At 39.5% G+C, this 288,358-nt stretch overlaps 1 protein-coding gene across 1 annotated transcript; it reads right to left on the reverse strand.

The window, feature by feature from the left end:
* Window positions 1–89,611: 89,611 nt before the first annotated feature.
* On the reverse strand, window positions 89,612–204,344 carry SYNM (synemin). The gene is made up of 4 exons (XM_053717615.1): window positions 203,379–204,344; window positions 162,872–162,996; window positions 150,364–150,437; window positions 89,612–93,639 (listed from the first exon to the last, which is right to left on the reverse strand). The coding sequence occupies exons 1-4, from the start codon at window positions 204,168–204,170 to the stop codon at window positions 89,636–89,638; spliced, it is 4,995 nt and encodes a 1,664-aa protein (XP_053573590.1). The 5' UTR covers window positions 204,171–204,344; the 3' UTR covers window positions 89,612–89,635.
* Window positions 204,345–288,358: the final 84,014 nt, after the last annotated feature.

Here is a 288,358-nt window from a genome sequence, read left to right on the forward strand (position 1 = left end):
AACTACATTCATTAACCCCTAATCTGCCATCCCCAATGTCGCCGCCACTATAATAAAGTTATTAACCCCTAAACCTAAGTCTAACCCTAACCCCCCTAACTTAAATATAATTTAAATAAATCTAAATAAAATTACTACAATTAACTAAATAATTCCTATTTAAAACTAAATACTTAACTATAAAATAAACCCTAAGCTAGCTACTATATAACTAATAGTTACATTGTAGCTAGTTTAGAGTTTATTTTTATTTTACAGGCAACTTTGTATTTATTTTAACTAGGTACAATAGTTATTAAATAGTTATTAACTATTTAATAACTACCTAGTTAAAATAAAGACAAATTTACCTGTAAAATAAAACCTAACCTAAGTTACAATTACAGCTAACACTACACTACAATTAAATTAATTACCTAAATTAAATACAATTTATTACAATTAAATAAAATTATCTAAAGTACAAAAAACAAACAAACACTAAATTACAGAAAATAATAAAGAAATTGCAAGATTTTTAAACTAATTACACATAATCTAATCCCCCTAACAACATAAAAAATCACCCCCAAAATAAAAAAAGCCCTACCCTACACTAAATTACAAATAGCCCTTAAAAGGGCCTTTTGCGGGGCAGTGCCCCAAAGTAATCAGCTCTTTTACCTGAAAAAAAAATTACAATTCCGCCCAACATTAAAACTCACCACCCACACAACCAACCCTACTCTAAAACCCACCCAATCCCCCCTTAAAAAATCCTAACACTAACCCCCTGAAGATCACCTTACCGGGAGACGTCTTCACCCAACCGGGCCAAAGTCCTCAACGAAACCGGGAGAAGTCTTCATCCAAGCCAGGCGAAGTGGTCCTCCAGACGGGCAGAAGTCTTCATCCAGACGGCATCTTCTATCTTCATCCATCCGGCGCGGAGCGAGTCCATCTTCAAGACATCTGACGCGGAGCATCCTCTTCTTCCGACGGCTAAACACAGAATGAAGGTTCATTTATATGACATCATCCAAGATGGCGTCCCTTCCATTCTGATTGGCTAATAGAATTCTATCAGCCAATCGGAATTAAGGTAGAAAAAATCCTATTGGCTGATGCAATCAGCCAATAGGATTGAACTTGCATTCTATTGGCTGATTGGAACAGCCAATAGAATACCAGCTCAATCCTATTGGCTGATTGGATCAGCCAATAGGATTGAACTTCAATCCTATTGGCTAATTGCAGCAGCCAATAGGATTTTTTCTACCTTAATAGAATTCTATCAGCCAATCGGAATTGAAGGGACGCCATCTTGGATGACGTCATTTAAGGAACCTTCATTCTGTGTTTAGCCGTCGGAAGAAGAGGATGCTCCGCGTCGGATGTCTTGAAGATGGACCCGCTCCGCGCCGGATGGATGAAGATAGTAGATGCCGTCTGGATGAAGACTTCTGCCCATCTGGAGGACCACTTCGCCCGGCTTGGATGAAGACTTCTCCCGGCTTCGTTGAGGACTTCGGCCCGGTTGGGTGAAGATGTCTCCCGGTAAGGTGATCTTCAGGGGGTTAGTGTTAGGTTTTTTTAAGGGGGGATTGGGTGGGTTTTATAGTAGGGTTGGTTGTGTGGGTGGTGGGTTTTAATGTTGGGGAGGGAATTGTAAAATTTTTTTACAGGTAAAAGAGCTGATTACTTTGGGGCAATGCCCCGCAAAAGGCCCTTTTAAGGGCTATTTGTAATTTAGTGTAGGGTAGGGCTTTTTTATTTTGGGGGTGCTTTTTTATTTGTTAGGGGGATTAGATTAGGTGTAATTAGTTTAAAAATCGTGTAATTTCTTTATTATTTTCTGTAATTTAGTGTTTGTTTTTTGTACTTTAGATAATTTTATTTTAATGTAATTAATTGTATTTAATGTAGGTAATTAATTTAATTGTAGTGTAGTGTTAGGTGTAATTGTAACTTAGGTTAGCTTTTATTTTACAGGTAAATTTGTCTTTATTTTAACTAGGTAGTTATTAAACAGTTAGCTATTTAATAACTATTGTACCTAGTTAAAATAAATACAAAGTTGCCTGTAAAATAAAAATAAACCCTTATATTGTAGCTAGCTTAGGGTTTATTTTATAGGTAAGTACAGGTGGCCCTCATTTTACAATGGTTCAATTTACACCGTTTCAGAATAACAACCTTTTTTCCAGTCATGTGAAAAGCATTGAGAAGCAGTGCATCTATTAAAATAGCCAGTAGGTGGAGCTGTCCGCTTGTGTTGCAGCAAAGCCAAGCAAGCTAAAATTAATCAGTTTAACCAGAGCTGAGCTATCGAGCAGATTTCAAAGGAACAAGATCTTCCTGTCTATAAATCAGTCCAGATTGGAATGCATAGAAAAAACTGTTTGCAGAAAAATGCAAGTGAAGTCTGTGTTGTGTGATTATTTTATTAGGTTTATAATGCTGTTTAGCAAATATTTTTGTTCATTTAACTTAGTTTAATTATTTATATGCTGTTTAGCATTTAAAGTCTTAATTTCAAAGCTTTAAAAATAATGTATTAGGTGTTACTTATGACAATTTTGAGAGGGGCCTGGAACCTATCTCCCTCACTTCCCATTGACTTACATTATAAACTGGGTTTCAATTTGCAACGGTTTCGATTTACAACCATTCCTTCTGGAACCTAACCCCGATGTAAACTGAGGGCTACCTGTATTTAGTTTTAATAGGAATTATTAATTTTATTTAGATTTATTTAAATTATATTTAAATTAGGTGGGGTTAGGGTTAGACTTAGGTTTAGGGGTTAATAACTTTATTATAGTGGCGGCGACGTTGGGGCGGCAGATTAGGGGTTAATAAATGTAGGTAGGTGGCGGCGATGTTAGGGCCGGCAGATTAGGGGTTAATAATATTTAAATAGTGTTTGCGATGCGGGAGTGCGGCGGTTTAGGAGTTAATATATTTATTATAGTGGCGGCGATGTCCGGTTCAGCAGATTAGGGGTTAAAAAATCTATTTTAGTGTTTGTGATGTGGGAGTGCCTCGGTTTAGGGGTTAATAGGTAGTTTATGGGTGTTAGTGTACTTTTTAGCACTTTAGTTAAGAGTTTTATGCTACGGCGTTGTAGTGTAAAACTCTTATCTACTGACTTTTAAATGCGGTACCAGTCTTGACAGGAGAGGGTGTACCGCTCACTTTTGGTCAGACTCATAATACCGGCGCTATGCAAATCCCATTGAAAATATAGGATACGCAATTGACGTAAGTGTATTTGTGGTATTTCCGAGTCTGGCCAAAAAAGTGAGCGGTACACCTGTACCTTCAAGACTTGTAATACCAGTGGGCATTAAAAAGTAGCGTTGGGACCAGCCAACGCTGCTTTTTAAGCCTAACGCAAGACTCGTAAAGTATGCCAAATTTAACTTAAACAGGAAGCTAGCTATATAAGCAAAGGCTTATTGTCGCAGATAGCTGAACCTAAGATTATTAAATATCTTTCTCCCCAAGATCTTTGGGTCTATGACTTGGACGACAAATCTGAAAGCTATAATATCACAGCTAAATGTTTATTATCTATCTCCATAGATAATAAATCAGTGAAGCACCTGTGTTTAGTTTTAAATAATCCCCATAATCATATATACAATGGCAATGATCTCTTACATAAATATACAAATAGATTTGATTAACTTTTGCCTCTGGAGCAGGTTAAAGGACCTTTAAGTATTTCAGGATGAAAATGCAGCCCTGAAATAAAACCATCAAATGCCATATGCTGTGAATATGCAGGTGTCTAACGATGTTGTAATCCCTGCTGGGGCTGATAAATTCCTCTTATCCTTAGAGGTAAAAAGAGGTCAGAGATTAAAAACTTCTAAAACACTAATATGCATCTCCCATAGAATGAAAAATTTGGGTATAACAATGACCCATACTCCTATGGTAAATATTGGAACTATTCCAATACATGTTATTGTGTATAACATGACCCCACAGGATATTACCTTATCCAAGGGAACTACCATAGGATATGCTCTAGAATCCAGTTACTACACTTTTGGATTCCATAATAATATAATTGGGCTAATACCTGAAGGATACTTAACTGAAGAACAGTTAATAGAACAATCCTTTGCATCTATGCCAGAGGGATTGTTTACAATTCTGTCTATTTATCCCTTCAGCTCAGAGGAAGGCATCTGTAAAATTAAAGAAGCCTCCCTAGTATTTGATCAGCCGATCAAAGAGCAAGAATACCCCAAAACCCAGAATCATGGGGGCAACGTAAATTATAATCAATGGGATCTCACCTCTAGGTTGGAAGAAGCCTATGAGATAGGACAGCCTGAAATCTTTCCAGGATTTCAGCAATTAGTCGAAGAGCAAATTTCCTTAGCTAATGGCTGTTCCAGTGATGATGAATGCCAACAGCTATGAGAACTCCTGATGGAGTACAAGGATATTTTTGCTAGGGATTCTTATGACTGTGGGACTACAGACCTGCACATTGCAAGAATCCAAACAGATCCCAATGCACCTCCTGTCTTTGTTGAACAATACAGACTTCCTTTAGCCTCATATGATTCTCTTGCAGAAAACATAAGGAACCTGGAAGAAAGGGGTATCATCAGACAGATGCACAGCTCTTATAGCAATCCTATTCTAGGTGTTCTTTAGCCCAATGGACAATGGAGTTTGTGTGCTGACTTAAGACAGCTAAACAAACGAGTGTACATGTTTGGCTGGCCTGTGCCATATATTGAACAGTGCCTAGCACAGATGCAGGGATCCAAAATATTCACTGCCATTGATTGTGCACAGGGATATTGGACAATAAAGGTACACGAGGAGGACCAATATAAGATAGCATTGTCCTTCCAAAAGGTCCCGTATGCATTCCAAAGGCTCCCGTTTGGATACATAAATTCAGGACATGAATTTGCTGTATTCATGCATAAGGCTATGCCTGATGCACTGGTAAGGGGGACGTTATCCTATGTTGATGATGTTTTGATCAAAAGCACAGACTTTGAAAAACACATCACAGAACTTAAACACGTCCTCAGCCAACTTAAAAGGACAGGTGTCAAATTATCCCTACAAAAAGCTCAATGGTGCCGCACTCGTGTAAACTTCTTAGGACATGAAGTTACTTCTGAAGGGTTAAATCCTCAGAAGAAAAAGGTGGAAGCTATAATAAAGTCTAAAAACCCAACTAACTTAAAGGAATTAAGATCAATCCTGGGTATAACAAATTATTCTCGCAAATTTATTGATAATTATGCAGAATTAGTTAAACCACTGCCACTTCTTCTAAAGAAGGATGTGAAATGGCCCTTTAGTGATGTTTTAAGAAACAACCATCAGAGAGCTGAAGAGAAAACTCACTCAAGCACCTTGCTTAGCATTCCCTGAAAGGGGTTAACTTTTCTACTTAGAGACAGGTTACATAGATATAAGCATGGGTGCTGTTTTATACCAAAAGCATGATAATTTAAGCAAAGTCATTGCTTATGCACAATAAACTTTATCCCCAGTAGAAATAAAATGTAGTGAATGTGAAAAAGTCCTCTTATCTATTGTATGGACTCTACAAAATTTCCGCAGCTACATACAGGGCGAGAAAATTATTGTAGAAACGGCCCACCAGCCTTTGCTATATCTGCAAAGTGAGAAAATAAGAGATGGGAACCTGTCTAATAGCCGCATAACAGGTTGGACTTTTTCCTTACTAGGCTGGCCTTTAGAAATTTGCTACAAGCAGATTAAAAGAATCCAGTTGCACAGAGGCTTGCCAAGCTCCATGACTGTACTGCTAAGGATCATGGGGAAGAGTTATTAGAAGATGATTTCCTGGAGGAACAATTGCTTTCCCCATATAAAATATATAATGAGGACCAGTGTCAAACATTACCTTGGGTATATGTTGATGGTTGTTCTTACCATGCCACTATTGATAATGAGCACAGATTAGTTGCCGGCATTGGTATAGCTTGGGCAAATGGATTCCCAAATATTTCTGTAGGTTTCAACATAGGACCAAGATCCATTCAAGTTGCAGAATGCACTGCTGCTCTAAAAAACATTGAGATGGCTATTGAACAAGGTGTTCATGAATTTGTGATCATTACTGACTCAAATTATGTGCGTAACAGTTTTGTTGAATAGTATACCTGCCAACTTGGAAAAGAAATGACATGCAGAAAACTAACAACAAACCAGTCAAACATGGCAAGTTGTTCTGTGAGATTGATAATTTAGTGCCTTCCAATGGTTTCACCATACACTGGAAAAAGACCAAGGGTCATTCCAGGGTTCTAGGTCTTGATTGGGAAGGCAATGATCTTGCAGATTCATTAGCCAAACAAGGAGCCATAACTGAAGAACTCCTTAATATTGACCACTTAATGGGTGCAATTCAGGTAGAAACCATTACCAGAAACCAGGCTAAACAACAAAATGAGCCTAACCTGGTACAATGTAGTCAGGATTCTCCTAGTGAGGACCTGATCACTAGTCAAAAAGAAGACCCCATTATAGGTATCTTCTATAAACACATAGAAGATCCTGAAAGCAACCCCATCTCAAAAGAGGACAGTATTGGTAAAGAAGATCTTAGAATCTTAATGAAGTCCAGATCCCAATTCAAGTTACAGGATGGTTTGTTAATTAGAACCTCCAAAACTGGCATCCAGCAATGGGTGGTACCTACCAAGTTCAGAGTTCTCATGCTTCAACATGCCCATGATGCTCCCACATCTGGCCATCATAGTGCCAAATTAACATATGACATATTGCGTGACTACGCCCTTTGGCCGCATATGTTGAAGGATGTTCAAACCTACTGTCAAGGTTGTTTAATCTGTCCACAGTTCCAACCCACTGTGCCAACGCATAGAGCACCATTGCTGGAAAGGGGGATGGTAATGCAGAAAAGGGGGATTGGTCCAGTAACTAGGTCATCAAGAGGTAACAAATACATGTTAACAGTGACATGCCTATTCACCAAATGGGTAGAGTACATCAGTGCTCCTAATAATAGTGCTGAAACATACGCAACATTGCTCATCAACCACGTGTTTTTTCAGATTTGATTTACCCCAGTGAATTAAATCCGATCAGGGGACGCACTTCACTAGTGAAGTGATGACCAAGATGTGGAAAATACTAGGGCTCAAAAGAAAGCTCCATATTGCATATAGAGCTGCCTCTAGTGGTGGTGTAGAGCATTACAACCAGTCCATTGTGAAAATCCTCAAAAAGTTTGTGAGTGAAACAGGTAAAGACTGGGATGTAAAATTACCTCTAATCCTAATGGCATTAAGAGCAACTCCAAGTAGTGCTACTAAGATGTCACCTTTTGAATTGATGACTAGTAGAAGAATGGTTTTTACCTCAACATCTATTGTAACGTACATCAGAACAGAACTTTATAAATGCAGCCAATACACATCAATATGTGGAGAACCTAAGGAAGCATCTGCAATATGCCTTTGCATTTGCTCAAAGGAACATAGAGAAGTCTGCAACTGCCGTTAAAACCTATTATGATCTTAGAACTTTCAAAAAGTAATATGACATTAATGATAATGTTTATCTTTATAACTTTGGAAGAGATAAGGTTAAAGAGAAGAAATTTCTTCCGTAATGAAGGGTCCTTTTGTCATTACTGGCAAAATATCCCCAGTTGCCTATAAAATTAAGATACCTAAAAATGATACCTTTATGGATAAATGGGTCCATATTAACCAGTTGCGAGCATGCCATCCTAGGTCCCAACTACAAGTCATAGAGGTAAAAAATGTGTCATATCCCCAAATGCCCTAAAGAAATATTGTAGTTTAAAGATGCCTAGCTAGCGAGCAGGAGGACTCAAAAATAACAGACTCTTCATAATAAAAAACTGTCTATGACACATACTGTCAGTACACTCACCAAGTACCACTGACTTTAAGCCAATTCAAATACATGTGTCCTACATGTATTTAAAATTGGAAGGGGGATTTATGTCAGGATATCTGTGAGTGTTTTATATATATATATATATATATATATATATATTATTTAATATGATAAGATCAAATAATACATTTATATATAAAGCTGTTTGCATCAGCTTGATTACTGTAAGTCATAGTTCTTTGTCAGATGGTCTGGGCTGGGTAACACAAACCACCCTGCTGTGTCTAGATACACATTACAGGCCAGGATTTCACTTTACAGATGATCTTTCTTCTAGGTAATAAAATTACCAGGTAATGAGCCCCTAGGGGGAAGGAGCCCAAAAGTCTAAAAACTGGCCTTTGAAGCTCAGGAAATATAGTAATTAGCAAATGTATGATATACAGATAAATATCCATTGCTAGACTACAATAAAAATAGGCGTCTGGACTCATGTTACAGCTAACATATGGGAAGTTTACGTAAATAGGGAAAAAAGTAATTTGAAATGAATAGTTATAACTTTCAAATCTATTCCAAATGCTCAAATATATATAATGAAACACCAAAAATGAAAAACCAAAAATGAAATGTATCTCAGATATACGAAACAAATAAACAATTGTAATAATCCCATTTAAAATATATAACATATTTTTTTTTCCTATCTTCCTGACATCTGAGGTACAGATTGAGCTCCAGATGGGGCTAAGAGATACTAATAGATGAATGCCTATATAATGTGTGCACTGAATATTGAAAGAGATATACAGAAATGCAATATATATATATATCAGTATATTGAATGAACTGATATATTAATTATCATACTGAAAGTATTAAATTATTAAAAATCCTTTTAAATACCCTAATATTTAAATGCATAGGAATTACTCTGTAATATGGTATAAGTAGTATATCATGTTTAGTAGGAAAATACTCAGACTAAATGGTATTAAATGGGCCATGTATGGAACATATATACCTAGATTACGAGTTTTGCGTTAGAGGCTGTGCGGTGCTAACGAGCAGTTTATGCTCACCGCTCACTTACAGACAGCACTGGTATTATGGGTTTTTACAAACCCAGCGTTAACCGCAAAAAAGTGAGCGTAGAGCAAAATTTTGCTCCACATCTCACCTCAATACCAGCGCTGCTTATGTTAGCGGTGAGCTGGTAAAACGTGCTCGTGCACAATTTTCCCATAGGAATCAATGGGGGAGAGCCGGCTTAAAAAAACCCAAACACCTGCAAAAAAGCAGCGTTTAGCTCCTAACGCAGCCCCATTGATTTCTATGGGGAAATAAAAGTTATTTCTACACCTAACACCCTAACATGAACCCCAAGTCTAAACACCCCTAATATTACACTTATTAACCCCTAATCTGCCGCCCCTGACATCGCCGACACCTACATTATATTATTAACCCCTAATCTGCTGCTTTGGACACCGCCGCCACCTACATTATACTTATGAACCCCTAATCTGCTGCCCCCAACATCGCCGACACCTGCATTATATTTATTAACCCCTAATCTGCCACCCCCAATGTCGCCGCAACCTAACTACATTTATTAACCCCAATCTGCGGCCCCCAATGTTGCCACCACTATAATAAAGTTATTAACCCCTAAACCTAAGTCTAACCCTAACCCTAACCCCCCCTAACTTAAATATAATTTAAATAAATCTAAATAAAATTACTATCATTAACTACATTATTCCTATTTAAAACTAAATACTTACCTGTAAAATAAACCCTAAGCTAGCTACAATATAACTACTAGTTACATTGTAGCTAGCTTAGGGTTTATTTTTATTTTACAGGCAACTTTGTATTTATTTTAACTAGGTAGAATAATTATTAAATAGTTATTAACTATTTAATAACTACCTAGCTAAAATAAATACAAATTTACCTGTAAAATAAAACCTAAGTTACAATTACACCTAACACTACACTACAATTAAATTAATTACCTACATTAAATACAATTAATTACATTAAAATAAAATTATCTAAAGTACAAAAAAACAAACACTAAATTACAGAAAATAATAAACAAATTACAAGATTTTTAAACTAATTACACCTAATCTAATCCCCCTAACAAAATAAAAAGCCCCCCCAAAATAAAAAAAAAAAGCCCTACCCTACACTAAATTACAAATAGCCCTTAAAAGGGCCTTTTGCGGCGCATTGCCCCAAAGTAATCAGCTCTTTTACCTTAAAAAATAATTACAATTCCCCCCAACATTAAAACCCACCACCCACACAACCAACTCTACTCTAAAACCCACCAAATCCCCCCTTAAAAAATCCTAACACTAACCCCCTGAAGATCACCTTACCGATAGCGGGCCGAAGTCCTCAACGAAGCCGGGAGAAGTCTTCATCCAAGCCAGGCGAAGTGGTCCTCCAGACGGGCAGAAGTCTTCATCCAGACGGCATCTTCTATCTTCATCCATCCAGCACGGAGCGGGTCCATCTTCAAGACATCCGACGCGGAGCATCCTCTTCTTCCGACGGCTAAACACAGAATGAAGGTTCCTTTAAATGACGTCATCCAAGATGGCGTCCCTTCAATTCCAATTGGCTGATAGAATTCTATCAGCCAATCGGAATTAAGGTAGAAAAAATCCTATTGGCTGATGCAATTATCCAATAGGATTGAACTGGCATTCTATTGGCTGGTTGGAACAGCCAATAGAATGCCAGCTCAATCCTATTGGCTGATTGGATCAGCCAATAGGATTGAACTTCAACTAGTTATATGTCTGGTTCGGCAGATTAGGGGTTAAACAATCTATTTTAGTGTTTGCGATGTGGGAGGGCCTCGGTTTAGGGGTTAATAGGTAGTTTATGGGTGTTAGTGTACTTTTTAGCACTTTAGTTAAGAGTTTTATGCTACGGCGTTGTAGTGTAAAACTCTTAACTACTGACTTTTAAATGCAGTACCAGTCTTGACAGGAGAGGGTGTACCGCTCACTTTTGGTCAGACTCGTAATACCGGCGCTATGCAAGTCCCATTGAAAATATAGGATACGCAATTGACGTAAGTGTATTTGCGGTATTTCCGAGTCTGGCCAAAAAAGTGAGCGGTACACCTGTACCTTCAAGACTCATAATACCAGCGGGCATTAAAAAGCAGCTTTGGGACCGGCCAACGCTGCTTTTTAAGCCTAACGCAAGACTCGTAATCTAGCCGAGAGTTATTAAAACTAGGAGATTAAAAGTGTATAAAATAGGCATTTAATAAAAATATATATAGGAATCTGTATTTACTGTTAGCAGTATTGATGGTGAGACTGCATTTCTGGTTGTCTGCTGCCACCAATAGTTCAGAAATGGTATTGCAGCCAAAAGGGGTTGGCTGTTATTAAAATACATGCATTTCCAAGAGCCAATGAAGGGACAAGCATCTGTTTGGAGCGTATCCAAAAGGCTCACCAATGATTACAAAATAGTGGCGGGCTTATCACTTGTTAAAAGCTCATGCATAGGAGAAAAGGGGGTCTTTTGCTGGAATTTGAACTGACTCACAACTGCTGCCTTTGGAACACAGTCTCTACAGAAAGCAACATTGGGCCTAAACCTTTTATTCTCTGAATTGCATATAACTCTTATTGATGATGGTGAACTGGATTAATCTGAAAAAGCTGAAACTTGCAAATTGGTTTATTTGATGATGTATACGGTTGTTCTATATCTTTAATATTTAAATAAAGGTATTCTAAAGATATAGTTTAATTGAAGCTGGTAATTTAAAGAGCATATTTGGTATTTTAAATTTATATTCATAGTCCTGCAAAATTTAGAACAGGTCATATTGATGCTAAATAATTTTAGTTGCTAGAAAAGAGTTTGCACTCCAGATTTATAAGTCAGTTTTATTATTGTGAACTATCTTAGAACTGTACATAAATTGGTTATTGTGGTTAAATCTCATTGTTAAGCTAATAGTCCATATTCTGATATTGGAGTGAACTAAGATGGATAATTATAGACTGTTCTGGTATCCTCATTTGGGGTATTTTAATGCGATTCATTGTGATTAAGATTAATTTTGGAGCTATATATTTTTATGATCTGTTGTATAGAATATTGTAATGAAATAAGCGTGCGTTAATTGATTCATAATCTAAATTCTACATAAATATAATTCAAGGTGTCTATAGAGGTAACTAATCAAGAACTAAGGAATAAATATTAATTTTTAATTTTTACGTATTTACATTTCATTGGTTGGCAACTGCTAAGATAATAATAAATAATAATTTTGTAACCTGGTATATACCAACAAACTTTACACTTATTTTGTCAGTATTTAAACAGCTATTTAAACTTTAAAAAATACATCTACATGTTATTCTTAGACATCTTTTATTTGAATGCATCATTCTGTCTAGCATTTATTTAGTGTTTAATGTCTTTTACTGTCCCTTTAAGAGCACAATCTCAATAAACCATATCTTGATATTGCAGTCATGATTCCAATTTTCATATGTTTCCTGCAGACTAAATAGTTAAGTGAATCTAGTCCACTAACTTTCAAACCTGTCCTCAAGCCTCCCTAACAGGCCAGATTTTCAGGATCACCTTGGATGAGAGCAGGTAAAATAACCATGTTTACTTATCAGCTGATTATTTCACCTGTGCTCTAGTGCAGATATCCACAAAATCTGGCCTGAGGACAGGTTTGAAAACCAGTGCTCTAGACCAGGGTTCTTCCAACTTTTCCCCCCAAGACCCATTGCCATGATACCACATACCTTTGGGACCCAATTTTTATACTTGGTCTGAAAACTTCTTAACAAATAAACAACATGACAGCTGCAATTTTTGGCAAAGAGACTAAAATATATGCATGCTTTATTCCTGATTATAGTCAAATTTGAAAGCGTTGTAAAACGTAATAACACACTCTCATACAACACACACACACCACACACTCATACAACACATACACAATCATACAACACACATAAAAACACTCATACAACATACATTTTCATGTAACACACATACCACACACACTCTCATACAACACACACACTTTCATATAACACACACTCACCCCATACACTCTCTTACAACACACACTTTCATATAACACACACTCTCATACAACACACACATAAACTTTCATATTACACGCATACCACACACACACACACTCTCATACAACACACGCACAGCACACACACAATCTCATACAATACACCACACACACTCCTACAACACACACAAAAGTCGTGACCCAGTACACATGGTGTTGTGACTCAGTAATGGGTCCCGACCCGTGGTTTGAAGAACCCTGCTCTAGACCATATATTGATATATACAACTAAAATGCCATTTGTGACCAGTATACTGCACATGTGCAACATAATAGAATTATTCCAAATCATCTTGGAATACTATCAAACATATAGAAAAGTCTAGTTCTGCACTTTATCAACACCCTTTGTGTGCTGTATTCAATTTGTACATTGCCAAAATATAGTAGAACGCCTTTGGTTGGGAGGATTGTGAAGCCATTGCTGAGCAAGCATCCTATGGTGATTTTCCTGTTATCTGCTCAGATCCAATCTGAACTTTTCCTAATATGGAAATACCAGAGAAGATAGAAGCAGCTACACTACTGAAACAATTAGTCCAACAAGCTCCCTTCCTCATAGAAGGCAGGTATTCTTCTGATTGGCTGGTACACATTTATTTGACTGGCTCTGGTTTAGATATTCAGAAGTTGAGTTATTGATCAATCAATAACTGTTGCATTGGGCTTTCTACTTTTGGTTAGTTTACCATCAAGCTATTCATCGTTCACAATTCCTTAAAGGGACAGTAGAGTCAAAATTAAACTGTCATGATTCAGATAGAGCATGTAATTTTAAACAACTTTCCAATTTACTTCTGTTATCAAATTTGCTTTGTTCTATTGGTATATTTTATTAAAGAGTAAAACTAGGTAGACTCATAAGAGACCAGGAGTGTGCGCGTGTCTTAAGTACTCTATGGCAGCAGTGTTTTGCAACGTGCACACTCCTGAGCTCCTATAAGCCTATCTAGTTTTACTCTTCAATAAAAGGTACAGAGAACAAAGCAAATTTGATAACAGAAGTAAATTGGAAAGTTTTTTTAAAATTACATGCTCTATCTGAATCATGAAAGTTTAATTTTGACTTTACTGTCCCTTTAATGCTAGGTTTCCTGGCTTCTTACTGATCCATGTCATACGGCTAGATTTAGAGTTTTGTCGGTAACGCTGGCTTTTTTCTAGCCGCACCTTTTAAATAACTCTGGTATTGAGAGTTCACAAAATGGCTGCGTTAGGCTCCAAAAAAGGAGCGTAGAGCATATTTAACGCCACTGCAACTCTCGATACCAGAGTTGCTTACAGAAGCGGCCAGCTTCAAAAACGTGCTCGTGCACGATTCCCCCATAGAAAACAATGGGGCTGTTTGAGCTGAAAAAAAACCTAACACCTGCAAAAAAGCCGCGTTCAGCTCCTAACGCAGCCCCATTGTTTGCTATGGGGAAACACTTCCTACGTCTGCACCTAACACTCTAACATGTACCCCGAGTCTAAACACCCCTAACCTTACACTTATTAACCCCTATTCTGCTGCCCTCGCTATCGCTGACCCCTGCATATTATTTTTAACCCCTAATCTGCCGCTCCGTAAACCGCCGCTACTTACATTATCCCTATGTACCCCTAATCTGCTGCCCCTAACACCGCCGACCCCTATATTATATTTATTAACCCCTAATCTGCCCCCCACAACGTTGCCTACACTTATTAACCCCTAATCTGCCGAGCGGACCGCACCGCTATTATAATAAAGTTATTAACCCCTAATCCGCCTCACTAACCCTATAATAAATAGTATTAACCCCTAATCTGCCCTCCCTAACATCGCCAACACCTAACTTAAAATATTAACCCCTAATCTGCCGACTGGAGCTCACCGCTATTCTAATAAATGTATTAACTCCTAAAGCTAAGTCTAACCTTAACACTAACACCCCCCTAAGTTAAATATAATTTAAATCTAACGAAATTAATTAACTCTTATTAAATAAATTATTCCTATTTAAAGCTAAATACTTACCTGTAAAATAAATCCTAATATAGCTACAATATAAATTATATTTATATTATAGCTATTTTAGGATTTATATTTATTTTACAGGTAACTTTGTATTTATTTTAACCAGGTACAATAGCTATTAAATAGTTAAGAACTATTTAATAGCTACCTAGTTAAAATAATTACAAAATTACCTGTAAAATAAATCCTAACCTAAGTTACAATTAAACCTAACACTACACTATCAATAAATAAATTAAATTAAATACCTACAATTACCTACAATTAAACCTAACAGTACACTATCAATAAATTAATTAAATACAATATCTACAAATAAATACAATTAAATAAACTAACTAAAGTACAAAAAATAAAAAAGAACTAAGTTACAAAAAAATAAAAAAATATTTACAAACATCAGAAAAATATTACAACAATTTTAAACTAATTACACCTACTCTAAGCCCCCTAATAAAATAACAAAGACCCCCAAAATAAAAAAATGCCCTACCCTATTCTAAATTACTAAAGTTCAAAGCTCTTTTACCTTACCAGCCCTGAACAGGGCCCTTTGCAGGGCATGCCCCAAAGAATTCAGCTCTTTTTCCTGTAAAAAAAACACATGCAATACCCCCCCCAACATTACAACCCACATACCCCTAATCTAACCCAAACCCCCTTAAATAAACCTTACACTAAGCCCCTGAAGATCTTCCTACCTTATCTTCACCATACCAGGTTCACCGATCGATCCAGAAGAGCTCCTCCGATGTCTTGATCCAAGCCCAAGCGGGGGGCTGAAGATGTCCATGATTCGGCTGAAGTCTTCATCCAAGCGGGAGCTGAAGAGGTCCATGATCCGGCTGAAGTCTTCTATCAAGCCGCATCTTCAATCTTCTTTCTTCTGGAGCGGAGCGGAACCATCTTCTTCCAAGCCGACGCGGAACATCCTCTTCAACCGACGACTAGACGACGAATGACGGTTCCTTTAAATGACGTCATCCAAGATGGCGTCCCTCGAATTCCGATGGGCTGATAGGATTCTATCAGCCAATCGGAATTAAGGTAGGAATATTCTGATTGGCTGATGGAATCAGCCAATCAGAATCAAGTTCAATCCGATTGGCTGATCCAATCAGCCAATCAGATTGAGCTCTCATTCTATTGGCTGTTCCGATCAGCCAATGGAATGCGAGCTCAATCTGATTGGCTGATTTGTTATTTTATTAGGGTGCTTAGAGTAGGTGTAATTAGTTTAAAATTGTTGTAATATTTTTCTGATGTTTGTAAATATTTTTTTATTTTTTTTAACTTAGTTCTTTTTTATTTTTTGTACTTTAGTTAGTTTATTTCATTGTATTTATTTGTAGATATTGTATTTAATTAATTTATTGATAGTGTAGTGTTAGGTTTAATTGTAGATAATTGTAGGTATTTTAATTTAATTAATTTATTGATAGTGTAGTGTTAGGTTTAATTGTAACTTAGGTTAGGATTTATTTTACAGGTAATTTTGTAATTATTTTAACTATTTTAGCTATTAAATAGTTCTTAACTATTTAATAGCTATTGCACCTGGTTAAAATAAATACAAAGTTACCTGTAAAATAAATATTAATCCTAAAATAGCTATAATATAATTATAATTTATATTGTAGCTATATTAGGATTTATTTTACAGGTAAGTATTTAGCTTTAAATAGGAATAATTTATTTAATAAGAGTTAATTTATTTTGTTAGAATAAAATTATATTTAACTTAGGGGGGTGTTAGGGTTAGGTTTAAAATTAGCTTTAGGGGTTAAAAAATGTATTAGAGTAGCGGTGAGCTCCGATCGGCAGATTAGGGGTTAATACTTGAAGTTAGGTGTCGGCGATGTTAGGGAGGGCAGATTACGGGTTAAAACTATTTATTATAGGGTTATTGATGCGGGAGTGAGGCGGATTAGGGGTTAATAACTTTATTATAATAGCGGTGCGGTCCGCTCGGCAGATTAGGGGTTAATAAGTGTAGGCAGGTGGAGGCGACGTTGTGGGGGGCAGATTAGGGGTTAATAAATATAATATAGGGGTCGGCGGTGTTAGGGGCAGCAGATTAGGGGTTAATAAGTGTAGGTAGCTGGCGGCGACGTTGTGGGGGGCAGATTAGGGGTTAATAAATATAATATAGGGGTCGGCGGTGTTAGGGGCAGCAGATTAGGGGTACATAGCTATAATGTAGCTGGCGGTCGGCAGATTAGGGGTTAAAAAAATTTAATAGAGTGGCGGCGATGTGGGGGGACCTCGGTTTAGGGGTACATAGGTAGTTTATGGGTGTTAGTGTACTTTAGAGCACAGTAGTTAAGAGCTTTATAAACCGGCGTTAGCCCAGAAAGCTCTTAACTACTGAATTTTTTCTGCGGCTGGAGTTTTGTCGTTAGATTTCTAACGCTCACTTCAGCCACGACCGGAGTTAGAAAGATCCCATTGAAAAGATAGGATACGCAATTGACGTAAGGGGATCTGCGGTATGGAAAAGTCGCGGCTGAAAAGTGAGTGTTAGACCCTTTAATGACTGACTCCAAATACCGGCGGTAGCCTAAAACCAGCGTTAGGAGCCTCTAACGCTGGTTTTCACGGCTAACGCCAAACTCTAAATCTAGGCCATTGAAAGGTATTTATTGTTTTTTTTTTCACTTGATTGAGTGTTATTTATAGCCCTGCAGTTCTCTTAATAAACAGACTTCCCAGTATACAGGTTTCTGCTATGCACCTTTTTGAATGGGCTGATATCACTTTGCCTTGCATCACTATGGGTGAAATGCGTGTCAGGCTTTTGTATTGTGTCCCCCAGGGGCTGACAAATAATTGACGTTTTAAGCACCAGTCTGTGGCCACTCCTATATTGAATTCACTTGCTGTAAATACTTAAAGGGGTCGTGTACTGTTAAATTGGTTTCTTCTTTATTAGTTTCCAATTACTTGCTCTACCTGCTGCAGAGTTTAAAATCTATAAGGAGTTGTTTCTTTAGGTATTTTTTTGTAAATAAAATAGCAGTTTCTGTTAACTAAATCCACAGACCAATACAGGGCTAGATTACGAGTGGAGCGCTAAATGCTGCTTATGAGTGATAGGGGGTATATCACGGCTCTTTACGTGCATCTGAAGTAGCGCATGTATAACGAGTTGAAATTAAATGCGTTTGCTTGAGTGCATTTGAATTTAAAGTGTTTTTGGTTAACACAACTTCAGAGCTCTGGTTAACTGTTACATGAGACTGAAAAGTCGCACAAAAAACATAAAAAAAAACAACTAACAGTACAGTTACACCCATAATAATGCTGTTTAATAAAAATTATAAAGTTATAAGGGCTCAAAGATATGAGGTCTCAAGTGTTAAAAAAAAAAAAGGTCTGCCAAGGGCTTTAACATAGAGATACATACATATACATGTCTAAATATTTGTGTGTGTATATATTTTATATTTGTATATTTCACATTACAATATTCTTCACTTACAGAATTATGTAATTTTTATTCTTTAATATATATATATATATATATATATATATATATATATATATATATACCTATACCTCTATATCTATTCCTATAGATATATAGGTATAGATATGCATTTTACATGAACAGTATTGGATATTTTTTTTATATCTGAAGAACATAGGAATGTAAAAACATGCATTTTGCGCATCAGGTTTCGCGATTTAACATGGTCAAGTTAGCACACATGAGAATTTAGTAAAAATTAGTAAAAATTATTAAACATATTTTAAAATATATAGATATATTCTATGGATTATTTAGAATATTTTACAGTATGCTTAATAATTTTTAATAATTTTTAAAAATATGTTATATGTAATATTTCAATAACGCGCCTTAAGATTACTATGTTTTATGTGTGCTAACCCGACCACGGTCAAATCTTAATCATGAAACACAATGTGCAAAACACATATTTTACATTACTATGTTATTAACATACATCTAGATCACGAGTTTTGTGTTCGTGTTTTAATGCTGAAAAAATAATTACATAAATTAACTACAATTAAATAAAACTAATTACAATTAAATAAAATTAACTAAAGTAAAAAACAAACAAACACTAAATTACAGAAAATTACACCTAATCTAAGACCCCTAATAAAATAAAAAAGCACCCCAAAATAATAAAATTCCCTACCCTATACTAAATTACAAATAGCCCTTAAAATGGCCTTTTGCGGGGCATTGCCCCAAAGTAATCAGCTCTTTTACCTGTAAAAAAAGAAATACAACCCCCCCAACATTAAAACCCACCACCCACACCCAACCCTACTCTAAAACCCCCCCAAACCCGCCTTAAAAAAACCTAACATTAACGCCCTGAAGATCACCCTACCTTGAGCCGTCTTCACCCAGCCGGGCACAAGTGGACCTCCTGACCGGCAGAAGTCTTCATCCGATCTGGGCAGAAGAGGACATCCAGACCGGCAGAAGTCTTCATCCAGGCGGCATCTTCTATCTTCTTCCATCCGGAGCGGAGCGGGTCCATCTTCAATCCATCCGACGCGGAGCATCCTCTTCCATCAACGTCCTAACACTGAATGAATGTTCCTTTAAATGACGTCATCCAAGATGGCGTCCCTTAAATTCCAATTGGCTGATAGGATTCTATCAGCCAATCGGAATTAAGGTAGGAAAATCCTATTGGCTGATGCAATCAGTCAATAGGATTGAGCTCGCATTCTATTGGCTGATTGGAACAGCCAATAGAATGCAAGCTCAATCCTATTGACTGATTGCATCAGCCAATAGGATTGAACTTCAATCCTATTGGCTGATTGCATCAGCCAATAGGATTTTTCCTACCTTAATTGTGTGGGTGTGTGGGTGGTGGGTTTTAATGTTGGGGGGGTTGTATTTCTTTTTTTACAGGTAAAAGAGCTGATTACTTTGGGGCAATGCCCCGCAAAATGCCCTTTTAAGGGCTATTTGTAATTTAGTATAGGGTAGGGAATTTTATTATTTTGGGGGGCTTTTTTATTTTATTAGGGGGCTTAGATTAGGTGTAATTAGTTTAAAATTCTTGTAATTCTTTTTTATTTTCTGTAATTTAGTGGGGGGTTTGTACTTTAGTTAATTTTATTTAATTGTAATTAGTTTTATTTAATTGTAGTTAATTTATGTAATGCGGTGTAGGGGGGGCAGGGTAGGGGTTAATATGTATAATGTAGGTGGTGGTGGGCTCCAGGAGCGGCGGTTTAGGGGTTAAACAATTTATTTTGTTGCAGCGGGGTCCGGGAGCGGTGGTTTAGGGGTTAATATATTTATTATAGTTACTGCGGGTTCCGGGAAAGGCGGTTTAGGGGTTAATACATTTATTATAGTTGCGGCGGGGTTCTGGGAGTGCCGGTTTAGGGGTTAATATATTTATTAAAGTTGCGGCGGGGTCCGGGAGCGGCGGTATAGGGGGTAAAACAGTATAGTATAGTGTGGGTGCTTAGTGACAGTATAGCAAGAAAGCTGCGAATAAGCCAAAGAGCAGCGAGATCGATGACTGTTAGTTAACAACAGTCCGCTGCTCATTGCACTGTACTTGGTGCGCGGCTTTTTGACAGCTTTCTTGATAAATTTGCCGAACGTATTCAGGTCCGCGGCGGCGATGTTCGGTGAGCTTAGGCTAGCGTATTGGTGCCGGCGAATGCAAGTAAGTAGACAGCTTGATAAATAGAGGCCTAAGGCTTATTTAAAAAAGACAACAATAGCACTGATCTGTGAGTGAACACTGCTTCTGTCACAGGGCTTGAGAAATCTCCAAGATGGCGATGCCCAGTGTAAAGATGCTGAAATTCACTAAACAGCACTTGTAAAGGGTTAAAATAAGAGAGCTGCAGACACAAGAGTAAAAACAATAACATGGTGAATAGTAACCAACCATGCACTGTAGTACCCAGCGGTTTAATATCCCTTTAAGGCCAAGGAAATTGTTATCTCTACCAGCTGCAAAGTTTACAACTGGAACCACAGGCTCGCCACAATACGCTGCAGAACCCTCTGATTTATTGGCAAAACATAGACACTCAGCCATGTTTTGTTTTTAGCAGACTGATGTTTCATTGCTTGCTCATAATCAAATGCTACCATCTTTAAATGTAGGTATAGTTACCATAATTACAGATAATAACAGAGTAATTCTCATAATGAACCAGTATATTTTGCTCTGTGTTCATGACTTTATAAATATCTAATATCATGCCTGCTGGGCTTGCAGCATTTCACATTGTTTCATCTTAGACTCAAAACAAGGCAGAGGACACCCATCCTTCCACCAGAACCATGTTTGGAAATGATTTCTTTCTCTTTAGAGCAGATCTTGGTATTCTTCCAGCAGTCATCAAGCTCCCCCTCCCTACAGACTCTCACTTCTGTCTGCACATCACAGTTGGTGAATATTTCTTTGCTTATTTATTAAAAAAAAAAATCCAGGGTTAAAAAACCAGCAATAATTGCAAGAAATATATAATCTGTTTATAGATTAAACCTACATGATCACACAATCTTTATAATATTTTCCTACACAGATATAAACCTTGTGTCTGATGTTTATATTGCAGATAAATGTATTTTAATTCAAAGCACCAATGCAGCCTACACTTCTGCATTTACTTTTACTTGTGATTCCATTATTGCACAAATATCAGTGCATTGTAAGTAACACAGATCTCAAGTCTCCTGAGGATATGTAACTTAACTATTAGTACTTATTGTATCTATCTAACATGACAGAATAGCAATCTACATGTTGCACACCTCAAAATAGATACCTAGGTACGTGTCTGGAGTATTGCATGACAGGAAATAGTACTGCAATCTAGTGTTCTTGCAAATGAGCTGCTATATAGTGCTCCAAATATGGACAGGATCCTGAGCTTACGTCCAGAGGTCGTCCAGAAGTCCTACAAAAAAAAAGTGTGGGAACTCACCAAGACTTCCACCCCCTCACAATTAATATGGTTTTATATATACACTTACATACACACACACACACACTGCATTTGTATGTATATAATCTATACACTCTGGTTAATTAAAGTAAATTAAAACAAATGAAGGGCTGAATGGTTGCCTTTGGGCCTGAGGATGGACACCCATGGTTACATTTTTACATGGCAGGGGTGACATTTTAATTTGTAATTTAGGATTCAACTGATACTGAATACTGAGAAGCCAGGCACACACTTTTTAGTACACATGAAGGGGCATTTGTATATAGTTGTTGATGATGAATAATCCAAAAAGCTAAGAGCCTTAGTAAAAAAACAAAAATGTTTTTAAGAGATGTTACTTCCCAGCTCTCAGAATGTGTAAGGCTCTGTAATGTAAACATCTGATATCATGATATTGATAAGATTTGTGTGTGCACACCACTCACTCTGCTGTAAGAAACAATGATTATGGTCACTATGCGTCTGAATGCCATTTTCTATTATTATTAGGATGTATATAAAGGAAATGTGAAGCAAGTAACACTGGTAGAGGAAGAAGGAGGCATGAGGACACAGTAACATTGGAAGCAAAACAGTTCACCTTGCCTTTTCGGATGAAACTGATAAGGTTGAATCTGCAGCAAATACATTATCATACACTGGTCAGCATTCTGCTAAGAACCTGGCCTGCTGACCATACATTAAAGGGACATAAAACAAGTTGGGATAGAGACAAAATATAATAATATGTACATTAATTACTTTACCTGCAAATGCATACAGCAGTACCTCGCCATTAACCCTTTCTTTTTAGTTTCTGAATTGTAAAGCTCTAACTCCCCCACAAATATCCTTCAATGGCTGTTTCTATATCTATTGTTGTTTTGGTAGAATACAAAAGTGCATAGGGACTATCTGCTTGAGCATGCCTAGAAGCTGTGAACTCAATTGAAATACAATGCCTGTTTCTAAACACTGATAAGGGGGGTGGAGTTGGCTGCTCCAGGCAGCTTAACTATGCAATTCATTTAATATAATCAGATAATATAATCCCACAGCAACAGGAAAACAGAATTTATGTTTACCTGATAAATTACTTTCTCCAACGGTGTGTCCGGTCCACGGCGTCATCCTTACTTGTGGGATATTCTCTTCCCCAACAGGAAATGGCAAAGAGCCCAGCAAAGCTGGTCACATGATCCCTCCTAGGCTCCGCCTACCCCAGTCATTCGACCGACGTTAAGGAGGAATATTTGCATAGGAGAAACCATATGTTACCGTGGTGACTGTAGTTAAAGAAAATAAATTATCAGACCTGATTAAAAAAAAACCAGGGCGGGCCGTGGACCGGACACACCGTTGGAGAAAGTAATTTATCAGGTAAACATAAATTCTGTTTTCTCCAACATAGGTGTGTCCGGTCCACGGCGTCATCCTTACTTGTGGGAACCAATACCAAAGCTTTAGGACACGGATGAAGGGAGGGAGCAAATCAGGTCACCTAAATGGAAGGCACCACGGCTTGCAAAACCTTTCTCCCAAAAATAGCCTCAGAAGAAGCAAAAGTATCAAATTTGTAAAATTTAGAAAAAGTGTGCAGTGAAGACCAAGTCGCTGCCTTACATATCTGATCAACAGAAGCCTCGTTCTTGAAGGCCCATGTGGAAGCCACAGCCCTAGTGGAGTGAGCTGTGATTCTTTCAGGAGGCTGCCGTCCGGCAGTCTCATAAGCCAATCGGATAATGCTTTTAATCCAGAAGGAGAGAGAGGTAGAAGTTGCTTTTTGACCTCTCCGTTTACCAGAATAAACAACAAACAAAGACAAAGTTTGTCTGAAATCCTTAGTAGCTGCTAAGTAAAATTTGAGAGCACGAACTACATCCAAGTTGTGCAACAAACGTTCCTTCTTTGAAACTGGATTAGGACACAAAGAAGGCACAACTATCTCCTGGTTAATGTTTTTGTTAGAAACAACTTTTGGAAGAAAACCAGGTTTAGTACGCAAAACCACCTTATCTGCATGGAACACCAGATAAGGAGAAGAACACTGCAGAGCAGATAATTCTGAAACTCTTCTAGCAGAAGAAATTGCAACCAAAAACAAAACTTTCCAAGATAATAACTTAATATCAACGGAATGTAAGGGTTCAAACGGAACCCCCTGAAGAACTGAAAGAACTAGGTTGAGACTCCAAGGAGGAGTCAAAATTTTGTAAACAGGCTTGATTCTAACCAGAGCCTGAACAAAGGCTAGAACATCTGGCACAGCTGCCAGCTTTTTGTGAAGTAACACAGACAAGGCAGAAATCTGTCCCATCAAGGAACTTGCAGATAATCCTTTTTCCAATCCTTCTCGAAGGAAGGATAGACTCTTAGGAATCTTAACCTTGTCCCAAGGGAATCCTGCAGATTCACACCAACAGATATACCAAATTATGTGGTAATTTTTCTGGTTACAGGCTTTCAGGCCTGAACAAGAGTATTAATAACAGAATCTGAGAACCCTCGCTTTGATAAGATCAAGCGTTCAATCTCCAAGCAGTCAGCTGGAGTGGGTCGAACGGACCTAGAACAAGAAGGTCTCTCAAAGGTAGCTTCCATGGTGGAGCCGATGACATATTCACCAGATCTGCATACCAAGTCCTGCGTGGCCACGCAGGAGCTATCAAAATCACCGACGCCCTCTCCTGATTGATCCTGGCTACCAGCCTGGGGATGAGAGGAAACGGCGGGAACACATAAGCTAGTTTGAAGGTCCAAGGTGCTACTAGTGCATCCACTAGAGCCGCCTTGGGATCCCTGGATCTGTACCCGTAGTAAGGAACTCTGAAGTTCTGACGAGAGGCCATCAGATCCATGTCTGGAATGCCCCACGGTTGAGTGACTTGAGCAAAGATTTCCGGATGGAGTTCCCACTCCCCCGGATGCAATGTCTGACGACTCAGAAAATCCGCTTCCCAATTTTCCACTCCTGGGATGTGGATAGCAGACAGGTGGCAGGAGTGAGACTCCGCCCATAGAATGATTTTGGTCACTTCTTCCATCGCTAGGGAACTCCTTGTTTCCCCCTGATGGTTGATGTATGAACTTGGCCCTCGCTAGCTGAGGCCAAGCTTTGAGAGCATTGAATATCGCTCTCAGTTCCAGAATATTTATCGGTAGAAGAGATTCTACCCGAGACCAAAGACCCTGAGCTTTCAGGGATCCCCAGACCGCGCCCCAGCCCATCAGACTGGCGTCGGTCGTGACAATGACCCACTCTGGTCTGCGGAAGGTCATCCCTTGTGACAGGTTGTCCAGGGACAGCCACCAACGGAATGAGTCTCTGGTCCTCTGATTTACTTGTATCTTCGGAGACAAGTCTGAATAGTCCCCATTCCACTGACTGAGCATGAACAGTTGTAATGGTCTTAGATGAATGCGCACAAAAGGAACTATGTCCATTGCCGCTACCATCAAACCTATCACTTCCATGCACTGCGCTATGGAAGGAAGAGGAACGGAATGAAGTATCCGACAAGAGTCTAGAAGTTTTGTTTTTCTGGCTTCTGTCAGAAAAATCCTCATTTCTAAGGAGTCTATTATAGTTCCCAAGAAGGGAACCCTCGTTGACGGAGATAGAGAACTCTTTTCCACGTTCACTTTCCATCCGTGAGATCTGAGAAAGGCCAGGACAATGTCCGTGTGAGCCTTTACTTGAGGAAGGGACGACGCTCGAATCAGAATGTCGTCCAAGTAAGGTACTACAGCAATGCCCCTTGGTCTTAGCACCGCCAGAAGGGACCCTAGTACCTATGAGAAAATCCTAGGAGCAGTGGCTAATCCGAAAGAAAATGCCACGAACTGGAAATGCTTGTCCAGGAATGCAAACCTTAGGAACCGATGATGTTCCTTGTGGATAGGAATATGTAGATACGCATCCTTGAAATCCACCTTGGTCATGAATTGACCTTCCTGGATGGAAGGAAGAAGTGTTCGAATGGTTTCCATCTTGAACGATGGAACCTTGAGAAACTTGTTCAAGATCTTGAGATCTAAGATTGGTCTGAACGTTCCCTCTTTTTTGGGAACTATGAACAGATTGGAGTAGAACCCCATCCCTTGTTCTCCTAATGGAACAGGATGAATCACTCCCATTTTTAGCAGGTCTTCTACCCAATGTAAGAATGCCTGTCTTCTTATGTGGTCTGAAGACAACTGAGACCTGTGGAACCTCCCCCTTGGAGGAAGCCCCTTGAACTCCAGAGAATAACCTTGGGAGACTATTTCTAGCGCCCAAGGATCCAGAACATCTCTTTCCCAAGCCTGAGCGAAGAGAGAGAGTCTGCCCCCCACCAGATCCGGTCCCGGATCGGGGGCCCGCATTTCATGCTGTCTTGGTAGCAGTGGCAGGTTTCCTGGCCTGCTTACCTTTGCTCCAGCCTCGCATAGGTCTCCAGGCTGGATTGGCTTGAGAAGTATTACCTTCCTGCTTAGAGGACGTAGCCCTTGGGGCTGATCCGTTTCTGCGAAAGGGACGAAACTTAGGTTTATTTTTGGTCTTGAAAAGACCTATCCTGAGGAAGGGCGTGGCCCTTGCCCCCAGTGATATCAGAGATAATCTCTTTCAAGTCAGGGCCAAAGAGTGTTTTCCCCTTGAAAGGAATGTCAAGCAACTTGTTCTTGGAAGACGCATCCGCTGCCCAAGATTTTAACCAAAGCGCTCTGCGCCACAATAGCAAACCCAGAATTTTTTCGCCGCTAACCTAGCCAATTGCAAGGTGGCGTCTAGGGTGAAAGAATTAGCCAATTTAAGAGCACGAATTCTGTCCATAATCTCCTCATAAGAAGAAGAATTACTAATAATCGCCTTTCCTAGCTCATCAAACTAGAAACACGCGGCTGCAGTGACAGGGACAATGCATGCAATTGGTTGTAGAAGGGAACCTTGCTGAACAAACATCTTTAGCAGACCTTCTAATTTTTTATCCATAGGATCTTGGAAAGCACAACTATCTTCTATGGGTATAGTGGCGCGCTTGTGTAGAGTAGAAACCGCCCCCTCGACCTTGGGGACTGTCTGCCATCAGTCCTTTCTGGGGTCGACTATAGGAAAACAATTTTATAAATATGGGGGGAGGTACTAAAGGTATACCGGGCCTGTCCCATTCTTTACTAACAATGTACGCCACCCGCTTGGATATAGGAAAAGCTTCGGGGGGCCCCGGGGCCTCAAGAACTTTTCCATTTTACATAGTGGTTCTGGAATGACCAGATAATCACAATCATCCAAATTGGATAACACCTCCTTAAGCAGAGCGCGGAGATGTTCCAACTTAAATTTAAAAGTAATCACATCAGGTTCAGCTTGTTGAGAAATGTTTCCTGAATCTGAAATTTCTCCCTCAGACAAAACCTCCCTGGCCCCCTCAGACTGGTGTAGGGGCCCTTCAGAAACCATATCATCAGCGTTCTCATGCTCTACAGAATTTTCTAAAACAGAGCAGTCGCGCTTTCGCTGATAAGTGGGCATATTGGCTAAAATGTTTTTGATAGAATTATCCATTACAGCCGTTAAATGTTGCATAGTAAGGAGTATTGGCGCACTAGATGTACTAGGGGCCTCCTGTATGGGCAAGACTGGTGTAGACGAAGGAGGGGATGATGCAGTACCATGCTTACTCCCCTCACTTGAGGAATCATCTTGGGCATCATTTTTACTAAATTTTTTTATGACATAAAATACATATAGTTAAATGAGAAGGAACCTTGGTTTCCCCACAGTCAGAACACAATCTATCTGGTAGTTCAGACATGTTAAACAGGCATAAACTTGATAACAAAGCACAAAAAACGTTTTAAAATAAAACCGTTACTGTCACTTTAAATTTTAAACTAAACACACTTTATTATTGCAATTGCGAAAAAGTATGAAGGAATTGTTCAAAATTCACCAAAATTTCACCACAGTGTCTTAAAGCCTTAAAAGTATTGCACACCAAATTTGGAAGCTTTAACCCTTAAAATAACGGAACCGGAGCCGTTTTTATATTTAACCCCTTTACAGTCCCTGGAATCTGCTTTGCTGAGACCCAACCAAGCCCAAAGGGGAATACGATACCAAATGATGCCTTCAGAAAGACTTTTCTATGTATCAGAGCTCCACACACATGCAGCTGCATGCCATGCTGTCCTCAAAAACAAGTGCGCCATACCGGCGCGAAAATGAGGCTCTGACTATGATTAGGGAAAGCCCCTAAAGAATAAGGTGTCTAAAACAGTGCCTGCCGATATAATCATATCAAAATACCCAGAATAAATGATTCCTCAAGGCTAAATATGTGTTAATAATGAATCGATTTAGCCCAGAAAAAGTCTACAGTCTTAATAAGCCCTTGTGAAGCCCTTATTTACTATCTTAATAAACATGGCTTACCGGATCCCATAGGGAAAATGACAGCTTCCAGCATTACATCGTCTTGTTAGAATGTGTCATACCTCAAGCAGTAAGAGACTGCACACTGTTCCCCCAACTGAAGTTAATTGCTCTCAACAGTCCTGTGTGGAACAGCCATGGATTTTAGTTACGGTGCTAAAATCATTTTCCTCATACAAACAGAAATCTTCATCTCTTTTCTGTTTCTGAGTAAATAGTACATACCAGCACTATTTTAAAATAACAAACTCTTGATTGAATAATAAAAACTACAGTTAAACACTAAAAAACTCTAAGCCATCTCCGTGGAGATGTTGCCTGTACAACGGCAAAGAGAATGACTGGGGTAGGCGGAGCCTAGGAGGGATCATGTGACCAGCTTTGCTGGGCTCTTTGCCATTTCCTGTTGGGGAAGAGAATATCCCACAAGTAAGGATGACGCCGTGGACCGGACACACCTATGTTGGAGAAATAGCTTCCTCTTTTCGCTGCCGAACAGAAGTTCTCAACATTTATCAAGAAACGGACACCAAGTATCCATCGCAGATCTGTCTGATGTCTGTGACAATGTGGAAGGTAGAAGGTAGAGAGCTGTAACACTGCTACCAAGAAGAAACAACCTGAAGAAAAATAAAGGTTAACAAAATCAAATAGAATTCACAAGACTTTTTTTGGGGGGTGGGGGGGTGGGAAGAAGAAAGAATATATTCGCCTCCTGTCTTTCATAAAATCTAGATTATTTAGTCACCAAGGCTATAATAATCCGAATTTAATGGCAAGATAGGAGACTTCATATTTTATGAATTTTTAACGCCCAGAAAGGACAGCCTGGAATGCTGGAGAAACTGGTTTGAAATAGAACTGAGAAAAGGTGGAGGCAGAAGACCAATCTGCCGACGACAATAAGTCCTGAAGATTGCAACCGGACAGAAAGGCTCTGGAAGCCGCTGCCCCTCTGACAGAGTGGGCCCCAAATGAGGAGGAGACTCCTGCTTCTGACATGAGCCATCAAACCCATCTCGCCAAGGTAGGGGAAGAGACAGGACGATGAGGAGGAAGAAAAGAAATCAGGAGGGGCCCCGACATAGATCCACGAAGGCCTTCAGTCCTGGACAAGTTGGCTTTAAGGCAAAGAGCCACACAAATTTGGGGATCCGTCAGAAAATAAGGATAAAACAAAGATTTTGAGGATGACTTAGTCCTGCGGGAAATGGAAAAGGAAATTACCTCAGGGGAAAAAGAAATAGAATGAACATCCAGGTCCCTGATGACAGAGACCCGACGAAAATAAATCAAGCAAAGCAACATGGTCAATTTAGCGGATAACTGCTTAAAGGGACACTGAACCCAAATTTTTCTTTTGTGATTCAGATAGAGCATGCAATTTTAAGCAACTTTCTAATTTACTCCTATTATCAAATTTTCTTCATTCTCTTGGTATGTTTATTTGAAAAGCAAGAATGTAAGTTTAGATGCCGGCTCATTTTTGGTGAACATACTGGGTTGTCCTTGCTGATTGGACAGCACCAATAAACAAATGCTGTCCATGGTTCTGAACCAAACATTTGCTGGCTCCTTAGCTTAGATGCCTTCTTTGTCAAATAAAGATAGCAAGAGAACGAAGAAAAATTTATAATAGAAGTTAATTAGAAAGTTGCTTAAAATGGTATGTTCTATCTGAATCATGAAAGAAAAAATTTGGGTTCAGTGTCCCTTTAAGGGAAAGAGACGAGTTATCGGGCTAATCTCTAAGAAAAGAGACAACCAAATTTACGTCCCAAAGGCTCGAATAACGAGATTGAGGAGGATTCTTAAGACGAATGGCCTTAAGAAGACAGCAGACTAAAGGATGCCTTCCCGCAAGAACACTCTCAAAGGGAAGATGTCCAGCCAAAATGGCCAAATGAAACAGATTGATCAGGCGGTAAGCCTTTCCTTGCGAAAAAAGTTCTCTAAGAAAGTTTACGATCATGGGAGGAGAGGAAGAAAAGGGATCAACATCCCGTCCCATGCACCAACGAACCCAGACTGCCCAGGCTGAAGCATAAGATTTTCTAGTACCTGGGGCCCAGGATTTGCCTAAGAGGAGGAAAGCCTCTCGAGAAAGGACCAGGATCCCCAGAAATCTGCCAAGCCAGAATGTTCAGGTGACCCTGGATCAAGAGAGGATGTAGGCGATCCTGGGCGTCCACAAGGAGATTGGGAAGGCTGGGAAATAGGCAAGGAGTTCCAAACAATACTGATAGAAATGGGACGTTAGATCTGACAAAGCTTTTGAGCGAGTCCCTCCCAACCGATTGATATAATGGACGGTCGAAAAATTGTCCATTCGTAATAGAATGCAGCAATCAGTAATATTTTTTTGAAAAATGGCAAATGAGGCGGGTCAATAATTCCAAGCAATTTATGTGAAGCTTGGATTCCTTCATTGTCCAGGGGTCGCCGGTAGAGGATGTCCCACAAGAGGCATCCCAGCCTAAAAAGCTTGCATCGGAAGAAAGAACGAAATCTGGGGAAGATCCAAAAATCTCTCTGCCATTCCATGTGTTGCAGCCACCAAGACATCTACGATCGAACTTTGTTCGTCAGAAATATCTGTTGTTGGTAGGAACGGAACTCCCAAAAACATTGGATCTTTAGCCGTTGCATGGTGCGGTAGTGGAGGGGAGCTGGAAAAATGGATCGAAGAGGATAGGAGTATAATAATCCTTGCCAATTGGCGGATGGAGATGGAGACGGCCCTTAGAGCTGATTGAATCTCTGCTTTGATACAATCTATCTTCTCTTGAGGGAGGAGATGTCCGAGGGTAGCATCTATGGAGAATCCCAGAAACTCCACAAGCTGATGAGGGGAAAGGCACAACTTCTCTTCATTGATCACAAAACCCAGCGAGGAGAGGGGGAAGGACATGTCTCGAAGTTGTTAGAGCAACAGGTCCTTGTCTTGTGCCATCAGAAGGATATCTTACAGGTATACCAGTAGACAGAATCCACAAGCCCGGAGGCAAGCCAACACTGGTTTGAGAAGCTTCGTAAAGCACCAGGGGGCAGAGCTAAGTCCGAAAGGGAGACAGGTGAACTGCGAAAGTTGATCTGCCCATCTTAACTGAAGATACTTTCGACAGAGAGGGGACTCCGGAACAATTAAATAAGCGTCCTTCAGGTCCAAACTAACCATCCATCGTTTAGACGGAGGAGGTCTCTCTACATATGGATGCCCTCCATTTTGAAGTAGCGGTATACTACAAAACAAAAAACTATATATATACAAAATATATATACATATTAATGTTCAAACACAATAAGGGAAATTTACATCACCTGCTGACTGGAAGAAAGCAAAGAAAAGAGGAAGCTATTTCCTGTTGCTGTGTGATTATATTATCTGCTTGTTGCTGATTGGTTGTTTTTGTTTCTATGTTATTGGTTCTTTGCTGCATAAAATATAAAGCCTCCTGTCTTGCCATAAAATCTATTAATCATACATAAAGGGGGTTACATCTAACTCTGAGTTTAGCCCCAAGGGATGTAGGGTCTTCATTCTATAAATTAGTTCAGCTTCTATTTTTAGCAGTTTTGTTTCATAATTGCACCCCCTCCAATCTTGCTTTACCTTAAATATTCCCAAGAACATTAAATCTTTGAGTCTATTATTATCTATTTCACTAAAATGTTTGTACAAGTGTGTGTCTTTATTTCCCTTTTCTATAATATAGAGGTGCTCTCTAATTCTCTCTCCTAATGTTCTTGAGGTCTCTTCTAAATATTGTTCCCTAACCTTTTTATATGTAACCTTTTTATTGTACGTGTCGACACTTCATATGTTGTATGTCAATATTTTTTTTTTTTTTTTTTTAATTGAGGTTTTATGAAATGACATACAAACAAGGTATACAGAAATAAATTCAAGTACATAATACATAAAGAAATGCCAAAAGAGTTATGGACCTTCTCCTCCACTCCAGAGGCCACTTTTGGACCCCACAACATGCAAAATAAAACAGTGGAAGGTACAATGAAACTAATGAGACCACTTATGGGTCTCAACTGAACCTCATGGTTTTAATCTGTTATTGACACAACTATGGATAATGTTAAAAAGATAAGGTGAGTTTAGAATAGTTGATGCCAACTTGGTGAAATAATACTAGCGCACACTATTGTATATGATAAATTTTCTGTGCTGACCTACTAAGAAAAAAGGACAGTCTTAGAACTTGTCATATAGTGATCAGGCAGGGGTAAAGCGAGTAGAGAACTTGTATGAGAAACCTCAATTCAGAACTAGATTTATTTCCTATGCGCTACTAACTGTAAATGCGAGTTGTATAAATATGTGCATGGTGCATCACCCCGGCCGCAGGCAATGCAGCGCCATGCAATGAGTTTACAGTAACAATAAAATAGACGTTTAGCAAACTGCCATTAGTTAGCTGCTAGGGGAGAAGAAAAAGAGAGAAAAAAAAGAAAAAAAAAAGAAAAGAGGAATACAACCTGTGGGATAATAATAAGAGGCATCCTTAACCTGCCCTGTCTGGGTGAAGCTGTGCAGGGCAAGTGCATTTGTGGGTTAATATAAAGGCAAGCAGCTAAATTGAATTTAGTGAGGAGGGCTCAATATCGATAAAATTAGATTATGTAGAGTAATATGCCCCTGTATACTAAATTGCAGTTATGTGAAGAGACTACAGCATACATGCAATCAAAAGTGAAATAGCGCAAATATAGTAATTCGCTAAAACAAGCAAGCCCTACTACACAGTTTAAACTCTGAGAATAACAACTGAAAAGCTTACAAACGTAACTGGATGGGTATAGATATAGTGCTGAGCATAGTTCTAGCTAAACCCACCTGCCTAACCTATTCCAATGCGAGTCCTTTTGCCAAAGTCATTTTTTCTACATTTAGAGACAAACAATATAGGAATATTTACTGCATCACATTTTGTTAGCATAAAGGGTTGTAGCAGAGAAGTTCTCAAACAGGGCTGTAAATAAACATAAAGTAGTTATCGTAGATCTGTTCACTCATGTCCAGGTCTAAGTTTAACCAATTCCGGTGCGGGTCCCCCTGCAAGAGTCAATTTTACCCGACATTTGCAGCGCCAGGGGTCTGAGCCGCAAGCATGTAGTGCCCGGAGGGCAGCATCTCTGCCTCCGGATGGTGTCCCAGTTGAGTAGCAGCGTAAAGTAGTGTCTCTATATCTGAGTATTGTTCCAGTTTAACAGCCACACGGCAGTGCAACCAGGGGTTTTCCAAATTTGTAAAGTCACTGTGGGTCCCCCAGATTGTATATATGTACCTCCACAATCTCGTTCTGCAGGGGCTCTCTTACTCACTGAGGTGTACTGCGATCCTGGAAACGAACGCTCAGCAAGGGCTCTCTCCGCAGTAGGTAGGAAAATTGGCAGGACTGCTGCAGTGTCGGTTTTGCTAATCCCTGCGCAAGTTATGTCTCTGATGGTAGTTCAGCCAGTTTTCACTTCTGCTATCGCCTCAGCACCTGATACTGGTTCCGTAGTAGCGAATGCCTTGTCCTCTTCAACTAGGATAGGTACGCAGCACCGGGGCCCCAAAGCGCTACGACCTAACTGTACTGCCCAAACAGGCACTGATGGTTCAGGTTGTTGGGGTACATTGGGCACTTCAGGCTTAAATGCTGCAGTTAGCGTTTCTTCTAGGGCAGCATGGTGATCTGTTATAAGGTTGCTTAGCGCTTCAAAGAAGGTAGTGACACCCCTCATATCCATGATGGTATTTTATATAAATCTGTAAGTCAGCACAATGAATAGGAAGATGTAGATGTACTCTCACTTGTGCGTTATAGTATTGCAGTGACTGGTGAGGTAGCACTGCTTCTTAACGACAGGCCCACAGAGGGCACCCGCCGGGGGTCTAAGAGATGGTAACAGTCCTCAGCATAAATTGGAAGCCTGGATGTATGTGGAAAATCTTGCAGCCACGAGGTTGCTAAAATGGCCACCGCTTATGTAGGTCCAAACTAGAGCTCCGGTCCTGAGTCAAAGAAGCGGCTCCCTGTGTTAAATTCGGCTTCACCAGCAGTTAGACCAAAGTCCAGGATATACTTGAGTAGCTTTTTAGGGTTTAACTCAATGATAGGAAGTAAATAAAAACATTTATAGCGCAGCCAGGACCAGAGCAGAAAAATATGCGGCCATTCTCAGGCTCTCCAGGCTCCGCCCCCCCGTATGTCAATATATTTTAAACCCATATAAAGCATATTCTGATTATCATTCAAAAACAGTAAGCTATACATTTATTTTATTATTATTATATAAGGGTCTACTCATGCAATACAATAATTTTTAATCATCTATTTTTAATCATTTATCCATGTTGTAGGGTATTTACTTAACAATTAACTCTTATTTGCAAAGTATTTATTTAACCTCAGCTAGACTTCCCCTGCATTTTAAGCGCCAGTACATCCTTTGCCATTTTTGTTATACCCATCTCAGGAATCTTTGAAGAGGGGGTCTCCTTGTACATTCTCTTTCTTACAGCTGCACCTCTAACTACACAACTTTCCCTGCTCTGCAAATCATTTGAAAAGCTGCACCTCTAACTACACAACTTACCCTGCTCTGCAAATCATTTGAAAAGCTGCACCTCTAACTACACAACTTACCCTGCTCTACAAACCATTTGAAAAGGTAATTCATCTGAAACTCTTGTCTCCCCTATTCCCTGTCTCAAACTACACCTCCCCCCTTACTTTATAACCAAAATTTTTCACCTTACCATTCTCTTTCTTACAGCTTCACCTCTAACTACACAACTTACCATGCTCTGCAAGCACTAGCCCTCCAATCCTCCCTCCACCACCCTCCCTTGTGTTAACCTTAATATATACACACACACCTCATAACAGCAATTAGGTGCAGCTGTCACTAAAAATCCAGGATAGAAACACTACTTCATTCTTACAGCCTCTGTACTGACACTTAACCACATTCTGTTACTCTTTTCCAATCCTCATTTGCCCACTCACCACACACTCGGCTAGATTATGAGTTTTTTGTTAGAGGCTATGCGGTGCTAACGAGCAGTTTTCCCTCACCGCTCACTTACCTGCAGCTCTGGTATTACGAGTTTTCAGAAACCCGTCATTAAAAGGCAAGAAGTGAGCGTTGAGCAAAATTTTGCTCATTACCGCACTCCAATACCAGCGCTGCTTAAAGGGACAGTCTACACCAGAATTTTTATTGTTTTAAAAGATAGATAATCCCTTTATTACCCATTCCCCAGTTTTGCATAACCAACACAGTTATATTAATATACTTTTAACTTCTGTGATTATCTTGTATCTAAGCCTCTGCAAACTGCACCTTTATTTCAGTTATTTTGACAGACTTGCAGTTTAGCCAATCAGTGCCTGCTCCCAGATAACTTCACGTGCACGAGCACAGTGTTATCTATATGAAATACGTGAACTAACACCCTCTAGTGGTGAAAAACTGTTAAAATGCATTCTGAAAAGAGGTGGCCTTCAAGGTCTAAGAAATTAGCATATGAACCTCCTAGGTTAAGCTTTCAACTAAGAATACCAAGAGAACAAAGCAAAATTGGTGATAAAAGTAAATTGGAAAATTGTTTAAAATTACATGCTCTATCTGAATCATGAAAGTTTATTTTGGCCTAGACTGTCCCTTTAAGTCAGCGGTGAGCTGGTCGTAAGTGCTTGTGCACGATTTCCCCATAGGAATAAACGGGGAGAGCCGGCTGAGAAAAAGTCACCTGCAAAGTCACCTGCAAAAAAGCAGCGTAAAACTCAGTAACGCAGCCCTATTGATTCATATGGGGAAATATTATTATTATTATTATAAGGTCTTTGTAGAGCGCCAACAGATTCCGCAGCGCTGTAAACATAGTCGGTGTACAGGATAGCTTTTGTAGGGGTCGAGTGGGTAGAGGGCCCTGCCGAGAGTTTCACTGTTGTAGTCAGCTCTTATGAAGCAATCTGTAAACAGCTGGGCCCATAGGCTTACAATCTAAGGGGTTCAAGGGGAAAGCAATGGCGTTAGGAAAGGTTAGTGTTGGTTATATGCATCCCTGAATAGTAGAGTTTTTAGGGAGTGCTTGAAGCTGTTAAAACTAGGGGAGAGTCTTATGGAGCGAGGCAGGGAATTCCACAAGATGGGGGCCAGTCTGGAGAAGTCCTGTAAACGTGAATGTGAGGAAGTAACAAGAGAGGTGGAGAGGAGGAGATCCTGAGCTGATTGAAGGGATGGGAGGGAGAGTATCTAGAGACAAGTTCTGAGATGTAGTGGGGAGCAGTGCAGTTCAGAGCTTTATATGTCAGGGTGAGGATTTTATGTTTAATCCTAGAGGCAAGAGGAAGCCAGTGAAGGGATTGGCAGAGAGGTGCAGCAGATGAAGAGTGACGAGTAAGGAAGATGAGCCTGGCAGAGGCATTCATAATGGATTGTAAAGGAGCTATGCGGCAGCTAGGTAGACCAGAGAGGACAGAATTGCAGTAGTCGAGGCGGGAAAGGATGAGAGAGTGGATTAAAATCTTGGTTGTATCTTGTGTAAGGAAATGTCTTACTTTAGCAATGTTTTTAAGGTGGAAGCGGCAGGCTTTAGCCAAGGACTGAATGTGAGGAGTAAAGGAAAGATCTGAGTCAAGTGTGACCCCAAGACATCGGGCGTGCGGGGTAGGGGTAATGATGGAATTATCAACAGTTATAGAAATTTTGGGGGTGGAGACATTGGAAGAAGGGGGAAAAATAAGGAGTTCAGTTTTGGAGAGATTTAGCTTAAGGTAGTGAGAGGACATCCAAGATGAGATGTGAGAAAGACAGTTAGTGACACAGGTTAGTAAGGAAGGAGGTAGGTCTTGTGCAGAGAGGTAGATATGGGTGTCATTGGCATACAAATGGTATTGAAACCCAAGGGACTTTATTAAGGAACCTAGTGACGACGTGTAGATTGAAAAGAGAAGGGGACCAAGGACAGAGCCTTGAGGTACCCCAACAGAAAGTGGTAACGGGGCAGAGGATGCTCCGGAGAAGGCTACACTAAATGTAAGGTTAGTCAGATCGGAAGAGAACCACGAGAGAGCTGTGTCACAGATGCCGAAGGATTGGAGGGTTTGGAGCAGAAGAGGGTGGTCAACAGTGTCAAAGGCTGCAGACAGGTCAAGGAGGATAAGCAGAGAGAAGTGGCCTTTGGATTTTGCTGTAAGTAGGTCATTGGTAACCTTGACAATTGCTGTCTCTGTAGAGTGATGGGAACGAAATCCAGATTGCAGTGGGTAAAGTAGAGAGTTTAGTGTAAGGAAATGGGATAGACTAGCTTTTCGAGGAGCTTTGAGGCAAGAGGAAATAGGGCGGTAATTGGAAGGGGAGGTTGGATCAAGGGAAGGTTTTTTGAGGATAGGTGTGACCAGTGCATGTTTTAGAGATGAGGGAAATATACCAGTGCTGAGGGAGAGGTTGAAAATGTGTGTGAGTATGGGGGTGAGGGTAGAAGAGAGGGAGGGGAGTAGCTGTGAGGGGATGGGGTCGAGGGGACAGGTAGTGAGGACAGTATAAGGGCAGAAACTTCATCCTCATTAACAGGGGCAAAAGAGCTGCATTTTTGGATATTTGGGTTTTGGGTGATCATGAGCTTTTGAGGGGGTGGGAGATTGGAAGTATGTTGAGAGCTGATTTCACTTCTGATAGAGTCAATTTTGTTTTTGAAGTGGCTTGCAAAATCTTGAGCTGAGACAGAGGTTGTGTTAGGAGGTGGGGGTGGGCGGAGAAGAGTGTTGAACGTGGAGAACAGACGTTTAGGGTTAGAGGAAAGAGTAGAGATGAGATTAGAAAAATATTGTTGCTTATAAAGATTAAGGGCAGAATAGTAGGAGTTCAGCATGAACATGTAGTGAAGAAAGTCAGCTGAAGTCCGAGATATCCTCCAATGTCGCTCAGCAGTACGGGAGCATCTGCGTAGGTATCGTGTCAGAGGAGTATGCCAGGGCTGAGGATGAGATTGTGGTTTCTGAGCTAAGGTTGGAGGGGCCAGAGTGTCAATGACCGATGTAAGGGTGGAATTATACTGGCAGATAGATTGGTCAGGGCAGGAAAAGGAGGTGATGGATGAGAGGAGAGGTTTGAGAGAGCTAGTGAGCTGATGCAGATCTAGGGACTTAGTGCTTCTGTGAAGTTTGGTGTGAGGGGTAGAGGGAGGGGGAGTTGTAGGTAGGGAAGTGATGTTGCAAGTTAGGAGATGATGGTCAGAGAGAGGAAAAGGGGAGTTTGTTACATTTTAAAGAGTGCATCGATAGGTGAAAATCAGATCAAGGGAATGACCATCTTTGTGAGTGGGAGAGTCAGTCCATTGTGACAGGCCGAAAGAGGAAGTCAGTTGAAGAAGTTGTATTGCAGAGGAGGCATTGGGATTGTCAAGAGGGATGTTAAAGTCGCCAAGACTGAGGGCAGGGGTGTCTGAGTAAAGGAAATAGGGAAGCCAGGCAGCAAAGTGATCTAAAAATTGAGTTGGGGAGCCAGGGGGGCAGTATATGACTGCAACACGTATAGAGAGGGGAGAGAATAACCGAATCATGTGTGCTTCAAATGAAGAAAATGTGAGTGAAGAGAAGGGCTGTATTTGTTGGAAGGTGCAACGAGAGGAAAGTAAAATACCGACACCACCTCCTTGTCTATTGCCAGACCTAGGAGTGTGGCTGAAATGGAGACCCCCATGTAACAGTGCAGCAGTGGATGCTGTGTCTGAAGCAGAGAGCCAGGTTTCTGTAAGAGCCAGAAGGTTAAGAGAGTGGGAGATAAAGAGATCATGGATAGAAGTGAGCTTGTTGCAAACAGAGCGAGAGTTCCAGAGTGCACAAATGAAGGGGGAGGGGTTTTTAGATGTAAGAGGAATGCGATTAAGGTTACCAGAGTTTAGTTTATGAAGTCTATTGAAAGGCACACAAGGATGTGAAAGGCTAGGAGGTTGTGAGGGACCAGGATTAGGGGAGATGTCGCCAGCAGCTAGTATGAGCAGGAGGGAGAGTGACATGAGATGAGAAGCAGATTTGCAGTAATGAGACTGTTGTTTGGCTGAAGTGCAGGGGGGAGAGAGAGTGTTTAGGAATAGGTAAAGTTCATGAGTACAAAAGTAAGGTGAGTATAAGAGAGATGGGCTAATGAACAGTGCAGGTGGAGAGGGAGAAGGAGTAAGTGAGTAATGTAGTTTGTTATAGAGACAAGAGGTAGCAAAAAGGAATATGAAGATATTGAGCATTATTATGAAAGTAGGAACCAAGTAAACATATAAGACACAGTGTTACAGCAGCACTTGCAAAAGGATACAATGAGATACATAAAACATAGTATTACAAGAGTACTTGCCTTGTGCCTTGCCCCTTGCCCAATCCTTGTGTAATTCTTGTATAATTATTAAAAAATAGTGCCTCACTTATAAAATGTTCACTTAATTCTTGTATAATTCTTAAAAATTAGTGCCTCACTTATAAAATGTTCACTTTGAAAATGTGAACATATAAAATTTATGTTTACACCTAACACCCTAACATGAACCCAGAGTCTAAACACCCCTAATCTTACATTTATTAACCCTAATCTGCCGTCCCCGACATTGCCAACACCTGCATTATATTTATTAACACCTAATCTGCTGCCCCCAACATCGCCAACACCTACATTATATTTATTAAGCCCTGAACTGCCGCCCCCAATGTCACCGCCACCTACCTACACTTATTAACCCTTAATCTGCCGCCCCTAACTTCGCCGCCACTATAATAAACATATTAACCCCTAAACCGCCACACTCCCGCCTTGCAAACATTAGTTAAATATTATTAACCCCTAATCTGCCGTCCCTAACATCAACGCCACCTAACTACATTTATTAACCCCTAATCTGCCACCCCCAACGTCGCCACCACTATATTAAAGTTATTAACCCCTAAATCTAAGTCTAACCCTAACCCTAACACCCCCTAACTTAAATATAATTACAATAAATCTAAATAAAATTCATTAACTAAATTATTCCTATTTAAAACAAAATACTTACCTATAAAATAAACCCTAAGATAGCTACAATATAACTAATAGTTACATTGTAGCTATCTCAGGGCTTACTTTTATTTTACAGGCAAGTTTGTATTTATTTTAACTAGGTAGAATAGTTATTAACTAGGTAGAATAGTTATTAAATAGTTATTAACTATTTAATAACTACCTAGCTAAAATAAATACAAAAGTACCTGTAAAATAAAACCTAACCTAAGTTACACTAACACCTAACACTATACTATAATTAAATACATTAACTAAATTAACAACAATTAAATCAATTAAATTAAATTAGCTTAAGTACAAAAACAAACACTAAATTACAGAAAATAATAAACAAATTACAAGATATTTTAACTAATTACACCTAATCTAATAGCCCTATCAAAATAAAAAAAGCCCCCCAAAATAAAAAAAAAACCTAGCCTAAACTAAACTACCAATAGCCCTTAAAAGGGCCTTTTGCGGGGCATTGCCCCAAAGTAATTAGCTCTTTTACCTGAAAAAAAAATACAAACAACCCCCCCAACAGTAAAACCCACCACCCACACAACCAACCCCCCAAATAAAATACTAACTAAAAAAACCTAAGCTCCCCATTGCCCTGAAAAGGGCATTTGGATGGGCATTGCCCTTAAAAGGGCAGTTAGCTCTTTTGCAAGCCCAAAGTCCCTAACCTAAAAATAAAACCCACCCAATACACCCTTAAAAAAACCTAACACTAACCCCCTGAAGATCAACTTACCAGGAGAAGTCTTCATCCAAGCTGGGCCGAAGTCCTCAACGAAGCCGGGAGAAGTCTTCATCCAAGCCGGGCGAAGTGGTCCTCCAGACGGGCAGAAGTCTTCATCCAGACGGCATCTTCCATCTTCATCCATCTGGCGCGGAGCGGGTCCATCTTAAAGACATCCGGCGCGGAGCATCCTCTTCCAACAAAGTCTTCTTACTAAATGACGGTTCCTTTAAGTGGCGTCCCTTAGATTCTGATTGGCTGATAGAATTCTATCAGCCAATCGGAATTAAGGTAGAAAAAATCCTGTTGGCTGATGCAATCAGCCAATAGGATTGAAGTTCAATCCTATTGGCTTATACAATCAGCCAATAGGATTGAGCTTGCATTCTATTGGCTGATTGGATGACTACATCACTAGTCACTCTCAGTTTACCCTGCCTTATATCAGACATATTTCCCTTCTCCTTTCCTTCTGTGTCCATTCCCTCTCCTTTAGATTGTAAGCTTGAGAGCCTCTCTACCTGTAGGCCACTTTGTATTTAAAGTGAACTACTACTGATTGTGCTAAAGGGCAGGGCATTCCTCTCCTTTTGTATAACTTAATTATTGCACCTACAACTGTAATGTACCCCAATACTGTATTTGTTTGTGTATGTAATGCATCCTTGTATGTTTTATTATTACTTTATAGCGCTGCGTAATCTGCTGGCGCTTTATAAATACCTGATAATAATAAATAATACTAGGCAGAAGGGTATAGGGTTTAAGCGCCCCCTGCACATTTGTGGCCAATCAGCCGCTAGCAGGGACTGTCAATCATCCTGATTGGATCGGATTTGGATGATTGCAGTCCACCACCTTAAAGGTGGTGGACAAGTTAAGGAGCAGCGTCTTATGACCACTGCTTCTTAGCTTAAGTTTCCGGCTCGCTGGGTGGACACAGCAGCTTCCGCAGCTTGTTAAATCTGGCCCATAATGTAAAGTGTAAGGAGTAAAAGAAAGTGGCACCAAGCACAACATAAGTATATTAAAACAAAGTGCTACACTCTACATATTTACACTATCTGAAAAATAATATTCATATAAATATTAAAAACTATTTATAGGGGTTAAAAGGTTTATTGTATATATCCCACCTCCTGTTTCTCACCCTCCTACCCATTTAGATTGTAAGTTCCCACGGGAACAGGGCTCCCAATTCCTCCTGTATTTGTTTGTTAAATTTTGTCTGGTGTCTCATATTGTACTGTCCTTTATATCTTTGTTACCTATGAACAGCGCTGCGGAATCTGTTGGCGCTTTATAAATAAAGAATAATAATAATAATAATAATAATAACAAGGTATTTGACTGGAAAGGGCTATAATATGTGTGTGTGTGTGATTATATATATATATATATATATATATATATATATATATATATAGTATTGTACAGAAGATCAGCACTCACCAACTCTCACAACCACTCTGTGCACGGCCAAATGAAATCCAAAATAGTATAAACTGAAGTAGGACAGGACCCGGTGTTGATCCGTGATATCCCACACCAATAACAGCCAGCACCAGAGATATAATGAATCACCAATTTAATGCAAAATAAGCATAACGTTTCAGCCCCCACAGGAGCCTTGATCACATGCAGCAAGTTAAGTCAAAGACAGGCATAAAATATAAAACCAATGCAGAACCTTAAGTACCCCCAACCACCAATCAGATGTGTTTGGACTCTCATGAGTTGGAGGTTCCGTGTAACTTATCTGATGCCTGTCTTTGACTTGATTTGCTGCATGTGATCAAGGCTCCTGTGGGGGCTGAAACGTTATGATTATTTTGCATTAAATTGGTGATTCATTATATCTCTGTTGCTGGCTGTTATTGGTGTGGGACATCACGGATCAACACCGGGTCCTGTCCTACTTCAGTTTATACTATCTATCAATATATATATATATAAATATATTTATACATATATGTGCGGTGGGTGTATATACGTATATGTGTATATATGTATTTTATATATGTATATACATACATATATAAACATGTATATAAATATATACACTTAGATATACACTTTGGAGTCCTTTACAGTCAAATACCTTAAAAGTTTAATACATTTTAATATTGAATTATGTGTTTTAATATGTTTTACTATAATTATTTATAGAAATATATATTTAAAAATAAATCCATAGAACAAATGCAATGCTATCCTAATCCAAAAGAAATCAGGTAATCAAATGGCTTCTGTGTAGCCTAATACTGCGTAAACGCTACCTATATTTTGTGTTGAGTGAACTTGACATTATTACTGAAATCCATTAGAAAACAGTTTTGAAACAGTCAGCCAGATTACGAGTTTTGCTTTATGGCTGGCTCGCTAATAACTTGCAAGTTATTTCCACCGCTCATCTTTAATAGCGCTGCTATTACAGGTTTGCAAAAACCCGGCGTTTGCGGGCGATATGGCTGCGTTGAGCTCCATACCACACACAAATGCTGCTTTGACGTGCTCATGCACGATTTCCCCATAGACATCAATGGGGAGAGCTGGCTAAAAAAAAGCCTAACACCTGCAATCGCGGAGCGTAAAGCTTCATAACGCAGCACCATTGATGTCTATGGGGAAAGGAAATGTATGTTTTAACTTAACACCCTAACATAAACCCTGAGTCTAAACACCCCTAATCTGCCGCCCCGTCATAGCCGACACCTACATTACACTTATTAACCCCTAATTTTCCATCCCCAACATTGCCGCCACCTACATAGATTTATCAAACCCTAATCTGCCGCCCCCAACGTTGCTGCCGCCGCCACTATACTAAAGTTATTAACCCCTAAACCTCTGGCCTCCCACATCACTAACACTAAATAAATATATTAACCCCTAAACCTAACCCAAACCCTAAGTCTAACCCTAACGTAACACTAACGCTAATACCCCTAACTTTAACATAATTAAAATAATTCTAAATAATAACTAAATAATTCCTATTTAAAACTAAATACTTACCTGTAAAATAAACCCTAAGCTAGCTACAATATAACTAATAGTTACATTGTAGCTATCTTAGGTTTTATTTTTATTTCACAGCTAAGTTTGTATTTATTTTAACTAGGTAGACTAGTTAGTAAATAGTTATTAACTATTTACTAGCTACCTAGTTAAAAATAAAACCCACCCAATAAATCCTTAAAAAACACTAACCCCCGAAGATCCACTTACAGTTTTTGAAGACCGGACATCCAACCTCATCCAGCCGGCGAAGTCTTCATCCAAGCGGCAAAAAGTCCTCAACAAAGCCGGGAGAAGTCTTCATCCAAATGCCCTTTTCAGGGCAATGGGGAGCTTAGGTTTATTTAGATAGGATTTTATTTGGGGGTTGGTTGTGTGGGTGGTGGGTTTTACTGTTGGGGGGTTGTTTGTATTTTTTTTTACAGGTATAAGAGCTGATTTCTTTGTGGCTATTGGTAGTTTAGTGTAGGCTAGGGTTTTTTTATTTTGGGGGGGGGCTTTTTTATTTTGATAGGGCTATTAGATTAGGAGTAATTCATTTTTATTTCTCTTGTAAGGTGTATCCAGTCCACGGATCATCCATTACTTGTGGGATATTCTCATTCCCAACAGGAAGTTGCAAGAGGACAGCCACAGCAGAGCTGTAATATAGCTCCTCCCCTAACTGTCATAGCCAGTCATTCTCTTGCAACTCTCAACAAGCAAGGACGTTGTAGGAGAGAGTGGTTAAATATAGCTAGTTTATTTTCTTCAATCAAAAGTTTGTTATTTTTAAATAGTACCGGAGTTGTGCTATTTTATCTCAGGCAGTAAATAGAAGAAGAATCTGCCTGAGGTTTCTATGATCTTAGCAGGTTGTAACTAAGATCCATTGCTGTTCTCACATATGTCTGAGGGGATTACACAGATGAGGTAACTTCAGCGAGAGAATGGCGTGCAGTTTATTCTGCTATCAGGTATGTGCAGTTATATTTTTTTCTAGAGATGGAAAACACTAGAAAATGCTGCTGATACCGGATTAATGTAAGTTATACAGTGATTTAATAACGACTGGTATCATGCTTACTCCCAGGGATAATACCCTTATGATATTGCAATATAAAACGTTTGCTGGCATGTTTAATCGTTTTCATATATGCCTTGGTGATAAAACTTTATTGGGGCCTAGTTTTTTCCACATGGCTGGCTTAAATTTTGACTAGAAACAGTTTCCTGAGGCTTTCCACTGTTGTAGTATAAAAGTTACAGTTGGTGCAGTTAAAATTACAAACTGTGACATCCAGCTTCCCTCAAAGGCCCTCTGAATGCTATAGGACATCTCTAAAGGGCCCAAAGGCTTTCCAAAATCGTTTATTGGGGAAGGTAGGGCCACAGCTTGCTGTGGCAGTTGGTTGTGACTGTTAAAAAAACGTCTATTTCGTTTTTTTTATCCGTTTTTTTAACTAAGGGGTTAATCATCCATTTGCAAGTGGGTGCAATGCTCTGTTAGCCTATTATACACACTGTAAAAATTTAGTTTGATTTACTGCATTTTTTCACTGTTTTTCAAATTCTGACAAAATTTGTTTCTCTTAAAGGCACAGTACCGTTTTTTTATATTTGCTTGTTAACTTGATTTAAAGTGTTTTCCAAGCTTGCTAGTCTCATTGCTAGTCTGGTGAGACAAAATGCAGAGCATACTGACGCTTTAAGAACCATGTCTGATACTGCCTCACAATATGCAGAAGCTGAGGAAAGAGAGCTTCAGTCAGTGGGTGATGTTAATGACTCAGGAAAGATACCTGATTCTAATATTTCTACATTTAAATTTAAGCTTGAACACCTCCGCGTGTTGCTTAGGGAGGTTTTAGCTGCTCTGAATGACTGTGATACCATTGCAGTGCCAGAGAAATTGTGTAGACTGGATAAATACTTTGCAGTGCCGGTGTGTACTGATGTTTTTCCAAATACCTAAAAGGTTTACAGAAATTATTAATAAGGAATGGGATAGACCAGGTGTGCCGTTCTCTTCCCCTCCTATTTTTAGAAAAATGTTTCCAATAGACGCCACAACACGGGACTTATGGCAGACAGTCCCTAAGGTGGAGTGAGCAGTTTCTACTCTAGTAAAGCATACTACTATCCCTGTCGAGGACAGTTGTGCTTTTTTTTTAGATCCAATGGATAAAAAATTAGAGGTTACCTTAAGAAAATATTTATTCAACAAGGTTTTATCCTACAGCCCCTTGCATGCATTGCCCCTGTCACTGCTGTTGCGGCGTACTGGTTTGAGTCTCTGGAAGAGGCTTTACAGGTAGCGACTCCATTGGATGACATACTTGGCAAACTTAGAGCACTTAAGCTAGCCAATTCTTTTATTCTGATGCCATTGTTCATTTGACTAAACTAACGGCTAAGAATTCTGGTTTTGCTATACAGGCGCGCAGAGCGCTATGGCTTAGATCATGGTTAGCTGACGTGACTTCAAAATCTAAGCTACTTAACATTCCCTTCAAGGGGCAGACCCTATTAGGGCCTGGTTTGAAGGAGATTATTGCTGATATCACTGGAGGAAAAGGTCATGCCCTTTCTCAGGACAGGTCCAAATCTAGGGCCAAACAGTCTAATTTTCGTGCCTTTCGAAACATCAAGGCAGGTGCGGCATCAACTTCCTCTAATGCTAAACAAGAGGGAACTTTTGCTCAATCCAAGACAGTCTGGAGACCAATCCAGACCTGGAAAAAAGGTAAGCAGGCCAAAAAGCCTGCTGCTGCCTCTAAGACAGCATGAAGGAACGGCCCCCTATCCGGTAACGGATCTAGTAGGGGGCAGACTTTCACTCTTCGCCCAGGCGTGGGCAAGAGATGTTCAGGATCCCTGGGCGTTGGAAATTATATCCCAGGGATATCTCCTGGACTTCAAAACTTCCCCCCCAAAAGGGAGATTTCACCTTTCACAATTATCTGCAAACCAGATAAAGAGAGAGGCATTCTTACACTGTGTACGAGACTTCCTAGTTATGGGAGTGATCCATCCAGTTCCAAAGGAGGAACAGGGACAGGGTTTTTACTCAAATCTGTTTGTGGTTCCCAAAAAAGAGGGAACCTTCAGACCAATTTTGGATCTAAAGATCTTAAACAAATTCCTCAAAGTTCCATCATTCAAGATGGAAACTATTCGTACCATCCTACCAATGATCCAGGAGGGTCAATATATGACTACAGTGGATCTAAAGGATGCTTATCTTCACATTCCGATACACAAAGATCATCATCGGTTTCTCAGGTTTGCCTTTCTAGACAGGCATTACCAGTTTGTAGCTCTTCCCTTTGGATTAGCTACAGCCCCAAGAATCTTTACAAATGTTCTAGGGTCGCTTCTGGCGGTCCTCAGGCCGCGGGGCATAGCAGTAGCCCCTTATTTAGACGACATCCTGATACAGGCATCAAACTTCCAAATTGCCAAGTCTCATACGAACGTAGTACTGGCATTTCTGAGGTCGCATGGGTGGAAAGTGAATGAGGAAAAGAGTTCTCTATCCCCACTCACAAGAGTTTCCTTTCTAGGGAATCTGATAGATTCTGTAGAAATGAAAATTTACCTGACGGAGTCCAGGTTATCAAAGCTTCTAAATTCCTGCCGGGTTCTTCATTCCATTCCGCGCCCTTCGGTGGCTCAGTGTATGGAAGTAATCGGCTTAATTTTAGCGGCAATGGACATAGTGCCATTTGCACGCTTACATCTCAGACCGCTGCAACTATGCATGCTTAGTCAGTGGAACGGGGATTACACAGATTTGTCCCCTCAACTGAATCTGGACCAAGAGACCAGGGATTCTCTTCTCTGGTGGCTATCTCGGGTCCATCTGTCCAAAGGTATGACCTTTCGCAGGCCAGATTGGACAATTGTAACAACAGATGCCAGCCTTCTAGGTTGGGGTGCAGTCTGGAATTCCCTGAAGGCTCAGGGATCGTGGACTCAGGAGGAGTCTCTCCTTCCAATAAATATTCTGGAACTAAGAGCGATATTCAATGCTCTTCAGGCTTGGCCTCAGTTAGCAACTCTGAGGTACATCAGATTTCAGTCGGACAACATCACGACTGTAGCTTACATCAACCATCAAGGAAGAACAAGAAGTTCCCTAGCAATGTTAGAAGTTTCAAAAATAATTTGCTGGTCAGAGATTCACTCTTGCCACCTATCAGCTATCCATATCCCAGGTGTAGAGAACTGGGAGGCAGATTTTCTAAGTCTTCAGACTTTTCATCCGGGAGAGTGGGAACTCCATCCGGAGGTTTTTGCACAACTGATTCATCATTGGGGCAAACCAGAACTGGATCTCATGGCATCTCGCCGGAACGCCAAGCTTCCGTGTTACGGATCCAGGTCCAGGGATCCCAAGGCGACACTGATAGATGCTCTAGCAGCGCCCTGGTCTTTCAACCTGGCTTATGTGTTTCCACCGTTTCCTCTGCTCCCTCGACTGATTGCCAAGATCAAGCAGAAGAGAGCATCAGTGATTCTGATAGCACCTGCGTGGCCACGCAGGACCTGGTATGCAGATCTAGTGGACATGTCATCCTTTCCACCATGGTCTCTGCCTCTGAGACAGGACCTTCTACTTCAGGGTCCTTTCAACCATCCAAATATAATTTCTCTGAGGCTGACTGCCTGGAGATTGAACGCTTGATTTTATCAAAGCGTGGCTTCTCCGAGTCAGTTATTGATACCTTAATACAGGCACGAAAGCCTGTCACCAGGAAAATTTAACATAAGATATGGCGTAAATATCTTTATTGGTGTGAATCCAAGGGTTACTCATGGAGTAAGGTCAGGATTCCCAGGATATTATCTTTTCTCCAAGAAGGTTTGGAAAAAGGATTGTCAGCTAGTTCCTTAAAGGGACAGATTTCTGCTCTGTCTATTGTTTTGCACAAGCGTCTGGCAGATGTTCCAGACATTCAGGCATTTTGTCAGGCTTTAGTTAGAATCAAGCCTATGTTTAAACCTGTTGCTCCACCATGGAGCTTAAATTTGGTTCTTAAGGTTCTTCAAGGAGTTCCGTTTGAACCTCTTCATTCCATAGATATCAAACGTTTATCTTGGAAAGTTCTTTTTTTGGTAGCTATTTCCTCGGCTCGTAGAGTCTCTGAGCTATCTGCCTTATAATGTGATTCTCCTTATCTGATTTTTCATACAGATAAGGTAGTCCTGCGTACCAAACCTGGGTTCTTACCTAAGGTGGTATCTAACAAGAATATCAATCAAGAGATTGTTGTTCCATCCTTGTGTCCTAATCCTTCTTTGAAGAAGGAACGTCTATTACACAATCTGGACGTGGTCCGTGCTTTAAAGTTTTACTTACAAGATACTAAAGATTTTCGTCAAACATCTGCTTTGTTTGTTGTCTACTCTGGACAGAGGAGAGGTCAAAAGGCTTCAGCAACCTCTCTTTCTTTTTGGCTAAGAAGCATAATCCGCTTAGCCTATGAGACTGCTGGATAGCAGCCTCCTGAAAGCATTACAGCTCATTCCACTAGAGCTGTGGCTTCCACTTGGGCCTTTAAAAATGAGGCTTCTGTTGAACAGATTTGCAAGGCGGCGACTTGGTCTTCGCTTCATACTTTTTCAAAATTTTACAAATTTGATACTTTTGCTTCTTCGGAGGCTATATTTGGGAGAAAGGTTTTACAGGCAGTGGTTCCTTCCATTTAAGTACCTGCCTTGTCCCTCCCTTCATCCGTGTACTTTAGCTTTGGTATTGGTATCCCACAAGTAATGGATGATCCGTGGACTGGATACACCTTACAAGAGAAAACACAATTTATGCTTACCTGATAAATTTATTTCTCTTGTGGTGTATCCAGTCCACGGCCCGCCCTGTCATTTTAAGGCAGATAATTTTTAAATTTAAACTACAGTAACCACTGCACCCTATGGTTCCTCCTTTCTCGGCTTGTTTTCGGTCGAATGACTGGCTATGACAGTTAGGGGAGGAGCTATATTACAGCTCTGCTGTGGGTGTCCTCTTGCAACTTCCTGTTGGGAATGAGAATATCCCACAAGTAATGGATGATCCGTGGACTGGATACACCACAAGAGAAATAAATTTATCAGGTAAGCATAAATTGTGTTTTTTGATAATTTCTTTTTTTATTTTGTGCAATTTAGTGTTTATTATTTTTTGTACTTTAGATAATTATATTTTGTTAATTTAATTAATTTAATTTTATTGTAATGTTATGTGTTAGTGTAAGGCAGGTTAGGTTTAATTTTACAGGTAAATTTGTTTTTATCTTAATTAGGTAGCTAGTAAATAGTTAATAACTATTTACTAACCAGTCTACCTAGTTAAAATAAATACAAACTTAGCTGTGAAATAAAAATAAAACCTAAGATAGATACAATGTAACTATTAGTTATATTGTAGCTAGCTTAGGTTTTATTTTATAGGTAAGTATTTAGTTTTAAATAGGAATTATTTAGTTATTAATAGTAGTTTTTTTTTAGATTTATTTTAATTTTATTTAAGTTAGGGGGTGTTAGGGTTAGGATTCGGGGTTAATAGGTTAATTATAGCGGCGAAGTGGGCGGGTGGCAGATTATGTGTTAATTATATTTAAATAGTGTTTTTTTTATGCGGGAGGGCTGCGGTTTAGGGGTTAATAGGTAGTTTATGGGTGACGTAACATACGACCCGCCGGACTCTTACATCACTACAGATGTTCCGAATGCAAGTTCGGCACAATCTGACTACTTTTGGAAGTTATCAAATTTCTACCAGGTACGCTCGGCACTATTCCAGCCCAGCGTACCTGGTTTTCAATCCGCCTCCCTGGAGGCGGCAGATGCCATAGGAATCAATGGGAGTCGGAAAGCAGCGAAAGCTAATGTTCGCTGCTGCCCGATATCCCATTGATTTCTATGGGAATGTCTACACCTAACACCCTAACATGTACCCCTAGTCTAAACACCCCAAATCTGCCCCCCCTACACCGCCGCCACCTATATTATACTTATTAACCCCTAATCTGCCCCCCCTATCCCACCGCTCCCGGACCCCGACGCAACTAAATAAAGTGTTTAACCCCTAAACCGCTGCTCCTGGACCCCACCACCACCTACATTATATTTATTAACCCCTAATCTGCCGCCCCCAACATCGCCACCACTATATTAAATGTATTAACTCCTAAACCTAAGTCTAACCCTAACACCCCCCTAACTTAAATATAATTTAAATTAATCTAAATATTCCTAGCATTAAATAAATTATTCATATTTAAAACTAAATCCTTACCTATACAATAAACCCTAAGATAGCTACAATATAACTAATAGTTACATTTGTATCTATCTTAGGGTTTATATTTCATTTACAGGCAACTTTGTATTTATTTTAACTAGGCACAATAGTTATTAAATAGTTATTAACTATTTAATAACTTCCTAGTAAAAATAAATACAAATTTACCTGTAAAATAAAACCTAACCTAAGTAAGTTACAATTACTCCTAACACTACACTATAATTAAATAAATTAACTAAATCAACTACAATTAATTGCAATTAAATAAAATTAACTAAAGTACAAAAAAATAGAACACTAAATTACAGAAAATAATAAAATAATTAAAAAAAAATTTTAAACTAATTACCTCTAATAAAATAAAATAGCCCCCCAAAATAATAAAAATCCCTACCCTATATTAAATTACAAATAGCCTTTAAAAGGGCTTTTTGCGGGGCATTGCCCCAAAGTAATCAGCTCTTTTACCTGTAAAAAAAAATACAATACCCCCCAACATTAAAACCCAACACCCACACACCCAACCCTACTCTAAAACCCACCCAATACCCCTTTAATAAAACCTAACACTAACCCCTTAAATATCACCCTACCTTGAGACGTCTTCACCCAACCGGGCAGAAGTGGTCCTCCAGATGGTCCAAAGTCTTCATCCTATCCGGGCAGAAGAAGTCCTCCAGACGGGCAGAAGTCTTCATCCAGGCGGCATATTCTATCTTCATCCATCCGGAGCGGAGCGATTCATCTTTAAGACATCCGATGCGGAGCATCCTTCCAGGCTGACGACTACCCGACGAATGAATATTCCTTTAAATGATGTCATCCAAGATGGCGTCCCTTGAATTCCGATTGGCTGATAGAATTCTATCAGCCAATCGGAAATCAGGTAGGAAAAATCCTATTGGCTGATGCAATCAGCCAATAGGATTGAGCTCACATTCTATTGGCTGTTCCAATCAGCCAATAGAATGCGAGCTCAATCATATTGGCTGATTGGATCAGCCAATAGGATTGAACTTTAATCCTATTGGCTGATTGCATCAGCCAATAGGATTTTTCCTACCTTAATTCCGATTGGCTGATAGAATTCTATCAGCCAATCGGAATTCAAGGGATGCCATCTTGGATTACGTAATTTAAAGGAATATTTATTCTTCGGGTAGTCGTCAGCCTGGAAGGATGCTCCACGTCGGATGTCTTGAAGATGGACCCACTCCGCTCCGGATGGATGAAGATAGAAGATGCCACCTGGATGAAGACTTCTGCCCATCTGGAGGACCTCTTCTGCCCGGATAAGATGAAGACTTCGGACCGTCTGGAGGACCACTTCTGTCCGGTTGGGTGAAGACGTCTCAAGGTAGGGTGATCTTCAAGGGGTTAGGGTTAGGTTCTAATAAGGGGGGACTGGGTGGGTTTTAGAGAAGGGTTGGGTGTGTGGGTGGTGGGTTTTAATGTTGGGGGGTATTGTATTTTTTTTACAGGTAAAAGAGCTGATTACTTTGGGGCAATGCCCCGCAAAAAGCCCTTTTAAGGGCTATTTGTAATTTAGTATAGGGTAGGGATTTGTATTATTTTGGGGGGCTTTTTTATTTTATAAGGGGGATTAGATTAGGTGCAATTAGTTTAAAAATATTGTAATTATTTTATTATTTTCTGTATTTTAGTGTGTTTTTTTTTGTACTTTAGATAATTTTTCTTAATTGTATTTAATTGTATTTAGTTTAGTAAATTTATTTAATTATAGTGTAGTGTTAGATGTAATTGTAACTTAGGTTAGGCTTTATTTTACAGGTATATTTGTCTCTATTTTAACTAGGAAGTTATTAAATAGTTAATAACTATTTAATAACTATTGTACCTAGTTAAAATAAATACAAAGTTGCCTGTAAAATAAATATAAACCCTAAAATAGCTACAATGTAACTATTAGTTATATTGTACCTATCTTAGGGTTTATTTTATAGGTAAAAATTTAGTTTTAAATAGGAATAATTTATTTAATGATAGTAATATTTATTTAGATTCATGCGTGTGTGCCAGGCCCACTTGCCAACTAGTGCCACCACTCATATCTGTTGTAACAGTAGTGTAAATTTTTTTTAAAAAACTTTTTTGACTGTGAAACATCAGTCTGCTAGTGTAATCTAATTGCAGTTGCCTGCCAGCGTGTGTGCCAGGCCCACTTGCCAACTAGTGCCACCACTCATATCTGTTGTAACAGTAGTGTAAATTTAAAAAAAAAAACTTTTTTGACTGTGAAACATCAGTCTGCTAGTGTAATCTAATTGTAGTTGCCTGCCTGCCAGCGTGTGTGCCAGGCCCACTTGCCAACTAGTGCCACCACTCATATCTGTTGTAACAGTAGTGTAAATTTAAAAAAAAAAAACTTTTTTGACTGTGAAACATCAGTCTGCTAGTGTAATCTAATTGCAGTTGCCTGCCTGCCAGCGTGTGTGCCAGGCCCACTTGCCAACTAGTGCCACCACTCATATCTGTTGTAACAGTAGTGCAAATTTAAAAAAAAAAACTTTTTTGACTGTGAAACATCAGTCTGCTAGTGTAATCTAATTGCAGTTGCCTGCCTGCCTGCCAGCGTGTGTGCCAGGCCCACTTGTCAACTAGTGCCACCACTCATATCTGTTGTAACAGTAGTGTAAATTTTTTTTAAAAAACTTTTTTGACTGTGAAACATCAGTCTGCTAGTGTAATCTAATTGCAGCTGCCTGCCTGCCAGCGTGTGTGCCAGGCCCACTTGCCAACTAGTGCCACCACTCATATCTGTTGTAACAGTAGTGTAAATTTAAAAAAAAAAAACTTTTTTGACTGTGAAACATCAGTCTGCTAGTGTAATCTAATTGCAGTTGCCTGCCTGCCAGCGTGTGTGCCAGGCCCACTTGCCAACTAGTGCCACCACTCATATCTGTTGTAACAGTAGTGTAAATTTTAAAAAAAAAAATTTGACTGTGAAACATCAGTCTGCTAGTGTAATCTAATTGCAGTTGCCTGCCTGCCAGCGTGTGTGCCAGGCCCACTTGCCAACTAGTGCCACCACTCATATCTGTTGTAACAGTAGTGTAAATTAAAAAAAAAAACTTTTTGGACTGTGAAACATCAGTCTGCTAGTGTAATCTAATTGTAGTTGTCTGCCTGCCAGCATGTGTGCCAGGCCCACTTGCCAACTAGTGCCACCACTCATATCTGTTGTAACAGTAGTGTAAATTTAAAAAAAAAACTTTTTTGACTGTGAAACATCAGTCTGCTAGTGTAATCTAAATGCAGTTCCCTGCCTGCCAGCGTGTGTGCCAGGCCCTCTTGCCAACTAGTGCCACCACCCATATCTGTTGTAACAGTAGTGTAAATTTTGTAAAAAAAAAACTTTTTGACTGTGAAACATCAGTCTGCTTGTGTAATCTAATTGCAGTTGCCTGCTTGCCAGCGTGTGTGCCAGGCTCACAGCGTATACTGTGCCCACTTGCCCAGTGCCACCACTCAAATCTTGTTTAATAGTAGTGTAAGTGTACATTTTAAAAAAAATGACAGGCAGAGGCAGGACACCCCGCAGGTGCCGTCGTGGTCGTGGTGCTGTGATTCCCTATTACCCTACAATAATGCCCAGTGTTCAGAGGCCACGTACCATGAACGCGAAAAGTTCTGAGGAGGACCTAGTTGACTGGCTAACACAGGACACCCAATCTTCTACAGCTTCCGCTCGGAACCTTGATGCACCATCCACCTCCAGCTTAGCTTCAGGCACCTCTCAAGTGACCACTCACCCGCCTGCCGCCACCACCAACACTAGCACCACAGCCGCTTCACTTGATCTGTCAGAGGAGTTATTGACACATCAGTTTGAAGAAATGAGTGGTGCACAACCATCATTGACAGAGGATGTAGATAACAGTTCATTTAAATTATATTTAAGTTAGGGGGTGTTAGGGTTACACTTAGGTTTAGGGGTTAAACAATAGTGATGTCCCGAATTGTTCGCCGGCGAATAGTTCCCGGCGAACATAGCTTGTTCGCGTTCGCAGCGGCGGGCGAACATATGCGATGTTTGATCCGCCCCCTATTCGTCATCATTGAGTAAACTTTGACCCTGTATCTCACAGTCTGCAGACACATTTCAGCCAATCAGCAGCAGACACTCCCTCCCAGACCCTCCCAGCTCCTGGACAGCAGCCATTTTAGATTCATTCTGATCCTGCATTCTTAGTGAGAGGAGGGATAGTGTAGCTGCTGCTGATTTTATTGGGAAATTGATAGCTAGGCTAGTGTATTCAGTGTCCACTACAGTCCTGAAGAACTCATCTGATCTCTGCTGTAAGGACAGCACCCCAAAAAGCCCTTTTTAGGGCTAGAACATCAGTCTTTTTTTTTTTTGCCTGTGTAATTTTGACTGTGAAACATCAGTCTGCTAGTGTAATCTAATTGCAGTTGCCTGCCTGCAGTGCCACCACTCATATCTGTTGTAACAGTAGTGTAAATTTGAAAAAAAAAACTTTTTTGACTGTGAAACATCAGTCTGCTAGTGTAATCTAATAGCAGTTGCCTGCCTGCCAGCGTGTGTGCCAGGCCCACTTGCCAACTAGTGCCACCACTCATATCTGTTGTAACAGTAGTGTAAATTTAAAAAAAAAAACTTTTTTGACTGTGAAACATCAGTCTGCTAGTGTAATCTAATTGTAGTTGCCTGCCTGCCAGCGTGTGTGCCAGGCCCACTTGCCAACTAGTGCCACCACTCATATCTGTTGTAACAGTAGTGTAAATTTAAAAAAAAACAAACTTTTTTGACTGTGAAACATCAGTCTGCTAGTGTAATCTAATTGCAGTTGCCTGCCTGCCAGCGTGTGTGCCAGGCCCACTTGCCAACTAGTGCCACCACTCATATCTGTTGTAACAGTAGTGTAAATTTAAAAAAAAAACTTTTTTGACTGTGAAACATCAGTCTGCTAGTGTAATCTAATTGCAGCTGCCTGCCTGCCAGCGTGTGTGCCAGGCCCACTTGCCAACTAGTGCCACCACTCATATCTGTTGTAACAGTAGTGTAAATTAAAAAAAAAAACTTTTTTGACTGTGAAACATCAGTCTGCTAGTGTAATCTAATTGCAGTTGCCTGCCTGCCAGCGTGTGTGCCAGGCCCACTTGCCAACTAGTGCCACCACTCATATCTGTTGTAACAGTAGTGTAAATTTAAAAAAAAAAAATTTGACTGTGAAACATCAGTCTGCTAGTGTAATCTAATTGCAGTTGCCTGCCTGCCAGCGTGTGTGCCAGGCCCACTTGCCAACTAGTGCCACCACTCATATCTGTTGTAACAGTAGTGTAAATTAAAAAAAAAACTTTTTTGACTGTGAAACATCAGTCTGCTAGTGTAATCTAATTGTAGTTGCCTGCCTGCCAGCATGTGTGCCAGGCCCACTTGCCAACTAGTGCCACCACTCATATCTGTTGTAACAGTAGTGTAAATTTAAAAAAAAAACTTTTTTGACTGTGAAACATCAGTCTGCTAGTGTAATCTAATTGCAGTTGCCTGCCTGCCAGCGTGTGTGCCAGGCCCTCTTGCCAACTAGTGCCACCACCCATATCTGTTGTAACAGTAGTTTAAATTTTGTAAAAAAAAACTTTTTTGACTGTGAAACATCAGTCTGCTTGTGTAATCTAATTGCAGTTGCCTGCTTGCCAGCGTGTGTGCCAGGCTCACAGCGTATACTGTGCCCACTTGCCCAGTGCCACCACTCATATCTTGTTTAATAGTAGTGTAAGTGTACATTTTAAAAAAAATGACAGGCAGAGGCAGGCCACCCCGCAGGTGCCGTCGTGGTCGTGGTGCTGTGATTCCCTATTACCCTACAATAATGCCCAGTGTTCAGAGGCCACGTACCATGAACGCGAAAAGTTCTGAGGAGGACCTAGTTGACTGGCTAACACAGGACACCCAATCTTCTACAGCTTCCGCTCGGAACCTTGACGCACCATCCACCTCCAGCTTAGCTTCAGGCACCTCTCAAGTGACCACTCACCCGCCTGCCGCCACCACCAACACTAGCACCACAGCCGCTTCACTTGATCTGTCAGAGGAGTTATTGACACATCAGTTTGAAGAAATGAGTGGTGCACAACCATCATTGACAGAGGATGTAGATAACAGTGATATGTCTCAGTCAGGCAGCATTACAGACATGGACGTACGGTGTGATGATAATGATGTTGTACCCGCTGCTGCTTCCTTTGTTGATTTGTCAGATACAAGTGAAGCGGTTGATGATGATGCATCCGTGGATGTCACGTGGGTGCCCGCTAGAAGAGAAGAAGATGAAGAGGGGGAAAGTTCAAATGGGGAGACAGAGAGGAGGAGGAGGAGACGAGTTGGAAGCAGGGGGAGGTCGTCGCAAGGAGCTAGTGGCAGAGTCAGACAGCATGCATTGGCACCTGGGGTCATCCAGACAGCACGCCAATCAACGCATGCTGTTGCCACCACCAGAATGCCGTCATCGCAGAGCTCAGCAGTGGGGCATTTTTTTGTGTGTCTGCATCTGACAACAGCGAGTCCAACACCCACCTAGGTACAACTGCTTTGCGAAGGCACATGATCTCACATCACAAACGCCGATGGGATGAACACATGAGTAGAAGCAGCACACAAGCTCAAAGCTGCCATCCTCCTCCTGGTCCAGCATCTTCAGCCACGTCAACCACTGCTGTCCTCCTTGCCACCTCTCAACCATCCGCCACTCCGTCTCTCTTCCATAGCAGTTCCTGCTCATCTGCCCACAGTCAGGTGTCTGTCAAGGACATGTTTAAGCGTAAGAAGCCAATGTCCCAAAGTCACCCCCTTGCCCGGCGTCTGACAGCTGGCTTGTCTGAACTCTTAGCCCACCAGCTTTTACCATACAAGCTGGTGGAGTCTGAGGCGTTCAAAAAATTTGTAGCTATTGGGACACCGCAGTGGAAAGTACCCGGCCGAAATTTCTTTGCACAAAAGGCAATCCCCAACCTGTACTCGATTGTGCGAAAGGAAGTAATGGCATGTCTGGCACACAGTGTTGGGGCAAGGGTCCATCTGACCACTGATAGCTGGTCTGCAAAGCATAGTCAGGGCAGGTATATCACCTACACTGCGCATTAGGTAAACCTGCTGACGGCTGCCAAGCATGGAATGCGTGGCTCTGCAGAGAAGTTGGTGACACAGCCACGACTTGCAGGCAGGCCTGCTGCCACCTCCTCTACTCCTCCTACTCCATCCTCTTCCATAACCTCTTCCTCGGCTGAGTCCTCTTCTGCTGCTGCATCTTGCTACACATCAACGGCACTCCCCCAGCTCCCCAGGTACTATTCCACATCCCGGATACGGCAGTGTCACGCCGTCTTGGGGTTGACTTGCCTGAAAGCAGAGAGTCACACCGGAACAGCACTCCTGTCCGCCCTGAACACACAGGTGGATCAGTGGCTGACTCCGCACCAACTGGAGATCGGCAAAGTGGTTTCTGACAACGGAAGTAATTTGTTGGCTGGATTGAAATTGGGCAAATTGACATATGTGCAGTGCATGGCACATGTGTGTAATCTGATCGTACAATGCTTTGTGCATAAGTACCCAGGCTTACAGGATGTCCTGAAGCAGGCCAGGAAGGTGTGTGGCCATTTCAGGCATTCCTACACGGCCACTTTGCAGATATCCAGCGGCAAAACAACATGCCAGTGAGGTGCTTGATTTGCGACAGCCCGACACGTTGGAATTCAACACTCCTAATGTTTGACCGCCTGCTCCAACAAGAAAAAGCCGTTAACAAGTATTTGTATGACCGGGGTGCTAGGACAGCCTCTGCAGAGCTGGGGATTTTTTTGCCATGTTACTGGACGCTCATGCACAATGCCTGTAGGCTCATGCGTCCTTTTGAGGAGGTGACAAACCTAGTCAGTCGCACCGAAGGCACCATCAGCGACATCATACCATTTGTTTTCTTTCTGGAGCATGCCCTGCGAAGAGTGCTGGATCAGGCCGTAGATGAGCGTGAAGAGGAAGAGTTGTGGTCACCATCGCCACCAGAAACAGCCTTATCAGCATCGCTTGCTGGACCAGCGACAACGCTGGAAGAGGATTGTGAGGAAGAGGAGTCAGAGGAGGAGGAGTCAGAGGAGGAGGAGGAAGACCAACCACAACAGGCATTCCAGGGTGCTCGTTGTCACCTAACTGGTACCAGTGGTGTTGTACGTGGCTGGGGGGAAGAAGATACCTTCAGTGAGATCACTGAGGACGAGGAACAGGACATGAATAGCTCGGCATCCAAACTTGTGCAAATGGGGTCTTTCATGCTATCGTGCCAGTTGAGTGACCCTTGTATAAAAAAGCTGAAGGAGAAGGACCTGTACTGGGTGTCCACGCTACTAGACCCCGGTATAAGTATAAAGTGCCTGAAATGTTACCAAATTCCCGCAAGTCGGAAAGGATGCAGCAGTTCCAAAAAAAAATTAAAAAGTATGCTTTACACAGCGTATAAGGGTGATGTCACAGCACAATGGGAATCTAACAGGGGAAGAGGTGAAAGTAATCCTCCGACTCCCACGACCACGCTGGCAAGGACAGGACGCTTAACAGACGTGTTGTTGATGGAGGACATGCGGATCTTTTTAACTCCTATGCATCGCCACAGTCCTTCGGGGTCCACCCTCAGAGAACGACTCGACCGACAGGTAGCAGGCTATCTCGCCTTAACTGCAGATCTCGACACTCTGAGGAGCGATGAATCCCTTGACTACTGAGTGTGCAGGCTTGACCTGTGGCCTGAGCTATCCCAATTTGCGATAGAACTTCTGGCCTGCCCCGCTTCAAGTGTCCTGTCAGAAAGGACCTTCAGTGCAGCAGGAGGTATTGTCACTGAGAAGAGAAGTCGCCTAGGTCAAAAAAGTCTATATTACCTCACCTTTATTAAGATGAATGAGGGATGGATCCCGAAGGGACTGACAGTGGGCGATACATTCAAGTAAAAAGGCCTAATGAGATTATCTGCCTTGGGCTATAAATGGTCCACAAGCTGCTGTATGTTATCTTCGAATGCCGGATGACTTGCATGACTTATCCGCGACCAACTACGGTTCAAGCCGCAATGTTTTAGGGCACTTTCTGCCAGGGAAACAAACATCAATTTTTCTGGCCGCCGCTACAGCAGCGGCTGCAACAATACCTAATTTTTCAGGCATGTGTACATGCCAAATTTTACTGGCTTCTGGTGCTGCACTGTGGCTTCAAAAAAAAAAACAAAAAAAAAAAAAAACACGTAACAGGGATTAAAGTGATAGGAATAGTACTACTTAACACACCACTCATATCTGGTGGCACAGTAGATTGCACGCGCAGTGCCCCAAATTTGAAGTAGGAGGACCGACCAAGCATGTTTTCCCTCTCCCGGTTCCTAGAATCCATGCCATATACACGTCCCCTGATGGGGGACACCGCAGTGGAAGGTACCCGGACGAAATTTCTTTGCACAAAAGGCAATCCCCAACCTGTACTCGATTGTACAAAAGGAAGTAACCTTACTATGGGTCCCAGGCCGCACGTCTTGTAATTCTCTGTCTGGGAAATTACCTATCTATCAAATTTATCTATTGATCTATCAAATCTATCTATCGTATCTATCAAATGTATCTATTGATCTATCTATCTAATCTATGTATCTATCTATCTATCAAATCTATCTCGTGGCCGGACCGACCAAGCATCTTTTTCCATCTCCCGGTTCCTAAAATCCATGCCATATACACGTACCCTGATAGGGGACGTAACAGGTATTAAACTGATAAGAATAGTACTACTTGACAGACCACTCATATCTGTTGGCACAGTAGATTGCACGCGGTGCTCTGACAAAATGCAGAAGGACATTTGGCAGACGGACATTTGGCCGACAGATAGAAAGCTAAAGAATGTTCCGATTTCGGCCGAGGGCAGATACGTTCCAGAGTGCTCTGTTCTAATCAGAGCCTCGAGGGCTGCAACTGCCTCTGGGAACCTTACCATGGGTCCCAGACCGCACGTCTTGTAATTCTCTGTCTGGGAAATTATCTATCTATCAAATCTATCTATTGATCTATCAAATCTATCTATCTATCGTATCTATCAAATGTATCTATTGATCTATCTATCTAATCTATGTATCTATCTATCTATCAAATCTATCTCATGGCAGGACCGACCAAGCATCTTTTTCCATATCCCGGTTCCGAAAATCCATGCCATTTACACGTCCCCTGATAGGGGACGTAACAGGGATTAAACTGATAAGAATAGTACTACTTAACACACCACTCATATCTGGTGGCACAGTAGATTGCATGCGCAGTGCCCCAAATTTCAAGTAGGAGGACCGACCAAGCATCTTTTTCCATCTCCCGTTCCTAAAATCCATGCCATATACACGTCCCCTGATAGGGGACGTAACACGGATTAAACTGATAAGAATAGTACTACTTAACACACCACTCATATCTGGTGGCACAGTAGATTGCATGCGGTGCTCTGACAAAATGCAGAAGGACATTTGGCAGACAGACATTTGGCAGATGGACATTTGGCCGACAGGCAGAAAGCAAAAGAATGTTCCAATTTCGGCCGAGGGCAGATACGTTCCAGAGTGCTCTGTTCTAATCAGAGCCTCGGGCACCGAAACTGCCTCTGGGAACCTTACCATGGGTCTCAGACCGCACGTCTTGTAATTCTCTGTCTGGGAAATTATCTATCTATCAAATCTATTGATCTATCAAATCTATCTATCTATCGTATCTATCAAATGTATCTATTGCATCTATTGATCTATCTATCTAATCTATGTATCTATCTATCTATCAAATCTATCTATCTTGTGGCAATGGAGAGTTTGCGGTTGTGCAAAAGGACTGTTTGCGATTGTTTGCGGTGCGTTAAACGGGGAGTTTGGTCTGTCACTGTGAAGCGGGCGTAACCCTTACACTACCCGATCGATACAACATCATACCTGATGTTTTAAAGCACGTTATTCCAAACAATTTAGGAATGTTAGGTGATTTATGGATTAAAACCAGACTCTGCATCAACTATGTAATTTTCCGTGGGAGTTTTGCCATGGATCCCCCTCCAGCATGCCACAGTTCAGGTGTTAGTCCCCTTGAAACAACTTTTCCATCACTATTGTGGCCAGAAAGAGTCCCTGTGTGTTCTAAAATTCGCCTGCCTATTGAAGTCAATGGCGGTTCGCCCGTTCGTGAACAGTTGTGGAAGTTCGCGTCCGCCAACCAAAATTTTTAGGTTTGCGACATCACTATTAAACAATTTGATTTAGTGGCGGCGACATTGGGGGCGGCAGATTAGGGTTTTATAAATGTAGGTTGGTGGCAGCGGTGTAGGGGGGGGGCAGATTAGAGGTTCATAAATATAATGTAGGTGGCGGTGGGCTTCGGGAGCGGCGGTATAGGGGTTAATATATTTATTAGAGTTGCGGCAGGGTCCGGGAGTGGTGGTATAGGGGTTAATATATTTAATAGAGTTGCGGCGGGGTCCGGGAGCGGCGGTATAGGAGTTAATATATTTATTAGAGTGGCGGCGGGGTCCGGGAGTGGCGGTATAGGGGTTAATATATTTATTAGAGTTGCGGTGGGTTCCGGGAGTGGCGGTATAGGGGGTAAACAGTATAGTATAGTGTGGGTGTTTAGTGACAGGTTAGCAAGAAAGCTGTAAAAAAGCCGAAGAGCAGCAAGATCGATGACTGTTAGTTAACAACAGTCCGCTGCTTTTTGACAGCTTTTTTGATAATTTTGGAGAACGTATTCAGGTCAGCGGCAGCGATGTTAGGCGATCTTAGGCGAGCGTATTGGTGCCGTCGAATGCAGGTAAGTGGACGGCTTGATAACTAGAGGCCATTGTCTCAATAGAGTACCAATATTTTTGTCTGTGCCATTCTCATTTGTTTTACTGTTTACTGTAATATGCAGAATCATAAATAAAAAGTAAAGTTTATGTTCTAATACATTTGAAATAAGGAATGGTATATACCAAATACTTTTGTCAATTATTACTTAGTTTCGAGAAAATTGTGTGCTTTCCTTAAAATATGGAAGGGTAAATCAATTAATAAATATGTATTGAAAAATGTCAGAGCTATTTTAATGAATACATTGATCATTCTAGTCTAATTGGGCCACATGAAAGAGAAAATAAACATTAGCCAGCATCGCATGTTCAAAGGTTAAATATCCAAGCTCAGAAAATTAAACAAGAAGTTATGGTGCCTTTTAAAATAATCCTGACCTTTACAGCTGTCAAAAAGAACATTCCTCAGCGGAAAGCTATTCTGGTGTAGCGTTCTGTCTTGCTGGGAAGCTGATAATAATACTCTTACAATATATACAGACACATACTCTTATGTTAAAAGAACAGAGTCACTGTCAGTAACTAAGTATACTTAATAAAAACTGTTTGTCATGGTGTTTAATAAAGAATAATTTTTAGCTTTAGACAAAAATGTATATTGGAAAAAAAAGATACCATACTTTAGTTTATATTTAAACTAATTATGAAGACTGTATAGTCATTCCTACAAGAGGATGCAACAATATGATGAAACTATATAGTATATATATTTTATCCACCAAGATTGTTTAATAAGTAGTAAGTCAATTCAATTGTTAAATGTTAAAAAATGCATATATATATATATATATATATATATATATATATATATATATATAACTAATAAGTTTAAAATTAATAAACCCATTCTCAAGTTATTTTTTTCTTCATTTTATTTTATCAAATCTAGTTAAAATGTTCTGAAACAATATTCAATAATTTCAAATTATTCAAGTAAATCAAGCATAACTGTTTTGCTTTCCTAAAAGTTGCAGTTTTTATTATATATCTATGTAAATATATAAACATATAAATATTTTATAACCCCTTAATTACTAGACAATGACATAATGCATTACTGGGGCACCTGTGCATGTTCTCATTATCGTGCTCCTGTTGGTGCTTGGGGACACGTGTTTGTGTGCACTTAGTTTTTTTTTTCTGTTGGCCATGATCTTGTGCTTCGATTGGCACATGCTATTTTGTGCGCCAATCTTGTCACATCTTTGCACACATGTTTTGGCGCATCTATTTGTACTATTTAAAGGGCGTTTTTTAATCATCCTATGCATGTGTATAGGATATATTCCTGGGTGCCCTTATCCTGAGAAATATTGAGTTTTTGGTACCTTCTTCTGCCAGAATGTTGCTGACCTTCGGCATGAAACCTGACCTTAGATTGGACTTTCCCTTCAAGTATCTCTATTTTGGTCATGTCCTGGGTCCTACCCTCCATGCTAGGAATGTGTGACATTTAGTCACTTCCCAACCTTAGGGTCCCTTCCTAGACAGACATTATGCAACCTGTGACAGTATTGCAGAATTATATTGCAGCAAAAAGTCAATACCGCCTAACATTTCTATTTTTAAACCCTTGACTGTGAGGCTGGGAGTAGTCGGAGTTGACCATGCAAGGGGTTGTTGTTGAGCAGAGTTTAGACTATGGGCTCCATTTGCTATTGTGAGGACAGACAGATTTGAAATTAAGAAATCTGTCCATCCATGATAGTGGGTAGAGGGCAGCATTGTGCTGTCCATATTTATTGCTCTTGTGTGGCCAATATCGTGTGAGCTTGGGCTGTCAATTACCCAGTCAGGCAAGTCTCAGGTGATTTTATCCACCAGCTCTGACCTCTGCTCTTTAACTATTGGCTGTGGGATTTTTAGTGTTACACACTGATGACCAGTTGCAATAAAGGTTAGTATTTGTTCTCTATGGAAAAAAGTCTGCTCAACTCCCTTTTGTTGGTATAGGGTTATTTGTCTCTACACCTTCTGTATTTTTTTGAATCACAGTTATAGTTTATTAAAGGGCATGCTCAATACTGTTTGCTTAATGTTGAGTTTGTGTCTCTCACATATCTTGTCTGCTTTTTTAACTGTAAGTACTATTCACATTATTTTTTACATACCTGTATCTAGCTGCTTAATACATCAAACACTCCTAGAGGTTTTCAAAGATTAAATATGGGAGATATAAAACATGTTTGCACTTAGCAGCCAATGGCTTCTTCAATAGAATACATTTGTGAAACTAAAATCTTAAAGAAAAAAACACTCAGCAACATTGTAATTTAAAAATTTAGGAATTAAAAGAGATTTGTACCCACTCCTCGTTACAGAATTAAGTGGGGAGTTCAGCACCATTATAATCAATGAAGCCTCATCTCTCATGACTGTTTCCTCATCACCACTGTCAGAAAAATAAACCCTCTATAAACCATTCAACTGTAACATCTGCACAAAAGAAAACATTGAAAGATTAAAATAAAAAGGAGACAACCTTGTCAGCTTTGAAATAGTGAGACATGACTGTGAGACAGATTTTTCCCAGGTGCAATAGAATCTTTGGGCTCCAGTTATGAAGCAACTGCTTTGAAACCCTTGCAGGACAGGCTCTCTAATGCCACGTCTCCATCTCCTCTTAGATGGCGGAGATAAAAGAGACTAAACTCATTTGTTCAGGATGGTTGGTAGTCCTATTGCGCAATAGAGGACACAGCACAAGGATTTCCTTGTGCAATGTTAAATGTGGGCGGCGGACGTACAGTGCCCACCTTCCAATAGCTGCCATCATAGGCAGGCAGGTTCTCTAGTTGGAAACATTGTCCATCCATTATTTGATAAATGGAGGCCTTTATGAATTCTGCATGCTGGTCCAAAATATAACTCTTTCCACATCAAATAAAAATAACCCTAACCCCCATATTTCCCCTTACAACCTTCTACTGCAAAACCTCCTGCTACTAAAATATTAGCGTTTTTTAATTATTGATAGAAGCATTTTTGCAATACACTTTCGGCTAGATTTAGAGTTCTGCGGCCAAAGGGGTGCGTTAGCTACGCATGCTTTTCCCCCCCCCGCACCTTTTAAATACTGCTGGTATTTAGAGTTCACAGAAGGGCTGTGTTAGGCTCCAAAAAGGGAGCGTACAGGCATATTTACCGCCACTGCAACTCTCAATACCAGTGGTGCTTACGGACACGGCCAGCTTAAAAAAACGTGCTCGTGCACGATCCCCCCATAGGAAACAATGGGGCCGTTTGAGCTGAAAAAAAACCTAACACTGCAAAAAAGCAGCGTTCAGCTCCTAACGCAGCCCCATTGTTTCCTATGGGGAAACACTCCCTAAGTCTGCACCTAACACCCTAACATGTACCCGAATCTAAACACCCCTAACCTTACACTTATTAACCCCTAATCTGCCGCCCCCGCTATCGCTGACCCCTGCATTACACTTTTAACCCCTAATCTGCCGCTCCGTACACCGCCGAAACCTACTTTATCCCTATGAACCCCTAATCTGCTGCCCCTAACCCCCGCCGACCCCTATATTATATTTATTACCCCCTAATCTGCGCCCCCCCCCCCAACGTCGCCGCTACCTTACCTACAATTATTAACCCCTAATCGGCCGACCGGACCTCACCGCTACTCTAATAAATGTATTAACCCCTAAAGCTAAGTCTAAACCTAACCCTAACACCCCCCTAAGTTAAATATAATTTTTATCTAACTAAATAAAATAAATATTATTAAATAAATTAATCCTATTTAAAGCTAAATACTTACCTGTAAAATAAACCCTAATATAGCTACAATATAAATAATAATTATATTGTAGCTATTTTAGGATTAATATTTATTTTACAGGCAACTTTGTATTTATTTTAACCAGGTACAATAGTTATTAAATAGTTAATAACGATTTAATAGCTACCTAGTTAAAATAATTACAAAAGTACCTGTAAAATAAATCCTAACCTAAGTTACAATTAAACCTAACACTACACTATCAATAAATTAATTAAATAAACTACCTACAATTATCTACAATTAAACCTTACACTACACTATCAATAAATAAATTAAATACAAATACCTACAAATAAATACAAATAAATACACTAACTAAAGTACAAACAATAAAAAAGAACTAAGTTACAAAAAATAAAAAAGAACTAAGTTACAAAAAATAAAAAAAATATTTACAAACATTATAAAAATATTACAACAATTTTAAGCTAATTACACCTACTCTAAGCCCCCTAATAAAATAACAAAGCCCCCCAAAATAAAAAAATGCCCTACCCTATTCTAAAATAAAAATTGAAAAGCTCTTTTACCTTACCAGCCCTTAAAAGGGCCTTTTGCGGGGCATGCCCCAAAGAATTCTGCTCTTTTGCCTGTAAAAAAAACATACAATACCCCCCCCCAACATTACAACCCACCACCCACATACCCCTAATCTAACCCAAACCCCCCTTAAATAAACCTAACACTAAGCCCCTGAAGATCTTCCTACCTTGTCTTCACCACGCCGGGTATCACCGATCCGTCCAGAAGAGGGTCCAAAGTCTTCCTCCTATCCGGGGCTGAAGAGGTCCATCAGCCAGCTGAAGTCTTTATCCAAGCGGGGGCTGAAGAGGTCCATCATCCGGCTGAAGTCTTCATCCAAGTGGGGGCTGAAGAGGTCCATCATCCGGCTGAAGTCTTCATCCAAGCAAGGGCTGAAGAGGTCCATCATCCGGCTGAAGTCTTCTATCAAGCGGCATCTTCAATCTTCTTTCTTCCGGATCCATCTTCATCCCGCCGACGCGGAACATCCATCCTGGCCGACGACTTCCCAACGAATGACGGTTCCTTTAAGGGACGTCATCCAAGATGGCGCCCCTCGAATTCCGATTGGCTGATAGGATTCTATCAGCCAATCGGAATTAAGGTAGGAAAATTCTGATTGGCTGATGGAATCAGCCAATCAGATTCAAGTTCAATCCGATTGGCTGATCCAATCAGCCAATCAGATTGAGCTTGCATTCTATTGGCTGATCGGAACAGCCAATAGAATGCAAGCTCAATCTGATTGGCTGATTGGATCAGCCAATCGGATTGAACTTGAATCTGATTCCATCAGCCAATCAGAATTTTCCTACCTTAATTCCGATTGGCTGATAGAATCCTATCAGCCAATCGGAATTCGAGGGACGCCATCTTGGATGATGAACCTCTTCAGCCCCCGCTTGGATAAAGGCTTCAGTCGGATGATGGACCTCTTCAGCCCCCGCTTGGATAAAGACTTCAGCCGGATGATGGACCTCTTCAGCCCCGGATAGGAGGAAGACTTCGGACCCTCTTCTGGACGGATCGGTGATACCCGGCGTGGTGAAGACAAGGTAGGAAGATCTTCAGGGGCTTAGTGTTAGGTTTATTTAAGGGGGTTTGGGTTAGATTAGGGGTATGTGGGTGGTGGGTTGTAATGTTGGGGGGGTATTGTATGTTTTTTTTACAGGCAAAAGAGCAGAATTCTTTGGGGCATGCCCCGCAAAAGGCCCTTTTAAGGGCTAGTAAGGTAAAAGAGCTTTTCAATTTTTATTTTAGAATAGGGTAGGGCATTTTTTTATTTTGGGGGGCTTTGTTATTTTATTAGGGGGCTTAGAGTAGGTGTATTTAGCTTAAAATTGTTGTAATATTTTTTAATGTTTGTAAATAATTTTTTTATTTTTTGTAACTTAGTTCTCTTTTAATTTTTTGTAACTTAGTTCTTTTTTTATTTTTGTACTTTAGTTAGTGTATTTATTTGTAGGTATTTGTATTTAATTTATTTATTGATAGTGTAGTGTTAGGTTTAATTGTAACTTAGGTTAGGATTTATTTTACAGGTACTTTTGTAATTATTTTAACTAGGTAGCTATTAAATAGTTATTAACTATTTAATAGCTATTGTACCTGGTTAAAATAAATACAAAGTTGCCTGTAAAATAAATATTAATCCTAAAATAGCTACAATATAATTATTATTTATATTGTAGCTATATTAGGGTTTATTTTACAGGTAAGTATTTAGCTTTAAATAGGATTCATTTATTTAATAATATTTATTTTATTTCGTTAAATAAAAATTATATTTAACTTAGGGGGGTGTTAGTGTTAGGGTTAGACTTAGCTTTAGGGGTTAATACATTTATTAGAGTAGCGGCGAAGGTGCGGTCGGCAGATTAGGGGTTAATAATTGTAGGTAAGGTAGCGGCGACGTTGGGGGGCAGATTAGGGGTTAATAAATATTATGTAGGGGTCGGCGGTGTTAGGGGCAGCAGATTAGGGGTTAATAGGGATAATGTAGGTTGCGGCGGTGTGCGGTCGGCAGATTAGGGGTTAAAAAAATTATTAGAGTGGCGGCGATGTGGGGGGGGCCTCGGTTTAGGGGTACATAGGTAGTTTATTGGTGTTAGTGTACTTTAGAGCACAGTAGTTAAGAGCTTTATGAACCGGCGTTAGCCCAGAAAGCTCTTAACTCCTGGCTTTTCTCTGCGGCTGGAGTCTTGTCGTTAGAGTTCTAACGCTCACTTCAGCCAAGACTCTAAATACCGGCGTTAGAAAGATCCCATTGAAAAGATAGGCTACGCAATTGGCGTAGGGGGATCTGTGGTATGGAAAAGTCGGGGCTGGAAAGTGAGCGTTAGACCCTTTCCTGACTGACTCTAAATACCAGCGGGTGGCCAAAACCAGCGTTAGGACCCCCTAACGCTGGTTTTGACGGCTAACGCAGAACTCTAAATCTAGGCATTTATTTGTAAAATGTGTTAAGTTGCATAGATGCATACATAAAATATGTGTTCCATGCACTGCCATTGAAACTCTATGCCTGCTCAGAGCGTCAGTTGTGGTTTGTCAGAGATAATGCAAATGAATTCATCGCCAGTGGGGTGCACAATTTATATGTACATATGCTCCCTGTTTATATGTGCACAGCATTTTTGCTAGTATAAGTGAATTGAAAAAAATGCTTCTATTCATATCTTAGGGCATTTAAATATGTATTCAGTTTACTGCTTTTTTTTTTTTTTTTTAACGTTTTCTTCTGTACATTATCATGAAAAGGGGGAAAGGCAAGTTTGATAACAGAAGTGAATTGGACAGGTTTTTTTTTGCGCTCTGTCTGAAAGTTTCATTTTGACTTCACATCCATTCAATGCACAAGTATTAGTATGTGTACCTACTCACAAGACAACAAATACTGACTACCCAGAAATGTACATGTCATTTAAATATGTTTTACTAACTCAGACAACGGCTCTTTGCTTTAATTGAATACAGCATTTCATGGTTACACTAGAATAAAGGGAGGACATTTTTATACAGCTGAAACCAGCAGCGAGAGGTTTATAGTTTAATGGTGTAGATTAGTGTAAACTATAAACCCAAACTTGGAATTAAACAATTGCAAGAATCTCCTGAATTGGGAGCTCTCTCCTATTGTCCCTCATTCTTCTATGTCCATACTTTAAATGGCATGTATTTTAGTGACACAGGGCCCTCAAAGTGTTTAAAAATACACACAAGCTTGCTTCTTCTGTGAGACTAAAGTCCTCATCCCCTGCCTGTTCAGCCCTGCCCCCAGAACCAGATTCTCCAGAACCAACCAGGCTTGTAAGGCCTGAAACCTTATGCCTTGTTCCAGATAAGTATATGTATGCTGTAGTAATGCCACGTGTCATATTTCTGCTCAGGTGTAACATCAGTAAAGTGCCTATAATAATTCAAGTAATGTCAGGTGGTTGGGGGTACAATATTTGGTTGAAAACCATATTAATCCATGGTTAACTATGGTAACTGATGATGCAGAATAGGTTTTTTTGCCGTCTGTTAGAAAGCAGCAGTGCTGCCAGGGTCCAAGAATTAAATGATGTCCCCTCTCTAGTTTCTCTCCACTACTATGCTGTAAACCCACCATAGTCGGCATGTCTTTTAAAGTTCATCATTTTGAAATTTCCCAGGAAAGCAATAGGTGGACCCCACGTGAAATGAATTTCTCTTAAAACGCCATTAGCCTGAATATGCTCTTCCCATGTGCCATGTCAGTCCAATACTGTCTGGGTCCCATGGCCTCACCTGGTCCAGTTATAGAGCCGTTGTTGCTGTCCAAGTACGCAAATGAGAAATACATTGTTTCATTCTCCTCTGCTGTAGCTTTCTGCTGTGTAAATACATGTTGTCAACAAGGTCTTAAAGGGACACTGTACCCAAAAATTTTCTTTTGTAATTCAGAAAGAGCATGCAGTTTTAAGCAACTTACTAATTTACTCCTATTATCAATTTTTCTTCGTTCTCTTGCTATCATTATTTGAAAAAGAAGGCATCTAAGCTTTTTTTTTGTTTCAGTACTCTGGACAGCACTTTTTTTATTGGTGGATGAATTTATCCACCAATCAGCAAGGACAACCCAGGTTGTTCACCAAAAATGGGCCGACATCTAAACTTACATTCTTGCATTTCAAACAAAGATACCAAGAGAAAGAAGAAAATTTGATAATAGGAGTAAATTAGTTGCTTAAAATGTCATGCTCAGAGGAAGCCGGTGGGAGGAGTTCAGGTATAAGGTCAGAGAGACACCTGCTCTGTATCTCCTAACGAGCTATTGGCAGCGGGAAAGCGTGCTGAATACCCCTGGCCTGGGGCGGCTCAAGCAAGCAAGTTATACTCAGCTATCGGCTCCTCCAAAAGTGCTAAGACATCGCACTTGCGCTTACAGATTGGATACATGGCCTTGAAAATTATGACAAAGTATCAAAAGAAGTAAAGACATACCACAGATCTTACTACTGTCTGATCCTGGGAAACAAAAAAAGCCAAAAAGATAAGAGCTCTCCTGGTAGAGCAGCAGAACGATATATAAACGTTACACTCGGTTTGTCTCCTAGTCGGGACTCTAATACCAAGAAACAAGGCAACTATTGAGAGGCTTTCCTGAGCACCGGACGTGGGCGCTCACAGACACAGAGACTGCTGCGGTAGTGGTTCGTGATTTGCCCGGAGCAGACTGACCTAGCGGTTGAGCACTGGAATGAGAGCCGGTGTGACCGGGCTAAACTGACCTGTTGGGGATTGTGTCCGGTGGGGTACCTCTGGCTGGTGGTCCGCTCCTTTCCGGCTTCACATAGCCCCTCTTCTGCGGTTGGGCACCTGATATGGCGGAATGATACTCCCTCTGGACCTTCTGAGACGGCTCACCGCAAGACGCGGCTCCTATGGATCACCTGACCGGGGCATTTGATTCCTGAAGGTGCGGCGCTGATCTGCACTGTGGGAGCACTACCCGAGAAGCGGCACATTTGGTGTTTGCCTGCCCGTGTTTCAAGAGGAGGGCTGGAATACCATCTGCAGCACTTGTTTTTCCTTCAACTCCTTTATCTTTCCCCACCGATGTTGCGTGGAGAGGTAAAGAACCAAGAACCCTGTTTAAAGAAGCCCCCTAGAGAACTTTAACCGCTGGAGACACATTATACCCTAAAGGACCAGGGTCAGGTACTATCTTATTATACCCCAGAGCTATTCTTTTACAATATACGAATGCTTTTTGCTAGCTTTGGCCTGGGGGATCACTGATCACTTTACTTCAGTAAAAACTTAAATCACACACCAATACAAAGTGACTGGAGAACTGAACGTTGTAACATATCTAATACTACTAGCTGCTGAAAACTGACACAATTGTATACATAGATAGGGCTGCTGCCAAACTGCTTAATTAGAACATGCAACAGAATGGCGTAATCTATCAGTGACTCTGATTATACACCCTTTTTAGTTTAGACTGCTTTTTTTTTTTTTCTCTCTCTTTTTGCCTAAATAAGATTTTTGTCTGCATATGGGCCCATTTCCACGTCTGTGTATATGAGTTAGGGTATATGTGGGCACTTCTGGGTCCTATATTATTAGGTCTAAACCTACAATGTAATTCTATTCTTCAAAATAGTCACTTTTTACTTGTGTATGACCACCATCTGTTGAATTGAAAATAGGATTGCTCAAGATAGCACTGCTTAAAAGCATAACGGTATATACTCTAAAAATTACTCTACTTTTTCTCCTGAGATATTTAAAGTACCTAAGATAAGTAAAATATTCTAGGGTGGATACAACCCTAGGCGAAGGGGAAATAAAGCAGAGAGCAGGAGAAAAGGGATAAGAAAAATTATTTTTGCAAGCCTGAAACTAATTAAAAAAGTGTCACTGATAACAGAGAAATCACAGCACAAAATTTATTTAATTTATCACTCCCCTCACACTCACCCCCCTCACTGAGTTTTTATTTTTTGTTTCCACACAACCACTATTGCATGGATAAATTTTTCACCACACATACTAAAACACCTCCCTCCACTATGGCTGGGAGGCAGAGAGAAAAAAGAAATAATAAAACCACACCAGAAATCACAACAGACACCTCTCCCGCTAGCACAAATATGTCACAGATAAGAGAGACTATAGACTTGCAAACTTTAGTTATACAGATTTCTGAAGCCCTTTCACCTAAATTTGACACCCTTAAAGCCGAAATAAAACAAGACATACACACATTGGTAACTGAAGTTCGCCAGTTCTCAAACAGATTAGGAGAAGCTGAACAAAGAATTTCTGACTTAGAAGATAATGTGATAGCCCACAATAGCAAGTTAGACACTATAAACTCTAATCTTACAAAATTTCAGCTAAAATTGGAAGATATTGAGAATCGGGCTAGACGAAATAATTTCAGAATCATTGGTATCCCTGAAGAAAAGCAATATGAGGATCTTGACAAATTTGTAACAATTAGGAAGACAAATGGCAGAGAGCAGAAATCCCAGACCTAGACCAGTCATAGCCAAAGCCCTTAACTATCAGGATAAACTTTTATTACTGCAGTACTTAAAAAAAAATCAACCCATATTTCTGGATGGAGCTAAAATTATGCTTTTCCAGGATTTCTCTGCAGAGACATCTGCTAAAAGAAGGGACCTGGCCCCGCTATGCACCAAGCTAATAAATCAAGGTCACCGAGCCACTATTGTTTATCCAGCAAAGTTGAAAATAATAATTAATAACAGTAAACATTTATTTGAGTCAGCTAGAGAAGCAGAAACATTTATATCAAAACAACTTCCCTCAGAATAAGCTAAGATTTCAATCTAGTAGAGAGGAACTGGCATTTATCTACAGCTGGATATTATCAATATAGATGGCTATGAGATGTATAATATTCACACACGGCTTAGATCATAGCTCCTACATTTTTCAATGGTTTTTGTTATATGTTGGGGTGTCTTGTCATGTCTTGTGTTTTTTTTTTTTTTGGTGTTACCCTATTCTTTTCCTCTCTTTTATACAATGTTTGAATGATTGATATATTAAACGGTTTTAAATTGACCTCTTGGAATATTGGGGGTATCACATCACCTATTAAACGCAAAACAATAATAGCACAGTTAAGAAAAATTCGGACAGACATCGCATTTTTGCAGGAAACTCACCTTAAAATGCAAGAGGTTCTTAAACTTAAGTGCTCTTGGGTGAATGAAGTACTTGCGTCGCCCAGTACCCAAAGGAAGGGAGGGGTAGCGATTCTACTCGGTAAAAAGATAAAATACCAGGTTCTCCATACTAACTCAGATCCAGAAGGGAGGTTCATAATGGTGAAAATTAAAATTGACCAAATACTCTACACATTATGTAACATATATGCTCCAAATGTATTTAGTTTCCCCTTTTGGGAAAAGCTTCAAGCAAATTTATTGTCCTATACAGAAGGCTTTTTGATATTAGGCGGGGACTTCAACATGGCACCGCAATTTCCCCTAGATAGGTTAAGGCATAAGAATTCCTCTCTCAGAACCAAAAGGGATAATTTAGAAGCCAAAATGTTTCTCAAACTTTTCCAGAATCTCCGTCTTAGAGCTATATGGAGGTCACATAATCCAGAGTCTAGGGACTTTACTTGCCTCTCTAAGGCGCACAAGTCACTGTCAAGAATTGACTTGATTCTTATAGATGAGAGATTATGCAAAGTAAAATTAGATGTTAAAATTTTACCTATCTGCATATCGGATCATGCTCCAATCCTCTTAGAGTTCTTCCCAAGCAACCCTACTTCAAGATATTCCAGATTTGTTTTTCCCACTTATCTTGCTTCGGATCTTAAATTTAAAAACTGGCTAAACACTAAGTTCCAGGAATACTCTTCCTTTAACAAAGAATACATTAATCGTCCCATAATTTTTTGGGAAGCCGCTAAGGCGGTTTTGAGAGGAGAAATTTTAGCTTATTCTATAAACAGGACAAAAAAATTTAAGCTTAGAGAAAGAGAAATTATAAGATCTGTTTCTAATTCTTATAACTCCTACCTATTAGACAAAACACCTAGAAATTGGGCAAAATATACCCAAGCGTTAAAGGAAAGAGACTCTTTTCTTTTACTTAAGGCTACACAGAAAGATCTGAAATTCCAAGCCAAACTATACAGGCATGGGAGCAAATCAGGAAAACTGCTAGCAAAATTAGTAAAAAGAGATAAGTGCTCATCAGTGATAGATTCATTACAGGGAGAAGATAAGACAATAACATCTTCAGAAGATATAATTAATTCCTTTGTTGAATATTATCAGGACATATACTCTTTGAAAACCTCAAATTTACAGGTACGGGAATCTTTTTGGGATAAAATCACACATAATTTGGTATCGGCAGATCTAGTTGAAGTGCTCAATTTTCCCATAACTGAGCCCGAGATTTCAAAAGCAATTCTTGATCTCTCTTTAAACAAAGCCTCGGGCCCCGACGGTTTGCCTAACAAATTTTATAAAATACTTGCCAAATCAATATCACCTCATTTACTTTCTTTATATAATGAGATTTATATAAAAGGCATTATTCCCCCACCCAGTTTTTCTGCTTCATTTACAACCTTAATTCTTAAACAAGGGAAAGAGCCTGATAGAAAGGAATCATACAGGCCGATAGCATTATTAAATACCGATTATAAAATTTTGTCCTCCATTATAGCAGATAGGCTCCAACTACTTCTCCCCAGTATCATACATAAAGATCAGGCAGGGTTTATGTCTAAACGAAATTCGTCAGCAAAGATCAGGGAACTTTTTTTAACTATAGATTATTTTAACAAGAAAGGGGAGAAGGAGGGGGAGAGAGGAGCCCCGGACGCTGCAATCATTGCAATCGACGCGGAGAAAGCATTTGATTCTGTTCATTTTGATCATATGTTACACTCTCTCCATCAATTTGGTTTACAAGGTAAATTTTTCAATTTTATTGATAATCTATATAAAACAGCTTCTACTCGAATATTAGTTAATGGTTTAACTTCTTCAAATATTTTTCTTAAGAGGGGTACTCGTCAGGGGTGTCCTCTCTCCCCCCTCCTTTTCAATATCTCAATTGAGCCCTTTGCCTTATACATCAGACAACATCTTGATGGTATTAGGATTGGTGAGAAAGAGATGAAATTAGCTCTATATGCTGATGACATCTTAATTTATACATCTAAAACATCCATTAACGTCCCTAAACTTATATTAATCATAGAACAATTTGGGGCTTTTTCTGGTTATAGAGTAAACATGTCGAAATCCGAATTATTATGGATTAACCAATCCAAGGACTCTATGGGTAATATTCCATTTAAAATAGTGACTAACTCCTTTAGATACCTTGGTATCATGATCTCTTCCAATCCAGATACGTGGTATAATCTTAACATACCTCCGGTATTGAATAAAATTAAAGAAAATCTGAAAAACTGGCAGAACCTTCCTCTATCATTGTCAGGTCGTATTGCCCTATATAAAATGGTTTGCCTTCCGAAGATATTATACATTTTACAAAACACTCCTCTGGTTCTTCAAGGTAAAGATGTTTTATTATTTAACGTTGTACTTAGAAAATTTATTTGGCAGAATAAAAAGCCCAGAATTTCGCTAACTAAATTGTCCCTTCCTAGAGAGTATGCGGGGCTAGCCTTGCCAGATATTAAACTTTATAATCTTGCCTTTTTGACCCGCTTGATCTTGGACTGGATGTCAGAAAGAGACTATGTTACTAACAACGAATTGGAAAAAAATATTCTATACCCACTTACCCCTTTAGCTCTACTTCATTGCACTAGAAGCACTCTACCGAAAGAGGTGAAAAAAATGAAAACAATGTTCAATCCTTTATTAGCCTGGTGGAGAGTGTGTAATATCCTCAATATCGAACAAGGAGTATCTAATCATATGCCAATAGTAGGTAACCCTCAATTTCAAGCGGGTCTTAATTTGTCCCCTTTCCAGAGATGGGAGGCACTAGGTCTGGGGAAAATGTATCAATTGTTGGATTTTGAAAGGAAATGTATAAAAACTTTTGGTACTCTGAGAGAGGAGTTCAAATTATCCCATAAAGAGTTCTTCGCCTACTTACAAGTAAGACACTTTGCCCTAAACTTAGTCGATAAATTTGGTTGGACTTGGTCACTGGGAAATATAGAGAAATGGCTAATCTTAGCTAAAAATGGCCTAACATCAGTTTCCCCCATATATCGAGATCTAAACTCCTCAAAAGGTAACTCCAGGTTGGAAAAATTACTTTATAATTGGGCGGTGGTTTTATCGCAGAACCTGGGGGATATTGAATTAATTCAATATTCACTATCTGAAGTCTCAAGAATTACTCTCTCCTCATCTTGGAGAGAATCCCATATAAGATTATTACTTATGACTTATTTTACTCCTGAAAAAGCCGTGCGCTGCAAGAACACTGAATTTAACTTATGCCCCAGATGTTCCTTACCATCGGCCAATCTTCTGCATATGCTTTGGATTTGTTCAAAAATTCAACAGTTTTGGCTGAAGGTACAATATTGGCTTAATACATTAGGAATCCCCCCTTTGACCCTCTTGCCAGTACACATTATTTTCCTATGGAAAGAACCGGAAGATCGACTAGTAAATACTAAAATAGTTAACTCAGCTATTTTAGCAGCAAGATACCTAATCTTAAAAAAATGGAAAAATAGGTCAGCCCCCAGTATCCAAGAGGTCAAAAACTGCCTTAAAAAACAATGTATCTTGGAACAAATAGACACCAATCTGGAAGAAGAAAGGGAGATTATTTTGTTTTTTAGAAAATGGTCTGTTTTCATTAGATCTTTTCCCTTAAACGAAATTGACAGTTTAATATACCCATTCAGAAATACTGAACTGGTTTTGCTTGGTCTTTGGTAATAATTTTTTTGTTTTTGTTTAATGTGTCCTGTTGAGTGTTGTAATGATTATGTCGAATCGTAATTGTCTTTTGTTAAGGGGGGGGATATAGAAAACGGAAAAATGTATTTCAACAATTAATGATGAAGTTCGAGGAGTATCGGATTGAAACCATATGTTAAGATCAACAGAGGTTGAAAGCTCTTAATTTTTATAGAAGGGGTTTATTCTTTTTTTATTGTTTTTCCTTTGTTTCTTGGTTTTTCTTTTTTTGGGGCACATCAAGATATGAAATGTATACCATTGCTGGGTTTCTAATTATTTGCTTTGCCCTTTTTTATGTTGTTTCCTCTGAAATTGTATGAAATCTTATAAGTCTGTTGAAATACAATAATAAAGAATAAAGAAAAAAAAAATGTCATGCTCAATCTGAATCAAGAAAGAATTTTTTTGGGTACAGTGTCCCTTTAAGAAAGAAGAAAAGTATTACTAGTGTTCTCAATATATAGTGATTTTCTACTGCTCCTAACACATGTAGGGTGTCAATAAAATCAGCAGAGCCTATATGGGTTTTTATAAATATATATTTATTATGTAGTGAGAGAAAGTCAAACCATAAGCAAAACCACGCTGATTATGGAAAATAAACTGTACAAAGTCTGTTCAAAACCCACTCTCAGTAATTCCACTTTTTATCTATGCTAAATAGTGAAAAAATATCCCTTTGTAACAGAAGGATAGCAAAACAATTCAAGTTACAAAAATAAAACATTTTTGCTTAAGAAAACTTATTTAAAACAAGTACAAATCTAACTATACTGCAAACATTTCAAAATAAACTATATCTCTTTTAGAGTGACATGCATCTGTTTGTCATGAAAACAATGTGTGCAACCCAAGTGCAAATGGTGAAACTATTAAAGGGCTAGAGTAATTCAAGTCTGTTTGCTTTACCAGCTGTTAATGCAAGGTGCTTTGGTTCAGAGAGTTTCCTTGTACCCTATAAAAAGAGGTTGTATCTTCCGCATTGATAGCCGTCCCTGTATTTCCAGTCTTTGAAGAAGACAAATGCAATATACCATGTAGTATCAAATTAATATTATTTTGTGTTCACTTTAGGTTTCTTATTATGTATTTGTACAAAACACACAGGCGTAGATTACAAGTGTAGTGCAATTGATAGCGCAGGATGCATTTACCTGCACTCAGTCTCAAGTTAAGAATAACACACAAACTGGTATTATAAAGCGGATTTAACCAGAGCATCTTAACACAACTGATGTCATATACTTGTAATGGATACTGCAGGGAGTGCTATTAGCGTGCTCATTGCACTTGTATTAAAGGGCCATAAACCCCCAAATTTTTATTTTATGATTCAAACATGGCATGCAATATTAAACAACATCCCAATTTAATTCTAACATCAGAGTTGCTTCATTCTCTTGCTATCCTTTGTTGAAGCAATGCACTACTGCGAGCTAACTGAACACATTGGGTGAGCCAATGACAACAGGCATATAACTGGAGCTACCAATCCCCAACTAGCTCCCAGGAGTGCATTGCTGCTCCTGAGCCTACCTAGGTAATAGGTATACTATTCAATAATGGATAGCAAGAGAACAAAACAAATAAGATAATGGAAGTAAACTTTAAAGTTGTTAAAAATTGTATGCTCTATTTGAATCACAAAATAAATAATTTGGGTATTATGCCCCTTTAAGCAACGAGTTAAGTCTTTGGGGTAGATTTATCATAGTGCGAGCGGATATGATACGATGTAGCGTATCATGTCTGCTGCACATCGATAAAATGCCAACAGCATATCATTGCACCAGCAGTTCTTGGGAACTGCTTGTGCAATGCCGCCCCCTGCAGATTCCCGGCCGCTAGCAGGGGGTGTCAATCAACTTGATCGCTGCTCCATAACTTGTCCGCCTCAGAGCAGGCGGACAAGTTATGGAGCAGCGGTCTTTAGACCGCTGCTTCATAACTGCAGTTTCCGGCGAGCCTAAAGGCTCGCGCGGAAACAGGGGCATCAAGCTCCGTATGGAGCTTGATAAACCGGCCCCTATCACTGAAGCAAAATCCTAAATAGAGATGTAAATTGTAGTGATTTCTGAGACTTGAAATAAAGCATTATTATTAGTATTGCACAGAACTGCATTACTGTGAGTACCATTGGCTAATACACCATCAGCTTATTGCTCAAGTTATATCTGACATCAGTTTGGCTGCACATCCCCACAGAAGTCTATTATGCAAGGGATTAAGAGCACCACTGCTATATGACACGCTAGAATATTGCTCAAGTGATAAAAAATCATTTTGGACTATACAGCTAATATTTTTGCTCTCCACTTGTAATCTAGGCCACAATGTGAAAACTGAGCAATAGTCACTAATTTGCTATTCAGTATAACAAAATAAGCTTTACTTAAAAGCTTGTGTCTGGAGTCATATTACATTTTATGATTTACACACTACAAGTTTTTTTTTATATATATAGATCAAATTGCAAATTTACAATTTGCAAACTGTTCACTGTAACCATATTAAGAGGCCTACTTATCAAGCCGTCAACTGTGCTGCATTCGTCGGCACCAATACGCTCGCCTGAAATCGCCTAACAGGACTTCTGCCGGCTTCTTGAAGGATGGATGTCGGATCTTCAAAACTGTAAGTCGATCTTCAGGTGTTAGTGTTAGGATTTTTTAAGGGTTTATTGGGTGGGTTTTATTTTAAGATTAGGGTTTGGGTGCAATAGAGCTAAATGCCCTTTTAAGGGCAATGCCCATACAAATGCCCTTTTCAGGGCAATGGGGAGCTTAGTTTTTTTTAGTTAGTGTTTTATTTGGGGGGGTTGATTGTGTGGGTGGTGGGTTTTACTGTTGGGGGGTTGTTTGTATTTTTTATTTACAGATAAAAGAGCTGATTTCTTTGGGGCAATGTCCCGCAAAAGGCCCTTTTAAGGGCTATTTGTAGTTTATTGTAGGTTAAGGGGTTTTTATTTTGGGGGGGGCTTTTTTATTTTCATAGGGCACTTAGATTAGGTGTAATTAGTTTAAATCTTTGATAATTTATTTTTTATTTTTTTGTAACTTAGTGTTTATTTTTTTGTGTAGCTTAGTGATTGTTATTTTTTGTTACTAAGTTGTTAGTTTTTTGTAATTTAGTAATTTTTTAGTGTAGATTTAAATTATTTGAGTAGGGTTAGGTTTCTAAATATATAATATAGTTAATTTAATTTGTAGTTTAATGTAATTGTAGTATAACAGTTAGGGTAGGTTAATTATTAGTTTAATATAGTTTAATGTAATTTTATTATAAAAGTTAGTGTAGATTAATTATTAATTTAATATAGTTTAATGTAATTTTGTTATAAATGTTAGGGTAGGTTAATTATTAGTTTACTATAGTTTAATTTAATTTTAAAGGTAAGTTTAAATTGATTATAAGATAGGGATGAGTTAAAATTTAATATAAAGTTAGCGGGTTGTTAGGTTTAGGGGTTAATACATTTATTTAGTTGTGGTGGGCTCCGGGAGCGGCGGGATAGGGGTTAATAAGTATAATGTAGGTGGGGGCAGTGTCGGGGTGGCAGATTAGGGGTTAATAACATTATGTAGGTGGCAGCGGTGTAGGGGCGGCAGATTAGGGGTTAATAAGTATAATGTAGGTGGTGGCGGTGTTGGGGGCGACAGATTAGGGATGTTTAGACTCGGGGTACATGTTAGGGTGTTAGGTGTAAACGTAACTTTTATTCTCCCATAGGAATCAATGAGATATCGGGCAGCAGCGAACATAAGCTTTCGCTGCTCTCAGACTCCCATTGATTCCTATGGCATCCGCCGCCTCCAGGGCGGCGGATTGAAAACCAGGTACGCTGGGCCGGAATAGGGGCGAGCATACCTGGTAGAAATTTGATAACTAGCAAAAGTAGTCAGATAGTGCCGAATTTGCATTCGGAACATCTGTAGTGACGTAAGCATCGATCTGTGTCGGACTGAGACCGGGGGATCGTATATTACGTCACAAAATTCTACTTTTGCCGGTCTGTAGGCTTTGATAAATAAGGCGAATCAAGCTCTCTACAATTACGCTGCGGAATATCAGCGTATTTGCGGTTGACAGCTTGATAAATAGGCCTCTATGTGTTTTGTTATGTTTGTTAATTTCCTTTAAAAAATTTGGAGCACGTTTCACTTTGGAATAACAGTGCCTCTATATACCTATTAACCATTTTAAATTATAGCCATGTGTTTTAGAATACATTTTTTTTTAAACTGTGATTATAATTCTCTGCAAATTGAGGTTTGAATGGTGAGTGTGCTGAAGACCTTCCTTTGGTATGTTTGAAATTTTCCTGCAAACCACATTGATATTTACCACAGCTTTCTTACTTTTCAGGTGAGAAAAACAGAGGGCAATCTTGTGTAAAAGAAACACTCTATTTTGTTAAGAGCATTTGATATTTTTTAAACAAAATGTATTTTTAATACGTTCGTAAGCCACAGTTGAGATCTAATACTGCTGTACCACTCCAGATCAGGATACAGCAAGTTATTGGGACACACATATGTATGCCTGTTCCTGATTGGCTCACTGGTCATATTTTAATCTAATATGATGAATGTGAGAAACAAAGTTTGTGTGGGACTAAGCTTGTAATTCCCTGCCACACTGTGGTTTATCTCTTTTTTCTTGCATCTTGGGATAACAGCAAGTTGCAGGCTCAGCCAGTTGCGTTCTTACAATCCTTACAGACTTGAATGCATCTAGCCCAAAGTCTTATGATATCACACATACGGTATAATTGTAAATTAAAGGCTGACTGCAAATATGCACTGGTGAACACGTACTGTGCATGGGTGTCACACAAGCAGATGGAGCCATTTGAGTATCTTTATTGAGAAACACGAGATAACTTTATCAGCATTGCCTGGCAGCAGACATTTATGAGCATACCAGAGCTTCCCCTAAATATGAGAATAGGCATGGCAGGCTTTTTGTTAAGTCAAAATGAATTACTAAATATATCTGCTTACATATTATATTCAATAAACAAACAAAAACTGACATTGCCATTTTTTTAAATAAACAATCATGAAATGTTTAGGAATAGGAATCCCAAAAAATGATTTTGTGCTTCAGACAGAGCATACCGTTTAAAAAATGTTTCCAATTTACTAATATTGTTAAATTTGCTCTGTTGCCATGGTGTAAGAGGTTGGTGTTTGGAGCACTAAATGGCAGGAAACAGTGCTGCCATCTAGGGCTCTTCAAATGAATAGCATTCTGCAAAACTGCTGCCATATAGTGCTTCAAACACGTGCACTCACCTGAGCTTTTTTCAAAGATAACAAGAGAACAGAGACAATTAGAAAGCTGTTTAACCCCTTAACGACCGAGGACGTGCAGGGTACGTCCTCAAAAAAAAGGCAGTTAATGCCTGAGAACGTACCCTGCACGTCCTCGGTGTGGAAAGCAGCTGGAAGCGATCCTGCTCGCTTCCAGCTGCTTTCCGGTTATTGCAGTGATGCCTCGATATGGAGGCATCCTGCAATAACCGTTTTAAGCCATCCGGTGCAGAGAGAGCCACTCTGTGGCCCTCTCTGCACCAGAGATCGGTGGCTTATAGCGTTGGTGGGTGGGAGCCGGACCGGGAGGCGGGTGGCGGCCATCGATGGCCCTTCGTGATGTGGAGGGGGGGCGGGATCGTGGGCGGGGAGGCCAGGGGGCGCGCACTGACGCGCGCACGTGCACGGGAGGGCGGGGGCGGGCGCGTGCACGGGGAGGGAGCGGGTGGGAACCGCTACACTACAGAAAAAAATTGTAGGAAAATGATAAAAAAAATGGTAAAAAAATAAACAAATCAAACAAAAAAATAAATCAGTTAGGTGGTGGGTGTTGGGCTGTGGGGAGGGGGAAGCTACACTACAGAAAAAACGGGTAAAAAATAAAATAAAACATATTTTTTTGCAAACTGGGTACTGGCAGACAGCTGCCAGTACCCAAGATGGCCCCCAATAAGGCAGAGGGGAGAGTTAGAGAGCGGTTTTGGGGGGATCAGGGAGGTTGGGGGCTAAGGGGGGGATCCTACACAGTAGCATATGTAAATATGCTAAAAAAATTTTTTTATTTTAGTACTTTTATTTTAGTACTGGCAGACTTTCTGCCAGTACTTAAGATGGCGGGGACAATTGTGGGGTGGGGGAGGGATCAGGGGGTGGGATGTGTCAGGTGGGAGGCTGATCTCTACACTAAAGCTAAAATTAACCCTGCAAGCTCCCTACAAACTCCCTAATTAACCCCTTCACTGCTAGCCATAATACACGTGTGAGGCGCAGCAGCATTTAGCGGTCTTCTAATTACCAGAAAGCAACGCCAAAGTCATATATGTCTGCTATTTCTGAACAAAGGAGATCCCAGAGAAGCATTTACAACCATTTGTACCATAATTGCACAAACTGTTTGTAAATGTTTTCAGTGAGAAACCTAAAATTGTGAAAAATTTAACTTTTTTTTTTTAATTTGATCGCATTTGGCGGTAAAATGGTGGCATGAAATATACCAAAATGGGCCTAGATCAATACTTTGGGTTGTGTACTACACTATACTAAAGCTAAAATTAACCATACAAGCTCCCTACAAGCTCCCTAATTAACCCCTGCACTGCTGGGCATAATACACGTGTGGTGCGCAGCGGCATTTAGTGGCCTTCTAATTACCAAAAAGCAATGCCAAAGCCATATATGGCTGCTATTTCTGAACAAAGGGGATCCCAGAGAAGCATTTACAACCATTTGTGCCATAATTGCACAAGCTGTTTGTAAATCATTTTAGTGAGAAACCTAAAATTGTGAAAAATTTAACGTTTTTTTTTATTTGATCGCATTTGGCGGTGAAATGGTGGCATGAAATATACCAAAATTGGCCTAGATCAATACTTGGGGTTGTCTACTACACTACACTAAAGCTAAAATTAACCCTACAAGCTCCCTAAAAGCTCCCTAATTAACCCCTTAACTGCTGGGCATAATACACGTGTGGTGCGCAGTGGCATTTATCGGCCTTCTAATTACCAAAAAGCAACGCCAAAGCTATATATGTCTGCTATTTCTGAACAAAGGGGATCCCAGAGAAGAATTTACAACCATTTATGCCATAATTGCACAAGCTGTTTGTAAATAATTTCAGTGAGACACCGAAAGTTTGTGAAAAAATTTGTGAAAAAGTGAACGATTTTTTGTATTTGATCGCATTTGGCGGGGGAATGGTGGAATGAAATATACCAAAATTGGCCTAGATCAATACTTTGGGATGTCTACTAAAAAAAAATATATACATGTCAACGGATATTCAGCGATACCTGAAAGATATTAGTGTTCTAATGTAACTAGCGCTAATTTTGAAAAAAAATGGTTTGGAAATAGCAAAGTGCTACTTGTATTTATGGCCCTATAACTTGCAAAAAAAGCAAAGAAGATGTAAACATTGGGTATTTCTAAACTCAGGACAAAATTTAGAAACTATTTAGCATGGGTGTTTTTTGGTGGTTGTAGATATGTAACAGATTTTTGGGGTCAAAGTTAGAAAAAGTGTGTTTTTTTCCATTTTTCCTCATATTTTATAATTTTTTTTATAGTAAATTATAAGATATGATGAAAATAATGGTATCTTTAGAAAGTCCATTTAATGGCGAGAAAAACGGTATATAATATGTGTGGGTACAGTAAATGAGCAAGAGGAAAATTACAGCTAAACACAAACACCGCAAAAATGTAAAAATAGCCTTGGTCCCAAACAGACAGAAAATGGAAAAGTGCTGTGGTCATTAAGGGGTTAAAATCGCCTGCTCTATCTTAATCTTGAAAGAAAAATTTCGGTTTCATGTCCCTTTAAATTTAAAAAAAAGTCATTCTAGATCAAAAACTTAAAATGAGATGTTATTTAATTTATTGGTTAGCATCAGAGGGCACCTATCAGTAAGTAAATATAAGTGTGTGTTAATCATGGGAGGATTAATAAAGACCCTTAAAAATCATATAATATTCAGACAAGTAGGCACAAATTAAATCAGCGTTTTCACAATAAACCCAATAAATAAGCAAGTGATATTCTGTTTAAGTATGACATGGTAGCTGATGTAAATACATGGACCATTGTGTAACGGGCATGCTTGTTATAGTATATATTGACTGATATACAGTAAGTCTCCATTTTTATTTATTCACTATGAACACTGCACACCCAGCAATTATTGTGCTATTGTTAATTGTGTTTTAGTAAATTATAAATGTGCTTTGATACAAATAAAGTGTTAGTGACCATATTCACTAAAATAGGAACACATGAATAAATGCTGAATATTTTTGCATCTGTATGCTCATAATAAAGATAGCACTTTACAACATATTCTCACCTACAACTGGCCATTTTCATGTGGCTAACTAGAGTATTGCACCTTGCTTTATATTCTGTAAACTTTTAGAACAGTGCTTTCCAAACTGTGTATCGTGACACATTAGTGTGTCGGCGGCAGTGCGTAGGTGTGTCCCAGCTTCAGCACACATTTTTTAATTTATTTTTTTTTGTGTGGGTTTTGGACTTTCCTCCTGCCTGACACGTGAATGATACCTAGTGGGTCACAGATCATCTTAACCTATTGGCGCAGCTCAGCGGGAACTGAAACCATTACCATTGGCGGCTTTGGCTCCTGACTGCACGTGTAGTCTCCTCAATAGGCTCGTGACTGCATGTGTAGTCAGTGAGTGGGACAGCAGTGTGTTTGCAGCGCAGGCAGTACTCAGTTGGACTCGCAGAGCTCTGAAGGCGGCAGCTTAAACGCTGAGCTGAAGTCAAAGTGAGCTTTTTTGCAGCTAGCTCCCAGTAGTGCATTGCTGCTCCTGCTCTTGATATATGTATAGGAAGTGGAAGCTTAAAAAAGCTTGATGATGAAATGCAAGTGTCTTTATCTAATATTTCATCAAATATTCAGAAACTGTGTTTATCCATACATCCCATTAAAATAATAAGTAGCTATTGATGTTATTAAACTTTTTTTTATTCTTGCACATACTTACTGTTACTTGTAAATACATTTTGTTATTATATAATTTATGTATGTGTCCATATCTCTTAAACAAATTAGTTTAACCTCCTGTATGCTAGTACAACTGAATTACTGTGTCGTGAAATTATGTAGGTCTAAAAAGTGTGTCACCAACATGAAAAGTTTGGAAAGCTCTATTTTAGAAGGTTTCAGCATTGTTAAATTCTATGTGAAAGAAAAAGGTAAATACATTTGCATTTGTGACTTTAAAATGCTTTTTTTTTTTTTTTCAATTTCCCTACCAACACATAACTGCAACTCTGGATGTCAGAATGTCACTGTACAATGTTACTGTTATCATATTAGTTATAAATAATAACGTACTTTCTTTTTTTATACCTAAACTTCCTCCAACTAACATGTTCACTACATTGCTTTATAGGAATTAACATATCAGAGTATTGCAACTGCTAAATGTAGTTTCACTACAAGGTTGTGTTCCAGCAGTGCATTCTGGGATTGCACACGCTACATTCTAAAAATGTCACTAATAAGCAATCTCTGCAGTATCCATAACCTTTTAAGTCTATTTAACACTCCCATAACATGGATTTGTTTACATCTGTCTGGTATTTATTATATATGTTGAACAGGTGTTTACATCTGTCTGGTATTTATTATATATGTTGAACAGGTGGGGTAATGTCAGTGTTAACTGTAAATAGGAAAAGGACAGACATAGGGTATAGCCATAAGTCATGACTGTTTTTTATGTGTCCCACAGATGTAAATATCACATACTCATGTACTATATTTATTACCTTCATATTTACCATCATATATAGTTTCTATAAGTTATTAACCTTTTTGTTATACCAGGAACTATGAATTTTTAATAGATATATTCCTTTACACCATTTCTTGTTTTTCATTGTATGCATACACATCTCTTTAACAAGCCTTAACAGTGGATCACTTTTAATATAAATACATATTAAATAAAAAAAAAAAGCTTTAGGTCTTAATTTAAAAAAATACCAAAACTTTTTTTTGACTATCCCATTTTTTTTAACTAAATACCCAGTGAGGTCCTGTAACAAGAGAGATTCAATGCAATACAATAGTAAGCGCCATTCATAGTCTTATTTGGCACAAATATTTAGTGATGTTGACTGCATTCTAGACTTCACTGTCATTCAACACCAATGCACATTTGTTATTTAATCACATTTCCCTTAAATTAATAACCCTGCACGCACTTAATTAATAAAATTAAACTTTATAGAAACTGATAAACATAACTGCATTTGTCTTATAGCTCATTTTTGACTACACTTGCCTCTTTCCTATTTGATATATTTCATTTAATATCCTGGATTCCAGAACAGAATGTTCAATTGTTTATTATATGTTATAAAATAAATAGTATTTTCCAATTGTGATTGTTTTCCTTTAATCAAAGAGCCTATCTATGGTATTTTAAATGCAAAGCCAATTAATATTCTCTTAAATGTTTAATCATTATTAGATGAGAGTGATTTAAATACAATTACACATTAGTTTGTTAGCATGCAGGGGAAACTTAGTTTGTCCACACTGACCAAACAATTTTAATAATAAATAAATAAAATTAATGACATCTTTTAAGAAAGAAAATAAAGTTTAGAGATTTAGAAATATGTATCCCTATTTAAAGTGCACACAGTTGTTTTTCTTCTCTATTTTCAGTATGTAAAGTTTGTAGTGCAGACAATAGGAAAGTTCTCTAGAGCCTAGATCATGCACTATCCAACATACATTTGTGGGAGCAAGCTAGAATTTTTTTTAACTGTAGCTATCAACTTGTTTAATCATACCAGACTATATATATATATATATATATATATATATATATATATATATATATATATATATATATATATATATAACCCCCCCCACACACACATAACTGCAGTCTTAAAATGAACGCCGTAAGTAATCTTGATCTGGTTCCTCATCCTCATCGAGATAAACAATGGCTGTCTTCTTTTCATCTGAAACAACAGACCTCTGGTCATCTAGTCTCTGCAATTGTACTGTTTTATCAAACTCAGATGTATCAATGATTTGCTGACCATATGACTGGATTTCAGTTTTATAAGGATACTGGGAGCCAGCAGCAACGTCTTCTTCACCATAACCACTTTCAGCCACCTCCATTTCATCCGCTGATACACTGTGAGACTTAATTTTCTTTGGGTGCCCTTCAAAATTTGTAGACTTAGATACCATTACACTTTCCTGGGTTCCTGCGTCACTTTGATACTTTGTGGCAAATTTTGTTATATCCATCTGAAAAGTGAACGATTTTTCTGTTGGTCCCAGTCTAATATGCTTTATGGATCTCTCACTTTCAGTGGAATATCCAGACGGAGATGAAACTAAAATATCTGAAGAATCATATGCATCAGAAACTGGTTCTTCAAATATATGTTCAGAGGAGTAAATTTCTTTTGTACCTACTCTGATATGCCTAATCGATCTATTACTATCACTTGTTTCCTCAATATATGAGTTCTCCTTTTGGTCACCAATGTGTAAGTTTGTAGATATGGGTCCTTCAAATATAATTTGCTCTCTGTTTGGACTCACTTTAATGTGATGCACACTTGTGTTAGAATTTGGTTGTTCTTCAGGCTTATTCAGATTCCCTTCCTCTCCCATTTGAAATGGTTCAGACACAAAACCCTGATATTTTGTTTGTTTTGCAATATGGATTACCTGGGAGCCAATTTTATGCTCAATAGGTCTGGTATTTTCCTCTGATATATTTGTATCTGGGGCATTTTCTTTGCTTATCTCATGAACGTTAGGTATGGAACCCTGAATTATAAATTCTTTGGTCAGTTGGGTTTCCCCAGGTTTGAGTTTAATATGTGTAACAGTTTTTGTTCCATGTGTAACATCCTCTGTTTGAGAACTACTTTGAGACCAATTCTCCTCTTCATAAGCTTGCAATCCCTTAAAACATAACTGACTATCTTGAGAGCCCAGTTTTATATCATCTTTATACTGAGACAAGTTACCTTCTGCACCACCTCCAACTGTTTTAAAGATTGGACCTTCAAAAATGATCTGCTCTGTAGGATACCTTTCTGTGGGACTTATCTTTATATGTCGAATAGATCTGTTCTGATCTGTTGAAATGTCTAGCTTAATTGTTTCAGAGACAGGACATTCAGAGATGGGACCCTCAAAAATAATTTGTTCAGTAGAGTAAATTTCTCTCGGTCCTAGTTTAATATGGTGGAACGATCTGTTAGCATCATTTTGGCACAGCTCGTCAGCAAAACTGTGTTCTTTATTCTCAGAAGTAGATTCCTTTAGAGCGATGTTCTCAAAACTTTCCAATTGAATATGTTTTATGAATCTGCTGACATCACTTGAAGTTTCAGAGAGTTCCCTTTTAGGACTGATGTGGATGTTTGTAGTCTCTGATCCTTTCTTAGTTATTTGTTCTGAAGAATAATTCTCTGCAGCATTTTTTCCTCCAAAGTTAGTGGAGTCATATGACTCATAGTTACTTTCCAGTTTCGGGTTTTGTGTGTCGTCCGGTAAAGTAGTAATTGTTTCTGTGGTTTCTACTGTAGAGTGTAGTAAAGCACTATCATCTTGTGTTATTCCCTTACCTAACTTTAGGGCATCCACATTTTCTGTGTCTAAGGTTTGAGATACATTGATTTCTGCCACAATTGTTACCATACCACTATCCACAGTTTGGTCAACTTTTTTAATATCCATGGCAAAATTACTGGCTTGACATGGCTCTTTCTGAGCTATAGTCGACAATTCTTCAATAAGGTCTTGTGGGAGGCTGTCTTTCAAACACTCAAGGGTTCCTTTCAACTGCTGTTGGGGATCTTTTATGTCTTTAGATAAAATGTCCACAATTGATGACTGAAATCCATAAGGAACTTTAATTTCTTTTTCAACCACAACAGTCTCAACATGTGATTCTACATCTTTTGGTTGTAATCCTTCCACTTTGTGTGTGCTACTGCCTTCAGTAGTACTATTATTTGCTGTGACTTCCTTGTTGCTGCTAGCAGATTTTAAAAATTCACTTAATGATTGACGATTCTGGGAGCCTTGCAAAAACTCATCTTGCCAAGAATATTTAACATGAGATTCGTCCTCTATGTGAATTTGCCCTTTTAAAGTCTCTTCCTCGTCATCCTCATTAAAGTGGTAGTCATCTGGTACTGATACAAAGTAATTTGTCTCATCACCTGTATCTTCCCCCTCAGTTACTTCTACAACATGACCTGTTTTTTCACTACTTTGTTTTTTACTCTGCAGATTATCTGCATTAACAGATACATGAGGCTCTTCTTCATTACTCTCCCCTAATTTTGCTCCTGCATAATAATCATCGGCTTCTTCTACTTGAAATGGAGTAGAAAACTCAGGTCTCTCAAATCCAAAGCTCCCTATGGATTCCTCAATTATTTCAATATTAACTTTCAATCCTGGTCTCCCCTTCAAACCAGCTTGAATGACATTCCCAATCCATTCTTCTGATTCTGCACCTTTCACATCTCCCAATACAGTTTTCGTTACATTTCTGCTGTGTAGCTCTTCTAATAAATTCTCTTCTGCTGCAGTTGTACTATCTTGATTTGATTCACTGGACTTGCTCCACATATCTACAAGGTCAGCTTCATCACAAAAATTCACTTCACCAACTGACCTAGATTGCACTAAAATTTCTGTTTTCACAGATCCATCAGCACCCTGCTGTTTTCTTTCCACGTAGGTGACATTAGCATCATCCAGAGCAGAAGGTTGGCCAAAATGTTTAAGAATATCTGCCACCATATCTCTCTGAGCCATGTGCTCTGTTGACATGGCCACCTCTTCCAAGTCCAAGTTATCTGCAAATATGTTTTCACTCCTTTCAGAATCTTTATTTGATTCTTGGTACTCTACATTTCTCAAAAGCATAGCTTCTTCATTCAGATATGTTTCTTCATTTATTATATCACTTTCTGTTTTCCCTGTGCTTTCTTTAGGTCCTTTCTTGGATCCCTCATTTTTTTTGCTTATGTCTAGTATTATAGGTATAGTCAGTCCAACCGCATCATTAGGTGTATCTTCTCTGACTCCAGTATGTGTCTCTTTAAGGGCAGATTCAAATAGTTCTAACTTTTCTCTTGTCACTACATTTATTTCACTTGCTTCTTCCTTGTCTACTTCTTCTCTCTGCTTTTTAGCCTGTTCCCTTTTCTTCCTTTCCTTTTTGATAGGTATCTCCTGTAAATTAGGCTCTTCAATTGCATCACCTTGTATTTCTGTTTTCAGAAGACCTGCTGTATCTTCTATTCTTTTTGTTGTTTCTGCATCTCTGGTTCTGTTTTCGAAAACATGCTTTTCTACTTCAATAAACCTTTTGTTTACTTTGCTTTCTTCAACTAAGTTGTTGTCTAAGCCCTTGCTTGCATTTAATCTAGTTTGAGTTTCATCTACAATTTGTATTTGACCTCTGCTGACCTCTGCAGAAGGGATTGTTTTGAAGATTGTGGATTCACTCACCTGCTCATGTTTTATATTTTGAGTTCTTGTTGTGGGCAGTTTTGTGGCATATGGTCTTGTAACTGTTGTAGGTTGTGTGAGATATATGCTCTGTGGCATTCCCCTGCTTTTGTGAAGGTCATATTTTCCAAAAATTGTGGGATTTCTTTCATGAGTAATATTTTCTTTTGCACAGTATATATGAGAACTATTTGTCCTTCCTACATCTGTGGTATTTGATCTGATGAACGTTTGTGGTAAAGGCTGTGTGTAAATCTGGTGGATGTTGGATGTCCCTGCATTTCTCCTTTTTTCCTCAGTGATTCTAGTTATTGGAATTTTTCTTTCTTCTCCTTTTCTTACACCTGAGATGCTGGCTGATTGCTCAAAAGTAGATGATGATACAGAACCTATGTGTAAAAAAATGAAACAAAAAGAGTGTTATGTAAAATTTTAGGTTTCTTAAAGGGACAAGAAATTGCAAAAAGAAAACGCTCTAATATGTTAGAGCATTTTCTTATTGCACTATGACTTGCATATAACTGTATGTGTAGCCTCTGCAAATGAATTAAATACATAATTAAAGTCAGCTCCAGAGCAGAATGCACTACTAGAAGCTAGCTGAAAACTGACAAGCCAATGACAAGAGACAAATGTATGTAGACGCCAATCATCAGCTTGCTCCTAGTATTAAAGGATACGTACATATTATTTTTCAACAAAGGATACCAAGAGAACAAAGTAAATATAAATTAATCTTAAAAGTGTCTTAAAATTACACACTCTATCTGAATCATGCAAGTTTGATTTTTACTTTCCTATCCCTTCAAGTTTTAGTAAAGTAATATGTATGTTTTTTCTCACATTTACACATTCCAATTACTCTGGCAGTCGATTTTACATTAGCAATTGCAACATATATAGTAAATAATATTTTAGGCCTTAGAATAAACAGATTTAAGTCACATTTAAGTCATATATATATATATATATATATATATATACTGTATATAGTATTTTTATTTTTTTTGTATGTGCTTGGCACAAGGTGTACATACAAAATAAATGCTAACACATTTAAAACTGCCATTTTGTTAACACATTTAGCATTGTATTATAGTGAGGGTTCTTTATCGTATCTCCTCTGTGTTACAGTTACTAGGTAAAAATATAAATGTTGCTGTACATACAAGCAATCACTGTGCAGCATGTAGTAGGGTCAGGGCTCACCAGTCTCAATGGGGCAGTGGAAAAACTAAAACTTTCAGATTTAGATAACCTGAAAAATAAATAATAAAAAAGGGCATCACATTTGTTTCACACGATGAATAATTTGGTACATTTTGGGGAGAATTAAATTGAATTTAGTGTTATTTCTGTTCTTTAGGTCTTTAACCCCTTCAATTCGCATGACGAGGCGTTCTCATGATACACATTGCTACCTATAGGCGCATGGCGAGCCCTTTTCGTCATGCAGGGGGCATCATTGGAGTGCCGGTAAAGTCACCACGTATGCACCTGGTGATGTCACAAAGGGGGCGGAAGCTCAGTGTGGCTGCATGGGAGCTGTATGTGGGGAGGTTTTTCAATCCCCTCGATCTCAGCTCCCATAACAGCTACAAACCTCCAAGACCACTAATTTGAAAGAGAATCGCATGCAGTACAACACAACAGATTATTAAAAAATAAAGCAGAACAAATACATGGGGATTTGCTTGGAAATGGATCATTATATGTGCAATAAAACTATCTGGTATGTGTAGAGACCCCTAATTAAGTTTATTTTCTAATAGACAAGTCCCTCTCTCAAAAAAAGATATGAATTTTGTCTGTATAGCCAGGTGATCACTGTGGTAACAGCAAACACCTTGCAAGAAAAAGTGTTTTATTTCTGTACTGAACAATGGGGCCTCCCTTATCTATATTATAACCCCAAAATCTTGTATGGATCCCTATTCTACATGTGGCTACCCTTGATGACAATTTAGTAAGGTGCTCAAAGTAACAGCAGTGGTTACTTGGCCATTCTCAGTATTATTTACTAAAAATCTAAGAAACAATCTTTTTTTTTTTTTTACAGTTTTTGCCACAGCAATCTAATATGCCATGAATCATAAATGCAATAATGGTATATTGTGAATCTGTTGGGCCTGTTGAAAAACAATATATAATTTGTTTGGGTCATTCACTGAAATTTAATTTACAATCGCCTAGATTTAGAGTTCTGCGGCCAAAGGGGTGCGTTAGCTACGCATGCTTTTTTCCCCCCGCACCTTTCAAATACCGCTGGTATTTAGAGTTCACAGAAGGGCTGCGTTAGGCTCCAAAAAGGGAGCGTAAAGCATAATTTACCGCCACTGCAACTCTAAATACCAGCAGTGCTTACGAACGCGGCCAGCTTCAAAAACGTGCTCGTGCACGATTCCCCCATAGGAAACAATGGGGCCGTTTGAGCTGAAAAAAAAACCTAACACCTGCAAAAAAGCAGCGTTCAGCTCCTAACGCAGCCCCATTGTTTCCTATGGGGAAACACTTCCTAAGTCTGCACCTAACACCCTAACATGAACCCCGAGTCTAAACACCCCTAACCTTACACTTATTAACCCCTAATCTGCCGCCCCCGCTATCGCTGACCCCTGCATTACACTTTTAACCCCTAATCTCTGCCGCTCCGTACACCGCCGCAACCTACATTATCCCTATGTACCCCTAATCTGCTGCCCCTAACACCGCCGACCCCTATATTATATTTATTACCCCCTAATCTGCCCCCCCCCCCAACGTCGCCGCCACCTACCTACACTTATCAACCCCTAATCTGCCGACCGGACCTCACGGCTACTATAATAAAGTTATTAACCCCTAATCCGCCTCACTCCCGCCTCAATAACCCTATAATAAATAGTATTAACCCCTAATCTGCCCTCCCTAACATCACCGACACCTAACTTCAAGTATTAACCCCTAATCTGCTGACCGGACCTCACCGCTACTCTAATAAATGTATTAACCCCTAAAGCTAAGTCTAACCCTAACACTAACACCCCCCTAAGTTAAATATAATTTTTATCTAACAAAATAATTTTTTTCTTATTAAATAAATTATTCCTATTTAAAGCTAAATACTTACCTGTAAAATAAACCCTAATATAGCTACAATATAAATAATAATTATATTGCAGCTATTTTAGGATTTATATTTATTTTACAGGCAACTTTGTATTTATTTTAACCAGGTACAATAGCTATTAAATAGTTAATAACTATTTAATAGCTACCTAGTTAAAATAATTAAAAAAATACCTGTAAAATAAATCCTAACCTAAGTTACAATTAAACCTAACACTACACTATCAATAAATTAATTAAATAAAATACCTACAATTATCTACAATTAAACCTAACACTACACTATCAATAAATTAATTACATACAAATACCTAAAAATAAATACAATTAAATAAACTAACTAAAGTACAAAAAATAAAAAAAGAACTAAGTTACAAAAAATCTGCTGCCCCTAACACCGCCGACCCCTATATTATATTTATTACCCCCTAATCTGACCCCCCCAACGTCGCCGCCACCTACCTAGACTTATTAACCCCTAATCTGCCAATCAGATTGAGCTTGCATTCTATTGGCTGATCGGAACAGCCAATAGAATGCGAGCTCAATCTGATTGGCTGATTGGAACTTGAATTTTCCTACCTTAATTCCGATTGGCTGATAGAATCCTATCAGCCAATCGGAATTCGAGGGATGCCATCTTGGATAACGTCCCTTAAAGGAAACGTCATTCGTCGGGAAGTCGTCGGCCAGGATGGATGTTCCGCATCGGCGGGATGAAGATGGATCCGGAAGAAAGAAGATTGAAGATGCCGCTTGATAGAAGACTTCAGCCGGATGATGGACCTCTTCAGCCCCCGCTTGGATCAAGACTGCAGCCGGATGATGGACCTCTTCAGCCACCGCTTGGATCAAGACTTCAGCCGGATGATGGACCTCTTCAGCTCGATGATGGACCTCTTCAGCCCCCGCTTGGGCTTGGATGAAGACTTCGGAGCCTCTTCTGGACGGATCGGTGATACCAGGCGTGGTGAAGATAAGGTAGGGAGATCTTCAGGGGCTTAGTGTTAGGTTTATTTAAGGGGGGTTTGGGTTAGATTAGGGGTATGTGGGTGGTGGGTTGTAATGTTGGGGGGGGTATTGTATGTTTTTTTTTACAGGCAAAAGGCCCTTTTAAGGGCTGGTAAGGTAAAAGAGCTTTTCAATTTTTATTTTAGAATAGGGTAGGGTATTTTTTTTTATTTTGGGGGCTTTGTTATTTTTTTAGGGGGCTTAGAGTAGGTGTAATTAACTTAACATTGTTGTAATATTTTTATAATGTTTGTAAATTATTTTTTTATTTTTTGTAACTTAGTTCTTTTTTATTTTTTGTACTTTAGTTAGTTTATTTATTTGTATTTATTTTTAGGTATTTCTATGTAATTAATTTATTGATAGTGTAGTGTTAGGTTTAATTGTAGATAATTGTAGGTATTTTATTTAATGAATTTATTGATAGTGTAGTGTTAGGTTTAATTGTAACTTAGGTTAGGATTTATTTTACAGGTAATTTTTTAATTATTTTAACTAGGTAGCTATTAAATAGTTATTAACTATTAAATAGCTATTGTACCTGGTTAAAATAAATACAAAGTTGCCTGTAAAATAAATATAAATCATAAAATAGCTGCAATATAATTATTATTTATATTGTAGCTATATTAGGGTTTATTTTACAGGTAAGTATTTAGCTTTAAATAGGAATAATTTATTTAATAAGAAAAAAATTATTTTGTTAGATAAAAATTATATTTAACTTAGGGGGGTGTTAGTGTTAGGGTTAGACTTAGCTTTAGGGGTTAATAAATTTATTAGAGTAGCGGTGAGGTCCGGTCAGCAGATTAGGGGTTAATACATTGAAGTTAGGTGTCGGTGATGTTAGGGAGGGCAGATTAGGGGTTAATACTATTTATTATAGGGTTATTGAGGCGGGAGTGAGGCGGATTAGGGATTAATAAGTGTAGGTAGGTGGCGGCGACGTTGGGGGGGGGGCAGATTAGGGGGTAATAAATATAATATAGGGGTCGGCGGTGTTAGGGGCAGCAGATTAGGGGTACATAGGGATAATGTAGGTTGCGGCAGTGTGCGGTCGGCAGATTAGGGGTTACAAATTTTTATTAGAGTGGCGGCGATGTGGGGAGGCCTCGGTTTAGGGGTACATAGGTAGTTTATGGGTGTTAGTGTACTTTAGAGCACAGTAGTTAAGAGCTTTATGAACCGGCGTTAGCCCAGAAAGCTCTTAACTCCTGGCTTTTCTCTGCGGCTGGAGTCTTGTAGTTAGATTTCTAACGCTCACTTCAGCCAAGACTCTAAATACCAGCGTTAGAAAGATCCCATTGAAAAGATAGGATACGCAAATGGCGTAGGGGGATCAGCGGTATGGAAAAGTCACGGCTGCAAAGTGAGCGTTAGACCCTTTAGTGACTGACTCTAAATACCAGCGGGCGGCCAAAACCAGCATTAGGAGCCCCTAACGCTGGTTTTGACGGCTAACGCAGAACTCTAAATCTAAGCGAATGTGAGTTTAAACGTAGGTAGCAAAAAAGTTTAAAATAGACTCCTTACTGGTGTGAAAAAAGGATTAGCAGTGAAAGGGTTAATGGATTGCTATCACAAATGCAGATTTAATTTATTAAAAATAAATTCAGATACCTATCACCTTTAATAAACAACAAATTTGGGGAAAAAAACATAATTTATGTAAGAATTTACCTGATAAATTCATTTCTTTCATATTGGCAAGAGTCCATGAGCTAGTGACATATGGGATATACAATCCTACCAGGAGGGGCAAAGTTTCCCAAACCTCAAAATGCCTATAAATACACCCCTCACCACACCCACAATTCAGTTTAATGAATAGCCAAGCAGTGGGGTGATAAAGAAAGGAGTAGAAAGCATCAACAAAGGAAATTTGGAAATAATTGTGCTTTATACAAAAAATCATAACCACCATAAAAAGGGTGGGCCTCATGGACTCTTGCCAATATGAAAGAAATGAATTTATCAGGTAAGTTCTTACATAAATTATGTTTTCTTTCATGTAATTGGCAAGAGTCCATGAGCTAGTGACATGTGGGATATCAATACCCAAGATGTGGAGTCTTCCACTCAAGAGTCACTAGAGAGGGAGGGAATAAAACAAAAACAGCCATATTCCGCTGAAGAAATAATCCACAACCCAAAAATAAGTTTATTTTCATAATTGAAAGAAAAAAACTTAAATCAAAAAGCAGAAGAATCAAACTGAAACAGCTGCCTGAAGAACTTTTCTACCAAAAACTGCTTCCGAAGAAGCAAATACATCAAAATGGTAGAATTTAGTAATAATTACGGATTGAAATTTGATAAATATGTACTAGTCAAGTTAATACGGAGTGTGCGAATAATGGCGTTATAATTGCCGATCGTAATTGCGTGATAATTCACATAGTAATAAATTTCGCCCAAAGTATCCTCCATCTCTCTGTGAAATAAAACATAATTTATGTAAGAATTTACCTGATAAATTAATTTCTTTCATATTGGCAAGAGTCCATGAGCTAGTAACATATGGGATATACAATCCTACCAGGAGGGGCAAAGTTTCCCAAACCTCAAAATGCCTATAAATACACCCCTCACCACACCCACAATTCAGTTTAATTAATAGCCAAGCAGTGGGGTGATAAAGAAAGGAGTAGAAAGCATCAACAAAGGAAATTTGGAAATAATTGTGCTTTATACAAAAAATCATTACCACCATAAAAAGGGTGGGCCTCATGGACTCTTGCCAATATAAAAGAAATTAATTTATCAGGTAAATTCTTACATAAATTATGTTTTCTTTCATGTAATTGGCAAGAGTCCATGAGCTAGTGACATATGGGATATCAATACCCAAGATGTGGAGTCTTCCACTCAAGAGTCACTAGAGAGGGAGGGAATAAAACAAAAACAGCCATATTCCGCTGAAGAAATAATCCACAACCCAAAAATAAGTTTATTTTCATAATTGAAAGAAAAAAACTTAAATCAAAAAGCAGAAGAATCAAACTGAAACAGCTGCCTGAAGAACTTTTCTACCAAAAACTGCTTCAGAAGAAGCAAATACATCAAAATGGTAGAATTTAGTAAATGTATGCAAAGAGGACCAAGTGGCTGCTTTGCAAATCTGATCAACTGAAGCTTCATTCTTAAAAGCCCATGAAGTGGAGACTGATCTAGTAGAATGAGCTGTACTTCTCTGAGGCGGGGTTTGACCCGACTCCAAATAAGCTTGATGAATCAAAAGTTTCAACCAAGAAGCCAAGGAAATAGCAGAAGCTTTCTGACCTTTCCTAGGACCAGAAAATAAAACAAATAGACTAGAAGTATTCCTGAAATTTTTAGTAGCTTCCACATAATATTTCAAAGCTCTTACCACATCCAAAGAATGTAAGGATCTCTCCAAAGAATTCTTAGGATTAGGACATAAAGAAGGGACAACAATTTCTCTACTAATGTTGTTAGAATTCACAACCTTAGGTAAAAATTGAAAAGAAGTCTGCAAAACTGCCTTATCCTGATGAAAAATCAGAAAAGGAGACTCACAAGAAAGAGCAGATAGCTCAGAAACTCTTCTAGCAGAAGAGATAGCCAAAAGGAACAACACTTTCCAAGAAAGTAGTTTAATGTCCAAAGAATGCATAGGTTCAAATGGAGGAGCCTGTAAAGCCCTCAGAACCAAATTAAGACTCCAAGGAGGAGAAATTGACTTAATGACAGACTTAATACGAACTAAAGCCTGTACAAAACAGTGTATATCAGGAAGTATAGCAATCTTTCTGTGAAATAAAACAGAAAGAGCGGAGATTTGTCCTCTCAAGGAACTTGCAGACAAACCCTTACCCAAACCATCCTGAAGAAACTGCAAAATTCTAGGAATTCTAAAAGAATGCCAGGAGAATTTATGAGAAGAACACCATGAAATATAAGTCTTCCAAACTCTATAATAAATCTTTCTAGAGACAGATTTACGAGCTTGTAACATAGTATTAATCACTGAATCAGAGAAACCTCTATGACTTAGAACTAAGCGTTCAATTTCCATACCTTCAAATTTAATGATTTGAGATCCTGATGGAAAAACGGACCTTGAGATAGTAGGTCTGGCCGTAACAGAAGTGGCCAAGGCGGGCAACTGGACATCCGAACCAGATCCACATACCAAAACCTGTGTGGCCATGCTGGAGCCACCATCAACACAAAAGACTGTTCCATGATGATTTTGGAAATCACTCTTGGAAGGAGAACTAGAGGCGGGAAGATGTAAGCAGGTTGATAACACCAAGGAAATGTCAGTGCATCCACTGCTTCCGCCTGAACATCCCTGGACCTGGACAGGTATCTGGGAAGTTTCTTGTTTAGATGAGAGGCCATGAGATCTATCTCTTGAAGCCCCCACATCTGAACAATCTGAGAAAACACATCTGGATGGAGAGACCACTCCCCTGGATGTAAAGTCTGGCAGCTGAGATAATCCGCCTCCCAATTGTCTACACCTGGGATATGCACCGCAGAGATTAGACAGGAGCTGGATTCCGCCCAAGCAAGTATCGGAGATACTTCTTTCATAGCTTGGGGACTGTGAGTCCCACCCTGATGATTGACATAAGCCACAGTTGTGATATTGTCTGTCTGAAAACAAATGAATGGTTCTCTCTTTAGTAGAGGCCAGAACTGAAGAGCCCTGAGAATTGCACGGAGTTCTAAAATATTTATTGGTAATCTCGCCTCTTGAGATTTCCAAACCCCTTGTGCTGTCAGAGACCCCCAAACAGCTCCCCAACCTGAAAGACTTGCATCTGTTGTGATCACAGTCCAGGTTGGGCGAACAAAAGAAGCCCCTTGAACCAAACGATGGTGATCTATCCACCATGTCAGAGAGTGTCGTACATTGGGATTCAAGGATATTAATTGTGATATCTTTGTATAAACCCTGCACCATTGATTCAGCATTCAAAGCTGTAGAGGTCTCATGTGAAAACGAACAAAGGGGATTGTGTCCGATGCTACAGTCATGAGACCTAAAACTTCCATGACCATAGCCACTGAAGGGAATGACTGAGACTGAAGAAGCCGACATGCTGCGACCAATTTTAAACGTCTCTTGTCTGTTAGAGACAGAGTCATGGACACTGAATCTATCTGGAAGCCTAAAAAGGTGACCCTTGTCTGAGGAATCAAGAAACTTTTTGGTAAATTGATCCTCCAACCATGTTTCCGAAGAAACAACACTAGTTGATTTGTGTGAGATTCTGCAGTATGTAAAGACTGAGCTAGTATCAAGATATCGTCCAAATAAGGAAACACCGCAATACCCTGTTGTCTTATTACAGATAGTAGGGCACCCAGAACCTTTGAAAAGATTCTTGGAGCTGTTGCTAGGCCAAATGGAAGAGCAACAAATTGGTAATGCTTGTCTAGAAAAGAGAATCTCAGAAACTGATAGTGTTCTGGATGAATCGGAATATGAAGGTATGCATCCTGCAAGTCTATTGTGGACATATAATGTCCTTGCTGAACAAAAGGCAGAATAGTCCTTATAGTCACCATCTTGAAAGTTGGTACTCTTACATAACGATTCAAAATTTTCAGATCCAGAACTGGTCTGAACAAATTTTCTTTCTTTGGTACAATGAATAGGTTTGAATAAAACCCCAAACCTTGTTCCTGAGGAGGAACTGGCATGATTACCCCTGAAGACTCCAGGTCTGAAACACACTTCAGAAAAGCCTGAGCTTTTACTGGATTTGTAGGGATGCGTGAGAGAAAAAATCTTCTCACAGGAGGTCTTATTTTGAATCCTATTCGATACCCTTGAGAGACAATGCTCTGAATCCAATGATTTTGGACAGATTTTATCCAAAAATCCTTGAAAAACCTTAATCTGCCCCCTACCAGCTGAGCTGGAATGTGGGCCGCACCTTCATGCGGACTTAGGGGCAGACTTTGGTTTCCTAAATGGCTTGGATTTATTCCAATTTGAGGAAGGCTTCCAACTGGAAGCAGATTCCTTGGGAGGAGGATTGAGTTTTTGTTCCTTATTCTGACGAAAAGAACGAAAACGGTTAGAAGCCTTAGATTTACCCTTAGGTTTTTTATCCTGAGGCAAAAAAAACTCCTTTTCCTCCAGTGATAGTTGAAATAATAGAATCCAACTGAGAACCAAATAAATTATTACCTTGGAAAGAAAGAGATAGTAATCTAGATTTAGATGTCATATCAGCATTCCAAGATTTAAGCCACAAAGCTCTTCTAGCTAATACAGCTAAAGACATGGATCTAACATCAATTTTGATAATATAAAAAATGGCATCACAAATAAAATGATTAGCATGTTGCAGTAAGCGATCAATGCTAGATATGTCAGAATCCAATTCATGTTGCGCTAAATTTTCCAACCAAAAAGTTGATGCAGCCGCAACATCACCCAAAGAAATAGCAGGTCTGAGAAGATGACCTGAATATAAATAGGCCTTCCTTAGATAAGATTCAAACTTCCTATCTAAAGGATCCTTAAAGGAAGTGCTATCTTCCATAGGAATAGTGGTACATTTAGCAAGAGTAGAAATAGCCCCATCAACTTTGGGGATCTTTTCCCAAAACTCTATAGATTTTGCTGGTAAAGGATACAATCTCTTAAACCTTGAAGAAGGAATAAAGGAAGTACCTGGCTTATTCCATTCCCTAGAAATCATATCAGAAATAGCTTCAGGAATGGGAAAAACACCTGGGGAAACCACAGAAGGTTTAAAAAACAGCATTTAAACATTTATTAGACTGAACGTCAATAGGACTGGTTACCTCAATATCCAAAGTAATTAACACTTCTTTTAATAAAGAATGTATAAACTCTATTTTAAATAAATAAGTAGATTTGTCAGTGTCAATATCTGAGGAAGGATCTTCTGTTTCAGATAGATCCTCATCAGAAGAGGATGAATTATTATGTTGTTGGTCATTTGAAATTTCATCATCTAAATGAGAAGTTTTAAAGGACCTTTTACGTTTATTAGAAGGTGGAAATGCAGACAAAGCCTTCATAATAGATTCAGAAACAAATTCTTTAAAATTTGCAGGTATATCATGCACATTAGAAGTTGAAGGAACTGCAACTGGCAATGTACTATTACTGATAGAAACACTATCTGCATGTAAAAGTTTATCATGACAACTATTACAAATGACATTCGTGGAATAATTTCTACAATTTTACAACAAATGCACTTAGCTTTTGTAGAACCCATGTCAGGCAGCAATGTTCCAGCAGAAACTTCAGAGGCAGGATCAGATTGGGACATCTTGCTCAATGTAAGAGAAAAAACAACATATAAAGCAAAATTATCTATTTCCTTAAATGACAGTTTCAGGAATGGGAAAAAATGCAAAAGCATAGGCCTCTTGATAGAAAAGAAAGCAGGAGGCAAACAACAATGGGGTATAGAAATAATGAAGAAAAAATTGGCGCCAAGTATGACGCACAACGTAACGTAAACTTTTTTGGCGCCAAAAAATGACCGGAAATGACACACTTGCGTCACTAATGACGCTGCCGTGTGAAAGGTCTCGACGTCACGTATGACGCCGGAAATGACGAAGTTGCGTCAAAAACGTAATTTCCCGCGCCAAAAAAGTTGCGCCAAAAATGACGTAATAAAGTCTAACATTTGACGCACCCGCAGGCCTAATACCCGCAAATGCAAAAAGTAGTCAAATTGAAAAAGACTAAACCCCAGGTAAGAAATACATTTTTCAAAGTGTTTATATTCCCAAATATGAAACTGACAGTCTGCAGAAGGAAATACATGAACCTAACTCATGGCAAATATAAGTACAATACATATATTCAGAACTTTATATAATTTGCATAAAGTGCCAAACCATAGCTGAGAGTGTCTTAAGTAAATAAAAACATACTTACCAAAAGACACCCATCCACATATAGCAGATAGCCAAACCAGTACTAAAACAGTTCTTAGTAGAGGTAATGGTAAATTTGAGAGTATATCGTCGATCTGAAAAGGGAGGTAGGAGATGAATCTCTACGAACGATAACAGAGAACCCATGAAAAAGACCCCCGTTAGAGAAATCAATAGGCGATACTCCCTTTACGTCCCTCTGACATTCGCTGTACTCTGAGAGGAATCGGGCTTCAACAATGCTGAGAAGCGCATATCAACGTAGAAATCTTAGCACAAACTTACTTCACCACCTCCATAGGAGGCAAAGTTTGTAAAAACTGAATTGTGGGTGTGGTGAGGGGTGTATTTATAGGCATTTTGAGGTTTGGGAAACTTTGCCCCTCCTGGTAGGATTGTATATCCCATATGTCACTAGCTCATGGACTCTTGCCAATTACATGAAAGAAATACTTTTTTGTGTTAGAGTAAGAGAAATTTGAGATTTACTGGCGTGCTCAGTTCTCTACAATTTGCTGTCATGTTAGTCACGACAACCCCAGCATGGACAGACTTAATTCAACTCTATAAAGTCTGAACCTGGAAGTGGTGAGCTGCTTCCTACAGAAAGTAATGAAAGTAATGAAGCTCTTTGGAATGGAGAATTTCACAGGGGAGAGTAAATGTAACAGGAAGCTGCAAGCACTGACATCAACATTTCTTTGGCAATCAAATTGTGCTATTTTCACTTTAACATTTCCCTTTAACTTGCATTCATTTATTTTTTCCCATACGTCTTTTTTCAGTGCAATAAGTGAATTTACGTATTTTGAGACAAACTTGTTACCTTACATTTAACAAGATAAAACAGCAAGACCTGCAGGCATAGTGTGCTTAGAGAATACTATAAGATGTGCGGGAGAACTTCAGACACGCCCAGGGAATGCCCTGTTCAGCCCACTAAACAAGGTTACAAAACTCATTTTACAATAGAAATATAAAGAAGGCAGAGGCAGCTGAGAGAGAACATGGCCGCAGGTTCTTGGAGCTCCGGCTAGATTAACCTCTGACTAGCAGCTAAAAACCATCTATGCCTTAATATGGAAAAAAAAATCAAAGAAGAATCTGTATCTGAAAAGTTTTTAAGGACCATAAGCATAATATTTACCCAACGGGATTGCACACTGTACAAGCCGGAAGGGAACAGTATCTCTGTGAAGCTGCATAGAAGTGACGTGTACCGGCACAGACGAGACGCCCACTACGGCCCAGGAATTGGATAGTGATGGCGTTGGTGGATAGACGAGGAGAGATTTCGGGATTAGAGGTATGGTCAACATCAAACAGACAGGAAGCAAAGCATATCTCGTGGGCTAGGTTCCCAAATAAACGAACAAACGGCGTACGGTAATGTATGTTGTAATAAATGTAATAGTGGCTAAAAGCAGTATATGGTAGGGGCTGGTAAAAGTATACCGAAAATCATTTATCCTGCTTGCCAATTTATTTAATACAACAGACATACAGCAGAGATAATATAAACAACAGAATAAAGGAGAAGGGGAGAGGGGGAAGAGAAGCAAGAAGGTGAGAAGGACGAAAAAAAGGGGGAAGAGAGGGGAAGAAAGAGGAAAAAGGGGTGAAAGGAAGGAAGTAAGGAAAAGTGGATTAATATAATCAAAACGATTGATTTTGATATATCGTGTTCCATAACACAGAAACATAAAACAAACATTTTTGTGCATTTCTTAGACACGTTGAATACAACATTGCCCACTTTGTAACAGACATTGTACCACCTTTATAGTGTCGCAGCACCAAATAAATAAATAAATAAAAACAATTAAAGGCTGTCGGCTAGATTACGAGTCTTGCGTTAGCCTTAAAAAGCAGCGTTGAGAGGTCCCAACGCTGTTTTAACGCCCACTGGTATTACGAGTCTTGAAATGACAGGCTCACCGCTCAATTTTTTGGCCAGACTCGAAAATACCGCAAATTCAATTACGTCAATTGCGTATCCTATTTTTTCAATGGGATTTTCCTAACACCGTTATTACGAGTCTTCCTCAAAGTGAGTGGTACAGCCTCTCCTGTCAAGACTGGTACCGCATTTAAAAGTCAGTAGTTAAGAGTTTTATGGGCTAACGCCGTAGCATAAAACTCCTAACTAAAGTGCTAAAAAGTACACTAACACCCAAAAACTACCTATTAATCCCTAAACCGAGGCCCCCCCCACATCGCAAACACTAAAATAAAAATTTTAACCCCTAATCTGCCGAACTGGACATCGCCGCCACTATAAAAAATATATTAACCCCTAAACCGCCACCCTCCCGCATCGCAAACACTAGTTACATTTTATTAACCCCTAATCTGCCGTCCCTAACATCGCCACAACTATATTAAATGTATTAACCCCTAAATCTAAGTCTAACCCTAACACCCTCTAACTTAAATATAATTTAAAGAAATCTAAATAAAATTAATACAATTACCTAAATAATTCCTATTTAAAACTAAATACTTACCCATAAAATAAACCATAAGCTAGCTACAATATAACTAATAGTTACATTGTATCTAGCTTAGGGTTTATTTTTATTTTACAGGCAACTTTGTATTTATTTTAACTAGGTACAATAGTTATTAAATAGTTATTAACTATTTAATAGCTACATAGTTAAAATAAAGTCAAATTTACCTGTAAAATAAATCCTAACCTAAGTTACAATTACACCTAACACTACGCTATAATTAAATTAATTACCTAAACTAAATACAATTAAATACAATTTAAAAAAATTATCTAAAGTACGAAAAAAATAACACTAAATTACATAAAATAATAAAATAATTACAAGTTTTTTAAACTAATTACACCTAATCTAATCCCCCTAATAAAATAAAAAAGCCCCCCCAAAATAATAAAAAGCCCTACCCTATACTAAATTACAAATAGCCCTTAAAAGGTCTTTTTGCGGGGCATTGCCCCAAAGTAATCAGCTTTTTTACCTGTAAAAAAATATAATACCCCTCCAACATTAAAACGCACCACCCACACAACCAACTCTACTCTAAAACCCACCCAATCCCCCCTTAATAAAACTAACACTAACCCCTTGAAGATCACCCTCCCTTGAGAAGTATTCACCCAACCGGGCCGAAAGTCCTCAACGAAGCCGGGCAAACTGGTCCTCCAGACGGGCAGAAGTCTTCATCCAAGCCGGGAAACATAATTTATGCTTACCTGATAAATTTATTTCTCTTGTGGTGTATCCAGTCCACGGATCATCCATTACTTGTGGGATATTCTCCTTCCCAACAGGAAGCTGCAAGAGGATCACCCGGAGCAGAGCTGTTTATATAGCTCCTCCCCTAACTGCCACCTCCAGTCATTTGACCGAAGACAAGCAAGAGAAAGGAGAAACCACAGGGTGCAGTGGTGACTGTAGTTTAAAAATAAAATATACCTGCCTTAAAATGACAGGGTGGGCCGTGGACTGGATACACCACAAATCATAAATTTAGTTTTCTCTTGTAAGGTGTATCCAGTCCACGGATCATCCATTACTTGTGGGATACCAATACCAAAGCTAAAGTACATGGATGAAGGGAGGGACAAGGCAGGTACTTAAACGAAAGGTAACACTGCCTGTAAAACCTTTCTCCCAAAAATAGCCTCCAAAGAAGCAAAAGTATCACATTTATAGAACTTTGAAAAAGTATGAAGCGAAGACCAAGTCGCCACCTTGCAAATCTGTTCAACAGAAGCCTCATTTTTAAAAGCCCATGTGGAAGCCACAGCTCTAGTAGAATGAGCTGTAATCCTTTCAGGAGGCTGCTGGCCAGCAGTCTCATAAGCTAAGCGTATTATACTTCTTAGCCAAAACGAAAGAGAAGTTGCCGAAGCCTTTTGGCCTCTCCTCTGTCCAGAGTAGACAACAAACAAAGCAGATGTTTGACGAAAATCTTTAGTAGCTTGTAAATAAAACTTTAAAGCATGAACCACGTCAAGATTGTGTAAAAGACGTTCCTTCTTTGAAGAAGGATTAGGACACAACGACGGAACAACAATCTCCTGATTGATATTCTTATTAGATACCACCTTAGGTAAAAACCCAGGTTTGGTACGCAAAACTACCTTATCTGCATGGAAGATCAGATAAGGGGAATCACACTGTAAGGCAGATAACTCGGAAACTCTACGAGCTGAGAAAATAGCTACCAAAAACAGAACTTTCCAAGATAAAAGCTTGATATCTATGGAATGAAGATGTTCAAACGGAACCCCTTGGAGAACTTTAAGAACCAAATTTAAACTCCATGGCGGAGCAACTGGTTTAAACACAGGCTTGATTCTAACTAAAGCCTGACAAAAAGCCTGAACGTCTGGAACATCCGCCAGACTCTTGTGCAAAAGAAAAGACAGAGCAGAAATCTGTCCCTTTAAGGAACTAGCTGACAATCCCTTTTCCAATCCTTCTTGGAGAAAAGATAATATCCTGGGAATCCTGACTTTACTCCATGATTAACCCTTGGATTCACACCAATAAAGATATTTACGCCATATTTTATGATAGATTTTCCTGGTGACAGGCTTTCGTGTCTGAATTAAGGTATCAATGACTGACTCGGAGAAGCCACGCTTTGATAAAATCAAGCGTTCAATCTCCAGGCAGTCAGTCTCAGAGAAATTAGATTTGGATGGTTGAAAGGACCCTGAAGTAGAAGGTCCTGTCTCAGAGGCAGAGTCCATGGTGGAAAGGATGACATGTCCACCAGATCTGCATACCAAGTCCTGCGTGGCCCGCAGGTGCTATCAAAATCACTGATGCTCTCTCCTGCTTGATTTTGGCAATCAGACGAGGGAGCAGAGGAAACAGTGGAAACACATAAGCCAGGTTGAAAGACCAAGGCGCTGCTAGAGCATCTATCAGCATTGCCTTGGGATCCCTGGACCTGGATCCGTAACAAGGAAGTTTGGCGTTCTGGCGAGACACCATGAGATCCAGTTCTGGTTTGCCCCAACGTTGAACCAATTGTGCAAACACCTCCGGATGGAGTTCCCATTCCCCGGATGAAAAGTCTGTCGACTTAGAAAATCCGCCTCCCAGTTCTCTACACCTGGGATATGGATAGCTGATAGGTGGCAATAGTGAATCTCTGCCCAACGAATTATCTTTGAAACTTCCAACATCGCTAGGAACTCCTTGTTCCCCCTTGATGGTTGATGTAAGCCACAGTCGTGATGTTGTCCGACTGAAATCTGATGAACCTCATTGTTGCTAGCTGAGGCCAAGCCTGGAGAGCATTGAATATCGCTCTTAGTTCCAGAATGTTTATCGGAAGGAGGGTCTCCTCCTGAGTCCACGATCCCTGAGCCTTCAGGGAGTTCCAGACTGCCCCCCAGCCTAGAAGGCTGGCATCTGTCGTTACTATTGTCCAATCTGTATAAACAATAACTAGTGTTTCAGTGAAGATATCACTAAAACACTTATAAGATGCGCCTAGGATAAGTATTACAAAGATTAGTAATATAAAGAAGTATAAATAGGCCAATTTTATATCACTACCATCCATTTGTTTTTTTTTTGGGACTATCTGGTATGAACCATATTGGATACTGACTTGCTCCCATCACACCATTTTGGATTTTCCTGGACTCTTCCTGGTGAGACAAGGAATCCCACCTGACGACATCCCCTGAAAGAGGTCTACCGGACGACGTGTGGTTCCAGACTGCGAATACTGCACATTAGTGCTCTACACTGTGTGAGTAGGATTCTTGTGATCCATTTGCTGCTGTTTTTATTTATTTTTATGATCTGCACCATGTGGCGCCCTCTATCCTTTCCTTCCTAGATATTGTCCAATCTGGCTTGCGAAAGGTCATACCTTTGGACAGATGGACCCGAGATAGCCACCAGAGAAGAGAATCCCTGGTCTCTTGATCCAGATTTAGTAGAGGGGACAAATCTGTGTAATCCCCATTCCACTGACTGAGCATGCAGAGTTGCAGCGGTCTGAGATGTAGGCGGGCAAACCGCACTATGTCCATTGCCGCTACCATTAAGCCGATTACTTCCATACACTGAGCCACCGAAGGGCGAGAAGTAGAATAAAGAATACGGCAAGAATTTAGAAGTTTTGATAACCTGGTCTCTGTCAGGTAAATCCTCATTTCTACAGAATCTATCAGAGTTCCCAGAAAGGAAACTCTTGTGAGAGGGGATATAGAACTCTTCTCTTCATTCACTTTCCACCCATGCGACCTCAGAAATGCCAGAACTATGTCCGTATGAGACTTGGCAATTCGGAAATTTGACGCCTGTATTAGAATGTCGTCTAAATAAGGGGCCACTGCTATGCCCCGCGGCCTTAGGACCGCCAGAAGTGACCCCAGAACCGTCGTAAAGATTCTTGGAGCTGTAGCCAACCCAAAGGGAAGAGCTACAAACTGGTAATGCCTGTCCAGGAAGGCAAACCTGAGAAACCGAGGATGATCTTTGCGTATCGGAATGTGAAGATAAGCATCCTTTAAATCCACTGTAGTCATGTATTGACCCTCCTGGATTAAAGGTAGGATGGTACGAATAGTCTCCATCTTGATTGATGGGACCCTGAGAAATTTGTTTAGGATCTTGAGATCTAAGATTGGTCTGAAGGTTCGATCTTTTTTGGGAACCACAAACAGATTGGAATAGAAGCCTTGTCCCTGTTCCTCCTGGAACTGGGTGGATTACTCCCATAACTTGGAGGTCTTGAACACAATGTAAGAATGCCTCTCTCTTTATCTGGTTTGCAGATAATTGTGAAAGGTGAAATCTCCCTTTTGGAGGGGAAGCTTTGAAGTCCAGAAGATATCCCTGGGATACAATTTCCAACGCCCAGAGATCTTGGACATCTCTTGCCCAAGCCTGGGCGAAGAGAGAAAGTCTGCCCCCTACTAGATCCGTTACCGGATCAGGGGCCAATCCTTCATGCTGTCTTACAGGCAGCAGCAGGCTTTTTGGCCTGCTTACCTTTATTCCAAGCCTGGTTAGGTCTCCAGACCGACTTGGACTGGGCAAAAGTTCCCTCTTGTTTTGCATTAGAGGAAGTTGATGCCGCGCTCGTCTTAAAGTTTTGAAAGGCACGAAAATGAGTCTGTTTGGCCCTTGATTTGTTAGACCTATCCTGAGGAAGGGCATGACCTTTTCCTCCAGTGATATCAGAAATGATCTCCTTCAAACCAGGCCCGAATAGGGTCTGCCCCTTGAAGGGAATATTAAGAAGCTTAGATTTGAAGTAACATCAGCTGACCATGATTTAAGCCATAGCGCCCTACGCGCCTGAATAGCAAAACCAGAATTCTTAGCCGTTAGTTTAGTCAAATGAACAATGGCATCAGAAACAAATGAACTGGCTAGCTTAAGTGCTCTAAGCTTGTCAAGTATATCGTCCAATGGGGTCTCTACCTGTAAAGCCTCTTCTAGAGACTCAAACCAGAAGGCCGCCGCAGCAGTGACTGGGGCAATGCATGCAAGAGGCTGTAGAATAAACCCTTGTTGAATAAACATTTTCTTAAGGTAACCCTCTAACTTTTTATCCATTGGATCTAAGAAAGCACAACTGTCCTCGACGGGGATAGTAGTACGCTTAGCTAGGGTAGAAACTGCTCCCTCCACCTTAGGGACCGTTTGCCATAAGTCCCGTGTGGAGGCATCTATTGGAAACAATTTCTTAAAAATAGGAGGGGGAGAGAACGGTACACCTGGTCTATCCCATTCCTTAGCAATAATTTCTGAAAACCTTTTAGGAATTGGAAAAACATCAGTGTAAACAGGCACTGCATAGTATTTATCCAATCTGCACAACTTCTCTGGCACTGCAATGGTATCACAGTCATTCAGAGCAGCTAAAACCTCCCTGAGCAACACACGGAGGTGTTCAAGCTTAAATTTAAATGTTGACATCTCAGAATCAGGTTGAAGCCTCTTCCCTGAGTCAGAAAAATCACCCACAGAAAGAAGCTCTCCTTCTTCAGCTTCTGCATATTGTGAGGCGGTATCAGACATAGCTACTAAAGCGTCAGTGTGCTCTGTATATCTTCTAACCCCAGAGCTGTCTCGCTTTCCTTGTAACCCAGGTAGTCTGGATAATACCGCTGACAGTGTATTATCCATGACTGCCACCATGTCATGTAAAGTAAACGCCATGGGCGCGCTAGATGTACTTGAAGCCTCTTGAGCGTGAGTCCCTTGAGCGGGAGTCAAAGGCTCTGACACGTGGGGTGAGTTAGTCGGCATAACTTCCCCCTTGTCAGATTCCTCTGGTGATATATCTTTTAAAGACAGAATATGGTCTTTATAACTTAAAGTGAAATCAGTACATTTGGTACACATTCTAAGAGGGGGTTCCACCATGGCTTCTAAACATAATGAACAAGGAGTTTCCTCTATGTCAGACATGTTTAAACAGACTAGCAATGAGACCAGCAAGCTTGGAAAAAACTTTACAGAAAGTTAACAAGCAAAAAATAAAAACGGTACTGTGCCTTTAAGAAAAATAAAAAAGGTCAGAATTTGAAAAACAGTGAAAAAAAGCAGTAAATCAAACGAAATTTTTTACAGTGTGTATAATAGGCTAACAGAGCATTGCACCCACTTGCAAATGGATGATTAACCCCTTAGTTTAAAAAAACGGATCAAAAAAACGAAATAGACTTTTTTAACAGTCACAACAAACTGCCACAGCTCTGCTGTGGCCCTACCTTGCCATATAAACGATTTTTGAAAGCACCAAAACCCTTTAGAGATGTCCTAAGCCTTCAGGGGACTCTTTCAGGGAAGCTGGATGTCTCAGTCTGCAAAAGTTAATGCGCATTTAGGCGCAAAATTAGGCCCCTCCCACTCATGTCTACACAGTGAGAGGCCTAGCAAAACTATCCCTAGGCAAATTTTAGCCAGCCATGTGGAAAAAACTGGGCCCCAATAAAGTTTTATCACCAAAAGTCATATAAAAAACGTTTAAGCACTCCCAGCAAACGTTTTATATTTCAGTAATTGAAAAAATAATAAGAGTGTTACCTCTAACAGTAAGCATGATACCAGTCGTTATTAAATCACTGTAATCAGGCTTACCTTAAATAAATCCGGTATCAACAGCATTTTCTAGCATATACATCTCTCTAGAAACATACAGGCCTAGATTTGGAGTTTGGCTGTTAACGCTCCGCGGGCTTTTTTCTGGCCGCAGCATAAAATTAACTCTGGTATCGAGAGTTCAAACAAATGCTGCGTTAGGCTCCAAAAAAGGAGCGTAGAGCATTTTTACCGCAAATGCAACTCTCGATACCAGAGTTGCTTACGGACGCGGCCAGCTTCAAAAACGTGCTCGTGCACGATTCTCCCATAGGAAACAATGGGGCTGTTTGAGCTGAAAAAAAACCTAACACCTGCAAAAAAGCAGCGTTCAGCTCCTAACGCAGCCCCATTGTTTCCTATGGGGAAACACTTCCTACGTCTGCACCTAACACCCTAACATGTACCCCGAGTCTAAACACCCCTAACCTTACACTTATTAACCCCTAATCTGCCCCCCTCAACGTCGCAGACACCTGCCTACACTTATTAACCCCTAATCTGCCGAGCGGACCGCACCGCTACTATAATAAATGTATTAACCCCTAACCCGCCTCACTAACCCTATCATAAATAGTATTAACCCCTAATCTGCCCTCCCTAACATCGCCGACACCTACCTTCAATTATTAACCCCTAATCTGACGACCGGAGCTCATCGCTACTATAATAAATGGATTAACCCCTAAAGCTAAGTCTAACCCTAACACTAACACCCCCCTAACTTAAATATAATTTAAATCTAACGAAATTAATTAACTCTTATTAAATAAATTATTCCTATTTAAAGCTAAATACTTACCTGTAAAATACATCCTAATATAGCTACAATATAAATTATAATTATATTGTAGCTATTTTAGGATTAATATTTATTTTACAGGTAACTTTGTAATTATTTTAACCAGGTACAATAGCTATTAAATAGTTAAGAACTATTTAATAGTTACCTAGTTAAAATAATAACAAATTTACCTGTAAAATAAATACTAACCTAAGTTATAATTAAACCTAACACTACCCTATCAATAAATTAATTAAATAAACTACCTACAATTACCTACAATTAACCTAACACTACACTATCAATAAATAAATTAAATACAATTGCTAGAAATAACTACAATTACATAAACTAACTAAAGTACAAAAAATAAAAAAGAACTAAGTTACAAAAAATAAAAAAATATTTACCAACATTAGAAAAATATTACAACAATTTTAAACTAATTACACCTACTCTAAGCCCCCTAATAAAATAACAAATCAGCCAATCAGATTGAGCTTGCATTCTATTGGCTGATCGGAACAGCCAATAGAATGAGAGCTCAATCTGATTGGCTGATTGGATCAGCCAATCGGATTGAACTTGATTCTGATTGGCTGATTCCATCAGCCAATCAGAATATTCCTACCTTAATTCCGATTGGCTGATAGAATCCTATCAGCCAATCGGAATTCGAGGGATGCCATCTTGGATGACGTCCCTTAAAGGAACCGTCATTCATCGGGAGACAACGGAAGAAGAGGATGGATCCGCGTCGGCTGCTTCAAGATGGACCCGCTCCACACCGGATGGAAGAAGATCGAAGATGCCGCTTGGAGAAGATGTTTGCCGGTCCGGATGTCCTCTTCTTGCCGGATAGGAGGAAGACTTTGGAGCCTCTTCTGGACCTCTTCAGCACCGGATGCCAGGACGGATCGGTGATACCTGGATAGTGAAGACAAGGTAGGAAGATCTTCAGGGGCTTAGTGTTAGGTTTATTTAAGGGGGGTTTGGGTTAGATTAGGGGTATGTGGGTGGTGGGTTGTAATGTTGGGGGGGGGGTATTGTATGTTTTTTTTTACAGGCAAAAGAGCTGATTTTCTTTAGTTAGTTTATGTAATTGTAGTTATTTGTAGCAATTGTATTTAATTTATTTATTGATAGTGTAGTGTTAGGTTAATTGTAGGTAATTGTAGGTAGTTTATTTAATTAATTTATTGATAGGGTAGTGTTAGGTTTAATTATAACTTAGGTTAGGATTTATTTTACAGGTAAATTTGTTATTATTTTAACTAGGTAACTATTAAATAGTTCTTAACTATTTAATAGCTATTGTACCTGGTTAAAATAATTACAAAGTTACCTGTAAAATAAATATTAATCCTAAAATAGCTACAATATAATTATAATTTATATTGTAGCTATATTAGGATGTATTTTACAGGTAAGTATTTAACTTTAAATAGGAATAATTTATTTAATAAGAGTTAATTAATTTCGTTAGATTTAAATTATATTTAAGTTAGGGGGGTGTTAGTGTTAGGGTTAGACTTAGCTTTAGGGGTTAATCCATTTATTATAGTAGCGATGAGCTCCGGTCGTCAGATTAGGGGTTTATAATTGAAGGTAGGTGTCGGCGATGTTAGGGAGGGCAGATTAGGGGTTAATACTATTTATGATAGGGTTAGTGAGGCGGGTTAGGGGTTAATACATTTATTATAGTAGCGCTCAGGTCCGGTCGGCAGATTAGGGGTTAATAAGTGTAGGCAGGTGTCGGCGACGTTGAGGGGGGCAGATTAGGGGTTAATATATATAATATAGGGGTCGGCGGTGTTAGGGGCAGCAGATTAGGGGTACATAAGGATAACGTAGGTGGCGGCGCTTTGCGGTCGGCAGATTAGGGGTTAATTATTGTAAGTAGCTGGTGGCGACGTTGTGGGGGGCAGGTTAGGGGTTAATAAATATAATACAGGGGTCGGCGGGGTTAGGGGCAGCAGATTAGGGGTACATAAGTATAACGTAGTTGGCGGTCGGCAGATTAGGGGTTAAAAAATTTTAATCGAGTGGCGGCGATGTGGGGGGACCTCGGTTTAGGGGTACATAGGTAGTTTATGGGTGTTAGTGTACTTTAGGGTACAGTAGTTAAGAGCTTTATGAACCGGCGTTAGCCCAGAAAGCTCTTAACTCCTGCTATTTTCCTGCGGCTGGAGTTTTGTCGTTAGAGTTCTAACGCTCACTTCAGAAACGACTCTAAATACCAGCGTTAGAAAGATCCCATTGAAAAGATAGGATACGCAATTGACGTAAGGGGATCTGCGGTATGGAAAAGTCGCGGCTGAAAAGTGAGCGTTAGACCCTTTAATCACTGACTCCAAATACCGGCGGTAGCCTAAAACCAGCATTAGGAGCCTCTAACGCTGGTTTTCACGGCTACCGCCGAACTCTAAATCTAGCCGTTAGACTGCACATACCGCCATTCCCCAAGCTGAAGTTACCTCTCTCTTCAGTTATGTGTGAGAACAGCAATGGATCTTAGTTACAACCTGCTAAGATCATTAGAGACCACAGTCAGACTCTTCTTCTATTTTCTGCCTGAGACCAAAATAGTACAACTCCGGTACCATTTGAAAATAACAAACTTTTTAATTGAAGAAAAACAACTAAATTACACCACATCTCTCTAACTGCTTCCATGCTTGTCGAGAGCTGCAAGAGAATGACTGGAGCTGGCAGTTAGGGGAGGAGCTATATAGACAGCTCTGCTGTGGGTGATCCTCTTGCAACTTCCTGTTGGGAAGGAGAATATCCCACAAGTAATGGATGATCCGTGGACTGGATACACCTTACAAGAGAAAGAAGAGGTCCTCCAGACGGGCAGAAGTCTTCATCCAGGCGGCATCTTCTATCTTAATCCATCCAGTGTGGAGCGCCTCCATCTTCAAGACATTCGACGCGGAGCATCCTCTTCAAACGAAGTCCAACTGAAGAATGAAGGTTCCTTTAAATTACGTCATCCAAGATGGCGTCCCTTGAATTCCGATTGGCTGATAGAATTCTATCAGCCAATCTGAATTAAGGTAGAAAAAATCCTATTGGCTGATGCAATCAGCCAATAATATTGAAGTTCAATCCTATTGGCTGATCCAATCAGCCAATAGGATTGAACTTCAATATTATTGGCTGATTGCATCAGCCAATAGGATTTTTTCTACCTTTATTCCGTCTGGAGGACCTCTTCTTCCCGGCTTGGATAAAGACTTCTGCCCGTCTGGAGGACCACTTCACCTGGCTTCATTGAGGACTTCGGCCCGGTTGGGTGAAGACTTCTCAAGGTAGGGTGATCTTCAAGGGGTTAGTGTTAGGTTTTATTAAGGGGGGATTGGGTGGGTTTTAGAGTATGGTTGGTTGTGTGGGTGGTGGGTTTTAATGTTGGGGGGGTATTGTACTTTTTTTTACAGGTAAAAGAGCTGATTACTTTGGGGCAATGCCCCGCAAAAGGCCCTTTTAAGGGCTATTTGTAATTTACTATAGGGTAGGGCTTTTTATTATTTTGGGGGGCTTTTTATTTTATTAGGGGGATTAGATTAGGTGTAATTAGTTTAAAAAAATTTGTAATTATTTTATTATTTTCTGTAATTTAGTTTTTTTTTTTCATACTTTAGATAACTTTTTAAAATTGTATTTAATTGTATTTAGTTTAGGTAATTAATTATAATATATAGTGTAGAGTTAGGTGTAATTTTAACTTAGGTTAGGATTTATTTTACAGGTAAATTTGACTTTATTTTAACTAGGTAGCTATTAAATAGTTAATAACTATTTAATAACTATTGTACCTAGTTAAAATAAATACAAAGTTGTCTGTAAAATAAAACTAAACCTTAAGCTAGCTACAATGTAACTATTAGTTACATTGTAGCTATCTTATGGTTTATTTTATAGGTAAATATTTAGTTTTAAATAGGAATAATTTAGTTAATTGTAGTTATTTTATTTAGATTTATTTAAATTATATTTAAATTAGGGGGTGTTAGGGTTAGACTTAGGTTTAGGGGTTAAGAACTTTATTATAGTGGTGGCGACGTTGGGGGCGTCAGATTAGGGGTTAATAAGTGTAGGTAGGTGGCGGCGACATTGGGGGCGGCAGATTAGGGGTTAATAAATATAATGTAGGTGTCGGCGATGTTGGGGGCAGCAGATTATGGGTTCATAAGTATAATGTAGGTGGTGGCGGTGTCCGGAGCGGCAGATTAGGGGTTAATAATATTATGTAGGTGTCGGCGATATCGGGGGCGACGGATTAGGGGTTAATAAGTGTAAGATTAGGGGTGTTTAGACTCGGGGTTCATGTTAGGGTGTTAGGTGTAGACATAAAAGTATTTTCCCCATAGGAATCAAAGAGCTGAACGTTGCTTTTTTGCAGGTGTTAGTTTTTTTTCAGCCGGCTCTCCCACATTGAATCCTATGGGGAAATCGTGCACGAGCACGTTTTGCCATCTCACCGCTACCGTAAGTAGCGCTGGTATTGAGATGAGATGTGGAGCAAAATTTTGCTCTCCGCTCACTTTTCTGCAGCTAACGCCGGGTTTGTAAAAACCCGTAATACCAGCGTTGTCTGTAGGTGAGCGGTGAGGGAAAGCTGCTTGTTAGCACTGCACCCCTGTTACCGCAAAACTCGTAATCTAGGTGTGTATCTCTTACAAGAAGAAAACACATAACGGACCATAACAGCAGCAGATGGCTATACCTCCTAAGAGACAAAGTTGATATTATGCATTAAAGGATCTCACCCTTATCCAAAACTTCCTGGAAATATATATTAAAAAAAAACAACAACAAAAACCACTTCGTTTCACACTCTCTCCATGTTTCTGTAAACTGCCTTAAAATATAAACACAGGAAATAAGCTGCTGCAGAGGGCAGGAGAAGAAATACAATCTCTATAAAAAGCCCACTGAACATAAGATAACCTGCCCCTGTCCTGCACACCATATTGTGTTTAATGGTGAGATACACCAGCAATCTGGCCCATGCTGTATAAACTCACATAAGACAAAGGACCATAACAGACTGTAAGAACACATTACACTAAAAAGGGTTAAGTAACAAGCAAATTGGCTTTAAGTCAGTGTCTTTAATATGGCTTCTAAAAAAGGAAATTAAGAGGATAAAATAAGTAAAATAAATACATCACAGACCCCAAAAGTGCATAAATACTTTAAAACAATGAATGCCTCTCTTTTGAGCAATAACTTAGAAGAACAGTCTCCATCTAAAATCTCACAAGGCACCCCAGAACCAAATATGTCTCCTATAGCTAAAGCAGACCTACAGAGCCTACCTAGCAAGGAGGATATCCAAACTCTTCTAGGCAAAATCAATCAAATTAAGCAATGTTTAAAAACAGAACAACAAGAGAGATACAAAACATCGATGGTAGCAGCTGCAAAAAATGCACATAAAAAAACATAGAATGAAGGCTCAATATAAACAACTACATGTTGTAACAGTCTCATCATAGATATTAGGAGTAAGTCCCAAAGGTAGATGAATAGCCAGGCAGGTGAGTAAGGTCCAGGGACAGTACACAGATACACAGAAAAACCGGAGAGAAATTCTTTACTAGGTCAAAGGACACAATGTGAAGACAGACTCCAAATTCACTCACCCAGGATTCATGACTAGTAGGAAGAGCAGGGAAACGTGTTTCGCTATCATGCTGATCCAGTGTTTACACTGTGAGCTGGGTACTTCCGGTATCACGTGACCACCCTGTAGCCATTCAAGAGCTGATCCGCTACACAGCTCGAAAGACTCCTCCCAATGATGTCATACTGGTAATAGCTGTATCCAAGGAGCAAGGGATATACACGGAATCAGAGTTAAAGATTCAGTGTTTCTGGCGTCATGTGACCATCCTGTGGCCAATCGGTTACTGAAACAGCTTGAAACGTCAGTGTGTTCCTCCCAGTGTTAACCCAACTGGTGCAGCCTGTATTAAACAGTGTAAGAACCTGGGGGGAGGAGCCAACCTTCACTAAGACAAGACGCACTTTTACAGAGCTCCTGATATATTTATTATTTTCAAGTGATCTACTGTCTATTTTCTCCACTTTTCACTTTGCCTAAGGGGTGTATGTGGAAGATCTATCTATCACTACTTCTGGAAAGCAACACAGCACTTACCGCCCTATCTTTCGAGTCCCGGGCTCTCTGATTCTCTCTGGCCTACAATGTGCGACGACACTGCAGCTTCCATCTTGAGTCAGATGCATGTACTAATAGACCGATATGGCGGGACTCTTAGTAACACATTGACTGAATTTTGTAAGCCTCACGCCAGTCATGCTAACTATCTACCCACCTTGACTACTCATGTGAGGAACTCAGAAGACACAGAAAGCAGCTTAGAACAGAGGCAGCCGCCATCTTCCCTTTCAAGTCCGACACCCATTTGCCTACAAAGCATGGTCGAGAGGACCGGGGAGCTCACTCAGCTGGATACCGGCGGCGGATCGCAGTCCGAGGATGATCTGGGCGATTCCCTAACAGCTGCGCACCTTGAAGCCTCTAGAGAAACGCCGCAGACAAATGCGCTACGGAGCAGCTGCAGCTGGACACAAAGGCAGGGACCGCGCAAATTCCTGCTGACATCTTGGAACCCGCTGGAGAGGTACGGACCGCACAACACATTTCTCACAGGGACAGATAGACTCAGAGCCTATGCGCTGTGTGCACGTTGGGAGTCTCAGCACAGGATGAGCACTGTAAGTTGGTGTGCATTAATGGGCCTCACACTACAAGTACAATATGCTCCCGGTAACCTGAGAAGTGGCATCGGCTAATTTGGAGCTCCTTATGACTATGCTAGCAGCTTTTGATTTACAGCATGTATGAAAACTATTTCCAGTCTGAACATCCTCCCGCACACTTACTAATGGGACTGCTTATTGTGCTGCTACATTTCTTTAGCCATAACAATTACTTTTAGTACAACTACCATAGACTTGTTTTGTCCTTTAATATTGCTATGCTCTGACTTTCATGTGTGTGGCCCCTATATTTGAGTTGAGAGCTCATTGTTTCCAGGGACAATATTTCACACTATATGAGTAGGCCTGTGGCTGACTACTGTACCAAGGCATTATTACTTCAGTAAAGGGGAAGTGAGCTCAGTCTCTCAGGTCATACCGCTGCAGAGCATATAGATGTTTGTACATGTTGTTCATATTATTGCTCGTGCAGCCTCTCATTCACAGCTCTCCCAGATAGCTTTTCTCCATAGGGCCACACTCCCATCTAGGTTGTAGAGCTTAAAGGAGCAATTCACAACTCCAATTCTGTCTGGTATACACACGTGCTGAGCACTAATTATAGCACACTCATAACATAATGTAGACCGCACCCATTCACATCAATCCAAAGAGCTCACTTCTTCTACCTTGCTTCCTGTTTTAAACTAACCTCCGCAGTGTACAGGCTATACACTTGTTTGCAATTCAATGTTCTCACTTCAATTATCCCAATGCTTGCAATTGCTTACCCTTAACATTACCGTTCTCTGAATTCTAACTTGTTTATATTAGCCACTATTTTAGAGTCTCTTCTTATTACAGTGGGGCCAACATGTAGAGGGTTTTTGTATATTGTATTTCCTGCAGTTCTTGATGCATTAGTACCATGTTTAATTGCGATATCCTACACTTCTAGCTCCAATGGGCTTTAGAATACTGTAAGCCCCTACAAAACAGATCACCTATCCCGTGCACATCTTATTTTGGCGCAATATTAATGTTAACATAAGGTTCTAAGGTTATGACACAGTTCCTAGTTATATGTTTACCCTAATACACTTGGTTCAGAGGTGCTAAGCACCTGCCTGACGGTTAATGTCTATATGTACCCATAAATATCCCTGGTAGCATTCTAATCTATATTTCTCAACTACCTAACAGTACCTCTAGTTTGCAAGTCAGCTGTATGGCAGTAATGTTGAAGACTTTCCTCAGTAAAAGAATATGTTACACATAGGAATGGTTTAAGTTCTAAACGCAGTTTCTCATAAACTTTGACTGCTATATATCTACTTAAAAATACTCTTCCAACCCCTGCTGACTGGTCTTGTATGGTGCCACTGCCGGCGGCCGAGGCGGTGAGCCATGAGCAACATAATTACTCATATTTCAATATAAGGGGTTAGTTTCAACCCTCACATATCAATAACTGGTTTGGGTTACCTATGTATATATGTTCTCTTTTATTCCCGCAACATAACCTCTAAAGCCACATAAATAGTAGTCAAGAAATTGGGCTACAGCTTAATTCTTCTGTGAGCCTGCTAGAACTATGATGAGATCTGCAGCTCTGCCACATAGCCGCAGTAGATAGGTTCCTGGTGCAGGCTGGACCTGCTCTGTTACTATTAACACCATATTCATGGTATTCCATATAAATTGCATAAACCTTATTCAACTTACCACCTCCTCTCCCCCCCCCCCCCCCTAAGGTACCCCCTAATGTTGGAGGGTTATCTATATGGCTTATCTTGCCTATGCCATACTTTAATTATTTTTACCTGCATATTCCACCATAATGTCTACACAACAAATCTATATATTTACTCATATTGGTGCTTACAATACCAACCTTTAACTACCTTACACTAACAGGTCCAAAAGTACCCATTCAACTAGCTAATTTTAGTCCACAATATTTCCCTTATTTACTTTAATAATCTATACAATTTATGAGTAGTCCTGTGGATTCAGTAATAGTCCCAGTTAATACCCTCCTTGTTCTATGGTGTATGAGTCCTCGGGACCTCAAGAACAAAACTGTTGTTAATCTTAAAAAATCGAGGTTTATTAATGAGATCCAAAAGTGATCTCCTTAGGTACAATTTCCTTCTTTTGCTTTATTACAACCTGTTTCTTTTGTTGGTTCAAAAGTGATTTGATGTGTCATATAGAAGGTTCCCGAAAGATCAGTATTCTATCTGTATAATGCTTGCAGGCTATGTAACTTGTCGGCTATTATATATTATACGTCTTTTTTATGCCTATTTTACTACTCCTGTAACATTGAAAGCTTTACCTCATGTGACATAAGAATTGGTTATTATGATCTATGTATGCCTTTAACTAAACCTCAATAAAAAATTATGTTTAAAAAAAAAAAAAAAAACAACAGTGTAAGAACCTGATAGTGCAGCCTTAAAAGTCCGTGGGCTATGCTGTATACATGGTAAGCCTCAATATCCAGACTGGATCACACTTATCATACCCATAAAAGAGCAGTAGCAAAGAGATGTGCAATGATGTAACAAAAGCAGGCAAACTTTAAACAGCACAGAGATGTGATGATGGACACTGCAGCACGGTACCTTGATGTCCCAAAACAGGATAGTATAAAATGAGCCCAAAGGTATAAGGCTGTTGTTAGGAGTAGACACCCCAATGTCCACTGAGCAAAGTAGCTACATATAAAGAAAGGATTCCAACAGAAAGCCTTGTGAAAATCAAAATGTAAATAGCTTTATTCCAGGTTAAAACAACAGGACATGTTGTTAAAATTCAGAACATAGTCTGACCGGTTTCGGTCTCCCTGACCGTAATCATAGACTCATACTTATATTTAAGAACTTTTATCTGTCAAAAAGGAAGTCACTGAGATTGGAAATAGAGTGGCACAACTTGAAGAAGAAAATTAAACATTCACCAACTTTATTGATACTATATCATCACAATTACGCCAACAAAGTGAAACGCTCACATTGCAACAGAGCCAAATGGAAGACATGGAAAATAGACACAGAAGACTTAACCTCAGAATAAGATGGATCACTGAGAATATATTAAAAGAAGACCTAGAAGAAAATCTTCTTCAGTTCTTTAACATCTTTACAGGTACCGATAATTACGTCACTAAAACCACTGAACGAAGCCACACAGCCCTTAGGCCTAAACCCAAATCTGGAGAACCTCCCAGGGATGTAATTATTAAATTTGCCCATTTCATAGATAAAGACGTCATACTACAGACAGCAAGGAAACAGCAAAGCATAATATATGAAGGACAGGCCATACAGATCTTCGCAGATCTTTGCCCAAGGACATTAGAGAAAAGCAGAGATTTTTGACCATACATCTCTGACAACTGAACATCGCTTATAGATGGGGTTTTCCATTTGACCTTAGAGCAACAATAAACGGAAAAACTGATCTTGCAATCAATAGAGGATATAAATACGTTCTGTACCACCCTGGAGATAAATCTTCCACCATCTCTCCCCCCCCAAAAGAAGTAGGGACCTTCACTACAGACCAAGCTTAACAATCAAAAGCCCCCATACGCCTGCAAAGCTCGCAATGGTCCAAAGTCTTATATAAAAAAATAGAAACATAAAAAAACCCCGCTATAACAACTAATATAAATATGCCATTTTTTCAGATTCGGTTTATAAGTGAATAACTATAGTTTGGATAACAGATTCACATAAAACAAACTTCACTTCAGTCTACACATTGTTGTAAATACATATAATGAATGCATTTTTACACGTTACTTAAGGTTTCTGGTATTTATAAATCACAAATCACATAGGTCACACATTTCACCTCCTCATCTAGAAAAAGTATCCATAAAGGTACTTATTTAGGGCACGTAACACTATTAGTTAACTATAAAGCAAAAGAAAATTAGTAGAAAATAAAAGTTGTAAGAACACACAAAGATATCTATAGAAAACACACTACTCACATCACGGTTAGATAGCGTGAATTGCTTGGCCACAGAACCTCACAGGTTTATTTTTTTCTTTTAAGATCCCACAGTTTTTATTTTTTTTCATAATCACATCTACATAGAGCAAGCACGGATTGTGTTTTTTTTTCTTTATAGATTGTTAACAGACTTTTCTTTTTTTTTCGGCATAGATTGTTAACAGACTTTTCTTCGGCATAGGTTGTTATCAGACTCCTTTTTTTTTTTAACCCCTTAATGACAACTGACGTACCAGGTACGTCATGCATTAACAAGCAGTTAATGACAATGGACGTACCTGGTACGTCAGTTGTCTAACAGAGTGCTGGAAGCGATCACAAATGCTTCCAGCAGCTCTGAGGGTATTGCAGTGATGCCTCGATATGGAGGCATCCTGCAATACCACTTTACAAGCCCCCGATGCAGAGAGAGCCACTCTGTGGCCCTCTCTGTACCGGTAGCGATAGTGCCGGGTGTGAGGGTGCGCGTGCGCGTGCACGATGCGCGCGCGTGCACGTGAGCATGCATGTGCGCATGCACGTGCACCCATTAGCCACACTGACACCAATGAATGATGCAGAAAGGGGAAAAAAAAGGGATTTTTAAAAAAAAATATATATAAAAGGATCTGGGAGGGGGTGGGGGGGGGGGTATTGTGGGGGGCTGCTACACTACAGAAATAGTTTTTTAAGTAAAAATAAAATAAAAATACTTTTTGGGGGGTTTTGGGGGCCAAACTGGGTACTGGCAGACAGCTGCCAGTACCCAAGATGGTGGTAATTAGGTAGGGGAGAGGGTTAGAGAGCTGGAGGGGGGATCAGGGAGGTTGGGGCTAAGGCAGGGGTCCATCACAGCTAAAATACTTTATTATTTTTATTTAAAAAAAAAAAAAAAACCTCTTTTATTTAGTACTGGCAGACTTTCTGCCAGTACTTAAGATGGCGGGAACAATTGTGGGGTGGGGGAGGGAAGAGAGCTGTTTGGGAGGGATCAGGGGGTGGGATGTGTCAGGTGGGAGGCTGATCTCTAAAATTAACCCTGCAAGCTCCCTACAAGCTACCTAATTTAACCCCTTCACTGCTGGGCATAATTAACGTGTGGTGCGCAGCAGCATTTAGCGGCCTTCTAATTACCAAAAAGCAACGCCAAAGCCATATAAGTCTGCTATTTCTGAACAAAGGGGATCCCAGAGAAGCTTTTACAACAATTTCTGCCATAATTGCACAAGCTGTTTGTAAATAATTTCAGTGAGAAACCTAAAATTGTGAAAAATGTTAAGTTTTTTTTTTATTTGCTCGCATTTGGCGGTGAAATGGTGGCATAAAATATACCAAAATGGGCCTAGATCAATACTTGGGGTTGTCTACTACACTACACTAAAGCTAAAATTAACCCTACAAGCTCCCTACAAGCTCCCTAATTAACCCCTTCACTCCTGGGCATAAAACACGTGTGGTGCGCAGCTGCATTTAGCGGCCTTCTAATTACCAAAAAGCAACCCAAAAGCCATATAAGTCTGCTATTTCTGAAAAAAGGGGATCCCAGAGAAGCATTTACAAACATTTGTGCCATAATTGCAGAAGCTGTTTGTAAATAATTTCAGTGGGAAACCTAAAGTTTGTGCCAAATTTTGTGAAAAAGTGAACTTTTTTTTTTTTTATCGCATTTGGCGGTGAAATGGTGGCATGAAATATACCAAAATGGGCCTAGATCAATACTTTGGGTTGTCTTCTAAAAAAAAATATATACATGTCAAGGGATATTCAGGTATTCCTGACAGATATCAGGGTTCCAATGTAACTAGCGCTAATTTTGAAAAAAAGTGGTTTGGAAATAGCGAAGTGCTACTTGTATTTATTGCCCCATAAATTGCAAAAAAAGCAAAGAACATGTAAACATTGGGTATTTCTAAACTCAGGACAAAATTTAGAAACTATTTAGCATGGGTGTTTTTTGGTGATTGTAGATGTGTAACAAATTTTGGGGGTCAAAGTTAGAAAAAGTGTGTTTTTTTTTCCATTTTTTCCTCATATTTTATTATTTTTTTTTTAGTAAATTATAAGACATGATGAAAATAATGGTATCTTTAGAAAGTCCATTTAATGGCGAGAAAAACGGTATATAATATGTGTGGGTACAGTAAATGAGTAAGAGGGAAATTACAGCTAAACACAAACACTGCAGAAATGTAAAAATAGCCATTGTCATTAAGGGTAAGAAAATTGAAAAATGGTCTGGTCATTAAGGGGTTAAACCTACTTTAGAGCTGCTAAGGAGGCACATTGATGTCCCTCTTTGTTTTTTCTTACTGATTGGAACAGCCAATAGAATGCAAGGTCAATCCTATTGGCTGATTGGATCAGCCAATCGGATTGAACTTCATTCCGATTGGCTGATTACATCAGCCAATAGGATTTTTCCTACCTTAATTCCGATTGGCTGATAGGATTCTATCAGCCAATCGGAATTCAAGGGACGCCATCTTGGATGACGTCATTTAAAGGAACCTTCATTCTTCGTTAGGACTTAGGATGCTCCGCGTTGGCTGGATTGAAGATGGACCCGCTCCGCCGCTCCGCTCTGAAAGGATGAAGATAGAAGATGCAGCCTGGATGAAGCCCTCTGCTGTCTGGAGGACATCTTCTGCCCCGATCGGATAAAGACTTCGGACCCTCTGGAGGACCACTTGTGCCCGGCTGGGTGAAGACGGCTCAAGGTAGGGTGATCTTCAGGGGGTTAGTGTTAGGTTTTTTTAAGGGGGGATTGGGTGGGTTTTAGAGTAGGGGTGTGTGGGTGGTGGGTTGTAATGTTGGGGCGGTATTGTATTTTTATTTTACAGGTAAAAGAGCTTATTATTTTGGGGCAATGCCCCGCAAAAGGCCCTTTTAAGGGCTATTTGTAATTTAGTATAGGGTAGGGAAATTTCTATTATTTTGGGGGGCTTTTTTATTTTATTAGGGGGATTAGATTAGGTGTAATTAGTTTAAAATTCTTGTAATTCTTTTTTATTTTCTGTAATTTAGTGTTTGTTTGTTTTCGTAATTTAGTTTATTTAATATAATTGTAATTAATTGTAGGTAGTTTAGGTAATTAGTTTAATGATAGTATAGTGTTAGGTGTAATTGTAACTTAGGTTAGGTTTTATTTTACAGGTAATTTTGTACTTATTTTAGCTAGGTAGTTATTAAATAGTTAATAACTATTTAATAACTATTCTACCTAGTTAAAATAAATACAAAGTTGCCTGTAAAATAAATATAAATCTTAAACTAGCTACAATTAGTTATATTTTAGGTAGCTTATGGTTTATTTTATCGGTAAGTAACAGAATTTATGCTTACCTGATAAATTACTTTCTCCAACGGTGTGTCCGGTCCACGGCGTCATCCTTACTTGTGGGAATATATCTCTTCCCCAACAGGAAATGGCAAAGAGTCCCAGCAAAGCTGGCCATATAGTCCCTCCTAGGCTCCGCCCACCCCAGTCATTCGACCGACGGACAGGAGGAAAAAAATAGGAGAAACCATATGGTACCATGGTGACTGTAGTTAGAGAAAATAATTCATCAGACCTGATTAAAAAACCAGGGCGGGCCGTGGACCGGACACACCGTTGGAGAAAGTTTATCAGGTAAGCATAAATTCTGTTTTCTCCAACATTGGTGTGTCCGGTCCACGGCGTCATCCTTACTTGTGGGAACCAATACCAATACCAAAGCTTTAGGACACGGATGAAGGGAGGGAGCAAATCAGGTTACCTAAACGGAAGGCACCACGGCTTGCAAAACCTTTCTCCCAAAAATAGCCTCCGAAGAAGCAAAAGTATCAAATTTGTAAAATTTGGCAAAAGTGTGCAGAGAAGACCAAGTCGCTGCCTTACATAACTGATCAACAGAAGCCTCGTTCTTGAAGGCCCATGTGGAAGCCACAGCCCTAGTGGAGTGAGCTGTGATTCTTTCAGGAGGCTGCCGTCCGGCAGTCTTGTAAGCCAATCGGATGATGCTTTTAAGCCAAAAGGAAAGAGAGGTAGAAGTCGCTTTTTGACCTCTCCTTTTACCAGAATAGACGACAAACAGAGAAGATGTTTGTCTGAAATCTTTTGTAGCTTCTAAATAGAATTTTAGAGCACGGACTACGTCCAAATTGTGTAACAAATGTTCCTTCTTTGAAACTGGATTCGGACACAAAGAAGGTACAACTATCTCCTGGTTAATATTCTTGTTAGAAACAACCTTTGGAAGAAACCCAGGCTTAGTACGCAAAACCACCTTATCTGCATGGAACACCAGATAGGGCGGAGAACACTGCAGAGCAGATAACTCTGAAACTCTTCTAGCAGAAGAAATAGCAACCAAAAACAAAACTTTCCAAGATAACAACTTAATATCTATGGAATGTAGAGGTTCAAACGGAACCCCTTGAAGAACTGAAAGAACTAGATTTAAACTCCAGGGAGGAGTCAAAGGTCTGTAAACAGGCTTGATCCTAACCAGAGCCTGAACAAATGCTTGAACATCTGGCACAGCTGCCAGTCGTTTGTGTAGTATGACAGATAAAGCAGAAATCTGTCCCTTTAGAGAACTCGCAGATAATCCTTTATCCAAACCTTCTTGCAGAAAGGAAAGAATCTTAGGAATTTGTATCTTATTCCATGGGAATCCCTTGGATTCACACCAGCAGATATATCTTTTCCATATTTTATGGTAAATCTTTCTAGTTACCGGTTTTCTGGCCTGAACCAGAGTATCTATCACAGAATCTGAAAACCCACGCTTTGATAGAATCAAGCGTTCAATCTCCAAGCCGTCAGCTGGAGGGAGACCAGATTTGGATGTTCGAATGGACCCTGAACAAGAAGGTCCTGTCTCAAAGGTAGCTTCCATGGTGGAACCGATGACATATTCACCAGGTCTGCATACCAAGTCCTGCGTGGCCACGCAGGAGCTATCAAGATCACCGAGGCCCTCTCCTGTTTGATCCTGGCTACTAGCCTGGGAATGAGAGGAAACGGTGGAAACACATAAGCTAGGTTGAAGGTCCAAGGTGCTACTAGTGCATCCACTAGAGTCGCCTTGGGATCCCTGGATCTGGACCCGTAGCAAGGAACCTTGAAGTTCTGACGAGACGCCATCAGATCCATGTCTGGAATGCCCCATAATTGAGTCAACTGGGCAAAGATCTCCGGGTGGAGTTCCCACTCCCCCGGATGGAATGTCTGACGACTCAGATAATCCGCTTCCCAGTTTTCACACCTGGGATGTGGATCGCAGATAGATGGCAGGAGTGATCCTCCGCCCATTGTATTATTTTGGTCACTTCTTTCATCGCCAGGGAACTCCTTGTTCCCCCCTGATGATTGATATACGCAACAGTCGTCATGTTGTCTGATTGGAATCTTATGAATCTGGCCTTTGCAAGCTGAGGCCAAGCCCTGAGAGCATTGAATATCGCTCTTAGTTCCAGAATGTTTATCGGGAGAAGAGACTCTTCCCGAGACCATAGTCCCTGAGCTTTCAGGGATTCCCAGACCGCGCCCCAGCCCACTAGACTGGCGTCGGTCGTGACAATGACCCACTCTGGTCTGCATTAGCTCATTCCCTGGGATAGGTGGCCCAGGGTTAGCCACCAACGGAGTGAATCTCTGGTCTTCTGATCTACTTGAATCACTGGAGACAAGTCTGTATAGTCCCCATTCCACTGTTTCAGCATGCACAGTTGTAATGGTCTTAGATGAATTCGCGCAAAAGGAACTATGTCCATTGCTGCAACCATCAACCCTACTACTTCCATGCACTGAGCTATGGAAGGACGTGGAACAAAATGAAGAACTTGACAAGCGCTTAGAAGTTTTGACTTTCTAACATCTGTCAGAAAAATCCTCATTTCTAAGGAATCTATTATTGTTCCCAAGAAGGGAACTCTTGTTGACGGAGACAGAGAACTTTTTTCTATGTTCACCTTCCATCCGTGAGATCTGAGAAAGGCCAGAACGATGTCTGTATGAGCCTTTGCTTTTGAAAGGGACGACGCTTGTATTAGAATGTCGTCCAAGTATGGTACTACTGCAATGCCCCTCGGTCTTAGAACCGCTAGAAGGGACCAGAGTACCTTTGTGAAAATCCTTGGAGCAGTGGCTAATCCGAATGGGAGGGCCACAAACTGGTAATGTTTGTCCAGAAAGGCGAACCTTAGGAACTGATGATGTTCTTTGTGGATAGTAATATGTAGGTACGCATCCTTTAGATCCACGTTAGTCATAAATTGACCTTCCTGGATAGTGGGTAGAATCGTTCGAATGGTTTCCATTTTGAACGATGGTACCCTGAGAAATTTGTTTAGGATCTTTAAATCCAGAATTGGTCTGAAGGTTCCCTCTTTTTTGGGAACTACGAACAGATTTGAGTAAAATCCCATTCCTTGTTCCGTCATTGGAACTGGGTGTATCACTCCCATCTTTAACAGGTCTTCTACACAATGTAAGAACGCCTGTCTCTTTATTTGGTTTGAGGATAAGTGAGACATGTGGAACCTTCCCCTTGGGGGTAGTTCCTTGAATTCCAGAAGATAACCCTGAGAAACTATTTCTAGCGTCCAGGGATCCTGAACATCTCTTGCCCAAGCCTGAGCAAAGAGAGAGAGTCTGCCCCCCACTAGATCCGGTCCCGGATCGGGGGCTACTCCTTCATGCTGTTTTGTTAGCGGTAGCAGGCTTCTTGGTCTGCTTACCCTTGTTCCAGCCTTGCATCAGTTTCCAGGCTGGTTTGGACTGTGAGGCATTACCCTCTTGCTTAGAGGATGCAGAATTAGAGGCCGGTCCGTTCCTGAAATTACGAAAGGAACGAAAATTAGACTTATTCTTGGCCTTGAAAGGCCTATCTTGTGGGAGGGCGTGGCCCTTTCCCCCCAGTGATGTCTGAGATAATCTCTTTCAATTCTGGTCCAAAGAGAGTTTTACCCTTGAAGGGGATGTTAAGCAATTTTGTCTTGGATGATACATCCGCTGACCAAGACTTTAGCCAAAGCGCTCTGCGTGCCACAATTGCAAACCCTGAATTTTTCGCCGCTAATCTAGCTAATTGCAAAGCGGCATCTAAAATAAAAGAGTTAGCCAACTTAAGTGCGTGAACTCTGTCCATAACCTCCTCATATGGAGTCTCTCTACTGAGCAACTTTTCTAGTTCCTCGAACCAGAACCACGCTGCTGTAGTGACAGGAACAATGCACGAAATGGGTTGTAGAAGGTAACCTTGCTGTACAAAAATCTTTTTAAGCAAACCCTCCATTTTTTTATCCATAGGATCTTTGATAGCACAACTATCCTCGATAGGAATAGTAGTGCGCTTGTTTAGAGTAGAAACTGCCCCCTCGACCTTAGGGACTGTCTGCCATAAGTCCTTTCTGGGGTCGACCATAGGAAATAATTTCTTAAATATAGGAGGGGGAACAAAAGGTATGCCGGGCTTCTCCCACTCCTTATTCACTATGTCCGCCACCCGCTTGGGTATAGGAAAAGCTTCGGGGTGCACCGGAACCTCTAGGAACTTGTCCATCTTGCATAATTTTTCTGGAATGACCAAGTTGTCACAATCATCCAGAGTAGATAACACCTCCTTAAGCAGTGCGCGGAGATGTTCTAATTTCAATTTAAATGTCACAACATCAGGTTCAGCCTGTTGAGAAATGTTTTCTGAATCTGAAATTTCCCCATCTGACAAAACCTCCCTCATGGCCCCTTCAGATTGGTGTGAGGGTATGACAGAACAATTATCATCAGCGCCCTCCTGCTCTTCAGTGTTTAAAACAGAGCAATCGCGCCTTCTCTGATATGCAGGCATTTTGGATAAAATATTTGCTATGGAGTTATCCATTACAGCCGTCAATTGTTGCATGGTAATAAGCATTGGCGCGCTAGAAGTACTAGGGGCCTCCTGTGTGGGCAAAACTGGTATAGACACAGAAGGAGATGATGTAGAACCATGTCTACTCCCTTCACCTGATGAATCATCTTGGGCAACTTCATTATCTGTGACAGTATTGTCCTTACATTGTTTGGACGCTATGGCACAATTATCACACAATTTTGAAGGGGTAGAGACATTGACTTTCATACATATAGAACATAGCTTATCTGAAGGCACAGACATGTTAAACAGGCTTAAACTTGTCAATAAAGCACAAAAACCGTTTTAAAACAAAACCGTTACTGTCTCTTTAAATTTTAAACAGAGCACACTTTATTACTGAATATGTGAAAAAATATGAAGGAATTGTTCAAAATTTACCAAAATTTCACCACAGTGTCTTAAAGCCTTAAAAGTATTGCACACCAATTTTCAGAGCTTTAACCTTAAAATAAACCCCTATACAGTCCCAGCTACAGCCTTTGCTGTGACTTTACCAAGCCCAGAGGGGAATACGATACCAAATGACGCCTTCTAGGAGCTTTTCCAACTACTTTCAGGTCCTCACACATGCATCTGCATGTCTTGCTCTCAAAAACAACTGCGCAGTAATGGCGCGAAAATGAGGCTCAGCCTACAACTGGGAAGGCCCTTCCTGACTGGAAAAGGTGTCTAACATAGTGCCTGACGTTAAAAAACGTTCCCCAAGTTTATAAGTGTGAATTATCAGCATAAACATGTATAAAATGTCCAAATAAAGCAATCGATTTAGCCCATAAAAGTGTCTACCAGTTTTATAGCCCATATTAAGCCCTTTATTCTGTTTGAGACTAAGAAAATGGCTTACCGGTCCCCATGAGGGGAAATGACAGCCTTCCAGCATTACACAGTCTTGTTAGAAATATGGCTAGTCATACCTTAAGCAGAAAAGTCTGCTAACTGTTTCCCCCAACTGAAGTTACTTCATCTCAACAGTCCTATGTGTAAAACAGCAATCGATTTTAGTTACTGTCTGCTAAAATCATCTTCCTCTCACAAACAGAAATCTTCATCTTTTTCTGTTTCAGAGTAAATAGTACATACCAGCACTATTTTAAAATAACAAACTCTTGATAGTAGAATAAAAAACTACAACTAAACACCACATACTCTTAACCATCTCCGTGGAGATGTTGCCTGTGCAACGGCAAAGAGAATGACTGGGGTGGGCGGAGCCTAGGAGGGACTATATGGCCAGCTTTGCTGGGACTCTTTGCCATTTCCTGTTGGGGAAGAGATATATTCCCACAAGTAAGGATGACGCCGTGGACCGGACACACCAATGTTGGAGAAATTTAGTTTTAAATAGGATTAATTTATTTAATTATGTTAAATTAATTTCGTTTAATTTAAATTATATTTAAGCTGGGGGGGTTAGGGTTAGACTTAGGTTTAGGGGTTAATAAATTTATTATAGTAGCGGCGACGTTGGGGTCGGAAGATTAGGGGTTAATTAATGTAGGTAGGTGTCGGCGACATTGGGGGGGGCAGATTAGGGGTTAATCAAATTTAACTAGTGTTTGCGAGGCAGGAGTGCAGCGGTTTAGGGGTTAATACATTACAAGTGGTGGCGATGTCCGGTCGGCAGATTAGGGGTTAATAATTGTAGGTAGGTGGCGGCGACGTTGGGGGCGGCAGATTAGGGGTAATAAATATAATGTAGGTGTCGGCGATGTTAGGGACAGCAGATTAGGGGTTCATATGTATAATGTAGGTGGTGGCGATGTCTGGTTGGCAGATTAGGGGTTATAAAATTTTATTTTAGTGTTTGCGATGTGGGGAGGCCTCAGTTTAGGGGTTAATAGGTAGTTTATGGGTGTTAGTGTACTTTTTAGCACTTTAGTTAAGAGCTTTATGTTCCGGCGTTAGCCCATAAAACTCTTAACTACTGACTTTTAAATGCGGTTGGAGTCTGGACAGGAGAGGGTCTACCGCTCACTTCTTCCAAAAGATAGGATACGCAATTGACGTAAGGGGATTTGCTGTAGCCTCGAGTCGCGGAAGAAAAGTGAGCGGTACACCTGTACCTGTCAGACTCGTAATACCAAAAAGCAGCCTTGGGACCTCTCAACGCTGCTTTTTAACGCCAAACTCGTGATCTAGGCGATAGTTTTTATTCAAGAATCTCATTTTTTATATAACAATGAACCGAGATTTACAAATTGATTTTACCCCACTATCTATCAGAGTTCTAATTTACGTAAATGTAACGGCGTATGTATATTAATACATAGAGACACCCCTTTTCAACTCCTCCAAATTGAAAAAGATGCTGAGGGCAGATTTCTATGTTTGGTTGGCCTATTACATAATATACCTTGTGAAAAAGTTATGGAGATTAGGCGCTTAATCTGCAAAAGGGATAAAGGTGTGTATGGAGGTCGTTAGCTAAATATGTAGAAAAAACTGGACCTTGGACAGAATAAGTGAAAAATTCTTCTACAATTTATTTTCAAAATAAAAACATGATAATACCAAGATAAAATAAATCACAATCCCTAAGTGTTGCAACACTATATCGATCAATTCATAAAATTTCTAAAATTCAGATATACATTTGTTTCATACACAAATAAAAGGATGTATCTGCTCTTTTGTATCCTTTGTTCAAAGATTTTAGATAGAATGTATTCTTTTATTTCAACACAATTAATAATATTTGTCTCTATTTGATATTTTATATCTATATTTCATCAACTTTAAAATTACAAATATGTAGCAAAAACTAACAATTAGTTAAAACAATTTAAATGCAAGATTATAAATGGTGTCCCCACAATGGCTGTTTACTTATATTGGTTGTAATTTTGTGTATCTAAAAAGTTCATCAAAGCATTTGTAAGTAATTGGAGATAAATTACTGAGGGCTGTGTTCTTTATCCTTATATTTATGTTGTGATATATTAAGGTTTCACAGTTACCTCTTTGTATCCTCAGTGAGCTTAATTTGTAGAAAAGGAATGTTCCAAACAGTGTTTAGGGGTGATTTTCTTACCCTCTCTTGTGAGCTGTTACTACTCACGGCTTCCCAGCGGTTCCTATGTGTCCTCAGTTTGACTCTCAGACAAGGGGTTCCGGTAGGTAATTTTCTTTGTGTTACCTTGTCACTGGTCTTTGTAGAAGTGCTCTGATTACAGCACCAAACTGTAGACAATCCTTTTGTTTCTGTAACTTGCGCAAGTTAGCTTTTGTGTTTGTAGTTCCTCAATCTCCTGCACTTAAGTACTTCTGTACGCAGGAAAAAAACAGGCTTTTTCTTTCTTGGTGTTCACACAGATATCAACATGTTTCGCCAGCAACCCTGGCTTTATCAAGATAAAGTGTGATCACACCTTACACCTTTATATAGCACTGACTTGATTTCCATTGGTCCATTCACTGTTTCTGTTTCTCTTTTCCACTGGGTCCTAGAGTCCTTTTGTTCAAATATCCTATTTTGTTTTCTAACTTTTTATTTAGGTCATATCAGAGTGGTTAACCGATTTCTTTTTTCATTATTCCTAACAGCCTTTCTCCATTACTTCACATATGCCAAGGGGTTCAACCATTTATATTTTAACAGTTTATTTAATTTTCACATTCATTTTCTATTACACCAATTAACATTTTAAACTTTTGACAAATCTTTAGAATAAATTAGTTTAGAAATCCATTTATTTTAAAATAATAATCCCAATTAATTTTTTATATAAATATATTATTTTTCCAAGTGTCTTAGGTGAAGAATTTTCAAGTGGCTCCATGATATAGGTACTATTACAAAAGTGAAAGGGGAGAAAAACAAATAATGTGGTGATATGTTTGTGCAAGAGAAAAAATTATCCCTTTATTTTAGTGGCTCCATTATATAGATACTATTACAAAGGGGAGAGGGGGGGGGGAAACAAATAAGGTGGTGATATGTTTGTGTAAAGGAATTAATTATCCCTTTTTTTTTTTTTTTTTTGAAAAAATCTCTAGGATAATACATTTTTTAGTGACTAAAACTAGTTATACAAATTTATTAAAGATAGTGATTACTGTGTGCCTAGAAAAGGAGATATATCCATTTCTGAATTCAAACCGTGGGGGTGAATCGTGTTAAAGTTGTATATGAATTCTGCTTCTTTTTTTAGAATAGATGCTTCTAAATCTCCCCCTCTCCAATTGGGTTTCACTTTATATAATCCCCAATACTTCATATCTGAGACTCTATTTTTGTGTATTTCCCTAAAATGTTTATAAAGATAAGTGTCCAGGTTCCCTTTTTTGATGTTACAGATATGCTCCCTTATCCTGTCCCTTAGCATTCGCGTCGTTTCTCCTATGTAAAAAACTTCACAAGAGCATTGCAGCATATAGATTACTCCTTTATTAGTGCACCTTATTGTGTTTTCTATTTTAAACTCCTTAGTGTTATTAGGAGTCCTAACAGTTTTCTTTTTAATGCCATACTGGCATGCTCTGCATACATGGCAGGGAAAAAAAACCTTTCACATCCCCTCCTTTTAGATCTTTCTCAAAAGATTTCTTATTTTTATTCTGTTTTTTGTACTCACTCGGTGCAAGAATCATTTTTAAATTTTGTGCTCTCCTATAAATTACCCTTGGGTATGGTGGTATTTTGTCTCCTAGAATTGGGTCATTTTTTAGGAGATGCCAGTGTTTTCTTAAAATTTTTTTCACTAGTAAATGGTCTTCGCTGAAGTCATTTATAAAAGGGACATTGAACTCATCTGACATATAATTATTAGATTTATGTTTATACTCTAATAGTTCTTTTCTCTCTGTGTTTCTTGCTCTCTCTGTTGCTCTATTTATTGTTTCTTTCTTATAACCTCTTTCCTTAAATTTTTCTTCCAAGATGTTAATCTGGAATTCAAAGTCATCAATCCTTGAGCAATTTTTCCGAACCCTTAAACTTTGGCTTATTGGTATACTTTCCTTCCATTTAGGGAGGTGACAGCTGGAGGCATGTATAAAATTGTTCGAATCGACTTTTTTAAAGTGTGTTTTAGTTTCAATGTTGTCTGATACTATCATTATATCCAGATCTAAGAATGTGATCTGTTCTTTATTAAATTCATATGTAAACGAGATACCTCTGTCATTACTATTCATGGCCTCAAAGAACTCCAGGAGATCTGTCTCTTCCCCTTTCCAAATTATAAAAATATCATCTATGAACCTCTTAAAGAGCACAAGGTTCGCACCGAGCTCCAGACTTCCCAGGAACCTTTGTTCCCAATCTCCCATAAAAAGATTGGCATAGCTCGGTGCGAACCTTGTGCCCATGGCGGTTCCCTCAATTTGAACATAATATGTGTTATTGAATGAGAAGTAGTTGTGTTCTAATATAAATCTTATGCTCTGCAATAAGAAATCTTTCTGTTCTTTTGGTAACTCATCATCTTTATTCAAAAAGGACTCCACTGCCTCTATTCCAAAATCATGTCTAATGGATGTATATAAAGAAGTCACATCGCAGGAGGCTAATATCATAGAGTCTTCCCATTTTATATTCTCCAATAATCTTAGGAGGCTGGTAGAGTCTTTTAAATATGTACTGAGATTTACCACATATTTCTGTAAAAAGGTATCAATATATCTTGATAAATTTGCTGTCATTGAACCTATACCGGAGATTATAGGTCTCCCTGGAGGGTCTATGAGGCTCTTGTGTATCTTGGGTAAGTGGTAGAAGACCGGCACTCTAGGGAACTTATTCAGAATATAATTATATTCACCTTCTTTTAAAATGCCGGTCTCTCTTCCACTACCCAAAATAGACATCAGCTTTTTATTGAATTTCTCAGTGGGATTCAGTTCCAATTTTCTGTATGTTTTCCTATCACCCAGAAGCCTTTCAGCTTCTTTACAATATTTCAATTTGTCCATCACCACCAAGCCACCCCCCTTATCCGCCGGCTTGATGGTGATGGAGTTATCCTCCTTTAAATTCTTGAGGACCTCCCTATCTTTTCTACTCAAATTGGAGTTTACTTTCAAGCTATGATTGTCCTTTCTTAAGTCTGCTAATACTAGCTTTTCAAAAGTCTCTATATTACTCCCTTTCTCATTGGAGGGGTAAAACTTTGATTTTGGCTTCAAATTGGTATGTACAAACCCATCAGTCACTACTCTTGTGTAATTCTCTAGAGGTTGTTTCAAATAGTATCTTTTAAGTGTTAAATTTCTTATAAATTTCCTTACATTTATATGGGTTTCAAATTTATTCAAGGTTTTACTTGGAGCAAAGGTTAAACCTAAGCCTAAAATTTTTGTTTCTTCATCTGAAAGGGATCTATCGCTTAAATTGAAAATACTACTTTTTTTAGGGAGGTCAACAACCTCCTTTCCTATCTCTGTCTCTTTACCCCTATCTCGTCTTCCCTTTCCTCCTCTACTTCCTCTATATTTCTTTTTTTTGTGATGGCTTTTTGAGGTTTTCCTGTTTCTGTTACCTCTTTTATTTTTACTGTCTTGCCCTCCTTTTGAGGGCTTTTCCCTAAAAAATGTTCCTCCTCAATTGTAAGTTCAAAACTATCTAGTCTTCTTTTCTCTAGTGGTTCAAATCTATTATATGTGACTGGTTTCCATCCTTCATCCCTCCCTTTCCTTTCATGATTTCTATGTGTGGAAGTTTTCCAATTCTCCTCCAGTCTATTTCTGTTTTGTCTATGTGGTGTGTACTCTTCCTCCCTACCATGTCTGTAGTTTGCTGTATCCCATCCATCATAGAAATTACGATTATCATAGTGTCCATCATATGTATTAAAAACCTTATTTCTATAAGATCCGTTATATTCATTAGGTCTATATGACTGTCTGTTCCTATAAGGTCTAAAATCCCTGTTGTAATAATGAGGGTAATTATTCCTTCTGTATGTTGAATTATAATGTGAATAGTCTCTTCTTTCATTAAATCTTTTATCTCTCATATTCTTTTGATCCTCATAAATGCCCCCTCCTTGGTATTCAGCTCCCTTGTCCTTATGATATTTAACTCCCCCATTAAGGGTTTGTTTATCATTCCTATCCCCTATATCATAGTTTTCTGTTGTTATTTCCATATCCTGATTCTCCTGTATTTCTTTTTGTTTTTCTTTTTCATCTCTCTCTATTTTCTTCCATCTGTTATTAATAATCTCATTTTTTAACGTGTCTAATCTCTCCATGATCAACTTCTGTCTATTTTTTAGTAGGTGCTGTTCCTGACTATTATCCAATCTATTTTTTATAGATAAAATTTCCTCATTAATATTGCATAATGTCTCATTTCTAGATTTTTTTATAATCTCTATCAGCCCTTTAGAGGCATTAAATAGTACTCTTTCCCATTCTTCTTGATGTACATCACTTAATTGGAAGGTGCAGGATTTTTTAAATTTTAATCCTCTAGGTATAAGCTCTTTATCCAAATATCTATCTAAGAATATGAGTTCCATTTTTTGTCTCAACTCTTTATTCATATTTTTCTCAAGTTCATTTATAAGTTTATTGGCATCAATCCTTTCATGTTCCCCTGATGTACTAGGTTTATCTTTTAAATCTAATTCGGATAAAAGTTTATCTCTATAGGAAAATATTTCCATCACCCTCTAGCTGCTTATTTATTTATTGGAAGTGATAGATATGTAGCAAAAAAAGGGGGTATGTATATTAATACATAGAGACACCCCTTTTCAACTCCTCCAAATTGAAAAAGATGCTGAGGGCAGATTTCTATGTTTGGTTGGCCTATTACATAATATACCTGTTACAATAGTTAATTTATACGCCCCTAACACAGGACAGAAAACATTTTTTAAAAGGGTCACTAATCGCATACTGGAAATAATGAAAGGCACACTAATAGTAGGTGGGGATTTTAACCTACCACTAGAACCAATGATGGACTGTTCTAAAAATAATAGTAACATACCTAAACATGTATTCAGATCGGTGAAATCAAACTTTTTATCTTGATCTTTAATAGACAGTTGTAGGACCTTACACCCCACTATAAAAGACTACTCTTTCTTTTCAATACCACAACAATCATATTTACGTATTGACTTTTTTTTAATTGACCAAAACAGCTACTCCATAGTACAGGAGGCTAAAATACATAATATAACATGGTCAGACCATTCACTAATCTCATTAATTATCAAATGGCCAGAGACTCCATTAACCCCATATTAATAGAGACTAGAGGCTCACCTACTGAATGAACCACAAATCAAGCAATCCATCCAAGAAACTCTAGATATGTATTTTTCATGTAATCAATGGGGGGGGGGGATACATCATCCACAATATGGTGGGGAGCACATAAACAGGTTATTTGTGGAGAGTTCATTAAACATAAAACCAGAATCAATAAAAAACTAAAGATAACCTACTCCTTGCTTATTAAAACTCTTCAATGCACGGAACATGCCCATAAAAAAAGATCCCTATAATAAAACATTAACCTCTCAACTTAAAGAAGCCTGAAATGATCTTAATATTTTTTTGAAAAAAGGGGCTCAACGTAGAGCACTGGCTTGTAAAAAATATTCTTTAATGGAGGCAATAAGTCTGGCAAACTTCTGGCAAGAACATTATGGAAAAAAATTTACAGACTTATGTCCCAAAATTAGTGGATTCCCAGGGGAATCACATTATAGGAAGCCAAGATATCTTTAAAGAATTAAAAAATTATTACCAGCAATTATATAACCTTGATCCTAAACACTCTTCCCAAAATTCTACGTTAGAGAAAATTTCATATATAAATAACACAGTAGTACCTATTTTTTCAGAATCTCAAAGAATGACCTTAGATTATTCTTTTACTTTACAAGAGGTCACACAGACCATCAAAAATGTGTCATCAGGCAAGAGTCCAGGCCCAGATGGATTTAGTGCAAACTACTACAAGAACTTCACAGATCTCTAAATTTCTTAATTTATTCAATACACTTAGTAACGACTCCACTTTTCTAAAAGAAATGTTAGAAGCCAGAATTGTAGTTTTGCCTAAACCGGGTGTAATGATGTATGCTTTATGTTATAGTTTAAGTTCAATAGTTATGCTTAGTTCACTCTGTGCACTACAAACAGTTAACATTTTAGTCATGTGATTGGAAGGGGCGTGCAGTTATTGTTAAGATGGATGCTGCTGAATAAAGTCTGTATTCTTGTTCTCTCTCCTTGCTGTTTGCTAATACATTATAAAGATCATCACATGGTACCAGAAGTGGGGTGAAAAGTGACATGGCAGCAAACAGCAACACAAAGAACATTCCTTCTCTGGATTTAGAGTCAGGGAACATTTCTGATAATTGGTCAAAGTGGAAAGAGCTGATTGAACTTGTGTTTGCAGGTCCAGATGCAGACAGATGGACTGAGCAACAGAAGGCAGCACACTTTTTGATATGTGTGGGACAAAAGGGACGTAATGTATGCAGAGCCTGGCAGGCAAGCGGGGATATCACTGCAGATGACAAAAAAAAAACAGAGGTATTGTTTGCAAAGTTTGAAGCATACTGCAATCCAAGGAAAAACATCACAGTGCAGAGGAAAATGTTTTATGAGAGGAATCAGTGTGGAGGTGAATCTGTGGATGAATGGGTAACACAGCTGCGCTTGCTTGCCAAAGACTGTGCTTTTTATGATGCAGGTGATATGATAAAAGACCGTATTCTGATGTGCAGTAAGTTTAAAGAAGTTCAGGAAAAGCTGCTGCAGGAAGAAGATTTAAATCTTGAGAAAGCCATCAGGATTGCTAGAGCATATGAAATGTCAAGAAAGGACATGCAGGTACTGGAAGGAACACAGCACCAGTGCTATAGAAAATCAAAGCAGCAGATACTGGCAAGAAAGAGGACACAAGGGGATAAAAGGCAAGTGGGACACTGGGACAAGTAACACACAAGCAACCTGTGGCTACTGTGGAAACATGCACAACAAAAATGCTGCCTGTCCTGCAAGGTGACAGATATGTAATAAATGCAAGAAAAGAGGACATTTTGCCAGGGTGTGTAAACTGTTTTCCCATATTGCAAGGACACAAACACAGGCTGTACACGCCATAGAGGACAATGATGACAATGCAGGGTTAGACTCAGATTGCACCTCAATATATCTTGCAGCAGTACAGAAATCACACAAGTCTGCAGATGAAGCAAATGTAACCCTACAGATAGGGGCTCATAAAACTCCAGTCACATTCAAAATAGATACAAGGGCACAAGTAAACTGTGTGCCAAGCCACACATACCTGGAACTCCTTAGAAAAGAATTCCCCTTAGAGACTCAAGACCTACCAAAACTGTTGGGATATGGTGGTGAAAAGCTGAAAGTGATGGGTCGCTGCCATGCAAAATGTTTTTACAAGGGATCTGAAAAGGTCTTACAATTGTTTGTGATAGAAACAAAAGCCCCAGCAGTATTAGGTCTAAAAACAAGTAAAGATATTGGACTTGTAAAGATCATTATGGCTGTGGATGGTGGGTGCAGCGAACTGTCAAAGGACAACATTAAGCATGAGTACAGTGATCTATAAAAGAGGGTGCACAGCCTGTCATTCATGCCCCAAGGAAAATACCTCTATCCCTTGAGGCTAAAGTCAAACAAGAACTAACTAGGATGGAGAAGTTGGGGGTAGTAAAAAAGGTCACAGAACCATCAGAATGGGTCAGTTCTATGGTTGTGGTAGAGAAGAAAAACACAGGTGCAATTCGTATTTGCATTGACCCACGTGATTTGAACAAAGTAATAATGAGAGAACACTACAAACTCCCCACCATAGATGATATAGCTCACAAGCTAGTAGGAGCAACAGTGTTTAGTGTACTAGATGCACAATCTGGTTACTGGCAATTGCGTCTTGATGAACCAAGCAGTCACCTGACCACTTTCAACTCCCCCTTTGGACGATGGCGTTTCACAAGGGTACCTTTCGGCATTGCTTCTGCTCAGGAGATATTTCAAAAGAAATCACATGATTGCTGGTCTACATGGTGTTGAAGTAATAATTTATGATTTGCTGGTTTATGGAAAGGATCGTACAGAACATGACGAAAACCTTATTGTCTTACTCAAGCGGTGTCGGGAGAAAAATCTTAAACTCAATCCAAACAAAATGCAAATTGGGGTAGAAGAGGTTACATATTTTGGACACCTTCTAACCAAAGATGGTTTAAAGCCTGATCCAAAGAAGATAACAGCAGTTATTAGCATGAAGGCCCTATCCTCCAGGAAGGAACTAGAGACATCATTAGCCCTTTTTAATTATCTATCCAAGTTTTCTCAGGGCCTCGCTCAGCTGACAGCCCCACTACGTGCATTGCTACAAAGGGATGCTATTTGGTCTTGGGACGCAAACATGGAAAAGACATTTGAGAAAGTAAAAAAACTGATCACTAAACTCCTGGGGCCAATACTGAAATATTTTGACGTAAACTGCAACACTGTTCTTCAAGTGGATGCATCCCAGTTTGGGTTAGGTGCTGTGCTAATGCAACAAGGACATCCTGTTGCATATGCTTCACGAGCTCTGACAACAACACAAGCCAATTATGCTCAAATTGAGAAGGAGATGTTGGCCATTGTAAATGGATGTGAGAAATTTCACCAGTATATCTATGGTCGCCCAGTGGTTGTGGAAACTGATCACAAACCATTGGAGTACATCATGCAAAAACCACTATCTGCTATACCTCCACACCTGCAGAGGATGGTTATGAAACTACAACAGTATGATCTCACAGTGAAATATAACCCAGGAAAGGAAATTCAGATGGCAGATACACTGTCTAGGGTGTTTCCAGAAGGACATGAAGCACGGGATGAACCTGAATTGGAAGAACAGGTACATACAGTACTAGTAAATATTCCAATAGCTGATGTATGGCTGGAAAAAAATAGACAAGATACCAAACAAAATAAAGTACTAGAAAAACTAATTCGTGTCATGTGCAATGGCTGGCCAGAAAAACGAAAGAAGCTTTCTCCTGAGTTGCAGAGATTCTGGCCTGTGAGACATGAACTATCCTTTCATACGGATATCATATTCATGGGTGACCGTATTGTTATTCCTAAATCACAGCAGGCAGAAATATTGGAGCAAATTCACCAGGGACATTTGGGCATTACTCTTTGTAAGCGCAGAGCACGGGATGTGGTTTACTGGCCTAATTTGTACCTTGATATTGAGACACTTGTGAAGACATGTGAAACCTGCCAGACATTTCAAAAAAACAATGCAAAAGAACCTCTCACACCATGGAACACTCCTTCACGGCAATTGGCAGAGACTGGCCACAGATATTTTTCATTTTGAGGACAACTACTACCTGATAGTAGTAGATTACTACAGCAAATTCTTTGAGTTAGTACAGCTGAGAAATCTAAAAGCATCAGCAATCATATGGGCTTTCAAAACAATACTCTCGAGACATGGAGTGTGTGAAGAACTTTTGTCTGATAATGGCCCGCAATTCTCAAGTGCTGAATTCCAGTGCTTTCTGCGTGAATGGGGAGTCAGGCACAAACCAGTAAGTCCGTATCACTCACAGGCCAATGGTTTAGCTGAGAAGTATGTTGGCATAGCCAAATCCATTATCCGAAAAGCACAATCATCAGGGCAGGATGTGTACCTAGGCCTGTTAAACTATCGTGCAACACCCATGGAGGGTTTATGTTCACCTGCACAGCTGCTCATGGGTAGAGTACTGAGGACCACAGTGCCTATTGCACCACAGAAATTTCAGCCTCAGACTATCCCACAGGATCAGGTAACAGGTCAGAGGAACATAAACATGAAAAAGCAAAAGCTGTATTTTGACAAATCTACCAAGTTACTTGGTCCACTCAGGGCTGGGCAAGCTGTGAGACACAGAGTCACTGGGGATACATGGGAACCTGCTCGAATTGTCAGTGAAGCTAATTCACCAAGGTCATATCAAAACCAAGTGTGGACAGAAACTGAGACGCAACAGGCGTCATCTTCGACCAGACACTGCAGCTGATACTCTACTCGGGGAACCAAGCAGCAATGACAATAAAGAGCAAAGCAATGAATGCACAGAATTCCCTAACATGGATGTAAAGTCTCCTGAGGACTTTGAGGACAACATAAGTGTATCAGCTTGCGATAATGCTGGGAATGACTCTCAACCTGACACTGATTGTACTGCTAGTGAGCCAGCAGTTACTTTCTCTCGTTATGGTCGAGCTATCAAACCAAAAATATGGGAAGACTTTGTCTCATATTAAGTGTTTCATATTTGAAGGGGAAGATGTAATGATGTGTATGCTTTATGTTATAGTTTAAGTTCAATAGTTATGCTTAGTTCACTCTGTGCACTACAAACAGTTAACATTTTAGTCATGTGATTGGAGGGGGCGGGCAGTTATTGTTAAGATGGATGCTGCTGAATAAAGTCTGTATTCTTGTTCTCTCTCCTTGCTGTTTGCTAATACATTATAAAGATCATCACACCGGGTAAAGAACCTAACATTACAACACATTTTAGGCCAATTTCATTACTGAATAATGACATTAAAATTTATGCTAAAATAATTTCCAATAGAATAAATAAAATTCTCCCTCACATTATCAACACTGATCAAGTGGGATTTGTCCTGGGCAGAGAAGCCCGGGACAATACCATCAAAGCATTACACTTAATTAAATACGCAAAATTAAATAAGATTGCTTTAGTAACACTTTCAATGGACGCAGAGAAAGTGTTCGACTGGCTTGACTGGTCATTTTTGCAGTTAACACTTAAAAGGTTTGGCTTCAGGGACAGAATCATCCAGAAAATATTCTATCTTTATACCTGGCCATTGGCTAAAGTAAGAGTTAATGGCATGATTTCAGACCCATTTAAAATATCCAATGGTACTAGACAGGGTTTTTCCCTGTCCCCCTTACTTTTTGTAATATCCATGGAGATTGTAGCTGTTAGAATTTGCTTAAACACCAAAATTAAAGGACTGAATATAGGGAACCAAGAATACAAAATCTCGCTTTACGCAGATGATGTATTGTTAACCCTTACCAACCCAATTAGCTCTATCAGTGCCTTAGAAAGGACTTTCCAAGAATTTGGGAAACATTCTAATTTTTTAATTAACAATAACAAATCTGAGGCAATATGCATATCAGTACCCCCACAGGTCCTCCAGGCCTGTAACAACATAGCTCATATACCTGGAAAAACACTTTGCTTAAATATCTTGGGGTTTACCTTACGACAGAAAATTCAGGCCTCTTTATAGAAAACTATGTAGTAGACAATATCCAGCAAGACCTTAACCTTTGGAAACATAAAACACTTGGTTTGGCCGTATACACACAATAAAAATGAATATCCTCCCGTGAATCTTATACATTCTCCAGACAGTTCCTATAGCCCTTCCTAAAACCTTCTGCATTAATCTTCAGAAGATGATTAACTCTTTCATCTGGAATAAAAATAAACCTAGAATTAACATATTTACTTTATATACCCCCAAAAAAACAGAGGATTGGGAGTCCCAAATATTAAGAACTACTATAGGGCAATAACTTTACAAAGAATAATTGACTGGCATATAAACAATAATACTAAAGCTTGGGTATCTTTAGAGACCAATTTAATCTCATATCAACCAATTAATAAGCTCTGCTGGATTCCGACAGAAAGTAGACCTCAAACTATTAAAAACTTTCCTGTGATCCAGCACACAATTACACAATGGGACAAGATAGTTCCTGCATATCCTAATATTTCTTCCTTTCCATCTCCGTTACTCCCGATAAATACCAATGCAGAATTCCAAGGAGGCATAATTCCTAGATTTTATAATATCAATCAGACACAAGATATGATTCCTTTAGTGAATGTTCTAGAACAAGGCAAGCTCAGACCAAAACAAAATCTTACAGATATTGCAGGAGGAATATATTCAAAATGGCTAAAATATTTACAATTAAGCAATTTTTTAACCAATCACCCACAAAGGGCTAACTTGCTAAGACAATTAACCATCTTCGAGAAAATCTGTCATAAAGGAACCCCTATAAAAGGTATAATCTCCTTTAGTTATAAACTTTTAACAACCCCGGCTAACCCTAAGAATCACGTATATATACATAAATGGGAGAAAGAGACCGGTATTCATCTGGAAAACGTAGACTGGAATAATATTTTTTCCAAAACAGCTGGATCCTCAGTTTCCTCAAATATTCAAGAACTTAATTAGAAAACATTAACTATGTGGTATCTTACACTAGTTAGATTACATAGCATTTATCCAAACGCATCAAATAAATGTTGGAGACGGTGCGGAATGATTGGAACAATGAAACATATATGGTGGGATTGTCCATCAATCAAAAGATTATGGTTGGACACCTCCTCATGTATCCAATTCATTCTAAACGAAGATGATTTTCAATTAGATGTATATACTGCTCTCTTAAATAATTAATAAATTAAAGCTAAACTTATAACATATGTACTAAACAGCACTAAATCAGTTATAGCTAGGAACTGGTAGAAAACGGGCCCACCAGATGAAGAAATGTTAATATCTAGAGTAAATGAGTTATTAGAATTAGAAGAGTATTTTTATCTAAAATCTAAGAGGGAGGACTTTTTACAAACGATATGTCTCTATTGGGAGGAATTTACAAATAAAGACGAGCAAAGACAACATATTTTGTAGTTTAATACGGACGGGAAAGAAGGCTTCCCCCCACCCTCGCCCCCTTTTTTTTTTTCTTTTTCTTCCTCTTATTTTTCTCTCTCTCTTTTCCCTCTTTTCTCTCTTTTGTTTAAATTTTAAAGATTTCAATATATGCACTTTTAATAATCTAAGGGTTTTATTAATCTAATATGGTCGCTCGGTTTATCCTAGCGCACTTATCTTCTAGTCGATAGAGATATGATTTTTTTCTGAATTACATATATGACATCCCCATAAATATAACCCTTTTTTCTTGGGTTTTTTAGTTGTTGTTTTTTTTCATTTCTTTTATTTTTTTATTTTTTATTCTTACTTTTAGTAATGAAATAAATAAACAATAATAATAAAGTTAAGTGCTGCAACCACACTCCCAATACTATTCTTCTCACATATATAGTATATGGGAGTGTGCCAATAGCTGCAAAAAAAATAAAAAAATAAATAAAGAATACTTTAAATTTTGTTTAACTTTGTACTTTCAAATTACATTATATATTAAATAATTTTTTTACTGTATACATTAAATATGATTTTTCGTATATAAATTAAACTCTTACTTTAAGAATTAAATTAAATTTGTACTTTAATATGTTTTTGAAACTCGTACTTTCCATACATTTTTTTAACTTCTTATTTTATTGAGCTCTATACTATATACTATGTGTCTCTGTTTTGCATATAGAAATACAGGATACACAGCTCTCAAGAAAAAATGTTTCATTACAGAATCCTGTAAATGACCCTGTAGCAATAACAAATCTTTTTAGAGAATATTAACATTTTTAATAAATACTATAATAATGATTAATCCTTTACAATACCTACCCAAAGGTCTGTTCCTTGATGACCAGTCAGTCCAGATTACTGTTCCCTGTTTGCTTTCTGAATCCAACAAGGCTCTGTTTGGAAAATAAACATAAAATAGTAAAATCAGTGTTACATGTAATTTAAGGAGTCTAATAACAAAATCAATACTATTTTCTCTCAGATATTTGCTAATTTGTAGAAATTAATACAGTTGACAGAGTTATGGTGAGCTATTTATTCCTTGATTATTGAATTATAATACAGTATTACACTATTGTTATTATCCTTTATTTTCAGGTTTTGAAGATTCCCTAGGATTATTTTTACCTCTATTTTTATTTTTATTTGTATTTTTTCTATTTTTATTTATTTTTATATTCATTCATCATTTTTTGTTTATCTCCATGCTTCTTCTACAATAAATAATTTTTTCACATGGAAGTATAACCCCTCCACAAAAGACCCCTTTTAGGGATCACTCTCACTAGTTTGTGCACATACTAATAACAATTTTTTTTTCTTTTGGTTTTTTACCTTTTGGATATTTAACATTTTTATGGACTTATTTTTCTCACTATTCTGGATTGAATTCACGGATTTATTATTTTTTGTCACCACTTTTTATAGAATTTTTTGAACTTTCAGATTATCTACCTTCACTAAATGTTTTTTTGAAATGTTTTTTGAAAAGCTTTTTAAATAGAACTTTTGAATTTGCTGGACTTACACCACTCATTTATATCACGGTTTTGGACAACACCTAAATTGGACAGTTTATTTTTTGGATACACATGGAAAAACCTTTTTTATATATCTTTTAACTTTGAGAAGGGATTATTGGACATTATTTGTTTATTATTATTATTTCCTGATCTATGTTAATACAATTACATATGAGACGATCTTCATGAGACATTATACATACAGCTAATAAGCCAAACACGCGTGTTTTTATATATGTTTATGTGTTTTTACACATCATTTCTTGCCGTTTTGCTAAAGTATATTTTAAATGACACCCTTGTTTTAAATGTTTAATATGTATTAAATACTTTTATGTACCAACTGTGCCACTCTTAGATTTCAAATCTAGATTTCAAAACCTATACATCTATACAGCACAACCACCATATTTGTAGCTGAGCCATAGTGCTATACATTTTTTCAGACGAAAAACCATATTTTTATACCTATATCTCATTAGACCTCGCCACTATTTGGCGCTCCTTTCTAACCACCATTTGACACATCTTTCTACAAGTGGGCATCTGGGGACCCACTACAGACAGGAGCTATAGGTCCACACTTTCAGCGCTGTAAGACAACATTGAATCTGTAATTTAAGGAGTCTAATAACAAAATCAATACTATTTTCTCTCAGATATTTGCTAATTTGTAGAAATTAATACAGTTTAAAAATTGATTATGAGTTTGACTGACATTAGCCCCCATTTTAGAGTCAGATTTCAGTGGAGTTGCAAGATCTCAGAGTTGCTATAACATAGATCATTACAACATTTGTATAGAACATCTCCGTTTATACAGCTGTATTCCAATCATATAGATATCATGTAATCACAGAACACCACTTGCTATGACAAGTCAGATAAGAAGCTTCTGATACCCCATCATGTCATGTTGTATCATTAGTGTTACTTCCCTGTGTCTGTAACCACAACCAGGCCAGCACCTCAGCAAAAGCTCAACCTGACTCTGCACCGTAATAAACCATATTAACAACTACTCTTCCTGCTAGAAATATCTGGAACCACAATACAGGTGAGCCAGTAACTGAACAGTTACTATCACTAACATTAGCAGAAAACCCCTGACCCCTCAATGGCTACTATCCTTATTTACAATCAGGCTGCCCCTCCCGCCTTAATCACTTCTTTCACTCATAGTAGCCTGGACACCTAAATGTAGCTACAGCGTGTTTATTTTTAAAATTAACATCTTGATTGCTGCAGCTGTTTTTTAAAAGCCAAACTCCGCCCACCACTTGCCTTATTTGAAGGAGCCAATATGGCTTCAGGCTTGCCATGTGCACTATGCTAGTATAAACTGCATTGTTTTGCAGTTGTTATCTTCTGAGGCCAAAATATGGAATGATATGTAGCAGTTAGCTTTGAGATATCAGCAGGGCACATTTTCAGTTCAGTGAGTTATAAAATAAAAAAATTGCTTGAAAAGGGGCAAAATAAATAATGAAAGTACATTGCAATGTTGTTTTACTAAGCATTACTAAAGATTTTATATTAAAATATCAAGGTGTTAACTGCCCCTTTAAAAACTAGTTAATTTGGATGCACATGAAATAGCTATCTATTGTTCGGTTTCTAAAGCAATAAAATATACTAAGTATAATAGCCAATGAAATCAATCATATAATGAACCAATAAAAAGGCAGAATAAAGCTGGGTCTACACACTCATGGAACCAAAATAACAGCAAATAATATCTGCCCAACCTTGTGGGTTATGGGATCTGACTCACAGCCTGTCTCCTGTTTGGTGATAATTTATTTTCAGTAAGTTAAGTGTGAGTATAAACAATATCATATTATACATGCTGGCCCCTCGCTACAGAACAGTGTGCCAGGGTTTAGAAATGTTCTAGACAGGTGCACAATCTGCTAATAACAGAAGTGAAGGAGTCTGCTTGATTCAGCAATTTGCTCAAAAGAAAAAACGTCAGTGCTGAGCAAGATTACTATACAATGAAACAAATACAGCATTTTTAAACTACAACTAAAATGCATTTATATACATTTCAGTGCATTTAGACTTTTTTAATGTCTGTACAAGAATAATTCCTATTTAATTAAAATAAGAAGAATACATGGCCATGATCGTGGAACTATTACATGCTCTAATTTGTTAGAGCATGTAATTTTAAGACTATTGACCCTACTACTATCTGTTTACCCTCACAAAGGGTTTAAACACAAAGCAGGTGTCACTTGAAACCTGCAGAGCACTGCTGGTGCCATACGAAACCCGCAGCTGATCCAGTCAGCAATGCTATTTGCATGACTCAGATGTTTAATACTGTTATTCAAATACAAATGCCACTACTTAGCTCTACACAGTTTCTACACCCATTGCGGTATATTCTAATCCTTATTGAATTTTATTTCTACATTTGCAAATGAAGACAGTGAATATTTGTGTAGGTAAATCATTAAAAAAAATGTTTTCTAAGGAGTAAGAATATATTTCATCGTGTGTATGAATATTGACTGACCTGTGAAAACAAAATGTTTATTTTAAAGGGACTCTAAACACCTTCTGTTTTCATATATTATTTTTTTTTTTTCATAAACTATTTATCGATTTGTATGTTTATTGTTTTCTTACTTTTTTATCCTTGTCTTGTGCATAGATATTGCTTTCTCAGTTGTGTACATAAACCACCGCCTACTGAATGTGATGGTCGCCGCCATATTGTAACGTACGTTCCAGCCGTGTCACGTGATGTGCGCTCCTGTATCCATTACTGCAGGAGCATGAGAATAGCAGTCATTACTGAATCTATGAAGCTCGTTATCAGAACCCTTGTGAGGGAGCTTTATACATTCAGTGGAGCCGTTTTCACTGAATGACAGCTGTCTGAGATGACCGGCTTGTCAGTGATCCGTGATCATCGATTATCACAACTTTTCTCTCAAATTTTTTTTATCTATGAGGTTGTAAAAATCTTCATACGCTTACTATTTACCACACGGTTAAAAAATTGTTTCTTTTAAAAATCATTATTTTAACTGCATCTCTTTTAGGGGACTTGAAGTGCATCGATTTTGAGTTCTATCAATGTGATTATACACTTTCTAAAAAAAAATTTCTCTTTGATTATTTTTACTTTAATAAGCACAGACTTCCGGATTTGTGCACATCACTTCCCCCAAGGTCTGCACAGATTCGGAAAAGAGCAGTATAACAGCATATGTAATTAAAAAATAAAAAATTTGGAACACATATATAAAAAAAATAATAATGTGATTTGGCTTTTCATAATTAAAACAGCCTTATGAATAAAAAAAAAATCCCATAAACCCAATTGACAAGTGTTTATTGTCCCTTTAAAGATTTCTATGGTCAAATACCTTAATCTTAAGAACAGCAAAGTTCTACTAATATTTAGTTTTTAAATCCCTATAATGTATAGCTCAAATGCTAATAAATGACTATTGATTAAAATACCTATATAAAACAACTTGACACTGCTATAATTGCTCAACTACGGTATATGACACACTCCTTACCTACTATGTACAACACTATTGGGAACACAGACTAATTCTCTCAAATACTAAACTGTCATACAGAGTGAGTGTACTTATCTTAATTGCCTTGAGTTATTCCAAAACATATGCCCTTCTGACCTGACTGCATAGTAAATAGTATGGTATTTGTACTATAGGCTACAGCAGTCTACAGACAAAACAAACCGCTTACCAAGCAATACAGCACAGAGAAACTTAAACAATTACTTTCTATCATTCCTGAACCTCTCCATACTCCACAATTAATATTTTGTTTTATACAACATTTACATAATATTATTAACAGACAGGAGGTGCTAAGCTTAATAGAATGAGGAACTAACAAACTTCACTAATAAAATGTTCCATGGATGTCTTAAATGAAAAAGGCTTCACAACAACTACATAGATATAAAAAAGTGAACTACTGGTTATTATGTATTTGAAGAAAAGATGTGTTTCAATAAAAATAAAAACAAAGATGAAAGGAAAAAGGGAACCAGAGATACAGAATGAGATTCTAAATACACTACATCAAGATTGTTACACTGAATTTGCTATGAATCTTCCTGAGAATGGAATTCTAACACTGAAGGCAAAAAAGGTAGATCTGCCAGACCACAATAAAGAGCTCAAAACCATATCTCTTTCCAAGTGAAATCAGTTTGGGAGAGCAATAGGGGCAGTAATCACCTATGTGAAGTTGGCACCCCATGTTTGTAAAAACTGAATAAAAATATACCATTCGTTTGTGCTACGTTTGTGCTGATTTGTGCCGCAAAAACCAACGTTTGTGCCGGTTTGGTTTAGGAGATATTGCACATTATTTTTTTATGAAACCCCGCCCACTTTGCACCCCATGTTATGCAATTTTAAAAACAAATATACCATTTGTTTGTGCTGCGTTTGTGCTAGTTTGTGCCGCAAAAACGAATGTTTGTGCCGGTTTGGTTTCAGAGATATAGCGCATTATATTTGCTGAAACTCCGCCCACTTTACACCCCATGTTATGCAATTTTAAAAACAAATATACCATTTGTTTGTGCTGCGTTTGTGCTGGTTTGTGCTGCAAAAACAAATGTTTGTGCCGGTTTGGTTTCAGAGATATAGCGCATTATATTTGCTGAAACTCCGCCCACTTTGCACCCCATGTTATGCAATTTTAAAAACAAATATACCATTTGTTTGTGCTGCATTTGTGCTGATTTGTGCAGCAAAAATGAACGTTTGTGCTGTTAAGGTTTCGGAGATATAGCGCATTATTTTTTATGAAACCCCGCCCACTTTGCACCCCATGTTATTTAATTTTAAAAACAAATATACCATTCGTTTGTGCTGCGTTTGTGCTGATTTGTGCCGCAAAAATGAATGTTTGTGCCGGTTTGGTTTCGGAGATATAGCGCATTATATTTGCTGAAACTCCGCCTACTTTGCACCCCATATTATGCAATTTTAAAAACAAATATACCATTGGTTTGTGCTGCGTTTGTGCTGATTTGTGCCGCAAAAATGAACGTTTGTGCCATTTTGGTTTAGGAGATATTGCGCATTATTTTTTAATGAAACCCCGCAGCGCTTTTAAGCACTTGTTAAATCTAAGCAAGTTAATATTGGGCTGTCTGTGGTTAACATGACATTACAGGCGATTAATATGGCAACAAAGAGGTTAAATTGGCTAAAGGAGGTTTATTAGGCCTAATGGGGTTGAAGAGGGCTTTACTGCAATTTAATTGAAAATTTCCTTTTTCAATTAAGTAGTGGGTTTCTACTTATTCACTTTGCAGTTAATATTAACTTGCTTAGATTTAACAAGCGCTTAAAAGCGCTGCGGGGTTTCATTAAAAAATAATGCGCAATATCTCCTAAACCAAACCGGCACAAACGTTAGTTTTTGCGGCACAAACGTTAGTTTTTGCGGCACAAATCAGCACAAACGCAGCACAAACGAATGGTATATTTGTTTTTAAAATTGAATAACATGGGGTGCAAAGTGGGCGGAGTTTCAGCAAATATAATGCGCTATATCTCCGATACCAAACCGGCACAAACATTCGTTTTTGCGGCACAAATCAGCACAAACAAATGGTATATTTGTTTTTAAAATTGCATAACATGGGGTGCAAAGTGGGCTGAGTTTTCGCAAATATAATGCGCTATATCTCCGAAACCAAACCGGAACAAACATTTGTTTTTGTAGCACAAACGCAGCACAAACAAATGGTATATTTGTTTTTAAAATTGAATAACATGGGGTGCAAAGTGGGCGGGTTTCATAAAAAATAATGCGCTATATCTCCGAAACCAAAACAGCACAAACGTTCATTTTTGCAGCACAAATCAGCACAAACGCAGCACAAACAAATGGTATATTTGTTTTTAAAATTGCATAACATGGGGTGCAAAGTGGGCGGAGTTTCAGCAAATATAATGTGCTATATCTCCGAAACCAAACCGGCACAAACATTTGTTTTTGCGGCACAAATCAGCACAAACGCAGCACAAACAAATGGTATATTTGTTTTTAAAATTAAATAACATGGGGTGCAAAGTGGGCGGGGTTTCATAAAAATAATGCGCTATATCTCCGAAACCAAAACAGCACAAACGTTCGTTTTTGCAGCACAAATCAGCACAAACGCAGCACAAACAAATGGTATATTTATTTTTAAAATTGCATAACATGGGGTGCAAAGTGGGCGGAGTTTCAGCAAATATAATGCGCTATATCTCCGAAACCAAACCGGCACAAATGTTCGTTTTTGCAGCACAAACCAGCACAAACGCAGCACAAACAAATGGTATATTTGTTTTTAGAATTGCATAACATGGGGTGCAAAGTGGGCGGGGTTTCATAAAAAAATAATGTGCAATATCTCCTAAACCAAACCGGCACAAACGTTGGTTTTTGCGGCACAAATCAGCACAAACGCAGCACAAACGAATGGTATATTTTAATTCAGTTTTTACAAACATGGGGTGCCAACTTCACATAGGTGCAGTAATCTGGTAAATGCTCCTTGTACCAGTCAGCTATATGAAAGTCGCAGAAGGTTTTTGTCTTTACAATAATTCTTACAGATTTTTTTTCCCAAGTTACCAAAAATGTTACAAACCATGAAGTACAACCAAAGCAATCTCTAACAATTTTTTTTTTAACAGCCATTGTGTAATACTGGTGGAGATAAAATTAATATTCTTCAGATTACAAAATGATGACCCCACAAGACTAATCATACCTTTTAATAGTGTTCCAAACAAATATTACTCATCCACTGCCACTTGAAAGTTATTTAAGCTGACTGACACTCTGGAGACAAGATCTTCATAAGTAAACAGTTAAAACCATAATAGATTACTCATGCAGGAAAATGGAAGCATCAGCCTTGGGTGGACATGATCTAATATGCTCGTCTCAAAGGACTAGATTCAGAAATAAAGTTCTAACATGCATGTGCAAGACACTGTATTCATTATATATATATTACTTTGTAGAGCCAAATTTTGTTTGTGAAAAAAATATCTTTCTATAATATTTGATCATTTACAATATAGTTTGTGCAAGATACGTAACTATTTTAAATGCTTCTCATCAAATGTAGAGTGCTACCACCAGTGATGTGCGGTGACTTCAGAGGCTGGTGAGGCAGTGTCTAGGAATCGGATACGCCTTCATTCTTTAGATATCCTTTGTTGAAGAAATAGCAATTGCACATGGGCGAGCCAATATCTATATGCAGCCACCATTCAGTATCTACTGAGCATATTTAGATATGATTTTCAACAAAGGATATCTGGTTTTCTTCATTCTTTTGATATCCTTTGTTGAAAAGCATATCTAAATATGCTCAGTAGATACTGAGCATATTTAGATATGAATTTCAACAAAGGATATCTGATTTCCTTCATTCTTTTGATATCCTTTGTTGAAAAGCATATCTAAATATGCTCAGTAGCTATGAGCATATTTAGATATGATTTTCAACAAAGGATATCAAAAGAATGAAGGAAATCAGATATCCTTTGTTGAAAAGCATATATAAATATGCTTAGAAGCTACTGAGCATATTTAGATATGAATTTCAACAAAGGATATCAAAAGAATGAAGAAAACCAGATATCCTTTGTTGAAATTCATAACAATTAGATATACAAAGGGCATACGTTGGCACCACTACAAATATTACTATTTTGAATAAATGTAATTACCTTGTATCTAAGCCTCTGCAGACTGCCCCCTTATTTCAGTTCTTTTGACAGGCTTGCATGTTAGCCAATTAGAACTGTCTCCATGGTAAATTCACGTGCATGAGCTCAATGTTATCTATATGAAAAACGTGAACTAATGCCCTCTAGTGGTGAAAAACAATCAAAATGCATTTAGATTAGAGGCGGCCTTCAAGGTCTAAGAAATTAGCATATGAACCTACTAGGTTTAGCTTTCAACTAAGAATACCAAGAGAACAAAGCAAAATTGGTGATAAAAGTAAATTGGAAAGTTGTTTAAAATTACATGCCCTATTTGAAACATGCAAGTTTTTTTTGGACTTGACTGTCCCTTTAAATAGACAGATCCTGTGTTTTCTTCTATGTCCAATTTCTCTGCATTCATCATCACCACAGTTGCAAGTCAGTACTCATGAAAAAAAAATCCTGATTCAGATAGAGAATACAATTTTAAATAACTTTCCAATTGACTTATTTTAATGATCTAATTTGCTTCACTCTCTTTTCACCCTTTTTTAAAGGAGAAGCAATGCACTACTGGGAACTAGCTGAACACATTGGGTGAGCAAATAACATGAGGCAGATATGTGCAGCCACCAATCGGCAGCTCCTGAGCAAACAAAAGATACCAAGAGAACAAAACATATTAGATAATAGAAGTAAATTGGAAAGTTGTTTAAAATCAATTGCTCTATCTGAATCATGAACGAAAATATTTGGGTTTCATGTCCCTTTAACCCTGTTATTAAATGTGTTATCTTCACCTTTATTAATTCCATTAAACACAATGTAAACTACTGGAGATTTCCAAACAAAATTTAATATATATATATATATATATATATATATATATATATATATATATATATATATATAATGCCACAACATACTTTTAATACACATATTTAAAGGAACAGTCTAGTCAAAAATAAAGGTTCATAATTCAGAAAATAAATATGATTTTGACTGTCCCTTTAAAAAGAAGTTTTTTTTAGACTTCAACAGAAGATATATAAGGGGATATATAGGGGGCGACTTATCAAGCTGAGGCGGACAGGGGTGCAATACGCACCCCTGTCCACCGCAGCTCGCCTCTGGCGGGCTGAATTCTCCTGAATTCAGCACTGATCACGAGCGTTATTTTGCGCTTGCGTGCAATCCTGCCCCTGCCTGCGCACAGCGGGCAGGAGCTGTTAATCTCCCCGGTCAGACTATACCGGGGAGATTGAAATTCGCCACTTTAGAGGTGGTGAAAGGTTAGGAAAACAGCGGTCTGATTACCACTGCTTGTTAAATACTGCGTGCAGGTTCTCTTCTGTAGTAGTGCACATTGATAAATAGTATAAGTAAATAAAAAAACACATCCAAGTATGCAGAGTCTGCGCAATAAGTGTGTCACTTCAGGGACATTCCTGAGTCAGGCCTCACTGTAATGCTCTACTGGTGAATGAGAGGTTTGGTGTCTAATGAAGCAGAACTGTTCAGACTTTTTCAGAAAACATTTAATAAACATACATCTTAGTCATCCTACTAAATTTTGACAGCTGAAGTATGGTTTATAAGGAATGCTTAGCCCAATGCCTGACAGATGGCTGTGTGATGCATCAATACACAATGTAGAATAAATTATTTTAAGCATGTATTATATAACTGACTCAAATGAGAGATATATTTTAGGATTTTATAATACCATTTTAAAAGGTAAAAATCTAGAATAAAAAAAAATTCTCAATTACAGTTAATGGGCATAATTACATATTGTGCACCCCTAGGCACAGATTATTTAGGGGCCTCATACCACTTCAGGTGAATTATGCCACTAACATCCCCACTTATTTGTTTTTAAGTATATTTTTAACAGAAGGCCAAAAAGGCTCTAATGCAGCACAGAAATTGTCCAATTGGCTACAACTCAAATATCAGATAACAGATTACATAAATACATTACTACTAGACAGGCTAGACAGGTGGTCCTATCTGTCCAGATGCCCATATACAGTTGCCTACTGCGCCTAAGTAGTAGTACTCTATTCTGGATAATAGTAGTGTATTTTAAATTTCAGTACTATAAAAAATAGATTACATTCTGCTAGTAGTACAATTACTCATTAATTAGTTGAACAGTAAATGAACACCATCATGTCTTCAGGCAGTAATAAGCATAGGAAAAAAAATCTATGCCTGCATTTACAGCAGGTAACGGACAAATATTTGTAATATGTAATGAGGAGTTGGGCAAGTAAAGTCATGTCTTCTTTAGAGCAACTAGCCAAATTATTCCCACAAATCCAAAATTATTATTTTGTTGTTTTTCTGTCTACAAATAAAAAGATAAAATAAATATGATTCTGATGCAGACTATGAGGTAACAAAAGATCAGCTTTTAAATCACTGTCATACTTAAAATGGCGATTTCGCTATTAACTTGTTCCAACTTGCTGGTTACATTGAGGAAATTCATCCAAATTACAAGTTTGAGGTGTTTTGTTGCAGAAAGGCCACAAAAATTGTAATAAAAAGGATAGGAGACAATAACTGTTCGTTTTACAGTAACAAGTTCGTTTTACAGTTAACATTGCACCAGCTGCTATTATTACTAACCTATAAGGCACTGAGACTCCTGACAACAGAGACTGGGAGAACTGCAGCAGCACGTCCGGTCCGTCGTCTTCAATCTCTGCTCTGACGCCGGACTCGCGACTCGTGACACAACCTGACCACCAATGCGGCTGCGCAACAATTTCCCGCCCGGCAACTCAGCCTAGAGAGACTCAGACATACTGATGCCTGATTGGCTGAGCGGCCGGGCAGGCAGGACTCAGGGCTCCCGAGGCTAGCCTCCGGTGGGAGCAGTTATGGGCTGCATTAGAGACTGCTGCATTAGTATTATTCCCCACTGGGTGGCAGTCTCTAAAGCAGCCCATAACATAACAGACTAATACATTCATATTGCGCAATGGAAGGACAGCTGGCCTCTTACCTTCTTGTGCAATATGAATGGATTAGTCTGTTATGTTATGTTATTATGAATGCAATGTAGTAAAGTTAGGAAACAATAAAAATTGCAATAATAAGCATAATTTGGTGGAGGGGTGGGGGGGTAGAGGGGGTCACCTTTCATATGTTTAAAAAAAAAAAAAAAAAAAAAAAAAATTTTTTTTTTTTTTTTTTTAATTAAAAATTAGATGTAATTCCCACATTGGCCAGGGGAGGCACTGCCTCACCTGCCTCTAATGAATGCACGTCCCTGGCTACCACCTTAAAGGACTAAAGTCTTAAATGTAATCTGTTTTCCTCTTGCTGCTTTTGCTACTACCAGGTGATAACAAACAAGATATTCTGCCATTAAAAAAGTGAAAACAGCATCAATACATGCTGCTTAAAGGGACAGTAAAGTCAAAAATAAACTTTCATGATTCAGATAGGGCATGCAATTTTAAACAACTTTCCAATTTACTTTTATCATCAAATTTGCTTTGTTCCCTTGGTGGTATTTTTGAACAGCTAAACCTAGCTAGGCTCAAACTGATTTCTAAACCGTTGAAAAACGCCTCCTAGCTCAGAGCATTTTGAAAGGTTTTCAGAGTTAGACTGTGCTAGTTCACATGCGTCATATAGATAACATTGTGCTCACTCCCGTGATGTTATTTAGGAGTCTTCACTGATTGACTACACTGCATGTCTGTCAAAGGCACTTAGATAAGGAGGCTGTCTCCAAAGGCTTAGATACAAGGTAATCACAGAGGTAAAAAGTATATTAATATAACTGTGTTGGTTATGCAAAAACAAGGATGGGTAATAAAGGGATTATCTATCTTTTTAAATAAGAAAAATTTTGGTGTAGACTGTCCCTTTAATATGAAGACATCTTTAATTTGAAACAAAAACACAAATCCCAACTACATCAATTTGGGAATAAATGTTCTATAAAACACATTCTTCAAGTTCTACCTCACAACAGTGACATTACCCATATAAGTACTTTACTCTATAGACCAAAAAAGGAAGCAGCTATTTCACATAAGAAAACACTGTTACCTGTATGCAGATACTTCCAAATTTAGTCCAGTCTTCACTTGCATAAGTTCCTGACAATCCTTAAGGCGTTCTGTAATTGTCAATGTAATGGTTTCTTTTTCACTTTCCAGCTCTTCTATGATGATCTAAAATGAGAAAATAAAATTGTTAAACGTTATACTACATAAAGAATACATTGTTTTGAATGTTATAGTTTAAGATTAAACTAAAAAAAAAAAAATCATTGTTAAACTTTTTTTTTTGGCATGATTTACTTTTGTAATGGACAAATGTTGCAGGGTTTTTTATTCCATCCAAAACAGTACATAAGAAAAATAAAGTAAATGTGTTCAGTGTTTAAGAAAGCTCTTTTACATTTTTATTTTTTTAAATGGAGAAAAAGAAGCTAGTACAAAAGCTACTGTAATAAAGACATTTTACAGGGAAATATAAGGGATGATAAAGAGATGTGATGGATTAGAGCAAGGGTTAATATATGGCACTTACAGTGTTGCTGGGAATACCGGGGGGCAACACAGCTGTTAGTGCCACTTCTCCTCTTCTTACAATATGGCAGCCAGGACTAGGGGTTTGATATGTTCCTGACAAAAGGCCTGCAGAGCCAGGGGTATGATTGATATTTCCTAGTAATGTGTATAACATTGTCATACTTTATTTAATATTAATAAGTTATTCATAAGAGGATTCATGGGTTGGGGAGAAGATCATTTTTTGTTGCTATTGAGACAATGAGGAAGAATTATGAAAGGTCTTGCGGACCTGATACGACAGTGCGGATCAGGTCCGCAAGACCTCGCTGAATGCGGAGAGCAATATGCTCTCCGTATTCAGCATTGCACCAGTAGCTCACAAGAGCTGCTGGTGCAACGCCACCCCCTGCTGACTCGCGGGCAATGGGCCGCCAGCAGGGAGGTGTCAATCAACTCGTATTCGATCGGGTTGAATTGCGGCGATTCCTGTCCGCCTCATCAGAGCAGGTGGACAGGGTTATGGAGCAGCGGTCTTTAGACCGCTGCTTCATAACTGCTGTTTCTGGCGAGTCTGAAGACTCGCCAGAAACACGGCCCTTCAAGCTCCATACGGAGCTTGATAAATGGGCCTCAAAGCTCTGATTTAAATGTTGCATTTATTAAATATTTAAACAATATGGACATTTTACCAGATTAGCTGAAAACTGAATTAACCTCTAGGGTGCAGAGGACAACTAAGATATTCTTTACTTTCTTTCCCATGAGGGGAGGACCTGACCAAGTCATCCTCTGTATTCACCCTTTTTCTCATACTCTAGTCCAGAAGTAATTTGTCATTTATGTGCATCACTATTTCCTGGAAGTTTATAATGATGTCACATGCAATGAGGAAGTCCACAGAGGCATTTCATAATGTGGAGCAATGCCCTTAAATCTAATGGAGGGTCACTTGTCTGCCTAGGTGGATGTGGTTGTTTGCCAGAAAAGCAGTGATCATCTACTCCACTGCACAACAGGTAGCTTATTATGGAGGTTTGAGGGATATGACAAAATGCCAATCTCCTTTGCTTATTTACTGAGAGGGACAGAAGACTTCTCAATTAGAAGGAAAATTCCTCTATGTGAGCTACAAAGGCACAAGAAATTTTGTCAGAATTGATGGCAAGATGAATGTAGTATGTTATCAAACAGAACGCTTCATTTTCCACTTCTTTATTAGAGTTTTAACACTGCTGATTTGCATTCTCAATTCCTTGGATATCTTTTTATATCCCTTTCCTGTTTTATACAGTTCAACTACCTTTTCCTGCAGATCCTTTGACAATTCTTTTGCTTTCCCCATGACTCAGAATCCAGAATTGTCAGTGCAGCACTGGATGAAAGATGCAAGGGTCTGTCAGGAGTACAGAAACTCATTGACCTTTTATACAAATACACTAATTACAAGAAAACAGATCACAGGTGAGGATGGTTACCTTTAATAGCCATTCAAACCCCTTTGTGTCAACTTATGTGCATGTTATCAGGCCAAAATCGCCTGGGTATGTAATCTTTTGATCAGTGTCATTTGGATAGTTTTTGTTGTCATTATGATTTAAAAAGAGTAAACACAGTTGATTGATAATAAATGGCTTCAGCCAAACACTAACCATGAGTGAATGAAAAGTTTTTGTGTTATCATTCATATTCTGTGAAAAATGGCCAAGAAATAATAAATTCTGCCAGGGTATGTAAACTTATGAGCACAACTATATATATATATATATATATATATATATATATATATATATATATATATAGATATATAGATATGTATTTATATTTTTATATGACTATATATGTTTTTGTTAATAACTAAATAAACATATAAATACATATCAATATTATAATAATAATAACTAGTATTTATATAGCGCCTTTCTCCCAGTGGGACCCAAAGCGTTTTTTCAGTGCTCACTCTCAGAATAGTTGTTATTTTTACCCAATTTAATGGTACCCATTTTATCGACCTCAGAAAGATGAAGGGCTGAGTTGGCCCTGCTGGGATTTGAACCTGTGACCTTGGATCTTTTAAACAGGCTTTTTTGTAGTCAGGGCATTTACCAACTGAGGTACCTCACATTTACACACAAATACATATTTAAATTTGTAAAGGCTTTTGCTTGCCTTTTTTCTAACACCTGAGACCTCATATCTTTGAGCCCTTATAGCTTTTATATGCAATATTTTTTTTAAATATTTTTTATCAGATAGTGTTATAATAAGTGTAACTGTACTGTTAAATGTATTTTTGATGTGTTTTGTGGAAGTTTTTTGTCTTGTGTACCAGTTAACCAGAGCTCTGAGTTTGAGGTAAACATTCTAGTGTAAATCTCAACTGGGCATTCACATTTACTTTCTATTACGAGCGCTCCTTCTGATGTGCACAAACAGCTGTGATAAACCTGGTATTGCTCGAGCAAAACAGTTAGAGCGCCACTCGTAATCTAGCCCTTAGTGGGAGCTTTTTGCTATTTTTCAATATGACTTCGAACTAAAATTATCAATATTAAGCGCATATTCTTCTGAAAAGAATAGTATATAATTTCTGTAGGTAAAAAAGTGCAAAAGTCTAAAAACGGCTACAGCTCAGTAATTAGAAATGTCCTAGCATTGAAAGAGTTACCTGTCCCTGAACCAGATAAGCACATTGAAATGTGCCTATATCTAATTACACTTATTATCATGAATATCACGTACAAATGGATAAAAAGGATTAAATGTTATACAATAAAAAAATCAGCAGAAAATACTTTACAAGGTAATTTATATATATATCGGAAATATAATTCTAATTTAAAAATATTTTTGCGCCTACAATTAAGGCAATTACATATTATATTATATTATGTGGGCCAACTGCGATTTCCCCATCGTTCCTAACCAATGTGTTTGTCTGTGATTAGCCGGTTGCTAGGCTGCTCGATATAAACTTAGAGCTTATCAATATTTAGCAGCTGTGATATTTTGCAGAAGTCAAGATCTATATCCAGAACTTCCATAAACGACTCATTAAACAAAAAAGGGGAATTTTAAAGGTTAAGTTTAACTATTTATGTTACAAAATTTACAAGAGCATTACACAAGAAAAATAAACTTCAAACATAGACATATACAAAGCAAACTATGAGATAAGCTAAAATGATTTTTATGGCAGGTGAACATTTTAAATGAATCTTACTGTACAGCTGTTTACACAATGAGGGAAACAGAGCTCTATATATTATACAGAATAATGCAGACTTCAACGCAGCGCTTCCATTCTGGAAGTAATTGGATTATCACAGCTGGCATTTGTGTTAAACACAAGTCAAACACTCCATACTTTAGCAAATATGGGCATTTTAAAAAACAATGACTCAAATATATATTAACACTGAGGGGAAAAATACCCATCAAACTCCCCACTTTGAACATTATGGGCTAGATTATGGGAGGAGTGCACATCTGCTAGACGTAATTTTATTGCGCTCCACGGTTCATGCTCGTATTACGAGTTGAATGTAAAATGTTTGTGCTCAAGCGCACACATATTCCTGATAAAAGATAGATAATGCAAGTTTGCGAATGCACAATCGCATTCCCCTATAGACTTTAATGGAGCCGTGATTTAAAAAAAAAAAAAAAAAACACCTAACAAGTCGCTCAAATACAGAAGCTTATATGGCATAATGTAAATTGTAATGTTCTGAACATTGTATATGTGTCTGTAACTACATAAATACATAAATACATATGTACACACACACATATATAAATACATAAATACATATGTACACACACACACACACATATACAGGGAGTGCAGAATTATTAGGCAAATGAGTATTTTGACCACATCATCCTCTTTATGCATGTTGTCTTACTCCAAGCTGTATAGGCTCGAAAGCCTACTACCAATTAAGCATATTAGGTGATGTGCATCTCTGTAATGAGAAGGGGTGTGGTCTAATGACATCAACACCCTATATCAGGTGTGCATAATTATTAGGCAACTTCCTTTCCTTTGGCAAAATGGGTCAAAAGAAGGACTTGACAGGCTCAGAAAAGTAAAAAATAGTGAGATATCTTGCAGAGGGATGCAGCACTCTTAAAATTGCAAAGCTTCTGAAGCGTGATCATCGAACAATCAAGCGTTTCATTCAAAATAGTCAACAGGGTCGCAAGAAGCGTGTGGAAAAACCAAGGAGCAAAATAACTGCCCATGAACTGAGAAAAGTCAAGCGTGCAGCTGCCAAGATGCCACTTGCCACCAGTTTGGCCATATTTCAGAGCTGCAACATCACTGGAGTGCCCAAAAGCACAAGGTGTGCAATACTCAGAGACATGGCCAAGGTAAGAAAGGCTGAAAGACGACCACCACTGAACAAGACACACAAGCTGAAACGTCAAGACTGGGCCAAGAAATATCTCAAGACTGATTTTTCTAAGGTTTTATGGACTGATGAAATGAGAGTGAGTCTTGATGGGCCAGATGGATGGGCCGTGGCTGGATTGGTAAAGGGCAGAGAGCTCCAGTCCGACTCAGACGCCAGCAAGGTGGAGGTGGAGTACTGGTTTGGGCTGGTATCATCAAAGATGAGCTTGTGGGGCCTTTTCGGGTTGAGGATGGAGTCAAGCTCAACTCCCAGTCCTACTGCCAGTTTCTGGAACACACCTTCTTCAAGCAGTGGTACAGGAAGAAGTCTGCATCCTTCAAGAAAAACATGATTTTCATGCAGGACAATGCTCCATCACACGCGTCCAAGTACTCCACAGTGTGGCTGGCAAGAAAGGGTATAAAAGAAGAAAATCTAATGACATGGCCTCCTTGTTCACCTGATCTGAACCCCATTGAGAACCTGTGGTCCATCATCAAATGTGAGATTTACAAGGAGGGAAAACAGTACACCTCTCTGAACAGTGTCTGGGAGGCTGTGGTTGCTGCTGCACGCAATGTTGATGGTGAACAGATCAAAACACTGACAGAATCCATGGATGGCAGGCTTTTGAGTGTCCTTGCACAGAAAGGTGGCTATATTGGTCACTGATTTGTTTTTGTTTTGTTTTTGAATGTCAGAAATGTATATTTGTGAATGTTGAGATGTTATATTGGTTTCACTGGTAAAAATAAATAATTGAAATGGGTATATATTTGTTTTTTGTTAAGTTGCCTAATAATTATGCACAGTAATAGTCACCTGCACACACAGATATCCCCCTAAAATAGCTATAACTAAAAACAAACTAAAAACTACTTCCAAAACTATTCAGCTTTGATATTAATGAGTTTTTGGGTTCATTGAGAACATGGTTGTTGTTCAATAATAAAATTAATCCTCAAAAATACAACTTGCCTAATAATTCTGTACTCCCTGTATATATAAATACATAAATACATATGTACACTCACACACACATATATATATATATATACATAAATACATATGTACACGCACACACACATATATATATATATATATATATATATATATATATATATATATATACATATATACATATTTAGACATGTATGTATATCTATGTTAAAGCCCTTTGCAGCCTTTTTTTTCTTTTACACCTAAGACCTCATATCTTTGAGTCCTTATAATTTTTTAATGCAATTTTGTTTTGTAATAATTTTTATCAGATAGTGTTAATATGAGTGTAGCTGTACTGTTAAATGTATTTTTGATATATTTTGTGCAACTTTTTTGTCTCGCATAACAGCTAACTAGAGCTTTCAAGTTATTATTATTGTTATTATTATTATCAGGTATTTGTAGATTCAAGTTGCGGTAATCATTCCAGTGTTTGTGCTCACGTGTTCGCATTTACTTTTAACTAGTAATACGAGCAGTATTATTATTATTATTATTATTCTTTATTTATAAAGCGCCAACAGATTCCGTAGCGCTGTTCATAGGTAACAAAGATAAAAGGACAGTACAATATGAGACACCAGACAAAATTTAACAAACAAATACAGGAGGAATTGGGAGCCCTGTTCCAGTGGGAACTTACAATCTAAATGGGTAGGAGGGTGAGAAACAGGAGGTGGGGACTGCAAAGGTGGGAATGATGTTAGTGTGAAGTTAGATGAGGGCAACTATTAGGCAAGTGGAATTAATTAGTTACTGATTTGGTTATAGGCTTCCCTGAAGAAGAAGGTCTTTAGGGAGCGTTTAAAGGAGGAGAGGTTGGGGGAAAGTCTGACAGCACAAGGAAGTGCGTTCCAGAGGGTTGGTGCCGCACGAGAGAAGTCCTGTAGTCTAGCATGAGAGGAGGTGATGGTAGAAGAGGCAAGGAGTAGATCGTTGTTGGATCTTAGGGGACGGGCTGGAGAATATTTGTTGATGAGTGAGGACAGGTAAGGGGGGGCTGCATTGGTAAGGGCTTTGTAGGTCAAAGTGAGAATTTTGAATTTAATTCTGCTGTGAATGGGGAGCCAGTGAAAGGACTCACTGAGGGGTGCGGCAGATAAAGAGCGTCGGGAGAGGTGGATTAGCCTAGCAGAGGCATTTAGGATGTATTGAAGGGGGGAGAGGCGGGAGAGAGGAAGGCCAGTTAGTAGGTTGTTACAGTAGTCAAGCCGGGAAATTACTAGGGAATGGATTAGCTGTTTAGTAGTTTCAGCACTCAGAAAAGGACGAATTTTGGAGATATTGCGTAGGTGGTTGCGACAGGATGAAGAGAGTGATTGGATGTGGGGTATGAAGGACAGATTGGAGTCGAGTGTAACTCCAAGGCAGCGGACTTGGGGTGATGGGGAGATAGTGGTGTCACCGACAGTGATAGTAAAGTTAGAAACTGGAGTAGAATTAGTTGGGGGGATTAGAAGAAGCTCAGTCTTGGACATGTTGATTTTTAGGTGGTGAGAGGCCATCCAGGAAGAAATGCCAGATAAGCAGCCACTGATGTGGGAAAGGACAGAAGGAGAGAGTGCAGGGGTGGATAGGTAGATCTGAGTATCATCAGCATAGAGGTGATAGTTGAAGCCATAGCTACTAATAAGTTTACCCAGTGAGGAAGTATAAATAGAGAAGAGTAAGGGGCCTAGAACAGAGCCTTGAGGTACTCCAACAGACAGAGGCAGTGGAGAGGATGAGTCACCAGCAAATGAGACAGAAAAGGACCTATTAGAGAGATAAGAGTGGATCCAGGAGAGGGCAATGTCACAGAGCCCAAGGGAGCTGAGATCCGTAGGAGGAGGGGATGGTCAACAGTGTCAAAGGCAGCAGACAGGTCAAGTAAGATAAGTATAGAATAGAGGCCATTGTTTTTAGCAGAAAGAAGATCGTTAGTAACCTTGGTGAGGGCAGTCTCAGTTGAGTGTTGGGGACGGAAGCCAGATTGCAGGGGGTCAAGCAATGAGTTGGAGGATAGGAAGTGTGTTAGGCGATCGAAAACTAGTTTTTCCAGGACTTTAGAAGCTAGCGGAAGTAGTGATATGGGGCGGTAGTTTGCAGGAGTATTGGGGTTGAGGGAGGTTTTTTTGAGGATGGGGGTGACCTTTGCATGTTTGAAGGCTGATGGAAATGAACCAGTAGTAAGGGATCGGTTGAATATGTGAGTAAGAGCTGGGGTGAGGGTAGAGGACAGAGAGGGTATTAGATGTGAAGGGATAGGGTCAAGGGGGCATGTAGTGAGGTGTGAGGAAGATATTAGGGAACTCACTTCATTCTCAGTGGTTGGGGGGAAGGTACTGAGAGTGTTGGAGGGGGTGACCGGGGGCGGAGATGAAAGGTTGCAGTCTTGTGGTGGGATGTTGCTTCTGATGGTAAGTGTTTTGTTGAAAAAGTAATCTGCCAGGTCTTGAGCACTAAAGTCAGATGAGGGGGGTGGTGTAGGTGGATAGAGGAGAGTGTTGAAAGTGGAGAAGAGACGTTTAGGGTTTGAGGAGTGAGAAGATATGAGAGAAGAGTAGTTTTGCTTGGCTAAGTGAAGAGCAGAGGAGTAAGAATAAAGAATTAACTTATAGTGTAGGAAATTGTGTTCAGAGCGGGATTTCCTCCAGGCACGTTCAGCAGCACGGGAGCATTTTTGTAGATAGCATGTTTGCTGAGAGTGCCAGGGCTGGAGCTGACGACGTGGAGTTTTGCGTATTTGTTGAGGAGCAAGGGTGTTGAGTGCAGAGGAGAGAGTATTGTTATAGTGGTTTGTAGCAAGGTCAGGGCAGGATACAGTGGAAGTGTGGGTAAGGCGTTTTTGAATAAGGTTAGAAAGTTGGAGAGGATCCACAGTGTGCAGATTTCTACAGGTGCGGAGGCGGGGGGTAGAAATAGGTTTAGCCTGTACATTGAGATTATAGGTGAGCAGATGGTGGTCTGAGATGGGAAATGGGCGACAGGTGACATCAGAAGGGGAGCAGAGGTAGGAGAATACCAGATCAAGAGAGTGTCCGTCACGGTGAGTACGGAATAGGGTGGATTGTGAAAGACTAAAGGAGTTTGTGAGTGAGAGAAGGCAGCAGGGGTAGATGGGTTATCAATGGGGATGTTGAAGTCCCCTAAGATTAGAGCAGGTGTATTTGTAAAGACAAAGTGAGAAAGCCAGGCAGCAATGTTGTCGAGGAATTGGGAGGTTGGTCCAGGGGGGCGATAGATAACTGCCACCTTGAGGGAGTGGGGGGAGAAAATGCGGATGCAATGGACTTCAAAGGAGGTGAAGGAGAGAGATGGATGAGGATGGAGATGCTGATAGGAGCAGGAAGGGGACAGTAAGATTCCAGCACCGCCACCATGTCTCTCACCTGGCCTAGGTGTGTGGCTAAAGTGGAGATCGCCATGCGTTAGAGCAGCAATGGAAGCAGTGTCAGAGGAAGAAAGCCAGGTTTCAGTAATTGCTAGAAGATTGAAAGCGTTAGAAACAAACAGGTCGTGAACAGTTGTAAGTTTGTTACAGACAGAGCGTGCATTCCAGAGGGCACAAGAAAAGAGAGGGGATAAGCGCTGTGGGTTAATGGAGATGAGATTGTTGGGATCGCGTGACCTTGAGTTTGTATTGTGGGGGACTGAGTGAGAGTGTATGAGTGTGGTGATTGCTGCAGGGCCAGGGTTAGGAGAGATGTCACCAGAAGCAAGCAGTAGTAGCAGTGAGAGTGACAGAAGGTGAGAGTGAGACTTGTAGGAGCGGGTATGACTAGACACAGGAGAGTAAGATGGGGAAGTATTGCTAAGGAAACAGAGTAGTTCATGAGAGGACAGCATAGGGGATGAGAGGAGGGAGAGATAAGGATAGTGTGGGGATTATTGATGTTATAAGGGCATGCAGTGAGTTTTAGGAAGATGGCAGACAGAAAGATCAGAAAGGACATAGAGAGCATTGTGCAGGTGCATTTAACTTTGCGTGCAAACGGGCGCAAAACCTTCATGATGCTCGCGCGGAACAGTTAGCATGCCGCTTGTAATCTAGCACTATATTTGTTACGTAAGATAGCCAAGTTTCCAATTACTGTACTTTGAAACACATATATTCCCATAGAAAACAGAGCTCAGTTTTCTAATTTTCCATTCTGTTTCTGAGCAAAACATTTCCTATTATGTTTTTATAGAAGGAAGTTTCATAACTTGTTAACTATCCAGGTGATGTCATTCCCTAGAGAGTGATGTCACTATCACTTACTAAAGCTATTTAGCATGAAGAGCAATAGCCTGTTCATAAAATAATTACTAACCAACATGACTTTTAAAAGAATTTACAGACGCAAGGCATAGATTGTGTTAGTTTTATGAAATGCTATCATGAGATTTCAGCACTCACGTCTTGGCTCCATATAGAGGATGTTGGAACGAATTTAAATAAACTGTTACTGGAAGGATATATACATTTAAAGGCACACAAATTGGCAACAATAAAATGTTCTAATGCAGGGGTCGATAAATTTGTTTAAGATTTAGGAGCCAGTATGGATATTTAGGAGCCAGACATACATGTAGAACTTGGAACCAGATAGATATGGAGAATAACTCAAAAAGTTAGGGTAAAATTCTAAGAATCAGTGGCTCCCTGGCTCCTGTGTTTGTAGAGCCCTGTTCTAATGCATTAGAACATTTTATAATTGCTTTATTGTTTGCACAGAGCTATGTGTTTAAAGGGACAATCAAGTCTAAATTAAGCCTGCATGATTCAGATAGGGAATGCAATTTTAAACAACGTTCCAATTTAATTTTATCATCAAATTTGCGTTGTTCTCTTGGAATTCTTTGTAAAACGCTAAACCTAGGTGGGCATAAATTGATGTCTAATCTGTTGAAGGCCGCCTCTTATCTCCGTGCATTTTGATTTTTTTTCACAGTTAGCACTAGTTCATGTGTGTCACGTAGGAATATATTGTGCTTACCCCCGTGGAGTAAGTTATGAGTCAGCACTGATTGGCTAAAATGCAAGTCTATCAAAAGCACTGAGATAAGGGGGCAGTCTGCAGAGGCTTAGATACAAGGTAATTACAGTCAGAGGTAAAAAGTGTATTAATATAACTGTGTTGGTTATGCAAATCTGGTGAATGGGTAATAAAGGGATATCTATCTTTTTAAACAATATTAATTTTGAAGTAGACTGTCCTTTTAACCCTCAAAAAGGGGAATGCATAGTTATTGTTAGTTTCTTATAGGGATATATATATAGTATAAGTTAGTATACTGGATTGTATACCATACTCAATTGAATTTATTCAACATTTCAGAGGAAAATAAAGGATTCTGCATAAATGCCATGAATAAGATAATTATAGGTCCTCAGGTCCTTCTGGACAGAATTATGTCATGAGCTATTCCTGAATACTTTCCCTTATCATAATTCATGTTTGTTGCTTCTGTTGCTTAGTAACCACTATAAAACAAACATTGTCTCTGTCATCCAAAGGGCTAACGAGATTTAACCACAGTAGGGGCTCACAATTTGGCAAAATTTACACTGCTGAAAAAATGTATCTAGTGACATTCTTTCCACAAAATTCCCCTATTCATGTGGTTTCCAGGTGGGACTTTACTTATGTGTTTAAATATTTTAAGAGTATTAACATATTGTAAGGTAGGACCTCTTTTTGAATACTTTCTGTTCTAGAAACCTAGACCAACACAAACTCTAGCTCTTTAAAGCTGTGCATCATGCTTCTTATTTTAATAAACATGAATAAACCCATGCTCTAGTTGAGATGTTTTGGAACCCTTGGGGTGAAGGCTTGCTCATGTAACCTTACATATTCATGATTGATATAGAGAATTCGGTTTTGAGCAACATTTCAATTTACTACTATTATCTAATTTGCTTCATTCTTTAGATATCTTTTGTTGAAGAAATAGAAATGCACATGGGGGAGCCAATCACACAAGGTATCTATGTGCAGCCACCAATCAGCAGCTACTGAGCCTATTTAGATATGCTTTTCAACAAAGGATATAAACAGAATGAAACAAATTAGATAATAGAAGTACATTTGAAAGTTGTTTAAAAATACATACTCTTTCTAAATCATGAAAGAAAAATGTTGGTTTCATGTCCCTTTAAGTTAAGAAGCAGTTATCTTATGTAGGTTTTCCACCTCAGTCATGTTTTCCAGAACAGTTATGAGTTGCACATGCTGCAGGGTGTAGAGGTAGCGACATGCATTGTGCCTCTAACGTGCACATGCACTCCCTGCAGCATAACTCATAAACTGTCCAGGAAAGCAAGGCTTAGCTGGCATCCCTATGACTGCTGCTTCCTAACCTTCTCAATACCTCAGCAGTGGCTGATTTCTCCCATTCAGTCCTTGCTGTCTAGTCTGTCTTCCCTAGAGCACCAAACTGTCCTCCCATACTCTCTCCCACTGCTTCCCCATCACAGCAAATATCCTGGTTTCCAGAGCAAAACCAGGAACTGCTCAGGATCTGCCCATGGTCCACCCAGCGCTCAATTACTAATATATACTATGCAAAAATATAATGTGATTAAATGACAATACTGAGTAACACCACTTTTACCCTTTACCAATAATAACTTATCAGACATGAGCAAAATGCCTAACATTCAGCAACCGAGGAAAGACAATTAGATGCCCTGCAATGTATGGGGAACTGGCTGCTAATATAAAGCAATAAAGGCGACAATTAATTCCTGGGACCAAAGTAACAAATGAAGGTAAACTAGGACGTACCAGTAGTAAAACAGAAAATGAATAGACAAACAGTGTCCAATACATTTAAATAAAATTATGTTTTTAAAGAAAGTAGTTAAAAATCTGGCGCAGTGTGAAATATGCAATCTATAAATATATTCTTCTAGGAGCAGAGAACAAGCCTAACAAAAGCAAGTTTCCTTACATACAAGTGCCAAATATAAAAAGAAACTATCAGACTTGTACCTCCCCCTCCTGCTGTAAGTTACAGTGACATTTACTGACTCTAAGCTACCATGAATGTGAGCTCCCCAGGAATTTTTGGCAGCTAAGGACTTTTTGGCTGCTTGTGCAGCACAATAGCTCAGGAAATAAGGTTTTCTGATTGATTTGCCACAAGCATTAAAGGGACAGTGTACTGTAAAATTAATGTATTTCAAATTAGTTGTTATACCGGCTGCAGAGTATAAAATGTTTGAGAAAGGGCTTATTTATTTAGTTTTTTTTTGTGTATATAAAAGAGCAGTGTTTCTTCTTTGAAACCACAACCCCAGGGACGAAATACCATTGGTGCGGCAGGTGCAGTTGCACCAGGACCCAGGTGCTGGTGGGGGCCCATAGCAGACATAGGCGTTTGCATAACATGTACAATCGTAATGCAGGGGAGCCTTTTATAAGTGTAGGTTGCAGGTCCATCTATCTATCTAATCTATTCTCAAAATCATTATACAGAGCAGCATGTATGTTATTACAATTGCTACTATTAATATTGAGTTATCTTTGGAGCGCCCCCTTTTGAGTAGGTCCACTACGGCACAACCCGTTAAAACAGGTTGAGCTTGCAGGCAAAATCAGATCTAAATTTCACATTCTGTACCCACACATTTCCTTATCTTATATCTGTCTGTATACCAAAGCTCTATACAATATACAATAGAACAATGGAACATTAACATTGTATTACTTATCTATCCTACACCCAACTGGGAGTGTAATTTCTTCTGCTAGCTGTGTTTGCATAGCTTGTCAATAGCCTATACTTAAGTATAGGTAGAGATACCAAAGGCGCCATCAGCTATTTCAAATGCTGAAATAAGGGTAAAGGATTTATTTGTAAACAATTTAATACATTCAGGGCTAGATTACAAATGGGGTACTATTTAGCATTTTCGCTTGAGTGCTAACACCACCAGAAGTAAAGTTTTTGCATGCACGGTTAGCGCTTGTATTGCAAGTTATATTGTATTGTATTGCACATGTGTGTGTGTGTATAAATATATCTATCTATCTATCTATCTCTCTCTATCTATCTATCTATCTATCTATCTATCTAAATACATATATACCTATACATGTATATACAGTCGTATGCAAAAGTTTAGGCACCCCTGACAATTTCCATGATTTTCATTTATAAATAATTGGGTGTTTGGATCAGCAATTTCATTTTGATCTATCAAATAAATGAAGGACACAGTAATATTTCAGTAGTGAAATGAGGTTTATTGGATTAACAGAAAATGTGCAATATGCATCAAAACGAAATTAGACAGGTGCATAAATGTGGGCACCCCAATAGAAATATTGCATCAATATTTAGTAGAGCCTCCTTTAGCAGAAATAACAGCCTCTTGACGCTTCCTATAGCCTGTAATGAGTGTCTGGATTCTGGGTGAAGGTATTTTGGACCATTCCTCCTTGAAAAACATCTCCAGTTCAGTTAAGTTTGTTGGTGGCAGATCATGGACAACCCGCTTCAAATCACCCCACAGATTTTCAATGACATTCAGGTCTGGGGACTGGGATGGCCATTCCAGAACATTGTACTTGTTCCTCTGCATAATGCCAAAGTAGATTTTGAGCAGTGTTTGGGTCATTGTCTTGTTGAAATATCCAGCTCCAGCGTAACTTCAACTTTGTGACTGATTCCTCAACATTATTCTCAAGTATCTGCTGATATTAAGTGGAATCCATGCAACCCTCAACTTTAACAAGATTCCCAGTACCGACACTGGCCACACAGCCCCACAGCATGATGGAACATCCACCAGATTTTACTGTGGCTAGCAAGTGTTTGTCTTGGAACTCTGTGTTATTTTGCCGCCATGCATAACGCCCCTTGTTATGACCAAATAACTCAATCTTTGTTTTATCAGTCCATAGCACCGTCTTCCAAAATGAAGTTGGCTTGTCCAAATGTGCGTTTGCATACCTCAAGCGACTCTGTTTGTGGCTTGTGTGAGGAAAAGGCTTCTTCCACATCATTCTCCCATACGCTGAATTGTTGAATGATGCACAGTGACACCATATGCAGCAAGATGATGTTGTAGGTTTTTGGAGGTGGTCTGTGGACTGTTTTTGACTGTTCTCACCATCCTTTGCCTTTGTCTCTCCAATATTTTACTTCTGGCCTTAACAAGAACTATGCCTGTGGTCTTCCATTTCCTCACTATGTTTCTCACAGTGGATACTGACAGCTTAAATCTCTGTGATAGCTTTTTGTAGCCTTCCCCTAAACCATAATGTTGAACAATCTTTGTTTTCAGGTCATTTGAAATTTGTTTTGAGGCCCCCATGTTGCCACTCTTCAGAGGAGAGTCCAAGAGAACAACAACTTGCAATTGGCCACCTTAAATACCTTTTCTCAAGATTGGATGGACCTGTCTATAAAGTTCAAGGCTTAATGAGCTCCCCAAACCTAATGTGTGTTCCAATTAATCAGTACTAGGTAGTTACAGGTATTTAAATCAACAAAATGACAAGGGTGCCCAAATTTATGCACCTGACTAATTTCATTTTGATGCATATTGCACATTTTCTGTTAATCCAATAAACCTAATTTCACTACCGAAATATTACTGTGTACTTCAGTTATTAGATAGATCAAAATGAAATTGCTGATTCATACACCCAATTATTTATAAATGAAAATCATGGAAATTGTCAGGGGTGCCTAAACTTTTGCAGAAGACTGTATATTCGTATAGATATATAGGTATAGATATATATTTTACAATAATATAATTATATATATATATATATATATTTATATATATATATATATATATATATCTATATATATATATAAGTATATATTTAAAAATAAAAAGATTTTTTCTATATGAAAAATATGCAGTGTCGGGTTAGCACACATGAAGAATGTTATCTTAAGGCACATTAGGTAATTATTAAATATAAAATATTGAAAAACATATTAATAATAATAATTATTATAGATGTTCTTAAAAATTCTAAAAAATAATTTGAATATATACTGTATATATATTTTACAGTAACCATAATAATTATTAATAATAATTTATATATACAGAGAGAGAGAGAGAACGAACGAGTAAGGTGAACTCTCACAAACAGTCTTTAAATGTCAGGGTGCTGAATATGGATGAAATACAGCAGACAGAAGACAGCACTCACTGGGCTTAAGAAATGCAAAATATGCTGTTTATTTAGTGTACACAGAATATTTATACCCACCAGTGACCCTTCCCCCACCAAACCTGTTGCCAGGGCAACCAGCCCCCAACTAAAGCTATACATATTAATCAATAGTGACATATACATAAGATAATACATAGTGACCAAGCTGTGACATAAAAAGTGCTACAACGTTCATTGTATGAAAACATATATACAACGCAGGAGCTAAAACCATATGTAGATAAAAAAATTAGCAAAACACAACATCTGACAATCTTCTATGTAAGGTTGTAATTTGCACAAGTAGATAGTCCAAGATTAGTAAGGGAATGAACTGTAAGCCCATGAACAAGTGTATGTATGCCCAATTGCAATTTGTCTAGATTGGAGCTATCTTTTATTCTGTTTCCCGTATTACTTACTTGATGTTCCCTGTCCCTGAGTATACATAGAGGCTTGTCAGCCACATCCTATCAGAAGTAACACAGCCTACTTATATGCTACCGGCGCTTCGCATCACATTGAGTTATTTGTGAGTACACACGCGCTACCCCTGGATGTCACTCTTATGCAGTGCTGGATACACGGTATGATCCTTAACAATATGTACAGCTGTTCTGTAGTGTGTATTCATGTTGCGCATATGGTTGCCTTGTTTACAGCTTGCCTACTCTTACAGCCATTGCTTGATTGCGGTTCTTAGGATTTTAGCTCAGGGCATACATACACTTGTTCATGGGCTTACAGTTCATTTCCTTACTAATCTTGGACTTTCTACTTGTACATTACATTACAGCCTATATGGTTTCAGCTCCTGCGTTGTATATATGTTTTCATACAATGTACGTTGTAGCACTTTTTATATCACAGCTTGGCCACTATGTATTATCTTATGTATATGTCACTATTGATTAATATGTATAACTTTAGTTGGGGGCTGGTTGCCCTGGCAACTGCTTTGGCAGCTTTTTGCACAGGGGGGAGGGTCACTGTTGGGTATAAATATTCTGTGTACACACTGTAACTCTGGTCTGATGAAGGGGAGCATTCCCCGAAACGTCACTAAATAAACAGCATATTTTGCATTTCTTAAGCCCAGTGAGTGCTGTCTTCTGTCTGAGATATATATATATATATATATATATATATATATATATATTTATATATATATATATATATATATATACAGTACCTCACAAAAGTCAGTACACCCCACACATTTTTGTAAATATTTTATTATATCTTTTCATGTGACAACACTGAAGAAATTACACTTTGCTACAATGTAAAGTAGTGAGTGTACAGCCTGTATAACAGTGTAAATTTGCTGTCCCCTCAAAATAACTCAACACACAGCCATTAATGTCTAAACCATTGGCAACAAAAGTGAGTACACCCCTAAGTGGAAATGTCCAAATTGGGCCTAATTAGCCATTTTCCATCCCCGGTATCATGTGACTCATTAATGTTACAAGGTCTCAGGTGTGAATGCGGAGCAGGTGTGTTAAATTTGGTGTTTTCGCTCTCACACTCTCTCATACTGGTCACTGGAAGTTCAACATGGCACCTCATGGCAAATAACTCTCTGAGGCTCTGAAAAAAAGAATTGTTGCTCTACATAAAGATGGCCTAGGCTATAAGATTGCCAAGACCCTGAAACTGAGCTGCAGCATGGTGGGCAAGACCATACATCGGTTTCACAGGACAAGTTCCACCCAGAACAGGCCTCACCATGGTTGAGCAAAGAAATTGAGTGCATGTGCTCAGCGTCATATCCAGAGGTTGTCTTTGGGAAATAGACATATGAGTGCTGCCAGCATTGCTGCAAGGGTTGAAGGGGTGGGGGGTCAGCCTGTCAGTGCTCAGACCATACGCTGCACACCTAATCGCCTAACCTTTCCAACAGTGTAAGTTTTGGGGATCAGAAATAAATAAAAAAAAGTTTAAAAAAGATATTTTTACAAATATAAAATTAAAAAAAAAACTTTAAAAAACCTTAGCACCCAGGTGAGAAAGTGCTTAGCACTCAAAGGGTTAATGATAATATATGCAATAAACATTGAACATTTTATAATTAGTAATCTTAGTTTATTCTAAAATTATAGCCGTGTGGTCAGTAAAATCCTAGCGGTGCACCCATTAAAAAGGTCATGGGAGAACACTAAAAAATCATCATCCATTTAGCTTTTTAATTTCTCAAACTTCTGCATTTTTAATTTTAAAGAAGATACGGCTAGATTACGAGTTTTGCGTTATGAGTGAAAAAGCCTCATAACGCTGCTTTTTCACTACCGCTGGTATTACGAGTCTTGCAGGTATTTCTGTACCGCACACTTTTTTGGCCATAATGCAGCATAACTACCGCAGCTTTCAAAAAGTCCTTTTTCAATGGGACTTCCACAGCGCCGGTATTACGAGTTTGCCTGTCCGGCAAAAAAAGTGAGCGGTACAGCCAATACCGTCAAGATCCATACCGTAAACTGAAAGTCAGTAGTTATGGGTTTTATGCTACAAAGCTGTAACATAAAAGTCATAACTAAAGTGCTAAAAAGTATAAGCATAAACTACCTATTAACCCCTAAACCGAGGCCCTCCTGCATTGCAAACACTAAAATAAAATTATTAACCCATAATCTGCCACTCTGGACCTCGCCCCCACTATAATAAACATATTAATCCCTAAACCGCTGCACTCCCACATTGCAAACACTAGTAAAATATTATTATCCCCTAAGCTGATGTCCCTAACATCGCCGCAACCTATATTACTGTTATTAACCCCTAATCTGCCGCCTCTAACGTCACCGCCACTATACTAAAGTTATAAACCCCTAAACCTAACCCTAAATCTAACCCTAACACCCCTACTTTAATATAATTAAAATTAATCTAATTAAAAATTCATATCATTAACTAAATAATTCCTATTTAAAACTAAATACTTACCTGTAAAATAAACCCTAAGCTAGCTACAATATAACTAATAGTTATATTTTAGCTATCTTAGGTTTTATTTTTATTTTACACTCAAGTTTGTATTTATTTTAACTAGGTAGAATAGTTAGTAAATAGTTATTAACTATTTACTAGCTACCTAGCTAAAATAAATAAAAACTTACCTGTAAAATAAAACCTAACCTGTCTTACACTAACACCTAACCTTACACTACAATTAAATAAATTACATTAATTAAATACAATTAACTAATTAAATTACAAAAACAAACACTAAATTACACAAAATAAAAAAGAAAAGTTATCAGATATTTAAACTAATTACACCTAATCTAATAGCCCTAACAAAATAAAAATAAAAAAAACAAAATAAAAAAAAACCTAGCCTAAACTAAACTACCTATATGCCTTAAAAGGGCCTTTTGCGGGGCATTGCCCCAAAGAAATCAGCTCTTTTACCTGTAAAAAAAAATACAAACAACCCCCCCAACAGTAAAACCCACCACCCACACAACCAACCCCCAAATAAAATCCTAACTAAAAAAACCTAAGCTCCCCATTGCCCTGAAAAGGCATTTAGCTCTTTTTCAGACTTCTGCCCATCTGGAGGACCACTTCTTGCCGCTTGGATGAAGACTTCTCCCGGCTTTGTTGAGGACTTCTTGCCACTTGGATGAAGACTTCTCCCGGGTTTGTTGAGGATGGATGTCGGGTCTTCAAAAACTGTAAGTGGATCTTCGGGGGTTAGCGTTAGGTTTTTTTAACGGTTTATTGGGTGGGTTTTATTTTTAGCTTAGGGTTTGGGCAGAGAAAAAGAGCTAAATGCCCTTTTAGGGGCAATGCCCATCCAAATGCCCTTTTTAGGGCAATGGAGAGCTTAGGTTTTTTAGTTAGGATTTTATTTGGGGGGTTTGGTTGTGTGGGTGATGGGTTTTACTATTGGGGGTTGTTTGTATTTTTTTTTACAGGTAAAAGAGCTGATTTCTTTGGGGCAATGCCCCGCAAAAGGGCTATTGGCAGTTTAGTTTAGGCTAGGGTTTTTTTTTTATTTTGGGGGGGCTTCTTTATTTTGATAGGGCTATTAGATTAGGTGTAATTAGTTTAAATATTTGATCATTTCTTTTTTATTTTGTGTAATTTAGTGTTTGTTTTTTTGTAATTTAGTTAATTGTATTTAATTAATGTAATTTATTTAATTGTAGTGTAAGGTTAGGTGTTAGTGTAAGACAGGTTAGGTTTTATTTTACAGTTAAGTTTTTATTTATTTTAAATAGTTAGCTAGTAAATAGTTAATAACCTAGTTAAAATAAATACAAACTTGCCTGTGAAATAAAAATCAAACCTAAGATAGCTACAATGTAACTATTAGTTATATTGTAGCTAGCTTAGGGTTTATTTTATAGGTAAGTATTTAGTTTTAAATAGGAATTATTTAGTTAATGATCATAATTTTTATTTAGATTTATTTTAATTAAATTAAAGTTAGTGGGTGTTAGGGTTAGACTTAGGGTTAGGGGTTAATAACTTTAGTATAGTGGCAGTGGCATTATGGGCGGCAGATTAGGGGTTAATAAGTGTAATGTAGGTGTTGGCGATGTCGGTGGCAGCAGATTAGGGGTTAATAAATGTAGGTAGGTGGTGGCGGTGTCTGGGACGGCAGATTAGGGGTTAATAAGTGTAATGTAGGTGTCGGGTGTTAGGGTTAGGGTTAGACTTAGGGTTAGGGGTTAATAACTTTAGTATAGAGGTGAGGTGAGGTTGGGGGCGGAAGATTAGGGGTTAATAAGTGTAGGTAGGTGGCAGCGGTGGCGGGGGCAGCAGATTAGGGGTTAATAAGTGTAATGTAGGTGGCGGCGATGTGGGGGGCAGCAGATTAGGGGTTAATAAGTGTAGGTAGGTGGCGGCGATGTTGGGGGCGGCAGATTTGGGGTTAATAATGTTGGTGTCTGGGTGGCAGATTAGGGGTTAATAAGTGTAGGTAGGTGGCGGCGATGTCCAGGGCGGCAGATTAGGGGTTAATAATGTAGGTGTTGGGGCGGCAGATTAGGGGTTAATAAGTGTAATAAAGGTGTCGGCGATGTCAGGGGCAGCAGATTAGGGGTTAATAAGTGTAGGTAGGTGTCGGTGGTGTCGGAGGCGGCAGATCAGGGGTTAATAAGTGTAATGTAGGTGGCGGCAATGTCGGGGGCGGCAGATTAGGGGTTAATAAGTGTAGGTAGGTGTCGGCGGTGTCAGGGGTGGCAGATTAGGGGTTAATAAGTGTAGGTAGGTGTCGGTGGTGTTGGGGGCGGCAGATTAGGGGTTAATAAGTGTAATGTAGGTGGCGGCGATGTCGGGGGCAGCAGATTAGGGGTTAATAAGTGTAGGTAGGTGGCGGTGGCGGCAGATTAGGGGTTAATAAGTGTAGGTAGGTGGCGACGATGTAGGGGGCAGCAGATTAGGGGTGTTTAGACTCAGGGTTTATGTTAGGGTGTTAGGTGTAAACATATATTTAGTTTCCCCAAAGGAATCAATGGGGCTGAGTTACGGAGCTTTACGCTCCTTTATTGCAGGTGTTAGTTTTTTTTCAGCCGGCTCTCCCCATTGATGTCTATGGGGAAATCGTGCACGAGCACGTAAAACCAGCTCACCGCAGCGCTGGTATTGGAGTGCGGAATGGAGCTCAATTTTGCTTTACACTGCAATATTGGCTGCTAAAGCCGGGGTTTTGTAAACCTGTAATACCAGCGATGTAGGGATGTGAGCGGTGACAATAGCTTGCAAATTAGTACCAAGCAGCTCTTACCGCAAAACTCATAATCTAGCCGATAGTTTTTTAATTGTGTGGAAAAAAAAATGCTCTTAGACAGTGATGGATTGTGAGTGCCCAAAATCTTAAGAAAACTCAAAGCCCCACACTACAAATGAGTAATTTCTTTATTATTATTAACTACTAGAGAAATAAAAAAATAAAAAAGCTACTTCTTTCATTTCTACTCTATCAGTGGTTACAACTTAAAAACCCCACTTGTTTCATTGGTATAAGCAGATAGAGCTTTAAAAATAATAGGCCTCCCATTTTCATTGGTTTGAGGTATATAGCTTTAAAAAACATAATTTATGCTTACCTGATAAATTCCTTTCTCCTGTAGTGTAGTCAGTCCACGGGTCATCATTACTTATGGGATATTAACTCCTCCCCAACAGGAAGTGCAAGAGGATCACCCAAGCAGAGCTGCTATATAGCTCCTCCCCTCTACGTCACACCCAGTCATTCGACCGAGAACCAAACGAGAAAGGAGAAACTATAGGGTGCAGTGGTGACTGGAGTATAATTTAAAAATTTAGACCTGCCTTAAAAAACAGGGCGGGCCGTGGACTGACTACACTACAGGAGAAAGGAATTTATCAGGTAAGCATAAATTATGTTTTCTCCTGTTAAGTGTAGTCAGTCCACGGGTCATCATTACTTATGGGATACCAATACCAAAGCTAAGTACACGGATGACGGGAGGGACAGGCAGGATCTCTATATGGAAGGAACCACTGCCTGAAGAACCTTTCTCCCAAAAACAGCCTCCGAAGAAGCAAAAGTGTCAAATTTGTAAAATTTGGAAAAAGTATGAAGAGAAGACCAAGTTGCAGCCTTGCAAATCTGTTCAACAGAGGCCTCGTTCTTAAAGGCCCAAGTGGAAGCCACAGCTCTAGTAGAATGAGCTGTAATCCTTTCAGGAGGTTGCTGTCCAGCAGTCTCATAGGCTAAGCGTATTATGCTACGAAGCCAAAAGGATAGAGAGGTAGCAGATGCTTTTTGACCTCTCCTCTGTCCAGAATAAACGACAAACAGGGAAGAAGTTTGTCGAAAATCTTTAGTTGCCTGTAAATAAAATTTCAGGGCACGGACTACATCTAGATTGTGCAGAAGTCGTTCCTTCTTTGAAGAAGGGTTAGGACACAATGATGGAACAACAATCTCTTGATTGATATTCTTGTTAGTGACTACCTTAGGTAAGAACCCAGGTTTAGTACGCAGAACTACCTTATCTGAATGAAAAATCAGATACGGAGAATCACAATGTAAGGCTGATAATTCAGAGACTCTACGAGCCGAGGAAATAGCCATTAAAAACAGAACTTTCCAAGATAACAGCTTGATATCAATGGAGTGAAGGGGTTCAAATGGAACACCCTGTAAAACGTTAAGAACTAAGTTTAAGCTCCACGGTGGAGCTACAGTCTTAAACACAGGCTTAATTCTAGCCAAAGCCTGACAAAAAGCCTGAACGTCTGGAACTTCTGACAGACGTTTGTGTAGAAGGATGGACAGAGCTGAGATCTGTCCCTTTAAAGAACTTGCAGATAAACCCTTTTCTAAACCTTCTTGTAGAAAAGACAATATCCTAGGAATCCTAACCTTACTCCATGAGTAACCCTTGGATTCGCACCAGTGTAAGTATTTACGCCATATCTTATGGTAAATTTTCCTGGTAACAGGTTTCCTAGCCTGTATTAAGGTATCAATTACTGGCTCCGAAAATCCACGCTTTGATAAAATTAAGCGTTCAATTTCCATGCAGTCAGCTTCAGAGAAATTAGATTTTGATGTTTGAAAGGACCCTGAATTAGAAGGTCCTGTCTCAGAGGCAGAGACCAAGGTGGACAGGATGACATGTCCACTAGATCTGCATACCAGGTCCTGCGTGGCCACGCAGGCGCTATTAGAATCACTGATGCTTTCTCCTGTTTGATCCTGGCAATCAAACGAGGAAGCATCGGGAAGGGTGGAAACACATAAGCCATCCTGAAGGTCCAAGGTGCTGTCAAGGCATCTATCAGGACCGCTCCCGGGTCCCTGGACCCGTAACGAGGAAGCTTGGCGTTCCGGCGAGACGCCATGAGATCCATATCTGGTTTGCCCCAACGTCGAAGTATTTGGGCAAAGACCTCCGGATGAAGTTCCCACTCCCCCGGATGAAAAGTCTGGCGACTTAGGAAATCCGCCTCCCAGTTGTCCACTCCTGGGATGTGGATCGCTGACAGGTGGCAAGAGTGAGACTCTGCCCAGCGAATTATCTTTGATACTTCCATCATTGCTAAGGAACTTCTTGTCCCTCCCTGATGGTTGATGTAAGCCACAGTCGTGATGTTGTCCGACTGAAACCTGATGAACCTCAGAGTTGCTAACTGAGGCCAAGCCAGAAGGGCATTGAGAACTGCTCTCAATTCCAGAATGTTTATTGGAAGGAGACTCTCCTCTTGAGTCCATGATCCCTGAGCCTTCAGGGAATTCCAGACAGCGCCCCAACCTAGTAGGCTGGCGTCTGTTGTTACAATTGTCCAGTCTCGCCTGCTGAAGGGCATCCCCCTGGACAGATGTGGCCGAGAAAGCCACCATAGAAGAGAATCTCTGGTCTCCTGATCCAGATTCAGCGTAGGGGACAAATCTGAGTAATCCCCATTCCACTGACTTAGCATGCACAATTGCAGCGGTCTGAGGTGCAGGCGTGCAAAAGGAACTATGTCCATTGCCGCTACCATTAAGCCGATTACCTCCATGCATTGAGCCACTGACGGGTGTTGAATGGAATGAAGGGCACGGCAAGCATTTAGAAGCTTTGTTAACCTGTCCTCTGTCAGGTAAATTTTCATTTCTACAGAATCTATAAGAGTCCCCAAGAAGGGAACTCTTGTGAGTGGTAAGAGAGAACTCTTCTCCTCGTTTACTTTCCACCCATGCAACCTTAGAAATGCCAGTACTAACTCTGTATGAGACTTGGCAGTTTGAAAGCTTGACGCTTGTATCAGAATGTCGTCTAGGTACGGAGCTACCGAAATTCCTTGCGGTCTTAGTACCGCCAGAAGAGAGCCCAGAACCTTTGTAAAGATTCTTGGAGCTGTAGCCAACCCGAAGGGAAGAGCTACAAACTGGTAATGCTTGTCTAGGAAAGCAAACCTTAGATACCGGTAATGTTCTCTGTGAATCGGTATGTGAAGGTAAGCATCCTTTAAATCCACTGTGGTCATGTACTGACCTCTTTGGATCATGGGTAAGATTGTCCGAATAGTTTCCATCTTGAATGATGGAACTCTTAGGAATTTGTTTAGGATCTTTAAATCCAATATTGGTCTGAAGGTTCCCTCTTTTTTGGGAACCACAAACAGATTTGAGTAAAACCCTTGTCCGTGTTCCGACCGCGGAACTGGATGGATCACTCCCATTAGTAAAAGGTCTTGTACACAGCGTAGAAACGCCTCTTTCTTTATCTGGTTTGTTGATAACCTTGAAAGGTGAAATCTCCCTTGTGGCGGAGAAGCTTTGAAGTCCAGAAGATATCCCTGAGATATGATCTCCAACGCCCAGGGATCCTGGACATCTCTTGCCCAAGCCTGGGCGAAGAGAGAGAGTCTGCCCCCCACTAGATCCGTTACCGGATCGGGGGCCCTCACTTCATGCTGTCTTAGGGGCAGCAGCAGGTTTTCTGGCCTGCTTGCCCTTGTTCCAGGCCTGGTTAGGTTTCCAGCCTTGTCTGTAGCGAGCAACAGCTCCTTCCTGTTTTGGGGCAGAGGAAGTTGAAGCTGCTCCTGCCTTGAAGTTACGAAAGGCACGAAAATTAGACTGTCTAGCCCTGGGTTTGGCTCTGTCTTGAGGCAGGGCATGGCCTTTACCTCCCGTAATATCAGCGATAATTTCTTTCAAACCGGGCCCGAATAAAGTCTGCCCCTTGAAAGGTATGTTAAGTAGTTTCGATTTAGAAGTTACATTAGCTGACCAGGATTTTAGCCACAGCGCTCTGCGTGCCTGAATGGCGAATCCGGAATTCTTAGCCGTAAGTTTAGTTAAATGTACTACGGCATCAGAAATAAATGAATTAGCTAGCTTAAGGGTTTTAAGCTTAAGTGAAATCTCATCTAATGTCGCTGAGTCAAGAGTCTCTTCCAGAGACTCAAACCAAAATGCTGCCTCAGCCGTGACAGGCGCAATGCATGCAAGGGGTTGTAATATAAAACCTTGTTGAACAAACATTTTCTTAAGGTAACCCTCTAACTTTTTATCCATTGGATCTGAGAAGGCACAGCTATCCTCCACCGGGATAGTGGTACGCTTAGCTAAAGTAGAAACTGCTCCCTCCACCTTAGGGACCGTTTGCCATAAGTCCCGTGTGGTGGCGTCTATTGGAAACATTTTTCTGAATATAGGAGGGGGTGAGAAAGGCACACCGGGTCTGTCCCACTCCTTAGAAATAATTTCAGTAAGTCTCTTAGGTATAGGAAAAACGTCAGTACTCGTCGGTACCGCAAAATATTTATCCAACCTACACATTTTCTCTGGGATTGCAACTGTGTTACAATCATTCAGAGCCGCTAACACCTCCCCTAGCAATACACAGAGGTTTTCCAGCTTAAACTTAAAATTTGAAATGTCTGAATCCAATTTATTTGGATCAGATCCGTCACCCGCAGAATGAAGCTCTCCGTCCTCATGCTCTGCCAATTGTGACGCAGTATCAGACATGGCCCTAGCATTATCAGTATACTCTGTTCTCATCCCAGAGTGATCTCGTTTACCTCTAAGTTCTGGCAATTTAGACAAAACTTCAGTCATAACATTAGCCATGTCTTGTAAAGTGATTTGTAATGGCCGCCCTGATGTACTTGGCGTTACAATATCACGCACCTCCTGAGCGGGAGATGCAGGTACTGACACGTGAGGCAAGTTAGTCGGCATAACTTCCCCCTCGTTGTCTGGTGAATGTTGCTTAACATGTACAGATTGACTTTTATTTAAAGTAGCATCAATGCAATTAGTACATAAATTTCTATTGGGCTCCACCTTGGCTTTTGAACATATTGCACAAAGAGATTCCTCTGTGTCAGACATGTTTAAACAAACTAGCAATTAGACTAGCAAGCTTGGAAATACTTTTCAACTAAATTAACAAGCAATATGTAAAAACGTTACTGTGCCTTTAAGAAGCACACAAAAAAACTGTCACAGTTGAATAACAATGAACCGGATTAGTTATAGAAACCAAATTTAGCAAAGGATTGCACTCATTAGCAATGGATGATTAACCCTTAATATCAGAAAAAAACGTATAACAATTGACAATATAAGCGTTTTTATCACAGTCAAGCACAGTCTCACAGGTCTGCTGTGAGTGATTACCTCCCTCAAAACTAGTTTTGAAGATCCCTGAGCTCTGTGGAGACGTCCTGGATCATGCAGGGAGAAAAAGACAGACTGTGACTGAATTTCTGATGCGTAGTAAAAGCGCCAAAATAGGCCCCTCCCACTCACACTACAACAGTGAGGGAAGCTCAGTAAACTGTTTTAATTTAAAACAAACGACAGCCATGTGGAAAATAAAGCCCAAAACAATTTTCACCAAGTACCTCAGATAATTAAACGATTTAACATGCCAGTAAACGTTTAAAATCTAATATATGAAATGTCATTAAAAAGCCTGCTGCTAGTCGCTCACACTGCAAGTTAGGCTAAAAGTTATATGCATACAGTATTTTCCCAGTGAAGTGCCATTCCCCAGAAATACTTAAGTGTAAACATATATACATATCAGCCTGATACCAGTTGCTACTACTGCATTTAAGGCTGTACTTACATTATATCGGTATTAGCAGTATTTTCTCAGTCAATTCCATTCCTTAGAAAATAATATACTGCAACATACCTCTTTGCAGGTGAACCTGCCCGCTGTCCCCTGATCTGAAGTTACCTTACTCCTCAGAATGGCCGAGAACAGCAAACGGATCTTAGTTACGTCCGCTAAGATCATATACAAAAACTCAGGTAGATTCTTCTTCAAATTCTGCCTGAGAAGGAAACAACACACTCCGGTGCCGTTTAAAATAACAAACTTTTGATTGAAGATATAAAAAACTAAGTTTAATCACCACAGTCCTCTCACACATCCTATCTATTAGTTGGGTGCAAGAGAATGACTGGGTGTGACGTAGAGGGGAGGAGCTATATAGCAGCTCTGCTTGGGTGATCCTCTTGCACTTCCTGTTGGGGAGGAGTTAATATCCCATAAGTAATGATGACCCGTGGACTGACTACACTTAACAGGAGAAATAAACAGCTCTTTTTTCATTGGTATCTGGGGTATAGATTTAAAAATAAAAATGTCCTTTTTTTCATTCATGTCATTGTGTTTACATCTGTAAACACCATTTGTACAGTCATTCCAAAATTATAGGATTTTGAAAAACAGCATTTAACATGGAATGCTTACTTGGCAAAAACATTGCTTTCTTTTGCCAATTTTAATGATCCTACCTTTTATGCAGAAAAAAACATTAGAATAAGACATTGAACTATGAAATATATGTATTTGAAAAGGAAAAAACTAATTTTATCTCTAAGTTCAATCCATATGCATTCCATATATAGTAGCAAACAAAACAAAGAGAGAACAAAATATTTAGATTATTTTTATTCAGGGCCAGTGAATACCAGCACCACTGTCCTAAAACAACTGAGGGACATCAAAATCCTGGTTTAAAAAATAAAATAAATAAATATTAGCGGAAATAAAATGTACTTTTTGCCTCTTACTAAGTTCTACATGCTACATTGCATGTTTTTGTGGCATGACAATATATCCACACGAACCTATTTTTTTCATCACGCCTGCTCTCACCTGGTGTAAAGATTTCCACTAAGCTGTGCTTACTGTTGCACAAGTGGTCTCAAAGTACAGGCCCTGGGGCCAGGTGCGGCCCTCAATATAGTTTAATCTGGCCCTCCCTTGTTTATTAGGGTAAATTATTATTAATTTGGCCCCAACAATGTTTTTAGGGTTGAGGTGTAAAAAGTTGATGTTCTCTATAGGCACTTACAAGATAAATATGAAGACAAGTATGCATTGTCTAGTGTAGACACTCAATATGCACTACTTGGATAAATGTCACTTTTTATTCAGTTCCAGCACGATCAGTTCACTTGGCACTCACCAGATACATATACACTGTGTATGTCTATTGTAGACTACAGCTCCTACCATGCACTACTAATTGGGTTATGGGTAAATGTCACTTCCAGTTTCTAGTAAATGCAGGTCCTGAGCACTCACTCTGTTCAAGTGGCCCCCATGGGAGAAGAACACTTGGCCAGTGGCCCTCCGTATACAATGAGCTTGATACTCCTGTGTTACACAGATACACTTTGGAATCTTTAATAATATCCATGACAATAAATACCTTTTACTTATACACACAAGTATATACAGCAATAAACCCCACAGCAATAAAAACCTACAACCCTTCAACAGATATTAGATTTATTTTGTCTTTATGTTATTAACCTTTTATCTCTAATATCTCCTACCACAATTATACCCAAACTGTGATTTTTTTTTTTAACTGGGACCACCACCAGCATTTCAATCCTGTATATTCCAATCACTATTTAACTGTTACCCAGACCCCAGTTAATCCTCAAAAAACAAGGCTAGTCACTGTCATAAAGTTAGTATAAAATACATATGTGGCAGTTACCCTTGATAAATCAGCAGGGTGCACTTAAAGTTCTGATAATTAGAAATTGCTCAATTCTCAGAACTAAATTACATGAAATGTGGGCAAAATAAATAATGAAAATATAATGCAAATGTATTTCATTAGGCATAACCAAGCATTGTATACAACAATTTCAAGGTGTTTACGGTGCCTTTAACTACATACAAATACTCTACAATCATTAAAAAAAAATACACTGGAGCTTGTCATACAGTCATAAAAATGTCGCTAATGTTATAAAAACAATTGTTGCTACTATTTTTACCCACTTTATTTCTATGACTTATTATTGATCCTAGCTACAATGTTTAAATCAACAAAATCATCTCAAATATAATATTACAATCTCAAAACATGCCCCTCTCTGTACCACCTTTAGGGAGAATGTTTTTCTTTACCTAGATATTTTAGTTTAGTTATAGAATCAGCTTAAAGGATCCATTAGGGCTGAATACGGACATTTTTTATGATATTAAAAAAGAGAGAGATGCTTATTTTCTCCCAAAAAACATTTAAACAAATAAATAAAACTCAGGGCCTTTATTACAGATATGGCAATCAATCTGGGATTTGGCTTTGATTAAAAAATGAGTTTCTAGACATATTTTCCTGTAAAGTGGACAATAAGGTCATTAATAAGGATAAAGAAATGAATGATGCAATAGTAACATCCTTATATTTATCTCAAATGAGTAAAGACAATTTGGTAGCAGAAATATTCTTCCAAAATTTGAACTTTCCACTACACACATTGGAACAGCTAGAATATCTTAATGCACCAATTATAAAGGAAGAAATAGAAAAAAACAATGAACTCTCTTCCTTATAATAAGGCGGATAATCCAGACGGTTTTCCCATAGAATTTTAAGAATGTCTGACAACATTTGGTACCCATGTTTTTTATTTAATTCAGTAATACCCTATACTTTTTTCACAGGCAAATATTATTTACATATAAACCTAAAAAACCTCTTTAATAGGTTCCTACTAGACAACATCTCTTTTGAGCACCGATTATACCACTTTAATTAAAATAAACAACTTTCCATTTACTTATTTTATGTAATTTGCTTATTCTATTGGTATCCTTTGTTGAAGAACAGCAATGCACTATTGACCACATTTGGGTAAGCCAATGACAAGACGCATATATGTATGTGCAGCCACCAACCACAAGCTAGCCCCGAGTAGTGCATTGCTGCTCCCGAGCCTACCTAGGTATGTTTCTCAACAAAGAATACCAAGAGAAGTTTAATAGAAGTAAATTAAAAAGTTCAATATACCAGGTGATGGTGCAATGTAAAACCACTAAAAAATAATGTTATAGAAATATACCTTAGTGCTGATAATTCAAATAAAAAAGAAGAAAAAGAAAATAGGTTAACGAATAAACGGAATACCCATAGAATAGCCTTGCGGAATACAAATAAAGTAAATAATTTATTACAGCGTCTCACATGCCCAGCAATCAGTATAGCAAATGTACAAATACAATATGAAAACATATCTGCAGATAAGGGATACAGTGTGCAAGCACCATTAATGACAAAGTCTCTCAGGAATCAACAGCTCAAAGTGCTGCGCATTATTCACAAGATGAGTAACGCACAGGACCCCAGAGACAGAACTTCTTTTCACTTTCTGCAATGATTTTTTTTTAGTGAAATTTTTTCTGCAGGTCATTTTTAAATGAAATTAAATTGTAAACTTCTCAGTTACACTAAAGCACCAGATCAATTGCAATGTGTTGGTTAACTGGATAATAAAGCAATATTTAAAGTGTTATAATCTAGTGCAGTAGTTGAAAATTGCATTGCAAATTAGCTGCAGACAAAAAAGGAATTGTAAAATGTCTCTTGAATTTATTGGTTTCCTTTTCTCTTAGTCTAACATAAAAATGTAGTAATAGAAAAGGTGCATTGCTCATACGAACATCTTACAGCTTTGCAGACTGTGGAAAGCTAGGGAACGAGCTTGCAAAAATCTGAGCCAGACAACAATCAATGCACTGCTGCTTTGCAGCTCTACTGCATATTTGACTGTTGTCTTCAAACAGCACTTTGCTCTGGATGCACTATGTTAAGGAAAACTTATACAATGCAGCAAGAGAACAGCTCTGTTTAAAGAGAAGAGCCTAATGTGGAGCAGCGCTGAAAAGTTAAAGTGCTAACAGTTCCTGTTCTTTCTGCAGACATGCTGCATTTTCTGCGATGACATCTCAGATCACTCTATGTTCTGCCTTGGGGCACAGGACATACAATGCTAGAGCAAGAGCATAACGTGCTGTTGTTTATGGCATTTGCATGGCTGGTCTTGCTCTAGTGTTGCTTCATCTTTTTGTTTAAGGACAGTTGTTTCCTGTTTGCTCTATTTGAATCTTCAAAGTTAAATTTTGAATTTACTGTCCGATTAACAAAGCCAATACTGGACCATATAAGTGCAAACTTGAGTTAAAGGGACAGTCAAGTCCAAAAAAAACTTTCATGTTTCAAATAGGGCATGTAATTTTAAACAACTTTCCAATTTACTTTTATCACCAATTTTGCTTTGTTCTTTTGGTATTCTTAGTTGAAAGCTAGACCTAGGAAGGCTCATATGATAATTTCTAAGCCCTTGAAGGCCGCCTCTAATCACGTTTTTGTATTTGCTTTTCACAGCAGGGGAGAGCTAGTTCAGGTAAACCCTATAGATAACATTGTGAGCACGCCTGTGGATTGTGGCAGACACTGCACTAATTGGCTAAAATGAAAGTCAATAGATAATAAATAAAATGTCATGTGATCAGGGGGCTGTCAGAAGATGCTTAGATACAAGTTAATCACAGAGGTAAAAAGTGTATTCCCAAAACTGGGGAATGGGTAATAAAGGGATTATCTATCTTTTAAAACAACAACAATTCTGGTGTTGACTGTCCCTTTAAATATCGGTTGTTCCCTTGAAAAACCATGTTACACATATATATCAACAAATGCAGCATTCTATCCTGATGATTAGACTACATTGGCAGGTAATAGTTCAATGTGAATTACCAACAAATACTGTATTTACTTATACATATCTTAGTACTTGCCAACCAGAGCGAAGTGTAATAAATGCAACCCCAGATAGCTAGTTGACTATTAAAACTACACAGCAGTTTGGATTTGGAAGAACCATAACATACATCACTCTCTCGATTAAACGGACTATATGGTTAGTAGGTCGGTCTAGTGGAAGCAGTAATGGTTGCTATTCTACTCTACAAACTGCTGTCTGTAACCATAGAAATGCTACAGAGAGGTGACAGTGACAGATATGCACTTTAACACCTTGGCACCTCCAGAACTCAGGGGATAACTTGCACAAAACCAATACCACTTGTCAGTAGTGCCAATGTGATGTGTTTCAGCATATGGCACTTACAAGATGTATGTAGATACCAGGATTACAATAGATCAAAGGTATAAATTAGGAGCAATACTGTTGCTCACATACAATGCAACTTAATGCAACATAATACAAATAGTTATTTTACTATAGTTTTATGTGTCAGCTTTCTGATACAAACATCATTGGAATTTAAAACACAGTTTCTGCCTTAGGTGACTGGCAGCCAACCCAGAGCCAATACATACGTAATTTACGGGGAGTGGAAAGCTTCAGAGGCAGCAGTGACTTTGGTGCTTTCAAAAAAAGCCAGGAAGAAGTTCTAAACACTTCAGCCTTTAAAGGGTTGATTGTACCTTTTTACTATAAGTGCTTTATTTTTTAAATTCTTCTCTGTGAGAATCCAAAGTATACATTTCTAGGTCGGTGTACATGTATCCTATAGGTCCATAAGTATGTGGAAACTTGACTATCACAATTTTATGAGCTTGTTGAACATCCCATTCCAAAACCATGGGTATTAATATGGAGTTCACCCTTGTCCCCTCCCCCCTCTATAACAGCCACCACTCTAACTGGAATGCTTTCCTAAAAATCTTAAGACTGTGTCTGTGGAAATTGGTGCCCATTCAGCCAAAAAACTGCATTTGTGAGGTCAGACACTGATGATGGAAAAGAAAATCTGGCTCTTAATCGACAATCCAGTTAATCCCAAAGCTGTTTAATGGAGTTGAGATCAGGGCTGGTGCAGGCCTCTTGAGTTCCTCCACACCAAACTTGTCAAACTATGTCTTTATTGACTTGCTTTATGTACAGGGCACAGTTTCTAGAACAGGAAAGGGCCTTCCCCAAAATGTTGCCTTAAAGTTGGAAGACCCAAGTATCTAAAATGTCTTTGTGTCCTTTAGCATTAAGGTGACCCTTTACTAGAACTAATAGGCCAAGCCTATTCCCTAAAAAAACAGCCCCAGACCATTATCCCTCCTCCTTCAAACTTTATAGTAGGCACTTTGCATTCTGTTAGGCAGTGTTCTCCTGGCACCCACCACACCTACATTCTTCCATCAGACTGCCAGATAGTGAAGCATGATTCATCACTCCAGAGAACACATTTTCACTACTCCAGAGTCCAGTGGCAGTGAGCTTTACACTACTCCGGACAGTGCTTGCCATTGTACATATTGATGTGTTCAAGAGGTTTCTGACACGTAATTCTCATGCATTTCAGCACTTAGCGGACCCATATGTGAGTTTGTGTGGATTATTATCTTGTGGCTGGGTTCCTAAACACTTTCACTTCATAATAATAGCACTTACAGTTGACTGGGGTAGATCTAGTAGGGCAGAACTTTCATTAACTGTCTTGTGGCAAAGGTGACATCCTATTATAGTGCCATAAGTCACTGAGCTCTTCAGTATGACCCACCCTACTGCCAATGACAATTTCATAGCTATGTCCTGGATTTTATGCATCTGTTAGCAATGGGTATGGCTGATACGCCTGTACTCAATAATTAGTACATATATTAGTTTAGTGCATATATAATCTAGGAATAAAGGCACTCACTGGGACTTTTTTTAAACACTTTATTCTTTAAGTGGACTACCCTTAAAGAATAAAGGGCTAGGTTAAAAGTGGAGTAGTAACATCAGGGCGGGTGCGATATATCCGGCGGGTGCTCCTATTACAGGAAACCAAAATAACCCCCATCACAAACTAGCCCGCTACACTATAAACCTCTAATCCACCATAATCCTCATCGCAAACTACCCGCTAAACTATTAACCCCTAATCCCCGACATCCCCCATTGCAAACTAACCCGTTACACTATTAACCCCAATCCACCAATACCCCTAAACTGCCATTAACCGCAATGCAATAACCCATACATTACTTAAACTCTAAATTGCCATTACCCCCACTGCAATAAGCCCCCTACACTAATTAATCCCTAAATCACCATTACCCCTACCAAAATAACCCCTAAACTACTTTAAGGGTAATAAAACCCACATTTTTTATTTGACGATTCCAATAAAGCATGTGATTTTAAACAACTTTCTAAATTACTTTAATTATCAATTTTTCTTCATTCTCTTGTTAACTTTTGTTGAAAAGCAGGGATGTAAGCTTAGAAGCAGCCCATTTCTGGAGCACAATATGACAGCAGTTTTGCAAGAATGTTATCCAAGAGCACTAGATGGCAACATTATATCCAGCCAGGTAGTGCTCCAGATTCCTACTTAGGTTTTTTTTTAACAAAGAATATCATGGGAATGAAGCAAATGTGATAATATAAGTGAATTAGAAAACTTTTTAAAATTGTATACTCTATATGAATCACAAAATATTTTTTGCAGGGTTTCATATAACTTTTACACCCTAACAGCTTATTTCCCCAATACCCCTAACCTAAGAGCCCCTAAGTTGCAAAAAATAAAAAACACTGCCAGTGAATTTTTTTAAAATAAAATAAGAAAACACTATCAGTAAAAGCCCTATCCTAAAACTAAAGTACCCTAAAAAAAAACCCTAAAATTAAAGTAACCCCACAAATAAAATAACTCTTTGCTGCTCTAGGTGTCTCACGGCATGAGAATGAGGCTCCCATTGGAGCCGTTTGAAGTGCTCTCTCATGAGCGCAATGCTTCAGTGGAAAGCAAATGCGAGGTTGTGTTCACATTGCACCTAACTTGTAATACCAACACACATTTGCATGCGCTAGTATTACTAAGTGGAGCGCAAATATCACCCGTGTGAAAGCAATATTTTGAGCTCCACTTGTAATCTGGCCCTTTGCAGGTGATAACCAGTGGGCCAAGTGACCCCTCAACTAAAAGAAAATTATATATTCTTTTAAGTAATAAAGCTGTATGTCTTTTTTTACTTGTGTTAGAGACACAGTTTCAGAGCTCCCCCCACCCCTCACGCACACACACACGTTTATTACACCAATCCTATTGTCTAATTGGTTAAAGAAAAATGAGACAAGTGATGGCTAGTGGGTCATGTGACAGTTAGATGAAAGAGGAAATTCACCCATTTTAATTAAGGGTCCTCTCACATTTATGATTGTAAGCCCACTGTCTAATAGGTTAGAAACTCATCTTTTCTCATTTTCAATTATAACAACATGGTCAACAAACCCTTTAACTGCAAGAGATAATGCTGCAAAAGGGATACGTTTAAGGTTTACTGCCTGAATCCAGGATCTGAATGTAGACTTGAAACCATGCTGGGGGGAGAGAAGATTTGTTACTAGCACAGCACTACTTTAGGTAAGTAGATTTTCAGTTCTGTATATGCTATTTTTGATGAAAAAGTCACAAACACTTCAAACATACATCCCTGGTTTGTATACTGATTTGTAAATGAGTTGTAACTATAATGTATAGAGTGTTTTCTATGTGCTCATATAGACACATTGCTAAGCTGTGGCAGCCTAAGACCTCCAAACCAGCCTGAAACAGAAAGTAAGACTGTCAGGCACTATTACTTGGATTTCAGTCAGTATCATTCTGCAGATTTCCCTAGAGTGAATAATACGATTTAAAAGGGCAACAAATAGACGGCTAGATTACGAGTTTTACGTTATGAGTGAAAAAGCCTCATAAAGCTGCTTTTTTCACTACCGCTGCTATTACGAGTCTTGTAGGTATAGCTGTACCGCACACTTTTTTGGCCGTCACGCAACGTAACTACCACACCTTTTAAAAAGTCCTTTTTCAATGGGACTTCCACAGCGCCGGTATTACGAGTTTGCCTGTTCAGCCAAAAAGTGAGCGGTACAGCCTATAACAACAAGATCCGTACCATAAACTGAAAGTCAGTAGTTATGGGTTTTACGTTACAAAGCAGTAGCATAAAACTCATAACTAAAGTGTTACAAAGTAAACTAACACCCATAAACAACCTATTAACCCCTAAACCGAGGCCCTCCCACATCAAAAATAAAATTATTAACCCCTAATCTGCCGCTCTGGACATTGCCGCCACTATAATAAACATATTAACTCCTAAACCGCCGTACTCCCACATAGCAAACACTAGTTAAATATTATTTACCCCTAATCTGCTGCCCCCAATGTCGTCGCCACCTACATACACTTATTAACCCCTAATCTGCTGTCGCTAACATCGCCGCAACCTGCATTACTGTTATTAACCCCTAATCTGCTGTCCCCAAAATTGCAGCAACCTAACTACACTTATTAACCCCTAATCTGCTGCCCCCAGTGTCGCCGCTACTATACTAAAGTTATTAACCCCTAAACCTCTGGCCTCCCACATCACTAACACTAAATAAATATATTAACCCCTAAACCTAACCCTAAGTCTAACCCTAACCCTAACCCCCCTAACTTTAATATAACTAAAATAAATCTAAATACAAATTACTATCATTACCTAAATAATTCCTATTTAAAACTTAATACTTACCTGTAAAATAAACCCTAAGCTAGCTACAATATAACTAATAGTTACATTGTAGCTATCTAAGGTTTTATTTTTATTTCACAGCTAAGTTTGTATTTATTTTAACTAGGTAGACTAGTTAGTAAATAGTTATTAACTATTTTCTAACTACCTAGTTAAAATAAATACAAATTTACCTGTAAAATAAAACCAAACCTGAGTTACACTAACACCTAACATTACACTAAAATTAAATAAATTACATTAATTAAATACTATTAACTAAATTACAAAAAAAAAATAAACACTAAATTACACAAAATAAAAAAGAAATGATCAAATATTTAAACTAATTACACCTAATCTAATAGCCCTATAAAAATAAAAAATCCCCCCCAAAATAAAAAACCCTAGCCTACACTAAACTGCCAATAGCCCTTAAAAGGGCCTTTTGCGGGGCATTGCCCAAAAGAAATCAGCTCTTTTACCTGTAAAAAAACAAACAAACAACACCCCAACAGTAAAACCCACCACCCACACAAACAAATCCCCAAATAAAATCCTATCTAAAAAACCTAAGCTCCCCATTGCCCTGAAAAGGGCATTTGGATGGGCATTGCCCTTAAAAGGGCATTTAGCTCTTTTTCATTGCCCAAACCCCTAATCTAAAAATAAAACCCACCCAATAAACCCTTAATAAAACCCCTGAAGATCCACTTACAGTTTTTGAAGAACGGACATCCATCCTCATCCAGCCGGGAGAAGTCTTCATCCAAGCGGGCAGAAGTCCACAACGAAGCCGGGAGAAGTCTTCATCCAAGCTGCAAGAAGTCGTCCTCCAGGCGGGCAGAAGTCTTCATCCAGACGGCATTTTCTATCTTCATCCTTCCGATGCGGAGCGGCTCCATCTTCAAGACATCCGGCGCGGAGCATCCTCTTCTTTCGCTGGATCTTGAAGAATGAAGTTTCCTTTAAATGATGTCATCCAAGATGGCGTCCCTTGAATTCCGATTGGCTGATTTGGAACAGCTAATACAATGCGAGCTCAATCCTATTGGCTGATTAGATTAGCCAATAGGACTGAAGCTCAATCCTATTGGCTGATTGCATCAGCCAATAGGATTTTTTACCCTTTAATTCCGATTGGCTGATAGAATTCTAGGGACGCCATCTTGGATGATGTCATTTAAAGGAAACTTCATTCTTCAAGATTCAGCGAAAGAAGAGGATGCTCCGAACCTGATGTCTTGAAGATGGAGCCGCTCCATGTAGGAAGGATGAAGATACAAGATGCCGTCTGGATGAAGACTTCTGCCCGCCTGGAGGATGACTTCTTGCCGCTTAGATGAAGACTTCTCCTGGCTTTGTTGAGGACTTCTGCCCGCTTGGATGAAAACTTCTCCCGGCTGGATGAGGATGGATGTCCGGTCTTCAAAAACTGTAAGTGGCTCTTCGGGGGTTAGTGTTAGATTTTATTAAGGGTTTATTGGGTGGGTTTTATTTTTGGGGTTTGGGCAACGAAAAAGAGCTAAATGCCCTTTTAATGGCAATGCCCATCCAAATGCCCTTTTCAGGGCAATTGGGCAGCTTAGGTTTTTTAGATAGGATTTTATTTTGGGGGTTTGGTTGTGTGGGTGGTGGGTTTTACTGTTGGGGGGTTGTTTGTATATTTTTTTACAGGTAAAAGAGCGGATTTCTTTGGGACAATGCCCCACAAAAGGCCCTTTAAAGGGCTATTGGCAGTTTAGTGTAGGCTAGGGTTTTTTTTATTTTGGGGGGGCTTTTTTATTTTGATAGGGCTATTAGATTAGGTGTAATTAGTTTAAATATTTGATAATTTATTTTGTGTAATTTAGTGTTTATTTTTTTTTGTAATTTAGTTAATTGTATTTAATTAATGTAATTTATTTAATTTTAGTGTAATGTTAGGTGTTAGTGTAACTCAGGTTAGGTTTTATTTTACAGGTAAATTTGTATTTATTTTAACTAGGTAGTTAGTAAATAGTTAATAACTATTTACTAACTAGTCTACCTAGTTAAAATTAATACAAACTTAGCTGTGAATTAAAAATAAAACCTAAGATAGATACAATGTAACTATTAGTTACATTGTAGCTAGCGTAGGGTTTATTTTTACAGGTAAGTATTTAGTTTTAAATAGGAATTATTTAGGTAATGATAGTCATTTGTATTTACATTTATTTTAATTATATTAAAGTTAGGGGTGTTAGGGTTAGACTTAGGGTTAGGTTTAGGGGTTAATATATTTATTTAGTGTTAGTGATGTGGGAGGCCAGAGGTTTAGGGGTTAATAACTTTAGTATAGTGGCGGCGGCGACATTGGGGGCAGCAGATTAGGGGTTAATAAGTGTAATGTAGGTGGTGGCGATGTTGGGGGCAGCAGATTAGGGGTTAATAAGTGTAATGTAGGTGGCGGCGATGTTGGGGGCGGCAGATTAGGGGTTAATAAGTGTAGGTAGGTGGCAGCGATGTCGGGGCGGAAGATTAGGGGTGTTTAGACTCAGGGTTTATGTTAGGGTGTTAGGTTTAAACATACATTTTCTTTCCCCATAGGAATCAATGGGGCTGCATTACGGAGCTTTACGCTCCTTTATTGCAGGTGTTAGGCATTTTTTTAGCCGGCTCTCCCCATTCATGTCTAAGGGGAAATCATGCACGAGCACGTAAAACCAGCTCAAAGCAGTGTTGGTATTGGAGTGCGGTATGGAGCTCAACACTGCCATATTGCCCGCTAATGCAGGTTTTTTGCAAACCTGTAATAGCAGCGCTATTAAAGGTGAGCGGTGGAAATAACTTGCAAGTTATTACCGAGCCGCTCATAACGCAAAACTCGTAATCTGGCCGAGAGTTATTTGAGTGAATGTCATCACTTATCTCACATCTCTTGTTACATTATAATCCAATCACATCAAATCTTAACCTCAGCAGGTGCATCAGATATAAATATGCTGAATACATAATATGAGGGGTGTTACTATCCATCACTTCTATGTAAAAAAAAAACAGCTTGCCAAATCCTAAAATCAGTCCTGTACTGTACTTTTAGCCTGATTGATGTATTAATGCAACTAAAAATCTATATGACTTTGAAAGAATTGTGCAAGTGTAAGAGAAATGAGAAATAGCTGTACCACTTAACATGTATTAATATATACTGGGTGGGACAATTTAGTAATGTATTCTTAGCATATAATGCTACACTTACCAGATATTCCTCCACCTTTAGTCGGTATTTTTCCTTCATCCTAAGGAGCTCTTCCTCAAGTTTATTCCTGATTGCCTGCAGCTCCTCATACTCTCTGTGTAGTGCTGCAATTTGCATCCTCTGAGCCTTCACCTCCTCATCTGCTTCATATCTGCTCTCCTCATCCAGTCTTAGAATCTCTTCCATTTCCCTGATCTTTTTCTGGTAGATTAGGTAAGTCTCTTCCCAAAAGCTAGAGAGCTCCAGAGAGAAGCTCTGAACTTCTTGGAGGCTCAGGCTAGGACGTACAGCTCCCTGTATAGCTACATGCAGGGGCATCTGCAGTGCCTGCTCCCTCAAAACCTTTAGCTCTTCTTGATGGGACAAATGGAGTCCCATACACTCCTGCTGTAGACGAGTATGCAACTCTTCCAGGGCTGCCAGGCTGTTCCTTGCCATCTGCAGGTCTTTCTTGTATGCATCCAATTGCTGCTCAATCCTCAGCCTCATGGCCCTTACCTGCTCATACAGCTCCTTAAGGTTCAGAAGTTCCTGCCACAGGTTGTCCCTTTGGATCTCTGCCTCTCCCTTCTGCACACTCAGCTCCTCCACCTGCCCGCGCAGCTGGTGCATCTCTTCTTGATACCCCTGTGACAATTCTACACCACACTCGAAGCGCAACTTGTGGATCTCTTCCACCAGCAACTGGTTCTCTTTCTCCAGTTGCCTCACTCGGGAGAGGTACTGGTCCAAGCGCACGTTTAATTCCCTTAACTGGGATTTCTCATTCCCAAAACCTCTTACTTGCAGCATCTTGTTAAACAAAGCTGTGCTTCTCTAGTATTTAAAAAAGTATCGCTATTGTAGTAGAGAGAAAAAATATTTCTTAAATGTGTAGGTCTGAGTCGCTTGGTCAAGGGAGGCAGAATGAGCCCTATGGCTGTGGGAAGTGAAGGAGGAGGAGATCATTTGGCACTGAACGCACTGCTAAACTGACTTCCCGAAAAAGGACTGGAGCCAAAAAAGATGTCACTCTGATTATAATGGTCCAGAGCCCTCTGCTGGATGTATGAAGGTACTGGTAGTAATATAATAAAACTGCATATACTTCCAAAATGGTCTGTACCTACAAAAACAGGACTATAATTATATTTTTATTTTTATGTTTTTTGCATGAAAACGTAAAGGAAAACGTTTTCAATTGAAACTAACAAAAAGCTCAAATACCTAGGTTTGTATTGATTACTGACTGACAGGGACAATAAAATGAAGCACTGTAATTCTCTCATTAAAATGGTAAAATATACCTATTTATACAAACAAATGTAGTTTACCTCAGTCCCTCTCTTACAGTTAATTTGAAGTACACTTTAGGATTTAACATTTTTATTCAATATAATGTTTGAGAAAAACTGCAAAAAAAACCCTGAAAAATAATGCCCCTTTTTACTTCTAAACGTGTAAATTGCATAGATTAGATCTGCGTAGTATTTTTTATATATACTGGCTCAGTGCTTATGTATGTGGTGTTTATTTTGTGTGCATATATTAGTGTTGATCTGTGACCAGTAAAATTATTTTAAAATGGTGCAAGAAAGGAATACAGTTGCATAGTCACATCAAATTATGTTGTTTTGTAATTTCAATAGAAAGTAGTAGCCTTAGCTATCAATATGTGAATGCAGGGTTATTTTCTCTACCAGGATTTCGACCAAGGGCTATCTACAACTATTTACAGCTGTTCTGCCATTATTTACCAGCTCTGTTGCAAATAACTGACAGCTCTGAGATCTAGCACAGAGTGCTCTACACTTAAAGGGACATAAAACCCAATTATTTTTATTTCATGATTCAGGCAGAGCATTTGATTTTAATCAACTTTCCAATATACTTCTTTGATCTAATTTGTTTTGTTTTCTTAATATCCTTTATTGAAATGGATACCTAGGCTGATTGGTGGCTGTACATATATGCCTCATGTTATTGGCTCACTAAGGCCCTGATATTCAAAGCATCGACAGGCCGACGAGAAACTGTCTGTCAATATGTTCTAAAAAAGGGGACCGACACGGGAAGTGCTGGGGAGTGGCGATGTGTCTCCAATATGCCACTTGCCTGCACTTTCAGTGGGGGGGGGCGTATTTGAAGTGTTCCTACACAGCGCAGACAGTTCGCTCACTGAAACTAAACACGGTTTCTTTGTAGGAACACTTAAAAGAATGCCTGTGTCTTACTTTCCCTAAACCTACACTAACTGCCTCAGACGGTAAAGTCTCACCACTGAAAAATGTAGCAAGACAAACATGGCTGACACCCCCCACAACCTGTACTTCAGAGATTGGAATATATTACATTTCTGGCGATGTATCGCGATCAAAGTACAGATTACTTCCCCCTGGAACGCCCGGATAACTTCCTCAGAACGCCTACACCATCGTCATTCTCTAGCTATACTTCCCCAGGAACAGCCAGGTAACTCCCTAATTCCGCCTAAAACTATGTAATGTGTTAGCTACCCTCCCTTGAAACGCCCAAATAACACCCACACAATGCCTACACCTACGTCATGCCTTCCCTATACTCCCCCTGAAATGCCCGCTATCTTCCACAGAGCGCCTACACCTATGTAATGTCTGCAATCTACCTTACTAATAAAGCATACAAAAAAAAACACCTCCCTATGATAACTATAGGAGCTATGTCACTACGTTTATATACAATGTTAAAATGATGCATATTGTCATGTATAATGGATATTATTTTAAGTATTGTATATTATGTTATATTTAGTTATTCTGGACTGTTCATTTTATTATTTTAAACTTAAAGGGACAGTTCACCCAAAAAAATTCTCCCATTTAAATAGTTCCCAATTATCAATTTTACCGGCTGGAATGTATTAAATTGTTTACAAGTAGCTCCTTTACCCCTATTTTAGCCTTTGAAATAGCTGATGTAGCTTTTGGTTTCCCAACCTATACTGAATGTTTGTTACTGGAGTGTCAGCTATTGAATAGCCTAAGTAAAAACAGCCAGCAAAATAAATGACACTCCCAGTGGGGTACAGGATAGTTAAGTAATAAAATGATAATGTTCCATTGTTCTCTCTATGTATTGAGCTTTAGTTTTCCAGACAAATATAAGATAAGGAAACAAGTCTGTGTACACAAAGTGATAACATATTGAGATATGATATTACCTGAAACTCAAACCATTGTAATAGGCTGTGGCTTAAAGGCACAAAACCAGCTACTTCATATACACCAATAAACCTGAAAATGCAATTTCTCCTATATTTTATACTCAGTAACTGGTATAACAAGTAATTGAAAATACATTAATATAAAAACAATTTTACAGTGTGCTGTCCCTTTAAATATATAATTTAATATATATATTTATGTTTGACATAATAAAATGAACAAGACAAAATAACTACATATTAAAATATATATAATACTTAAATTAATATGCATTATATGACAATACATATAATTTAAACATTGTATATAAATGTAATGTTAAAATAAACTATTAACCTCTTACAAGCCCTCACAACACTATTTAACCCCTAATTTGACATAGCCTAAATACCTCTCCACTCCCTTACCTATTGAACCCTACACCTCCACAACCCCCATGCAATATGATCCCTAACTTATTAACCCCCTATGCCACCACATCCCACAAACCCACACTACTCCTACACTAATTAACAACCTAACACCTAATCCCCCCACATCTAATCTTAAACCCCATAAATTACAGAAAATAACAAACGATCAATTTAAAAATAACATTGCAGAAAATAAAAAACAACATTACCAAAAATAACTAACCCTCAGTTATGCCTATTCTAAAACTAAAGCCCTCTTAAAAAAATAATACAAATAAATAAATAAAAGAACCTATACTAACACTAAACTGTAGCAATAGCCCTGAAGGGCACTGCCCTAAATTGATACAGCTCTTTTTCCTTAAACCCTCCCCAACTACCTACAATGCAAGTAACCGCCCCCCTCCCCACCCAAAAAAAGGCTAGCTTAAAAAACCTACTCTAAGGATTGCCCTGAAACGGGCATTTTGCTGGGCATTGCCCTTAGAAATGCATTTAGCTCTTTTGCTGCCACACACTGAATTTTGAATGCAATGTACCACCTTTTATATGGGTACCCTTAAATTGCTATCGACTGATTTTCTAAACCAAAGTCAAATCAGTCAAAAGAAGGAAAGCTTTTTCCATTTCTTTTTTTTTTCAAGATAAACTATAGATACAGGCATGTTTTTTTTTTAATTTTTCCAATTTACTTTTATTATTAAATTTACTTTGCTCTTTTTGTATCATTTGTTGAAGAGTATTCTAGGAAGTCTCAGGAGCGTGCATGTGTTTTGAGTACTAAATGGTAGCTGAATCGTTAACAATGTGTAACATGCAAGCACTTATACATTCAGAAAGAGAATCATTTTTACAGGAACGAACAGCTCAGTATCTTTTTCTATGGCATATGGCAACAAGCTACTGAGCTGTTGTTTATTCCTGGAAGAATGCTACTCTTTCTGTATCTATTTGCATTATGACCCTGGGGAAAGTCTCCCTAAGGGTGATGGAGAGAAACCAGATGTGGACTCCTTGCCCAGAGTGTCCAGAGGATATGGCTGCATCTCACTGACAAGGCCCAAACGATCATCTGGGGTTGTCATTTTCCTTGTTCAGTGGGGGAAATGCTTGGTATTTTGGTCTGGACTGACCTTTTGGGGCGGGATCAGACTGATATACTTCAGTAGAGTTCTTCTCTATGAAAAGCACAATTGGGCTAAAAGAAGCTACTTCCAGGTGGTCACTGTGCCTTAGAATAAGCTTGATGTTTGTTCCTGGAAGAATGCTTCTTTTTCTGAATCTATTTGCATTATGACCCTGGGGAAAGTCTCCCTAAGGGTGATGGAGAGAAACCAGATGTGGACTCCTTGCCCAGAGTGCCCAGAGGATATGGCTGCATCTCACTTACAAGGCCCAAACGATCATCTGGGGTTGTCATTTTCCTTGTTCAGAGGGGGAAATGCTTGGTATTTTAGTCTGGACTGACCTTGTGGGGCGGGATCAGACTGATATACTTCAGTAGAGTTCTTCTCTATGAAAAGCACAATTGGGCTAAAAGAAGCTACTTCCAGGTGGTCACTGTGCCTTAGAATAAGCTTGATGTTTGTTCCTGGAGCAATGCTTTTTTCTGTATGCAAGCACTTATACCTTGCAAATTTGATAACAGAAGTAAATGGATTTTTTTAAACTTAATTCTCTATAAAAATCATGAAAGTTTAGTTTTGACTTTTATGTCCCGTTAATATAAAAGTAGTCTTGAGAAGTCTGTGGAGTGCTTTTTCAGCAAAATGTGAAATATTTTGGATTTTTAGACTTAAAACAAGAATTCCCCAGGGTCTCAATTCTAGATATGACCTAATTAACTATTGGGAATAGATACATTTCTTTATGGTGCATATTATGTATATGTATTTATATATTGTGTACATAATACGAGGATTTCTTGTTCATATAGAAAACTCCTGTAATAAGGTTATCTATGATTGTTCTTCTTCCCATAATTGCCTTATATTGTATTATATCACATTATATTGCACATATAGTTCTTATATTTCCCCACATTTGTATAGGTTCAGTTGAAAGAAACATAGTACATGTACTACATGATAATGTCTAGCATATTGGAACCTACATATGGACAGGAAATATAAATATGCATATATGAGTTTGTATGTACAACATATAGATTTATTTATTTGTATATATATTACGAGCTTCACCATTATTGAGTGGTCTGAGTGGGCTTAGAATTGTTATCATTGTCACCTAGAAATTGGGGATAGATATACATTGATCAGGGCTTTCTAAGTGTGTGCCTGTGAATTACATTTTTTAATGATGATGACTATGTGATTTGATAATGTTTGTTTTATCTGAGCTCAATACCTATATGTATTAATATTAATGCTGATTTATGCTCGCATGTGGATACTAAATACATTGTTCATTAAGCTGTGGTTAGAGTAAATACAATCTGTCATATTAAATTGAGGTGTGGCTTTCTTAACCAACAGGCTTGTTTTATATGCTTTTTAAAGGTTGTGTTTAGTGATTGCAAATATGGCTATGATTACGTCTCTCTGCCGAAACGCGTAACCCAGTCTGTGCTACGCTTTGCTACTGTGTGGCTGATGTGCTATGTTTCTAATGGAACTTTTATCTCATGTTGGATTTTAATAAAAATTATATTTTATGTGAGCAGGATTCTGTAATGCTCGTGGGATATTCCTCTATCAGACCAAACTTGGCCAGTAGTCTTCTTATCCTAGCGTCAAGTGGAATGATAGGCAATATCCCAGAGCAGAGAGAGTTTGTAAAATGAGGTAAGCAGTACTCACAGTAGGCAGGGTAGTCCTTGGCGGCAACAGGAAGACAATCCGGCAGTATAGCAGTTCAGGGGTAAACCAATAGAAGGATGTCAGGGTGCCAGGAATCAGACTGAGACGAGAAGTGCAAAAATAATCACACCTTTATTAATAACAAAAAATAATAAAAAGTCCACAAGTCAAATAACAAGCCAGGAGTCAAAACCAGAGCTGGTAGTAAAACGAGCCGAGTCAGGAGCCAAAGTGAATAGTCAGAATCAGGAACAAGGAGAACAGCAGAGTCAGGAACAAGCCAGGTATCAGGAACCAGGAGGGACGTCAGACAGCCAGGTAATGCACAGGAACTGGAACTCACAAACAGGTCTGAGACAACGCAAGGGCAAAGCATACTGAACATAGGCCCTTTAAATAATAAGTGATGACATCACAATTCTGAGACTGCAACCTGTCTCACATGGATGATGTACACCAGTCTGGCCATAAAAGGGCGTGCAGGAAATGAGCAACATCATACACTATGCACCAGAGTCAGCAAGAGAGGTGAGTAAAATGGATGCCAGCAGCACATGGCAAACAAAGCAGGAAAAAAAACCTGGCAGTACCCTCTCCTCAACAACCCCTCCCCCGCAGGAGGACAAAAGGCTTATTGGGGAAACGGGCATGGAAGGCACGGAGGAGGGCAAGAGCATGAACATCAGAGGAGGGAACCCATGAATACTCCTCCAGAACGTAACCCCTCCAGTGAACAAAATACTGTACGTGGCCCCTGCACATACCTAGAGTCAATAATGCTGCTGACCTCATATTCTTCATAGTTGTCAACAAAGATAGGATGGGGAGAAGGCAACACAGTGGTAAATCGAGTACAAACCAATGGTTTCAAGAGGGAGACATGAAAAACATTGGAGATGTGCATTGTAGATGGAAGGTCAAGAGCATAGGCCACAAGATTGACCCGTCACAGTATTCTAAAAGGACCAACATAACAGGGAGCCAGTTTATTGGAAGGCACATGAAAGTTTAAGTTGTGGGAGGACAGCCAAACCCTCTCACCAACCTGGTAGGAAGGTGCGGGCAGACACCTACTTTCAGCCTGGAACTTTTGGCGCTGCATAGAACGATGAAGGCAATCCTGAATCTGCACCCACGTGGGACGGAGTTGCCGGAGATGCTCCCCCAAAGCCGGAATACCCTGAGACATGAATGAATCGGACAACAAGGATGGTTGAAACCCATAATTCGCCATGAACGTGGATAACTTGGAGGAAGCATTAATAGCACTATTACGAGCAAACTCTGCCCAAGGTAACAGTTCAGACCAATTATTGTGGTGATCTGAGACATAGCAATGGAGAAACTGTTCCAGAGCTTGATTAGTCCGTTCCGCAGCCCCATTGGATTGAGGGTGATATGCCGAGGAGAAGGAAAGCTGGATTCCCATTTGAGCACAAAAGGAACGCCAAAATCTGGAGACAAACTGGCTGCCCCGGTCCAACACTATCTCCTTGGGTAACCCATGTAAACGGAAGACCTCTCGGGCAAAAATGTAATCAAGTTCCTCAGCGGTAGGCAGCTTCTTCAAGGGAATGCAATGTGACATTTTAGAAAAACGGTCAACCACCATAAGGATAACAGTATTGCCATTGGAAACAGGGAGCTCTACAATGAAGTCCATGGAAAGAAGTGTCCAAGGACGCTCACCAATAGGTTGAAGAAGACCCGCAGGAAGACGTTGAGGAGTCTTATTCTGTGCACAAACTGAGCAGGAGGCAACATACGCAGCAACATCAGAACGAAGACCTGGCCACCAGAATTGTCAAGTGACAGACCAAATCATTTGGTTCTTGCCTGGGTGACCTGCGGCTTTAGGATAGTGGTAAGTGTGCAAAAGTTTAGTTCGAAGATTCTCAGGAACAAAACACTTACCACTAGGTTTCTCAGGAGGTGCATTGGTTTGTGCAGCCAGGAGCTCCTCCCCCAAGGGAGAAGTCAAATTGGTATGTATGGTAGCCAAAATATGGTCAGGAGTAGGTACAAAAATTGTTGAGAGAGTGCATTAGCCGTAATATTCTTACTATCAGGCAGGTAAGAGACCACATAATTAAACCTAGACAAAAATAGCGTCCATCTGGCCTGTCGGGGCACAAACGTTTTGCTTCAGATAGATAAGTTAAATTCTTGTGGTCAGTAAGAATGAGCACTGGTACACTAGTACCCTCGAGAAGATGCCTCCATTCCTTGAGTGCCAAAATTATGGCCAGTAATTCCCTGTCGCCAATTTCATAATTGCACTCCGCTGGAGACAATTTCTTAGAGAAGAAACCGCATGGATGCAAGGAACCGTCATGCGTATGACATTGAGACAAGTGGGCACCTACTCCAGTCTCATATGCATCGACCTCAAGAACGAAAGGCAGGACAGGGTTAGGATTAGCCAGAACTGGAGCGGCAGCAAAGGCAGTCTTAAGACTATCAAAGGCCTTAATGGCAGTAGGGGACCTATGGAGTGGATCATTCTCTTTACGGGTCATGTCTGTGATAGGTTTGACCAAGGAAGAAAAGTTTTTAATGAACTTTCTAGAGTAATTGGCGAACCCCAAAAAATGTTGAATAGACCAAAGACCAACTGGGTGAGGCCACTGCAGAACTGCAGACAACTTGTCAGGATCAATGGAGAACCCTGCAACGGAGATAACATAACCTAGGAAGGTTACTTGAGTCTGATGGAACTCACATTTCTTGAGTTTACAAAACAAGCCGTTCTCACGTAATTTCTGAAGAACCCGTGTAACATCAGAACGATGAGCCTCAAATGTGGGTGAGTGTATGAGGATGTCATCTAAATACACCACAACACACTGTTGCAACATATCTTGTAGGACATCATTAATAAATTCCCGGAAAACAGCAGGAACATTACATAGGCCAAAGGGCATAACAAGATATTCATAATGCCCGCTCCTGGTGTTAAATGCTGTTTTCCATTCATGGCCCTCCTTAATCCTAATGAGATTGTACGCTCCTCTCAAATCAAGTTTAGAATAGACCGTAGCTCCCTTGAGGCAGTCAAAGAGTTCCATAATGAGCGGAATTGGGTAAGCTTTCTTAATGGTAAGACGATTAAGTCCCATATAATCGATGCATGGTCTTAACTCGCCACCCTTTTTCTTCACAAAGAATAAGCCAACCCCTGCAGGAGAGCAGGATTTGCGGATGATCCCCCGCAACATAGCATCGACAACATACTCCTCCATAGCACAATTCTCCGCAACAGACAGAGGGTAAACCCGGCCCCGAGGAGGAATGGCTCCGGGTTGCAGGTCCGGTGAGGAGTCAAAGTACCGGCACGCACCTTGTCAAAAACGTCTAGGAGCGCTCGGTACTCCTCTGGCGATTGAGATACTTAAGAAGTACACAAGACTTTAACTGGTTTCCGAAGACAAGTGGAAATACATTGCAGAGACCACAACAAAATTTCGGACCTGCGCCAGTCGAGACTGGGATTGTGCTTTTGGAGCCAGGGATAACTCAGAACAACTGGAAAATGCGGATAATTTATCACCTGGAACTGGAGGGTTTCAAAATGGAGAGCCCCAACAGACATGGATAACGGAGTGATTTCGTGAGTGACGAGTGCGGGCCGAAGGGCCCTGCCATCAATGGCCTCATTAGCAAGCGGAACAGACTGAGGCAAAACAGGAATGGAGTGCTTTGATACAAAAGCACTGACAACCGTGACTAAAGGTTTCTCCTTTAGCAGTTCCGGGGATGAAAATAAACCACCCAAGGTCTGCCCCCAACAGGACCTTAGGTGTGAGCGTTTTTCTGGCCGTGTAGGATAAGACTTCAAAAGGTGGCCCTGTAACCCACAATAGAGGCAGAGCCCCTTCCTCCTCCTAAAGGCCCTCTTCGCCGTGGAGAGACACGTGAATCCCAACTGCGTCGGCTCAGCAGTACCTGATGACTCGGGACCAGGAGGCATGGGAGGAGAGGGAGGCATGGGTGGGAATGAACACATAGGAGACAATGGAACAGGAGGCTTCCGCAAGCGCTCCTTGAAAGAGGGTCTCTCTCTGAGTCTGATGTCAATTAGGATCAAAAAAGACACCAATGCCTCGAGATCCTCTGGTAAATCTCTGGCAGCAACTTCGTCTTTAATCACATCAGAGAGCCCATGAAAGAAGGCGGCAACAAGGGCTTCATTGTTCCAACCTACCTCTGCGGCAAGTGTATGGAACTCAATGGCATACTGAGCAACAGATCTTGTACTTTGCTGAATGGACATGAGTCGTTTAGCAGCAGAGGAGGATCATCAAATACCCTTCAAAAGGAGGCCACAAATTCAGGGTAATTTGAAATCACTGGTTTATAAGTCTCCCACATGGGATTAGCCCAGGCAAGAGCTGTGTCAGAGAGTAACAAGATGAGAAATCCCACCTTAGCTCTGTCAGAGGGAAATGCCCGAGGTAACATCTCAAAGTAAATGCCCATCTGGTTCAAAAACCCTCTGCATTGAATAGGATTTCCTCCATATCGCTGAGGTAGAGGTGCAGAACCGAACATGCTCCTGGTAGGACTAGGTGCAGCAGCGGAAACAGGAGCAGCCATAGTCAGACGAGCCGGAATCAGGAACAAGGAGAACAGCAGAGTTAGGAACAAGCCAGGTATCAGGAACCAGGAGGGACGTCAGACAGCCTGGTAATACACAGGAACTGGAACTCACACAAAGGTCTGAGACAACGCAAGGGCAAAGCATACTGAACAGAGGCCCTTTAAATAATAAGTGATGACATCACAATTCTGAGACTGCAACCTGTCTCACATGGATGATGTACACCAGTCTAGCCATAAAAGGGCGTGCAGGAAATGAGCAGCATCACACACTATGCACCAGAGTCAGCAAGAGAGGTGAGTAAAATGGCTGCCAGCAGCACATGGCAAACAAAGCAGGGAAAAAACCCTGACAAAGGACCAGGAACAGGCAGGAGTCAGCAACAAAAGGAAATCCAGCAGAATAACATTTCAGGGGTAAACCAATAGAAGGACCAGCCAGGCAGAGTTCAGTAACAGTATAGCAATCCAACAGTTCAGGGTTAAGCAGGCAGAGTGGTCAGACAAGCAGAGTTTAGCAACAGTATAGCAATCCAGCAGTTCAGGGGTTAAGCAGGCAGAGTGGTCAGACAAGCAGAGATCAGCAACAGTATAGCAATCCAGCAGTTCTGAGGTTAAGCAGGCAGAGTGGTCAGACAAGCAGAGTTCAGCAACAGTATAGCAATCCAGAACAAAGTAATACAACACCCAGGGCACTAAGCAACACCTATACTTGGGCACAGGTGAGGGCAACTGAGGCACTTACATAGGGCAGGATTCACGCTACATCATCGCCGGCGCCTGAAGTTACTGCAGCGTCCATGGCAACAGCCATGGCAACGGAGCGGCAGCAGCTTCAGGAGCACAGCGGCGTGACAGATTCCTCCTTTACTGTTCGAGTGCTTTTCAGGTCTTAGAATTTGAAAAGCCACAATTATATGAAAAGGGAGCAGCATAAATAATTAAATATATTTGCAAACTTGTTTTACTATGCATTGCTAAGCCTTTTATATTTAGGCTGACCATATTGCCTCTTTATAAAGGGACACATATGAAAAATTCATATGTCAGGGTTCTTATACAAAACATTTCTTTAAACAGCCCTGAAAACAGCTATGACATGTATTTTTCATATATGTCCCTTTTTAAAGCAGCAATATGTTTACTTTTCCTTTAATTTGAGTATATTTCCCATGTTAACTTATGTGAACTTGGCATTAATCTGGAAGAATTATGACGTTAGTTTGAATTAAGCATTGGTCTGTGTTTTTACTGTGAAAAAAGGAGCATCTGCCAGGATCCAGCAGGACCTGGCTTTTCTCTGTTTTTTGTGGTGCAAGTTCTGTTAGCGGTTCTTGGATGATTTCACAAGTCTGAGTTGTTCAAAGTGGAGGATTTAATTCTATGAGCAGACACAGTGTTCTTTGAGTTACTTGTGGCTATAGGATTTGTCGCAACATTACTTGATAGCCACAGCCATGCTAAAGAAAATGCAGAAAAGATCAGAATTTTATAGAATCAGACACAATGAACAAAGAGCTGCTTTCTGTTCCCAAGCAAAAGAGGACTGATTCAGAAGAATGAGAGCAATGCACAAGCAAACCTGTTGCAACTTCAAATCATGAAACCTTCAACAATGAAGAAGAGTTGACAGATGGGAAACATGAAAAAGGTACAGAGAAGAAAAAACCATAGAGTATCATACAGTCAGGGCAGCCTCTTCTGACAGTCTTCCAAGGCAGCTCAAAGCTCTGGTCCAAGCAAAGGGGAAGTTTCATATAACAATTATTCCTCTAGATTCTGGAGGGAAAATAAAGGAATACATCCATCAAACATTTTTTTCTCTGTCTTTACTTGAAGAACTAAATACAATTCAGTTATCACAACATAAACCTGATCCCATAATTATTTCTTATTCATGACCATCTCTGGCTGCTTTGTGCAAATAAGCATTGGCTATCTTAACAGTTTTGTCCTATGCTTTATATTAAATTGATGCTTGTAGCTTTAAGAACAATTCACGTTCTTGTCAGTTCAGCTATTTTGTTGTGCTTGCAAAAATATAAACTTGTGCTAAGTAAAAACCACCCAAGTGCGATAAGAAGACCACGAGTTGCCTACGTATGAATATTCTGGATTGGCCTAAGGCACAGCACATGGGACAATTGAGACTATAGAAAGACACTGTTCTTATCTGATTTTACGCGCCAGCCTGTGTTACTTTAAAGTGATGACATGATGTCACTCTGTTGTAATCTTGCTTGAATTTGGACCAGTTGTTTCAAGTTGTATTTTTTTCTTCAACATCAGCCATAACATGAATGCGGTACAAGAAATCACTGGTGTAGTAGATACTAACAAAGTTCACCAACTTGGAACCACAAACAGACAAAGCCTGAAGTTATGGTATGGCAGTGACTGGAGTATTCCATTTGTAGCTTGTCTTAAATCAGGAGTTTACAGACAATGACATTATGAAATGGCAATGATGTCTTCTGGTAAGCAACTCCCCACTCTAGATGAACATAACTAGAAGGAAGTGTCTATCAAGGAGTTCATTAATTCAATGACCAGGATATGGAAGAAGTAGTGTAAAAAAGGGAAGGTGTTAAAAAGAACCATTTTATAATGTCAGGAAGAAAATAGAACTCATGAAGTAAAATACTTTGGCAAAGGAAGCTGGAATCATAAATAAAAAGTTAATTTTTTAATACTTTGCCATGAATCCTTTTCATGCAATGACTGCTTGAAGTCTGGAAATCACCAAACGCTGGGTTTCCTCCATTGTGAGGCTTTGCCAGGCCTTTACTGCAGCTGTCTTCAGATGTTGGTTGTTAATGCGTCTTTCTGCCTTAAGTTTTGTCTTCAGCAAGTGAAATGCATGCTCGAGCAGGTTGAGATCAGGTGATTGACTCGGCCATTGCAGAATATTCCACTTTTTGTCCCTTTAAAAACTACTGGGTTGCTTTTGAAGTATGTTTTTGGTCATTGTCCATCTGTAAAGTGAAGCACCATCCAATCAACTTTTCTGACTTTGGCTGAATCTGAGCAGACAATATATTCCTATACACTTCAGAATTCATCCGGCTGCTTCTGTCTTCTGTCACATCATCAATAAACAATAGTGACCCAGTGCCATTAGAAGCCATGCATGCCCATGCCATCACACTGCTTCCACTGTGTTTTACAGATGATGTGGTATGTTTTGGATCATGAGCCGTTACAAGCCTTCTCCATACTTTTTTCTACCCATTATTCTGGTACAAGTTGATCTTAGTTTTATTTGTCCAAATAATGCTGTTTCAGAACTGGGATGGCTTTTTTAGATATTTTTTGACAAGGTCTAATTTGGTCTTTCTATTCTTGGGGCTTATTAATGGTTTGCACCTTGTGGTGAACCCTCTATTTGCTCTCATGAAGCCTTCGCTTTATGGTAGACTTGGATAATGATATGCCTACCTCCTGGAGGGTGTTCTTCACTTGGCTGGATGTTGTGAAGGGTTTTTTCTTTACCATGGAAACAATCCTACGATCATCCACAACTGATGTCTTCAGTGGACATCCAGGCCTTTTTGTGTTGCAGAGCTCACCTGTACATTCTTTTTTTTCTCAGAATGTACCAAACTGTTGATTTGGACACTGCTATCTGTCTGATGGATTTCTTTTTCCTTTTTTTTTTGCAGCCTAAGGATGGCCTGTTTCACTTGCATTGAGAACTCCTTTGGTACTTTAGGCCAGGGTGAGGGGAAGGTGGCTATCATAAGCAAAAGGCAGACAGTATGGCCATTAGGACAAAATGCAAAGCACCCCCATCACCCAAACAGAACTTCCCTCAGTGGTTGCACACTCTTGAATACTGGAGAGTCTCAAATGTTATTACATATTAGAGAGTTAGGAACCAAACACATTGCTACAGTGGTCTAGTGCCAGTTATTTACACCATGCAATGCTGCCTGTTAATACATTTTACTTTGCCCTAATGAAAAACACAGAATTGTTAAGGTATTTATCAAAAATCAAAGTGTGCAAACTGTTAGACTACAGAGTATATATTGTGTTAAAAGGAGATGAGTGAGCAGATTTGTTTCCTGCTGAATAGGATCTTTATCATTCATACTCTAACACATTTGGGTGCCATAGAGCTTGATAGATAGACTTTCCTTTAATTAATTTAACTTATTCCTGATTTGATCTATTTGGGCCTATAGCTTCATAATTTTACGGACAGTTGTGTTCTGTTTTACATTAGCCTATTATTAGAATACATATTTAGCACTATAGTTATATACCTAAGAACATTACTTAAGAAACTTTGAAGATGACAAAAATGACATACTAAACACACAGACGACACTCTCACACTACACACCACACAGTCAGCTGGGGCTGTGACATCCCAGAAAGTCCTGATTTTATAGATGACAATCACAATTTAGAAGTTAGTAGATGTTTCCTTTGTTACCTTTCTTCACCACAAGGTGTCAGTAACTGTTAATGTTTCACTGTAGTTGCTAAACCTGTGTACAGGGACATTAGTTAAAGGGACAGTCTACACCAGAATTTTTATTGTTTTAAAAGATAGATAATCCCTTTATTACCCATTCCCCAGTTTTGCATAACCAACACAATTATAATAATATACTTTTAACCTCTGTGATAATCTTGTATCTAAGCCTCTGCAAACTGCCCCTTTTTTCAGTTCTTTTGACAGACTTGCAGTCTAGCCAATCAGTGCCTGCTCCCAGATAACTTCACGTGCACGAGCACAGTGTTATCTATATGAAATACGTGAACTAACACCCTCTAGTGGTGAAAAGCTGTTAAAATGCAATTGAAAAGAGGTGGGCTTCAAGGTCTAAGAAATTAGCATATGAACCTCCTAGGTTAAGCTTTCAACTAAGAATACCAAGGGAACAAAGCAAAATTGGTGATAAAAGTAAATTGGAAAATTGTTTAAAATTACATGCTCTATCTGAATCATGAAAGTTTATTTTGGCCTAGACTGTCCCTTTAAACAAAATGAAGAACAGTTTGTTATTTCAGAGAATTCTGTGCAAAATCTAAAATTCTAAGATCCTATATTTAAATAAAATAAGAGAAAATATCTTACAGAATATGAGTTCTATAGATTAGCATTCTCTGGGTCAGATTAAGTAATGTTCACTGAAATGGAGAGGAAATATCATGCTGAACCACACATGGGCACATTTCACTAAACAGCGTACAGTCATGAAAAAAAACAAACAGCAATACATTCATGTTTAGAGAATATACAGTGGATATAAAAAGTCTTCACACCCTAATGAATTTGCAGGTTTTTGAAATGAAAGAAATAACAGCAAAGTAAATGTCAGACTTTTTCCATCTGTAATGTTATCTTCCAACAAACAATAATCAAGAAAAAAATATAGTTTGGGCAGCGGCCATAACTGGTTGCCATATTGTATGATGCTCCAGCTCTCAAGATTTATCTGCACAAAATAATCTTTTCTCGATGGCACTAAATTTTACAGACCTCAAACCAGCTACGGATTCTTTACCAGATAATCTCAACATTTGTTAGATTACTGCCAGCATCAATGCAGCCTCCCACCACTGTTTACTATTTATATCTGCTAATACTGCGCCTGTTTGTGATAGAAGCTAATCTGGAGGAGCTATATAGTGCTCTACGACTTATGCTTGAAGATTTTGAGAGAAAGATATGAAAAAGAATTGACGATATTGTGTCTTCCTGTCACATGGTTAATGCACAACAAGATTTGAGACATCCTGGATTGATCCTTGATAACATGGGAGCACAGATTGATACTCTGCAAATTGCTGGCATACAGCCCATTAAATAATGGCACAGAGATGTGGCCTTGGAGGAGCAGCCTAGAATCAGAGATTCCCCCAGCCATGCTACAGGGATATCAGTCAGGAAGATCATGATCTAGGCCTCTTTGAGCTTGCTATCCCCAGGCACAGGACTGCCTACTGAGGACAATAGATGGCTGAGGGCTAAGTTTGGACTTTTGCACATTCTTTACAGGGAGCTGCCTTTAGCAACTGGCAGAGTTGGAATGGGTTAATAGGTGTATTGTTCATTATGTCTTTTTCTGCCCTTCACTAACTTTGGCAGACCTTCATATTTGACTGTCATGCTTGCTGCAAGAATGCACCTTTATAGGACTCTTTCATTTCCCTATTTAATGTGGTGTTATAATGAATAGATTGTGAAATTATTGGGAGATGTTATTTAAATATATTTGTATTGTTGTTTTTTTTATGTTGTCGACTAATTCAATTTAATACATAGCTTTTTTATTATGTGGATAGCCCTAGTATGTTGGAGTATACAACCAGGTAGTGGAACTGCAGTGAGAGATAAAGAACAGAGTGCAACCTCTGACTCAAATGTATTTATTTAAACACAGGGTAAGAGCTAAATAATATGCACTTACTAAAAGCAGTTTAATAAAAAGCATGTCAAATGACCCCTTCGGCTTCTCCTTAATGCCTCTCTGTTTCCACATCCGGCAAGGCTCAATTGTATCGATCCATGGGAACCGAGGCTCAGGTAAACGTCAATTTCAATGAGTTTGCCCCGATCCACGGTTGGGCTTTAGCAAGAGAATAATCAGATGTTTGACACAGATTGCATGGGTATTTAAAACCTTGCATTATTTTCTAGACTGCCCAAGGGGTGTTCAAAATAGCGACCATCTTGAGAAACACAGTGTCAACATAAATGTTACAATCACTTCACTTCACTATACATAGTGTCTTATTATATTTCACAAAAGTAAGCACAATTGCACAGAATTTAAAATATAGGTTAAAAACAAAGTAAAAAAATATGCATTAAATAAGATTCCTTACATATATGCCTGAATGTCAATATCGACATTCATGCCTTTTGGATGTGTGCAATCCATTTTAAAAAATCAGTATGCTTCCTGCTTTCTCAACTTCGGTAACCTATTGTGTTCTGCTAAAGCAATTCAATCTATCGCCTGTATTTTAGGGACCCAGGATCACTGCTATCAAACTCCAGGAAATGTTTAGATACGCTATGTTTTAACAACTTAGTTTTAATATTATACAGATGTTCCTAATTTTTATTTTCAAGCGGCCCACACAAACTGGTCTCACTGAATTATCTTGCCAGCTGTATACAGGTGTAGTTTGCTCACAATTCACAATACATTTATTTAACTGACAAAAAAGTAAGATACACATAAATATACAAAGTATGAACCTAATTTGTAAAAGTTACACAGAAACTGTCAAAGCATAATTAAAATTTGTAAAATCAGGGGGGCGGAGCCAGCTGCCAAGGAAGACAGACGCCCATGAATGAAGCTCCTGGCTCCAATTAGTTTTAAAATGTTTATTTACCCTTAAGATATTATGTTTTTGCACTACAAGGAGACCCTTTCCTTCTCGCTAATATCACAGTCCCAAGTGACGTTCAAGTGGATTTTATTTTTTTTTGGCTAAGGGACTCTCTTTATAAACGATATGACCGGAATGGAGGCCCTGATTAACTGGGAGCTGGCTTTGGCGCAGCTCCTACATGAACATTTCACGAGGATGGAAGCAACATTAGTGGAGAGCTGAGCTGGGGCTAGCTTTCCGGTGCATGTTGCCCCTAGCCTGATTGCCGATGCCATTGACCTGGATCGGGGTGACCATACTGCATTGCTGACCCCCGGGCCCTCGTGCTCCCTGCCTGAATCCCTACAATTTGGCGGACTACCTGACTGTCGTGGCAACGATCGTGCCAAATGTGAGGCAGACACATTTGCGGAGGTTGTGATAGATGATTGCCTTAATGTACTCACTAAACCTAGGCTGACAGGCGGGTCGCCAGACCTGGGAACAGATCGCACATCACGCCCGAGCATATGCGCAGTCATAGGGCACAGTATAAGCACAGCCAGTCGTCACACTTGGAGGGCTCTCCCTTTGCTTCGTAGTGCTGCTGAGGGAAGGAGTGCGCCTATACTTACTATCCTCAATGCCGGCCATGATGTGAGCGGTAACCCTCCAGACTGCTTCTTAGAGTAGTCATTGCAGCTGAGTACAGAAGTCTCGATCCCCAGGGGTATTGGATAAAGGAACGGACCTGAATTTGACTAAGTCCACTATACCTATGGAGAACTTTTGAGCGACATGGGCTATGATGGCGGCATGGTTGAGTATTTCTGGACTGCCCAATCTAGGTTGGGTCGAAACCTATGTTTGTTTGTTTGCTTAAAGCTTTGTTGCCATATATTAGTGTTTTGATCGCAATCTGAAAGGAACATAACTCTTATAAAAAGCTGGTGCACAAGAAATGAATCACCTATGATAAGTGAGAAAAGTCCATGCTGCTGTGGTCCAGCTTTATGTTACAATTGTTTGCTATGGTATTTGTACCCGCTGGAATGCTAACGAATTCTAAACTTAACACTGTCTACATATTTGCATGCTTTTACTATATGTAGCCCTTCTTGTTGAACTTTTGCACCTGTATACAGTCTGCAGGAGAAGTTGCCTAGGTAGGCAACTATTAGACTGGTTGGTCATGTGATCAAGTGAAACTGAAAGAAGAGTGTAAGACACAGGAGGAAGCAGACATGTCAGAGGAGTGAAGGTGTGTGTGAGGCCTGGCTGTGAGAGAGCTGCATCTTGTAAAGTAACAGCATTCCTCTGCTGATTTAGTGTATGCTGCCAGCTGCAGTCTGACCCTGTGAGAGAGCTGTGGAGAAAAATGCAGACAAAGTAAATGACTGGCAGACCTTGGAGTTTTCTTTCAGCCTGTGCAGATGAATCCTGTTTAGTGGTAAGAAGTATCCTCTCTCCTTGTCATACTAACAGGGCATTCTGTCCATCACATAAACTTATAAACAGCTCTTCCTGTGGATTGCAGTTTCATATGAGCTGTAACTGTTTAAATGCATGTGGATTACCTTAAAGGGCCCCAACATTTCTGTGCACCAACTGGTACCCATCAGCCATTAGGGTGAAGCCTGAGGGTGGGTTCGCAGGTGGTTTGGGAGGGTGCTTGGCCTGGTTAGAGAGAGTTGGTGTGTTAGTTAGCCACTGTATTTCTTGCCTTATTTTTATTTACCATAATCCTTTAATACATGTTCATACTGTTTTACTGTTATTACTGTGTGTGTTGTAGTTATTTATTATGTTCCTGTCTGGGAAACCCATTCTTGCCCTGGATGCCCAGTCAGGTGGAGGCACTGCCACAGTCATGTACCCCAACTCCCAGGTAGCAGAGACTCAGGATCAGCCTGCAGAGCACATGGAGGTAGCTGGGGTAAAAACCCACAGGGGTAATTGTGGGCCTAGGCCAAACCCCATTACATTTGGTGGTACTGCTGAGATAAATTGGGGTACACCCAGTAAAGATATGTTAATTCCCCGGCCCACACTCCCAATTGTAACAGATTGGGCCCAGCAACAGAAGGTACCATTGCATCATGCAGTGATGATATGCCAGGTACCTCCCTATAGTGAGATAAAACATGCCACCAAGTGCATAGAGATTATACTGGGAATAGAGATGGCTACCATCAGAGATATCCTGCATGATTCATACGGTCAAACTTACATGTTAATATTCCCATGCAGATTTGAGAGGCCGTCATAGGCCTACATGTCTATACCTTCTTGAAGCAGATCCTGAAGGATGTCACTTAGTGTACGCTCTCCCTGATAAGGAGGAAGGAGTTACACTGCAGCAACCGTCCAGTATAGGCCAAAGAGACTTTAATGTATCAAGTTATTCCCAGATTCTGTCCCCTTTGTCAGAGAAACCCGCCAGGAGATTACCGGTTACCCCTGTAGAGACTGGGGCCATCCCCAAATGAAATGTCTACTTATCCAGTGTGCAAGGGACAACTGCCCCTAAAACCCCAGATCTAGTGGTTCCCTCATCTCCAACATCCCCAAAACCAGGTGATTCCCTATTGAGAGCCACAAGTTCAGGAGAGAGTAACATATCTGAAATACTGCAAAAACTCTCAGAAGCCATAGTAACAGCTACCCATACCCACAGTTACCGTAAGCTGAAAGTGTTTTCTAGGAATCAGACTGTTCCTGCCGGGGAGGAACCCTTTAAGGCCTGGAAGGATAATGCTGTACAATTATTGGAAGAATGGTCTTGTACGGATAACATAAAAAAAATATATAATGGAGAGTCTTCGTTTCCCAGCTACGAATATGATAAGGCTGTTTAGGGGAGTGAATGAACAATCTACCGCACAAGATTACCTGAAAGTTTTGCAGGATGCGTATGGAAAATCAGAGGACTCTGATGATCTATTAATCAAGTTCCTAGCCACTAAACAGAAGGAACATGAGAAAGCTTCAGACTATATCAATCGATTACAATTGTCACTGGGAAAACTGTTTCATAATGGAGCAGTCACTGCATCTGAGTTGGATGCTCGACTATCCAAACAAATTCAGAAGGGAGGCCTTAGCAATGATCCAATCATGATCATGTTAAGAGTTAAGTTGGATGATCAAGCCTTGTCCTATTCCACACTGATCCGAAAAGCAAAAATACTGGAGAACCAAATGTCCCCATCTCCTCCACAAAAAGGAAATTCTTCTAAAGCTGCAGAGAAAGAGGATATGGAACTGTTCGTCCTTAAAAAAAGGTAGCTGAATTAGAATTATTGTCTAAGTCATCGCCAAAAAGAACAGATTATTCTCCTACCAGGAGGCAGCACCGCAGGGAGACCACAGGAAGGTTATTCACAGAGGAACAGTCCCCCCGAGGGAACTGTTTTAAGTGTGGAAAATCAGGGCATTTCAAGTGGGAGTGTCCCACTAATTCATCAGATACAGGAGTGGAAGTGCTAGCTATTGAGCTGGAGGAGGCTCAAGTTACCAGTCCTTTCAGGAAAAGAGGGAAAAAAAACACACCCATGTTATCTGTGGGGGCCAAGATTGGGCCCAAATCTCTGATACAGTTACAAATAGAAGATATTCATGCCTCGGCCTTGTTAGATACTGGATCCCAGGTCACCATCATTAATAGAGACTTCTATGACCATCTTCTAAAACATATTCCCCTGGAGCCAGCAGAAGAGTTGCAGTTGTGGGGAGTGGGATCTCAGGCCCAGCCTATAGAGGGATGTATAAGAGTGACAATAACCATCCCACAGTTAAACACAGGAATGATCTCCCCTTTGGAATTGGAAGCTCTTGTATGCTCCATGAAGAAAACAATGTGCGCCCCAATAATTTTGGGTACCAACGCAAGAATGGTGCAGGACATGTTTAGGGCCTACCTAACTGAAGTGGGAGATGTATCTCTAACCAGACTGATTGAAGTCAGCCCTGTTCTAGGGAAAGAATGCCATCGACTAGCCCTACAAGCTAGACCAGGATCATGCCACTACTCGGGGAAAGAACCTTTATTTGTAAGGCCTGGAGAGACTAAGACTCTACGAGCCATAGCATCTATGCACCATGAAATATCAGGAGGAACCAGGCAATACCTCATTGAGTCCTTGCCTGAGGAGGATGCAAAAAAAAAGGGTGGACTCTCATACCTGAGGTGAAAGACTGGCGGAATCACTGGTGTAAAGATTTTCCCATAATGATAAGAAACTTAACACCCATAGAGATCAGAATTGATCGTCACCAGAAGATTGGTGTGATTCACTTGTTGGACCAAGTCTCTTCAGTAATGTCTGTAAAGGCAGAACAGGGAGGTGATCATGAAGGACCTATAGCTTTTGAACTGGAAGATTCTCCTCCACCACAAAAGTGGAGAGATAGCCTCCGATCCAAATTAGCTACTTGAGAGAAAGTCTTCTCCAGGAAAGAAATGGATGTGGGATGTGCAAAGAGTGCCACACATGCTATCAGACTTTCTGACCCAGCTCCTTTCAGAGAAAGATCAAGGAGAATACCCCCTCGAGATGTGGAAGATGTCCGGGATATACTCAAACAGATGGAAGAATCTGGCATTATTAAAGAGTCCAGAAGTCCATATGCCTCACCCATAGTGGTAGTTAGGAAAAAGAATGGCACAGTCCAGCTCTGCATAGACTATCGGACTTTAAACAAAAGGACTGTGCCAGATCAATATACTCTGCTACGGATAGAAGATCTGCTAGATGCCCTTTCTGGAAGCCAGTGGTTCAGCGTCCTGGACTTGAGGTCTGGGTATTATCAGGTACCCATGAAGAAGGAGGATCAGGAAAAGACAGCTTTCATCTGTCCCTTGGGATTCTACGAGTTTACCAGGATGCCCCAAGGGGTCACTGGAGCTCCCGCCACCTTTCAAAGGCTGATGGAGAAGACTGTGGGGGATATGAATCCCAAAGAGTGCCTAGTCTATCTTGATGACCTCATAGTGTTTGGAAGGACACCAGAAGAGCACGAACAGTGATTGCTGAAGGTGTTGGATCGACTCCAAGCAGAGGGTCTGAAATTATCAATAGACAAATGTCGGTTTGCCCAGAACTCTGTTACATATGTAGGTCACATTGTTTCCGCACAAGGTGTGACAACTGACCCGACCAAAATTGAAGCGGTGATGAACTGGCCCAGGCCAGATAACATCAGTGAGCTGCGCTCATTTCTTGGATTCTGCGGTTACTACCGGAGGTTTGTGAAAGACTATTCAAAGATTGCTCGAGAGCTACACAACCTGTTAAAGACTACCTCTGCTATAGAGGGTGTTAAGGCGCCAAGTCCTAAAGACTCCTTCGGAAAGAAATGGACCTCAGGATGCGAAGAAGCCTTCTTAATCTTGAAGAAAAGACTCACAAAAGCTCCTGTATTGGCATATTCAGATCCCGAGAAACCATATGTGCTCCATGTTGTTGCCAGTATGGAAGGCCTAGGGGCCGTATTGCATCAGAGCTACCTGGAAGGGTTAAGACCAGTGGCCTACATAAGTAGAAGTCTAACTGGTGCAGAGAAAAACTATCCGGTCCATGAGCTAGAATTCTTGGCGCTCAAGTGGGCAATTGTGGACAAGTTACATGGCTATTTATATGGAGCAACATTCGAGGTAAGGACGGATAACAATTTGCTTACTTATATTCAAACAATAGCAAAGCTGGTGGCTGGTAGCATTGTCGAACTATAGTTTCAGCCTTAAATACAAGCCAGGCCCTAAGAATGTCAGTGCGGATGCTCTGTCCCGCAGACCTGGACTTCCTCCTCATGAAGAAAAGGAGGAATGGGAAGAAATCCCTGTGCCTGGGGTAGGAGCCCTGTGCCAAACATATGTAGTGGCTGAGAGGCAGGATGAGTTCTCTGAACTCAGAGGAATAGACTCCATATGTCACTCCCCAGAAGCCGTACCAGAGGTATTCTGTGCTCCAGCAATGCTCCAACAGTGGTCTCACATAACCAATGAAGACAAGAAGAAAGCCCAGTCACAGGACTGGTATATAGGGACAGTCCTCAAGGCAATGAGAGCCAAGAACCCTAAATTACTGAGCTCCATTCCCATTGGACAAAGAGATTTGTACCGGAGAGAATGGAGTAAACTACATCTAGAAGATGGAATCCTTTATAGAATTATAAAATACCATGACCACCCTGGTTGAAAGCAGCTAGTGTTACCTCATAGATATCGGGGAATGGTCCTGAGAGCTCTCCATGATCAACATGGGCATCTTGGGGTAGCAAGACCTATGGCCTGGTACAAGACCGGTTCTATTGGCCTCGCATGAGAGAACATGTTGAACATTATGTGAAGACCTGCAGAAGATGTATTCAGAGAAAGACTCTGCCTGTGAGAGCTGCCCCTATGGGCCACCTGAGAAGTACAGGACCCCTGGATCTTGTGTGCATGGACTATCTATGTATTGAGAATGATACTACCGGAATTGGGAATGTTCTGGTAGTAACAGACCATTTCACCAGATACGCTCAGGCTTTTCCCACTAAAGACCAGAAGGCTGTGACGGTAGCCAAGGTCCTCTGGCAGAAATATTTTATGCACTACGGTCTGCCCAATCGAATACATTCTGATCAAGGTAGAGACTTTGAGAGTAATCTGATCAAAGAACTGCTGGATATGTTGCAGGTTCACAAGTCCAGAACAACACCCTACCACCCTGAGGGTGATGCCCAGCCTGAGCGTTTTAATAGGACACTCCTAGACATGCTCGGGACTCTGAAACAAGTGGAGAAGCGGTCCTGGAGTAAGCATGTAGAAGCCATGGTCCACGCATATAATTGCACAAGGCATGAGTCTACAGGATTCTCACCCTATTTCCTAATGTTTGGAAGGGAAGCCAGACTCCCGATAGATGTCCAGTTGGGGGTGTCCCCAGATGGGACAAAGTCAGACTCTCACTTCCAGTATGTGAGGACCCTCAGACAAAACCCCACAGTGCCTACGAGTTGGCCACTCAAGCTGCGGCAAAAATGGAGGGACGCAACAAAAGAAGGTACGATACCAAAGTGAAGCATCGGGAAGTCCAAGCGGGAGATAAGATTCTCCTCCGGAATCTAGGGGTACCTGGGAAACACAAATTAGCAGACAGATGGAAGGATACCTTATTTGAAGTTGTGTCTAAGCTAAAGGGGCTGCCAGTGTATAATATAAAAGGCCCAGAAGGCTGGATCAAAGCTTGGCATAGGAACCATCTACTACCAATAGTCTATATCGATGAAGAGGAAGGGAGTAGTAGTGAATGGGAGAAAAGCACAACGGAGAGTCCTGAAAATGAGGCAGTAGAGACCCCAGAAGCTCTTAGTGCTGATGATCAATGGTGGTCTCCTCCTGCTGAGGAAACACAGCACTTTCCTTCCTCTCCTCCCTTAGCCTCCTCTACATTGAATCCCAACATCCCCAACTTTGTGCCTGGGACCCCAAAAAGAGACTCTTGTATCATGGGAATGCCAGGGTCTCAAGCATCTGGTGACCTCCCCACTGGGATGTTTATGGATTTTAAAATTTAACATTGTCTATATATTTGTATACTTCTATCTGACACCAGATATAACTTAGGGATGCTTATGCCTAAGTTTATCTGCTTGTACCCTCTTAAAAACGTACCTACATAGATCCTTATTAACAGATGTTTCAGATATCCGCATAAATAAGGGTGAAGCTGTGGCATTCACTTTAGATGAGCTGCAGTGCTCTGGTTCACTCCCAGATACAAGGGTTCCCCTCACAATATAATGTAATAATACGTTTCTCTTCTTTCAACCACTGACTTCACTAAGGTGTTAGATTTTATATGTGCCTGTGCATTGCCCTGAGTAGTCAACGCTAAAGATGGCTAACTTTTACCTTCAACCCTAGATTGTTATGTAGCATTATCTCCCTACCATCTTATCACTCCGTATGGTTGCTACAGGAATTTATATATCTACAAGAACATATGTTTTGTTAGCAAACGTAATTTTTGTTACACCTCCTTGATAAAGAGATTTCAATGTGCGGTTTCGTAACTATACCGCAACTCTAACTATTGGTATAGCTTGGTATCTAGAATAGCAGTCTTGCCTATTAGTACAATATTCCCTGGCGAGGATACCAGAATAGGAGCAGGGTAAGTTTCTAAGTTAATCAGCAAATGACAAAGCTCACCATTAATGGCCTTTGCTAACCTTTATGCATTTTCACTTACCCCTAGAGCTTGGAAATAACTTTTAGTAGGGGCGCACTGCTGTCTGCGGCCGGGGCAGCGTGACGCCTGTATTATACTAGTATATGGCTCTATAGAAGAGTTCTAGATCTAGTCTTACGCTGCAATAACAATTATCCTGTGTTAGCAATGTTTTGATGTGAAAAGTTAATTCAGTTGACTACTCGTACATCACCCTAGCTGTTGTTCAGGAATTCTATGGTAACCCGTGTATACATAGAGGCCAATCCATGGAACATTCTTGATAAGTCTTATTTAATATATTTAAAACACCACCTCCGCTCCCCCCCTCCCCCCTCCCGCAATAATGTACCCTCTATTTTATAGGCGGTTTGTCTTGTCCATACCGCACCCTAAATACTGTTTATAATCACTTCCCAAAATTCTCACTCCTACACAATACCAAAGCAATGAATCTGTATGCCCATTTAGGTCAGCAGGACTGACCACTATTACCCGCCACGTATACATACATTCCTAACATAGCTTTTGCTTGCCTCCATTGAGGTACTAGTTTCAACATCGCAATATAGATTCTATTTATCACTAAAGGAGTTTGATGTTATATATATTACCTTGTATTATGTACATTTGATATATTCTAAATACCTTATTTGTTTTAAGGAAGTTGCTATTTGTTTGCCTATAGCTTAGAAAACCGAGGTTGACCTTATGATACTTTGCTGTAAGTGCAGTACTATATTTCAGATTCTTGGTAATGTTCTGTATTACAATGACCTTGATGATTGTTACCAGTTGTATCACGCTGGCCACGTATGTGGAAATTTTGTACTGTCTTTATATTTTTCCAACCTCAATAAAAATTATAAAACAAAAAATAATAATTTGTAAAATCAGTACAGTATACAGAATCTATATGCATTAAAATACAAAATAGTAATATAAAATGCAAAGCACAAAGTGTAAATGCAGCAGAACTCTCATGTCATGCAGTGCTATATTGCACTGGGCTTGTCTCTCCTTCACATACAGAAATACAGGGAACACCCCTTGGATAAGTATAGCAAAATCTGCCTTTTTATATTCTTGTGAGGGATTTGTTTTTTTTATCTCATTGCCAGATATCTATAACAGTAAGAAGAAGTGGTTTTAAACAAACAAGAATGTATGGCAAATACTTAACTTCCGATCATGACTACGCGTTTGTCAAGAGAAACCCCATTCCTAAAGACAAGAATATGTACTTAACAAAGTGTGATTGCTAATTGCAATTTCTTGATGTTGAGACTCTATTTCCATTTTCTTGCATTTGCTGCAGATTTTGTTAGTTGTACAAGATATTACATATCTGTCTATTAAATACATATACACATGTAAATGTATGTGCCACCCACTACATAGGGACTATACACTAGTGCTAAATATAGGTTTCATGAATCTAGTACCCAGGGACATAACTACAGGGGTCTCAGAGGTCTCAATTGAGACCAAACCCACACCTATAGGGAGCCCATCTGGACTTTGCAAACAGTAGTTGCATCCTATCTGGCCCCTCTGTGTGCCTTTTTACAGACCAGACTTTAAGTTTACGGAAAGTGTATGTATTTTCCTTTAAAATTTAGTGGTAGAGTTCCAAGATGGCTGCACCAATCTGTCAGAAAAACCTGCCACCATATTTATACAGGAAGGCTGCACATATCCTCTGGCACAGACTAACCAACACAAAAGGATAACTCACATTTATATTGAAGCAGTTTCTCTTTCTCCTGTGTGGCTGCTGGCTCTACTCTACGGCTTCTACTGATTGCAAATGCGGTCCCCTGCTACAGATGTATCCCTGGGGCCCACAGAGGTCTAGTTAAGCCAACTAAATTGGTGCATGTGGCTGTTTCAGTGTGTATTGCACATGAACAATACCATATCATTATTGTAAAGTTTACACTTTATCAACATCCTTATAATGTGTCCATTTTGTTACCGAAATATAGTGCGAAACTCTTGGTCGGGAGAATTTTGATTGCCAAAGCCATTGCTTTGCAAGCATCATATGGGTGACTTTCCAGTACAGAAATTTTGTTATAGTTTGGATTGTTGGATCTGATGGATTGAAATCAACCCCTATGTCTTTAATCCTTGAAAATGTATTAAACTCATAGTTAAAGTCAGCTCCAAAGCATCAGTGAACTATGGGGAGCTCGCTGAACACATCTGGGGAGCAAATGATAAGAGACTTGTGTAGCCACCAATCACCAGCAAGCTCCCAGTAGAATTGTTAAAGTAAATTTGATAGTAGAAGTGAATTTAATAGTGTCTTAAAATAATGTGATTTATCTGAATCATGAAAGTTTAATTTTGACTTTCATGTTCCTTTAATATTGTGCTTAGAAAAAAATAACATTTAACTAGTAATATTTTACACATTTTTATAGTCAAAACTTAAATCAACAAATTCACATTCATTAACTATTAAAGGGACATGTCGGTCAAAATTTAAATGCACACAGATGAATTACATCATTGTATAAAAACATATTTGCAATATAAATGTATTAGCAATAATGCATCTAGTAAAAGTTATCACTGTTTTAGTGTTAGAATTTTTCTCTGCACGTGCATGTGAAGCATAGCTAGATATTGTCACTGCACCCAGATTTTAAATATTGCAGCTGCTCAGATCATCAGTGGGGCTTGTATCATGTCAGCAATTAACAAATTGAGTCATTACCAGATGGTACAAGCACCTTAGGCTCTCTGAGCAAGTGCTGTGTTTACAATACTGGTGCACGATGCATACTTAAATACACTTTTAATACAGCTATAGCTTTTATTAGAAGCATTTCTGCTAATACATGTATGTTACAAAAAATATTCTATTCAAAACTGAAATGCATCCATGTGGATTCCAATTTTGTCTGGAATGTCCCTTTAAGACCAAATGGCTGCCTTGTATTGAGATGGAAAATCCAGTAAATGTCATGTTTATCTAGCTTAGTTTCCCTGTTGGCACCCCCCCATAAAATTCAGATTCTGCTGTACCCTGTAACTTTAATAAGATACTGAAAGAGTTATGCAAATCCATAAAAGAAAAAAGTGCTTTTTGTTTTCTCAATATAGTGAATATATTCCACAAATCTTCAACAGTCTGTTTCCCCCTCTACATTGGATCTACCACCCTCTGCTGGTCAAAATATATACTACATGTGTGTTTCTGCTGGAGGTGCAAAGTGAATGCTATATTCCTTGCCTGTTTCAGCTATAACAAAACAATAATTTGTCAAAGTGTAAAAGTGACCATATAGCGATAGTTATTGGTGCGCAGTCTGCCAATCCTGACAAAATACAAGATGCATTCAGATGGTTTAGCAGTGGTGCTGATGGAAACTAATTACAATAGTTTCCTATGAAAGTCGCAATTCTGAAATCCCTTTTTAAAACCCAATTTTAAAGACACCAGTACTCTGTTAGTGACAATTACTACAGTGCAAGTGTGACTAATAGCACAATGTACTACCGGCGGGCGGGCAGCTTCTCAACTTGCAAAGCTGTCCACCGGCCTTCGCTACACATGGGCAGCAGATCTGTTGATCTGCTGGCCCATATGTATCATTACACACTCATTGGAGTGTGTAATGCCCGCCCCTTCATTTGCGCGACTCAAAGGGCTGTCAATCATAGAGAGCAGTTTTTTGCATTTTTGCTATAGCGAAAACTCCGATAGGATTTTCATTTTTGCGCTAGTCGGGTTGCGCTGGTATTACAAGTTGAAACCAAACAGTTTTTTCTCCAGCGGTAACCCAAATCGTGCTTAAAGTCAAAATTAGAAAATTGCGATCAAGTTTTCGCATTCCCCCATAGAAGTCAATGAAGAAAAAAAGTTGAAAAAAACACCCACTCTCTCGCGTAAATACGATTACTTATTCTCATTAGCGCAATCCCAACATGAAAATATAAATATTTAGTATCCCAATGTTCTTTACAAAACGGAATATGTTCTCTTTATTCATAAATAAATATTTCTACATATATATATTTATACCTAAAAATATAGATGATTGTATATAGCTATAGATATATACAGATATATATTGGAATATCTATTTAGAAATGCATAGAACATAATCTGCTTTGTGCATTGGAATGTGAAATATTTACAGTAAATACATAGTTAAAACCATTATTAAATATGAATATTCCACAAATATTATTTTAAATATTTTCATCTACTTAAAGGAATATTCTAGTTTAAACTTTCATGATTCAGATTGAGCATGCAATGTTTAGCAACTTTCTAATTTACTCCTATTATCAATTTCTTTTTGTTCTCTTGCTATCTTTATTTGAATGTAAGCTTAGGAGCTGGCTTATTTCTGGTTCAGAACCTGGGTAGCATTTGCTGATTGGTGGTAACATTTAGACACCAATCAGAAAGTGCTACCCAGGTTCTGAACCTAAAATGGACCAGCCCCTATGCTTAAATTTTTGCTTTTTCAAATAAAGATACCAAGAGAATGAAGAAAAAATGATAATACAAGTAAATTATAAAGTTGCATAAAATTGCCTGTTCTATCTGAACCATGAAAGTTTAATTTTGAATAGACTATTCCTGTAACGGGAAAAGGCTCCAATGCACTTATTTATATGTCTTTATATGTGAACATATAGATTTTTATATGTGTATATGTCTGTAAATACATATATACACATATAAATCCATTAATACATATATATATATATATATATACTGTATATATATATATATATATATATATATATATATATATATATTAGGGTTGCACCGATACCGATACTAGTATCGGTATCGGTACCGATACCAAGTATTTGCATGAGTACTTGTACTCATGTAAATGCACCGATACTTAAACTGATACCTCCACTTCCTACCCATATGCTATCTTGTGACTTTTTTCAAACTGCATGTTCCCATTTCATTTTAAACTGGAGTGGAGACTAAACTAAAAATTGTTTACTATTGTTCTGCAAATACAAATTGTTGTTATTTGTATTATTATAGGAGAGATCACTGTACCTCGTTCACAGAAACCCCTGAAGTACTGGGCAGTTAATAAACTGAGATTTTCAGCACTGGCTAAAATGGCCCAAAAATATCTTTCTGCCCCATGCAGTAGTGTGGAAAGTGAAAGACTGTTCAACTTAGAGTCGAACCTCCTTACTGATAGCAAAAAAAGACTCAGACTAATAGCTGAACATGCAGAGATGCTTCTGTTCTGTTCCTTAAAAAGAACATGCCACTAACGTTTGAAAAATTATTCGTATTGCTTGATTGCCTTTTTTACTGCTAGTTCTCATCTTGCACAATTATGTTCAAAACATACTGTACTCTGAGGAACATCCATACCCTTAGATTATATAATTGCAGGAAGAGTACTCATAGGACAAATTAAGTTAATTCCAATGAACACTCATCCTGCAATTATAGAACTAGATTTAGATTACTTTTGATTTGTAAGCTTTACCAATGCTCTGTTCACATTTCCAATTCCATAGACTTTAAGAGAGTAGGACATGTAATGAGATCATTGGTAAAGCTTGCCAGTTAAATGTAATCTAGCCCATAGTGTTGTTCCCAATCATTAAACAGTGCACTGTTCTATTTTTTTTGCTGTATTGCACTTTTGGTTGGTTGTAATTTTATATTTGTTATTTATTGTTGTTGTTATTAATATATTTTTTTGTAATATTTTTATTTATAAACATGTTCTGTGAACTTTGTGACAAATAAAACAGTTTTATTATTTTATAATGTCTTTTGAGTTACAGTCCTTCATAATTATAAAGAAGGAATCTTAAATAGTTAGTCTGTATTGTGCTTGGTAAACTGTCTGATGACAGTAAAAAAAGTATCGGTAATTGGTATCGGCGAGTATTTGAAAACAAGTATCGGTACTTGTACTCAGACTTAAAAAATGGTATCGGTGCAACCCTATTATATATATATATATATATATATATATATATATTTATATTTACTTGATTGGAGTAGCCATGTTAGTGCAGATATTTAGATATCAAAATAATAAGAGTATTGCATTTAGCAATGATACTTTTCATTGCACTAACTAAATATTAATATAGTTAGTCCCTCTTAAATGTTGTTCTTAGGCTTAACCTATCAAGATTGGGCATAGATATTACATTCATGTCACCAGCTATTATCAAACTTTGACCAACATATTTTGATAGTTGCACTGACAAATAATTTCAAAATTTACAATCTAAATTATTTGGACCATATATATTACACAAAACAAACTGCGTTTTATTGATTATTATCTCAAGAATCAAATGTTGTCCTCCAAGATCTATTTCACAGACCTCTATCTTATAGTTTAAGTGCTTACTAAGAAGAATTGCCACCCTCTCTTCCTACCATCATACGAATCGGCAATAACCTCCCCAACCCACCTCATTTTAAGTTTAGCAATCTCTAGATCTTTTAAGTGAGTTTCTTGGATCATTGCAATATCGGGCTTATATCGCCCAAGCTGTTTAATGATAATTTTCCTTTTAATCAGGGAGGTTATGCCCCCTACGTTCCAGGAAAGAAATGTGAGTGGTTCAGTTCCCATTAAACTATAAGAGGATTAAAGTAGAGAGAAAGAGAGAAGAAAGGGAAAGGGGAGAAAAACAAACAAAAACCCTTAACCAAAAATGCAACGGACATATAAACATAAAAACATAACATTTCTTATTTTAAACTCTAACTCGTTGTGTCTTAATTCCTTTTTAATGAAATAATTAAAATTAAATTTATGCCAGACCAAGTGATCTGCAGAAGGTATCAGCTTCCATTGTATTATTCAAAATTGTAGTCTTTCCATCTCTTAGAACAATAAGTTTAGCTGGGTATGTTAGTCTTATGTTAAAATTGACTTTCATAAGCTTAAGGAATAATGAGACATCTCTCTCCTTTTAGCTAGTGTCTTATTTGAGAAATCTTGAAACAGCATGATCTTGATTAGGAATAGATCAAATTTTCTATAGTGTCTAAGGTATAATACCTTGTCTTGAAAATTTAAAAACTTAATGATAATGGGTCTAGGTTTGATCTTACCATCTGGGTTAGAACGAATTGGGCCTACTCTATGAACCCTTTCAATATGAACTGGTTGGGAGAGTTGCTGGATATTCAAGAATTGGGGAAGGTTAGAGGAGGCAAATTGCATAAGATCTTTATAATCAGGTGTTTCCGGGAGGCCAATAACCCTAAGGTTATTGCGCCTGGATCGATCCTCTAAATACTCTACTCTCGCTTGCAATATAGATATTAATTTTGTGTGAGATATTATAGTAGGGTCTTGCAGGTTAAGGCTGTCTTCTAGTTCTGATACTCTAGTTTCAGCTTCATCTAACCGTGATGAGAAATGTCTCACTTCATTTATCAACCCATTAATTTCTTCATTTCTAGTTTAAGTAGGTCAAACTGAGGTGTAATCATTTTAGATATTTCTGACACTAATTCCATCATGTCATAATTAGGTACATTTGGACCTCCTTTATCTTGTGAGGTATCTGGACACCCCTCCATTTGTTTATTGCCTCTTTTTTTTATCTCCCCTCAATTTTGGAGGCATACTTGGTGAACTACCTTTTCCTTGAGATATAAATCTCTCCATGAACACAGCCCTTATTAATTAATGTGAAGAGACAGCAAAAAAATGAAGAGAAAAAACAAACAAACAAACAAACGTGAAAGTGTATACAAAAAAAAGAGGGGTAGCGCACTTATCTAGGTTAGTGCTTGTAATAGTTAAACCATCTTTAATAAGAAAGTGTCAATCAGAGTTTTTAAACTAGGTTTAGGTGAAAGGGAAGTGTGGGTCAGGAAACGTGAGGTTCAAATACTACAGTGTCCAATATGGGGCCATGGTCATATGGTTTCAAATTACCCGGGTAGAGAGATTAAAAACCTTAAATAGTTATTAGGCAGTAGTTACTCAATATTACCTCTATTAGGAATAAAGGAATACAATCTATAGTATCAGTATTTCCATCAAAATAGAGGTTAGACAATACAAAGACAAAAAAAGGATTAGACCTATAGCAGCCTACAGAAATAATCTTAGTATAGAGTTATATCCGATTCCTAAATCCACAACAACTTAAGTAAATAATTATGCAGTAATCTTAGTTAACCTCTTATACAGAGACACCCTTACAATATGACAAATATGTCCTATAATATATAAAAGAGAGAAAAGGGGAAAACGTTGTACAATCGTGTTCTTCCCTGAGTATGCCAGAAATAAATTTAAAGTTCTTTAGGACACAATTTTACTTAAATGCAAGGTACTTTTCATATGCTCAATAAAGCTCTAGTAGTGTGCTCCTAGCTGAAGCTCTTAATTATCCTGATAAGATTCTTAACACCAGAAGCTTGATATATAAATGCCAGATATGGACCGTTGTTCAGACTTAGGCAACTAGTGCACACAGAGCAGAATCCAAGTCTGATATATGTGTATAGCAAGGAAAGAAAGGAACACTGGATATTTCCTTTGTATGTGGGGATCCTAAAAATAGTTCAGCTTCTTGTTAGTAGTTAAGGTATTAACACCACAGAGAAATTTCCACACTAGTGTTAATGTGAAGTGGTCTACCAAGTTAATCCACCTTCTTTAACAATAATTGGTATGTTGAGTACTGTAGCACAACTCTCAGGGTGTTGATATACACATACACCAAAGCGTCACTTGGTGGCATACATTCCTCAGATTGAACGTAGTGAGGCTCCTTTTTGACTTCCCCCCAATATACAGCAGAGAGTGGTTTTAAATGTAGAATCCTTTGTGCACAAATCTTTCCCTCCTTACATGCAACAGTTCCTGAGTATTTTACAAGCCTTAGCCTTGTACCTTATACTCCTTGTGTCCGCATAGTCTAGGGTATGTCTCTCTCAGGTTCCTGAGGTCTTTGCGGGCTTACCGCATGAATACAGCGCCGGCTGACTTTCCTGCTATTCCAAATGGTGTTTAATACACCAACCAAATGGAGCCGCGGGATTTGCCTGTCCCCCTTCTGGTCAGCGTGTATGGAAGCAGAGAGCAGCGTCTGCCGAGTCCAGCTGAGAGAACCCCTCCTTGCCTCTTCTCCTCGGAGCACCGGTCCGGAAATAGCAATACCAGGCTCCAATAGGTGGAGGGTTTAAAACAGAAGAAGAACGGAAGAGTTGATTGAACCAAAAAGCAACGCTGTCTATGGATCTTCTGTGACACAGACTGTAATAGTCCCTTTACTCCGGTCCAGTCAGCTCTTAACTGGCCAAGGAGAACTGCGTTAGCTGGGGGATGGAAAAGCTCTCACTATGGGAGACACGCAGAGTTCTGGATCACCTGCAGCACCTGCAGCACCTGTTGACTCCGCCCCCAACCGGAAGATCCCTATATTAGGGTTTGGGCAATGTAAAAGAGCTAAATGCCCTTTTCAGGGCAATGGTTAGCTTAGGTTATTTTAGATAGTTTTTTATTTGGGGGGGTTGGTTGGGTGGGGGGTTTTACTGTTGGGGGGTGTTTTGTATTTTTTTACAGGTAAAAGAGCTGATATCTTTGGGGGAATGCCCCACAAAAGGCCCTTTTAAGGGCCATTGGTAGTTTATTGTAGGCTAGGTTTTTTTTTATTTTGGGGGGGCTTTTTTATTTTGATAGGGCTATTAGATTAGGTGTAATTCTTTTTTATTTTTGATAATTTACAGACAGATTATGAGTTTTGCGTTATGGCTGGCTAGCTAATAACTTGCAAGTTATTTTCACCGTTCACCTTCAATAGCGCTGCTATTACAGGTTTGCAAAAAAAACGGCTTATGCAGGTGATATGGTTGCGTTGAGCTCCATACCACACCCAAATACAAGCGGTGCTTTGACGTGCTCGTGCACGATTTCCCCATAGACATCAATGGGGAGAGCCAGCTAAAAAAAAGCCTAACACCTGCAATCGTGGAGCGTACAGCTCCGTAACGCAGCCCCATTGATGTCTATGGGGAAAAAATGTATGTTTAAACCTAACACCCTAACATAAACCCCGAGTCTAAACACCCCTAATCTGCCGCCCCTAACATCACCGCCACCTACATTACACTTATTAATCCCTAATCTGCTGCCCCCAATGTTGCCGCCACCTACTTACACTTATTAACCCCTAATCTGCCGCCCCCAATGTTGCCGCCACCTACCTACACTTATTAACCCCCAATCTGCCGCACCAACGTCGCCGCCACCTACATAAATGTATTAACCCCTAATCTGCCGCCCCCAATGTCGCCGCCGCCACTATACTAAAGTTATTAACCCCTAAACCTCTGGCCTCCCACATCACTAACACTAAATAAATATATTAACCCCTAATGTAACCCTAATTCTAACCCTATAACCCTAACATAACCCTAACACCCCCTAACTTTAATATAATTAAAATAATTCTAAAAAAACTTACTATTAATAACTAACTAATTCCTATTTAAAACTAAATACTTACTTACCTGGAAAATAAACCCTACGCTAGCTACAAAATAACTAATAGTTACATTGTATCTATCTTTTTATCTTTTATTTTTATTTCACAGCTAAGTTTCTATTTATTTTAACTAGGTAGACTAGTTAGTAAATAGTTATTAACTATGTACTAGCTACCTAGTTAAAATAAATACAAAATTACCTGTAAAATAAAACCTAACCTGCCTTTTACTAACACCTAACATTACAATAAATTTAAATAAATTAAATTAACAAAATACATTTTTCTAAATTACAAAAAAATAAACACTAAATTACACAAAATAAAAAAAGAAATGATCAAAAATAAAAAATGAATTACTGTACTCCTAATCTAATAGCCCTATCAAAATAAAAAGCTCCCCCAAAATAAAAAAAACCCTAGCCTACACTATACTGCCAATGGCCCTTAAAAGGGCCTTTTGTGGGGCATTGCCCCAAAGAAATTAGCTCTTTTACCTGTAAAAAACAGCATTTAACTCCAGGACCGGGCATTATGAGTATCTTGTAATGCCCTTTGGCCTATGTAATGCCCCTGCTGTTTTCCAGGAAATTATTAATGATGTCCTACGAGATATGTTGCAACAGTGTGTTGTGGTGTACTTAGACAACATCCTCATACACTCACCCACACTTGAGGCTCATCGTTTTGATGTTACACAGGTTCTTCAGAGACTATGTGAGAACGGCTTGTTTTGTAAACTCGAGAAATGTGAGTTCCATCAGACTCAAGTAACCTTCCTAGGTTATGTTATCTTTGTTGCAGGGTTCTCCATGGATCCTGACAAGTTGTCTGCAGTTCTGCAGTGGCCTCGCCCAGTTGGTTTTCGGTCTATACAACGTTTTTTGGGGTTCGCCAATTACTATGAAAGTTTATAAAAAACTTTTCTTCCTTGGTCAAACCTATCACAGACATGACCTGTAAAGAGAATGATCCACTCCATTGGTCACCTACTGCCATTAAGGCCTTTGATAGTCTTAAGACTGCCTTTTGCTGCCACTCCAGTTCTGGCTCATGCTAACCCTGTCCTGCCTTTTGTTCTTGAGGTCGATGCGTCTGAGACTGGAGTAGGTGCCCTCTTGTCTCAACGTTCTACACCTGACGGGTTCTTGCATCCGTGTGGTTTCTTCTCTAAGAAATTGTCTCCAGCGGAGTGCAATTATGAAATTGGTGACAGGGAATTACTGGCCATAATTTTGGCACTCAAGGAATGGACTTCTCCCTTGGGGGAGGAGATCCTGGCTGCACAAACCAATGCCCCTCCTGAGAAACCTAGTGGTAAGTGTTTTGTTCCTGAGAATCTTCTAACTAAACTTTTGCACACTTACCACTATCCTAAAGCCTCAGGTCACCCAGGCAAGAAACAAATGATTTGGTCTGTCACTCGACAATTCTGGTGGCCAGGTCTTCATTCTGATGTTGCTGCGTATGTTGCCTCCTGCTCAGTTTGTGCACAGAATAACCTATTGCTAATGGTAAGCGTACTTGGACATCTCTTTCCATGGACTTCATTGTCGAGCTCCTTATTTCCAATGGCTATACTGTTATCCTTATGGTGGTTGACCGTTTTTCTAAAATGTCACATTGCATTCCCTTGAAGAAGTTGCCTACCGCTCAGGAGCTTGCTTCAACTTTTTCCCGGGAGGTCTTCCGTTTACATGGTTTACCCAAGGAGATGGTGTCGGACCGGGGTAGCCAGTTTGTCTCCAGATTTTGGCGTTCCTTTTATGCTCAAATGGGGATTCAGCTTTCCTTCTCCTCGGCATATCCCTCTCAATCCAATGGGGCTGCGGAATGGTCTAATCAAGCTCTGGAACAGTTCCTCCATTGCTATGTCTCAGATCACCACAATAATTAGTCTGCACTGTTACCTTGGGCAGAGTTTGCTCGTAATAGTGCTATTAATGCTTCCTCCAAGTTATCCACGTTCATGGTGAATTATGGGTTTCAACCATCCTTGTTGCTCGATTCATCCATGTCTCAGGGTATTTCTGGCTTTTGAGGAGCATCTCTGGCAACTCCGTTCCACGTGGGTGCAGATTCAGGATTGCCTTCATCGTTCTATGCAGCGCCAAAAGCTCCAGGCTGATCGTAGGTGTCTGCCCGTGCCTTCCTACCAGGTTGGTGAGAGAGTTTGGCTGTCCTCCTACAACTTGAACCTTCGTGTGCCTTCCAATAAACTGGCTCCCCATTATGTTGGTCCTTTTCAAATACTCCAACGGGTCAATCCTGTGGCCTACGCTCTTGACCTTCCTCCTGCAATGCGCATCTCCAATGTTTTGTCTCCCTCTTGAAACCATTGGTTTGTAATTGGTTTACCACTGTGTTGCCTCGTCCCCATCCTATCTTTGTTGACAACTATGAGGAGTATGAGGTCAGCAGCATTATTGACTCTCGTATGTCCAGGGGCCGCGTACAGTATTTGGTTCACTGGAGGGGTCCAGGGGCCGCGTACAATATTTAGTTCACTGGAGGGGCTACGGTCATGTTCATGCTCCCGCCTTCCTCCGTGCCTTCCATGCCCGTTTCCCCAATAAGCCTTTTGTCCTCCCGCAGGGGAGGGGTCGTTGAGGGGAGGGTACTGTCAGGGTTTTCTCCCTGCTTTGTTTGCCATGTGCTGCTGGCAGCCATTTTACTCACCTCTCTTGCTGACTCTGGTGCATACTGTGTGATGCTGCTCCTTTCCTGCACTTCCTTTTATGGCCAGACTGGTGTACATCATCCGTGTGAGACTGGATGCAGTCTCAGAATTGTGATGTCATCACTTATTATTTTAAGGGCCTCTGTTCAGTATGCTTTGCCCTTGCTTTGTCTCAGACCTGTTTGTGAGAGCTCCTGTGTATTACCTGGCTGTCTGATATCCTGGTTCCTGATCCCTGGCTTGTTCCTGACTCTGCTGTTCTCCTTGTTCCAGATTCCAGCTCATCTGACTACTCGCTTTGGCTCCTGACTCGGCTCGTCTGACTATTCGCTTTGGCTCCTGACTCGGCTCGTCTGACTGCCAGCTCTGGTTTTGATTCCTGGCTTGTTATTTGACTTGTGGACTTTTTATTATTTTTTGCTATTTATAAAGGTGTGATTATTTTTGCACTTCTCATCTCAGTCTGATTCCTGGCACCCTGACACAAATCCAGTGAAGGCTCAGGCCTTTCTGAAGTGTGTTTCAAGGGTAATTATACCAGTTCCGTTTCAAGAACAGGGTCTGGGATTTTATTCAAATCTATTCATTGTCCCAAAGAAAGAAAATTAATTCAGGCCAGTTCTGAAAATGTTTAACTGTTTTGTAAGAGTGCCAATTTTCAAAATGGTGACTATAAGGACTATTCTGCCTTTTGTTCAGCAAGATCATTATATGTCCATGATAGACTTACAGGATGCATATCTTCATATTCCGATTCATCCAGGCCACTATCGGTTTCTGAGATTCTCTTTTCTAGACAAGCATTACCAATTTGTCGCTCTTCCATTTGGCCTAGCGACAGCTCCAAGAATTTTTTCAAAAGTTCTCTGTGCCCTACTCTCTGTAATCAGAGAACAGGGTATTGGATTATATCTTTGTACTAATTCAGTCTTTACATTTTGCCGAATCTAACATGAATCAACTAGTGTTGTTTCTTCAAAGACATGGTTGGAGGATTAATTTACCAAAAAGTTCCTTGATTCCTCAGACAAGGGTCACCATTTTAGGTTTTCAGATAGATTTAGTGTCCATGGCTCTGTCTCTAACAGAAAAGAGATGAATGAAATTGGTTTCAGCTTGTCAGAACCTTCAGTCTCAATCATTCCCTTCAGTGGCTATGTGCATGGAGGTTTTAGGTCTCATGACTGTAGCATTGGTCACGATTCCCTTTGCTCATTTTCATATGAGACCTCTCCAGTTTTGTATGCTGAATCAATGGTGCAGAAATTATACAAATATATCACAATTAATATCCTTAAATCCCAATGTTCAACTTTCTCTGACTTGGTGGTTAGATCACCACCGTATAATTCAAGGGGCCTCTTTTGTTCGTCAAACCTGGACTGTAATCACAACAGATGCAAGTCTTTCAGGTTGGGGAGCTGTCTGGGGATCTCTGACAGCACAAGGGGTTTGGAAATCTCAAGAGGTGAGGTTACCAATCAATATTTTAGAACTCTGTGCTATTTTCAGGGCTCTTCAGGTTTGGCCTCTGTTGAAGAGAGAACAGTTCATTTGTTTTCAGACGGACAATATCACAACTGTGGCATATGTCAATCATCAGGGTGGGACTCGCAGTCCCCTAGCTATGAAAGAAGTATCTCGGATACTTGCTTGGGTGGAATCCAGCTCTTGTCTAATTTCTGTGGTACATATCCCAGGTGTAGACAATTGGGAAGTGGATTATCTCAGCTGTCAGACTTTACATCCGGGGGAGTGGTTGCTCCATCCAAATGTATTTTTTCAGTTTGTTCAGATGTGGGGTCTTCCAGAAATAGATCTGATGGCTTCCCATCTAAACAAGAAACTTTCCAGGTACTTGTCAAGATCCAGGGATCCTCAGGCGGAGTCGGTGGATGCGTTAGCAGTTCCTTGCTTTTACCAACCTACTTATATCTTTCCGCCTCTAGTTCTTCTTCCAAGAGTGGTCTCCATCATGGAACATTCGTTTGTATTTCTGGTAGCACCAGAATGTCCTCACAGGTTCTGGTATGCGGACCTTGTCCAAATTTCCAGTTGTCAACCTTGGCCACTTCCTTTAAGACCAGACCTTCTGTCTCAAGGACCATTTTTCCATCAGGATCTCAAATCATTAAATTTGAAGGTATGGAAATTGAATTGAAATTGATTTAATTTTTTCAGCGGAAAATGGCTGTTTTTATTTTATCCCTCCCTCTCTAGTGGCTCTTCTGTGGAGTTCCACATCTTGGTATTACTATCCCATACGTCACTAGCTCATGGACTCTTGCTAATAACATAATTTATGTAAGAACTTACCTGATAAATTAATTTCTTTCATATTGGCAAGAGTCCATGAGACCCACCCTTTTTATAGCGGTTATGTTTTTTTGTATAAAGCACACTTATATTTCCAATTCCTTTTTTGATGCTTTTTACTCCTTTTTTTTCTGTCACCCCACTACTTTGTTAAACTGAATTGCGGGTGTGGTGAGGGGTGTATTTATTGGCATTTTGAGGTTTGGGAAACTTTGCCCCTCCTGGTAGGATTGAATATCCCATACGTCACTAGCTCATGGACTCTTGCCAATATGAAAGAAATTAATTTATCAGGTAAGTTCTTACATAAATTATGTTTTTCAGCAACATTTTTCTTGTAAAAAAAAAAAAAATTGTCAATTCAGAAAGTTACCAAGGCATTCATCTTCTCAGACAATGCCTTCTAGACAACGATTTGTTAGTTTGGTTGGATCTTTCTGGTGCTTAGCTTAAAGTTACTATAGCTTAGGAGCATTGGAAATTTCTATTGCACATTCTAAAGCATTGATGGCTACCTATCATTCCACCATTAGCCAGTATTAATGTCTGAAATATGTGTGCTAGGTAATATTCCACAAGATGTATTTACTAAGTAATGGAGAGATTAGAGCATAAACAGAAGTACATAATATTTACTAAAATAAAACACGTGGACTAGATAATATCATAAATATGGAGGTATCTTTTTAAAGAAACTTCAACAGTTCTTTTTCATACCAGTTCCATTTTTGTGACATAAATACAATGATATCACCATTATTCACGAACACCTCGCATTGCATGTGTCACTAAATAACCAATCCTTACCACTGGTCACAATAGCCAGAATAGTAAGTAGTTGCTGATTGCTGTTGCTACTGTATATTTTGTACCTGTGTTACATAGCTACCAGTGTTATTATCATGTAAAAATACATTAAAACCTCCCCATGCTAATAAACCTTAAAGATGACAGCCCAAATTTACTTAACCCTTACTACAGACCCCTTCCAAATTTAACTTCACTGTGGACCCCCACCATAATTATGCTTCAATGCATCATTATCCCATGGAACTATAGCCATGATCCCCAGGAACTCTTAAGCTTTACTTACGCAGCAACCTCCCATCCCACCAAAATAAGATCTAAAAATAAGATTCAAAATTTCACACCTGCTGTCTGGTTGAATAACATTAATTTTTTTCAGGTGCATCAGACCAGCAGCAATGTTAGTGTATTTTGCAATCACCTTCTGTTTGTATAGAATTTAATCCTATTAACTAATCAGCACGGTACATAGGTTTGTTCACTGTGAAAAATTGAACTAACCCACTCTCCAGATTGGTAATCCGTAATAGGCAATATTGGCCTGTCCATACACAGTCCTGATTGTTTATTAGTATCCAATGTAAAAACAAAACTAAAAAAACAATATAAAAAAGTCAGCACTTCACAAGCAGGCATGGAACAAAAGGGGCTGCTACCCAAGGAAATCTTAAAGGGACATGTTTTCTTTCATGATTCAGGTAAAGAATACAATTTTAAACAACTTTCTAATTTACTTCTATTATCTAATATGTTTCATTCTCTTGGTATCATTTGTTGAAGGAGCAGCAATGCACTAATGGTTTTTAACTAAACGCATGGGTGAGCCAATCACAATCACTATATATATATGCAGCCACCATTCAACAGCTAGAACCTAGGTTCTTTACTGTTCATGAGCTTGCCTAGATAAACATTTCAGCAAAGGATTACAAGTGAAGGAAGCAAATTAAATAATAAAAGTAAATAGGAAAGTTGTTTAAAACGGTATGCTCTGTCTGAATCATGAAAGAACTTTTTTAGGTTTCATGTTCCTTTAACAGAACCAACTGTAGTCCCAGACATCTTCAGTTCCGCAAGACCTCGCTGAATGCGGAGAGCAATACGCTCTCTGTATTCAGCATTGCACCAGCAGCTCACAAGAGCTGCTGGTGCAACGCCGCCCACTGCTGACTCGCGACCAATCGGCCGCCAGTAGGGAGGTGTCAATCTACCCGATCGTATTCGATCGGGTTGAATTGCGGAGATTCCTGTCCGCCTCATCAGAACAGGCGGACAGGGTTATGAAGCAGCGGTCTTTAGACCGCTGCTTCATAACTGCTGTTTCTGGCGAGTCTGAAGACTCTCCAGAAACATGGCCCTTCAAGCTCCATACGGAGCTTGATAAATGGGCCTCTATGTGTAATCAATTGGGGATACAAATATCCATCTCTTCTGGTTACCATCCTCAAAACAATGGACAGACTGAAGGGTCAATCAAAAGCTAGAGTCATACTTAAAAAACTTTGGGTTAGAATACAAGTGAGGCGCAAACAGTTTTGAGCTAGCACAATCGCCTTTTTGCAAGCCTTTTTCAATGCTCTGATATTACAAGTTGAGCGAAATCTCGATTGTGCTAGCGCAATCGCCTTTTACACTTCAGTTCTTGCCACGATTTCAGAGCTGTGATCAACTGGTTTCCGAAACTTAAAAGTTGCACAAAACACTTCAAAAGTACATTACAAAGTACACGTACACTCATAAACTATTAATGCCTAAACCGCCATCCCCTCACATCGCAAAGTACCTAAATAAACATTTAACCCCTAAACCACCATCCCGCACAACGCAAAGTAAGAAACTAACATCAAAACCCCCTAACTTAACACCTGCCAAATACCCCTAAATTTATAAAAACAAATACTTACTATCTTAAAAAAAAAATAACCTTTTAGCTTTTAGTGTAGTGGCAACTTTGTGGTTAGCTGTTTCCTTTCAGTCTATTGGCTGATTTGAATTTGAAGATTTTTTTTATAGATTATTATTTTATTTTTTTAATTTGGGCAGCAAAAGAGCTGAATGCCCATCCAAATGCCCTTTTCAGGGCAATAGGTAATTTAGTTGTTTTTTTTTTTTGGGGGGGGGGGGAATGTTAGAGGGGTAAGTGTTTTTTTTTTTTATAAAACAGCTGATTGCTTTAGGGCAATGCCCTACAAAATGCCCTTTTAAAGGCTATTGGTAGTTTAGTTTTAGAACAGGGGTTTTTTTTTGGGGGGGGTTTGGGGGGGCATTAGAATAGGAATACATTTTTTTTTGGTAATTACTTTTTTATTTTCTGTAATGTTAGACTTTTTTATTTTCTGTAATGTAAGGGCTGTTTTCTGTATTGTTAGTTTTTTTCTGTAATGTTAGGTTTTTTTATTTTTAGGAATGGTAGTTTTATTTTTTTAAAAGCTAAGATTAGGTTTTTATTTTATTTTGCAGGTCCTTTGTTTTTTTTAAAAATTTAGGTGTATTTTAATTTGGGTTAAGTTAGGGGGTGCTAGGTTAGGTGGTTTAGATGTTATTTTATTACTTTGCGTTGAGAGGGGATGGTGGTTTAGGGGTTAATAGTTTAGGTAGTTTACGATGTGGGGGATGGCAGTTTCGGGGTTAATAGCTTATTTAGGTAGTTTTGCGATGTGGGGGAATGGTGGTTAAGAGGTTAATAGTTTATTTAGATAGTTTGTGATGTGGGGGTGGCTGTTTAGGGGTTAATAGGTTTTTTAGATAGTTTGTGATATGGGGGGGTGGTTTAGGGGTTAATAGTTTATGTAGATAGTTTACATTGTGGTGGGATGGTTGTTTAGGGGTTAATAGTTTATTTAGATAGTTTGTGATGTGAGGGGGATGGCAGTTTAGGGAATAATGGTGTAGTGGAAACTTTGCAGTGGGCTATGTGGTGGTCTAGGGGTTATAAGGCTAAGGACTTATGGTGATTCAGGTTATTGCTATAGTTGGATGTTAGTTTTTTTAACTTTTTCTTCTCCATAGATTTCTATGGGGGAATACATGCACAAACATGGAAAAACTTAAGTTAGTTTTTTTGCGCTATTTGGGTTTTCAAATAAAAAAAATTTGGAACTTGTAATACCAGCGCAACCCGACTAGTGCAAAAACGTCATCAATTACTAGTGGGAATATTACTCCTGACCAGCAGGAGGAGGCAAAGAGCACCACAGCCAAGCTGTTAAGTATCACTCCCCTTCCCACAAACCCCAGTCATTCAACCGAAGGGAAATGGTAAAAGGAATAACACGTAGAGGTGCCTGAGGTTTAGTCAAAATAACTGTCTTAAATAATAGGGTGGGGTCGTGGACTCACCATATCCGGAAATAAATACATTTATCAGGTAAGCATAAATTTAGTTTTCTTTCCTAAGATATGGTGAGTCCACAACGTCATCAATTACTAGTAGGAACCAATACCCAAGCTAGAGGACACAGATGATTAGGGATGGAAAACAAGACAGGCAGACCTAAACAGAAGGCACCACCGCTTGAAGAGCCTTTCTCCCAAAAGAAGCCTCAGCCGAGGCAAATGTATCAAACATTAAACATTTGGAAAAATTATGCAGAGAGGACCAAGTTGCAGCCTTGCAAATCTGTTCCACAGAAGCTTCATTTTTGAATGCCCAAGAAGAGGAGACAGCCCTCGTGGAATGAGCCGTAATCCTCTCAGGAGGCTGCTGACCAGCAATTTCATAAGCAAAACGAATTATACTTCTCAAGCAGGTGCCCCGAGAGAGATGTTGAAAACCACCACGGAAGAGAGCCTCTTGTCGACTGATTTAGATCTATCCTCTGAGACAGATCCAAATGGTTCCCATTCCATTGTCTGAGCATGCATAACTGCAAGGCTCTCAAGTGGAAATGAGCAAAGGGAATGATGTTCATGGAAATGATTATTAGACCAATTACCTCCATATATTGAGCCACTGATGACCGAACAGTAGAATGCATAGAGAGACAAGAGGAAGAACTTTGGATTTTCTGACCCCTGTCAGAAATATTTTCATAGATAGGGAATCTATTATGGTCCCTAAGGAAACTACCCTTGTAGCTGGAACAAGGGAACTCATCTCCAGATTCACTTTCCATCCAAGGAAAGTAGAAAAGACAACAATATCTTTAGTTAAAAAGATGGCGCCTGAACCAATATGTCGTCCAATATGTTGTCCAGGTATGGCACCTCCATAAAGGCAAATCTCAGGAACTTTTGATGTTTCCTGTGGATGGGAACATGAAGATACGCCTCCTTTGGTCTATAGTTGTCATGAACTGACCCTCCAGGACCAAAGGAAAAATGGAACGAATGGTTTCCATTTTGAAGGATGGAACCCTGAGAAACATGTTTAGGCACTTTTAGGTCTAAAATGGGTTGAAAAGTTCCATTATTTTTGGGAACTAAAAACAGATTTGAATAGAATCCTAGACCCTGTTCCCTTACTGGAACTGGAACAATCACTCACATGGAAGAAAGGTCCTGAACGCAGTTCAAGAATGCCTCTCCTTGTACCTGGGCTGCAGATAATCTAAGAGGTGGATTCTGCCCCTGGGAGGAAAAGTTTTGAATTCTATTTAGTAATTCTGAGATACTATGTCCACAGCCCAAGAATCTGGGACATCTCTTATCCACACCTGACAAAACAGGGAAAGTCTGCCTCCCACTTGATCCGATCCCGGACCGGGGGCCGACCCTACATGCTGACTTAGACTCAGATGAGGGCTTCTTTGATTGCTTACCCTTGTTCCAAGACAGATTGGGCCTCCAAGAAGACTTGGACTGCTCCTGCTTGGAAAAAAAGGAGACTTTTACGAAGTTACGAAAGGAACAAAAATTACTTTGACGTCCTTTAGGTCTGTTCTTCTGTCTTATGGTAGAAAAAAACCCTTTTCCACCCGTAATATCAGAAATTATTTCTGCCAGACCAGGTCCAAGCAAGGTCTTACCCTTTGAAAGTAAGCGCCATCCTGACCAAGATGTTAGCCACAATGCCCTGCAGGCTAGCACAGCAAGGCCAGATCTTTGGCTTCCATCTTAATAACTTGCATGGCAGCAACAGAAATACAAGAATTGTCAAGCTTAAGAGCCTTAATTCTGTCCTGGATCTCCTCCAAAGGAGTCTCTACCAACATAGAATCAGACAAGGCATTGCACCAAAAAGATGTCGCACTTGACACAGTGGCAATACAAACTGCAGGTTGTCATTGAAAACCTTGATGACCATACATCTTTGTCAAATAAGCCTCCAGCTTTTGTCCATTGGATCTTCATCGTGAACACAGCAACTATCCTCTATAGGGATAGTAGTTCTCTTTGTCAGAGTAGAAATGGCCCTTTCCACTTTAGGTACCGTGCGCCATGAATCTTTAATGGAGTCAGCGAAAGGAAACATCATTTTAAAGACAGGAGACAGGGGAAAAATATATCCCTAACTTCTTCCATTCATGAGAAATGATCTCCATTGCATGGTCTGGAACAGGAAAACACTTCCACAAAGGAAGGGACATCATAGAATGTATTAAGTTTACTAGATGTCTTAGGGTTGACAACGACTGGAGTATCTGAGTCATCCAACATAGCCAAAACCTCCTTTAACAATACACAAAGGTATTCAAGCTAAAATCTGAAGATTATTACTTCAGCATCAGATGCAGGAATTATCCTGTCCGAATCTGAGATTTCACCCTCAGAGGCTACCGACGTATTCTCCTCATCAGACTGATGAGGGAGTGCAGCCTGTGTAGCAGAAGATAGAGCAGAAACTTACTGTCCGAATCTCTAGTTTTCCTCTTGCATTTTCCCTTTAGCATAGGAAAAGCAGAATATATGGCAGAAGATATCTGAGTAGCAATTACTGTAAGCAAATCTAATCCTCCAGGAGGCTGAGAGGAACTGCAGGGCACTGCATGTGACGCCATTGAGGCTTGGGACAATTAAGGAGAAAATTGCGGCATTGCCTGAGCAGCATCATCCTAAGAGACATTGGGCTCAGAGGGCAACACTCAATTTCAATATTCAAGAGATGTAACTGATTATGCAACACATAATGGTATCATCAGAACAAAAAGTGCATCAGGGCATAACAGGCCTATACCAAAAACACAGAGACAATCATGTTCATAATAAATGACAAGCAAATTAAATATTTATTATATAAAATTATTGTGTACTGTCACTTTAAAAATCATGCTGCAGCAAATATCTCTAGAATTACGCTATGATATTTGCAATTAGCTAGCCAAACATAAAACTCTTGTACACAACACCCTCTTGTACTGCTTAAGAGAAGAGGGAAAACAAACTACAGAGCTCCCCTGCTGAACGTGACATTAACAAAATGTCGGCAACAGAGAGGACGCCGAAAATATCCTGTATAAAGGATATATCTGTCCCATAACGATGCAGCTAATTAGTTTATTTTCTTAAGTGTCATATCTCCTACCTAAAAGACAAAAAGTTACTTACCTGCATCTAGCCGCCCGGCAGGAGGACAGTCTACACGGTGTGAGAGGATGCCACTCCTTACAGAGACCTGCAGAAAGAGAAAGAACAGAGTAAACCTACCCTGTTTTTCTATACCATGGGCATCAAATATGTTAGGAAAACGCAGCAAGGCCCACCTCACAAGTTCCTAACTGCTTTAAAGCCACCACTACTCTACTGAAGAGATTAACGTGGACTATGGCTAGACCCAAAAAAAATCTTGCTTGTAGCAAAAGAAATTCCAATTTTCTTCAGACACCAAAACTTCACCTCCTCCATTGACAGAGGCAAAGAGAATGACTGGGGTTTGTGGGAAGGGGAGTGATACTCTTTGCCTACTCTTGCTGGCCAGGAGTGATATTCCCACTAGTAATTGATGACGTTGTGGACTCACCATATCTTAGGAAAAGAAAAGGTTAATGCTAGCTGTGTTTTCGCAATCACTGATTTTTTTTTACCGCGCCACTTGTAATGTAGCACTGTGTGAATGATCTGCAAAACAGTTGGAGTGATTTGCTGATTTGCTTCCCATGTCATAATTAGTAAGAATTCTTTTTGGTATTCCTCACTCTCTTTTCAAAGTAGTCTTAGGTAGTGATGTCCCGAACTGTTCGCCCGCGAACGGTTCACATCGAACATAGCTTGTTCGCGTTCGCGTTTGTGGGCGAACACATGGCGATGTTCGATCCGCCCCTATGTGTCATCATTGTGGAAACTTTGACCCTTTATGTCACAGCCGCCTGACACATTAGAGCCAATCAACATCAGACACTCCCTCACAGACACTCCCAGCTACTCGGAATCCGCCATTTTAGACTCATAACGACCTTGCTTTTTTAATGAGAGGACGTGTTGTGTTTTTGCTCCTGACATTAATAGGAAAAACATAGCTAGGCTAGTGTATTTACAGTCCAGAAGGACTCCACTCATCTCTGCTGCAAGCACAGCACCCCAAAAAGCCCTTTTTAGGGCTATATTTTGTGCGTTTTTTTTTTACTGCCACCACTGATATCTCCCTAACAACATTAGTTTAAATTTAACTAACCCAAAAATATAATTATTTTTCTAGTGTAATTTTTTTTCATTTTCTATTAGGTCAGTGTCACACAGCATAAACTCTGGTTCATTGCTCTGTGCCAGCCAGCAGCCACCAGTGTTAATATCCGTTTATAACATTATTTTAAATTAAAAAAAATAAAAAATATTTTGCTAGTGTAATCTAATTACATTTACTATCATGCCTGTGTCTGTCAGGCTCACTCAGCATTAATATACCACTTTTTTTTCAGTCTTTTGGTTAATTGGTCTGTGCCAGGCAGCCACCCAGCACTCATATCTATTTTTCTTTCACCTTAATTTTAATATTAAAAAAAAAAAAGTTTAAATTTGTTTGCTAGTGTAATCTAATATAATTTTCTATCCGGCCTGTGTGTTTTGCTGACATAGAGAGCCTACTGTGTTTACTTGCTGCCCTCCCTAGTCTATGAGCCACGACTCATATGTGTTTAACCTTTTTTTAATTCCCCCCCCCAAAAAATAATTTCAATCATTTTTCTAGTGTAATCTAATAGTATTTTCTATCAGGCGTGTGTGTATCCGACATACAGAGCCTACTGTTTTTAATAGCTGCCCTTCCAAGGCTATCAGCCACGACTCATATGTATGTGCTTAACCTTTTTCTTAAAATTTCCAAAAAAAAGTCTTTAAATCATTATGCTAGTGTAATCTAATTGTATTTTCTATCAGGCCTGTGTCTAACTGTCTATCTGACTTACACAGCATACTGTTGTTATAATTGCTGCCCTACGTAGCAGCCAGCCAGTGCGACCACTCATAGAGTCATATGTGCATTGCACTTCTTAACATAATTTTAATATTAAAATCTAAAATTTTCAAATATTTTGCTAGTGTAATGTAACTTAATTTTCTATCAGTCCTGTGTTTTTGTCACTTACACAGCATACTGTGTTAAATTGCTGCCCTACCTACCATCCACGACTCATATCTGCCAGCCTGTCTGCCAGGCCCAAGTAGCCAATTAGTGGCACCAATCACAATTCTTGTAACAGTAATAAAAAAAAATCATAATTTTTTGGACTGCAAATATTCAGTCTCCTAGTGCCATTGAATTTCATTTACCTCCTGCCTGCCACTGCCAGCCTTTTGTGCCAGGCCGTCTAGCCAACTATTTACACCAATCATAATTGTTGTCACAGTCAGACAGTATAGTTATTAATTTAAATAAAAAAATTTTTTAGTGTTGATCTTAATCCTCAGTTTGCTTGTGCCTTTGAATTGCACTTTTCTACAGCCTTCCAAGCCTGTGTGCCAGGCCTACTTAAAAAATATTTACACCAATCATATTTGTTGTGACAGTATTCTAATAATTAAAAATTAAAATTTTTGGTAATAGTTGCTGTGATTTGAATCCTCAGTTTGCTGGTGCCATTGAATAGCACTTTCCTCCTGCCTTGCAGCCTGCTGTGAGCCAGGCCCACCTAGCCAATTGTTTTCAGCAATCATATTTCTGTTAACAGTATTGCAAAAATTGTCAATCATCACTGTTTAGACTGTCAGTAATCAGTCTCCTAGTGTCTTTGAATTGCATCTACCTCCTGCCTGCCATCCTTTTGTGCCAGGCCGTCTTGCCAACTATTTACACCAATCCTAATTTTTTGTCACAGTATAGTTACTAATTAAAATTAAAAAAATCTTGATTGTTGATGATCTTAATCCTCAGTTTGCTCGTGCCCTAGAATTGCACTTTTCTACAGCCTTCCAAGCCTGTGTGCCAGACCTACTTGAAAAATATTTACACAAATCCTATTTGTTGTGACAGTATTCTAATAATTAAAAATTACAATTTTTGGCAATAGTTGCTGTGATTTGAATCCTCAGTTTGCTGGTGCCATTGAATAGCACTTTCCTCCTGCCTTGCAGCCTGCTTTGAGCCAGGCCCACCTAGCAAATTGTTGTCAGCAATCATATTTCTGTTAACAGTATTGCAAAAATTGTCAATCATCACTGTTTAGACTGTCAGTAATCAGTCTCCTAGTGTCCTTGAATTGCATCTACCTCCTGCCTGCCATCCTTTTGTGCCAGGCCGTTTTTTCAACTATTTTCACCAATCCTAATTTTTTGTCACAGTATAGTTACTAATTACAATTAAAAAAATCTTTATTGTTGATGATCTTAATCCTCAGTTTGCTCGTGCCCTAGAATAGCACTTTTCTACAGCCTTCCAAGCCTGTGTGCCAGGCCTACTTAAAAAATATTTACACCAATCATATTTGTTGTGACAGTATTCTAATAATTAAAAATTAAAATTTTTGGTAATAGTTGCTGTGATTTGAATCCTCAGTTTGCTGGTGCCATTGAATAGTACTTTCCTCCTGCCTTGCAGCCTGCTGTGAGCCAGGCCCACCTAGCCAATTGTTGTCAGCAATCATATTTCTGTTAACAGTATTGCAAAAATTGTCAATCATCACTGTTTAGACTGTCAGTAATCAGTCTCCTAGTGTCCTTGAATTGCATCTACCTCCTGCCTGCCATCCTTTTGTGCCAGGCCATCTTGCCAACTATTTACACCAATCCTAATTATTTGTCACAGTATAGTTACTAATTAAAATTAAAAAAATCTTGATTGTTGATGATCTTAATCCTCAGTTTGCTTGTGCCCTAGAATTGCACTTTTCTGCAGCCTTCCAAGCCTGTGTGCCAGGCCTACTTAAAAAATATTTACACCAATCTTATTTGTTGTGACAGTATTCTAATAATTAAAAATTAATTTTTTTTGGTAATAGTTGCTGTGATTTGAATCCTCAGTTTGCTGGTGCCATTGAATAGCACTTTCCTCCTGCCTTGCAGCCTGCTGTGAGCCAGGCCCACCTAGCCAATTGTTGTCAGCAATCATATTTCTTTTAACAGTATTGCAAAAATTGTCAATCATCACTGTTTTGACTGTCATTAATCAGTCTCCTAGTGTCCTTGAATTGCATCTACCTCCTGCCTGCCATCCTTTTGTGCCAGACCGTCTTGCCAACTATTTACACCAATCCTAATTGTTGTCACAGTATAGTTACTAATTAAAATTAAAAAAATCTTGATTGTTGATCGTAATCCTCATTTTGCTTGTGCCATTGAATTGCACTTTTCTACTGCCTGCCAGCCTGTGTGCCAGGCCCAACTATCCAATTAGTGCTAGCAATCATATTTCTTTTAACAGTATTGCAAAATATGTCAATCAACACTGTTTTGACTGTCAATCTGCAGTCTACTAGTGCCCTTGAATTGCATTTTCCTCCTGCCTGCCTGCCTGTGTGCCAGTCCCAACTAGCCAATTAGTGCCACCACTCATATTTATTGTAACAGGATTGGAATTTTTGTTCATCATAACTGTTTTGACTGTGATTCTTCAGTCTCCTAGTGCCATTGAATTGCAGTTTCCTTTCTCCCAGCGTGTGTGCCAGACAGGCCCATTTGCCAAATAGTGCCAAACAATCATATTTGTTGCCACAGTACTAGTAATATTTCAAAAAATTAACAATTTGTGATTTTTAAAACATCTGTCTTTTTTGTTGTTGTCAGTCTCACAGCGTATACTGTGCCCACTTTCACAGTGCCACCACTCAATTGGTGTAATTGTATTGTTAGTGTCCATTTAAAAAAAATGACAGGCAGAGGCAGGCCACCCCGCAGGTTCCGTGGTCGTGGTCGTGGTGCTGTGATTCCTTTAGACCCTACAAATATGCACATTGTTCAGACGCCGGGTGCCAGGGGGGATGCAAAAACTTCTGAGGAGGACCTAGTTGAATGGCTAACACAGGAAACCCAACCTTCTTCAGCTTCCGCTGCTAGTCCTCCTAACCTTGACGCACCATCTAAGTCGAGCTGTGCTTTGGGCAGGTCTCAAGTGACCAGTGCCACTCAGCCACCTGTCGCCACCACCAACACTAGCACCACAGCCGCTTCACTTGATCTGTCACAGGAGTTATTGACACATCATTTGGAAGAAATGAGTGATGCACAACCATCATTGACAGAGGATGTAGATAATAGTGATCAGTCTCAGTCAGGCAGCATTACCGACATGGAGGTACGGTGTGATGATGATGATGATGATGATGATGATGATGATGATGATGATGATGATGTTGCACCCGCTGCTGCTTCCTTTCTTGATGTTTCAGATACAAGTGAAGCGGTTGATGATGATGTGTCGGTGGATGTCACGTGGGTGCCTGCTAGAAGAGAAGAAGAAGAGGGGGAAAGTTCAGATGGGGAGACAGAGAGGAGGAGGAGGAGGAGACGATTTGGAAGCACGGGGAGGTCGTCTCAAGGAGCTAGTGGCACAGTCAGACAGCATGCATCGTCACCAGGGGTCAGCCAGACAGCCCGCCGACGCCCATCAGCGCATGCTGTTGCCACCACCAGAATGCCGTCATCGCAGAGTTCAGCAGTGTGGCATTTTTTTTGTGTGTCTGCCTCTGACAACAGCGATGCCATTTGCAACCTGTGCCAAAAGAAACTGAGTCGTGGGAAGTCCAACAGCCACCTAGGTACAACTGCTTTGCGAAGGCACATGGTCTCCCATCACAAAGGCCGATGGGAAGAACACATGAGTAGAAGCAGCACACAAAGTGAAAGCCGCCCTCCTCCTCCTGCTCCAGCATCTTCAGCCACGTCAACCAGTGCTGTCCTCCTTGCCCCCTCTCAACCATCCTCCACTCAGTCTCTCTTGCGTAGCAGTTCCTGGTCATCTGCCCACAGTCAGGTGTCTGTTAAGGACATGTTTGAGCGTAAGAAGCCAATTTCTCAAAGTCACCCCCTTGCCCGGCGTCTGACAGCTGGCTTGTCTGAACTCTTAGCCCGCCAGCTTTTACCATACAAGCTGGTGGAGTCTGATGCTTTCAAAAAATTTGTATCTATTGGGACACCGCAGTGGAAGGTACCTGGCAGAAATTTCTTTTCACAAAAGGCAATCCTAAACCTGTACTCTGTTGTGAGAAAGGAAGTTATGGCATGTCTGGCACACAGCGTTGGGGCAAGGGTCCATATGACCACGGATAGCTGGTCTGCAAAGCATGGTCAGGTCAGGTATATCACCTACACTGCGCATTGGGTAAACCTGCTGACTTCTGACAAGCATGGAATGCGTGGCTCTGCAGAAGAGTTGGTGACACCGCCACGACTTGCAGGCAGGCCTGCTGCTACCTCCTCTACTCCTCCTACTCCATCCTCTTCCATAACCTCTTCCTCGGCTGAGTCCTCTTCAACTTCTGCGTCTTGCTCCACATCTATGGCACCCCCCCAGCTCCCCAGGTACTATGCTACATCCCGGGTACGATAGTGTCACGCCGTCTTAGGGTTGACTTGCCTGAAAGCGGACAGTCACACCGCACCAGCACTCCTGACCGCCCTGAACGCACAGGTGGATCAGTGGCTGACTCCGCAACAACTGGAGATTGGCAAGGTTGTTTCTGACAATGGAAGTAATTTGGTGGCGGCATTGAAATTGGGCAAGTTGACACATGTGCCGTGCATGGCACATGTGTGTAATCTAATTGTACAACGATTTGTCCATAAGTACCCAGGCTTACAGGGCGTCCTGAAGCAGACCAGGAAGGTGTGTGGCCATTTCAGGCGTTCCTACACGGCCATGGTGCACTTGTCTGATATCCAGCGTCGAAACAACCTGCCAGTGAGGCGCTTGATTTGCGACAGCCCGACACGGTGGAATTCAACACTCCTAATGTTTGACCGCCTGCTCCAACAAGAAAAAGCTGTTAATGAGTATTTGTATGACCAGGGTGCTAGGACAGCCTCTGGGGAGCTGGGGATATTTTTGCCAAATTACTGGACGCTCATGCGCAATGCCTGTAGGCTCATGCGTCCTTTTGAGGAGGTGACAAACCTTGTCAGTCGCACCGAAGGCACCATCAGCGACATCATACCATTTGTTTTCTTCCTGGAGCGTGCCCTGCGAAGAGTGCTGGATCAGGCAGTAGATGAGCGTGAAGAGGAAGCGGGAGAGTTGTGGTGTCCATCACCCCCGTAAACAGCCGAATCAGCATTGCTTGCTGGACCTGCGGCAACGCAGGAAGAGGATTGTGAGGAAGAGGAGTCAGAGGAGGAATGTGGCTTTGGGGAGGATGAGGAGGAGGAAGACCGAGCACAACAGTCATCCCAGGGTGCTCGTTGTTGTCACCTCTCTGGTACCCGTGGTGTTGTAAGTGGCTGGGGGGAAGAAGATACCATCAGTGAGATCAGTGAGGAGGAGGAACGCGACATGATTAGCTCAGCATCCAACCTTGTTCAAATGGGTTCTTTCATGCTGTCGTGCCTGTTGAGGGACCCTCATATAAAAAAGCTGAAGGAGAACGACCTGTACTGGGTGTCCACGCTCCTCGACCCCCGGTATAAGCATAAAGTGCCTGAAATGTTACCAAATTCCCGCAAGTCGGAAAGGATGGAGCATTTTCATACTAAATTAAAAACTATGCTTTACACAGCGTATAAAGGTGATGTCACAGCACCACGGGAATGTAACAGGGGAAGAGATGAAATTAATCCTCCTCCTCCCACGACCACGGCGGCAAGGACCGGGCGCTTTCCTGACGTCTTGTTGATGGAGGACATGCGTACCTTTTTAACTCCCATGCACCATCAGAGCCTTTCGGGATCCAGCCTTAGAGAAAGACTCAACCGATAGGTAGCAGACTACCTAGCTTTAACTGCGGATCTCAACACTCTCAGGAGCGATGGACCCCTTGACTACTGGGTGTGCAGGCTGGACTTGTGGCCTGAGCTATCCCAATTTGCAATGGAACTTCTGGCCTGCCCCGCTTCAAGTGTCCTGTCCGAAAGGACTTTTAGTGCAGCAGGAGGTTTTGTCACTGAGAAGAGAAGTCGCCTAGGTCAAAAAATCCTTGACTATCTCACTTTTATAAAAATGAATGAGGGCTGGATCCCGAAGGGACTGACATTGGGCGATACATTTGAATAAAAAACTACTGATGATGATATGAGCTGGCTTGGGCTACAACTGGTACACAGGCTGGCCTTTTTTTTTGGTTATAAAGACGGAGGACTTGCTTGACTTATCCGCCAACAACTAGTGTTCAAGCCACAAGCTTTTAGGGCACTTTATAAATGTTTTACAAACATCGATTTTTCTGGCCGCTGCTACAGCAGTTGCTACAACAATACCCCAATTTTTCAGTCATTTGTACATTCCTAATTTTTCTGACCTCTGCTGCATCTCTGTGGGTACAAAACTGAAATAAAAAAAATAAGGCACATAACACTAGTGATTAAACTGTTACGAATTGTACAACTTTACACACCACTCATATCCGGTGGACCATTCAATTGAACGCAAAATGCAACAAATTTGAAAGAGTAGGACCGACCAAGCATCTTTATCCGTCTCTTGGTTGCTCTAAATTATCTCTGTGTTCCATCTATGCCATACCTGTACTCTACTGTGCAAAAGGGTGGCATATGTTGTGTTTCATGCTGTTGTGCCTGTTGCGGGTCGTGGCCCATGATATAAAAAGGCTGAAGGAGAACGACCTGTAGTAATGGGTGCCCCATCCAGTTTTTAGAAAAATGTTCCTGGTTCCTCTCAATTATCTTTGGGTTTCTAAAATGGATGCCATACCTGTACTCGCTTGTGCAAAAGGATGGCATATGTGGTGGTGTTTCCTGCAGTTGTTTCTGTTGAGGGTGCTGGACCCTCTTATAAAAAAGCTGAAGGAGAACAACCTGGAGTGGGAGTCCAAGCATGGTTTTTGGGGCTATTTCACTTTTACAAACAATTATCTGTGGGTTTCACAAATCAATGCCGTACCAGTACTCTATTGTTCCAAAGTATGCCATATGTTCTCTTTCCTGCTGGTATTTTGTTTGAGGGTCCTGGACACTCTTATCAAAAGGCCTAAGGAGAAAGAGGTGTACTGGTTGGCCACTCATTTTTATTTTTCTATTTAACAATTGACCAAAATGATTTTTATTTTCTATTTCTCATTTAACCAAAATTATCTCTGGTTTTGTAAAATCAATGCCGTACCTGTACTCTATTGTTCAAAAGGATGCCATACGTCCTCTTTCCTGCTGGTGTTTTTTTTTGAGTGTCCAGGACCCTCTTATAAAAAGGCCTAAGGAGAAAGAGGTGTACTGGTTGGCCACTCATTTTTATTTTTCTATTTAACAATTGACCAAAATGATCTCTGGGTTTGTAAAATCAATGCCGTACCTGTACTCTATTGTTCAAAAGGATGACATATGTCCTCTTTCATGCTGTTGTTTCAGTTGCGGCTCCGGGACCCTCGTATTAACAAGACCTGAGGATAAATAAGTGTAACCGGTGTCTAATGAATGTTTTTTTCTATTACACGGGTCATATAAATGATCTGTGGGTTTCTAAAATCAATGCCTTTACTGTAATCTTTTATTCAAAAGGATGACATATCTCCTCTTTCATGCTGTTGTTTCGGTTGAGGCTCCGGGGCCCTCGTATTAAAAAGGCCTGAGCATAAATAAATGTCACGGGTGTCTAATCAATGCTTTTTTATAATTTAACGGTTGCAAATCATGATCTGTGGGTTTCTAAAATCAATGCCTTTCCTGTAATCTTTTATTCAAAAGGATGACATATCTCCTCTTTCATGCTGTTGTTTCGGTTGAGGCTCCGGGACCCTTGTATTAAAAAGGCCTGAGGATAAATAAGTGTCACGGGTGTGTAATCAATGTTTTTTTCTATTTCACGGTTGCAAATAATGATCTGTGGGTTTCTAAAATCAATGCCTTTACTGTAATCTTTTATTCAAAAGGATGACATATCTCCTCTTTCATGCTGTTGTTTCGGTTGAGGCTCCGGGACCCTCGTATTAAAAAGGCCTGAGCATAAATAAGTGTCACGGGTGTGTAATCAATGTTTTTTTCTAATTTCACGGTTGCAAATAATGATCTGTGGGTTTCTAAAATCAATGCCTTTACTGTAATCTTTTATTCAAAAGGATGACATATCTCCTCTTTCATGCTGTTGTTTCGGTTGAGGCTCCGGGACCCTCGTATTAAAAAGGCCTGAGCATAAATAAGTGTCACGGGTGTGTAATCAATGTTTTTTTCTAATGTCACGGTTGCAAATAATGATCTGTGGGTTTCTAAAATCAATGCCTTTACTGTAATCTTTTATTCAAAAGGACGACATATCTCCTCTTTCATGCTGTTGTTTCGGTTGAGGCTCCGGGACCCTCGTATTAAAAAGGCCTGAGTATAAATAAGTGTCACGGGTGTCTAATCAATTTTTTTTTCTAATTTCACGGTTGCAAATAATGATCTGTGGGTTTCTAAAATCAATGCCTTTACTGTAATCTTTTATTCAAAAGGATGACATATCTCCTCTTTCATGCTGTTGTTTCGGTTGAGGCTCCGGGACCCTCGTATTAAAAAGGCCTGAGCATAAATAAGTGTCACGGGTGTCTAATCAATTTTTTTTTCTAATTTCACGGTTGCAAATAATGATCTGTGGGTTTCTAAAATCAATGCCTTTACTGTAATCTTTTATTCAAAAGGATGACATATCTCCTCTTTCATGCTGTTGTTTCGGTTGAGGCTCCGGGACCCTCGTATTAAAAAGGCCTGAGCATAAATAAGTGTCACGGCTGTCTAATCAATGTTTTTTTCTAATTTAACGGTTGCAAATAATGATCTGTGGGTTTCTAAAATCAATGCCTTTACTGTAATCTTTTATTCAAAAGGATGACATATCTCCTCTTTCATGCTGTTGTTTTGGTTGAGGCTCCGGGACCCTCGTATTAAAAAGGCCTGAGCATAAATAAGTGTCACGGTGTGTAATCAATGTTTTTTTCTAATTTCACGGTTGCAAATAATGATCTGTGGGTTTCTAAAATCAATGCCTTTACTGTAATCTTTTATTCAAAAGGATGACTTATCTCCTCTTTCATGCTGTTGTTTCGGTTGAGGCTCCGGGACCCTCGTATTAAAAAGGCCTGAGCATAAATAAGTGTCACGGGTGTGTAATCAATGTTTTTTTCTAATTTCACGGTTGCAAATAATGATCTGTGGGTTTCTAAAATCAATGCCTTTACTGTAATCTTTTATTCAAAAGGATGATATATCTCCTCTTTCATGCTGTTGTTTCGGTTGAGGCTCCGGGACCCTTGTATTAAAAAGGCCTGAGCATAAATAAGTGTCACGGGTGTGTAATCAATGTTTTTTTCTAATTTCACGGTTGCCAATAATGATCTGTGGGTTTCTAAAATCAATGCCTTTACTGTAATCTTTTATTCAAAAGGATGACATATCTCCTCTTTCATGCTGTTGTTTCGGTTGAGGCTCCGGGACCCTCGTATTAAAAAGGCCTGAGCATAAATAAGTGTCACGGCTGTCTAATCAATGTTTTTTTCTAATTTAACGGTTGCAAATAATGATCTGTGGGTTTCTAAAATCAATGCCTTTACTGTAATCTTTTATTCAAAAGGATGACATATCTCCTCTTTCATGCTGTTGTTTCGGTTGAGGCTCCGGGACCCTCGTATTAAAAAGGCCTGAGGATAAATAAGTGTCACGGGTGTGTAATCAATGTTTTTTTCTATTTTACGGTTGCAAATAATGATCTGTGGGTTTCTAAAATCAATGCCTTTACTGTAATCTTTTATTCAAAAGGATGACATATCTCTTCTTTCATGCTGTTGTTTCGGTTGAGGCTCCGGGACCCTCGTATTAAAAAGGCCTGAGCATAAATAAGTGTCACCGGTGTGTAATCAATGTTTTTTTCTAATTTCACGGTTGCAAATAATGATCTGTGGGTTTCTAAAATCAATGCCTTTACTGTAATCTTTTATTCAAAAGGATGACATATCTCCTCTTTCATGCTGTTGTTTCGGTTGAGGCTCCGGGACCCTCGTATTAAAAAGGCCTGAGCATAAATAAGTGTCACGGGTGTCTAATCAATTTTTTTTCTAATTTCACGGTTGCAAATAATGATCTGTGGGTTTCTAAAATCAATGCCTTTACTGTAATCTTTTATTCAAAAGGATGACATATCTCCTCTTTCATGCTGTTGTTTTGGTTGAGGCTCCGGGACCCTCGTATTAAAAAGGCCTGAGCATAAATAAGTGTCACGGCTGTCTAATCAATGTTTTTTTCTAATTTCACGGTTGCAAATAATGATCTGTGGGTTTCTAAAATCAATGCCTTTACTGTAATCTTTTATTCAAAAGGATGACATATCTCCTCTTTCATGCTGTTGTTTCGGTTAAGGCTCCGGGACCCTTGTATGAAAAAGGCCTGAGCATAAATAAGTGTCACGGGTGTGTAATCAATGTTTTTTTCTAATTTCACAGTTGCAAATAATGATCTGTGGGTTTCTAAAATCAATGCCTTTACTGTAATCTTTTATTCAAAAGGATGACATATCTCCTCTTTCATGCTGTTGTTTCGGTTGAGGCTCCGGGACCCTCGTATTAAAAAGGCCTGAGCATAAATAAGTGTCACGGGTGTGTAATCAAAGTTTTTTTCTAATTTCATGGTTGCAAATAATGATCTGTGGGTTTCTAAAATCAATGCCTTTACTGTAATCTTTTATTCAAAAGGATGACATATCTCCTCTTTCATGCTGTTGTTTCGGTTGAGGCTCCGGGACCCTCGTATTAAAAAGGCCTGAGCATAAATAATTGTGTAACGGGTATCTAATGAATTTTTTTTTTTATTTCACGGGTCATATAAATGATCTCTAGGATTCTAAAATCAATGCCTTTCCTGTAATCTATTATTCAAAAGGATGACAGTACTACCAAAATACAGCCAATGAAGGGCCTTAGGAAGACTGAGCGAAGGTTGGATTGTAGTATTTGGTTAGGCTAATCATGATGGCCATGTAGACCACCACCACCGAGAGTCCTGGAAGTAACAGGGATGATGAGATGAAAGAGCTAAGAATAGTAGAACTTGAAACAACAGAGTTAGCCATGGGTGTTAGTGCAAAACCGCTTGGCTTTTTTTTGGCTTTGGGTGCGGCTATTCATGCAGGCCATATAGAGCTGACAACATTCGGTGTCGTATCAGCTATTAAACTAATAAGAACAGTACTACCAAAATACAGCCAATGAAGGGCCTTAGGAAGACTGAGCCAAGGTTGGATTGTAGTATTTGGTTAGGCTAATCATGATGGCCATGTAGACCACCACCACCGAGAGTCCTGGAAGTAACAGGGATGAGATGAAAGAGCTAAGAATAGTAGAACTTGAAACAACAGAGTTAGCCATGGGTGTTTGTGCAAAACCGCTTGGCTTTTTTTTGGCTTTGGGTGCGGCTATTCATGCAGGCCATATAGAGCTGACAACATTCGGTGTCGTATCAGCTATTAAACTAATAAGAACAGTACTACTAAAATACAGCCAATGAAGGGCCTTAGGAAGACTGGGCCAAGGTTGGATTGTAGTATTTGGTTAGGCTAATCATGATGGCCATGTAGACCACCACCACCGAGAGTCCTGGAAGTAACAGGGATGATGAGATGAAAGAGCTAAGAATAGTAGAACTTGAAACAACAGAGTTAGCCATGGGTGTTTGTGCAAAACCGCTTGGCTTTTTTTTGGCTTTGGGTGCGGCTATTCATGCAGGCCATATAGAGCTGACAACATTCAGTGTCGTATCAGCTATTAAACTAATAAGAACAGTACTACCAAAATACAGCCAATGAAGGGCCTTAGGAAGACTGAGCCAAGGTTGGATTGTAGTATTTGGTTAGGCTAATCATGATGGCCATGTAGACCACCACCACCGAGAGTCCTGGAAGTAACATGGATGATGAGATGAAAGAGCTAAGAATAGTAGAACTTGAAACAACAGAGTTAGCCATGGGTGTTAATCCAAAACCGCTTGGCTTTTTTTTGGCTTTGGGTGCGGCTATTCATGCAGGCCATATAGAGCTGACAACATTCGGTGTCGTATCAGCTATTAAACTAATAAGAACAGTACTACCAAAATACAGCCAATGAAGGGCCTTAGGAAGACTGAGCCAAGGTTGGATTGTAGTATTTGGTTAGGCTAATCATGATGGCCATGTAGACCACCACAACCGAGAGTCCTGGAAGTAACAGGGATGAGATGAAAGAGCTAAGAATAGTAGAACTTGAAACAACAGAGTTAGCCATGGGTGTTAGTGCAAAACCGCTTGGCTTTTTTTTGGCTTTGGGTGCGGCTATTCATGCAGGCCATATAGAGCTGACAACATTCGGTGTCGTATCAGCTATTAAACTAATAAGAACAGTACTACCAAAATACAGCCAATGAAGGGCCTTAGGAAGACTGAGCCAAGGTTGGATTGTAGTATTTGGTTAGGCTAATCATGATGGCCATGTAGACCACCACCACCGAGAGTCCTGGAAGTAACAGGGATGATGAGATGAAAGTGCTAAGAATAGTACTACTTGAAACAACAGAGTTAGCCATGGGTGTTAATCCAAGACCGCTTGGATTTATTTTTGTATTGAGTGTGGCTAATCATGCAGGCCATATAGAGCTGCCACCATTCGGTGTTGTATCAGCTATAAAAATAATAAGAACTGTACTATCAAAATACAGACAATGAAGGGCCTATGAAGACTGAGCAAAGGTTGGATTGTAGTATTTTGTTCGGCTAATCATGATGGCCATGTAGACCGCCTGTAACAGGGATGAAAGTGTTAAGAATAGTACTAATTGAAACAACCGAGTTAGCCATGGGTGTTAGTCTAAGACCACTCGGCTTTTTTTGGGGTTTGGGTGCAGCTAATCATGAAGGCCAGATAGACCTGCCACCATTTGGTGTTGTAACAGGCATGAACATGAAAAGAACAGTACTACTTAACACAACCTACTTACCATGGGTCCCAGAGCATATGTTTGGTTGTTATATTTTGTAAGGGTAATCATGCAGGCCATATAGACCTCCACCGATAGGGTGAGTATGAGTAACAGCTATTAAAATGCGAAGGACATTACTAATTAACACAACATAGTTACCATGGGTCGCAGACCAAGAGCAGATGTCTTATTATTATATTTTGTATGGGTAATCATCCAGGCCGTATAGACCTCACCAAATAGGGGGAGTTACAGAGATTAAAGTGCTAAGAATGGTAGTACTTAAAACACAACCTCGTTAAAATAGGTAGCAGATCACATGTCTTATTATTATAATTTTTCAGGGTAATCTGGCAGGCCATATAGAACTCCCCCGATAGGGGGGGGGGGAACAGGGATTAAAGTGCTAAGAAAAGTACTAATTGACACAAGCTAGTTGGGTCCAAGAACGCATGTTTGATTATTAGAATTTATTAGGGTAATTATATATCTAACAAATCTATCTATTTCTCTTCTATCGATTCTATCTAACTATCAATCTATGTATATCTATCTATCCTATCTATCACTATCAATCTATCTTCTGTCCGGGATGTTTTGAGACAGCCACTTTGGGAATGTTAGTTGATTTAGACCCATTATGGCTTAAAAGCAGACTCTGCATCAACTATGTAATTTTCCATGGGAGTTTTGCCAGGGATCCCCCTCCAGCATGCAACAGTCCAGGTGTTAGTACCCTTGAAACAACTTTTCCATCACTATTGTGGCCAGAAAGAGTCCTTGTAGGTTTTAAAGTTCGCCTGCCTATTGAATTCAATGGCGGTTCGCGAACAATACTGGAAGTTCGAGTCCGCCGTTCGCAAACCGAAAATTTTAGGTTCGTGACATCACTAGTCTTAGGATACCAAAATAAGACTTTACCAATACATGTCACAACGAAAGCAGTACCAGCAGCGGATTGCTAGGTTTGTATGCTAGTGTCACAACAAAGTTGCCTAGAATTTAGTTCTACCTAAAATTCCATGGATACCTTTCATACTGCTCTTCTCAAGCCTTCTTTTTATTAACAAATAACTGGATTCTAATCACATAAGAAGACAACTTCAGTATTTAGTACACTGCATTATTCTGTTTTGGAGCATTCTTTGCTTCCTGCTCAAGATGTCCACTCTCCTGCTCTTGCAAAAACCATTCACTGGAAACACCTGCCAACTTACGAGGTCCCATTTAGGGGGACACTTTCAGGTTTGTGTGTCCGTTTTGATCACTTCTGCATTCTCTTTGGGTGCCTCCATTTTCACAAAGTCATTTACTTGACTTGATTGAAGAATCACATTTTTATTAGTTATTAGCATATTTTTTGTTTACACAAAAAGTATATCACATGGGTATTGGCTTCCAAATATTTTTCTTCATTGTTAACACTTTTTGTGCCATTGCATTGATTTTTAAAACTGTGTTGTGGCAATCTCAGTGCCTGTGAATTGGACTCCCGACATTTTCCGGGTTTATTGTTATTTTATTATGCTACCATTGCTGACCTTAGCTTGGACTTGACCTATGGTTTTCTCTGTTGAAAATATATTGTGGTTAAGAAATCTGCTAATTGGCTGGGGTTGCATTTGAGAATTGGGATAAGATAGTGAGGCTGAGCAGGTATGGTTATTGTTAATAAACTTGGTTGAAATTACAGTTAAGGTTAGTAGAATTCTAGCAGGTTGTAGTTATGTATAATTACAGGGAGTTTGGGTTAGGTTTAAATGGGGTGAGGGACTCTTGGGTGGGGTTAGAGGGTCTACAATGAAGGTTAATTGTGGAATGGGGTTATGGATAGGATTTAACAGCTTAGGGGTGCTTAACAGTTGAATCAAGGATGCAAATTAGTACTATTTCACCCATCTGTATTGAGTTTCACCCTGCCAAGGCACTGGTGTAATAAAGGACACCACCTTTACTTGAAATTATTGAACAGTTCACCAGAGTGCTTGCGAGTCAAACAGAGTTTCTGCTAACCCTTCCAGAGTCCACAAAGTGAAAAGAAGACCACAGCACCTCTGTAATAGCAAACAAATTGCTTTTTTATCAGCGATGTGATGGTTCACACACAACCCTTACTCATGCATGAGTGTGTGACCCAAAACGTTGCTGTATTTCTGGGTATGTCACCATAATAAAAAGCCATTTTTTTCTATTACAGAGGTGCTGCGGTCTCTTTTTCTTTTTGTGGATTACATAAATTCAAGGAAGTTGTAAAATAAATGTGTCTGTGTGCATAGCAACAGGTCGATAGAAAGTAATATGGAATGCTAATGCTTATGACCTTTCTATGTGGGCTGTGGTTTAATATTTTTGCACCAAGATTTTGATCTTGCAGAAACTGCAACTGTTTGTGTTACTGTAATGGGTTTCAGAAAACAGTAATAGGATTAAACCCATTTAAAACCTATTAAACCTATTTTAAGGACAATAGATGAATGATAGTAATTAAAAAAACTCTAGTCTAAATATAATAGATTTAACACCTCTATCAATCTATCTATCTATCTATCTATCTATTCTATTCTTCCATAGAAGTCAATGTAGTGCAAAAACTGGAAAAAACCTAACATCCATACTCAGGCGCTAACCTGTTTTTGCTTATTCAAGAGCGCTAAATATATATGTCTATATATATTAGTATCTATTTAAAGATACTTAGAACATACTTCCCAATGTGAAGAACATTGTAATGTGAAATATTTACAGTACATACCCAGTTAAATACTTTATTTCAAATGAATATTGCATAAATATGATGTTTCATGTTTTTAGCTACTTGACCGCAAAATGCTTCAATGCTCATATGCAGTATTGTGCAAAAGTCTTAGGCCACCATTAGATTTGTTATTTTACCAAAGTTTTAATGACCATCCATATTTATTTTTTGGTCTCTGTATTAAGATACAAACAGAAAATACAGGGAATATGTAGACAAAATATAAAAAAACACAATTTTCAGAACAAAATGGTTTCTTCAGGCTAAAGTCAGCATTTAGTGTGACCTGCCTTGGCACTAAGCACATCTTGAACTCTTTTGGGGAGACTGTCCAGAAGTTTTCTAAAATAATTGTCTGGTATATTATACCAGGCTTCTTTCAGCACTTCCCAGAGTTCTTCTTTAAAATTTGGTTGTCTTTTATTTATTTCTCTGTCCCATACTGCCTCTATTATATTCAGGTCTGGACTCTGTGGATGCCAGTCCATGACTCTGTGTTTTATCAGCTGTTTTTTCTCTACATATATGATTTTACTGCATTAGCAGTGAGCTTGGGATCGTTATCATGCTTAAAAACAAAACCATTCAGGTGCTTTCCAGAAGGAATGGCATGATGAATCATGATCCAATCAATTCGGACAATATCACCAACACCACTGGCAAAAATGCAGCCCCAAGACAGGACAGTTCCTCCACCATGTTTCATTGAAGGCCAAAAGCACTCATTCTTCCATCTCTTCTCACATATTGTCGACGTTTGGACCCAAAAAGGTCAAACTTGGATTTGTCACTCCATAATGCTCTTTTACAATGATCTTCATTCCAATCTGTGTGAGCTTTAGCATAGCTTAGCCTTTTCATCCTGCTCCCCTTCCGAAAAAAGTGGTTTCTTGGCTGCTACACTTCCACAAAGACCATTCCTGATCAAGCTTTTTAGGACTGTAGAAGGGTCAACTTGGCATCCTGATGAAGATACCAGATGCTGAGCGAGGTCCTTGCTGGACTTCTTCCGGTCTCTCAAAGAAGAAACTCCTCATCAGATTTTGAAAGTTTTCTTGGCTTCCTAGTCTTTTTTTTGTCCTTGACCTCTCCTGATTCCTCAAATTTCTTTATAACATCTTGAACACCACATCTTGAGTATCCAGTTTGTTTGCTGATTTCCCTTTGAGAGTAGCATTGCTGATGCAAAAGTATGATTTTATATCTGTCAAATTCTGTGATCTTTGCCATTTTGAATGGAATGATGTGATTGAAAGTTGTTCTTATTAGCAAGCTTCCAATAAATTAAAGTGCCCTAAAATATGCTGAGATCCGTGCATATCCTAAAAAGGCTAATTAAGTAAAAATAGTTTGCATAACTAATTGTTTAAAAATTGCTGGCAAGTATTTCAAAATAATTTTCAAAAAAAAGCAAAATTACTTACATAGTCATGCTGTCTGGATTAGTCTGATCCACCCCCCTACCCTCTTATCAGAGTTTAGCTTCAGAAACACAGGCATTGGGGGGTAGTTATCAAGCCGTCTACTTTACCTGCCTTTGCCGGTTCAATACGCCCGCCTACCATCGCCGCCGCGGACCTTCAAAATTTCGCCTAAGTTATCAAAAAAGCTGTCAAAAAGCCGCACACCAAGTACGGGGCGATGAGCAGCGGACTGTGATAGTTATCACTTATCCGATCTCGCTGCTCTTCGGCTTTTTCACAGCTTTATTGATACCCCTGTCACTAAGCACCCACACTAACTACACTGTTCTACCCCATATACCGGCGCCCCCGGAGCCCCCCGCAACTAAATAAAGTTATTAACCCCTAAAATGCCGCTCCAAGACCCCGCCGCAACTATTATAAATGTATTAACCCCTAAACCGCCGCTCCCGGACCCCGCCGCCACCTACATTATACCTAGTAACCCCTATCCTGCCCCTCCCCCTATACCGCCGCCACCTATAATAAAGTTATTAACCCCTATCCTGCGGATCCCGGACCTCACCGCAACGAAATAAATTGTTTAACCCCTAAAACGCCGCTCCGGGACCCCGCCGCAACCTATATTAAACTTATTAACCCCTAATCTGCCCCCCCTACACCGTCGCCACCTATAATAAGTTTATTAACCCCTATCCTGCCCCACCTACACCATCGCCACCTATAATAAATTTATTAACCCCTATCCTGCCCCCCCTACACCGTCACCACCTATAATAAGTTTATTAACCCCTATCCTGCCTCCCCTAGACGTCGCACCTATAATAAGTTTATTAACCCATATCCTGCCCCCCTACACCGCCGCCACTGTAATAAAATTATTAACCCCTAAACCTAAGTGTAACACTAACCCTAACACCCCCCTAACTTAAATATTAATTAAATAAATCTAAATAATATTTATCTTATTAACTAAATTAATCCTATTTAAAACTAAATACTTACCTTTAAAATAAACCCTAATATAGCTACAATATAAATAATAATTATATTGTAGCTATCTTAGGATTTATTTTTATTTTACAGGCAAATTTCAATTTATTTTAATTAGGTACAATAGCTATTAAATAGTTATTAACTATTTAATAGCTACCTAGCTAAAATAAAGAGAAATTTACCTGTAAAATAAAAACTAACCTAAGTTACAATTACATCTAACACTACACTATACTTTAATAAATTAATCCTATTTAAAACTAAATACTTACCTGTAAAATAAACCATAAGATAGCTACAATGTAATTAATAATTACATTGTAGCTATTTTAGGATTTATATTTATTTTACAGGTAACTTTCTGTTTATTTTAGCTAGTTAGAATAGTTATTAAATAGTTATCAACTATTTAATAACTACCTAGCTAAAAGAAATACAAAATTACCTGTAAAATAAATCCTAACCTAAGTTACAATTAAACCTAACACTACACTATCATTAAATTAATTAAATAAATTAGTTACAAATAACTACAATTAAATTAAATTAAATAAACTAACTAAAGTACAAAAAATAAAAAAAGCTAAGTTACAAAAAATAAAAAAATAAGTTACAAACATTTAAAAAATATTACAACAATTTTAAGCTACTTACACCTAATCTAAGCCCCCTAATAAAATAACAAAGCCCCCCAAAATAAAAAAATGCCCTACCCTATTCTAAATTAAAAATTTACCAGCTCTTTTACCTTACCAGCACTTAAAAGGCCTTTTGCAGGGCATGCCCCAAAGAATTCTGCTCTTTTGCCTGTAAAAGAAAAATACAACCCCCCAACATTAAAACCCACCACCCACATACCCCTAATCTAACCCAAACCCCCCTTAAATAAACCTAACACTACCCCCCTGAAGATCCTCCTACCTTGAGTCATCTTCAGCCAGCCGACCACCGATGGAACTGAAGAGGAGATCCGGAGCGGCAGAAGTCATCATCCAGGCGGCGCTGAAGAAGTCTTCCATCCGATAGAAGTCTTCATCCAGGCGGCGTCTTCAATCTTCATCCATCCGGAGCGGAGCGGAGCCATCTTCAGACGAGCCGACGCAGAGCCATCCTCTTCTTCCCAACGACTAACGACGCTGATCTGAACAGCCAATAGAATGCGAGCACAATCTGATTGGCTGATTGGATCAGCCAATCGGATTGAACTTCAATCTGATTGGCTGATTCAATCAGCCAATCAGATTTTTCCTATCTTAATTCCGATTGGCTGATAGAATCCTATCAGCCAATCGGAATTGAAGGGACGCCATCTTGGATGATGTCCCTTAAAGGAATATCCATTCGTCGTTAGTCGTCGGGTGTTCATTCTACATGGGAGGCTGCTTGCTACAGCTTGAGTGACAACTTTTCTTCTTGCCCATCTCCCTGGGGGCAGACTCATAAGCTAGTGAAGTATTAGGTCTGTTATTTTTCTCCTATTTTATTTTAAAACACTGTTTGCTAATGTGTCATGTTATTTGTACCAACTTTTATTAATAATGCATTGTGCATAATATTTTTGGCATAATAAATCATTCTTTTATTAAGTTTGGCCTTTGTCTAATAATTGAACCACGTTACTGAAAGAGACTGGAATATTAGAACTGTATAATTTAGGTTATTTTCTGCTAAATTGTAAGTTGTGGCAGTATTGGAGCTATAGGATTTATAGTTTATTGTGGGTGGCATTAAAAGGGCGTTTTGGGCATTTCTCTTACGTCTAGTACAGACTAGGGAGTGTGGTTAACCCTTGCACCCACTAAACTGAATCACAAGCTTGCCTGGTGTGGCTAGATTGTGACCTATTGGTAACAGAAAAAGGGGGCTGATAACCCTTTCACGCAGTAACTTAAGGGTTAACTTTTGTCTGAACTGCTAGGTTTTTCTGTTTAAGTGTATTAGCTGATGTTGCAGCTAGAGGGAGATGCTGCAGAGCCTATATTAGTGTCTGCAGGCAGGAAGTCGGGTCACTAACCTGTTTCTTGTCTTGCAGGTTGATTAATGGTGAAGTCTCGTCGCACTTCCAAGGCTCCAAGGCGGTTTGGTGATGAACAGAAGGCATCTGCAAAGAAGAAGAAAGCATCAACTACCACCATGGGTGATGTTATCCCTCCCTCTCCTTCTGTACCCTCTGCTATGCCCTTTCCCTTTGCTACACATTTCCTCTTGTCTTCTTCTGCTGCTGCTTCTTCTGCTTTCCTCCCTGCCTATTCTATATCTCTCCCCTCTACCTCTGTTTTTTTCTGCAGCTATTTTTTCCTCTCCTTCCGCTTTCCCTACTGATTCTTTTTCTTCTTTTCCCTCTATCTACTCTCTCCCCCGTTTTCACCCCCCTCTAGCCTCATCCTCTTCATTGTTTGGCCCCCTTCCCTCTGGTTTTTCCCCCATGCACAGTACTCAAAACCCAGGCCCATCCACTGAGCCCATGTCCCCCCTACTTCTAGAAGACACGGCCGTGTCTGATGGGTCCGCCTCTCCTCCTCTGACTCCGGTTAAAGAGAGGCTGGGGGAGGGGAGGTGGATCAGGGGGCACTATCCGGTGCAGTTCTGGAGCTCCTTCATGGTAGGACTAGGGCGGCCTCTTCCTGCTCTATCTCCAGGAGTGTTTTGCGCGCTGCGGCACAAACTCCGCCCCCCCCGGGCCTCATGTCTCTGCGCCATCTTGGACCATTGAGGTTAGTGCGCAGAGACCGTAGGCATCACTAATAGCAGAATCTGAGAGGCTATTGTCGGCACGGATACCGACAAAGGTAAGTGGGGTATTCCGAGTCGGCGGTGACCGCCGGGGGGGGAAAGGGAGTCAGTAAGAAAGGGAAAAGAGCCCCTAAAGATAGTTACTGAGACAAATAAGGGAAGAAATAAGAGTGGTCCTAAAAAAGTATGGAAATCATTTGAATTAACCCCTGATGGTAAAGGCATAGGGGAAAAGGAGGATACATGAATATTTTATCAAGCCTTAGGAAAAGGTTGCTAACAAGTGGGGCAAACAGTTATCAGGGTGTGAGTGGGCTAGAGAGACAGAATCAGGGCATGGGGGGCCTCATCATCGACTCCAGTGATACCCCCACTTGCCCTTTTATTTCACAGGTTCCTATGGCGTCATCGGCGGCAGAAGCATCCATTAACGAGGTGTCTGTTACAACGCAGGTGCAGGCTGGAACGTCAGCGGCTACAGCGGACCCTGCAACAAGGCAGACCCCCCCGGCCTACCCCCTTAGTATCCATTCCTGCGTTTTTGGCAGCTGCGGGACGACTGGAGCTGGGGAGTCATTACCTACACCACACATTAGGGATGATGATAGGGATGATGGTAGTTATTCCACGGGAGACTCTGACAGTTCCACTGGGATTAAGAATAAGGGACAGCGCAAGCTATTTAGATATATTAGAAAAATAGCGGATGCGAAAGGGGCTAGTGCAGTAGGTTCAGTTAGTGCTAGTGCAGTAGGTTCAGTTAGTGCAGCGGCACCATCAGGGAGCCAGGGAAGAGCAGGGACTAGCGCACAGTCAGGGGGGGAATCCATTTCTTCTAAGTCTCTCGTGGCGAGCACTTCTGGCACATACTCGTGTATAGTGCACTTGCATTCTCACCTTAAGCCGCATATAGCCAGACGGATTAAAGAAGGGAGGTATGTTAAAATATTTGAACTCTCCAGGATTGCGCAACAGTTGAAGGAAATGGTTGAGGATGGGACCGGGGATAGGAAGGTTAAAAGGCCTGAGACTTATGAGGAGTGGATGCGTTGCTTCCGCGTGCTAGCGCCCTCCTATTTGGAAGCTAACCCTCAGCATAACCTTAATATCCTTAAATATATGGAAGTCATAGAGGACATTCATACTAGAGGAAAAGGGGCAGCATGGCGTCAATATGACACAGAGTTCAGGCGTAGATTAGAATCGAATCCGATACTTAATTTTTGGGATGAAGGAGATGGACCTGTTTTCCAGACTGGAGTTATCGGATAGCGTAGCCATAGTTCCTTTAAGGCCCGTGGTGACAGACATGCAGAATAGGCAGTTTAGGAGGTAGGGAATGTTGACGCTTCGAGGAAAAGCAGTGCGACAAAGGCTTGCATTGTCTTTTTCGGCACATCTACATCTATTGCGAAGGGCCTCACGCAGGTGCAGACTGTCCCAGGCATCGTGAGTCAGGTGGTGGGAGGGCACCATTTAGAACGTCTGCTGCGGGAAAGGGCCCATACACCCCTGAAACTAGGGGTAATATGTAGTCTGCTCAGGGCTTATCTTGATAAGGGGGCAGCAGAGTTCCTTAGGTTGGGGTTATCATTTGGTTTTCGCATTCCGGTTCGTCGCCCCATGTCCCCCTCTCTTGCAGTTCGTAACCTTCAATCAGCTATTCAAAACCCCCATGCAGTAGCAGTTAAATTAGCTAAAGAAGTGGCTATAGGGCGTATGGCGGGTCCCTTCCCTTCCGTCCCCTTTGAGAATTTGGTTATATCCCCGCTAGGAGTAGTACCCAAGAAAGAGCCAGGGAAGTTTAGGTTGATCCAGCATTTGTCCCACCCAGAGGGTGCATCGGTAAATGATGCTCTTGATGAGGGGAACACGTCAGTTTTGTATCAGTCCTTGGAATCTGCCCTGCGGGTCATTCAGGGGCTAGGTCCAGAAGCGGAGATGGAGAAGGTAGACATTGAGTCAGCCTTTCGCCTCTGCCCAATTCACCCGGAGAGCTTCTACCTGATGGGGTGCATTTTTCAGGGCTGGTACTACATGGGCCGCTGCTTGCCAATGGGGTGTGCAATTTCATGCACATATTTTGAACTGTTTAGTTCGTTCCTGCATTGGCCAGTGGTTCACGAGTCCGGGCTGGTTCATGTAGCTTATTAGTTAGACGATTTCTTTTTCTTGGGGAGGACGGGATCCAAAGATTGTGCTAGGCTTCTGGGGACCATGCTGCAACTATGCTCGCGCTTAGGTGTGCCGTTAGATGAAGAAAAAATGGAAGGGCCCTGCACGCGCATCATTTTCTTGGGCATAGAGATTGACACTGTAAGGTTTGTAAGGTAAACACCTTGAAAAATAGTAAATAAGATCACAACTGCAGACTTGATTATGGTCAGGAATGTATCACCTAGTTAGACAGGCTATTTGTTAGCATAGACTGTTTAGATATAGGTGAAAAAGATTAATGTCATTTAATAGGCAATAAACAAATATAAATTCCCCCAAAAGTTATTTCAACTTAGGAGGGGCAAAAAAGGAATTAGACTTTATCTTCAGTAGTGTAATACGTAATCCCAGAAACAGCTGAACACTGGAGTGGGAAGAGATCCTTGCGACAGTGTTCCAGGAACTGACAATATCACTGATACAAAGACTCAGTGGTTGTTATGGTGGTAAAACTTCCAGAGAGGTGAGTTACTAAATGATACAGTACAGTGACTGGAGAAACTTCCCTCTTACCTCCGTATGCAGCGCAGAGAGCTATTAGAAGAAATGAGCAGCTGAATGCTGAGACCGCTACAGAGCGGAGCTGAGTATAGAAGTGAGAGGATCAGAGCTCTTGAGTGACAGCGGCACACGCTGTTTGTATATCCAAGATTCTGAGGTGAAGCGGCCACTCCGATAGTAGCGTAAGAGCTAGAAATGTTCATAAAACAGATGTGGCTTAGAGAACTGTGAGAGTGAAGTCTCTGAAACAGTAAACTGAGTGGAAAAGTTAATACGCTGTAATCCAGTGGAGACCTGTGCATATAACAGCAGATCGGTTATAAACAGTTCCTGAGTAAGAACGATTTATCTTTTAGACTTGATTATCACTTGTTCTATTTGTAATCCTCTGAAGGGAAAAGCATGTTAAGTACAGCAAGTGCAATTACTAAGCACCTGTTTGCAGTCAGGTGACGACTTAAAAGCAGGTAGGAAGAGCAGGTAATGTTGAGAGCTGGAAAAGGTGGCCTGGAATCCTTACAGACACTGTAGCCAGGGAATGTAGATTATCGGTGCAAAAAGTTGAATCTGCCCAGTCGGCCGTCCAGGTTATCCTGGATGCCGGCAGGTTCACTCTAAGGGACTTTCAATCTTTGTTAGGGCTATTGAACTTCGCATCCAGGGTGATTCCCATGGGTAAGATATTCAATTTGGCTTTTATTTCTTCGGGAATTCAACGGAGTAAAGATCTGTTTGCCCGCACCGGTCAGCAGCCAACAATTACACTTGTTCACTGACACAGAAGGTAGTCATGGTTTGGGGGCTTACTTTGAGGGATCTTGGTGCGCAGCCACCTGGCCCTCGGAATGGATCGGTACAGGTCTGTTGAAGAATCTTTCTTTACTAGAGCTCTTCCCCATTTTAATAGCTGTAGAACTATGGTGCGAGTGTTTGCAGAACCAGGCGGTCAATTTTTGGTGTGACAATTTGAGTGTGGTTCACGCCATCAATAGGCTGTCTGCTTCTTCACCCCCAGTAGTCAATGTTTTACGCCAATTAGTGTTGCTCTGTTTGAGGTATAATATCTCATTCAAGGCAATTCACGTTCCTGGGACTAGCAATGTTATCGCGGACGCGTTATCTAGGGGCCAGTGGGACAGGTTTAGGGAAGCAGTGCCTGATGCTCTGGCTGAGCTGCCGCAGTCTCCTTCTTTTTGAAACTGTATGGGGCCCTTGACATATCCAAATCATTTTTTCCTAGGGCCGCTATTAAGGGGGCACATAGATTGAGGGGCCCCACTAGGGACATTAGAGAACCGGTTACTAGGAGAAGGTTAGGTAGTATGATCCAGGTCCTCCCAAAAATTTGTAGCTCAGCATACGAGGTCACCCTTTTCGCTACTGCTTTTTCCCTAGCGTATTTTGCGGTGCTGCACATTGGCAAGCTAGTTGCTCCGTCTAAGAGGTCGGCAGGGCCTGCGCTGCTCATAGATCATGTTAGACTCGAAGAGGAAGCCGTTTTAGTTTTAGGTGCGCATTCCAAGACTGATCAGATGGGCAAGGGTAGATGGCTCAATTTGCTTTTGCAGGTGGAGCCATCTATTTGTCCTGTTAGGTTGTGCAGGGGGTTCTTAGAAACCAGACCAGGTGTGGAAGGGGCGTTCCTCGTTCATCAAGATGGTTCATTCTTATCTAGGTTTCAGTTTAGGAGGGTGCTGAGCATGGTGGTTACGAACTTAGGGTGGGATCCATCTGTGGTGGCTCCAGAATCCTTCAGGATTGTTGCCGCCACAGATGCGGCAATGGCAGGGTCTTCCGAAGGCGAAATTAAGGCTTTGGGGAGGTGGGCATCTGCCAAGTTTAAGAAATACATACGTTCATTGAAACAGGGGGATATTTGAGTGGTTTGTCTTGTGATTATGGTTGGTTTGTTGTGGTGTTGGAGAAGCCAGGTGGTAAGATCTTTTGTTATTACAGGTACGGGGCTACCGTGCAAGAGAGTGTGGATTTTAGGACATTAGTATGTCCATTTGGTCGCGCTGCGAGCGACATACAGTGCAGGAGGTTTGCAGTTGGGTTTGCCGTCACAGAGAATGTGCATTCGTTGGCTTGGAAGGCACGGAATGCTGTGGTCGGACTTGCCAACTCAAGTGGCTGAGGCCAGAAAGAGGTGGGGCCACCCCCACGTGATTGTGCTTCACCTAGGGGGCAATGATGTTGGGACTATGCTCATGGGTGACTTAGCTAGCGTTATGCTAGCGGACATTAGATGGTTGCCCACACAGTTTCCAGGGCTTCGGATTATTTGGTCAAACATTATTTCAAGAAATGTGTGTAGACACATGAGTTCCCGAAAAGCAGGATTTAGGGTAAAAATGAAGCTAAATAGGGATGTAGGCAAGGCAGTGTAAGCTGCGGGAGGAGAGGTAATCACCCATGCCAACATTATGATTGATTGCCCCGGACTTTTTCGTAAGGATGAGGTTCACCTGTCAGACAGGGGGACTGATTTGTTTTTGCAAAATATTCATGGTTCCCTGGCTTCCCTTTGTGTTTAGTGGCGGCAAGAGTCCCTTGTCCTCTTTGGGTGGGTGACAGCAGCGGGGTGCGACATAGCTGCGATAGGCTCAGTATGGCAGGGTGAAAGAGGAGGGGGACACATGAGCACATTCAACGTCAGCCGCAAGGGCTGAAGCTCGCTGGCTCCCTGCACGATCCCTCCTAAAAAGCCCTCCAGGCTGACGGAATAGGGGCGCCCCCATTCCTTTAGGGCGGTCGCACCCCTTTCATAGGAGTTGTAGGACAGGGATGACCTTCCCAGCCAACGTTAAGTTGTTAAGTTATTTAAGTTAATTTTAAGTTATTGTTTTAAATAAATACAACCCTTGTCTGAACTGCTAGGTGTTTCTGTTTAAGTGTATTAGCTGATGTTGCAGCTAGAGGGAGCTGTTGCAGAGCCTATATTAGTGTCTGCAGGCAGGAAGTAGGGTCACTAACCTGTTTCTTGTCTTCCCTCCCTTCCCTCCCAAGTAACAGGTGTTCCGGTTTCCAGTTATGGATTCAGAGTTGGACCGTTCCAGTCAACAGCGGACTGCAGAGACGCCGGTAATAGTTTCACTTTGGCTGGGGGCTGAATAGTCATTCGGACCTTGGTAAGACCAAAGTGCTGTAGTTGTGCTCTTTGGGACCCTCCTTTGGAACTAACAGTCTTTTGGCCAATGAACCGTTGTTTTAGCAGTTTGGGTGTCCCTCAACTCATGCATCCTGTTGCGGTGGCAGTGGGGTGTGACATATCTGCGATAGGCTCAGCCTGGTGGGGTGAAAGAGGAGGGGGGACACGTGAGCACATTCAATGTCAGCCGCAAGGGCTGACGCTCAGTGGCTCCCTGAACGATCCCTCCTAAAAAGCCCTCCAGGCTGACAGAATGGGTACGCCCCCATTCCTTTAGGGCGGTTGCACCCCTTTCTTAGGAGTTGTAGGACAGGGATGATCTTGTTAGCCAACGTTAAGTTGTTTAGTTATTTAAGTTAATTTTAAGTTATTGTTTTAAATAAATACAACCCTTGTCCCCGGATGGGGAAAGGGTTTTTTCTCCCATAACTGGTGTCTGTGTGTTTATTTGGGTTATTATGTTGTTAAGGGTATTGTTATCACCTAGTGGGTAAGGTATAGAAAGTTTTACCCTTAGTAGAAATATGTATTTATAAATAAATAGAACATATGTTATTTGAAAAACATTGGAATGTGAAATATTCATATTTTTATGTTGGGTTAGTGCAAATAAGACTATGCGATGGGGTTTGCACTTTTCTTTTCTCCATTGACTTCTAAGGGGGAATACTTGAACGCCATATTCTAACTTCGGCTTTTTTCGCTTGTTAGGTTAGTGCAAAAGGGGAAAAAGTTTACTTTCAACTCATAATATGAGCGCAACCTGACAAGCACAAAAAGCTGACTTCTAGAGTAATTAACGCTCAATCACTCCACTCGTAATCTGGCCCAATAAGTTTTATGCGTGTGTGTATATGTATGTATATGTGTGTATGTGTTTGTGCGTATGTGTGTCTGTATGTGTGTGTGCGTATGTTTGTATGTGTGTATGCGTTTATGTGTGTATGTGTATGTGTTGCGTATGTGTAAATATATGTGTGTATGTATATGTGTGTGTGCATGTGTGTATGTGTATGTGTGCGTATATGTGTATGTATGTGTGTGTGCATGTGTGTATGTGTATGTGCGTATGTGTGTATGTGTGTGTGTGTGTATGTGTGTGTGTGTGCCATACAGTAGGCTTGAAACAGCTGTCTACTAAGACAAAACTAATTTTCCCAGTACAAAACAGAATAAATACAAAATATATCAGTACCTCATATTTATCAAAGAAACAATATTTTATTTTCTCAGGTTGACATTTCTGCAGTGAACAAATATCTCATCAGTTTCTCTTACTTCCTTTAATTCCTATGTAAAAGTTACACTTTTTCTCTTCCCCTAACGCTAAAATGTTCCTCGCTTCATATTAATAGCGTACATGCTAATGCCCCTGAGTCAAACTGGCGGTTGTTTAAACACACGCTGTATATGGTTTCTGAGGGGAAGTGAAGATGAAAACACTGATGAGTAATTTTAGGAATGCTTTCATCTCATGGGATTTTCTTCTTTCAATAATTGTTTGGAGGGACATCATACACATATTAGAAATTGAAAAAAAAGCCACTAAATAGAACTGAGACAGAAAACCTGGTGAGGAAAGTCCCACTATGGGGGGAAATAAAGGTAATAGCAAATGGAGTATGACATGGAAGATAAAGGGGTTGTACCTATGAACAGAGATGACAGTAATGCTGATGATAGATATGGTTGCACCCATAACTTAGGTTACTGAAATTGAAAGGATTTAATTGCCATTGACGGCAGGCAGGAAATATTGTTTTTCTTTTAAATATCAAAGCTGGAAAATGTAGCCTCGGGGAGAGAGAATAGAAACGATCAAATACATCAAGGGAATCACAATAGGATGTGAATGTATTTCACAGAAAAGGAGGATGTAGAACAAGAGGTCATGGAACAAAGAAGGGGAGGGGTATCTGAGCAAGTACTTTTACAGAAGTGGTATCAGATATTTCAAACCAAAGGTAGTCTGAGGTGAATGTATCTATGGTTTTCATTTTTCTCTGTTTTGTATCTCAATGATTCTAATAAAATTGAAGTGATTTAATAATCCTAGCTTTGTGTTTGTGCAAGATAGTCATATAAAAGTTGGGTCAGTATGGCTTTCAAATTCAAAGGAACATATAAGTTATTTTTAAAAATATATTATTGTATTTATCAGCAATTAAAGGGATAGTCTAATCGAAATTAAACTTTCATGATTCAGATAGAGCATGCAATTTTAAGCAACTTTCTAATATACTCCTAATATCAATTTTTATTTGTTCTCTTGGTATCTTTATTTGAATGTAAGCTTAGGAGCCAGCCCACTTTTGGTTTAGCACCTGGGTAGCGCTTGCGGATTGGTGACTACATTTAGACGCCAATCAAAAAGCTTTTTTAGAATGTTGCATGGTCAGTATTCTGCAACTTAAGGTATGCACTCCAGTTTATCTGAGGGCAGTGGAAAATTTGCAGTATTCAGATGTAAAATGCAGAAAATAATGAATATATATCACCAAGCTACAATAAATTATTAAAGATTTTGGGCTAGATTAGAAGTGGAGGACAATGGGTATAGCGTAGGGTGTGTTATCTTACGCTCTGCCCCATGCACAAATAACGCACAATCTGGTATTACAAGTGGTCGGTTAAAAAATTAACCAAAACAGCTTAATGTGTCCGAAACCTTGCTTACTTACACTTAAGGTCAGTGGTATCAGCGTGCTCATTGCGCTCGTATTGCAAGCTTTGCACTCTTACACAATCCAAAATGCCCCTTTAAATTTAATAACTTATTGAGAAGTAAATGGTTATAGCTTGCTAGTTTGCATAACAAAACACATGAAAATGCTATGGAATGAAATTATTTAAAGGGCTATAATAGTTAAGTTATATTTTATTTAGATGTAATACAAAGAAAGCAAAGGTTTAATAAAGGAAAGAAGTTTTTTTTGCAGAAGTTATATAGTGTATGACAAAGGGCAGGACTGGGAAGACGTCAAAGGTGTATGTGTAAATATACGTGTGTTATACTATATATATAGGTTTGATATGCCCACATTAAAAGGAGGAATAAAATACTTGTAACCGTGTGTGGAAGCATTGTTGTTTGATGATATGGTACTTTAGACATCCAACTCTTTATCAAATGAAGAAGGTTTTGTTGCAGAAGTGATATAGTGTATGACAAAGGGCAGGAAGACGTCAAAGGTGTATGTGTAAATATATGTGTGTTATATATGTGTATATATATATATATATATATATATATATATACGGTATATCTATCAATCAATCTATCTATCTATATATATATATATATATATATTAATGTGTACGTATGTATGTGTGAAGTGTTTTATGTATAACTTTTATTGATATAATATAGCAAAGTACTACATAAAGAAATGTTTGTGCTCCATTGACTTAGTGCATGAGTGTTATACAACATGAATATTGCAGCATGTTGCCACAATGTAGCCACCAATCAGCAAGCGCTACCCAGGTGCTTAACCAAAAATGGGCTGGCTCCTAAGCTTACATTCTTGCTTTTACAAACAAAGATACCAAGAGAACGAAGAAAATTTGATAATAGGAGTAAATTAGAAAGTTGCTTAAAATTGCCTGCTCTCTCTGAAATAGGAAAGTTTAATTTTGACTAGACTATCCCTTTAACGCAGCTAATTTCTAGCATTTTTGTGCTCCACTTGTAATCTAGGCCTTTATGTGGAAAAACATTATGTGCTTAATAAGTAATCATTTTTCTGGGCAATTACATGTAAAAATAACATCATCTAATTCATTAGATTATGTAATTTATACACTATTTGCTGAGACACTCTGAATGTGGTTAAACACATAGGTAAATCCCAGCTCTTTTGTGGGGGTTAACACATAGGGGCCTATCTATGAAACTCCGAATGGAGCTTGACGCCCCGTGTTTCTGGCGAGCCTGTAGGCTCGCCAGAAACAGCAGTTATGAAGCAGCGGTCTAAAGACTGCTATAACCCTGTCCACCTGCTCTGAGCAGGCGAACAGGAATCGCCATGATAAATAGGCCTCATAGAAGATTGAAGATTCGTTAGTGTTTAAAATGACATATTTTTCATGAGAAAGAGCATATGATCATACTGCCTCTGTTAAAGCAAAGTCATATTCTTCAATATCAAACAGAAAAAGAAATAATCCGAAAACAGGATTTATTCAATGCAGAAGCATGAGCAAAATATCTTTTTTTTAAAGCTCCTTTATATAAAATCTATTAATCAATGCCAGCTATTTCCTTCAGGGTAGTATCTCTTTAACCTAGTAGCCACCAGAGTGCTCAGTAACCATTTGCTTTTAGCCTCGCTGATCTAGCAAGGTCATATAAGTGCACAAATTATGCAGTGTTTTGCTCCAGCTTCATTGGACAGAACTGTAAAATATAAAGCCATTCTTCTAACCTCCGTTCAACAACACACACATCACTTGTTATTGTGGCAAAACAAATAAGGCTTCATTAACATTACCATTCTGACGCTGGTAAACAAGTTTATTTACACTTGAGCGCTGCAGAAGAATCGAGTCATACAGAACAGTTCGTGGTAGGTGGCCTTGCTTTTTCATGAGAGGAACTTTTACAGAATCATTACCAACTCAGCCAGACAAGCTGCTATTCAAGTGGACTGGGGTTAATGAAGGTTTGATGTGCCCTCATTAAACGGAGGAATAAAACACTTGTAACCATGTGTGGCCACATTGTTGTTTGATGATATGGCACCTTAGAAATCCAACTCTTTATCATCAGTTTCTTTTCTTATATTTACTTAAAACTAAATAAAAAAAACAATTAATCAGCATCTAATGGACAAAATCAAATCTAGAATAAACAGTTAAAAATGGGTTAATTTTCAATAAAGTTATACAGTTGTATTCTGGATCATAATTCTCTTTTTATTAGGGATGTACCTACAGTATATATAATGCATAGTATATAACACTGTTGGGGCATTATTTTTAAAAGCAGAACTTCTCACAATAGTACTCTTATTCTTGCGCTCATATTATAAGTTGACAGTAAAACATTTGCGCTCCAGCGAAAGCCTCATCATCTGGAGTGCAGCCCCAATAACTTCCTTACTTCATAGACTTCTAAGCCAAAGGTGCATTAAAAAATAATTAAAATAACTTTGTTCTTCACTGTGAAGAACATTTTATTTTTATTAAAATATATAAAAAAATGGTGTTAACAGTATTTTAGAATGATATGGTAAATCGACAAGGGGTTATACCGGTAAGCGCTCAAAGCAGTGTATATATTTTTGCTCCACTTGTAATCTAGGTCTATGGGGTCAATTTATTTTAGTGTGAGCGGACATGATACGATGTAGCGGATCATGTCTGCTGCACACCGATAAATGCCGACAGCATACGCTGTCAGCATTTATCATTGCACCAGCAGTTCTTGTGAACTGCTGGCGCAATACCGACCAATTGGCCGCTAGGAGGGGGTGTTAACCAACCCGATCGTATTCGATCGGGTTGATTTCTGTCCGCCGCCTCAGAGCAGGCGGACAGGTTATGGAGCAGCTGTCTTTAGAAGGCTCGCCGGAAATACGGGGCTTCAAGCTCTGTACGGAGCTTGATAAATATGCCCCATAGTGTTTAACTCCTGCAAGCACTGCTGCTTCTGAATTAGACAAAACCAGTGATTGGCAGTCATGGGACTGCTGCTGCTGATTGGTTAGTTGGCTGTTCTGGATTAGTAGTTCTCTGTGGTGAGCATTTATTTTTGTGTTTAACCCCTTTCCGGAGTTTAAACTCATATAGTTATATGGTGAGTAGTGCAAAATGACATGCTCTAAAATGCTGGTCAACCTTGGTTAATTAAAGGGACACTGAACACAAATTTTTTCTTTTGTGATTCAGATAGAGCATGAAATTTTAAGCAACTTTCTAATTTACTCCTATTACAACATTTTCTTCATTCTCTTGGTATCTTTATTTGAAATGCAAGAATGTAAGTTTAGATGCCGGCCCATTTTTGTTGAACAACCTGGGTTGTCCTTGCTGATTGGTGGATAAATTGCATCCACCAATAAAAAAGTGCTATCCAGAGACCTGAACGAAAAAAAAGCTTAGATGCCTTCTTTTTCAAATAAAGATAGCAAGAGAACAAAGAAAAATTGATAATAGGAGTAAATTAGAAAGTTGCTTAAAATTTCCTGCTCTATCTGAATCACAAAAGAAAAAATTTGGGTTCAGTGTCCCTTTAACAGCTTGATATAACGTCTCTGTGTTTATACAGAGTTATCTTTAAAATGGGATCTGTTTATTGTACCTGAACGGTAAAGTGTAGAACTGCTTTCTTGTATTGTGTATTTTCTAAAACCACCATTAGAAAAGCATTATCATTATACTGACTTACATGATCCCAATTCTTTTATTAAAGGCACATAAAAGTACATGACCACAAAATCCTATTGCCCTGAGATAATTTAACATTGATATAAAGTTAAAAATGTTGAAATTGTTATGAGTCTAGCAAGAACAATTGGGACCATATTTTATTAACAAACAGGTAGATTACAAGTTTTGCGTTACGGCTTTTAATGCTGAAAAAATGTCAATTTCAGCGTAATGGCAGTAACGCATATTACGAGTCGTGTCGGTATAGCTATACCGCAAGCATTTTAGCCTGTAATGCAACGTCCATTCCGCACTCAAAAAAAATATGTTTTTGTGTGGGATTTTCATAGCGCCAGTATTACAGGTTGTACGGTCCGGCTAAAATGCTTGCGTTACAGCCTATATAGACACGATACATACCGCCATTTGAGAGCAGTAGTTATGAGTTTTGTGTAACAATAATGTTTCACAAAACTCATAACTAAACTGTTACAAAAGTTCACTAACACCCATAAACTACCTATTAATCCTTAAACTGCCACCCTCCTGCATCGCAAACACTATATTAAACTTATTAACCCCTAATCCG

Source organism: Bombina bombina, chromosome 6 (genome assembly GCF_027579735.1).
Source record: "Bombina bombina isolate aBomBom1 chromosome 6, aBomBom1.pri, whole genome shotgun sequence".
NCBI lineage: Eukaryota > Metazoa > Chordata > Amphibia > Anura > Bombinatoridae > Bombina > Bombina bombina.

Bases quoted from the DNA above. Each gene is read 5' to 3' on its own strand.
- SYNM (XM_053717615.1), bottom strand. From the start codon at position 204,170: ATGCTGCAAGTAAGAGGTTTTGGGAATGAGAAATCCCAGTTAAGGGAA. The intron at 162,997-203,378 runs GTAAGTGTAGCA...TTCTCATTTTAG, and splicing joins TAAAGGTGGAGGAATATCTG to ATCATCATAGAAGAGCTGGA. The intron at 93,640-150,363 runs GTAGGTATTGTA...TTTTACACATAG, and splicing joins ATCAAGGAACAGACCTTTGG to GTTCTGTATCATCATCTACT.